The sequence below is a fragment of the Phocoena sinus genome, chromosome 8, assembly GCF_008692025.1.
Source record: "Phocoena sinus isolate mPhoSin1 chromosome 8, mPhoSin1.pri, whole genome shotgun sequence".
Classification (NCBI taxonomy): domain Eukaryota; kingdom Metazoa; phylum Chordata; class Mammalia; order Artiodactyla; family Phocoenidae; genus Phocoena; species Phocoena sinus.
Window position 1 is genome coordinate 103,461,796 of NC_045770.1, and position 237,410 is coordinate 103,699,205.

Here is a 237,410-nt window from a genome sequence, read left to right on the forward strand (position 1 = left end):
GAACCGATATCCCTGTGCCATGCAGCTGCTTCCCACTAGCTATCCACCTTACTAGCATAATCTATCTTAAGGTCAGGTGATTAGTAAGCTTAATTCCATCTACAACCTTAATTCCCCCTTTGTCAAGTAACATATTCACAGGTTTTGAGGATTAGGATATGGACATTTTTAGGGGGTCATTATTCTGCCTGCCACAACAGGCCAGAATCATGAACAGCTTCTTTTTTTAAGGCATTGTATTTACCAAACAAGCAAGCATAAAAACAAAACAAAAACCACAGAACAATTTTTTGAAATGTAATAGTAATGAAGGCAAAGTAACTTTTACCTTAAAGTTATTCTCATACAATTTTGCAGACTTTTAAATTTTTACTTTTTTTTTTTTTTGACCACATCACGCAGCTTGCAGGATCTTTAGTTCCTCAACCAAGGATTGAACCCCAGCCCACAGCAGTGAAAGCGCCAAGTCCTAACCACTGGACCACCAGGGAATTCCCTAAATGTTTCTTTAATTATCAATTTTTAGACTTAGATTTAATTCTAAAATTAAATTTGGGTAACTGCCACATAAGATCCACCATTGTTTAATAGCAGTTTTTCTGTTTTCATGACTAAATCTCCTAAAATAAGTAGAAAAAACACAACTGATCATTTTATCCTGTGGTAAGTCATCAAGAAACAAAGCATGGACCACTAGCAAGTGGCTTTCAGAATCTTGCAGTGAGTTGAACAAGAAATATTTTCCCCTGAAGTCTTTGGAGCCCTGATAGCTAAACTTAAAGTTTTTATTTTATTATAGGGAAATATACCTCAACTGGCAAAAGACAGGTGGAGGGGGGATTTTCCAAAGCATTCATACATGCATACATAATATGCACATTTATATTATATATATGTTTTTATAATGAAAAATATATAATTACACATATATAATGAAATTACACATATACATATGTATGTGTGTAAGTATATATATACATATATAGTTTCCTGTTTACAAAAGGAATTCACTTATTGTGAAAACTTCAAACATCACATCAAAGAAATAAATGTTATGTTGAACTGTATGAATTTACCAATATTTCGCTATTTTTGACATATAAAGACAGCAATTTCATACTGTTCAATCTAATAATACAGCAAGGAGAGCTCCCTGTAATCCCCATGTCCTGGAGGAAACCACTGCCGTTCGGTATGTATTCCTTCACGCTGGAGAGTGTGTCTGTGCATATTTATGGTTGGTGGAGTTATTACCACAATGACATAACATGGATAATTTTGCAATCGGCTTTCTAAGCACTTTGTAGAGCAAAGCAAATCCTAGCACTGGTTGTGCTGCTTCCCCTCTACGGAGCCTCAGTTTTCTCACCTGCAAAAGTGAAAGTAATGATTCTGTGCCAGTTATTAATTTATTGACTCTCAGCTCCAAATTCATCATGTTTGCCCGCTTTGTGAATATGAATCCGGGCCCTTTAAATAATTTTCCTTTGCCAGATGGCACAATGTTAAATTTTACCAGCAGAGGGCGCTAACAGACACTGCTTGATGAAGGTTTTACTTCCGGGTTTGAAGGCTTTCCTCTCGGCGGGCTTCTGCAGCGCGGCCAATTTCTCGACTCACCTCCCCAGGGCAGCTTTTCTAGCAACGGGTTCCTGTAGTGCAGGTGGCCAGCAGCCCTCAGCCCCAACCCTAGGAGAAGTGGACCGCTTCTAGTGAGTCACTTCCCCATGAACAGCTTTCCCCAGCACCCTAGAGGGTGGTTTTCCAGCAAGTTCCATGGGGTGTGCACAGCACTTGAGCAACTTCTCTACTATCCACTGAGCCCCAGCCATTCCCTCTCCAGCCAAATCTGGATCTCAGACTTGGGGCAGGAGGCGGGCTCTATCTCGGCCCTAGGGTTGGGGGCAGCTCCGTATACTTGTTATTCCTGTATTCTTTAGAGTTCTGTCTCTCCTCTCTCTCTCTCTTTTTTTTTTTATACATCTTTTTGTTTTCTTTAAAAATTTATTTATTTATTTATTTTTATACAACAGGTTCTTATTCGTTATCTATTTTATACATACTGGTGTATATATGTCAATCCCAATCTCCCAATCTTTTTCTTTTTCTTTTTTTTTGTTTTTTCTCTTTTGGCCTCGCCATGGGGCATGCGGGACCTTAGTTCCCTGACCAGGGTTGAAATGCGTGCCCCCTGCAATGGAAGTGCAGAGTCTTAACCACTGGACCACCAGGGAAGTCCCTAGAGTTCTCTGTACTTCTTACTAGCCAATTCCTTGTTATTCCAATCCTGTTACAGTTAATAATTCTTTACATTAGACTTTCCTTGTTCAAATCACTTTGTGGTTTCTCTCTGACTGGCGCAGAGCCCCCATATTGTTATGAAGATCAGACAAGATCCTGTAGGGAGAGCACCTAGCTCAGTGCCTGCCATGCAGGGGGCACTCAGAAAACAGCTGTAGTATCTCTACCATAATCATCATTTCTCCATGTCAGAACCTGTAGAGAATCCTCTTTCTTACCAACTGTTGTTGTGGTTCCATAGTATGGATGGAATGTTGAATCACTCCATTCCTGATGGACATTTGGATTTTTCTAGTTTTCCATGATTACGAACAGCCCTATGATCCACAGAAGAGATGTCATTTATGGAACACCTGCTTCATCCTATGCACTGAAGCAATTACATGTACTAACTCACGAATCCTCACGACATGCCTAGTGTATTAGCTCCTACGGCTGCTCTAACAAATTGCCACAAACTTTGTGGCTTAAAACAACACACATTCATTATCTTACAGTCTGGATGTCAGAAGTCTAAAATGAAGGTGACAGCAGGGCTGTGTCCTTCTGGAGGCTGTAGGGGAGAATCTGTTTCCTTGTCTTTTTCAGCTTCTAGAGGCCACCTGCATTCCTTGGCTCATGACCCCTTCCTCCCATCATTCCACCCTCTTGCTCCCATTGTCCACCTCCTACTACTCACTGTGATCTTTCTGCCTTCCTCTTACAAGGACCCTTGTAACTACATCAGGCCCATCCAGATAATCCAGGATAATCTCCCCATTTCAAGACCCTTAACTTAATCAAAACAGTAAAGACCCTTTTACTATGTAAGGTAACATATTCACAGGTTCCAGGGATTAGGATGTGGATATCTTTGAGCATACCACACCTATGAACTAGATACTATTATTCCACCCATTTTATAGGTAAGAAAACTGAGGCACAAAGAGAGTAAGTAACTTGCCCAAAGTCACACAGCTCATAAGCAGAGAGCTAGGATACAGGAGGTCTGGCTTGATAATCCAGGCTCTACCAATTACATTGCTTTGTATAAATCTTTGCATACCTGAATGAGGGTTTGTGTAGGATACATTTCTAGAAGTGGAATGACTGGGGGAAACTGCTTAACAGGTATTGCCAACTTGTCCTTCACTACAGCTGTGCCAATTAATTCCCAGCAGCAGTGCCTGAAATCCCAAATTCTTCCTCATCCCAACTCTTGATGCTCTGAGGGCAGAATGTTACGTGAATACAAAGGATTTGTATTCAGAACCAAAGGATTTTTACTGCTTATCAACGTAGGAACTGAAAAATGTTTCTCTTCATGAAATGAGAGGAACATTACTTACCTAATAATAAAAAATTACAGTTGTAATAAAGAGCCATCAGTTTCCTGGAGAAAATAAAATCATTTCATTACCTTAATGTATTGCAAGACTGAAAACACTGGCCTAGCACTGACCGTGATTCCAGCTTCCTTTCCTCACCGAGACTTGTTATCGGAGGCGACACTTCTGAGAGTTTTATTGATATTTTCCGCCTCCATGGGTTGTTTTCATCTCCCATGTCATCTCCTGAAGATCTCTGCTTAATAAATCACTTCCATCTTTAAACCTTTCCAATCACCCTCTCTTCATCTTGCATCCATGCCACAATTGTTGTTTACAGCTTCCTTTTCAAGGCTTTCCATTTCCCTTCCCAGTGTGCTATTTATATGGGGCCGAATACTTCTACTCACCACAGTGGCAAACACTTACATAGTTACTTTTATAATCTTCATTTTACACATGAGGAAAAGAAGTGAAGTGGCTGGCCCAAGATCTCACAGATATAGGATTCGAACTGAGGCATCTGCCTACAGGTTCTCCTGCTTGACATCCTACTGTATCTCCTCTGGAGCAACGGGCCTCCTGATGCACCCGTGAACCCCAGGCCTGCCTGCCCTGGGGCCTCCTAGGGTCATGGCAGGGCTGCAGGGCTGTGTGCGCTCATCCTGGCAGGTGAGGGAAGCAGCCAGCAGCACTCAGGCACTGCCACTTCCTACTGCGTAAGCCTTCAGAGCCTCAGTTTCCTCATCTGTAAGGTGGGAACAACATTGGTCCCCCACATAGGGCAGTGACGAGGAACTGGTATTATCCTCATTTTCTAGTTGATGAAATGGAGGGCTCACAATGTGAGGACAGGCTCAAAGTGAGAACTTGGGAAAGGGATGCTCTTCCTTCCTAGGCTGCTAGCCTCTCTGCGCCAAGCTTTGCTGGAGAAGCAGGGTTACTTAGAGAATCTGGGAGGCAAATCCGTTTCTGGCTCTTCATTTGTAACTATGCTTCCTGGTGTCCTCTGCCCAGTCTGTTTTACCTCCTCGCTGTTCTTCTGTGCACTGGGACTCCAAGATCTCCCCCCAGCCCAGTGGCCCTGCCCTTCCTGCACTGGTTTCCTCTCCATGAGGCGCCCTGCATGGCACAGGCCTAACATTTGGCAGGTGCATAGAGAATGTGCCACTAACTAAACACTACCACGTGAACCCTGTGTTCTTAAACCCTCCCCTCCAACCGTGATCTCTACCCCAAAGCATCACCCCGCCCCAGCCTGCCATGTTCCATCATTCCACACTCACAAACTCATAGCTCAGCCTTCGGTAGGGTAAAGTTCCAGACTCTGGGACTTCCCTGGCGGCCCGGTGGTTAAGACTCCACGCTTCCAGTACGGGGGGCACGGGTTCAATCCCTGGTCAGCGAACTAAGATCCCACAGGCTACACGGTGAGGCCAAAAAGTAAAAAAAAACAAAAAATCAAACAGTTTCAGACTCTGTATTCTGGCATTCAAGCCCTCTGCTTGCCCCCCTCCCATGACAAGATGATCCCCACGCTCCAACATTGCAAATTCCATATTCAAAGTGTTGTCAGCATCTTCCTAGCGAAGCCACAGAAGAATCTCTAGTTACTATTTCTATTCGGCCCCGAGCAGCCAACACTGTGTCTGATCCTCCCTCTGAGTGTCCTGCACAGGTACTTGGACAAGAAAAGGGAGACTAAGTCTCCACTGAGCAGCTGTTTTATGTTAGGTGAGGCACCCCAATTTATAGATGGAGGAACTGAGGCTCCCAGGTAAGGTGAGTTCTCACAGCTGGTGAGGGGGGCTGGGCTGGGATTCAAACCCAGCTCTACTGACTTTGGCATCCCTGCCCTTGAATCCACTCCCAAAGGCATCCCCACCAGACGTTTCATAATCAGTCCCAGAATCTATCCATGCTCCGTAGGGTGTGGTTGCGGGTCTGTCCCCAACCCTGGGTCCCCTGAGACCTTACCTGCAGAGGAGCCATTGCCAGCCCAGCCACTTCTGGACATTGGGCTCTGTCCAGCTAAGGGGCTGGGTCTCCATCAGTATGAATGGCATTTGAGCTTCTGACACCACTTTGCCACAGACAGCCCCTATCTGCACAGGCAACTGGGGGACCTGGAGGAGATTCTGGCCCTGAAGACCAGACAGCCAAGTCTGCTGGGCCCAGGAGAGCAGGGGCCCCTCCTGGCCCCCTGGCTTCTTCTAGACTTGCTGGGCTGTTCCTCCTCTATCCTTCTCGTTTCCTGGGGTCACTGCCTTTTCCCTCCCCCAGGTCCCCTCCCCCATCCCAGGGTTCCTAGACTTTCCCAGGGCCTTTGCTTCACTCTCTGCTCCCCAACCACGCTCATTTTCCGGGGCTCTGCTTCCTTGTGCCTCTCTCCCCTGGTCACTTCCTCATTCCACCAACACGATGCCTCATCGGATCCTGGAGGTGCCCACTGGCTGGTGGGACAGAGAGTCTGGCTTGGGTACAATCGCCCTCCCTAAGCCTTTTCCCTACTGAACACTGCACCCCCTTCATGTCTGTCTGTCGACTTCGTCTTCCAGCTGTCTCCCTATCTCTCAGCTTCCTTGCCTCGGTTTCCCTATCCTCGGCCCCTTCTCAAGCTCTAATCCTTATATAACGCTGGGAGGTGGACTCTATTACCACCCATATTTTAGATTTAAGGACACAGAGGCGCTGAGAGTTTGGGTGACCTGCCAGGGCGCCAAACCTGGTAACTGGCGGCTCCCAGCCAGCGCGCTCTATCCAGGCCCGGTGGCCAGCCGAGGGGTGGTCTCCCGGCTCCCCTCCGCCCCTGCTCCGCCCATAGGTTCCGCCCCCACAGACCGTAGCCCCGCCCCCGATCCGCCCCCCCCTCGCCCCGCCCCGCCCCGGCTCGGGCCGCCGGAGGACCAGGAGCTGAGGACCCCGCTCCCGCGGCGGCGGCGGGGACGATGTGGTTCTTTGCCCGGGACCCGGTCCGGGATTTCCCGTTTGAGCTCAGCCCGGAACTCCCCGAGGGCGGCCCTCCTGGGCCCTGGGTCCTGCACCGCGGCCGTAAGAAGGTGAGAGCGACCCCGCTCCACAGGCCGCAGCGGACCTCGGTCTCGCCTAGTCAGCGCCGCCGGCTCCGCCGCGTCGCGCCCGCCTGACGTGGCTGCGGAGCCTCTAGGGCTACGGGCCGGGGGAGGGGGACGGGCAGTGCCGACGTGGCGGGCGGAAGGACCGAGGGACCGACAGGCGGACCCAACCAGGGTTACGTGGGCCCGACTCAGTCCCCAAGGGTTGACTTGGGGAGAGACCAGGCCGGCGGCCCTTCCTTTCCGGCACTGAACCAGCTCCGGGGACCATCTCGGAGGTGGAGTGGTCTGCCCAGGACCCGGCCCACACACCTGAGGCCGCTCCGCCCTCCCACAGGCCACAGGCAGCCCGGTGTCCATCTTCGTGTATGACGTGAAGCCCGGCGTCGAAGAGCAGACCCAGGTGGCCAAAGCTGCCTTCAAGCGCCTCAAAACTCTCCGGCACCCCAACATCCTGGCCTACATCGATGGGCTGGAGGTACCTACCTGCTGCTCAGTCTGCCCTGTCTCTGCCCCTCACTTTTTCCCAGTCTCCCACTCCTGGCTTCTGCCTTCCTGCCAGTTTCCAGCCCTTCTGCCCCAGCGCCCCCCAGATTTGACTTCCTCTTCTCCACCCCTCTCCCCATCATGTCTCTCATCTCGCCCTCCTCTCGCCCCATCCCTCCCTGATCCCCTGTGTCCCCTTCAGACAGACAGATGCCTCCACATAGTGACAGAGGCTGTGACCCCGCTGGGAGCGTACCTCAAGGCGCGAGCGGAGGCTGGTGACCTGAGGGAACTGGAGCTCTCCTGGGGGCTACACCAGATTGTGGTGAGGTGGGGGGCAGTGGTGATGAGAGCAGGGATGGGGGCTGCAGCTACTGGGCTGTGATGGCTCCTTCTGTCCCCAGAAAGCCCTCAGCTTCCTGGTCAACGACTGCAGCCTCATCCACAACAATGTCTGCATGGCCGCTGTGTTCGTGGACCGCGCTGGCGAGTGGAAGCTTGGGGGCCTGGACTACATGTATTCCGCCCAGGGCAATGGCGGGGGGCCTCCCCGCAAGGGGATCCCCGAGCTTGAGCAGTACGATCCCCCGGAGTTGGCCGATGGCAGTGGCAGAGCGGTCAGAGAGAAGTGGTGGGTGACTGTGGGGGGGTGGTGGTGGTGGCATGCCCCACCCTGCCCTATTCTGGAAGCCCCTGCAGCCTCAGGACCCCTAGATTAGCTGGCACTCCCCTATCCCCTGCCACCTGACTGAGGAGGAAACTAGGGTCCTCAGGGTGGGGCCCACTCCTTGCTCCCAGGATCCTCAGGGAGGTAGGGCAGGATAAACACAGGCTTTGGGGTCAGGTGGTTCTGAATTTTAAAGTTGTGTGACCTGGGGTGGATGTCCTTGCTCTTCTGAGCCTCAGTTTCCTTATCTGTCAAATGGGGCTAATGAAATGTGCTTCTTGGGGCTGATGGGAGGATTAGCTGAGGGACACAGCCCAGGGTTTGCCATGCAGTGAGTGCCTAGTGCCCAGGGTAGATTGGAGGCCTATGCTGGCAGGTGGCAGGGCCTTGAGCAACTCTGGTCACTGCCTCAGGTCAGCTGACATGTGGCGCTTGGGCTGCCTCATCTGGGAAGTCTTCAATGGGCCCCTGCCTCGTGCAGCCGCCCTACGAAACCCTGGGAAGGTGAGTGTCTGACCCCACCCGGCCCTTCTCCACCAGCCAGCCAGCCCCTGCCCTGACCCTGACGCTTCTCCCACAGATCCCCAAGTCACTGGTGCCCCATTACTGTGAGCTGGTTGGAGCCAACCCCAAGGTACGTCCCAACCCAGCCCGCTTCCTGCAGAACTGCCGGGCACCTGGTGGCTTCATGAACAACCGCTTTGTGGAGACCAACCTCTTCCTGGAAGAGATTCAGGTGAGTCCCCTGCCCCCACCCTGGGCTCTGGCCCTACGTTCCGCACCCCTGTGTCCCGTCCCCACTTTATAGGCTCCCTGACCATTAGACCCCAGGAGACAAGCACAGACTGTGGAGCTAGGCTGTCTGGGTTCAAACCTTGGCTCCAACTGTCATTTATGTGTGACTTCTTTTGGCTGAAGTTCAGTCCTAATAACAGCACCTACTTCAAAGGAGCAGGGTGTAGTTTCTGTAGTTTGCATAGTGTAGTTTCTGGCACATAGTGGGTGCTTAGTGACTGCTCCTGGCACTCTGTTAACTGGCACTGGCCCTGAATGTTGGGCTGTGGTGTGGGTAGCAGGGTGAGGAGGGAGAGTCAGACCCAGATCCCTGCTCTCAGGGATCTAGTGGGGGGTAAATGGACCAGGCCCCCAGCCTTGGGGACTCTCACTGGGGGAAAGGGACAAAAAACCCATAAATGAGGAAAGCTGTGCTTCCTGGAATGTGGATAAGTGCCGGGAAGGAAAACAGTGAGGGTTGGGTGTTTAGGGAAGGGCTCTCTCAAGGGTGATGTTTGAGCTGTGACCTGAAGGGTGTGAAGGTGGGAGTCATGGGGATGGTAACTGGTAAAGAATGTTCCAGGCAGAAGGAACAGCAAATGGAAAGATGGTAAGGAGGGACCCCTCAGCTTAACCTCATTGAACCTCAGTTTCCATATCTGCCCAGTGAGAATAACTATAGTATCTGCTGACCCATAGCACTGTTGTAGGGAATGAAGGAGGGAGGCTCTGCCATGGACACCCATTCTGACCCGGCCTTGTGTGGGGCACACAGAAAGGTGACTGAGAATCCGGAATGGGGGAGGAGTGACAGACACTTCCACAGACCTCGATGGTCTGTGGAATCTTGACTCAGATAGGGGCTGGGAGGCCTTCCGAGGATGGGAACATGAGCTGAAGGAGAAGGTGCTGGAAACGCTGAGCCCTGTTGCCTCCTGGGCAGTGTAGGGACAGCAGAAGCTCTGTTACGTGGAGTTCTTCTTCTCACATGGCTGGCTCTGCCGGGCTGCCCTTCTCCGTAATATGTGCCCCACAGGAAATAGGCTGTTTCTGGCAGGTCCCGATGAGAGCGTGGGAGGGCAGTGCCCAGTGGCCCCTCTTCCCATCATTGAACGCAGCGGTGGAGAGATCCCGGCTGTGGCTCTCAGTGTGCGACCTTGGATGCGGTTTGGCCTCTCTCTGGGCCTTTGCTCCCCTGAACCCTGTCGTCAGAGCACCAAGCCTGCCTCCCACACTAGATTGAGCTGCTCAAGGGCCAACCAGGTCCTCCCCAACCCCAGTTAGAGATCACCTCTTCTGGCCCAGGCAGCAGCTCTGGCGGTGAGGGTACAGCAGAGAGCGCAGGGACTTTGGAAGCGTACAGGACAGGGTTATAATCCATGCCCTACCATTCCTGCCTGGTGACCTTGAGCCTCAGTCTCCTCCTTTGTAAATGGGGGAATGACAGCACTTCTTCACAGCCTGTAGCACAGCAGAGGTGCCACACCACCGGGTCATACCCTTCCTTGATGGCTTCTTAGCTGTGTAACTTTGGACAAGCTCCTTGCCCTCTCTGTGCCTCAGCTTCCTCATTGGATTATTTCATCTGTGTAAAGGTTTTAGCACGTAACCTGCCTGGCACGTAGTTTGTGCTCAGGAAGTGTGAGTTGTGGGTATTACAACCTCGGGGAGGTTAGGAGGACTGAAGGAGACCATCGAGCTGACAGCCTGGCCTGTTCGGGCCCAGTGGGAGGATGAGCTCTGGGGGTAAACTGCACCTCATCCCTGCATTTCCACAGCCTGCCACGACCTCCACCCACGGAGCTGCAGGTGTGCCCAACCCAGCCAGGCCCAGGGTGCCAGAGTGAGCCCCTTGGCCTCACTAAGCCTGTTTTCTCGTCTGTGCCGGGGGGTTAATGGCACTCACACCTTGTGTTGTCCTGAGGAGCAGAGGCAACGCTGGTAAAGGGCTTGATCCCCCTAGTGGCTGCTTTCACAGCAGCAGGCCAGGTGGCAGTGACAATAATGACGGTCACTGACTGAGCACCTCCAGTGTGCCAGGCAGCTTTCATGTGCGTTTTCTGGTTGAATCCTCGGCACAGTTCTGTGAGACAGTAGTTACTACCCCATTTTACAGGTGGGGGAACTCGCCTAAGGTCACACGGCTAATAAATGGGAGAGTTGGGATTTGAACCCAGCCCATCTGGCACCCCAAGCTTAAGTTTACCTTTGGGTTGGAGGTGACCCCCATCCTTGCCCGTGGCTGACAAGACCGTGACCAGGCTGATTTCCCGCTCCCTGCATCCTGTCCATGCTCCCCCAGATCAAAGAGCCAGCCGAGAAGCAAAAGTTCTTCCAAGAGCTGAGCAAGAGCCTAGACTCATTCCCTGAGGACTTCTGCCGCCACAAGGTGCTGCCCCAGCTGTTGACCGCCTTCGAGTTTGGCAGCGCAGGGGCTGTTGTCCTCACGCCGCTGTTCAAGGTCAGTGGGGCCTGGAGCCTCAGGAACTGTGGGCCCAGAGACTGGCTGAGTAGGTCTGAAGGGCAGAAGAGAGGCCAAGGGCGTGGCCAGCCTCGCTGGTGTCCTGGCAGGGGCAGCCTGGTCAGGGAGATCCAAGCCCACGTGACGGGGAGCTGTTTTTTAATATGTGTACTTTTTTTTTTTTAATTTTATTTATTTATTTATTTTGGCTGTGTTGGGTCTTTGCTGCTGTGCGCGGGCTTTCTCTAGTTGCGGCGAGCGGGGGCTACTCTTCGTTGCGGTGTGCGGGCTTCTCACTGTGGTGTCTTCTCTTGTTGCGGAGCACGGGCTCTAGGCACACAGGCTTCAGTGGTTGTGGCTCACGGGCTCTAGAGCGCAGGCTCAGTAGTTGTGGCGCACGGGCTTAGTTGCTCCGCGGTATGTGGGATCCTCCCGGACAGGGCTCGAACCCGTGTCCCCTGTACTGGCAGGCGGATTCTTAACTGCTTTCCACCAGGGAGGTCCAAGGAGGAGCTTTGACGTCCAGTGGTTCAGCAAGTCAGGGTCACCTGACCAGCTGTCAGGGAGGTGGTGGGGACTTCTTGTCCCTGGGGAAGGGACACCCTGTGCCTCCAAAATTCTTTTTCCAAACACTCCTTCCTTCAGAGCCTATAGCCCTTCCTCCATTTCCTCAAGACAGCCTCCCTGGTCTGACCTGGGCACTCTGGTTCCCAGGGCCCAGGGGATCACCTGCTCACCACCTCACTTTCCTTCCTCCTTCCTGACCACTCGGCGCTTAGCTCTCTTGCCTTCTAGGGGCTGGATCCTCTCCCCCTCCTCAGACCCCAGCCCACTGTTACCGGGGCACCTGCCATTTCCCGCTCGGTGGGAGAACCCTTTCCCCAAAGGAACTTGGCATGTGGGAAGCGGGGAAGACGGCAAGTAAATCTTGTGGAGCTGAGAACCCCCAGAAATTACAGGCAGAATTCTGTGTGCATGTGGTGTCTAGGTGCTTGATTGTAGGGAAGGGCACAGAGCTTTTGTGAGCCTCCTAAGAAAGGCCTTGACTCAGAAGGGTTAAGGGCAGCGCTGACTGAGACGAGTACGGGCAGAGGGGCTGCTGAGGATGTGCCTGCCCCACCCCCCCGCCCTCACCCCGTTCCCACCCTGGGAAATCAGCAGGGAGCCTGAGGGAGTGAAATGAGCCCAGTGAAGTCATCTCAGTCTTGTGGACGGAGCTGAGCCCCTCTTCCCGCGCCTTCTCTCAGGTGGGTAAGTTCCTCGGCGCTGTGGAGTATCAGCGGAAGATCATCCCTGTCGTGGTCAAGATGTTCTCATCGACTGACCGGGCCATGCGTATCCGCCTCCTGCAGCAGGTAGGGGCCACGGCACACCCTGCCTGCTTCCACCCCACCCGGACTCCACCCTGGCTGCACGGGAGGCCCCCTCCTCACCTCCAGCCCCAGGCAAGTAGCTCAAGCCCCTGCGCTGGCTACACAGGGACCCCAGAAACCCCTCCCTGAAACATACACACCGATGAGGAACCAGCGGGGCTGTGCTCTCAGGAAGTCAAGGTGATCACAGGGCTCATTGGCAGCTTTGGGAATGTCCCGCCTGCCTGGGCTGCAGGGCTGAAACGCCTCCCCCTGCGCCGCCCAATCTCCTGGCTCGGTCCCCTCTAGAGTGGGGATAATGTCTCTCTTGCCAAACCCAGGGCAGCTGGGAACATCATACAGGACTGATGGGATCGAGGGTGGGGGCCACCCGTGCTTCCAGGCAACATTCCCTCTCCGGTGCTCAACACACCAGCCTTCCTCACAGCGCTTCTCTGGGCGGGGGTTGCACTCCTTTTTATAGACAGGCGGTGGAGGCTTTAAGAGGGGGTGTGACCAGTTAGCCTGCTGAGCAGGACCAGAGGCCAGGCCCTCCACCTCCCATTCCCAGGCTCTTCTCAGCACCCTCCTTGCAGCCTCGCCAGTCCACGTGGGCCTGAGGCCAGATGTGAGGTGGGGGCCTCAGGAGACTCCCCTGGCCAGCCAGTGCCTGCCAGGTGGAGAAACCATGTTAAGGCTGGTCCCATGTCTCTGGTGAGGGGTAGAAGGGCTGACTGCCTTCTCATGCCCCAACCCGGACCACAGATGGAGCAGTTCATCCAGTACCTTGATGAGCCAACAGTCAACACCCAGATCTTTCCCCACGTCGTGCATGGCTTCCTGGACACCAACCCTGCCATCCGGGAGCAGACAGTCAAGGTGGGTGTAACCAGGCCCAGAGGGGCCACCCCTGGTTTTCTGAGGCTTAGAGGGGGCTCATCAGAGGACACACAGGCCTTGGTTTTGGCCTGTGGGTCGAGCAGGTTACGGGAGGGGCAAGCACTGTTCTGCATGTAGGTCCAGGCTGTGGGTACAGCTTGGCAGGTGGTGGGGGCAACAGGATGGGCATGACCAATAGTCCTCCGTTCAGCAGACACTCTTTGTGCCCGGCCCTGTGTCCCATGCTGGGATGCAGTATGCACAGGCAGACCAAGCTCCCTGCCTTCTTGGAGCTTCTTTTCGAGGAGAGGGGGAGGGGGCTTGGCAGACAATAAACAATTAGAAAAAAGTATATTATGTTAGAAAGCGATGGAGAATGTGAAGAGTTTGCAGTTCTAAAAACAGTGATCAGGGAAGACCTTGCAGAGGAGATGTTGTTTAAGGAAAAGAGGTGAAAAGGGGTGAAGGAGGAGATTTGGAGGAAATATGTTGCCTGCAGAAGGAACAACATGTGCAAAGGTCCTGAGGCTGGCGTGTACCTGGAGTGTAGGAGTAGCAGCAAGAGGTTCAGCATGGCTGAAGGGGCATGATTGTGGGCAGTGTAGTCTGAGAGGTCATGGTGGGGCCAGGGCCTCGTAGGGCATGGCAGGGACCTGATGCATTCATGGGAGTGAGACAGGAACCCTGCGGGATTGAGCAGAGCACTGACCTGATCTGACCTGTTGCAAAACACTGTGTTGCTGTGTGGAGAACTAACTGTCAGGGCAAGGGTGGAAGCTGGGACACTGTTAAGTGCTATTACAGTGGCCCAAATGAGAGATGACAGTAGCTCAGACCTGAGTGGTAGCAGCAGGTGGAGAGAAGGGGCAGCATTGTGAAGGTGGAGCTGACAGTATTTGGTGATGGGTAGATACGGAGTCAAGGATGGCTCCAAGGTTTCTGGCCTGAGCAACTGGAAGGTTCAGTTGCCATTTACTGAGAAGACTGGGAGGAACAGTTTTTTTGTTTTGTTTCGTTTTGTTTTCTAAAATACTTATTTTTTTGGCTGTGTCGGGTCTTAGTTGTAGCATGTGGGATCTTTCGTTGCGGCGCGTGGGCTTCTCTCTAGCTGTGGCGCGCCGGCTCCAGAGTTCACAGGCTCAGTAGTTGTGGCTTTCGGGCTTAGTTGCCCTGTGGCATGTGGGATCTTAGTTCTCTGACCAGTGATGGAACCTGCGTCCCCTGCATTGGAAGGCGGATTCTTAACCACTGGACCACCAGGGAAGTCCCTGGGAGGAACAGTTTTGCGGGAGGAGGTCAGGCCCAGTCTTGGCATGTCTGTTAGCCAGGTGGACATGCACTGGTTATGTGTGTGTGAGGTTTAGGGGAGAAGTCTGGACTGCAGGTGCGCATCTGGGCACGGTCAGCTAACAAGGGCATTCGAAGCCGTGAGATGGGTGAGCTCGCCTAGGCTGAGGTGTAAAAGATACGAGGCTTGAGGAGTAGCTCTGGGGTGTCTGAACAGTAAGATCTCAGCAAAAGGAGACTGAGAAGCAGCAGTAGGTGAGGTCAGAGAACCAGGAGAGGGCGGTGTCCTGGAAGAACAAGAGACCAAAGTTGCGAGGAGGAGGGAGAATTCGGGGCTGTCAAAGCTGCTGAGGGGTCAAGTTTGGTGAGGATGGAGAATTGGCCTTTGGATTTAGCAACATGGAGATCATTGGTGACCTCAACCCAAGCTAATTGGTAGAGAGTGTATGTGGAGGTGTTTTTGTGAAAGTCTGAACAGAGAGCTGATGGAGAGGGATGGGAGACAGGAGGGCAAAGCAGTGGGGTTCACCTTCCTCAGCATTCTGGGTAGGGGCCAGGACCAGGTTGGGGGTCGGTTGGGGAGGGCTTTGGCGGGCTTTGTCTCCTCAGTGCCCAGGGCCACTGGTGGCCTCCAGAGTATGCCCGCTCCAGCCCACACTTTCCGCCGTCTCCCGCCCTGCAGTCCATGCTGCTCCTGGCCCCGAAGCTGAATGAGACCAACCTCAACGTGGAGCTGATGAAGCACTTCGCGCGGCTGCAAGCTAAGGATGAGCAGGGCCCCATCCGCTGCAACACCACCGTCTGCCTGGGCAAAATTGGCTCCTACCTCAGTGCCGGCGTGAGTGCCCTGCACAAGTGCTGGGAGCTCTGTCACTGTCACGGGACCACAGCCAGGTCCCCCAGAGCCAGGTCTCCTTGTGTGGGGCCTGTCATCCTCCCAGAGACCTAGGCCCTGGGTGCTCCAGCCCAGTGTCTGAGGGTGGAGTGAGTTGAACCGGGTCACACCGCCAGTAGGTGGTGGGTCTGGGAACCAAACCCAGGCCTGCTTGCCTCCAAGGCCTTGCATACCCTCCCCTCAGCCAGGGCCTGTGAATGCAGACGCCTGCAGCTCCCAAGCCCTTAACAGGAATGAATGAGTCGGTCTGCAGTGCAGGTGGGGAGGGAGGCACTGGCCTCAGCCCTGAGGCAGCTGCTGCTCTGGCCCCTGTCACTCTGAGGCAGCGTGAGCCCAGTGATTTGGGAGGAGAAGCCAAGATCTAGAGTTTTAAGTAAATTCTCCCTATGTTAGTGATTAACTCACATTTCTTAGACTCTGGAGGCCCTGTGGATGGCATCTGCTCTGGGAAGTAAGGCCTGTCAGTTCTGGGCCCCGTACTGATCCTATACTCAGGAACCCTCTTCCCGCCCCACCCCAGACCAGACACAGGGTCCTCACCTCCGCCTTTAGCCGGGCCACTAAGGACCCATTTGCACCATCCCGGGTCGCGGGTGTTCTGGGCTTCGCCGCCACCCACAACCTCTACTCGATGAATGATTGCGCCCACAAGATCCTGCCTGTGCTCTGCAGCCTCACCGTGGATCCTGAGAGAGCCGTGCGGGACCAGGTAAGGCACAGCTGGGGCTGGGCCCTGGAGCTGGGGCTCTGGGGGATACCTGGGCCCTAGCTGGCCTGGCAGGCTCACGGGAACCTTGGAGGCCCCAGCTCTGCCCCTTGCTACCCCACAGGCCTTCAAGGCCATTCGAAGCTTCCTGTCCAAACTGGAGTCTGTGTCGGAGGACCCCACCCAGCTGGCCGAAGCGGGTGAGTGGCCCACACTCGTGTTCCCTGTGACTCTTGCCACATTCTTAACTGTCACCTGTCATGGCCCCCTTCTACCTCATTGGAGCATCGGAAAGCTGGAAGAACCCTAGAGGACAGACTGTACATCACTCCCCCACCCCCATCTCACAGTTGGGAGAACACAGTACCTGGAGAAGGGGGACGCCCACTGCAGGTTGCTCTGTTTCAGTTCTTGCCCTCCTACCACCCTCCCCATGGAAGCCTGAGGTGTCCATACCTGTCTCTCCTGTCACTGCCCAGAGAAGGACGTCCATGCAGCCTCCAGCCCTGGAATGGGAGGAGCCGCAGCCAGCTGGGCAGGCTGGGCCGTGACAGGGGTCTCCTCACTCACCTCTAAACTGATCCGTGCACACCCCACGGCTGCCCCAGCTGAGACCAACGTTCCCCAGAGACCCGTGCCTGAGGGTGAGTGTCCCAGATCGGCTGTACCGGTGACTGAGAGGGCTTGGGGTTGCTGGCACCCAGGACCTGTTACTGATCGACTTCCCCGCGGGATGGTGATGGGGACATAGGAGACGGTACGGTCTAGTCCCCTTGTGAGCTTCCACTCTACACACCCCCAGCAACCTCGGCCCTGCTCTGAGACCTTCCTGGGGCCCAGTGTGTGGCAACTCAGTGAGCCTCTGCTCCCCAGGACTTCCTGCCCCAGCCCCAACCCCTGTCCCTGCCACACCCACGACCTCAGGCCACTGGGAGACACAAGAGGAGAGCAAGGACGCAGAAGAGGACAGCACTGCTGCCGACAGATGGGATGATGAAGACTGGGGTAGCTTGGAGGTGAGTGGGGCTGAGGAGGCCTACCGGGGGACCCCAGCTTCAAGGTCACAGGCTCCCCTGCCATTCAAGGAACTCATGTGGGCTTGGCTGGAGTCAGACCTGTCCTCATCTGCACAGCATCCTGGGCAAGTAGGTGTCATGGAGCAGCCCTTGCGGGTTAGAGCTGACAGCTGAGCCCCCACTCAACTCCAGAGGCCAGGCTGCTGGTGGTTGGCTCAGCTCACTGACCCTCCTTCCTCTCCTCCACTCCCCGTCCCTCCTATACCTGTTCTAGGGCCCACCCCGCCCTGTGACCAGCAAGGAGAGGTCACTCCCAGGCCTGCAATCAACCAGTCCTCCCTGGGGCTGGGCTCAGCATGGGCTGAGGTTGGAGTGGGGCTGTTCTGAAAGGAATGGGGGCAGAGCTCTGGGTGAGACCCCTGAGGCCACAGGCAGGGGTGTGGAACTCTAGATCTCATTCCCCAGCTTCATGGAGGAGTGATGACAGGCCAGGTTCAGCGTGTCCACTTTACTGATGGGAGACAGGGCCTAAGGAGAAAACGAGAGGGAAGGCAAAAGAAGAAAGGGTGGAGCCCATGGCTGGGCAGGGGCTAGGGGGCTTCCTTGCCCTTTTGGGTGGAGTACAGGGGGCCCTATGGTCATGCTCTCCTCCCCACACTGCAGCAGGAGGCCGAATCTGTGTTGGCCCAGCAGGACAACTGGAGTACTGGGGGCCAAGCCAGCTGGGCTGGGCAGGTGAGCTGGGTGGGACGGGGTACGTGTATGTGGGGTGGAGGCCTGCCCCTCCCTCCCTTTCTCTGGCACTATCTCTTCCTTCTCTTTGCAGACCAGCAACCCTGGTCACAAATCCCAGGAGTCAGACTGGAGCAGCTGGGAAGCCGAGGATGCATGGGAGCAGGGCTGGCAGGAGCCAAGCCCCCCGGAGCCACCCCCTGAGGGCACACGGCTGGCCAGCGAGTATAACTGGGGTGGACCGGAGCCTAGTGACAAAGGCGACCCCTTTGCTGCCCTGTCAGTGTGTCGGGAGGCTGGTGCCCAGGTACTCGGCACCTGTCCAGTGGGAGGGTGCAGGCCTGGGGTGGACCTCAACTGAGAGTAGGCCTCCACTCCAGCCCACGCTTCCCTTTCCAGCCGAGGCGGGACTCGTGGGGTGATGACAACTGGGAGGGCCTGGAGGCCGAGAGCCGTAAGTGCTTCCCCTGGGCTGGCTGGCTGATGGGCTAGGGCTACCCTCCTCTGGGGCAGGCATGGATGGGCTGGGAAGCTGAGACTCAGGTTGTCCTGACGCCGTCAGCCCTCCTCCCCTTCTTGTTCCCAGGACAGGCCAAGGCGGAGCTAGCCCGGAAGAAGCGCGAGGAGCGTAAGCGGGAGATGGAGGCGAAACGCACTGAGAAAAAGACAGCCAAGGGCCCCATGAAGCTGGGAACCCGGAAGCTGGACTGAACCGCAGGTGTGGGCGCTTCCCAGCCTCGGAGAGCAGGCCCCGCAGATGTATTTATTGTACAAACCCTGGGAGCCCGGCCGGTCTGGCCAGGCACATTTCACATATACATAATCAGAGCCACAATAAATTCTATTTCGCACCCCCTGTGCTGGGCTCAGTCTAGCCCCTCCAAGGAGGCTGGGGTCTGGTGCTGCCCTTTGGAGACTGCGCCCACCACGGACATGGACATCAATTTACTTCGAAAACCCAGAGTAAAGAGGCACGATCTGATTTATCAGTTTCTGGGAAACGCCCTCTGGAAGGAAGGCTGGCAGTGCCAGAGAGACCCAACATCTGCCTATGAACCGGGTGGAGCTGGTATGGGCACCCTTGGAACATGGGGCTCGGGGAAGGGGTCTGCGGGCCCCGAAGGGTCCCTGGGTCCGAGCCCCGAGTCAGGGCACAAGCGAGAGGCGGAGCTCGCCTCAAGTGTCGGTCAGAAACTCCTCGGTGATTGCCGAGGACCAGACCGAGGGTGGTGTCAGCGGCGGCGCTGGGGCACGCAAGCTCCATGCGGGCGGCTGCGCGCGAAGCCAGCTTTGCAGACGCAGCGGAAGGAACCGCTCGTGTTCACGCAGCGCTCGCTCTTGCATAGTAGCCCGCGCTGGTTCAGCTCTCGGCACTCGTCGATGTCTGGGTGTGGGGGTTAACAGGTGCGGACTTCGCGACGGAGCCGGAGCCGCGTGGCGCGCTGGGCTTCCGGTCCAGGCGGGGTTCTGCAGGGCCCCGCCCCGCCCGCCTCTGGCCCCGCCCCTCCACTGCCCCGCCCCTCGGCCCTGCTCACCGACGCAGCGCGCGCGGGAGGCGTCTAGCTGGAAGCCACCAGGACACTCGCACACTGCGCCGCCCGGCCGAGGCACACAGCGGCCGCTCACGCAGCGGCACTCGTCTGAATCCTCCTCCGAGCTGTCTTCTTCTGCGCCGGGAGAATGCAGACGTCAACACCAATCCCAGCGATGGCCGCGGACCCCGCCACTGTCCCTCCCTTTACACTCACCTCGCGGGGGCTTTCCCAGCAGCAGGGGACTCGCGTCCCAGAAGGAATTGCTCTCACTCTGCGACATCGGGCAGTGGGACCCTGAGAGGGCAGGGGGTGGTCAGACGTCTGCGGCGTCGATTCACCCCGGCTCCCGCCCCAAACTCCCTACCGGGCAACCCCTCCCGGGCCGGCTCACCGGCGCCGCGCGGCGGGCACGGGCGGCACTGGGCTCCCCAACCTCGGCCCTGGCGACAGCAGCAGTCGTCGAAGGTGAGGGCGGGCCCGGCCAGGGGGCCCGCACACATGCCGTCCTCTCCGCGCTGGCTCCAGCACACGTCCCGCCGCTCCGGGGCACGCTCTGCGAAGGGGGACCCGGCGTCAGGGAGGAGCGCCCTCCCCCGCTCCAACCCACCCTCGGGGGAACCGCGGCCCCGGGTCTCCAGGCGGCGGACAGTGCTCTGGAGAGCCCAAGATGACCCTTGCCCTCACCGGCCGGGCTCTCGGGGAGCTGGCAGTCGCGGCCAGAGGGCCCGGGCACCCAGGGCGGGCGGCACTCGCAGCGGTAGGAGCCCGGCAGGTTGACGCAGCGGCCAGGGCGGCAGGCTGCGGGGTCCTGGCACTCGTCCACGTCTACGGGCAGCGAGGGGATGATGGGTGGGTAGGGGTGGAAGTCACGGCTCGGCTCGGCCAGCCTCCCTCCTGTTTCCCCAGCTGGCCGACCCGAGCCTCACCCATCTCCTCTGGGCTCAGACACTGGCGCTGCGCCGGGCTGTACTCGGCCGGGGGCGTGCAGGCGCAGCGGTAGCCACCGCGCGTGTTCTCACACACTCCATTCCGGCAGTTAGACTCGTCCAAGCACTCGTCCACGTCTGAGGAGAGGAAAAGCGCGAGTGGTAGGAACCGGCCCCGAGTCGGGTGATTGTGCGTGTCTCCCGGCTGCTTTCCCGTGGCCACGGGGGCCGGCTGCACTCACCCACGCATTCCAGCAGGTTCCCGTCGTAGTAGAAGCCTTGCTTGCAATAGCACTCGTAGCCGGGCTGCGTGTTCACGCACTTGCCCTCCTTGCAGATCTCCGCCCCAAACAATATGCATTCGTCGATGTCTGCGGGGTGACAGGCCGTGGGCGCCCTCGCCCTCTACCTGCGGGGCCACTTAAGCCCCGCAGCAGAGAACGTGTGGGTGCGGCTTACGGTGGAAGGGACGAAAACTCTGTACGAAGGGCTTTTCCGAACGCTGACGTAAGAGTGATGGGCGGGGCTTTGCGGAGGGGCGGGGCGGTCGGTGAGGGAGTGGGCGGGCCTCACCCCAGTACCCGCCACTGACAAGCACTGGCGGGATTGGGGCGGTCCAAACCTCGGCGGGCGGAGCAGGGCATGCCAGGTGGGCGGAGCCGTGTTGGGGCTTACCACGGTGGGTTGGGATGCCATAGTTGACAATGTTGTTGTCCTGGGTGTAGCCTTTCCCGTCCGGGCAAAGGCTGTGGAACTCAGCTACAGCGAGATAGTGGCCGTGGGGAAGGAAGGAGGCAGGATTGAGCGCGTGTGTGCTGGCTGTCGGGCACAGGTCGGAGCTCTCGCCTCATTTCCCACCTACCCAGGGAGGGCTCTCTCCCCCAGTCCGTTCCAAATGAAGAAACTGAGGCTCTGAAAAAGGAAAGGGCCTGCCCGGCTCCTGACCTGAGCTGTAGACTGGGCAGGGATAGATCTCGCAGTGGTCTCCCCAGCCAGCCCCCAGGGAGCAGCAGCACTCCTGCTGGGTGACATTGGTGGCCAGTACACTGTCGCAGAACACGGTGTCATCGAAGTTAAGGTAGCACTCCTTCTTGTGGTGGGGCTGCTCCACCTCTGAGGGGAGGGGAGAGCAGCTCAGGTTCCTGCAGAATGTCTTTGCCTGTCCACGCTGCCCACCAACCTCATCCCTCTATTCCCCCACATCCCCTGGCTCCCCTTAGCTGCACTGTGAAAGCCAAGCTCCATCCTCACTGTGGCATTCAGGGCCCTCCTGCGAGGTCTGGCCCCACCGGGCTCTCCCAGGCAAAAAGAGATTTCTTCCTGTTTGCCACATTCCAGAGGGTGGGACCAGGATACAACTCTGAGCCCCAGCTGCAGCTCAAGGGAGTTGTCTAGATTGAGGAGGAAGCCGAGAGGGCACTCACCCTCACAGCCGTGCTGGTCCTGGGTGGGCATGAAGCCTTCATCGCAGACGCAAACGTAGGAGCCCTGCAGGTTCTCACAGGCCCCATGGGGAAGGCACAGACCCGGGTCCTGGCTGCACTCATCTATGTCTTCAGGGAGTGAGGTGAGCAGAAAGAATCACTCAGAGGGAAATGAGCCCCTGTTTGCCCGGGAGTATGCCTCAAGGGCCTCACACAAGATCAGAACCTGAATTTCCACTGTGACTTCAAAGTACACACGACAGGAAATCCACTCGCGTCTGTCTGTGCATGTGGGTAGTTGTGTGCACACTCTGTATTATTCTTCATAAAACCTAACAGAAATGACGTCCTAACTCCCAGCTCAGCATTTGGGGACTTTCAGTTTGGTCTCCCAATATCTTTAAGTCTCATCACCCTTTACTCTAAACCACCAACACCCTCAGCTCTGTGTTTAGGGCATAGGTGTCCACTCTCCCTTAAAACACAACTAGTTTCTTCCGGATCTCTGTGCTTTGCAAATACTGTTCTTTGGGCCTGGAATACCATCCCATGCTTTTCTCTGCTTAGGGAATCTATTTATGCTTTAGGGAACCCTATTTATGCTTCAAGTTCCAATTCAACTGTCGGAATAAATCACTAGTCCAGACCTCTTTTGGCACCCAGCACCCTGAACTTAAGAATCAATTTATATGTCAGTCTCCCCCAGCTGGGAGCCCTGGGTCATTGCTCAATATCTAGTATATAGCACAGAACCTGGCAAATATTAGATGCTCAGTAAACTCTTGTTGGATGAATGCATATAGGGGTGATTTGGCACACAGTAATAAGCACCGTTAATTACTGTCATTATCACTGTTGTTATTTTCAGTGAAAGAGTAGAAGGATGAGTGAGTGGATGGATGGATGGAAAGACAGATCAATAGTGTGTCTAGGAGATTACTGCTGCCTGCCATTGCTCCTCGGGAGCTCTCAGCCAATCCCCCCATACCTTGGCACTTCCGGCCGCCTACCAGCCGATGCCCCTGGGGACAGAGACATCGATAGGAGCCATTGGTGTTGATGCAATCACCCCCAATGCAGGCTGCGGGAAAGTCACACTCATCAATGTCTATAGGGAATCAAAGAGGGGGAGAATCTCAGGGGCTAAGCCCAATCACACACAGCCTGAGGCTTCCAAGGCTTCCCAAAGAGCCCTGGGTAGGGCCCACACCCCAGGCCTCATCTTGCATCTGGATGGGGGCTGGCCATGGGAGTGCCTGGCTTGTTTACAGGTAGCCCCTGGGCTTGGGGCCTGGGCAGTGGAGGTCTTGGGGTAGGGAGGAACAGGTCAGCCCCCCAGCTCAAGGGCCCCCTCACCCTCACAGTGGCTCCGGTCCCTTGACAGATGGTAGCCAGAGAGGCACTGACACTGGAAGGAGCCTGGCGTGTTGGTGCAGATGCCGTTGTCACACACGTCCCCAGCCTCACACTCATCCACATCTATGGGGCACAGGGGCTGTCAGAGGGCCAGGATGGGACGGTCTTGGGCCTCTGCTACCCTTTTCCCACTCCTGCCCATGGCCTGGAGCACCAGAGCTGAGGTGAGTGGAGCTGGAGAAAAGCATGGGACCCTCACCCTGCTCCTGTGTGGCACACTATGCCCTAACGACCAGACCAGGTGCTGCCAGCAACCCTGGGCCACGTATGATTCCAAAGAACTCAGGCCTCCCCATCCTTCATCTGTTCTCACCAAACAATCCCATTCTTCCCTGGGCTTCCTTTTGCCCCAGCTGCTCTCATGGCTGCTCTTGCCCTTCCCCCACCTGCCGTGGCTGCCCTCCTTCCCATGTAAATAAGCTCCCCTATATCTTTGGTCTCACAGAATAAACTTGTTCTGCTTGTGCAGTGAAGGGACTTGGCTCTGCGAGCATGCTTCTCTGCAGTCCTTTCTGGTGGAAGCCGGTCGTTGCCCACACCCCAGACCCCTTTCAAACCACACTCTTCCTCTGAGGTGCACTTGGCCCCCACGCCAGCCTCTCTATTGCTGTCAGCAACCCCCTTCCTAGCCCCTCTCCCTCTCTCTTCCTCCCCATCCTAGGAGTTTTCAACGTCCATTTGGACAGCCAGGCCCAGCCTCTGACCTTACAGTCCTTCATCCCTCAGTTTCTGTGACCTTCACCTCAATGCCAGCCACTCACTCTCGGTACGAGGGGCTGGGATCTGCCCCCTCTTGGATATCTCAGATGCAGCTTCCTTCCCACTGCCTCCGCTGTTCTCAAGCCCCCAACTCTACCTCCTCTAGCAAGAGCCCATGAACACCTCTTCTTCCTCACTGGTCTGGCAAAGTCAGAGCCATAGCCTGCTTCTCAGGATCCTGGGTGCTGAGCGGGGCTGGAGCCAGCCACCAAGCTAAGCACCCTGGGCCACTCCACTCCCTCTGGCTTCCAGCCCAGCCAGATCCTCAGCATGGCTAGCGCTACCCTCTCCTCCTCCTCTCAAGCCTTGACACTCGAAAGCCCCTAGGTAGCCCCCGTGCTCTTGGGCAGTTCCAAACCTCTACTGTTCTCCTCAGCCTACAGCCTACACCCCACTCTGGTGATCCCAGGTCTCACTCCTCCTCACTTGCTGCCTGCATCTTCTGGCCTCCCGTCATGCCACGGAAGCTCCCCTGCCAAGGCCACCAAGGACCTTCTCGTCTCCCCAGCTAGTCCTTATTTTACAAGAAGCTCTCTGTTGCATTTACCTCATCCTCCTCTTCCCTGCATGCCTCCGCTCCCCAGCTTCCCAGCTAGTGCTCCCTGGGCCCTCCCACCACCTCTGCTCCGCCACCTCCTGCTCCGATTCCCCTGCCTTCTACCGACGTGGCAGTATCCACAAGGCTCTGCCAAGGCTCCCCTCACCGGACCCACCATCCTTGACTGCACCCCAAGGCTCCACATGCCCCCAGTTCACACCCCAAGGCTCCACAGCTCTCCCCAGTGCCTACCCCGAGGCTCCATACACCCCCAGTGACACCTCAAGTCTCCACAGCTCCTCCCAGGGCACACCCCCAAGGCTTCACACCCTCCCAGTGACACCCCAAGGATCCACACCCCCACAATACACAGTTCCAGTTGGGTGTGTCTGGCCCAAGGTTTCCAATCAGTATGGCCCACCCTCTGCTGGCATTGCCAGCTGAAAGGCCCACAGGGACCACCCGCTCAACTGTCCAACATGAAACTTAATGTCTTCCTTCTCAAACATGCCCCACCCCAGGGGACCCTATCCCGGTGAGCAGAACCCACTGACTCACCCAAACTGGAAACCTAAGGATCCCTTACTCCCCTCTCTCCTTCACCTTGACATCCAGTTAACAAGCAGCCCAGGTAACACGTTCTAATATTTCTCTAATATCACATAACCTCATGACCATCCTTAGGCCTCTATTCTCATCAGGTCCACCACTGTCTCTGTCCTGAGTCCCCACCAGACCTCCAGCCACTCTCCACAATGGGCATCAGGGAACTTTCTAAAACAAATGGCCGGTCTTGCCATTCTTCCCCTTAAAATGCTTCAGGTGCCTCTTAATAACCTCAGGGTGAAGCTCAACCTCCTGGGCAGGGCTTAGGTGGGCCCTTCAGGGCGTGGGGACCTGCCCCTCACCGGCCAGCCTCAGCCCCCATCCCCTGCTTACACCTTACATTCCCTGTACACTCCGTGCTGGTGTTTGCCTCTGACTTCGCTGGCGCTGCGCCTGGCATGCTCTTCCCTCTCACCTTTCTTCGCTTGTTAACTCCTGTTGACCCTTTAAGAGCACTCAGACCTCCCCTTCTCCCAGCCCCGCTGAGGTTTCCCAGGAACACCCAAACTCCATCCAGTCCTACAGCCCTGCGCTCTACAGTTGGTGTCTATTGTTCTCCAGTTTCTCTGAATCCCAGCCCTCAGCCTTCCTCCTGATACATAAGAAACATTAGTGTCGGGGGGACTACTAACATCCCCTTTCTTTTATATCTTTTTTCCCCCCTCAAATTTAAGTAACGTGCTTTGCAAACGCAGCTTCAAGCTTTGCCTCCTAAGATCCTTCCTACGTAGAAATTCTGGTCGCCCCCTCCTCCGCCAGGTCCGCTGACGAAAGTAGTGAGTGGATCAGTGAAGGGGCGGTGTCTGTGAATTAGCTACCTCCTGCCCACCCGTCCGACAGACGGGGTGACCCAGTCCCCAGCTTCGGCGCGTGAATGGGTGGCGGGTGGCAGGGCGGGGAGGGCTGGAGCTCACCCAGGCAACTGCGGCCGTCCGGCGCGGGCGCATAGCCCTGGGCGCACGTGCAGCGGAAGGAGCCCGGGAGGTTCTCGCACCAGCCGGGAGAGCAGGGGCTGCCCTCGGCGCACTCGTTCACGTCTGCAGCGGAGAAGGCTCGCCTCGGATTCCGCCCCACCGGATGATGCACTGTGAGGGGGTGGGAGCCCCCTCCGCCCGGGATGGGGGGGGGGGTCCTCTACTCCCGGGAAGGACGCCCAGTCTGGAGGTGACTTCCACCGCCGTTAGCCCCGCTCCATCACAGGGGCGACTCCCGAAGGGCCCCGCCCATTTGCTTTCGAGGCCCCGCCCCCTACCCTACCCCGAACCCACGGCTCGCCCTTACCGCGGCAGGCCCCGCCCCCCTGGCTGCGGTAGCCAGGCAGACAGGCAATGCACTTGAAGCTCCCAGGTTTGTTCTCGCATTTGCCATCTGGGCAGGAGCTAGGGTCTCGGCACTCGTCGATGTCTGCACAGTAGGGAGGAAGAGGACTCGTTTGGGAACAACGTGGCCGGCCAGGCGCTCAGCGTCCTCGGCAGGGCCTCCCTTCGTCACAAATCGACAAGGCGAAGCAGGCCCTCTGGGCTCCGGACCGAAACCTCTGAGAGGCCCAGAGCTGGGTTGAGACGGGGGTGAGGCCCTCCGCCCCCACCCCAGGCCGAGGGACCGCTGAGGACCCCCGGCGGTCTGGATGGGGTCTTCCCCACCTTCGCACACGGGCGGTCGAGAGGTTTTGAGCCGGTAACCGGAGTAGCAGTTGCACTTGTAGTGACCGGGAAAGTTGATGCAGAAGCCACCGTCGCCGCACAGGTGGGGCTTGGCACACTCGTTCAGGTCTGAGCGGGAGGAAGGGGGCGCGAGGGGAATGCAAGGCGGCGGAGGGGATTACATGCGGTCGGGAGAGGCCCCCGGGTCCACCTAGCCCCAGCGCCACCCCCGGCCCGGCCGTGCTCACCCACGCACGAGCGCCCCCCGGCGCCGACGTGCAGGCGGTAGCCGCGGTTGCAGTGGCAGTTGTAGGAGCCGCCGGTGTTCATGCAGATTCCCCTCCCGGCGCCGCACGGCTCCGCCTCGCACTCGTTCACGTCTGAGAAGGGCGCGCGGGCGGGGAGGCGTCAGAGGTCTGTCGGGAGCCAGGGCCGCCCCGGCGCTACCCACTCGCCACGCTCACCCACGCAGTAGCGGTGCTGCGGATGCGACCGGTAGCCCGGGTTACAATGGCAGGAATAGTCCGAGGGTCCAGGGACGCACTCCCCGTGGCCACAGATGTTCTGGTTCAGTCGGCACTCGTCCGTCTCTGCCGGGGTTGGGGGGTGGGGCGGTAGGTCAGGGGTCCAGGCAGGGAGCATTCACTTTCTGCCACGTCCCCAGGGAGGACCTGGATAGCCCATTACTAACGACCCGGATACCTGGGCCGGGTCGCACCCTAAGCTCGGGTGCTCCAATCCTAGGATTCCCTACACCTCCATCACAGATAACCCCAACATCACAACCTCCGGCAGCCCCAAACCATGACCCCAGGTCCCTGACATCCCTATCTCCTCAACTCCAGGAAACCTTGATACTTCTATCCCCACTTATGATACCCTGACCCCAGTAACCCCAATACCTCAAACCCTGCAGCCTCACCCACACAAACATCCTCTAGATCAGTGAACCAACACCCTTTGCCTTAGGGACCTGCCCCCCCCAATTCCAGAACAGTGGTTTTCCTCCCCCTCCCAAGGCAGACAGGAGCTGGTTTCCTGGGAATCCTGGCTCGCACATGGTTGTGCATAAGTGGTCAGATCCAGGAATCCTCCTCACCCTATTTCCTACGATTCCTAGTACTTCGTGCTTCCACCTCTCCCCGTTGTGGTCCCGCCCCTGAGCCCTGCCCCATGCAGCCCAGGCCTTGATGCTGAACTCTACCCTTTCCCAAACACACCTGGCCAGTGGGCTCTTGCAGGCTGTTCTCTTTGAGATGCCTCTCCCTAGGCATCCTTAACACCCCCTCCTCTGAGAAGCCTCAGCATGTGTCTCTTCCTCCACAGTCCCACAGCCCCCAGGCTGTCCCTGGGTGGTTCCTAGCCTGTGCAGACTTCCAGGGCAGTCACCTTCCACCAGGAGCTCATCTAACCTCCGGTTTTCAACCAGACTGGTGGCTTCCTTGTGGCTTTGGAGTCCACAGAGACATGGGCTTGAATCTGGCTCAGCTGTGTGACCTGGGACCAGTCCCTGAACCTCCCTTAGCCGCAATTTTCTCATCTGGAAAACAAGGCTAACAGTGCCCACTTCACAGAGTATGAGAAGGGTAAACGGTATTTAGTATGTAAAACTCTTCAGTCAGTGCCTGGCCCAGGGCAGCTGTTCAGCCATAGCTAGCAATTATTACGATGCCCAAAACCCTGCAGACACTTCCCACAGCCTTTGGGATCAAACCCAAGCCTCTTAACAAGGCTCCCTGAGCCGGTCCTCCCCTTGTTCAGAAACACTGATCTGTGTGTGTGGTTTCTCCCCGCTCCATGAAACCAGGGTTTCATGTTTCCATGCCTTTGCCCAAACTTCTGCCCAAACTGAAATGTCCTTTTTCCCAACCCGCCCATTTCTTTCCCACTTCTCATTGTTAATTTCTAACAATCTTTAAAGCCCTGCTCAGAAAGCCTTCTCTCATTGCCACCGTGCATATTATCACCCCCCACCTCCTCTGCCCAGACTTCCTTCCTTCTTCTCTATTTTTTTTTTCATAGCATTTATGAGACATACCAGATTTAGACTCATTGATCTGTTTGTTGTCTGTCTACTCCACAAGGATAGGGAACTTTTTTTTTTTTTTTTAGGATAGGGAACTTTTGTCTGTTTTGCTTATTACTGTATCCCCAGCACTTAAACAGTGCCTACACATAGTAGGTGCTCAATAAATAGTTGTAGAATATATGAATAAATGCCTTCGGCCTGGGCTGACCACCATAATACCCGGATCAGTTGAAGGCAGAGTGGGATCTCTGCTGCACACCGAGGCTTCCACAGCGCCCAGCCCAGGGCCTGGCACACAGTAAACCCTGGATGTTTTAGTGCTCGGGAATGATTGAAGGGGGTAAGGGAGGAGAAAAACTGTTAGGGGCGTGGCTTACCTCGGGCGTGGCCTAGGTGGGCGGGTCTTACCTGTGACCTGAGTAGGGGCGATCTCTACCGCACTTCGGGACGGGGGCAAGTCGGGCAGGAACCAGGGCGGTGAGGGCCGGGAGATCAGCTCTGCGGGCAGCAGGGCACGCTCGTCAGCTGGTAAGGAAGCTGGGAGCGCCGCCCCTCTCTCCGCAGGTCACCGGCTGGGAACTTCACACCCAGCTTCACCGCCCCCTGGTGCCTAGACTGTGAACTTCCCTGGCAGTGACAGCCCTTGAGGACTGGTTCCTATGGTGCCCAGCTCACCAGGGTAGGGCCGGGCAGGAGATGTGGTGACAGTCGGGTGGCTCTGCTGCGAGGACTGCTCTTCGATCACTGGCTGCGGGTGACAGCAACATGAGCCCTCTGTGTCTCCTTGGCCTCCCTGCCCCTCCCACCTGGGCTCTCATACTCACTGAGTCTGTGCTCACCCCTAGAAGGGAAGAAGATGGGGCCATTAAGTGTTGGGCTGGGAGAAGGGAGTCAAATCTGGGATTGGCACTCGGGTATTTGTGGTCAGGGTCCCTAAGAGTTCAACGATCATGTCTGGATCAAGCATCAGGGGTTAGATCCTGAGGTCAGGGAGTGTTTCCATCACAGGTCAGTGAAGCAATGGTTGGACAAGGTCCTTGGCTTGGGAGGTTATAGCCAGGGTCAAATCCCTGGGTCAGCGGTCAGAAGGTCAGATCTAGGGGCAGCATTTGAGCTGCATTAGTGCCCTGGTCTGGAAATCAAAGGGGTCCTGGAGTCAGAAGATTGAATCTGGAGGGCAATAAATGGTCAAATTCTGTTGATTAGGGTTAATTCTGGGGTTAGTTACAACATTGGTTAAGTGTCAGAGTATCAGCTCTGGGGGTCAGTGCTGGTCTGGGACTAGGAGTTAGAGGTTAGACTCAGGTCATATCCGTGGATCAAGGGTCAAGGTGTCAGACCTAGGGGTTCAGCAACTGTCAGGTAACAGGGGGGGCCAGGCCAGACCTCTCTCTTCCTCTGTGTCCTCAGGTGGTGGTGCCCGGCTGGGGCTCTCAGGGAGCTGCTGGGGCTTGGGTGGCCCATCAGGGTGCAGGAAAAGGGAGAAGTCACTTTCACCCTGAATGGTGAGCGTCTGGTGGGAGGTGAGGATGTGGTACCCCTTCCCAGCTGGACAGATCTCCTTGAAGGCAGCTGCGGCCAGAGCAAGGGGCAGAGAAGTGAGCATTTCCTGGATAGGCACACAGACAGCCCCCCAGCCACAAATGCCCCAGGCTCACCAGTGCCATCAGCTGGGCAGCGCTGGCACCTGGTGCCCCAGGCCTTGCCAACACTGCAGCAGCAGAGTTGGCGGGTGAGGCGCGTGGTCAGCGGGTGCTGGCACTGGTGCTCAGGGCTGACCAGGCGGAAACATAGGCTCTTCTCCTCTGGCTTGTCCGCTGCAGAGGCCAGTGGTGGGCATGGGCATCTGGGCCTGAACACTGCCCACATCCCCCTTCCCGTCTGCTCCAGACCTTGCCTCTCTGGCCCAGACAACGCTTAATCCTCATGTGGCCCCTGATCGCACGTGACCCTGAATTCATATGACCCCTGAAACCTGTGTTATTCTGACCTCATGTAACACCTGAAACTTCGGTGACCACTGACCCCATTGACCCCTGATTCTAGCTGCTCTAGACTTTATCCCTCCCACTCATCAAGCCCATGGTCTCATATGACCTTGACGCCATATAATCCCTGACCCCATGCGACCTCTAACACCAGATCTCATGCAACTCCTGAACCTACTGATCCCTGACCCTATCTGCTCTGGGCCTTGTTTCACCTGCAGTCAACCCTTGACCTCACTCTGACTTCTGTGACCTCTGATCCTTACTGTTTGGAGGCTTAACCTCCCACCCATGCTTTGTGACTTCCAAGGATCCCCCAGTCTCACCAATGCACTGTGTGCGGGAGGGGCCCAAGCTATGGCCAGGTGGGCAGACACAGCGATAGGAGCCAGGGTTGTTGAGGCAGTCACCATGGCGACACATGCCTGGCATCGCGCACTCATTGATGTCTGTGGTAAGTGAGAGTTTGGTCCCTCCAGTCTGGGGCCACAGGGTGACAGCAAGCTGCTCCAAGCACCTCAGGGTTCTGCCCCCGCCCCACCGCCCCCCTTGTCCACCGTAGGACCTCCCCCAGTGACAACGGGCCTACCCCTCCCGCCCACAGAATCTCCAGCTGGCTGTACCCTGGCAGTGTGTGCTGTTGAGCCTCTTGTAGCCCTGGGGGCAGTCAGTGCCCACCTCCCCACGTACAGGCCCTGGCTTCTGCACCCCTGTGTCTGCAGAGAGAGGAGAGCATGGCAGGAGAGGACCTTGGGGGGCCTGCAGAGAGGGAAGGGAGGGCACTGGAGACAGGCAGGGTGGGACGCTGAGGGGAATTGGGTGGGCAGTGAGAGGCTCAGGCTGCTTGGGCTGGAGTCTCCCACTGCAGGGCTGAGAGGGGTGTCGGCGGAACCACCCTGTGAGGAGTGGGAGGGAGGTCTCACTGAGCCGAGGCACTCACACTGCAGCTGGGGGCACTTGTGGCACTTGCTCTGGCCCCAGGCTGTGCCGATGCTTCCACAGCAGTCCTCCTGCTTGGTGAGGCCGGGGAGAGGATTGCTGCCACACTAGGGAGAGGAGTGTGGACATGGGTTACAGGGTGCCCAGCCCCCACCTGGCCTCCCTCCTGAGGCCCTTTTCCTCCTCCACTCAACCTGCAGGACACCCCCAGTTTTGAGCAATCCGGGTGGGTTGGAACAGGGCAGCCCTGAGAGACTGAAGGGCCGGTCCAGCGGCAACTGTGGATTCACTCACGGGTTGCTTGGGCAGCGTGTCCTGGAAGCAGCGGCCCAGGGGCTTCTGGGTGGGTGGCCGAGGATGCGGGTGCTTGGGGTGCGGCAGCAGGTGCTGGGAGGGGGCCGGGCCCTCGGCATTGGGCCCTTCGATGCGGTGCACCTGGACGGAGGCCTCGGGCGGGTGGTGGACACGCACGTTCACCACAGGGGGTGGGGCCTGCACTGGGGGGTGGGGCACAGCGGCTTCAGGGCTGCCCCACAGGGCAGGTTGGCAGTGTGGCGGTCCTCCAGGGCTGGCTTCCGCCCGGGACCTGCCACCCTACTGCCCGCCCGCCTCGGCCTACCGGGGTCTGCCCGTTGCCTGGTACCTTCCGCTGAGATCTGTCCTGGCCCGAGGGGCACCAGGAAGGCTGCATGCTGGGCAGGGGGCCCCTCCCCGGGCCCCGGCGGATCGGCGATCACCTGGACCGCGTAGATGGCGTGCTTGCTGGCCACAGACTCGCCTTCCGGAGCCAGGGGAGGCAGCGCGCCTGTGGACAGGGCCCCAGCGCGACCAAGCCCAGGGCCTGAGCCGCCAGTGCCCCCGCCGGTTCCTCCAGCAGGCACCTGGCAGAAGCGACCGGTGAAGTCCGGGGGACACAGGCACTGGTTTCGGGAGGAGCACTGGCCGCCGTTCATGCAGGGCAGAGGGCACACCACTGGGGAGGAAAGGTGGATCAGGGCCCAGGCAGACCCCTGTCCCAGCCCCCAGGCCCAGTCCCTCACCCACATCCTGTCTCTTCCCCTCCTCCCTGCTTCCTTGGGAAGTTCTGTCCTCCCTGGGAAGCTGGTTTTTGTAACACATCTCACACACACACACACACACACACACACACACACACTACCCTGTAAGTCCCCCAACATCCTTATACCCATGGGGCCACTGGAGTCTTAAGTCTTGGACTTAAATCCTAGCTAGGAGGCCATGTGCCAACTGTGTGGCCCTGAGCAACTTACTTCCCCTCTCTGTGCCTCAGTGTCCTCATCTGTAGGACTGGCCTGTCTATTAAATGGGGCAATGCCTGTACAAATGCCCAATACACAGTGGGTCCTTAATAAGTAGTAGCAAACGATGATGAGGAGGAGGACGGAATAGACTTTCCCTCCCTTAGGCCTTTCCTGGAAATCCAATCTCTCTCTGGTGCTTCCTCCTCCTCACCCCTAAATTCTTCCCCTGATTCAGCCCTCTCTGGGCTGTCCCTCCCTCTCTTTGTCTTGCCATCCCAGGGCCCACACCTCACCATTGCCAACTCGAACTATCCCTCTCCGGGACCGCTCTTAAGCACCTCCACCCGGGGGACCCTGTCAGAAATCAGCATCTTGCCTCCCCACCTCCACTTGGCCTTGACCCACCACTGGGAATCCCCACCTGCCCAGTCACTCATAACTGAGCCTTGATACTCCATCTCTCCTGCTCCCACTCGGGCCAGTTCTGGCCTCTGTAATATCTCATAATCCATCTTCCCTCCTCCCCATGCCCTCTGCCACTCCCCTGCCTGTCAACATCCCAAGTGCCCCCAGAGAAACTTGCTTCAGGCAAAGCTCTGGCACAGTCACACCCCTGCTCACAGCTTGCTTCCTTGCTCTCCGTGGCCCAGAAGGAACCTTCTTTCAGCCCATCCCCCCCTGCTCTTTTCACGTGCACCCTATGCTCCAGGACTCATCTCCCGTCCCCTACAAATGTACCACATCTTCTGCCTCCCTGACTTTAATCATGCCTTTCCTGCCCCCTCAGAGCCTTGTCCCCCATCTCTGCATATTCACATCTTATCCTTCCAGGCTCAGCTCCTCCCCCAGGAAGAGAGCCTTTCCTCAGATCCTACCCACCCTCTGCCTCAGCTCTGGGTGCCAGAGGAGGTGCTAGGGGAATGAAGGAGTGGCTCAGTGAGAGGATGGGATCTCTGTCTTTCTGTCACACACTCATATCTGAAATCCAGCCTTGGGGACCTGAGCTCACACACCAGGTCCAGCCCCTCTCCTGCCTGCCACATAGCTTGCCCTCACTTCCCAGGATGGGAAGGTGGGGCTGAGGCTCTCTGGACACCTGAAGGGCCTCAGAGGGATGGCCCACGTGCATGGCCATCGGGGCCTGGCTAAGAGCATCCCAGCCCAGCCCAGCCCATCCTGCCCGGCCTCTTGGGGCCAGTCTCTCAGGGCAGAAGGGGTGTGTCCTGGGCCGGGGGAGGCAGGATCCTCTCCTTCCTGCCTCCCAATGAGTCACCCATAGCAGTGAGGGTGACCTCCCTGTGACACCCGCCCACTGTGGCCTGGGCGCCGAGCCTGGGGGATGTGGGCAGCACGGATGGAGACAGCAGCCTGGGCAGGATGGCCAGGGGGCTTGGGAGGCCGGGCCCACGTATACTCACATGCACAGCCATCTCATCACACACACATGCAGATTCATTCTGACACCAACACAGGCTTACATAAACACTCCCATAGTGATTGCAGACATGCACCCAAGACAACACAAAGAAACAAGTACTTGATCCCAGTGTGCCACTCCAAAGCCGGGCATACCTCCGTGGGTGTGTCACGTGCAAGCACGCACGTGCACACTCGCACACAGACACACATGCACGTCTCATGAGAACCCCACATCTGTGGGGTTCCTCAGGTCTGAATGGGTACATGAGTATAGGAATGTGTAAGAGGGGCTGTTTTGCTGGTGCCATCCTGGGCCTGGCCTAATTACCCTGTCCAGGAGGGTAATTACTGCTGGGACACCTCCCCCAGGCTGGCCCACAGGACCCTGAGGGAGGAGAGCTGAGCCCAGGCCTGGTCCTCTGCAGAGAGATGTTGGGGAAGGGGTGGACTCCAGGTGGAACTGGGAAGTTATCATGGCTTGTTGGGGGGAGACTGAGGCAGAGCTGTTAAGATTTATGGGGGAAGCATAGATGGGGCATCAGGAAGAGGAGAGGCTGAGGACCCAAACCAGCCCCTACCTCCAGGCCTGCTCCCCACTTGTTAGGCCTCAACACCCCTCCCCTCTAAGACCTTGCCAGTAACTAATTCCCTCACTCCCAGCCCTGACCTCAGCTCCTCCTCCCAGAGAATGCAGGTGTCTACCACTGGCAGGCCCTACTTTAGACAGTTTTTAAAGACTTTTCCTGTTTCTTCCAGCAAGACTGTTTTTGGGGGAATACTTATCCCTCCTCTGAGACCTCCTGCCCCCGGCTCACATCCCTCAAAAGCCCCTGCTGCAGGCCCTGGCTCCCTCTCAGGACCCAGCACTTTCCTAGAGGCCTATGTCATCCAGGACCCCAGCATCACCCCACGCCTTAGGCCTCAACACCAACCCAAAGCTGTAAAGTCCAGGCTTCCATGCAGCCCTCCCAACTCTGGCCCCAGCACTCCAGCCTCCCAAGCCCCCTGAAGCCCCTGGGGCCCCAGGCCCTCAGGCTCTGCTCTCTCAACCCACGACCCCCAGGGCCACGTGGCCTACGTGGCTTACGCTGCCATGTACCCCGCATTTGTCCAGGTGCCTGCCTTCCCCGCTCCCCCTGCCCATGCCCCCGGCCCTCACCCACGCGGAAGCCGGAGCCCGTGAGCGTATCGGTGCTGTGGCCGTTCTCTCCGATGAGCGTCATGTTGGAGCCCTGCTGACAACTGTCCCGACACTGGCCCTTGAGACAGGTCCGCTTGCAGATCACCGGCGCAAAGACCACCTTGAAGCGCTCGCGGGCCAGCGCCCCGCCCCCGCCAGCGCCCCTCTCGCCCGCCGGCCCCCCCTCGGCCCCGCCGCCCGGGCCCAGCAGCAGTAGCAGCAGCAGCAGCAGCAGCAGCGCCAGCAGCCCCGCCGCCCCGGCCCCACGCATCTCAGGGGCCAGGCCGCCAGCAGCCCCACGGGGCCCGGGCATCCGGGGCCGCAGAACCCGGGGGGCGCGCCCGGGCAGGGGCGATGGTCCCGGCGCCCGAGGGGAACAGCAAGCCGGGAGCCCCGGGAGAGGAGTAGAGAGGGCAGCGAGGGAGAGGATGGGAGGAAGCGCGCGGGGAGGGGACAGCAGGCGCGGGCGCGGGCGCGGGCCCAGTGAGAGGCAAAGAGATGGAGGCTGGACTGCGGGGAGCCCAGAAACTTCCACCGCCCCGGGAAGGAGCCCAGCCACGAGCCGGGGCCGAGGGCCTGCGGAGGCCCCAACCTGAGGCCGGAGCGAGGAGGCCGGAGCAAGTTGAAGCGGAGAGGAGGAGCGAGGGGAGAGGAAGGCCGGGCGGCCGGCCCGCTCCGCGCCTCCCCCGGCCGGGCTGGGCTCCCGCGGCCGCCGGGAAGAAGGGAGCGCGCGGGGCGGACTCAGGGAGAAGTGAGCAGTTGTTTTCCCTGGCTGGAGCACGGCGCGGCGGCGGCGAGGGGGGCTGGGATGCTGGCCCCGAGCCAGGGAGACAGTTTTTTTCTGTTTAAAGCGTCGTCGCTGCCGCCTGGGGGAGCGAGGGTGTGCGGGCGGGTGGAGGCTGGGGGGCGGTCCCCGCCCCAGATGCCCGCCCCGCCGGAACCCGCCGCCGCCGCCGCGCTGGGCCCGCTCCAGAGAGCCCTCACCTGGGACCGCTGGCCGCCCCGCCGGATTCCTCCGGGCGGGGCTGGAAGGCCCGCGCCCACCTCCGCCCGGCAGCATCAAAGTGGGAAACCGAGGCTGGGGTAGGAAGACGGGCCTTGCCCCAGGATCGCGCGGATAGTGGGAGCAGGTGGGGCTAGAACCGACGCCCCTCAGCCCTGGCGCAGCCTCCCTTGCACATGTGGGGGTCTCACCACCCCGAAGTCACTTCTTATTAGTACTGGTCCACTCCCCCTGGAGGAGAGGACTCGAGGAGGGGGCACCCCTTAGCCAGGGCCCCAGCGGGGTCCCAGGAAGAAGCCCTTGGGGTCCAGAAAAGGAGCAGATGGAACAAAGCTTGAAATCCAGGTTCCCTGCCAACCCCCCTCTAAATGGCTTCCTGATGCCCACCCTGCCCCCGCCCCTTCGCCTTGTCTGGCCGGGCTGGTGGGGCTGGCTCTGGGCCTCAGACACTCTGGAATCGCCAAGGTCTGAGCTCAGGGCCTGGCCCCCTTCCCAGGCTAACAGCCGGGAGGAGGAGGGTGATGCTTGAGGGCCCCAGGGCTGGGGAGGGGCACAGCAGGGCCCCAGGGCAGGGGTTGGCAGGGGCTGGGGGGGGGGTGGGCCTTGAGTTTGGTCAGGGCTGGAGAGGAGCCAGGCCTGTCCGTCAGCTAGTCTGGAAGGGAGGCCCTTGAGGGCTGCAGTGCCCTGGGGCCCAGGCCATATCCCGGGCACCTAGCCAGGAGACCCCAGGATTCAGTCTCTGGCTCACAGAATTCAGCAGGGGGTAGGTGTGACCAGGGCGCATCCAGAGTGGGACACAGCCAAGTCAGGGTGACACTCTCTCTCCGAGGGGAACGGGGGCTGCAGGCTGACTGAGGGAAAGCAGGTTCAGGGACTTGCCTCCAGGCACACCATGCAAGGAACTCATGGTTTTCACTTTGAGGGTGGGCTCATTTGGGGGAACTGAGGGAGACTCTTTGGTGGACCCCTGCCCGAATTGCTCAGTGGGCTCAGACCCTGTTCACAGGTATTGCAGAGGTAGGATGGGGGCAATCCCATGTCCCCAGGGGGGCTGGGAGGGTGTGTAAGGGCTGCCTGCACACTCCCTCGGGGCTCTGGTCCCACACTGAGGCAGGGAGTAGTACTGAGTGCTCACCACTTGCCACGTGTAGGGCTGAGCATTTTCTAGTCATTTTTCCCCCATACTCATCTGAACCTGGCCCTTGGAACACAGCATAAACAGACCAGGGTTAGAGTCCTAATCTCTCTGAGTCTCAGTTTTCTCACCTGTAAAATGGGGATCTATTCACTCAACAGACTAGGAACCTCCCGCGTGCTCCTGCTAACAAGTGGAACGAATCTCTGCCCTGCCGGGGCTTCTGTACTAGAGGAGACAGACATCTGACAAATCAATTCATACGTGGCTGAGGCTGGGACAGAGGCCGGTGCTGGAACAGAGACGACGAAGGAGCTGGGAACAAGAGAGGTGGTGGGACCTGGAGGTCCAGGAAGCCCTTCTGACAAAGGGACTTTTTTTTTTTTTTTTTTTTTTTTTTTGCGGTACGCGGGCCTCTCACTGTTGTGGCCTCTCCTGTTGCGGAGCACAGGCTCCGGACGCGCAGGCTCAGAAGCCATGGCTCACGGGCCCAGCCGCTCCGCGGCATGTGGGATCCTCCCGGACCGTGGCACGAACCCGTGTCCCCTGCATCGGCAGGCGGACTCTCAACCACTGTGCCACCAGGGAAGCCCGAAGGGACTTTTGAGCCAGGAGCTGGAGAAGGAGCAGGAGTTAACAGCCAGGCGGTGGGGAGAGCCTGTAGGACGCCCGAGGAGTCGAGGGGCCTGTGTTAAGGAGACAATTTACACAGGGGCATGCGGGGTGAAGGGTAGGAAAGAGATTCATTTCTTCTAGGAGCTGAGAGAAGGCCAGCGGAGCAACGGGGTGGGGAGGTGGAGAGAGGGCATCCGGAGGCGGAGGCGGGAGGCCACGGTGAGGAATCTGAGTTTTATTTTCATTGCCATGGGGCTGTATCAGAGCAAGAGGGGGTGCTGATGCCATCGTCCCAGAAGAGAGGACTCGGCTTGGACGCAGTGGAGATGTGTTTGGGGAGTGGAATCTAGAGACTAGGTAAAGTGGAGGGTGCACAAGAGGCGGGTGGTGTGAATGGCTCCCAGGTGTTTGGCCTGAGCCCCTGGGTGGGTGAGGAAGGCGGCAGAAGAGAGGGAGACCTGGGGGAGAGTGTGGGGCTCTGTTTGCAACTTGCCAAGTTTGAGATGCTTGTGTCATCCACGTGGAGATGTCTCAATCCAGGGGTCTGGAGCTCAAACAGAATGTCTGCCCTGGAGACACAGACTTGGGGTCCTCCGCCTACAGGGGCATTTATGGCCATGGGAAAGGGTGGGCTCGCCTGGGGAGAGAAGAGGGCCCAAGGCGAACCAGGGAGGTCACGACTCCCAGATCAGAAAGAAGAGGCAGCGTCAAAAGTGACTTAGAAGGAGCAGCTGGAGGGAGCAGAGAGGAAAACCCAGAGTGTGATGCAGGAAGAGCCCAGAGGAGCGAGTGTTTTGGGAGGAGGGCACGGCCAAGGCTGTCTGATGCTGCTGAGAGTAGGATGGGGGGAAGGCAGCCCTTGTTGGGGGGCTGTTGAGGGGACTGAGCCACCGGGAGCCGTGAGGGCAAGCGGCACACAGTGAGTGCTCCATGAGTTTACCTGCTGTCGGTGCCAAACTCCTCAGCTCATCAGGAACCCAGCAGTGGGCACCCTCCCGCGGGTGACGAACATTAACCTAAGTCTGCAGCCACCGGAGCTGGAGCCGGAAGGGGGGCTGCCCTGGGGAGCGGCGGCCTTCAGCACAATCCGGTGGGACCTGTCCTCGTGCAGCCTGCGGGGAGGGAGCTGCGGAAATAAATATTACCCCCGGTCTCTTCCTGTCCAGCTGGGCCCCCCAGGGGCCGAACCCCAAAGGAAGCCTGCGGGCAGGGGGTGCTGGGGAGGGAACACAGCAGGCAAGGTGAGCCTCGAGGCATGAGGCAGGGCGGACAAGGATGCAGAGTGGATCTGCAGGGCTACTGCGACAGTCCAACGCAGGTAGTGTCCATGGCCTGTGCAACTTTTCTCTCCGCATCTCCTGTGTCACCACACCCAGCCACCCCATCTTCCTTGAATCGACTAGCATGCCTCCTAGATGTAAGTTCTCCTGCAAGTCCAAGGAGACCATGACCTCTGTGGTCAGTCCAGATCACTTCTGTTGCCTAACGGGTCTCCCCACTGCCATTTCTGCCTGGCCCTGTCCTTCCTCCACCTGGTGCCAGAGTCACCTCTTAAAACCTAATTCCAGGGCCTCCCTGGTGGCACAGGGGTTAAGAATCCACCTGCCAATGCAGGGGACACGGGTTTGAGCCCTGGTCCGGGAAGATCCCACATGCCGCGGAGCAACTAAGCCCGTGCGCCACAACTACTGAGCCTGCGCACCTAGAGCCCGTGCTCCGCAGCAAGAGAAGCCACTGCAATGAGAAACCCGCGCAGCACAACGAAGGGTAGACCCCGCTCGCTGCAACTAGAGAAGGCCTGCGTGCAGCAACAAAGACCCAATGCAGCCAAAAATAAAAACAAACAAACAAACAACCTCCCCTTAATTCCAGGGACTTCTCTGGTGGGGCAGTGGTTAAGACTCCGCACTCTCAATGCAGGGGGCCTGGGTTCGATCCCTGTTCAGGGAACTAGATTTCACATGCCACAACCAAGGAGCCCACCTGCTGCAACTACGAGCCAGCGCAACCAAATAAATAAATTAATTAATTTTTAAAAAACCAACAAAAACCTAATTCCAACCATGATCCTTCTTGGCTTAAAAAACCTCCAACAATTAATTTAAAAACAAAACAAAACAACAACAACAAAACCGTCCAGCAGCTTCTGTCTGCTCACCTGGGCCTGCAAGGTCCTCGGCGTGGCCTGATCCTTCATGTCTTGGGGTCCTGCCTCCAGAAGGCATTTCTCTAAAACAGCCGTCCCCGGCCCTTTGGGTCACATCCCCGCTTTGTCTCCTGCTGGTCTTCAGCACAGCCTGAAACATTCTTCTTTGTGGGCTTGGTTACTTACGGTGCGTCTCACCGCCCTCTCAGGGAGGTACAACCTTGCCTCCAGATCCTAGTACAGGGCCTGGCAGGCAGAGGGTGCTGAAGTTGGCTGATTGACTGAATGGACTGAGACCACGGAACTCTGAAAGACGGAACAATTAGACTTGCATCATCTGGTGAGTAAGATGTGGGGATTGAACTTAAGCCGGCCTGATCCAAAACCTACACAGTGCTCCTGGGAGGGAGGAATGAGCGGGGTCCCACAAATGTCCTAAAGATAGGAGGGCAATGAGGGGCTTTGCTAGAATGTGGCAAGGAAGAGCCCTGGGACCCCAGCCCTGGGGAATGATCAGACTGCTTAAATGTTAGGGAAGGGTTCCTTTGTGCAGAGGGGTTCTTGAGGCTCAGAGATGGCAAGGGACTTGGCCAAGGTTTCATGGCTGGTTAACGGCAGAGCCAGAACCCAAACCCAGGGTTCCCAATGCCCCCTTAGGGGAACTGGCTGGACGAGGCAGCAGCAGCCTGCGTGAGGGAAGTTTCATTTCAGGAGGCAGCATAACACGGTGGTGGTTTTCTGGCATTCGATCTTCCGCACCAGCTGTGTGCATCGGGGAAATTCTTCAGCTCCTCTAGGCCTCCTTTCCTCATTTTTAGACAATGAAGCAAAGGAGCTGACATTCATGAAGCCTTGTTGGATGCTGGGCACATGGTAAGTCCTCAGTATATGTTAGCTCTTTTCATCATTATCTGGGTCTGGGGTCCACAGTGGGCTGTGGGTGGGAGCTGGCTGCCTGGGGGGAGGGGGAGAATAACATTGAAAGAGGGCTGACCATGCGCCAGGCTCTGTGTCACCTCTCTGAGTTCTGAATGTCTTCGGGAAGCTTCTAGACTCTGAAGAAAGAAATGGCTCTAAGGGTTGTAGGTTCTAAAGATGACGGTTGGAAGTTTCAGAAGCCTGGAGGGGACCATTCTGCCCTGAAGCATGTCTCTCCAAAGACACTTTACGGAAACTGTCACTGAGCCCCTCTGTTGTGCCCCTGCTGTGATGAAGGGCACTGAGAGATGGGATTGGAAAACACAATGAACCAGTCTTCATGCTTGATCAGTCAGAGAGGATCTTCAGCCCTGCCCCTCGTCTCCACCTTCCGAACCCAGGAAAAGTCCACTGGTGAGAATCCAGCTCTGGACGTGCGCTGACCAGATGGGGTCACAGCCCTGCCACATCCCAGCAGGGTGACTGTGACTAAATCTCTTAATCTGTCCAGGCTTCAGCTTCTCCATCTGCACATTGAGAGACATAACTCGCAGACTTGTCCTGAGGATTAAAGGAGATAATTCAAGCTCTTAGTATAGTGCCCGGCCCCAAGAAAAAATACACCAAAAGTTGAGTATTATTATTTTTTTGTTGCTGTTTCTTTTTTTTTTTTTTTTTGCGGTACGCGGGCCTCTCACTGTTGTGGCCTCTCCCGTTGCGGAGCAACAGGCTCCGGACGCGCAGGCTCAGCGGCCATGGCTCACGGGCACAGCCGCTCCGCGGCATGTGGGATCTTCCCGGACCGGGGCACGAACCCGTGTCCCCTGCATCGGCAGGCGGACTCTCAACCACTGCGCCACCAGGGAAGCCCGAGTATTATTATTTTTGCTACTGTATCATCTAGTCCTTTCTTGTTTCCCAGAAACGTCAGGTCAATTCACATTGCAGTAAAAGACAAGAAGAAAAGTCGACCCCTTCCGGAGGCCTGTTGCCGTGATGATAAAATAATGCCAGTTACGATTTTCAGAGCCTCGGCTACACAGCATAGGCCACTCGTTGTCATGTGAACCTGACCCACCAGATGAGGCAGTCAAGTGGGACCTGTAACTGAGCTGTGTGTGAATATGCTGCCGTGGGGTGTGCTGTTACTCAGGGACAGGCCTAACTACTGACACATCCACTGTGCCACAGGTAGGGACAGATGTTGGGCTGGTTCACATGAGGGTAGGGAAGGGTCCCACACTTCCGAAACAGCTAGTCTACCCACCGTTACTGGTCTGAATGGGCTTTACCACCAGCACTTCTGAGACCTTCTATGTGCTTGCTCCCTTGTCAAGGACTATGATGGGTCTGAGGTTTTTTGTTTAATTTTTTATGTATTTATTTTATTTATTTGGTTGCGCCAGGTCTTAGTTGCAGCAGGCAGGCTCCTTAGTTGTGGCTTGTGGGCTCCTTAGTTGCAGCATGGGAACTCTTAGTTGCGACATGCATGTGGGATCTAGTTCCCCGACCAGCGATCGAACCCGGGCCCCCTGCATTAGGAGTGTGGAGTCTTTTTTTTTTTTTTAATTAATTAATTTTGGCTGCGTTGGATCTTCGTTGCTGTGCACGGGCTTTCTCAGTTGCAGCAAGCGGGGACTACTCTTCGTTGCGGTGCGCTGACTTCTCATTGCAGTGGCTTCTCTTTGTTGCGGAGCACAGGCTCTAGGCGCATAGGCTTCAGTAGTTGAGGCATACGGGCTCAGTAGTTGTGGCGCAGGGGCTTAGTTGCTCCGCGGCATGTGGGATCTTCCTGGACCAGGGCTCGAACCTGTATCCCCTGCATTGACAGGTGTATTCTTAACCACTGCGCCACCAGGGAAGTCCCGGGTCTGAGGTTTTACCTTACTTGCAAACACAAGTGAGCCTACCACAGGTTCGTGCATGCTGGCAGAAGACAGGAGATTCCTGGGTCAGAGACAAAGGACCATTATTCATGGCACAGTAAATAGCATGATCATCAGCATATTAACATCAGTCCTCTTGTCCCCAGGTCCCGTGGGGGTGGCACCAATGACCTAGATAGACTCCTGCACACAGTGGACTGTGGTATGGGAGAGGACGCTAAACTTAAGAACGCAAGTCTTTTCTAATGACTGCCCTTTGCACTGGAGGGAGATTCTGTCTCCATCTTCCATGGCTATTCACTGTACCAACATCCTTGAGAAGAGAGTCCAGGACAAAGGCAGTCACTTGCCTTGCTTGCAAAATGCGCAGAAACTCAAGAGATCCCTGGAGAATTGTCTTACAGTAATATCCACCCCTCATTTCTACACTGTCTTGGCTTTGGGCGAATTTTCCCATGAGTTCACCACTCTGTTGGCAAATCTGATCGACAGAGGCTAGGACCAAATCTGTTCAATTTGTGTCATACAGCATTTAATTAAAGCTACTACCAACAGAACTACAAGCAGCAGGATGAAGCCAACTTGCAGTACTGACCTCATCCATGCCTCCCAGATGAACAAATCCATAAAGCATCATATCTACCTTAGGAAGCCAGGTGGCTCGCTCCTTAGTTCTCTGCATCAACCTTTCCACCTTGGCCCAGAAGGCATTCAGGAGAGCCTCAGTTCACTGACCAAGGTTGCTATGGATGATGGATTTCTCCTGTACTTCTTCCTTGCAGACTAGAGTCTGTGCAATCAATATATCTGCTGTACCTGGATTAATGCTTCCAGCCATGAGTAAGAAGGTCCTTTTTCTCTGACCCAGGAGTCTCCTATCTTCTGCCAGCATGCATGAACCTGTGGCAGGCTCATGTGTTAGTTTGCAAGTAGGCTAAAGTCAAGGATAAATTTCAAGTCACTCTGTTTTCTGGAGAGAGACAAGTTAATGTGTGACTTCCACGTCAATCATGCAGTCTCAAGGGTACTAGTGGTGCTTCTGGGAAAAAACATGGCACCCCCAAGTGGGACTTACATCAGCTAGAGGGGGCCCAGGTTGACAGTGCCTCCCTTCAAGTCCATAGGCCTTAGGGCTTCCAGCCCAATCCAAATAATTAAGTCTAGTCCTTGTTTTTGGAGGGCTTGGCTAAGGGCAGTTAGTCCTGTTTGCCCATGCCACCAGCCAGATGCCATTCATCTACTCCATGGCATGATTGAGTGGTGATAGCTTCAGGATTGGGCCTGGGATCTGTATCTGGAGGTGATGTTGTGGACAGGTATTTTATGTAGGAGGTACAGGAGCTGAGGCTACCCGCTGCTGCTTCCAATCTCTTGGTAAGGTTAAGCAGAATGGCAATCAAATCCAGGTCAGAACTGTCTGTCTAGTGGAGCACGGCAGACTCAGCAGTCAGTTAAATTTAAGTCACTTGAAATAGTTTGGGCGAGTTGGACCAAGATGTTGTCCTCAGTGAAGAAGGCTCCAGGTGGTTTGGAAAGACAAAGACTGTAAGTGTCTTTCTTTCCCCCATTTCTCCCAGGGTCTGAGGTGTCCCCTCCCCAAGTGCCAAGGTTGTTATTCTCCCTCCAGTGTCACAAAATCGATGTGTTCTATTCTAGTAGTTAGAACTTCACCTTTTTTCCAATCACCTCCTACTTACACTTTTCATCTGGAAGGGTCAGGTGCAAGAAGGACAAGGACATTTTTATAAAACATACAGGAGCCCACTATGTCCCCCACTCTACATGTAGGCCACTGTTCGGGGACTCAGAGAGAGAGGTGTGCGTGCCAAGCACTCCAGGTGTTCTCATGATCTAGGACCGTGTCAGTCAAATAAGAGAATCCAGGTGGTTGAGAATCCCCTAGGCCCTTTCCGACTGGGCTATCTCCCGGAGTTGCACCAATCAGGCTGACCTGGGGTTGCTGTTAAGGGAAAGAGAGAAGCATTATGTCCAGGAATGGTGAACGTGGAACCCTAAATTTTCAAAACTGGTCTACATAAACCGCACCCCTCTCATCTCAATCATTATGAAGGACATGGCCTAGATGAGATGGTCCCATCCTGGGGACAGCCACATTCAGTTATTGAACTGCTGTACTAAGGTGTGTGGACCAGGAGGGAGAGCCAGAAATCTCTTTGAGCTAATTTTTGAGGAGCTATTTCAGTGCTCAACAGTACCACATGCTTGTGGATGACAGGGAGGATAGAAGGATCACCAAATACCTAGACTATCTACCCATTGTTGAGTGGCCTGAGATGAAAGGTGCACCATTGTTAGACTTCAATTGGTCCAGAAAGCCAAAAACAATTACACAGATTCATCTCAAGAACCACAATGGGGTGACCAAAGTTGGCTGATTGGCCTGAAACAGTACCACTGTAACCTGAAAAAGTGTGAGACACCATCCATAGCCCCAGGAAGGAGTCAAAGGTCCCATGCATTCAATCTCTCAGGAGTGGGCAGGGGCAATGCCACATACACTGTAGCCTCTTCACAGGACAAACAGATGAACTTTTGACCGGGATCACAAATCTGGCACGGAGTGGTGGCTTCTGCATGGGCAGCATAGAGTCCTTCACTTTGTGCCCACTCTGTGATGGTGGACATGTTGCCATATCTGGTATCGTGATGGGTCCAGGCAGAAATGGAGACAATCTGGGCAGTGCAGGCTCGAACAACAGCTTGATTCATGTCGGTCTCATCAGAGAATGGGCCTTTAGCATGGGCATCTGCATAAGTGATCTAGAGAGTCTGATCAGCCACGATTTGTTTCCACAGTTAGCTGAGAACATTGCCGTCCAAAGCCCTCTATTAGGCGGCAGGGTCCTGACATTATCTATCTCACATGTGGGGACTCCTTGACTCAGCAACCACAGCAACATTGCTTTCCAGCTGGAGCGGCAAGGTTCACACCCTTTGGCTGACCTGGGCTTGAGTTGGTCAGTCTTGCTAATGGTTTGGCAATTTTGTTGATCTTCTAAAGAACTGACTTGTAGGTGAGTTGATTTTCTCTAATCTATTCTAGTCTTCCTTCTGCTTGCTTTGGGTTTAGTTTGCTGTTTTTTCTAGTTTCTTAAGGTGGAAGATTAGGTTACTGAATCAAGACTTTTTTTTTCTTTTAAATATAAGAATATACAACTATAAATTGCCCTCTAAGCACTGCTTTGGCTGTATCTCACAAGTGTTGTTATGCTGTGTTTTCATTAATCTCCAAGCAGTTTCTAATTTCCCATGTGTTTTCTTCTATGACCCATTAGTTATTTAAGAGGGTGTTGTCTAATTTCCACATATTTGTGAATTTCCCAAATTTCCTTCTTTTACTGATTGCTAATTTCATTCCACTGTGATCTGAGAACATACTTTGTATTATTTCACCCCTTTTAAGTGTATTGAGACTTGCTTTATGGCCTAACATATGGTCTGTTCTGGAGCATGTATATTTGAGAAGAATATGACCTGCTGTTGTTGGGTGGAGCATTCTATAGATGTCTGTCAGGACTTGGGCTTGACTTGCACAGCCGTGACTTTTATTAAAAGGAGACTACCTTGATAGAGGGTATTTCTGTCCCCCTGTCATAATAATGTCTCATTTTTGCCTTGTTTTAACAGAAGGGCTAGGAGTGTTTTCTAGGGCAGTGGAGCTGATCACAAGAATTTATCTAGATTTCTTTGGGGCACCTGTAGCAGTACTGTAAGCCTAAAGTAAGACAATAGGAGCCCAAAGAGTAATAAATGCCTCATCTATGGTTTCCTATGGGAGTTTGTCTCAAGGAAATTTCCCGGAAGAGGGATAAAGCTCCCTTATAGCAGCCAAGACCCATTAGGGGGGAAAAGCTGAGACCTTTTACTGTCATCTCAGAATAGATATAAGATTCACATGATAGCCTGTAGAAAGGGCTGAGCTGTAAGATGACTCAGCTGTTGCCATTCTTCCTTACCAAGCATCCCATGCCCTGCCCCTCCTCTCCCAAGTGAGCCAGCAAAGTTCTAATGATTCATCTATTTTTTTGTCCATAGCAGTAATGAATTTCCCTCCATTCATGTTTAATATGTGTGTGCATCTCTGTAAATACTGCCTGAAAGGAGGTGGAAACTTCTGTACTCCCAGGATGAGTCTTTTTTTTTTTCTTTTTTTGGCTGCATTGGGTCTTTGTTGCTGCATGTCAGGATGAGTCATTGGTTGTTACAATGGGGCAGACCTGGACTGTGAGGCGCTACCTTTCCACTCCCAAACCCCACCCAGAAGAGAGTAGTTGTCATGAGGAATAAATGAAAGGGAGTAAATGGGAGGATGAGTGTAAGGATCTTAGTTGGTGTCAGACAGGGTAAGCTGCTGAGTGGATATGGGCCATTATGATGACACAGAAGGGTGCATCGAGGAATTCGGTGGGGGGTGGGGCGTGCTGGGAGCTGAAGATAGTAAGAACCCGAAGGGTCTGTGCATATAGGCTAGAGGCCAAGAGTGCCTAGTCATTTTGGCAGAACTGACCTGGTGTCAGGCCCTGAGTCAGGTACACTGCTGCCCAAGAGGCTGCTGGTAGATGGACAGAGTGACGTGGGGCACAGGGCTCTCCAAGGAAGCAGGAGGCAGGAAGAGTCAGAAAATGTAAGTTCCAGGGAGTCTATGTAGGAGGAAGATGGGGCAGAAGGAGGGTACTCTATCTTCAGGTAAAACTGAAAGCATGTGCTGCCAGTCAGAGAAGGAGATTGCCGATGAGATCACGGGAGTCTAAGTCCTAGCTCCTTCTCCACTGACCTGGTGTACTGCCTTGAGGCACTGCAGGCTGCACATCTGGGGACTGCTGCCTGCTCCACCTGGCTTCTTCAAACCTACAGAGAGGAGGTGTATGGAAAAAGAACAAAGAGGAAAAAAAAAAAACCCCACCAAGGCCAATGGTCAGGGAGCACTAGTAATTTTAACAGCAACGCACTCAATAAGAGCATAACGGTCACAGGCATGTGTAATAAACCCCTCATCCCCACCCTCCAGCATGTATCACTCAGTTGCGGCTGGAACCGAAACTGCGCATGCCCAGCACAGCGATTTCCAGCCCCCCACCCGCGGTCAGCTGCCTTTCGAGGGTTCAAACTTCAACAAAACAAAATGTCTTCTTAGGGGCTGACTTTGAATCAGTCCCAGGCGTTTGGGTGGGGAAGATAGCGGGTGGGCAGACTGTAACACCGAACGTGCAGAAGGGGAGGGGTCTTGAAATAAGCTGAAAGGCAGCGAGAACGATCGCCGCCTGGCCTGCCTTGCCAGTTGAAGTGAGAAGGGAAGGACTGAGGCCCGAGGAGGCTCCACGCACGCGTAAAGGGCCGTTTGTTATCAAGGGTGTTGTGATGTTGCCACTGCCCCGCCTGTCCCGGGTCCTGCCAGTGCGGAAAGGGAAACTCCAGGGGAGGCGGAGGCCAGCGGAGATTTCTCAAGCCAACCGGTCCCCTCCCTCCGCGGCGGGCAGGAAGAGCGACTCTGCGCAGCCACTTCCGGGCCCTGCGACTTTGGGCTGCATTATCACGGAGACGCCCCTCCTCAGGCCCGGCCAGTCGAAAGTTCTTGTCCACAGGCTCCCACCGAGGGGCACACCAATGGGACAGGGTCTAGTCTGCGGCAGACACGCCCCACTCTGGGCATCGCGACGTCGGAGCACACAGAGCGTCATTTCCGCCCTCATCCTCGGCCCCACACGGAGGGGGCGGAGCCAAGGGGAAGGCGCGCGGCTTGTGCGTCACTTCCGGTGAGTCTAGCGGCGACAACGGTAACATGGCCCTGAACGGCTCTGGTGAGGACTTGGGCTGCGGGGGTTTGTGGCTGCGGGTTGCGGGATGCAGCCTGCTTCGGCAAGACCCCCCGGCCCCTTGTGCCTCTCTTCCCCCAGAAGTCGACGACTTTTCCTGGGAGCCCCCGACCGAAGCGGAGACGAAGGTGCTGCAAGCGCGGCGGGAGCGGCAGGATCGCATCTCCCGGCTCATGGGCGACTACCTGCTGCGTGGTTACCGCATGCTGGGCGAGACGTGCGCGGACTGCGGGGTGAGGAGAGACTCGGGACGTGGGATCCAGGATGGGGCCGCGGACCAGGCCACACGGCGCTTGACCAGCGCTCCCCTCTGGACCCTATCGCCCGGCGTCTCACCCCTGCCCCGTGTGCTTTCTGGCCCCTAGACGATCCTCCTCCAAGACAAACAGCGGAAAATCTACTGCGTGGCTTGCCAGGAGCTCGACTCAGACGTGGACAAAGATAATCCGGGTGAGGTGTCGAGTGTGCTTGGTGAAGAAGTGTGGTGAGAGAGGCTCAGGAACAGTAGGTGGGAGGTGACAGTGGTATTTGTGGGTGAGGCGGGGGTGAGTTGCTTTTTCCTTTCAGCTCTGGAAAGGACCATTCATTCAGTAAGAGCACCAAGCACCTACCGTGTGCCAGAGATTATGGAAAGTCTGAGCTTATTAGGCATAGTTCTGATGAGAGAGATGAAGCAAGGGCATAAATAACTCTGATACAAAGAAGAAAATGGATAAATTGCCTTATACTGGGGCAGGGAAAACATCTCAACTAGAGAGAGAGCAGAACAGTAAAGAGTAGGGAAGTGGCTCAGGGCTGAGGTGAGCCAGGTATCCTGACCATTCCACTGGCTTTTTCCTCTTTTAGCTCTGAATGCCCAGGCTGCCCTCTCCCAAGCTCGGGAGCACCAGCTCGCCTCTGCTTCGGAGCCCCCCTTGGGCTCTCGGCCTGCCCCTCAGCCCCCAGTACCCCGTCCAGAGCACTGTGAGGGAGCTGCAGCAGGGCTCAAGGCAGTCCAGGGGCCGCCCCCTCCTGCTGTGCCTCCAAATGCAGATGTCGTGGTCTGCACACAAGAGGCTCTCCTGCAGAAACTGACCTGGGCCTCAGCTGAGCTGGGCTCTAGCACCTCCCTGGAGACTAGCATCCAGCTGTGTAGCCTTATCCGGGCTTGTGCTGAAGCTCTGCACAGCCTGCAGCAGCTGCGACACTAAAGAACCCCTCCTGAGAAAATCCCTGTAGAAAAACAGCTGTTCCTCTTGTGTGATTTTTTCTTTTCTTGGTTCTGAGTGTGCATGTAAGCCCCAGCTCTGCTCGTCTTTTTCCTACTTTTGGCCTCTCATGCTTTCACAGTCTGGTCTCCTTGATGCCCTGAGAGATGAGTTGGGCTTGTTTCTGCTCAGTTTCCCCACTCAAAGGATGAGGCGGGAGAGGACTATGTGATACTTTTGTTCTGATGAGGAGGCCACAGCCTCCTCAAAAGCAGAAACAGGCATCGATCTCTAAAGGAACCCTGCAACCTCCTCAGCCATCCAGTGCTCATTCCCCACCCTTGAGTGAGATTTGGGGTTCCAGTCCCCTTGGTAGCTTCCCCTCCTTCCCCCGAGCATCCCGACACCATCATCCTATCCCACCTCAGGCCCAGACCAGGTACTCAGATACTGACAGGGTGTCAGTCAATTAGGGATCAATTATGGACTTATCCTCAGTCTCCTGACCACCCCCCCCCCCACTTTTAAGATCCTTGAGAGTTATAATAAGGCAGAATAAATAATTAAAGTGTGTGTGGGGGTGGAGAACCGCGAAAGAACCGCACGCTCCGCTTTTGCCCTCTTCCCTCACCCCTTTTTCCTGCTCCCCTTCTATTGGTGGCCAATTGCCTGTTCTCTGCTCTCTGCGACCTGGGGCAACGTGGGCGCATCAGCCGTTGCCCTTTTAAGAGAGGCCCTGCCCACACGGAGGGGTGGGCAGGGGGCGGAGTCGGAGGAATCGGGTAGGAACAAAGCACTCCCTGCGGGCGGCGGCTGGGCTCGGCTGGCGGGGCCGCGGGGTGCGGGGCCTGCGGGCGGCGGCCCGGGCGGAGCGTTGGAGGGAAGGAGGCGGCATCCTTCTCTGCCGGTCCGGCCATGAATGGGCTGCCTTCGGCCGAGGCGCCAGGCGGCGCGGGCTGCGCCCTGACCGGTCTTCCGCCGTTACCGCGCGGCCTCAGCGGTCTTCTCAACGCGAGCGGGGGCTCGTGGAGGGAGCTGGAGCGCGTCTACAGCCAGCGCAGCCGCATCCACGATGAGCTGAGCCGGGCCGCCCGCGTACCGGACGGGCCCCGTAACGCCGCCGGCGCCGCCAACGCGGGAACTGCCGCGGGTCCCCCCGGCCCGCGTCGCCCTGTTAACCTCGACTCGGCGCTAGCGGCGCTGCGCAAGGAGATGGTGAGTAGCCCTGTCTCGGTCAGCTGGGCGTTGCGGGGTGATGGGGGCCGCCGCCGAGCTTGAGGGTCCTGGGGCGGGGCGGAGTACATAAGGCAGCGCGCTATCTGGGTCTAGAGGATTGGCAGAAGCCGGTTGGGTTAGAGGGGATATGGTAACAATAATTAGTTACCGTTTATGGTACAGTTACTATGTATTTTTAAATGCCTTACTAGTGTTATTTCATTCTATTCTGCTAGATAAATGTTGTCCCCATCTTGCAGATAAGGGTCAGTGGCTTGCCTAAAGATTCACAGCTTGTAGATGGCATCTGATGTCCACAAAAACCTGTGCTTGGGGGGTGGCTTCGACCCCAACCTCAGCCCACTCTCAGTCTTTTGCAGGTGGGCCTGCGGCAGCTGGACATGTCCCTGCTGTGCCAGCTGTGGGGCCTGTATGAGTCGATCCAGGACTATAAGCACCTGTGCCAAGACTTGAGCCTGTGCCAGGACCTGTCATCCTCCCTGCATTCAGACAGTTCCTACCCACCTGATGCTGGCCTCTCTGATGACGACGAGCCTCCTGATGCTAGCCTGCCCCCAGACCCGCCACCCCTCACTGTGCCCCAGACGCACAATGCCCGAGACCAGTGGCTGCAGGATGCCTTCCACATCAGCCTCTGAAGAGCTAGGGTGGGAGGGGGCATGTACCCGTGCAAAAGGCTCAGAAACTCACCCCTCAGCAAGTATTCAGACTATAGTGCCTGCTTTCCCCCATACCACCTCACCTCACAGGAGGAGGGCAAGGCCTGGGCCCCTTGGGAGCGAAACTGCCTACCTTCTCTCTCCTGTCTTGGGTTAGCTGGCACTGGGGCAGGTACCTGGGCTACAGCCTCTGCCCATGGCACTGGACCTTCACTTCTCCCACATGTGTGTACTCCAGCTTGGCCGACCTTCAGTCTGGCGGTGGGGTCCAAAGCATCTAGCACTCCCCTTGGCATCTCTGTGACTGAGATGAGTGCCTGGCTCCTATCTCTTCACCTTTTGCTGCTATTGGCAGCTGCTGGCTCAGGGGCATCCCACCTCTGGTCCCTGGGTTCCACGGCCCTAGACAAGGGCTCTCCAGGACCCATTCCTGCACCACCCACGGCCGGGAGGGCCAAGGCTCCGCGCTGGATATTTAAGTTTAGGGGCCAGCCTCCTGGGCGCATAGATAAATAAATAAATGTCTCAGCATTGTTGTGTTCTGACTGCCTGGCTCAGGGGCGGGAAGATAAGCGGTGATTCTATAAAGTGCTGCCCCGCGCTCCGCCAGCAGGTGGTGCCCGAGACCCCGAGTTGGAAGACGCTCGGCGGTGCCAGGGTGCGAACCCTCGCTCCCCGGGCAGAGTCGCCGATCTGCCGATCGTTCCAGGCTGCCCCAGCTTGGTCCCGTGGTTGGTTGTGTGAGTGTGGGCGAGTCACTTCCCCTCTCTGGCCGGAGGCCTGGAGCTCAACGCCCCTCCCCACTCGCTTTGGGCTTTCCTGGCCGGACGGGAAGGAAAGAGAAGGAGCCGCCCTTCTCGAGGAGAGAAACTTTCCACCCCGAGTGGGGGCGGGGTTGGGGCGGCACAGGAAATGGGTGGGCCTGGGCTGGCGGGCCGGGCCGAGGGGCCCTAGGCGAGAGAGGGGAGGGCGCCTCCTGGAAGGGCCTGGGACGAATGAGTGACCTATAGGCGGGAGAAAAGAGTTGCAGAGGCAGAAGGGGCGTGAAGTCGCAGTGCTCCAGGCCTCCCCAGAGGCCAGACAAGCCCCGGAGGGGAGATGGGGGCAAGCCTCTGGGCTTGGATGCATGAGACTCCCAGCGGCGTCAACACCCGCATTCTATGCCTGGCTTCACCTCAACAGCACCTGGGACCTTCAGGGTTGTATGTAAAAGGCTTTCTCTTACAGAGGAAACGGAGAACCGCGATGCTGGGTCTAGGAGCTAAACCCGGTGTCGGGTTCCCTTCCCTCCCCCAAAGAAGCCTGAACATTTGCGAATGGTGGGTGCTAAGGCTTCCACACACACGCGCAATACCCCACAGCTTCCTGAAACGAAGAGACGAGGAGAGGACCTCAAAGTTGCGCACTTAGGCTTACCGGCTGCTCATCCCCATGCCTCCTGGACACAACTCAACTGACACTCCTGGCAGATCAGACGTCCTGTTCAAACCGAGTATTTATCAAGGACCAGGCTTCTGTCCATTCGCAAACCTAGCAGAGCGTTCACACTGGCAGACGGAACAGGCTGATGTGCTGCTCTATGGCAGTTCTTGTAGCTCTGCGCCTGACACCTGCAGCGGCTTCTTACCAAGCAGGCAGCCGGGCGGGCTGGCGATAAGGGCTCTAATCTAGGTGTGAACAGAGCGGTTAACGCCCCGGGGCAGGCTTCCCAGGGGAGGGAGAGTAAACACACACACTCCCGTCCATGATAACGGATTTCATTTCATAAAACCGGCAAAATCAGCCAGGTTCTACACTAATGTTTTCCAAGGTTTCATTCTCAATGATGTTGTAAAAGATGGAACTATAATTATCCCTATTTCACTGAGGTGAAAACAGGCTCAGAGCGTTAGTACTTTGCCCAAGGTCACACGCTTGTTGGAAGTCATCTGCTTGTGGGATGTTGGGACCACCTTCCCACTTGACAGCTGGAGAGTCAGGTTCTGAAACTGGCAAGTGGGTGCTGCCCACAGGTAGGGCTACCCGGGTTGGCCGCTGACCCTGCTCCTTCCTGCTCTGGTTAATTCGTGGGTGGCAGCAGGAGTCTGCCTCTCCCCAGTGTTGAGGCCAGTTGGCTCTGGCTCAGCGCACTGTGATCCTTCACGTTTCTTCTCCTTTCTGGGTCTCTCTTTCCCCAGCCTGTGAAATGGGGCCACCAGTACGTACCTCCCAGGGCTGCGGTCAGGAAGGGAGACGGCCGGGGCAGCGCTCGCGAGGGCGGTGCCAATTGCTGGTGGCTCCCTGCCCCGGCCCGCGCGCCCCCCACCCGGCCCGCGCCTCCACACCGCCTCGGCGCGCAACAAGCGGGCGCTGCGGTCCAGGCGCCCCCCTCGCCCCTCGCTCTCCCTCCCGCAAGAGGCCCCGGAAGCCGGGCCGCCCCGCCCCCGCGCTCTCGCCCCGGCCCCCGCCCCCCGCCGGAGCCCCGCCCGCCTTCCGACGGGGGTGCAGCTCCAGGAAACGGCGCGCTCGCCGCTCAGCGCTCCAGCGACACGACGCGCCCCGGACGACCCCGCCGACGCAGTCAGACCACCCAGCGGGCCCCAGCGGCGGCGGCGGCAAGAGCGGCTCCGGGTCCCGCGCCTCGGACCCCTCTCCACGGACGGGGCGGGCGGTGCCGATAGGAGCCCGGAGGCCATGGGGACCTGGGCCAGGCCAGCGATCGCGGGCCAGCGGGAGCCCCGGGTCTGAGGAACGGGCGGCGGAGGCGGCAGGGCCATGACCTCGGTGTGGAAGCGCTTGCAGCGCGTGGGCAAGCGGGCCGCCAAGTTCCAGTTTGTGGCCTGTTACCACGAGCTGGTGGTGGAGTGCACCAAGAAATGGTGAGTGGGAGGGAGGCCTGGGGCACTCCCCAGACTGGCTGGGACCCCATCCGGCCTTGGGGGCCTGAGAATCCTGCCCCCAGTGCAGTGACCAAAGGCGCCGCCTACCCCAGCCTCGGCCCTGGTGACCCGGGCACAGAGAAGTGCCACTGCAGGTTGTGGTATCCCCGGAGCTGAGGGTGTGGGCAGCCTTTGGGGAGCGGAGGGCAGGACTTGCGACCTGAGAATCTGTCTGGGCCCACACTTGCCTCAACTGCACTCAGGGCTGGGGGAAGGGAGGCCTCCTGGTTTTGGCCAGAGGGATGGTTCAAGGTGGCATCAGAAAAGGGAGCAAGTTTTGCCGGTCTTTGGGTGGAGGGGCTGGGACGGCAAACACCATGGCCCTAGTCCAGCTCAGAACAAGGATGTTGCCCCTTCCTCCGCTGCCCATTTGTTGAACCAGAGGAACCACCCGCCCCTTCAGCCGGAGTGGGCGCTGGGAGGCTGGATCCGTCTCCACAATATCCTTAAAAGGGGAAACTGAGCGCTGGGAGGGATGAGGAGGGAGGCGGGGAGCAGCTTAAAAGGGCCTGAGGACTTAGGACGTTGTGGGTCGTGGAGGAGAGAGCCTGGGGAAGGCAAGGTGGTGGGGTGCAGGGAGATAGGTAAGGGAGTGCGGGACCCCCCAGCCCAGACTGCCAAAGGACCCGGGGCATCTCGTTCACATTCCCCCACCCGCAGCTGCCTGGGCCCCTGCGTCACACCCTAAATATACGTGCTTGCTAGTGTCAGCTTCCCCTGGCTGGATTAGGGCACAGCTGTGGGGGCCTCAGCCGCCAGGCGGGGCTAAATTTAGGCTCCCAAGTGAAAGCACAGGAAGGGACTAGGGGGTCCAAAGGGAGGGGAGTGAGCAGGAGGCCTGGGGTCCTTTGGGCAGCTGTCATATCCCTGATGTTGCCTGGGCCAGCCAGAGGGTGGTTCACACCACTCAGCAAGGCCCGGAAAGGACGGGCCGGCTGGGGTAACACAGCACAGGGCTGGAACTTGAACTCTGGCCTATGGCTTCTGCCTTCTGCCACAGCATCCTGGGTGAAGACGGGGACGCTGGGCACGGTCCGGAGAGCTGGCTGAGGGTGTGGGCACTGTCAACGTGTCTGAGTCACAGGCGGCGGGCAGGGCCTCCTGAGCTTTTTCGCCTGGAGCCCCGGCTAGGAAGCTGCCTCTGCCCAGGTCACGGCTCCCCAGGAGGGCGTGCCCAGCCTGAGTCAGGCTGCCTAGCCAGGCCCTGCCCTCCCTAGGCTCTCACTGTCTTCTTCCCCTTTCTGGGAAGTCCCCATGGCTGCCCTTAGCCATCGCCTGCAGTCTGGGGTCCAGGAGAGGCACTTGGCTCCAGGCTGGAGGGCTCTAGGCTCAGCTGTGTGCCCTTGCCTGGCCCCTAACCTCTCTGGGTCTCGGCATCCTCAGGGGCTGACAGGAGAGCCAGTTATCCTGGCTCGGCCTCCAGAGGGGCAGTGAGCTGGGTGAACCTGAGCGTCCTGGCAAGGGACAGGGTACAGGCAAGGAGGGCTCTTATGTTGCCATCTGCCTGATGATCCCCTAACCATCCCCACCCTCCTGGGCAGCAGTTGGCCCCTCCAACGCAAAGGGGCCCTCTCCCTTCCAGGCCCAGCCACGTGTCTGGGACTCGGCCCCGCGCAGCTGACACTCTCCTCTCGCTTTGTCTCTGCCTCTCCTCTGAGTCTGCCCTGGCATATGCTGTTTCGGCTTAGATGCCACCTTCTAGAAGTCTTCCCTGGTGCCCCTTGGGGGAATCGGGGGCCCTGCAAAGCAAAGGGCTGGGCATGGAAGGTCCTGGGAGGGTATCGAATGACAAGCTGACCCTATGCCTCTCTGCCTACTTCCCAACCTCTGCCCTCCCCTCCCGACCTTACACACACACCCCCATCCTGGGACCCTGGCACTTGCCATCCTCTCTGCCTGGAGCCTTCCTTCTCCAGACCCTCCTGACATGACCCATTCCCTGCCCCAGAAAGGTCTTGCCTCTCCTTTGCTTGGCTCTGCCCCCAAATTGGGCTGGGGTAATAGTATGCACTCTACAAGTATTTGTGAGTGAATGGGCTTCTTTTACTCTGAGGCTGGCTCTCTGTGTCTCTGAGTCTGTGTTTCTTGCAGGGTACTTGTGTTTCTGTCTGTCTCTGTGTGTGCCTGTCTCTCTGTATGACTTTCTTCATACTTCCTGCTGACCCACAGGCCTTTGCCCTCTGGCCCAGGCCTCACCCTGCCTCAGCAACCCCACCCTGCTCCCTGTGGCCCCAGATAAGGGGCTGTCTGGGCCCTGTCCTGGGGGAGGGGGATGTGGGCAGAAGGGAGACTGGAGGAGATAGAAAGGCCGGGTGGGCCTGACTGAGTAGCCCCCTCTCTCCGCTCCGCCTCCCAGGCAACCGGATAAGCTGGTAGTAGTGTGGACCCGGCGGAACCGACGCATCTGCTCCAAGGTGAGGGAGGATGTCAGCTGGGGGTCCAGGTTGGGGGTGGGGCCAATTGGGGGGGGTAAGTGGGTCAGGGCTGAGGGGTGAGTGGAGTCAGGTTCAGGTTCAGATCAGAATCCATAGAAGGGAGAGAAAGATGGGGTCAAGGTTGGAGATAAGGGCAAGGGGTGAGGGGGAGAGTTAGGATTGGGGGGAGGACTCAGACTGCTCATTGTAGGCCCACAGCTGGCAGCCGGGCATCCAGAACCCATACCGGGGCACCGTGTTGTGGATGGTACCTGAGAATGTGGACATCTCTGTGACCCTATACAGGGTAAGTCTCTAGCCCTCCTGCACAGATGGGAATGAGCCGGTGATTGCAACCCTGGGCAGCCACAGGAGGCCCCTGGTGCGTTATCCATCCAAGTAGAAAAGAACAGAGGGGTGAGACCAAGAATCATGGCAGGGGGCCTATTCAGTGTGAGTGGTCCAGGAGGTCTCCTTGGAGGAGGTAGCATTTAGCCACCACACGAAGAGAGCTGGGATCAGGAGAAGCCGGGGAGCGTACCTGCCAGGAGGGCTCAACATGTGTGAAGGCCCCACACCATCACCTCCTGAGCCAGCACAGGCTCTTCTCCCTGCCCTGTCCCCACCGCAGCAGCCTCTGTACTTACCGGTGCCCCCTTTTCCCAGGACCCACACGTGGACCAGTATGAGGCCAAAGAGTGGACGTTTGTTATTGAGAATGTGAGTGGCTGGGGCGGGCTGGAACCTGGGGTCTCGGGGACTCTGGGGCAGCACTGATGCTCCTTCTTCCTGCCCCCAGGAGTCCAAGGGGCAGCGGAAGGTGCTGGCCACAGCCGAGGTGGACCTGGCCCGCCATGCAGGGCCTGTGCCTGCCCAAGCCTCCCTGCGGCTGCGGCTGAAGCCCAAGTCGGTGAAGGTGGTGCAGGCCGAGCTGAGCCTCACTCTCTCTGGGGTGCTGCTGCGGGAGGGCCGCGCCACGTGAGTGTCCAGCTGCCCTCCTGGGCCCTAGTCTATAACCTCTGCCCGTAGCCCTCACCCCTGACCTCTGACCCCCAGGGATGATGACATGCAGAGTCTTGCGAGCCTCATGAGCATGAAGCCTAGTGACGTGGGCAACTTGGAAGACTTTGCCGAGAGTGATGAGGAGGACGCTAATGGTCCAGGGGGCCCGGAGGCGAGGGTTCGTGTCCTCCAGCCAGGTGGGCTCACAGCTGTGGACTGAGATCGCCAAGACCTAGGGAGGGTGGAGGATGACCCGGGCCCAAATCCACTTGCTCTTTCGGGGCAGGGCCAGCTTGTGCACGCCCAGTGGTCAGAGCGCACTATTGCCAGGTGGTCCCAACCTGCCCAGCAGCCCTGATTGTCCTGCAGAATGGGTTTCCAGTACCTCCCTGTGCCCCTGGCCCTCTCCTCACCCCCTGAGTACCTGCCTGCCCACGTACCTGCCCCGAGACAGCTGGGCCAAAAGCGCAGAGAGGGGCTGCAGTCCAGGCTTGCCACCCCTCACTACCCAATCTTGTCCCTCCCTTTTGCTTGTTAAGGCTTTTTTTTCCATTTGTCCTTGTTGGTCCTGTCTCTCTTTTCCTCTGCACCTGTGGGCCTGTCTCTTCTCGTAGGCCGTAGGCCGGGGCGGTTCCCTAAGGCTGGGGCGTTTCCCAGGTAGGCCCAGCATTCTAGTTGTGGGGAGGGGGTCAGACCTGCAGGGCCCTTCCCTGGGCTGACCTGCCCCCAATGCCCCACCCCCAGATACTTCTCGGGAGCTGAAGACACTCTGTGAGGAGGAGGAAGAGGGCCGATTTCGGCCCCGGCAGGCAGGTGAGGCCCAGGCTGGGGTTGGGACGGTGGAGACTGGACCTTCAGTCACAGGGCCCAGGCCTCAGCATCCCCCTTCCTTCCCCCCAGCTGCCAGCCCTTCTAGTGCTGAGGATACCAGCCCAGCCCCTGTGAGTGCCCCTGCGCCCCCAGCCAGGGCCTGCCGGGGCCAGGGGTCAGAACCAGCTCCTGTAGCAGGGGGCCAGGTGGGGCCCAAGGCCCCAAGGCCCCCCGGAACCCCACCAGAGACAAGGTGAGCTTTGGAGTCAGCCCCAGCCCCCCCTCCCCTGTCTACTCTTAAGAAGTTGCACACCCCTTGCCAACCTGCCTTTCCAGGGTCCCAGCAATCTGAGAGGTGGGGGGCGCTGAGAGCGGGGGGGCCAAACAAGCCCCTGCAATGCACCGTCCTGCTCTCTCCTCAGGTCCTCAAGACAGCCAGGCCAGGACGCGGCCCCCAGCCTGGCCCCTCGGCTCCGGAAAGGCTCTGATGCCCCCTGGACCCCAGTCCCCCAAGGGGGAGATGAGGCCCCCAACGCCTCAGGGGCTCCCCCAGCAGGCGTGAATTCTGCTGTGGAGACCCAGGCCTGGGCAAGCCCTCAGAAAGGGACAGAGGCCCAGGGAACCGGGCTGGGCCCAAGCATTGAGGACAGAGATTCCAGCAACTCTTTGGAAGGGCAGAAACCCAAGGTTGAGGAGGGGGGCATTGGGGACAGGCCAGAGGCTAGTGGGGTGGACATTGAGCATGGGTCAGGAGTCAGAGAGGTGAACAGTAAGAGGTCAGAGGTCAGAGCTGGGGAGGCTGAAGAGAGTTTAGAAGTTGGTCAGGTGGATGCTGAGCAGAGGTCAAAGCTGAGACATGTGGACACTAAGGGACCAGAGGCTACAGGGGTGACATCTGAGGCAAGATTCAAGGGAACTCCTGAGGCTCCTCCAAGGGGCTCTCAGGGGAGGACAGGGGTCAGGACCAGGGAAGAGGCTCCCACCATCCTGAGCCCACCCCCAGCAGAGCCGGCAGGGCAATCCAGGCATCTCAGTGACCTCAAGGGGGCCAGGGCTGCTGCAGGCCAGGAGAGAGAGGGTGCAGAGGTGAGGGGTGGAGCCCCTGGTGTTGTGGGGACAGGCCTGGAGCAGGGCCCCTCTGCTGGAGCAGCAAGCACCAGGCCCCAGGTGAGCCAGTACCAGGGGGCCCCACCAGCAGCTGACCAGGGGGTGATGTCCAGGGATATGAGGGTCTGGGAAGTAGAAACTGGGGATTTGAGGGATCTGGGAACAGAAACTGGTGTGACAGAATCAGAGTTATCGGGGACCCAGAGAACAGAAGTGGGTGGGTCAGGGTTCCCCGAGATAGAGACTGAGACAGCAGAAGTGGAGATATTGGGGACCCAGGAGACAGAGGCAGTGAGATCAGGGGTCCTGGAGTCAGAGGCTGCTGAGATGGCAGAGTCTGAGGAACTAGGGACCCAGAAAACAGAAGTCAGCGTTTTAGGGGTCCCGGGGGCAGAGGCCGGGATGGCAGAATGTGAGGTACTGGGGACCCAGGAAACAGAGGCTGTGGGTACAGGAGTTCTGGGGACGAAGACAAGGATATCAGAGATTGAGATACTAGGGATCCAGGAGATATCTGGGGGTTCACAGGTACTGAAGATAGAAGCTGATACAGCAGAATCTGAAATATTGGGGGCCCAGGAGACAGAGATGGGGTGTTCAGGGGTCTCAGAGATAAAATTTAAGATAACAGGGATGCAGGAGACAGAGTTACGGGGTTCTGAGGTCCCAGGGATCGAGACTGAGACGGCAGAAGCTGAGATACTGGAGACCCAGGAGATGGCAGCTGGGGGTTCACGGGTCCCAGGGATGGAGACTGAGACACTGGGGACCCAGGAGACAGAGGTTGGGGGTTCAGGGGCCCCAGGGACAGAGACTGAGACATTGGGGACCCAGGAGACAGAGGTGGAAGATTCACAGTTCTCAGGGCCAGAGGCTAGAATGGCAAAGGCTCAGGGTCTGGGGACTCAACAGACAGAAATTACAGTTTTAGAGGCTGAGAAGGCAAAGGCTCAGACTTCTGGGGCCCAGAGGGCAGAGACTGGACTCTGGGAGACCCTCAAATATGAGGCTTTAGGGGCCCCAGTCACAAAGCATGGAATTTTAGGGTCCCAGGGAGCAGAGGTAGAAACTACAGTTTTGAGGGGCCAGGAGGTGGAGGCTGGGACTTTGGGAGTTTCAGAAGCCATGTCTGGGGTTTGGGGGGCCGAGGAAGCAGAGACAGAGGTTTCAGGGGCTTCAGAGAACCAATCTGGTATTTTTGAGGCCCAGGAAGCAGAGGCTGGGGTCTCAGGAACCGAGAAGGGAAAAGAAGCTGAGGGAAACCTCCCAGAGGCCAGCCTGATGGAGGCGCAAGTGGCCAGTGGGGCAGGGGCTGGGGTGCCCAGGCCCTCGGGGGCCTCTTCCCCAGAGGAGCCTGAAGAGGACAGGAGGCTGCCGGGCAGCCAGGTAGGGATGGGGGCCGCCGAGGGCCCAGTCTGCTGCTTCCCACTAACCTGGGCTGAGCTAACGGCGGCTCTGCATGGACCCACCTGGCCGACTGGGGTGGGGTGGGACAGGAGCTCAGCTTCAAGGAGCCCCTCACCCCCTCCTCTCTGAGGGTGCCCTGGCTCCCCCGCCCTGTCTTCCCTGGGTTGCATGGAGCGGGATGCCCCAAAAGCTGATTTTCTGGGCTGACCTTGAGGTGTGGCTGCTGGGGGCCTCTGATATTGCCTGGGGGCCGCTGACCTTTTAGGTGACCTTGGTAGATAACACTGGAGCTGGAAACCCTTTTGCCTGACACTAAGGCCCTGGCCAGTGGTCCGTGGTGACTCCTGCAAACCCAGAGCTGGAGCTGTTTTGTGCCCAAGGGGCAGAGGGCACAAGTCCCACGTCCACATTCCCTAAGCCCATCCCTGTGTCCCCAGGCACCACCCACCCCAGTCAGCTTCAGTCAGTCCCTGCTGGAGTGGTGCCAAGAAGTCACCGCCGGCTACCGTGGCGTCCGCATAACCAACTTCACGACATCCTGGCGCAACGGCTTGGCCTTCTGTGCCATCCTGCACCGATTCTACCCGGACAAGATGTGAGCTGCCGGAGGGAGTGGAAATGAATGGGGGAGGCTGCCAGGAGGGAAGGGTGGTGTGAATCCAGCCTCTGATCAGCGCTCTCTCTGCAGCGACTTTGCCTCCCTGGACCCACTCAACATCAAACAGAACAACAAGCAGGTGAGACAGGGTGGGAGTGGTGCCTGGAGGGAAGGAGGATCCAGGCCTAAGCTAAGATTTAGGTTCCTTGTCCGTCTGTGTGTAGGAGAGGAATCTGTGGGCTTCATGGCCCCAGCTGTGGCTTTTGGAAGTTCTGCCACTTAGTTACCCTTTTGGTCTTTATATTTTTCGTTTTCCTGAGTTTAGCTTTGTTTTTTTTTAAGCATATTTCCACCAGATGGTTTTTCCCAAAAGCACCCCGTTTGGTGTGCAGTTGCTGGGTAACGCAGGGGCGGGCCATGTTGCTAGATTTTACCCAATAGGAAGGTGAAGGCGTTGTTGGCAAACCCAGGCGTGCCAGTCGCAGGGACCTCCTCGTCGTTCCGGGGCGGGGTGGCAGGGTCGCTGGCTGACCCACCGCCGATGACCCGAACGAACGCACCGTCCCTAGGCCTTTGATGGCTTCGCGGCCCTGGGCGTGTCGCGGCTTCTGGAGCCGGCGGACATGGTGCTGCTGTCGGTGCCCGACAAGCTCATCGTCATGACGTACCTGTGCCAGATCCGCGCCTTCTGCACGGGGCAGGAGCTGCAGCTGGTGCAGCTGGAGGGCGGCGGCGGCGCCGGCACGTACCGCGTGGCCAGCTCCCAGTCGAGCCCGCCCGACGAACTGGACACCGGCGGCCTGGCGCAGCGGCTGCGCGAGCACTGGGCCCAGGAGCCCCAGGAGCCCCAGGAGGCCGCGACCCGCGCGGACGGGACGGCCCCCGAGGCGGCCTCCAAGGACCGCGGGGCCGAGGCCGCCCAGGAGGCGCGCTCCGTGGAGGCCCCGGCAGACGGCCCTGGAGCCCAGGCATCCGTGCCCCCGACAGAGGGGCTGGTGAACGGGATGGAGGCGCCGGGCGCCGCGGGCGGCGTGAGGCTGCGGCGGCCGTCGGTCAACGCGGAGGCCGGGCCCGTGCCCCCGCCCCGCGCGCACGGCTCCTTCTCCCACGTGCGCGACGCTGACCTGCTGAAGAAGAGGCGCTCGCGGCTGCGGAACAGCAGCTCCTTCTCGGGGGACGACCCGGACTCGGGAGCCGCGGGAGCTGCCGGAGCGGCGGCGGTGAGTGCCCTCCAGCGGCGCGGGGGTCGGGGGAGCAGGGCAGAGCAGGGGCGGGTCTTGAGGGACCCCAAGGGCAGGGCTGGCGCGGGGCGGGGGGTGGTGGCTTCAGGGCGGCCGGCCTCTGCAAGATGCGGGGAGGCGTCTGATTTGAGGCACCGGTGCTGCGGAAGTCCCTGTCGAGGACGAGGTGGCTCCGCCAACTCCTCAGCGGGGGCGCCAGTGCCCAGGCCGGCGGCCCGGCGCCAATTTTTTTTTTTAATGAATTTATCTATTTATTTATTTTTGGTTGAGTTGGGTCTTTGTTGCTGCGCGTGGGAGCAGTGCGCGGGCTTCTCATTACGGTGGTTTCTCTTGCTGCGGAGCACGGGCTTCAGTAGTTGTGGCTCGCGCGCTCTAGAGCGCAGGCTCAGTAGTTGTGGCGCACGGGCTTAGTTGCTACGTGGCACGTGGGATCTTCCTGGACCTGGGCTCGAACCTGTGTGCCCTACCTTGGCAGGCGGATTCTTAACCACTGCGCCACCAGGGAAGTCCTGCCGCTGGCTTTTGCTGCCAGCCTTGGACAAGATGCAGGCTAGTGATTTTTAACGCTCGGCAACCAGTTAGTGGAATCAGGTTGTAGCAGGAAGTTCCCAGAAGGTTCCGTGTAGTCAGCGCTCTTCATGGACTGTTAAGTGGGTTGGGGCGTTTCTTTCCCTGCTGGTGGCGCGGGGTCTGCCGGCAGCCACCACTTTCCTGTAAGCTGGGAACAGGGTTTCTATACTCACGGGAGCTCTCCAGGGCCGTCCAACCCCAAGATACTCTGACTTGGATCCTTAACTCCAGACACTGGAAACCAGTTTCCTCTCTTCTCTGATAATGTAAAGTTGGAGATGGGAGACTCTGCTGGGTGCCCACGTTCCCCCATCCCTTGCAGGTCTCAGGTCAGCCTCCCAGGGTGTCTCATGGTCATAAAGAGGAGATGGTTCCAGAGAGGGCAGGGATTTGCTCAAGGACTCACAGCCACTGAAGTCCCGGCCATGGGCTTTCCAGCAGCACCGTCCTGGACAGCAGGGGCAGCTCTGTCAGGCTGCTTCAAGCCTTCAGCTGTCCAGGCATGACCCCTAAGTTCTAAGGAAAAGAGGGAATAAATTGGGAGAGGCTTTTTGGAAGAAGCAGCCACTTGAGCCAGGCTGATAAGACGGGCAGCTTTTCCCAGGTGAAGAATCGGAGGGCTGGTTCTCAAGAGGTGGGACCTCACAAGTAAAAATGTGGCAGCAGGAAAGCTCAGGTCTCATTTAGGGAACTGCCAGCCACCTCCCTTAAGGTCCGCAGGCGGTGATGAGGCTGGCCTGGAGAGCAGGACCCCTGAGTGCAGGGTCACAGGTGCAGCATTGAGCCTATGAATGAGAAACAGGAAGGGCATTAGAGGCACCCATAGGAACTGTGCTATCCTGGCCTGTGTTGGCCTCTGGCCAAAGCTGCCTTAATGTGTCTCAATGGCTCTTTATATCTTAAAACAGGAGGCTCCATCTTTCTGGGCCCAAGTCCCAGTGTCTGGTCCTTCCAAGCCAGGCCCCCCTCCAACCCTTGTCCCACAGGAGATATATGACCCATGGGGCTGGAGGGGATGCTTCCTCATTGGCCACTCCCATCCCCCATCCTCCATGCGTACAGGAGGAGGACGTAGGGCCTGCCCCTGGCCTGCGAGCTCCCAGAGACCTGGATAGGATGAAGTCAGTCGCCTTGAAGCTGGGGCAGGGCTGAAGCAATGCCATGAGGAGGGCAGGGTGCCTCTGCTGTGGCCCAGCAAGTCTTCCTGGAGGAGGGGCCACACATGAGGGTGTAGAAAGGGGAATTTGGGTCAGACATGAGGAAGCGTTGGAATTCCCATCAAGGCTGCCATGAGTAAGCTTAGTTGCTGCTGAGGTTGGGGCTTCTCCACTCCTGCATCTGCCTGCCCTATTGGTTGAGCACTTGCTTCATGCCTGGTCTGCCCCCTCAACCCCTCAGCAACTGCTCCTTCTAGGAAGGAACAGTTACCCCCTTTTGCAGGTGGGAATGTTGAGGCTCAGGGATATGAAAAGATAAAGGGAGTTGATACTGGTGTGAACCCCGGTTCTGACACTGAACTCTAAAATGGCGCCCTCTACTGGGCCCAGCACTATGAACTGGCTGTGTGACCTTGGACGAGCCACTTAATCTCTCTGTGCTCTTTTCCTGAGGATGAGAAGTAAAGACATGAAAGCTTTTTGCAAAGTGGCATTGAGGTACTCCTGCAGGGTGTTGTCAAAAGAGGGGAACTGTGAGGGACTTCCCTGGCAGTCCAGTGGTTAAGAATCCGCACTTCCACTGCAGGGGGCCCGGGTTCGATCCCTGATTGGTGAACTAAGATCCCACATGCCGCATGGTGCAGCCGAAACAAACAGACAAACAAACAAGCAAACAACAAAAAAGAGGGGTACCCCAACCTGAGTGTACTCTGTTAAAAAATTTTCTTTTAAAAAGGGGGGGGACTGTGTTTTTCCCCAGATATCTTTCTGGAGCCCTGCAACCCCCAGGGGCTTGTATGTCCTTTACATACAAGGACACAGGCCCAGTGGGTGTGACTGGGCCAGAGGCAAACAGCAAATTGGTGGCCAAGCTTGGGAACAAACTTTTGGATTAGACAGCCCTAGGCCTGGGCCGGCCCTGTTTGAGTGTCATTTCTGACCCTCTGTTTCCTCATCCATAAAGTGGGGATGGTGACCTTCCCCGCCTCACAGTGTTCTTGGGAAAACTAAATGAGTCGATGCACATACAGCACCCAACACACAAATAGATGCTTAATGCATATCAGCCATTACAGTTAACCGATGCGCCCTGAGTGCATTCTCTGGACCCCAACCTGTCTGCAGGGGCTGCTGCTGCTTAGGGAGACAGGCGTAACCAACAGCTGTGACGAGGGAGGCCCTGGGGGCTAGGATGGCAGTCGGGGAGGCTTCAGGAGGCCTGAAAGTTAGGGAGGGAGGAAGAAAGCCCTGTGAAGGGGCCCCTGGAGGAGGTGGGGCCAAGCTGGGTCAGGAAGGTCGAGTTGGCGTCCAGCTGCCCAAGACAGAGGCCGCTCCAGGCTGAGGAAACAATTTGGGGAAGCGAAAGTCCACCACTGGGGCCGGAGGGTGGCATCTGGGTGGGGCCCGGGGCAGTAGGAGTTGAGGCTGGATCTGCCACCAGGCCGTGGCAATGAGGCTGGGGGCTGAGAGGGGGTGTGAAGAGAGTGACACCATCGGGGGCGAAGGTTTAGGGAGACCCTTCAGTTGTGGCTTGAAGGTAAAGTCAGCAGCCAGGGCATGGGGGGAGGCTGGTGAAGAGGCTGCCACCTACCCAGGCCAGAGAGGAGGGCCCCTGAGTAGGGGACGTCCAGGGCTGCCTCTCAGAGTCGCAGGGTGGGGGTGGCTCAACACTTTCAGAGTCGCAGGGTGGGGGTGGCTCGACACTTTCTCCCCACCTCGTGACCTGGAAAGGTGGCCAGAGCAGGAGCCATCAAGGGGGCCTGGCTATTAGCTGAGCTGAAACTTGGGGGCCCCCAGGGCTGACAGTGCCAGCAAGTTGCCAGGGGAGGGGCACATGAGGGGCCAGCGCTGCCCTTCCCGGCTGAAATTGGTAGGTGCAGCTGCCTGTTCTGTTCCAAGTGTTATTCGGCGAGCACAGCGTTCTCTAGGTGTGGGGACTGAGAAGTGGGAAGGTGCCCCGTTTGGCCAGGAGACGGAGGTACTGGTTGCCACGTCAGCTCAGCTCAGTGTCACTGTGCAGGGCCCTGGCCATGATGGAGATGCTAGCACTAGGTGACAGAGTCTGAGGTGACCTGAGGGAGATTCATGGGGGAGGGGGCAGAAGGGGGAAGGAGAGGCCCCAGCTGGGCCCCTCACAGCCTTTCACCCCCGACTCACAAAAGCCCTGTGAGGCCCCAGGAACGAGGACTGCGAGGCTTGGCCAGTGGGAGGGGACTGGCCCAGGACCACAGGGCCGGAGGTGGTGAAGGCCTTTGCTCTAGGAGGTGCTTCCCCAGAAGGGATGGGGGTGGAGTTCTGTGCATGCAGGACCTCGAAGCTGCAGGGCCTGGAACTGAGGTCCCCCCCTCCCCTGTGTGAGTGGGGCTCCGGCTGGCCCCAGGGCGGGCTGTTGGGGAGCCCCTCCAAGCCCTTACTTGCCTCCTCCTCCACAGGAAGTCGTGAGCCCTGACCCCAGCCCTGCCCCACAGCAGGCCCCTGGTGAGTAGTTTTGAAGGAGTGGCGACTCACCCGAACTCAGGCTGCTCACAGAGCCTGAGCTGGGGACCTTCTGGGGGCAGATGTCAGTTGGGGGTGCCGTAGCCTGGTATCTGTCCACAGGTGGGAGTCCCCCATTGGAGGAGCTACCCCCAAGCCCAGCGGAGGAGGCTGGGCTGGTAAGGAGGGCTGAGGTGGGAGGAGTGATGGGTGGGCTTCCTAGGCAGGGCTTGGGCTCAGCCCACCCTGTCCCTTGCCCCTGCTTTCCACCCCAGCAACGGTTCCAGGACACAAGTCAGTATGTGTGCGCAGAGCTACAGGCCCTGGAGCAGGAACAGAGGCAGATAGATGGGCGGGCGGCTGAGGTGGAGACGCAGCTGAGGAGCCTCATGGAATCAGGTGGGGCGGGCATCTGGAGTCCACACCCCAGCACGTGCCACCACGGCTACCCCACCCTGCAGCTCTTTCTGACCCTGGGAGGAGTGGGAGGAGACAAGGCTGGGGTCATCTCCCCATTTACAGCCGGGCACCCTGAGGCCCCCCGGCCGGGAAGCAGCTTGCTGGAGGCACACAGCTCAGGTTTCTGAGATGCCACAAGGGAGCAGACACCATCCCCCCACCCCCAGCCTCCCTGCTGCTGACACAGGGGTCAGTGGCAGGCCTGGTGACTGCCCTGGACCGATTCAGGTGCCAACAGGCTGCAGGAGGAGGTACTGATCCAGGAGTGGTTCACGCTGGTCAACAAGAAGAATGCTCTCATCCGGAGGCAGGACCAGCTGCAGCTGCTGTGAGTCCTGTGCTTCCCTGTCCGGGCCCCACCTCTGCCCACCCAGGGCCGGCAGAGCGGATGGAACCTTAACGACTCTAATTAGAACTGTTCACTGCTCTCTTCTTTCTCTGAATTTTTTTTTTGAAGAAATTGCTCAACCATCTTAATTTTTCCCCTAATTTCCTGTATAAAGTGTATACTTCTTAAACTGGTACTATTTTTATGAATGAGAAAATCGAGGCCCAAAGAAAAATGTGGCAGGTCAGTGCTGAGTGCCCCAGTTGGACCCTGTTCCTTTACAGGAAGGAACACTGAGCCTGAGAGACAGCTGAGCTGCTTTCCTGAGTGGGCTCAGGAGCAATTCTGGGCTTCATGGCCTTTATAGCCCTGCATGGTGGAGGTGGTTTTGCCTCCCTTTTACATCCTGGGTCATTTTTCAGAATAATTTTAGTCCAGTACTTGCTGCTTATGAATAATATCCATCTGAATAATCCTTCTGGGTTGTTTCTTATTTGTTAAAAAGGGGGTGGGATGAGGGGAGGAGACGATATAAACCCCCAGCAGCTGGGGAACAGTTGAAACAAGAGGGACTTCCCTAGCGGTCCAGTGGTTAGGACTCCGTGCTTCCACTGCAGCGGGTCGGGCCGGGGTCTGATCCCGCATGCTGCCCCAAAACCAAAAACAGAAGAGATGATTCCAAGCTGGGACTAGGGTATAGCTCTGACCTCCATCCAGCCATCTATGGGAACTGGCGGTGAGGTGGGGGGCGGGGGTGCCAGGGAGCGGTCCGAACCCTGGGCGCTCCCTGCCATTCCTCTCTCCCTGACCTGGCACTCCCCCCCCCACCCCGCAGCATCGAAGAGCAGGACTTGGAGCGGAGGTTCGAGCTGCTGAGCCGGGAGCTACGGGCCATGTTGGCCATTGAAGGTGGGAGATGGGGCCCGGAGGCCGGGGACCAGGACCGGGCAGGGGCTGGCGCTTCCTGACCCTCAGCCTCCTCTGCCCTCAGACTGGTTGAAAACGGCCGCGCAGCAGCACCGAGAGCAGCTCCTGCTGGAGGAGCTGGTGTCGCTGGTGAACCAGCGCGACGAGCTGGTCCGGAACCTGGACCAGAAGGAGCGGACGTGAGTGGGGCCGGGATGTGCTGGGAGCTGGGAGGCCCCAGAGGGGCTCTCGGAGGCGTGCTCTGTCTGGACCCCGGGGGCGGCCTGCCTGTGGGGCCCGACGCTGGGGCTGACTTGAACCCGTCCCCTCCCAGCGCCCTGGAGGAGGACGAGCGCCTAGAGCGCGGCCTGGAGCAGCGGCGCCGCAAGCTGAGCCGGCAGCTGAGCCGGCGCGAACTCTGTGTGCTGAGCTGAGGCCGCGAGGGCCCGGACGTTTTCGCCCCTCCCGGTCCGTCCAGACCGCAGCTTTTCTCCCCGTCGCGCCCGGTCGCCGCTTCGGGCCTGCGCTCCGGAGGACCGGACCCTCCCCGATGCCGCGCGTGGCCGGTAGGGGCCGTCGTCACCCTTTACCAGGAGGGGACGCGCGGCCCTTCAGGCCCCGACGGACAGGGGCGGCTGGGCGGCCGTGCCGCCCGGGCGTATTTATTAGTCCGTGTGAGTGTGTGTGCGTGTGCTCGTGGTGGGCTGGGGGGTCCCAGGCACGCCCCCCAGAACCCCTCCCCGAGGGCAGGACCCGGCCGGCCAGCACCGAGGGAGAGGGACGGCTCTTGAACTGCCGCATCCCCGCCCTCCCCCTTCTTCCTGTTCCTCGCGAGCAATAAAGTTAGAAAAGGCCAAGCCAGTGCTCCGGGGCTTTCTCAGGACGACTGGGGCTTTCAATAGACGGAAGGGGGTGGGGTCTCGGCGGATAAGATTGTCTGCGATCCTTACTGGGGCTGTGTGGAGTTGAGGTTCTCAGATGCCGGCGGAGGCGAGACCAGAAGCTTGAACTCTGCTTTCGAAGGATGATGGGGTTTGGGTTGTTGATCGCTGTAGGGAAGTCCCATTTCGAAAGGAGACGAAAATAGTCGGCGGTGTTGCCCGTTTTATTTTTTATTAACACATTCCCTGAGGTCCTCACATCCATCCCTTCCCCTCCCACCCCCAGAGGCTTCCCCAGCCACTCCCGAGGGCTTCCCCTCAGGCTTCTCCACCTGAAAGGAGCTCAACTCCATCACTGACATCTGTCAGCAAGCTGGGGCCCGTTCTGGGGCTGCTGCTGAGGGTGGCAGGGTGCTCAGAGCCAGTTCATCCTGGCCTAGGATGCCACCTTCGTCCTCAGCGTTCAGAGGGCCCCCGGACCTGAAGAACTTCACCATGGCACGGACCTGGGGCAGCTCCAAGAACGTCTCCACGGTCAGCAGCATGGCCAGGAGCCCCAGGAGCAAGTACCCTGGGGAGGAGAGGTTACTAGGGCAGCGCTCAGGGTGCTGACGATGCTCCCCACTCCCTTCCCAGCAAGTGACCAGCCCTCACAATTCTCTTAGCACTTCGGACTAAACCTCCCACACCCTGCCCTGGGGCAGGGTCCTTCCAACCCGTGAGGCTCAGCCTCCCCAGTGGCTTATGGGAGTTGTAGTCCAGGCTCCTCTTCCCTCCTCTCCTCCCTGTCACGCTCCTTGGCAGCTGGACTCACCCAGAAGTGCGAACTGGCCAAGGTAGTAAAGCACTGGATGCAGGCCATGGTCATGGCCAGGCAGCAGGTCCCCCAGGCCGATGGTGCTGAGTGAACTGAAGCAGAAGTAGATGGCCTCCAGCAGGCTGCAGTCGCCCCGCAGACCCCACAGCACCAGTGCTGGCAGCAGCACGAAGATTCCAGCCACTAGCAGGCCCGATCCAGATGCCTGCAGTAGCGCAGCCGTGGCCGGCGTCAGCTGCCAATGGGTGGCTACCCAGGCACCCGGGTGGCTGAGCACAGGCAGCAGGCAGTGGCACAGTGCAGCCACAAGTGCTAAGGAGGCGGGCAGCCCCAGGGCCGTGTAGACCACACAGAAGGCCTTTCCACCGGCCGATAGTGGGGCCATGTGGCCGTAACCTGGAGAGGAGAGAGACATGGGTAATGAGGACCTGAGTGGGATGCCTGCCGGGTACCCACTTCCTCCAGCCTCCCTCCGGTAGAAGGCTGCCCTCTGGTGGCCGAGATTGCTGGAACTGTTCAGGCAGGGGCTCTGTCTGGCTCTGCTCTTCATTCACTTGGGGTCCTACTCAAGTCCCTTAACCTCACCGGGCCACTCTTATTTTCTGGAACAAGAAAGGATTAAAAGAGACAGTCCCCTCAGGCCTCTTGTAGCTGGGACAGTTCTGAGAGCTGCTGTCCTACCCCAAGGCAGCCTGGCTTCCTGAGAGATTGCTCAGCTCTGCCCTGGACTCCCACTTCCAAACCCACCAGGTGAAATGTTACCCCTTCTTTCATTCCCTAAAGGTATATCAAGTTATCCTGGGTGCCAGGCCTTGTGCTGGAATCAGAGTCTGCCCAGGCTCCAGTGGGGAAGGCAGGCAGGAAAAACAGTCAGGACACCTGACACGAAGGGCTGCAAAAGAGGCAGCGCACATGAGAGAAGGCATTCAAGGCTGGAAAAGTGTGTGCAAAGGCAGGGAGAGGTGAAAGAGCGGGGCATGCTGGGGGAACAGGGTCGGCTGGTCCAGGGCTGTAAACACAAATACCTAGAGGAGTCAGAAGTAAGACAAAAGGGAGTGGTGGGGACTGGGGTGGGCTGGAGAGCATGTGCTCTGTCCCCAGGGCAGGCCCTGTTCTACTCCACAAGGATTCTGGCTCAGTGCAAATAGTTTTCCCAATTTTTCCAAAAGAAGATAGAAAATGGGGCTTCCCTGGTGGCTCAATGGTTAAGAGTCCTCCTGCCAAGGCAGGGGACACAGGTTTGAGCCCTGGCCTGGGAAGATCCCACATGCTGCGGAGCAACTAAGCCCATGCACCACAACTACTGAGCCTGTGCTCTAGAGCCCGTGAGCCACAACTACTGAAGCCCACGTGCCACAACTACTGAAGCTCACACACCTAGAGCCCGTGCTCTGCAGCAAGAGAAGCCACCGCAATGAGAAGCCTGCGCACCACAACGAAGAGTAGCCCCCACTTGCTGCAATTAGAGAAAGCCTGCGCACGGCCAACGAAGATCCAACGCAGCCAAAAATAAATAATTTTTTAAAAAGATGGAAAATGGCCTTTAAAAAATATTCAGACACTTTGCAGGACAAATCCCCCCAGGGCTGTGGGTCCCATTGCTTTATTCCTCTGGGCCTTCACACATGCTGTTCCCTCTGCCAGGAATTCCTTCGTGTCTATCTCTGTGCCCTCTTGCCTTGGCTACCATCTCACGGGGACTTCCTCCCCTGGGAGCCTTCCCCCACACTCCTTCTGGGATGGTGGTCCTGTATTCCCTGGGTTCACTCCATTTCCCTCCATCCAAGAATCCATCCCATAATTCATGTTCCCAGTCTTGCCTCAGGCCCGCAGGGTCTGGGCACCTCTCCTGGGTCTCAAAGGGTGCCTGGGGGTGGGACTGAGGAGCCCACACCCCTCCTGGCAGTTGAAGTTGAGGCACTAGTTGGGGTGTGTTGGTGTGGGGAACCCCAGCTGTGATGACAGGCCTAATAAGGCCTGGGCTCTGTCTAGCACTTTGGGGCTGGGGGAAGGGCTGCACCCCCAGGGACCCCAGGTAGCAATGGCCTCAAGCGCCCCATCTTGCCCGGCCTCCTGGTGGCCTTACCTGTGGTGGTGAGGAGGCTGGCAGTGAAGAGTAGGGCTGAGGGCAGATCCCAGTTCCTGGCCTGGGAGCCATTGCCCAGGCTGGAAACCCCGTGGGCCTGGGCTGCCAGGGCGGTGCCCAGCAGTTCTTCCAGTGCCCTGGGTGGCAGGCAGGCCCTGTACTCGGCCTGGAAAGTGGCCAGCTCGGCCCTGAGGTTGGCCTGGAGATGGAGTGCTGGAGGCCCCTCCAGGGCCTGGAGCACTGCAGCCCCAAGCCCCAGGGCTAGCAGGTGGGCCACAACCAGTAGCCCATATCGGGCCCAGGGCCTCAGAGCCCCCATGGTGTGCCGCCCAGAGTCCATCAGAGGTGCCCTGGGAGCCGACTGCTCCACCACAGGCACCTGGGAGGGGCCGGGCAGGGTGGGGCTGGGAGGAGGTGCAGCGTGGGTGGCTGGCGAGGGAGGGAAGCCTGGGACAGCAGCTGGGGTGAGTGGGGCTGGGAGGGTGAGGCGAGGAGGTGAGCTGGATAACTCCTCCCCGTTTCTGGGGCAAGAAGTTTTTTGCCCAGTTCGCCAAAGCTGGGTGGTCGGGTGGTCGGTGGTCCGGGGCGGGATGGAGGAAGGCGAGACCCCGAGAGGTAACTTGACCGGCTCCCAGTCACACTGTGGTGGTTTATTCAGGGATGAGCTCACTCAGTCACAGACCCCATTCACCTGCTCAGGAGGTGCCCAGACCCAGAGGACGTTAGGGGAGAGGACAGACCAGGTCCCTGCCTCCTTGGTGTTCCCACAAGAAGCCTGTTAGCAAGGACGCAGGACAAGTTCACATCATCACAAGCTCCCTGAAGGAAACGCCCCGGGTGATGGGGGAGAGTTCCGGGGGACCATCACCCGGAAGGCTCCTCTGAGGAGCGGCATTTCAGCTGGGAAAGAGAAGAGGCCAGGCCAGGTGGGAAAGAGCTAGGGTGGTGAGAGAAACAGGGGCCTGCTGGGGTGGGGCGGAGTTGGGGGTCAGGACACAGGGCCTTGAGGACATATGGCTCAGGGGACCTATGGAGGGGGCTAGTGCAGGCATCCCGGATGGAAAGGTGGCGGCCTGGGCTGTGGAGTAGGAGAGGGCAGGTGGGGCAGGGTGGTGAGGCGAGGACAGGAGTGGAGGATGCCCGGAGCTCCCTGGACAGGTGATGCTCCCTCCACTCTCAGTGCTTCCTGAGAACCCTTCACGCCCAGCCCTCCTGAGTCCCCACCCTGGTGAACACTGGAGTCACAGTAGGTCTGGCTGCCATGGAGTGCGCAGGGGACGGGGAGAGGGAGCCTGGACCCTGCCTCCCATAAACCATGGAGGGGCTGAGCCCAGGGTCCCCTGCCCTACAGCGTGGTGTGGGAGGGGTAGTCCGCAGAACCCCATGGCATTAAGAGAAGCCTGAGTGGAGCCAGGTGTCAGGGTGGGGGCCCCCTCTTGTATCCAGACCACGGGATAGAAACAAACCCAGGGCAAACCACCAAGACGCCACCCAGTGGGCTGTGGGCTCCTGAGTTCAGCGAGCTGCCTGGGGTGGGAGCAGCACGGCTGGGAGGGCATCCCAGGGGAGGTGATGCTGTTGCTGGGCCTTAAGGATGAGCCGGGACCACCCAGCAACAGGAAGAATCAGAGCAAACACAGTTGCTTGAAATGGCGGGAAAGGCTTAGTGAGGGTGGGAGAAGATGGGTGAGGCCCGAGTGTGTGGGTGCCAGGGAGGCTGAGAAGAGCCTTGAATGCCTGGTGATGAAGCGGACTTGATCCCAGGAGAGGGATGTGGTGCAGAGCGTCCCAGCCTAGGCCCATGCTGAGGGCATGAGGTCCCCAGGGTCATGTGATGGTTTGGATCCCCTAGTTACCTCCAAGAAAGTGACAGGCTGTGCTTGGGGAGACAGCTTGGGGAGTTTATTTGGCTTCATTGGATCCCGAGGCCATGGCCCCAACCCTGGCCGGGGCAGCAGGAAGGCACCCAGAGAGCCCTGGCCCCAAATGACCCCCGGGGCAGGGGGGCCCAGGCACGAAGCCCTGGGGCAGGGGCCACAGTAGCAGGACTTGGTCAAAAGTGCTGGTGACAGCTAAGGCCGGCCCCTCTCCCCTGCACCTCCCCTCCTCCCTGCACCACCCCCGGGGGCAATTCCCTGAGTCAGGCTCTGGTCCTCCCAACCAGCTGGGCACAGTGCTGGGCCCCAGTGGGGCAGGTAAGTCGGGGGACCTGCGCGTTGCGGGTGTGGGGGGTGCAGGCCCCCCGTCCAGTGTGAAGGCTTCCTGTGCAGTGTAGTGTTCCTGACCACCAGAGGGGGCGGGGTCCCTGGGCGAGACCAAGGCAGCTACAGAGGCATGACCGGCTCCTATTCCAGTGTATGCTGAGGCTCCTGGAGGGTGGTGGGCACGTGGGGAGCAGCCCGGCCCACTCAGGGCCCTGCCTCTGGCGCCCACGGGGCCTGGGCACCCACGTCTTTGGTCTGTGCCCGGCAGTCCTGAGGGCCCCCTCGGAAGGGGTTGGCGGGTGGAGAGTCCCAGAAGGGGTCTGAGTCTGGGAACAAGGTCCAGGGTGCCCGGCGGGGTGCAGGCTGTGGCGAGGGCAGGGGTGAAGGCCGTGGCCCGGCTGACACAAAGCTCCACGGGTCGATGCGGCTGCGAAGGGGTGAGGGCCGAGGTCGACTGATGAGGCCCAGAGGCGGCGAGCGTGGGGTACCTGGGGTGCCAGGAGCGGAGCGTGATATCCCTGGTGGGGGCGAGACGGCGCTTCCTGTGAAGGGATGGGGAGAGGGCCGAGGTCAGGCAGTCACCAACTCCTGGGTTTCCCCAGGAGGCACTGCCCTGCTCCGGGCCTCAGTTTCCTGATCTGTACAGTGAGTTACGGGACTCATAGCTTCCATGGCCCTTCATGCTTGGTGGCGCATCTGTTTACTACGTAGCCTGGGCTTGGGTCCCAGCTCGGCCACTTACTAGTGGGAGCCTGGAGTCCCCTGATATTTCATCTGAAAAACAGGTATAACCAGAGTACCTGGTTCACAGCCTTGTTTCCATAACTGAATGAGGCAACCTCTGTAAAGCACTAGGAACAGTGCCCGGCACAAGTAAGCAACCTGTAGGAGTTCGCTAGCGTCATCATCTTCATTATTTCTATTATCTCACAACTGGCCTGGCCTGGCCCCTGCCCGCCCCCCCTCCCCCGCAATGGATGGCTGAACGGGGAACTCAGTTCCCTATGGTGCATCCTCATCGCCCTGAGGGGGCGGTCTGGAGTCCAGCAGACAGCTGTGGCCCCGGCTGTACTGCCCTGCACGTCCCCACCCGCCCCTCCTCCCCTCTGTCACCAGGCAGAGGCCACTCACCGCGCCTCTCCTCTTCGCGCCGGGGACTCTTGGCTGATGGCTGGCCGGCGGGGACACCCAGTTCCAGCAGCAGGGGCGCGGGGGAGGGCGAGCCGGGGGCGTCGGGGCTCAGCGGGGAGGCCTGGGCGTCCGTCATCTCGGGGGAGAAGCGGATGAGCGGGGAGGTGGGCGGCTCGGCGGAGGACGGCGTGGGCAGCGGGGCGCGGGGCGTTGGCGGGGGCTCCCCGCGCTCGCGGCCCGGTCCCCCCGGGGGCTGCAGGTCGCGGCCGAGGCCCAGCGAGGCGAGCAGGGCGGTGCCGCGCAGCAACGCGCGCTGGATCAGCTTGGGCGTCCCGGAGCCGCTGCCGCGCTCCGCCGGGCCCGGCCGCCGCGGCTCCTCGGGCTCCGGGCTCGGCCGCGGGGGGTTACCTGGTGACGGGTACACAGCTTAGGCCGACTTCGGGGGGACCCCTCGGCGGCCCTGGAGCAAGGACTGGCTTCTGCTCCCCTCTGACAGCCAGCCCAACTCCTCCCAGGCCGCCGCGCCTCCCCCAGCAGACACACTTTCTGGCCTTTCAGAAGGGGCGGGGCGGGGCGGGGCAGGGTGGGGTGGGCATCGCAGTCTGAGGAACCAGCAGGAGCAAAGCCTGGGAGGCAACCAGGTGCCCTGGAGCCCAGAGATGGAGGGTGGGCTGGAGGGCAGGCAGGGGATCCACCAGCAAGCAAGCTGAGGCCAGATCGGGGCCTCAGTGGCCTCAGTGGATATCCGGAGGGGTCCGGGGACAGGTCTGGGACCTGTGCTCTGCGCCCACCTCCTTCCTGGCTGGGCAGCCCTGGTCCTTCTGCTCGCCCACCCCCCTCCAGCGGTAGCACACAGGTCAATTCCAATGTACACAACAGCCCTGAGAGGCACACATCACTGTCCCTATTCCAGAAATGAGGAAGTTGAGGCTCAGAGAGATGAGCTGTTTGCGTCAGGCCTGAGCTGAATGATTTAGGGGCATTATGTTGTCTGATCCTCATGGCCCAGGCTTGGAGAGGTTAAGGACTCAGCTAAGCCTGAACTGCCCTGGATTTCAGGATATCTGTGTCCTAACCTGTGGGCCTAGGGTTGGCCCGACTCCACGGGTGGGTCTGGGGAACCTGTCATTGAGGACGTAGGGCAGTCTGTGATGGCCTCCCACAAACCCCAATTTTGTCAGGTCCTCCTTAGCTCTAGAACCTGCCATGGCTTTCCACTGCCACTAGAAGAAAGTCTAAGCTCCTTGTCTGGGTTTCAAAACCTTCTCTCTCTTCCTTGGGCCTGCCTGGAGTGGAGCGCTGGGCTGGGTGTCCAGAGGAAGAAATGCAAAGCTGGGAAAAGTGAGTTTCTGCTATGAACCAGGACTTTGCTTGGGGTCCCTGTCCTCAGCCACAACCCTTACCCCATCTTTCTCTTTTTTTTTGGCCACACCATGCAGTTTGCGGGATCTTAGTTCCCTAACCAGGGACTGAACCCGCGCCCTTGCCAGTGAGAGCAAAGGGTCCTAACCACTGGACCGCCAGGGAATTCCCCCCATCTCTCTGACTCTTATCCCCCCACCCCACCCCACCCCTGCAGTGACCACTGCCTTCTAAAATGCAAATCTGCTAAAGACACGTCTGCTTCAAAAGTCCCCCATCAATTTCCAGGCCCTTCCTGAACTGGCTCCTGCCTGCCTTTCCAGCTTCACTCATTCATTCAACAAACATCTGCTGGCCCATGTGCTGGGGCTGCACTGGGCTCCACGGACCGAGGGAATGCAGGCCTGGACCCCACTTGCTGCTTCAGGCCTGTGAGTCCCTGGCTCTGAACTCTCCCTCTGAGTTCCTAACCTCTTACTCAGGTGTGGTGGGCCCCACGGCTGTACACACACTATTCCCTCCGCTCAGCACACCTTCCCCACCTCGGCTCTCAGTGATCCCTTATTTACCACTCAAGACCCAGCTGAGATGTCACGTCCTCTGTGAAGCTGTGACATTCTGATTTATAAAAAAGTATATATTTTGTCTTCATCTCATACCTGGTACAGAACTCCCCAAACCCTTGGAATTTCCTAAGTGTTAGAATGATAAAGGTGAAAGGAGGGCCTTTTGTTATTCATAAGGAGCTCTTTTAACCACATCTGAGTTCATATTGATGCAGTCATTTTTGGAAAGCTGCTAAGGATGGGGTCTGGTTGCCAAGGGAACGAACTATATGATTAGAAGGTTGGAACTTTCAGCCTCCACCTGCACTGGGGAGGGGAGGAGCTAGAGATTGAATCCCATCACCAATGGCCAAGAATTTAAGCAATCAATCATGTCCATGTAATGAAGCCTCCATAAAAACCCAGCCAAAGGGTTCCAAGAACTTCTGGGTTGGTGAACCAGTGGAGGTGCTGGGAAAGTAGCGTGCCTGGAGAGGGCGTGGAAACTCTGTGTCCTCCCACATACTCTGCCCTACACATCTCTTTCATCTGGTTGTTCTTGACCTGTAACCTTTTTAATAAACTGGTAATCTAGTAAGTAAATGGCTTTCCTGAGCTTTGTGAGCTGTTCTAGCAAATTATCAGATCTGAGGAGGGGGTCGTGGGGATCTCTGATTTATAGCTGGTTGGTGGGGAGCACAGGTGACAACCCGAACTTACAACTGGTGTCTGAAGTGGGGAGGAGCAGTCCTGTGGGCCTGAACCCTTAACCTGTGGGGTCTGACACAAACTAACTCCAGGTAGGCAGTGTTAGAATTGGATTGGATTGTAGGACCCCCAGCTGGTGTCCCAGAACTGGTTGGTGTGGGGAAAACCCCCAGGCATCTGGTGTCAGAAGTGAAGTGAGTAGAATGGAGAGGAAAACAAGGTTTTTCCTCGTTTAGAAGCTTTGCCAGAATCCCCTGTAACCTGTGCGGTTCTTACTCACGTTATGCCTTGTACAGCCCTCGCCCCACCACGTACTACTCCCTACTGTCCTTGTTTACTTCTGAGTCTGCTTTTCCACCAGACTAGGCCCTCCCCAAGGTCAGGGCAGTGTTGATCTCTAGCACACTGATGCCTGGCTCATAATATATGTCAATACATGTTTGATGGAAGAGTCCATTCTTACAATCCTTGTGACAACCATGTAAGGTGACTGCTGTTACGCTACTTTACAGGTGAGGAAACTGATCATTTACAGTGAGTTTAAACAGAACAGGGGAAAAACATGTTTAAAACAGGCAAGAAAAATGGAACAAAGTGAAGTGAAGCTGGAGGTCAGCACACAAACTAAGAATGGAAAGAAGTTCCTGAGGCCGATATTCTGAAAAACCGAGGTTCCCAAAAGTAAGCGACTTGCCCCAGGTAACTCGGCAAGGATTTTAATTTGCCTCTAAGCTCCCTGGCAGTAAGAGTTGGCAACCCTGTCGTTAAGGAGAAAGACAAAAAACATGCTTGACCCCGAGATGAAGGTGAATCGCTTTTGAGGGGCCTCACAGAGAGGACACGGCCACGTGGTAGTTAGCGGCTCCAGGGCAACAAGCTTCACGCGGCAGTTGCTGTCAGTGCAGGCTGACAGCGCCCACCAATCTGCCCCTCATTGCAACCAGTTCCCCAGGGGCCAGAACACCCAGGTGCGGACAAGGGGTGGGAGCTGGGGCTCCCCGGTGGTGTGGCTAATGCCTGGGACAATCTCACAGGGTCTTTGATTCTTAGCCAGGTTTTTCACTCTGTGGGTGGTTGGGAGGTCAAGGTCACGCACTCGTGGGTGGGCCCAAGATGGCTGGAGGGTGGGCTTGCACGAGGGGAACCAAGTGCTCAGCCAGCAGCTGGGCTGGGACAGGTGATATCCTTTTAGGTAAGAGGGTAAGCCAGAGAAAGATGGGGTCCAGGCCATTGTGTCCCTGCTCCTGGGAGCTCAGGGAGAGTAAGGCCAAATGGATCTGCAGAATATGGTCAGGGGCTCCTTCAGACTACACACCCAGGTTGACAGGACCTCAAGTTCTCCACTGACCCTTCTGGCCTGGGGCGTTCTAGAGCAGGTGGCTACGAGCAGCCCCCTTGGCCTTCCAATTCCCAGTTCAGTGCCTGTAGCACAGCTAGCTTGGGGCAATGCAACTGCTGGAGCAGAAAATGGTGTGGCAGACGGGGCTCCAGGGCCCTGCCTCCGGAGTCAGACCTGGGCTCAAATCCCTGTTCTGCTGTATGCCCTATTTCAAACCACTTAACCTCTCTGTGCCTCAGTTTCCTCCTCTATAAAATGGCACATAGGAAGGACCCAATAAACGTTTGCTGGGTGAAATGTAGCTCAGGTAATGGTGGAGGTGACACGCTGGGTGGGGTGAGAGGAGTGAGTCTAACTTGTTTGCTGAATAGGACCCTGGTCTGATAACAGTTAAGCCAGGTCCTATATTCTGGCTGCGAGAAGCAGGTACAGCTGGGGGCTCTAAAGGGACCCACGGGCAAGGGAGGCTGCAACTTTCTAGTCCCTGCCAATGCTGGGCAGTGCTGAGCTGAGCCCTTGTCCCTCTGACACAGGAGTCCCAGTTTCTGCTAACCTCCTAGCTTCCCAAGTAGTTTGTATGTGAGAAACCCTTTCTTCAAGTGAAAGTTTCTGGGAAAGCTCACTACGAGCATGAGAGTCAAAGTCTCCCTGGGTTCAAATCCTTAGCTGGGGGATTTAGGCAGATTACTTTACCTCGCAGAGCCTCTGTTTTCTCATCTCTCAAATGGGTATAATAATCCCTCATGAGATTGTTGCTTGGATGGAATGCCTGACACACAGTAAGTGCTATTGCCATTATGGAAAACAGAAAAGTCCAGAACTGCCCCAGATGCAGTGAGTCGGCCCTAGATCCCCACCCGTTCAGATTTCTTATCCTCTTCTCCACCTACAGGCTCCCCAGAAGGGGCTCTGAGAAGCACAGTGTGGCAGCCACTTTTCTAGCTCCACCCCACATGCACAGTTTCCTTCTCTTCTCTCGGCCCAGCTTCCCCTGGGTCCCAAATGCAGGGCACCGTTCCTGGTTTTCCTGTCTTCCCTAGAGCTTGCTGAGGACACAGCAGCTGCCACAGGGCCAGAGGAGAGCCCTCTTGCAGGCCAGCCCTGAATAGGGTCCCTGAGGCCTAGGCTGGATCCAGCTCAGTTGTGGGCTGATGGGTCAGACCTGGGTTCTAGGAATGGCCTGCCTTGCAGGCTGGCTTCTTGTAGCCTGCCCACAGGACCCAGAGGAGTGCAGCAACAGTCTGCTGGGGGGAGACAAGGCCACTCACCATTGAGCATGGGGGGTGTGGAAGGAGATCCTAAGGGGGATGAGTCATCTGAATCCAGGTACCACGTGGCTTCGTCCATGCGGGACCTTCTCCTGGTGAGGGGACGAGAGGGGAGTTGTGCTTCGTGAATCTCAGGACTGTTGGGAGGTAGAAGACACTCGGTGGGTGGCACTCAGGCACTCACCTCCCGTTCTGGGCTTCTCCGGGCTTGGGGGAACTGGGCCCCCAGGCCCAGCATGCTCGCCGCTCTCCATTGCTTGAATCCTCTAGACGTCTTGGGGACTGTCGGCCCCACGCCTGGCCTGGTTCTGCAGGCTCCACTGTGGCGGGCGGGGGGGGGGGGAATGGAAGGAGTCTGAACTGAGGTCAAGAACGCTGATCCTTGTCCTCCCATCATGAGAATCAAGCTCCAGGGGCAACTTATTGGAGGATTGGGGTGGGGTGTGGGTCAGGCTGGGCCCCATCCCATTCCCAGGGTGAGCTTTGGGCCACAGAGAATCTGAACAGAACTGGGGTAGGTGGGTGTGGGGTCCTGGGACTGGCAGTGAGGCATCTCATCTAGTCTTTCTTCACCCGGCATTTGCTGCCTAGTAGTTAGTAGAGCCACTACAGCAAACTGCGTGGGTTTGAATTCTGACTCTGCCACTTGCTAGCTGTGCAACGTTAGGCAGTTACTTTTCTCACTTTTCTCATCAGTAAAACTTATATAATAACAAGGACATCTACCTCACAGGGTCTTCGTGAGGAATTAATATTAGCAAAGTGTTTAGGAAAATGAATGGGACATAGTGTCATACAATTGCTAGACTGAAAAAAGTTGTAAAATGCATGCTGCTTGGGGAACTTAGAGGTACCAGTTTAGACAGGGGAGGGCGCCTGGGAGCAGGGGGGAAGAGGAGGAGACAGTGTGTGGGATCTACTTGCAAGGATAAGGTTTGACTGACAAAAGGATAAGGTCTGGGGGTAAGGGCATGGGCAAGGGGAGGCGAAGTTTCTTACACTGGATGGCCCGGAACCGGGGGAAGGTGGGCGAGTCCCCAGCCCCGACCTCGAAGACGTTTCTCCTCCTGTCCAGGCCGGGAGAGGCCTGCACGGTGATGCGGTGTTTGAAGTCTGGGGTTGGGGGGGAAGCAGGGCGCAGGTTTGTGGTGAAGGAGAGACTGGATCCTAACCCGCAGGGCCCCTCGGCAGTTCCCAGGCCACGCAGGCAGTGCTGGAACAGGGCCTGGCACAGTGGCTGGGTGACTGGGGTCGGCCTCACTGCCTTCCTGGGCCCCAGGCTCTCCGTAAGGAAAGCAGACCTCTTACGCGGAGAAGCGCAGCGGAGTCGGAGATTCCCAGGAGGCGGCCCACCCCACTCCCTCGGCTTTCTCAGAACTTTCATGAGCCCCGCCCCTTCCCGGCCGTAGCCACTCCCAGGCCGACATGCAAATATTCCCGCCAAAACCCGCCCACAAACGAAAACACACTCCTGGCCCCTCCCCTTCCAGCCTCGTCTTACAGGCCCACCCACCAACGCCCTAGACCAATCCCGGTGTGGCCAGCGCACCCGCCTGACCGCACCCCTCCGCCCACGAAGCCAATGGCGGGCGCCGTGCTGGGGCCCGCCCCTTACCGAGCGGCATGCTGATGCGCTCGCCGCCGTCGCGCGCTCGGAGTTTGCTGCGCTTGAAGGTTCCGCGGCGGCGGCGAACGTGTGGCCGTTCGCGATCAACTTGCTGCAATAGAAGTGTCAACTCGCGCTCGAACACCTCCAGCTCCCACTGGGCCAGCAGGTGCTCGCGACGCCGCAGCTGCTCTGCCTGTGACCGCTGCTCACGCGCCGCGCGGGTCAGCTCCTCCTCGCGGCTCAGTAGTTCCTGTGCCCGGGACAATGGAGGCGGTGGAGTCAGTCGGGTACGGTCTCAGACGCTCACCCCGACCTTCTGCCCCATGGAAACCGGGGAGACATTCCTTCCCGGCGTCCCCTTCCAACCCTGGGACCCCGACTCCTCCCACCTTTTCTTTGGCCCGCAGCTCGTCAAAGAGGCCTTGGATCTCGCGCTTCCAGCCTTCCTGCATGGAATGGAAGGAGTCCCGAGGCATTTCCCGCAGGACCTGCGCCTCTAGTGCCTCCAACTGCTGAAGGATGGAGGCGAAGTCGGGCCTGCGGTGGGGATCCTGCGCCCAGCAATCTGGGGAAACGGAGTGGAGGGGGGACAGGATAAGAAGGGGTCTGTGAGTGGATATGTCCTGGGCCAAGGAGCTCTGCCCCTCACCCTCCTGCCCCATCCCCTTACCGGCCATGAGCTGTGCGAAGGGCTCGGGGCAGGTGGATGGGATGGGCAGTGTGAGCTTGTTAACGGCCACTCCATAGGCTACAGCAAGGCAGTCGATGCCACGGTAGGGCACCTCCCCAGTCAGCAGTTCCCACAGGAGCACCCCAAAACTGTGGGTGAGACAAAGGGTCTATGTCCCCTCCTCTACTTATTCGTTGCCATTTCATCCTAAGGCAACCAAGAGCTCAGTGGTCTGTGTCCCTCCCTCTGGGCTCTGCTTGTCTGCCCAGCCCTGGATTTTGGCAGCCACCTCTGCCCTCTGCAGCCCCATATCTGTCCAGCCTCCACCCAGCCGCACCTCCAGACATCGCTGCCCTTAGAGAAGGTGGAGGCCTTGATAACCTCAGGAGCCATCCAGGCGTAGGTGCCTGCAGCACTCATTTGTGTGGTTTTGTGCCACTCGCGGGCCAGGCCGAAGTCAGTGATCTTCAGGGTCTTGTGCTCCATGTCGTCACCTTCAATGGGCTGCAGCAGCAGAACTGGGGAAGAGAGGAAGGGCTGTGGTGCTCCAGGCTCAGGTGGTGGGGACAAGGGAGGAGCTGGGAGCAAACTGTCATCTGACAGACATCCAGGCTGGGTACTGGGGGCACCGAGGTGAACTGGTCTCAATCTTGCCCTGGAGAGCTCATAGCTGGGGTTGGGGTAGAATCAGACAATAAGCACAAGGCTGGGAAACATTTACCAAGGGGTTACCAGAGGCCAGGCATTTTACACGCAGCATTAGCACTCACAAAAAAAAAAGTCTATGAGGTAGACATCATTATCCCCATTTTGCAGAAAAGGAAACTGAGCAATAATTTGATTTAACCTAGGGCATACGCAAATAAAGCAGATGCCACGACCTGGTCTGTGTGCTTCCAAAGCCAGTGCTCTAACTTTCTCCTAACACTGCACGGAATAGAAATGGGCAATATGGGGACCTTCCTGGTGGTCCAGTGGTTAAGACTCCACGCTTCCACTGCAGAAGGCATGGTTCAATCCCTGGTTGGGGAACTAATATCCCGCATGCCACGGTGTGGCCAAAAAAAAAAAAGAAAGAAAGAAGTGGGCAATATGGCAGCCTCTCAGCATTTGTAACTTTGATTTCAAGAGAAACCTGTGTCTTGTCATTTTGCTGAGGCAGGAGTGTGAATCAGAACCTGCCTCGGGGTGGGGAGCAGGAGGGAACCCCCTTGTGAGAAAGGAAGCCCAGCAGGCACTACAGACCCCTGGTGTCCATGTCCCATTATGGCTAGCGCAGCCGCTCCCAGGGGAAAGATTCCAAAAGATATCCACTGATGCAGCTGGATGTGAAGAGAGAGAAAGGGGTCTAAGAAAGTGGTGGTTCTTGGCTAGAAAGGAGTTTGGGACAAATGTAGTAGTGGATAGACGTGGCAAGGGCTGATGGCTTTGTCCCAAATGGGGCCACCATACTCTGTACAGAGAGGAGAAGCAGCAGCTTGCAAATCTCTCACCAGGAAAAGCATGGCTCAAAGGAGAGAAGTTTTAGAGGAATCAAAAGAGGACAAAATTATAGAATTTTCAAGGTTCTGAAGAGGCCTCTCTACTTTTCTGGTTATAGCCAACTGCATTGTAGAGAAGTGACATCCAAGCCAATGACATTTCTGAACACACATCCTTTCAGGGCACACCTCTCAGCAATCCTGCCCAGAGTGACAGCACCATAGTGGGGGCAGAGGACACAGGCACCTAATACAGCCCGGCGAGTCAGGGAAGACTTCTCAGAGGAGGTGACAGAAGCAGGGTATTTGCTTTTCTAGGTCTAAAGCCACAACCCCTGATCCTGCTGCTGGCCGAGCTCTCTGGGCCTCCTGGGGGCATCTGGCACTGCTGCTCAACCCCTCCCTGCTGTCCTTGGCTCCCAGGACCTCTGGCTGCTTTGGCTGTTTCCTTCAGGGCCTCCCCACCCTTAGCCTTTTCAATGCTGGCGTTCCTCAGAGCCTGGCTTCCCCTTGACCTTGGCCCACTGCCCCCAGGCTGTCCTGGACTCTCCCAGGTGCCAGCTGCCCGCTCCTCACTGGCATCTCCCACATTGGGAACTCCAGTTCAGAAGTCGATCCAGCTGCCTATCAGCTGCCCTACCTGATGTCTTTATACCCTCAACAACCATCTTCATCCTTCCACCGTGCCTGGCAAATCTTCCCACAATTTCTCAAAATTCAGAGAATGATCCTGCAATCTACCTTCTCCTCTTAGCCAAACTGGGGCTGAGTACTGAACAGTTAAAGCTAGGCATGACGACAAAACCCACCTCAGAGGGTCATCATGAGTATTAAACAAGATCACCTTTTTTTTTTTTTGGCGGCACCAAGCGGCATGTGGGAACCTAGTTCCCCAGCCAGGGATGGAACCCGTGCCACCTGTAGAGAGGAAGCGCAGAGTCTTAACCACTGAGCCGCCAGGCAAGTCCAGCGAGATCACGCTTCTTAAAGCTTTAGCGCAGGATCTGACAGTTGTCCTAAAGATTCTGCTGCTAATCTCTCTCAGATTGACTTTCTCCTCCAACCTCTAACATCTTACTCCCAGCTTCACAACAGCCTCCGGCCCGGCTGCTGAAGACTCAGAACTGGACCATTCAGTAAGCTCTGCGAAAGTTCATTCCAGAGAAGAGCCGCAGCAGGCTGGGGCAGGCAGCTGGAGAGGGACCAGGCAAAGGGATCCATGTACTGGGGCTGGGGGGAGGGACTCCTGCCTCCTCTGGTGCCAGGACCCACCCATCCTCTTGACGGCTGCTTCTCAGTCGGGTCTCTAGCCACTTGTGGTACCTCACAGACCGATGAACCACCTTCTGCGCCAGTATCTCAAGCTGGGAGGCCAGCCTCCCTTTTTTGGTCAGGTAATCTGAAGTCCAGAGAGGGGCAGCAACTCACTCAAAGTCTCAGGACTTCTTTCTACTGGTGGCCTTTCTGCCGCCTCCTACCCCCCAGCTTGACCTGACACCTGTGAAGCCTTATCCTCACCTCCGTGTCCCCTGCTTTTCTCCAAGTGCCTTGAATTTGTTACAACCCAAGTTGCTCTTCTGGTGTCTGATGTAGACCTTGGGGATGGGGCGGTCAGGGGTCACTCAGAGGAGAAGGGGCTAGAGATCCCCCTCCCAGCATCCCCTTAGGGCTCCCTGGCCTCTGAAAGGGACCTGGCCCCCAGCCCCCTTCCTGGGCTGCCTCTGTGAAGCTTGGGAGTGGCCTAGGCAGCTTACGCCTCTTCCGCTTCCCTCCCATGGTCCCTACTTCTCCTTTCTGGGAGGCCTGGCTCAGGTCTCCAATGGGGGCGGGGGTCCTTTGGTGGAGAATTGGGAGAGGTCAGGCCCAGGCTGGGCTGGCTGGTCAGTCCTGTGACTCGTGGGCCTAGAGAATTCCCCCTCCTCTCCCTGCCAGGCTTCCTCACAAGGCCCCCATTGTCCAGGAAAATCACGCCATTGTTTCCTGCCTGCACCCCCCCCATCCCAGGGACTCCCCCCGCCAATGCCGCAGACAGCAGCCTGGGCCTAGAACTGGGGTCTGCGAGGTGGGAGGCCAGGCTCAGCAAGGCTAAGGGTACCCTGCCTGCCTTTCACCACCACCCAGACTCTGGGAGGGAACTGGGGGGGAGTAGGGGCGCAATCCCTGGCTCCTTCCTCTCCCACAAACCCCCTACCCCCAGCTCTTTCCTCCCCTGCAGGCAGCTGGGCTGGGGAGAGAGCAGAGGCTGGAGCAGGGGCAGGAAGCCGGCCCAGGGGCAGCAGGAAACGCAGGAAGCGGTGGGGAGGGTGGGGAGCAGGAGCCTGGGCTATTGTTCCATTTTTTCTGGAAAGAAAACTGGAGGAAAAACAGAAGACGGGAGTCCCCTCCCCCCAGGCCTTCGGGGAATCCCCCTCAGGCTGGGGCAGGGAGTGGGGGTCCCTAGATGGCTAGGGCCCAGGAGGGAGGCTGAGAGGTGGGATCTGCCCCCTACTGTGGACGAGAGGAGTGGGTGGGGTCGCTGGCAGGCCTCCCCAGGCCCCTCTGGCCCTGGCAAGGACTTGGATATCACTGGGCCCTGGTGTTCTGCTCCCCACAAGCCGCTTATCCATGCTCAGCCCAGGCCAGGGGCCTCAAAATATCCATGCTCACCCCTCCAAGAGCCACCCGTGCCTCTGCAGTGACCTCACCGGCCCTTCCTTTTGCTCTACAGCTGCACCTCAGCCCCCAGCAGGCTCAGCCCAGGTACCCACTACAGTGCTGCGGCCTGCCTCCTTGCCTTTGCTCTTGTCAGGCCCTGCATCCAACTGGGTACCTTTCTGAACACTCCCTGCTTTGGGCTTGGTGTGAAGCTCGTCTGCTTCAGAAAGCCCTCCAAACCTGCCACTTGCTTGTCTTGGGCCCAGGCTGGGCAGTGTGTAGGACCTGAAATGGCTGGAGATGGAGTGCCTTACCGCTTGAGTCTTTCTTAGCCCCGCCACGCCCACTCCCAAGTGCTGATTCCAGGCAAAGCCCTCTTGGTGATCCAGCTGAGGACCCCGTGGCTGAGGACCCACTGTGTGCCGGGCATCGGATGCCCAGCCTGTTAAGCCGTTTCACCCTCCCGATCACTCCCTTTTTACAGAATCTGAAATCGAGGTTCTGAGTTGAAATAACCAGCTAGAGATCATGCAGCCAGGGGGGAAGGGGTGGGGCCAGAATTCCATCCCTGGCCCCAGCTTTGACCACCACGGGGCAGGGGAAGAGGGTGGTTTTTCCCCCTTTGAGATTTCTGTTCTGGAGGAGCTGCCCACCACAAGTGGAGGGGGGAGGAGGCACCAACAGGACAACGGTGAACTTCAGGGGAGTTCCCTGAAGATGAGGGGGTGCCAGCATCCAGCACTCCTCCTTCCTTGAGGTAGTGGCCACGGTTAGGCAAGCTGCTTATGGTCCATGTGAGAGGTTCCAATTTTTTTAACTTGGCAGCTGTGAGCTGGGATCAAGGACTCTTTTTGGGGATGGGGCATGAAGGACTCTGTTGGGTGCCTGGAACTCCTGCTTTGGGGCTAGTGTGAGCCCACGGGCACCCCTGGTCAACTGAGATTCCCCTAGGGGAGCAACTCCTGCCTCCAGTAGATCCCCAGGTAGGCTCAGCTAAGCGTTGTTAGTACGTGTGTACTTGGGCCATGCCAACCTCCACCCATGCTCCCCAAAACTCACTGTTGTTGGACTTGAGGTCTCGGTGGATGACAGGCACCAGGGCCTCGCAGTGCAGGTAGTGCATCCCACGAGCAATTTGCACGGCCCAGTTGACGAGCACATGGGGGGGCACACGCCGCCCAGCCAGGGCACGGCTGAGGGGCCCGCCGGCAGCATACTCCATCACCAGGCACAGGTTGGGCTCCTCCAGGCACACGGCCTTGAGGGCAATGATGTTGGGGTGTGCCAGCATGGCGAAAAGCCGGGCCTCCTGTCGCACGCTCTCAGCTGTCACGCTGATGTCTTCATCGGGGTCCTGGCGAGCTGCCTTCACAGCCACCAGCTCGCCGCGCCAGCTGCCGCGATAGACCTTTCCGAAGCCACCGATGCCGATCACCTCCTCCAGCCGCAGCTCCTGGAAGCTGGCCATCTCGCAGGGGGGCGGACCGCCGCCCCGAGACACATAGTTGGACGGAAAGATGCCCACCTGGCCTCCCACCTGGCCCGCCCACCAGCCCTCATCGCCTGAGATAGCTGCATCCCGGGACAGCACCTCCACACGGTCGCCCTTCCGCAGGGCCAGCTCGTCCTGCCCATTGGGCTCGTAGTCAAACAGGGCTGTCCACACAGGGTTGGCATAAGCTGCCGCCTTCGGGGATCCCTCTGGCCAACCTCCGCCGCCGCCCCCACTGCCCCCACTGCCACCGCTGTTCCATGACCCCAGCGGGCTCTTGAGGAAGAGGTTCTTCAAGGGCTCCATGGCTGGGAGCTGGCGTTGGTGGGTGTGGGGGACCTTCCCTGGATGCCCCTGGTCCCCACCCTTGCTGACTGCCGAGGCCCTAGTCCCGGAACCTGGGCATCCGGGCCCTGGCCCTCAGCCCCAGACCCACGCCTCTCTGGGGAGCCAGGAGTGTCGCCTCCCGGCCCCCCGCATCTCGGGCTTCCGGGGGAAGGCGACCTAGGGCAGTGTGGTCAGGCTCGGGGGGTGGGCCCCCGGGGCCTCCGGCGTCTCACCATGGCTGGCACAGAGGGGCCCGGGCGTCCCTCAGTCTGGAGCAGTCCTGGGAGTCTGGCTCCGGCACACGCCAAGTGTAAGGTGGGGCCAGCAAGGGGCAGCGCCTGGACTCCGGCTGGGTCTCTTTGCGCAGGGGGTGGCTGGAGTGTTTCTAGCTGGGCCAAGCTGCCTCTTCCCGGCTGGGCTCTCTCAACCCGATGGCTCCAACCCCGTTCCCTTCTTCCTCCTCCCTTTGTACTTTGGCCCCGGGGGCGGGAGGCAGAGGTGGAGGGTGGAGTTTCACTTTTTTCCGCTGTTCTCCCTCCTGCAGGAAACAGCATCAGATGACGCGGGCGGGTAGCACCGCTCCCCTCCCAGAGGCTGCGGGGCGACTGGGCCTGGGAGTTCCCGGGTAGGCGGGCAATGAGAGGCAGAAGGTGGGGAAGGGTAGCCCCGATCCCCCATGACAGCAGGTTTAGGGTCCAAGTTGGTTTCCACTAAGGACGGGCCATCCCCACTCTCTACATCCGCATCAGCAAAATTGGGGCAAAGAACCGGGCTTGGGAGAGGGGCAAACCCGAGTTTGGTCTTGGCTCCGAAGTTGCAGGGCTGTGTGACCCATCCTCTCTGCGCCTCATTCTCTTCGTATGTGAAACTGGGGCCTGAAGCTCAGCTTTGCAGAGCTAGTGGGATGGGGGTGCGTAAGACAAGGAGGACGGAACTGGCTGCACCTCGAGCTCTTGGAACGAGTTGTCTAAGGCTCTCCTCTTTCCCTCACCTGGGAAACAATCCACTTATTCATGCCTCTTCCCCATGAAGGGGCGGAAACCTGCAACTGCGGTCAAGAAATTTGCTCAGTGATTGGAATCAGAATAGCTAAACCGCCCTCGTAACTGCTGGATTGACCCCAATTGCCTTGAGCCTGTCACTTTAAGAAAAACGACGCTATCCTACTTCGACTATTCCTGCCTGTTCTTGGAGGATCGCTCTCTACAATCTTAAGTCTGAGCTCTGACCTGGAAGTAGGGGTAGCACGTGAGGTTTCAGGTCCATCGCTAAAAAGGGCGGATCTAGAGGGGCGTGCTCCCGTAGCGAACTGTCGCTTAAGCCAAGGGAGATCCGCGCCTCCATCCTTTTCCCCGCCTCTTGTAACTCACTGGGAGAATTTTGCGCCAGTTAACTCCGCCGTTACTCGATGGCCCCTCAACTATCCCTTGGGTTCCGCCCAGTGGTCTCCGCTAGATCGGCAACGTTTAGGTGTGCGCATGCGCCCAAGCGCTTCTGCCTTTCGGATCGTCCCTTCCCTTAGACCTGAACTTTGCGCACGCCCAAAGGACTCTCCCGCTTCTTAGCGCTCCACCATTTCCCTGCGCTTGCGCATTCAAGCCACCAGGTTTTCCTTTTCCGGGTCCCAACTGGGCTCGTTGGGCGCATGCGCCACTGCAGGTTGGCGGCTCGCGGCTCCTTTTTCCGGCCTCCCCCTTGGGCCGGCTCCCGCAGAAGCGGGGCGAGCGCGGAGCCCAAAACGAGTGACCTGTGACCCCGGAAGTGGACCTCAGGGTACCAGGGCTTTCCCCGGGCCGGAACCGAGGGAGCCGTCGCCTGCACCCCCAGAGCATCCACCCCACGCCCAACTCTGGATGCCGCCGACGGGTGCCCGGCCCGTGCCCTGCGCCTGCCTGCCGGCCCGGCCCTTGGGAGCAGATCTGGGCCGGGGGTGGGGGCCCGGACCCCGCCTCTGATGCGTCTCCACCCCCGCGCCTGGGTCTCGCACCGCTGACTGCCCGGGCCGGCCCCGCCCCCTGCTCGCACCCTAGCCCCACCGACCTCTCTCCTCCGCTGGGGGAGGCCATGGCGTGAGCGCGAGGCCGGGCCCCGGGGCCCTCGGGCGCCACGCGGGGCATGGGCCGGGGGCCGCCCCCATGAGGGTCCCGGGAGGAGGGCGCGCGCAGCAGCGGCGGGGCCATGGGGTCGCAGGTATTGCAGATCCTGCGCCAGGGGGTGTGGGCTTCGCTCACCGGCGGTTGGTTCTTCGACCCGCACCAGAGCACCTTCTCCAACTGCTTCCACCTCTATGTCTGGATATTCCTGCTCACGTTTCCTTTCTTGCTGTACATGGTGAGACGCTGCCGCCACCTGTAACTCCCGCCGGGGAAAGGGAGGGCAGATGTCACGGAGGGGTGCAACCTGGCAGGGATTCTGGGCTGTGGCTTGGGCACTAGGATGTAGGAAGAGGACTCAGTGCGGAGTTTGGAGTGTGTGGAGGAGAGGCCAAAATTTTCTGGCCTGGGTGACCTTGAGACCCTCACTTCGTTTCTCTCCAGTTAGAAAGAAAACAGGGCCCTCCGCCAGGGCCTTCTTACTAGTTGTATGCAGGGGCGATGAAGTCCTGTTGTGAATTTGTGAATCCTAGCTTTGACTGTGGCGTTAGGTCCACCCCACGGGGGCAGGGCTGTGTGAAGAGGGACCTGACTTGCTGCCACCTCCAGGTCCTGCCCCCCAGCTTGATGGTGGCTGGTGTGTACTGCCTTGTGGTGGCTGTCATCTTCGCTGCCATCAAGACTGTGAACTATCGGCTGCATGCTATGTTCGACCAGGGCGAGATTGTGGAGAAGCGCAGCTCTACCATGGGGGAGCCAGAGGAAGAGCCTGCCCAGGGGGACGGCAGTCTGCCCAGGTGGGGCGAGGCAGGGCCTGTGTTGGAAATGGAGGGTCCTTGGTGCCTGGGCCTGAGCGCTGGAGGATGGAGAAGGGGCTTAGGGAACATTGGGTCCAAGAACGGTTGAATGTTCTATGGTTGGCCCTGGATTTATCAGGGGGATCTGTGCGGAGAGTAGAGTGATGGGGATGTTGGGAGAAGTACTATATGAAGAGGGAGGGTTAGCTGAAAGCTACTCTTCTTTTCCACTGCTAGGGATCCTGGAGTGGAGATGACAGTATTTCGAAAAGTGAGTTCCACACCCCCCGTACGCTGTAGTTCTCAGCATTCCGTGTTTGGCTTCAACCAGGTCTCGGTGAGTGGTCCTGGCCCTCTCTCTTCCCCACTCCTCTCCTGAGAGCCTGTCCCCAACATGGGTATGTCCTGAACCTACTTTTTGCCCTGTTTGCTCCTTCGTACTTTTTTTTTATTGCGCAGGAGTTGCTGCCCCGGATGGAGGACTCTGGGCCCCTCAGAGGTAGGTGGCTGCTGTTCAGAGCTGAAGGTGGTGGTGTGGAGTAGGGGATGGCGCGTGGAGGCCTTGAGGTCCTGCTGACGCCTCTGGGGCTGTGGTTGCAGACATCAAGGAGCTGGTGCGGGAGCAGGGCAGCAACAACGTGATCATGACCTCTGCCGATCGAGAGATGCTGAAGCTAAGCTCACAGGAGAAGCTGAGTGAGTGGGCATGTTGGCAAGAGCCTGGGGAGAAGACTAGCTGTCTTGTCTTTGAGTCACCCCAACTTTTACTTCCCTGGGCTCTCTGTGTTCTCTCAGATTGGACCTCCTCTGTGTCCTGCCCCACCGGGTTCTCAGAAAGTGGGGCCATAGGACCCCCTCAGCCACCAGTCTCTTTTGTAGAATGCCATTCTGTCGTCTTCTGTCTTCTTGTGTTCTGATAGTTGGAGACCTCCCCCAGACGCCTCCAGGGGCTGCCCCAGACCCATCTCTCCCCAGCACGGACTCCTCAGAACGTTCTCCCCTGGCTGGAGATGGCGCCCCCTGGAGTGGGAGCAGCGTGGCTGACACTCCCATGAGCCCCCTGCTGAAGGGGAGCCTCAGCCAGGAGCTGAGCAAGAGCTTCCTGACACTGACCCGGCCCGACCGGGCCCTGGTGAGGACCAGCAGTCGACGGGAACACCGCCGCGGAGCGAGCGGCTACCAGCCCCTGGACCGGCGGGGCTCGGGTGAGCCCACACCCCAGAAAGCCGGCTCCTCAGATTCCTGCTTCAGTGGCACTGACAGGGAAACGTTGAGCAGCTTCAAGAGCGAGAAGACCAACTCGACCCACCTGGACAGCCCCCCCGGTGGGCAAGCCCCCGAGGGCAGCGACACAGACCCACCCTCGGAGGCAGAGCTGCCCGCTTCACCAGATGCTGGGGTCCCGTCAGATGACACACTGCGTTCCTTTGACACAGTCGTAGGAGCAGGGACGCCTCCGGGCCCGGCTGAGCCGCTCCTGGTTGTACGGCCCAAGGACTTGGCCCTGCTGCGGCCTAGCAAACGGCGGCCACCTGTGAGAAGACACTCCCCCTCTGGCCGTGCCCCTCGGCGGCCACTGCTGGAAGGCGGGGGCTTCTTCGAGGACGATGACACCAGCGAGGGCAGTGAACTGAGCCCGGCCTCCAGCCTCCGGTCCCAGCGCCGCTACAGCACCGACAGCTCCTCGTCCACTTCCTGCTATTCCCCTGAGAGTTCTCAGGGTGCGGCAGGGGGGCCCCGGAAACGACGGGCCCCGCATGGGGCTGAGGAGGGGACGGCTGTGCCTCCCAAGCGGCCCTATGGGACCCAGCGGACGCCTAGTACCGCCAGCGCCAAAACGCACGCCCGCGTGCTGAGCATGGACGGGGCAGGGGGTGATTGCCTGAGGGGCCCCCTGGCTGGCTCCAAGGCTGAGCTGGAGGTCCAGGCGGGGGTGGAGCTGGCAGCCGGTGAGCCCGCTGTGCTGCCCGCCGAGGCCCGCCGGGGACCTGCGGCCAACCAGCCTGGCTGGCGGGGGGAGCTGCAGGAGGATGATGCTGTGGGGGGAGGTGAGTGCCGGCTCCCGAGCTGGGGGGAGGCGAGCTCGGTAGGGACGTGGGTTTGGGCCAGGGGCAGCTGGAGTGGACCTGGTCAGCCTCTGTCTCAGGCAGCAGATGGACAAGGACGCAGCGACCTAGTGACGTTGGCTGCCAGGCGTCTCAGATGAGCAAGGCTGGAGTGGTGAGGAGACCGAGGCAGAGACCTCAGGCACCTGGCTCCAGGTCCTGCAGGTAGCACCTGGGCCTCTGCTCTTTGAGGACTCTGAGTAGCCACGCTCATCCTCCTGGGTCACCAGTGGGGCAGAGCAGATCACGTCCTTGTTTCCACATGTGGAAACTGAGGCCCGCTTGGTTAGGTGACCTGGCTGGGCCACAGAGGCGGGATACGGTTGGACTAGGCCTGACCTTTAGCTCCATCCATGCAGGGGCATCTGTCTCCCCCCTTCCCCCAACCCTCCCTCAGGCTCTGTCCAAGCCTCTGTCACTTAAGCTCGGGGGGCCTCTCTCTCTGGTCAGCTGCCGAGGAGACTGGCAAGCGGGACCGCTCAAGCAGCGTGAGGCGGGCACAGGCCATCCGGAGGCGTCACAATGCCGGCAGCAACCCTACCCCCCCCGCCTCGCTCATGGGCTCGCCGCCCAGGTGAGCACCTGCCGGCTGCTTGGACGGGAGTGGGGGCCGGCTGGCTCTAAGGGGTGCTGACCATGAGCCGACCCCTCCCCAGCAGCCTGCAGGAAGCTCAGCGGGGCCGGGCTGCCTCCCATTCCCGGGCACTGACGCTGCCCTCTGCCCTGCACTTCGCCTCCTCGCTGCTGCTCACTCGGGCCGGCGCCAACGTGCACGAGGCCTGCACCTTTGACGACACTTCTGAGGGTGCTGTGCACTACTTCTATGACGAGAGCGGTGAGCCCCTCCCCCGGTCCGTGGCCAAGCCTCTTTCTCTCCCGCTGAGGGTCGTGGTCCCAGCAGCTGTGCTCTTGGTGCCCAAGGGCTGGGCTGCCATCCAGGGGAACCCAGCAGAGGGTTTTCCTCACTTGATGGCCCTGGTGCCCACGTGGGTTGGGCCTCGGTGCTCCTGTCCCTGACAGGCTGCCTTGTGTCCCACGCTTGTGCCCCAGGCGTGCGGCGTTCCTACACCTTTGGCCTGGCTGGAGGCGGCTACGAGAACCCTGTAGGGCAGCAGGGCGAGCAGGCAGCCAATGGTGCCTGGTGAGTCTCCAAGCTTGGGCTCTCCCGACCCAGCAGCCAATGGGCTGCCATTTCTGGGGAATTTTCTGTCTTTCTTCTTTGGGCTGGGCAGGGGCAGCTCAGACCTCTAGGAGGAGAGGAGGGTGGGCGGCGGTGAAGGGTGGACCTGCAGGGATCCCTTAGGTCTCTGGTTCCGCGGCACTTCCAAGCAGGAGACTTCCAGGGTCTTCCAGGAGGCCCAGGACCTGGGAGGGAGGCACTTCTGCCACCTGACTCCTCTGGACACCCCTGTGCTCCTGGGTATTGGAGCAGCTCCCTTGGGCCCCCAGTCATGGCCTGGCCTTGGCCTCGACCCCATTCCTTTCCCAGCCTCACCCACAGCCCCGACCCTCACGGCTGCTGTTCCCACAGGGACCGCCACTCGCATTCCTCCAGCTTCCACTCGGCTGATGTCCCAGAGGCGACAGGTGGCTTGAACCTGCTACAGCCGCGGCCCGTGGTCCTGCAGGGCATGCAGGTGCGCCGAGTGCCCCTGGAGATCCCAGAGGTGAGGAGCCAGCATCGGGGAAGGAGCTGCAGGGGGCGGGGTGCAGACCACCAAGCATCCACCCAGGCACCAGGAGGGACAGGTCACCCTGAGTGAGGGCTCCAGGGGCCTTGAGATAGCTGTCTTGACCTTTGATGGCAGGGTGCACAGGTCCTGGACCTGAATGGCTCAAGGAGTCGCTTATTTATTTACTCGTTCAACGAACATGTCTGGAATAGTTTTGTTTGCCCTGGAGGGGCCACAGTTAGTGGGGACGGTGGGTGTTAGCAGTGGCACTTGGAGAAGGGGCAGTTGAGCTCGCCTGGCAGTGGCAGTGCTGCCTCCTGTGCTGGGCGCCTGACGTGGGGTGTCTTGAGGCATGCTGTTCGAGCTTGTCCGTCTCAGCAGAGCTAGCAAGAGCGCCACCTTTCGTTCCTGAAAGCGTCCTGACGTAGGCAATAACTGATGTGGTTGGCCAGGGAATAACAGAAGTACTAGGGACGTATGAGACACAGACTCAGAGTTAAACGACAGTCGTGAAAGTAGCACCCACACACCCAGGGCCACAGAGAGTCCACGGGCAGCGCCCAGAAGCCCCACGTGCCCCTTCCTGACGCGATTATTCTCTTGACGGTCACATGGGATAGCAGTGTTATCCTTCCACAGCCGAGGGTCTCCACCAGAGGCAGGGGCTGTGCTGCGGGGCTCTCCAGAGCCCAGCACAGGGACAGGCTCGTAGTTGTATCCCGTAAACACTTGTTGAATTAAAGACACGAGAAGCCCAAAGAGATTAAATAGTTGGTCCAGGGCCTCGCAGTGCTGGCACCGGCACCGAGGCCCGTCCTCAGGGCTGGCGCTCCGTGTGCTCCAGGGTAGGGGGGTCTGAGTGACCCTGAGGGCTCTGTCTGGGAGGAGGGTAGTGTTTGTGCTGGCTCCTGAAGGATAAGGTGGATTTCTCTGAGCCCAGGAAGAGACGGGAGATGCTGCCTGAGTGGGGAAGACAGACGCAGGAGCTAGTAATCCTGGCGTCCAGCAGTCCTGGAAGCCCCCACGGCCACTGAGCCCCGTCCTGGGAAGCTGGAGGAAGGAGTAGGCCCTTGGATGAAGGGTCAGGGCAGGCCGCGGGGCTGCTACATGGTGGGGACTTTCTGTGTTGACCAGCCAGTGTGTGCTGGGGGGTGGCAGTGGACCACGGGGGCGGGGGGTGCGGGGCTGATGGCCGCGGCCATGGGGACCGCAGTTTGACCTGCTGGACCAGGACTCCCTGCACGAATCCCAGGAGCAGACACTGATGGAGGAAGCGCCGCCCCGGGCCCAGCACAGCTACAAGTACTGGCTTCTTCCCGGCCGCTGGACCTCTGTGCGCTACGAGCGGCTCGCCCTGCTGGCCCTGCTGGACCGGTGAGCACCCACCCCCTCATCCCCCAGTCCTTGATCGTCCCTGGCCCCTGGCCTTCCAGACTCTGAACATGTGGAGGCTGTCATGGCAACAGAGAACCTACCTGCTGGAGTCGCTGAGGGTGCGTGGAGAGCTGGAGTCTGCAGTGGGGTTTCTTCAGGTGCTTCTGGGTGCAGAGGGGCGGCCGAGGGGGTGGTGCTCTGGTCACTCCTCTCCCAGAGCTTTGCTGGAGACGTTGTTCCTGTTCAGTGTGTTGTTTTTTATTTGCTTCTGGGTGAGTGTCAAGTAAATTGAATCCTGTACCCTGAAAAAGCTAACGAATCATCTGTCTTAGCTTTCCGTGTTTTCGGGAGGAAACTGAGGCCCAGAAAGTGAGAGAGATCAGATGACGTTTGTTGTCGGGGTGAATGATTTGGGCCTGGAACCTGTGTCCTGGCTTCCTGTGTTCTGGATTTCTCCCGGCGCTGTGACCGGTGTTTTGGGGGCATTGTCTGTGTGCGTAGCATAGCGAGTGGGAGCCGGAGATGGGCAGATGCCAGAGTGGTGGCACCTGAGGCCTCAGGGTCTAGAGGGGGCAAAGACTGGGATCGGGATGCAGGGTAGCAGTGGAGTGGCTTCCTGGAGCGGGTGCCACCTGGCCCTGGCCCTGAGAGGGCATAGCTTCACATACTCAGGATGACGGCTGGCGTGGACACCGGCCTGGACATGGGCCTTTGTGGCTGGCTCCTGTTTCCCCCAACCCCTAACCCCTTGCCCGACTAGCAGGTGAGGAGGTGGGTGTGCTCTGACCCTGCTCTCTCTCCAGGACACGGGGGCTGGTGGAGAACATTCTCGGTGTCGGCCTGAGCAGCCTCGTCGCCTTCCTGGGCTACTTGCTTTTGCTCAAGGGCTTCTTCACCGACATCTGGGTCTTCCAGTTCTGCCTGGTCATCGCCTCCTGCCAGTATTCCCTGCTGAAGGTCAGGCCTGGCTTCCTGGGTCTCTTCCCTCCCATCTCTTCCCAGATGCACCCCCCTTCCCAGGATCCCTCTTGAGCGGGTTGAGCTCGAAACCCGCTCGAAAGCAGTTAAGATGCTTCAGATCCCCTGTAGCCACCCCCCATCCTACAAATGAGAGAACTGAAGCTCAGGACAGTTCAGGGGCCTGCCCTGGTCATTCATAAGGGCCCAGAAGTGGAATCAAACAGATCCTGGGGCCTCTGACCCTCCCGTGGGCGCTGGCTCTCATCACCAGTGTAGCTCTTGTCTCTTCCAGAGTGTCCAGCCTGATGCAGCATCCCCCATGCACGTGAGTACCAGCAGAGCAGCACCTTTCCCCACGAGGCTCAGGCCTGGGTCCTGGGCGGGACTGAGACCAGGTGGGGAAGGGGTCGGGTGGGGGAGAGGCAGGGCTCCCTCAACCACCCCCATCACCCCTAGCTCCTTGGTCCTTCTGCCCCCAGCATGCCAAGCTTTCTATCTTGGACCCAGGGCCAGGCACGGGACATGTGAGCGTGTGCGTGTGCACGTACAAGTAGGGTGTTCAGTAGGGGAGGCCTGGCTCCTCACAGGCCCCCCCTCCCCAGGGCCACAACTGGGTGATCGCATACAGCCGGCCTGTCTACTTCTGTATCTGCTGTCTGCTCATCTGGCTGCTGGACGCCCTGGGCTCAGCTCAGCCTTTCCCGCCCGTCTCCCTCTATGGCCTCACGCTCTTCTCCGCCTCCTTCTTCTTTTGCGCCCGTGATGTAGCCACTGGTAAGGCCGGGCAGGGTTGAGGTTGCCCAGGGAGCGAGGCCCCAAGGGTGGGCCGAGGGGCAGCCTGCAGGCTGACCGGGCCTCCGCTTCCCCTCCCCGCCAGTGTTCACCTTGTGCTTCCCGTTCGTATTCCTCCTGGGCCTCCTGCCCCAGGTGAACACCTGTCTCATGTACCTGCTGGAGCAGATAGATATGCACGGCTTTGGGGGCACAGGTATGGGGCCCACGGGTGGCTCGGGGGTGTGGGGGCCGTGCGGGGCCCAGGAGGGGCTGTGGATTAGGGCTGCGGCTCTGGCTGCTCACTGAGCCTTCTCCCGCGGCGACATGGTGGATTCTGAGAGCCCATCTCTTCCCCTCCCCTCCCTTCCCCTCCTGTCTCCTCCGCAGGCAAGTGGTTTAAACCCAAGAATGCCAGGGGTTCCGAAGGCCTCTCCGGGCTGGGGGGAGCCGAGAACAGTGGGCTGGGGATGGGGTCTGGGGGAGTTGAGGGGCAGCGGGGGGTGGTGGGGTGGGCGGCCGCCAGGCGGGAGCTGGGCTTTACTAAAGGCTGTCGCTCACCTCGCAGCCGCCACCAGCCCACTCACTGCGGTCTTCAGCCTCTCGCGCAGCTTGCTGGCTGCTGCCCTGCTCTACGGCTTCTGCCTCGGAGCCATCAAGGTAGGGATGACCTGTCGGTGGCGGGCATACTGAAGCCCAGGGGGTTGTTGGGACAGGGCTGTGAATTGGGCTCAGCAGTGGCTTCTCCCACGGTTGGGGGACCGCCCCCCGCCGCCATGCTTATCCTTATCCCCTCTGACCAGCATGGGTTCTCTCCCCAGACTCCTTGGCCAGAACAGCACGTCCCCGTCCTTTTCTCTGTCTTCTGTGGCCTCCTGGTGGCGCTGTCCTACCACCTAAGCCGGCAGAGCAGTGACCCCACCGTGCTCTGGTGGGTGCCCGCATGTACCTGTCCGTGTGCGCACGTGTACACGTGTTTGCGTGTCTGTCACCACCTGACATGGCAGGGGTTGGGGGGTGTCTGTGGGAGGAGGGCAGCCTCCCCAGACCCAGGCCCTGACTCTTCTCACGCCCCCCAGGTCCCTGATCCGGAGCAAGCTCTTCCCCGAGCTGGAGGAGCGGAGCTTGGAGACGGCCCGCGCCGAGCCCCCAGACCCCCTGCCAGACAAGATGCGTCAGTCAGTGGTGAGGACCGGCAGTGTCAGGGTCTAGTCTTGGGGTGCGGGGGTGTGGTCAGCCACTGGGTGGCGGGGACACCCAAGCTGGTGTTTCCTGACCCTGCAGCGCGAGGTCCTGCACTCTGACCTGGTGATGTGTGTGGTGATTGCTGTGCTCACCTTTGCCATCAGTGCCAGCACCGTCTTCATTGCCCTGAAGGTTCGTGTGGCGCAGGCCACCCCTCCCCCTCCCCCCACCTCAGTTTCCGCCGGAGCCCGATTGCCCTGAGGGCCTGGGCAGCCATGGCCTCACGTCCTTCTCTGCCCCTGGCTGACCTGTACCAGGTGGCTCCATGGCCCTGTGGCCTGTGTCCCTTGGTTGAGCCTCCCGCCTCTCCCTCTTGCAGTCCGTGCTGGGTTTTGTGTTGTATGCGCTGGCTGGGGCCGTGGGCTTCTTCACCCATTACCTGCTGCCGCAACTCCGCAAACAGCTGCCCTGGTTCTGCCTGTCACAGCCCGTGCTGAAGCCGCTGGAGTACAGCCAGTATGAAGTGCGCGGTGAGTGCCCCCCGCCCCAGGCTGGGACCCCTCCACGCCTCCTGCCCTGATTTCCAAGTGGACCTGCAGCCTGATGGGAGCACAGGCCTCGCAGCTCAGAGTGCCAGCAGGGGGCAGCCTCTGCCCACACCTCCACGTCCGCTCTGGCACTGGCCCTGCGGCCCCTTCACTGCCCTCTGTACCCGCTCCTGCGCCCGCTTCAGCCCATGCCTCACTTTCACCCTGCCTGCTTTGCCCTTTTCCTACCTGCCTCACAGTCTCTGAGGAGATGGGAGAAGTAGAACTCCAGGACCTTAAAGGGACACGTTGTCGAGAATTACAAGTTGGCTACCAACAAACTACATCAGCCTGGCATGCGTTTTTACTTGGATTCTGCAACACAAACACCCCTGAGCCTATATTTAAACACCTGGATTTGTTTACTCTTTTCTTTTTTTCTTTAATATTTATTTGTTTATTATTTTGGCTGCTCTGGGTCTTAGTTGTGGCGCACGGGATCACCATTGCAGTTTGTGGGATCTTTAGTTGCAGCATGCAGACTCTTAGTTGCGGCATGCATGTGGGATCTAGTTACCTGACCAGGGATCAAACCTGGGCCCCCTGCATTGGGAGCGCAGAATCTTACCCACTGGACCGACAGGGAAGGCCATAAACATTTGGATTTGTTATGCAAAGGTCCACATGCCTTTGTTTTCATAGACAATGAAGGATTTTGCCCACTGGGCCAGCATCTCCATGTGGCTGAAGTCAGCTGGAGCCAAGTGGCAGGGGCCCCTTCAGAAGGGCCGTGAGGCTGAGGATCACTGTGTACTTGGGCCTCACCCTGCCCGCCCTGGCTCCGGTGGGCACCGGGGATGTTGTCATCAGCCTTTATTTCACAGACAGCCGACTGGGCAGAGCACCTGCCCTAATCCCCCAACACACCCGACCTGGGCCTCATCGGCCTCATTGCCCTCATCTGGGCTGCCAGAGATCAACCACCTGCCCCGCAACCGCTCAGAGTCTCTAGGGACCCAGAATGCCACATCCCCACGTCCTGGGGTTTGCCGTCTGTCCAGGTTCCTTTGGAGAGCACACCTATCCTGCCCCGTGGTTGGAGGGGAATGCGGAGGACCCGGTGCTAGACAGCAGTCCCACCTTTCCACCTTTCGTTGCAGGTGCTGCCCAGGTGATGTGGTTTGAGAAGCTGTACGCCGGCCTGCAGTGTGTGGAGAAGTACCTCATCTACCCTGCTGTGGTGCTCAACGCCCTCACAGTGGACGCCCACACGGTCGTCAGCCACCCGGATAAGTTCTGTCTCTAGTGAGGACCGCCAGCCCCCTGCCATCCCACCGTCTACATCTCCGTGTGACACGGGGGGAAACTGAGGCCGAGAGGGAAGGACACCTGCCTCAGTTGCCCAGCAAGCTTAAGTAGGCCCCTAGCTCCTGACACCCTTTCTGGTGCCGCAGCTGCCTCTTCAAGAGCAGATGTGTCTCTCCAGTGTGCCTGAAGGGGGTGACCTCTTTAGAGAGCAGAGACGAAGAGGCACCGGGCCAGAAGAGCAGGGGCCTGCCCAGCAGAGCCCAGGCCAGGGCCAGAAAGGGATGGGCACCCACACCCACTGTGCTGAGTCTCCGCCCAGTGCCTAACGCCCACCCCTCGCCCACAGCTGCCGGGCGCTGCTGATGACCGTGGCTGGGCTGAAGCTGCTACGCTCGGCTTTCTGCTGCCCCCCCCAGCAGTACCTGACCCTGGCCTTCACCGTCCTGCTGTTCCACTTCGACTACCCGCGCCTCTCCCAGGGCTTTCTGCTCGACTACTTCCTCATGTCCCTGCTCTGCAGCAAGGTGAGACTGTGCAGCAAGGCTCCAGGCTGTGCAGCGGGAGCAGGCCTCTCATGCCTTGGTGTGGGAGACCTTCCCCAGTCCACGTTAGCCACACTGGGGGCCTTCGCAGCGGCTCCTGGCGGGGCAGCGAGCATGCTGCGGTTTAAAGTGGGTAAGTGATTTGCCTCAGGTCTCCTGGAGCATTGGTGATCAGCTGGGACTTGAAAAGGACCGTTCCCCGGCTCTGTGCTGGAGTCTGCAGTGGTGCCTGCAGGGCGACCCCAGTGCAGGCCTGAGCTTTCAGCTCACTCACGTGGGCATTCTAGTCTGGTTTCTGGCCTGGCCCAGGATGATGGCGATCCAGACTGTGTCCCCCCTGAGGGCAGGGCCTGTGACTGTCTCTTAACTCTTGGTAGCACAGTTGAGGCCCAGCCTCATCTCTGAGAGTGGCATGGCCTGAGCAAGTCTGCTCTACCTTCTCGAACCTCAGTTTTCCCATCTGAGAAATGGGACAGCAGTAGGAGGCTCCCGGAGTGGTTCTACGAATTAAATGGCTAACGCCCCCTTGGTTGCTTTGTCTGGAGCTGCTGATGGTATCGGGGGCTTCGAGGCAGGTCCAGAGTGTAAGAGCTGGGAGTGATCTTGAGCTTGACTCCCATGTAGGCAGCAAGTGGCGTAGCCCCAAGGCTCTGAGTGGGTACTTGGTGGACCCCCCCTCTCTGTGAGTGATCTGCGTATCTTTTACCTTCCCCCCTTCCAACCCTGCAGCTGTGGGACCTGCTGTACAAGCTGCGTTTTGTGCTGACCTACATCGCGCCCTGGCAGATCACGTGGGGCTCGGCTTTCCACGCTTTTGCCCAGCCATTCGCCGTGCCACGTACCCAGCCTGCCGCCTGCTGCCTGGGCGCGGGTGTGCAGGGAGGACCGTGGCCTGGATGGGGCTGGGGGCCGCCAGGCGGGCTGGCACGGGGTGGGGGGCTAGTGAGGGAGGCCGGGGAGGGTCCTGCGTGCCTGCCACCTCCTTGACTCGTGCCCAGACTCGGCCATGCTGTTCGTTCAGGCCCTGCTCTCCGCGCTCTTCTCCACGCCGCTCAACCCCCTGCTGGGTAGCGCCGTCTTCATCATGTCCTACGCGCGGCCCCTCAAGTTCTGGGAGCGCGACTACAAGTGAGTCTCGTGGGACACAGAAGCAAGTTCCGGGGGCGTCCCTGAGAGAGACTTGGCAGAGGAGCGGGATGGCTGCACCAGGGGGCAGGTTGCGGGGAGACGGGAAGGAGTTTGGAGCCCAGGCTGGGTGGGGCGCTGTGGGCTTTGGTGAGGTGGCTGACCCAAACGAGGCAAAACTCGAGCCAGGCCGAGGCCTTGGGCTCACACCCTGGGCTTCCTGGCTGTGTGGTCCCGGGTGAGTCCCCTCATGTCTCTGAGCCTCAGCCTCCCCCTCTGTCACGGGGCTGTCGTGACGTCTGCCTCAGAGTGCAGGGGTGCGGGTTCGGAGGGGAGGTGCTTGGGGCTGGTGGGAGCAGTCGTTAAGCCCTGGGCAGCGTTGCCCTCTCGGCCACCTGTGTTGTCGCTCTCTCTCTGAACAGCACTAAACGTGTGGATCATTCCAACACCCGCCTGGTCACACAGCTGGACCGGAACCCTGGTGTGTACCCGGCCATCGGGGGCTTTCGGGTGGGGCCTTTCTGGAGGGAGCCTTGCTCACGTGTCACGTTGTCCATCTGTCCGTCCATCCTGGGTTCCAGGAGCTGATGACAACAACCTCAACTCGATCTTCTACGAGCACTTGACTCGCTCGCTGCAGCACACGCTGTGTGGGGACCTGGTGCTGGGCCGCTGGGGCAACTACGGCCCCGGAGACTGCTTTGTTCTGGCCTCCGACTACCTCAACGCCCTGGTGCACCTCATCGAGGTCGGCAATGGCCTCGTCACCTTCCAGCTGCGTGGCCTCGAGTTCCGGGGTGAGTCGCGGGGCTGAGTTTGACGGTGTGTCGGGGCTGGACTCTAGCCCTGCTCTGCTCCGGTTTGCTGGGGCCCTTGAGCAAGGGGCTCTGTCCGCCGGGCCTGGGTTTCCTAGTCCGAGCAGTGAGGCGGCAGGCTCTCTCCGGCCCAGCCCCGTCCCTGCCCTGACTGTGGCAGGTCTGTAGCGACCAGGCTGCTCTGATGAAAGCTCGGACCTGGAGCTTCCGCTGGCCTGCTCTGCGGTCTCAGGCCAGGACCAGGTGGGGGGCCACACATGAGCCCTGGTGAGTGAGCCGGCTCCTTGCCCTCAGGAAGCTGTGCCTGGAAGATGCCAGCTTCAGAGGGGCTCACAGATGCACAGGGGCTCTAGGCACAGCTCGGGAGCAACACGAGCCTGAGCTTCAGTCTTTGCGTCTATAGATGAGGGACCAGACCCTGTCCCCTCCCCGCAACCCTCAACGACCCAGTTCCACCCATCACGGCCACTGGGAGTCAGGAGAAAGGGGCTTGTTTGTTAATCGGTTCACTTAATAATGGTTACTTGCATTGCATCTCGGGGAGGTGCCTGGGCACTGTCTGGGGAGGAGGTAGGCTGGGGTGTCCCTGTGGCCCCCTGACTGGAGTGCCCCCTTCCCCTCAGGTACGTACTGCCAGCAGCGTGAGGTGGAGGCCATCACAGAGGGTGTGGAGGAGGATGAGGGCTGCTGCTGCTGCGAGCCTGGCCACCTGCCGAGGGTCCTGTCCTTCAATGCCGCCTTCGGGCAGCGCTGGCTGGCCTGGGAAGTGACAGCCAGCAAGTACGTGCTGGAGGGCTACAGCATCAGTGACAACAACGCTGCCTCCATGCTGCAGGTCTTCGACCTCCGCAAGATCCTCATCACCTACTACGTCAGGGTATGAGGGGCAGGTGGCTGGGGGCAGGGGTCCCCGCCGGTGACTGCTCACTGGCCAGGAGCATCCCGAAGGCCATCCTCTGGATCCTTGGGGGCCTGTTTTGCCCAAGGGAAGCAGAGGCCTCAGAGAGTTTAATCAGCCTCCAAAGTGTCAGTGTTGGACAGCGGGCCTCAGAGGCCCATGTGACTCTCTGACGGTGGGGAGCCCGGGGCGGCGGGCTCCCTGTCACCCTCCTCCAGGAGGCTCACATGGGGTGGTGAGTCCTGGGGGCCGGTGGGCAGCACGTGCACAGATCCGCTCTCTGGGAGGGGCATTGCTGATGCCAGCCTTCTAGAGCACCAGCCCCGCCCCACACCGCCCCCCAGTACAGAGTGACGGTAATAGAACAGTGGTGGCAGGAACGACAGTCTTAGGAGCAGCTGCCAAGCAGCGGTGCTCACTGAGGGCTGGGCTCTGCCAGGCACCTCTCCTGAGCTGGGTGAAGCCCTCCACACCCTCCAGGAGAGGTCCCGCTGCCTCAGATGCGGGCAGTGACTTGCCCGAGGCCCTAGAGTCAGGAGAAGTGCCAGAGCTAGGCTTAGCCCAGGCCTGGTCCTCGCTGTCTCAGCCTGGGCACGCCAAGCCGGGCCTGAGGGTCTCGAGGCCTGTGGTGACATGGCAGGGTGTTGGTGAGGCACGGTGTGGGGTCCGAAGGGAGCTGTGGATTGGGTTCTGGGAAGCTTGAGGTATCGCCTTCTTTGCTGTGCCTGTCAACCCCCTTGAGAAGTGGGGATTCTTGCAGTTCTGTAAGGTGGCAGGGATGATGAGGGCATACAGGAGCGGGGTGAGTAGGGGCTCACAGGTCCCCTCACGCTCTCTTAGCATCTTCCCTGGGGCTTGTCGTGGGCCCAGAAGGGGTGGCCTGTTGGAGTCCAGGTGAGCCTGCTCACCTGAGGTTCTCTCTAGGGCAGTCCTGTGCATTCCCTAGCTGTGCTTCACTGCCAGTGGGCACCCCATCTGTGTCGCTTGTCAGAGAAACTGCACTTTCTCTGCTGTGGATGTTTCCACCCGTCCACTCCTAGGGAAGGGCTTGTGAGCCTGCCCCATACTTATCGTCACCAAGAAAGAGGCTGTGGTCCAGAAAAAGGCACTCCCAGCTGCAGGTCACCCAGGGGTTACGGTCCTGTCCACCTTCCTCTCCCCGTCTCCTGAGAGGTGCTCCTGCCCAGGTCTCCCCACTTCCTCCCTCTCGGCCAGTGTAGGCTTCTCGTGGCGGTGTAGCAGACCCCAGCCAGGCCCCCGGCTAGCAGGCTGAGATGAGCGCCGCCCCGTCCAGCTTCTTGAGGGGAAGCTGACTTGCCGCAGCTGCCTCAAAGGCTGGGCAGAATCACGGCCGTGTGGAGGCGCCTGGAGGACCCAGGGAAGGCTCTGCCCAGGATGGAGCGTGGGCTGAAGTTTGGAAGGATGAATGGGGGCTGCTGAGGCGGGGCCTGGGGGGAGGCAGGTGTGCAGGGCAGCCCCACAGGCCTGGGGCAGTTCAGGGATGTGTCCCATCCAGCCCTGGGCTTGGCAGACCAGGCGGAGCCTTCCTGTGCAGATTTAGCCCCCCTTGGCGCCTCCTACCCCTTGTCCTTCGTGGAAGTCACTGAGTGCAGTTGCGTGAGAGATTCAGTGCAACTCTCGTGGCCACGGAGACACTGGCCCTCACATCCACCTGCAGCCAAGCCTTGGGGTGCTCTCAGCATTTCCAAGCCCAGGCACATTCATTCTGCTGTTGGATTCTTTTTTTTTTTTTTTTTTGCGGTACGCGGGCCTCTCACTGTCGTGGCCTCTCCCGTTGCGGAGCACAGGCTCCGGACGCGCAGGCTTAGCGACCATGGCTCACGGGTCCAGCCGCTCCGCGGCACGTGGGATCTTCCCGGACCGGGGCACGAACCTGTGTCCCCTGCATCGGCAGGCGGACTCCCAACCACTGCGCCACCAGGGAAGCCCCTGTTTGATTCTTTTAGTAACTCTTGGAAGAGGCAAGGTCAGTGTAATAGGCCCCTTTCACAGTTGAGAAAACTGAGGCTCACGGACCCATCCTTGCAGTTAGGTGGGATGAAGGCAGAAAAGGTGCCACAGTCGTGATGCTTATGAGGATTCAGTGAGCTGCCCCGCGTGAAACACGGAGCAGAGCCACTGAGCTGCCAGCAAATGCTTGCAGGCGGGCGCTGTTACCCTGAGAACCACTCTCAGGGCTGGGCCCCAGGATTGCTGGTTCCGTAGAACCGCATGCTTGTGCAGGTTAATGGAGCACTTCTGTGTGCCAGGCCAGCTCCTCCCCCAGTCCCCAAAGGTTTTTTTTCTGGTTCTTCTTGGGGGCTGCGGAGATGCCCTCTGAGCAAGAAGGTCAGTCTGGAGCCAGTCTGCCTGGAGCCCAAGCTGCCCCACAGCCCTCCTGCCCCCATTCACCCCATTAGGCTCCTGGTGCCCCTTCCTCTTGGTAAGGGGGCCACCCAGCCTTCCCCAGACTGCCCACTCACCTGCCACAGCCGAGGCAATGCTGGGGCCAGGCTCCCAGCTACCAGGCAAGCTGCTGTATGCCGGAAACCGAACTGACGAGGCTCCACCATGGCCTCCAGGCGTCCCCACCATCACCACCCAGGGAGCTAGCTGAGGCCCTTGGCTCTTCCTGGCTTGTACTGTGGCCATTTTGCCCAGGCTCTTAGCCTTTCCATGTCCTACCAGAGACAGCCTGCTGGACTCCCCTACTGCCTAGGTGCCCTCTGTTCATGGCCAGCTGCGCCAGCCTCCCCAGCTCTGGACTTCCCACCCTTTCCCCAGGCAGAAGCCCATCCCGTTGGCTCCATCCCAGGGAAGCACACAGAATCCCAGTAACCTCACTGGCTGCCAGCTGCCGGCCTCACACTGCCCATCCATGCTGGCTGTGTCAGCTGCCTACTTCCAAGAGCTCCTCTGCATTTGCCCAAAGCCCTGCTTAGAAGCCAGCAGAATCTCTTAAAGGGTCCAGGAGCCCCGGACTTTGGGCACAGATGCCGTGCCTCTGGCTTTTTTCTGAGGGGAAGCCCTGTGGCTGTCACACTTCAGCTGCCTCAAGGGGCCCAAGACCTAGGGGCACTTAGGCCCCACTGGCCTGCAGGCAGCCCCACGACCTTAGTCTGACCTTCTGGGGCCTCTGAGGTCTGGATGCCACAGCATCGTGGTATTGTGGTGCTGGCCAGCTCACCCTGCCCTGCTGTGTAATTGCGGGCAAGTCTGTCGTCTGTCTGGGCCTCAGTTCCCCTTACAAACAGGGCAGGAGGGAAGGGCAAGCGTCCGAGCACTTGCCACAGTGCACCACCCTCCAGGGGATGCTCCGTGAGGAGGACTGCTTCCTGTCAGCTTTCCCCTTCCCCCTCCCTGGCCGAGAGCAGGGCAGCAGACTTGCCTGTGGGTCTTCAGGGAGCTGAGATGGGACACAGGATGGGCGTCCCGGGAAGCTGACTTCAGCTCAGTCTGAGGGAGAAACCTCTTTTTTTTTTTTTGGCCACTCCGCATGCCTTCTGGGGTCCTGATTCCCTGACCCGAGATCGAACCCCTGGCTTTGGCAGCGAAAGCATGGAGCCCTAATCACTGGACCGCCAGGGAATTCCCACGGAGAAGCCTCTTCACCCTGACACTGTCTCCTTCAGTGGCCAGGGCAAGGGCGCTCCCCCAGTCACTGACCCCAGCCCTCTACTCCCAGAGCATCATCTACTATGTGAGCCGCTCTCCAAAGCTGGAGGCCTGGCTGAGCCACGAGGGCATCGCGACAGCCCTGCGTCCTGTGCGGGCACCTGGCTATGCTGACTCAGACCCCACCTTCTCACTGAGTGTGGATGAGGACTACGACCTTCGCCTCTCTGGCCTCTCGCTGCCCTCCTTCTGCGCCGTGCACCTGGAGTGGATCCAGTACTGCGCTTCCCGGCGCGGCCAGGTCCGGCCACCGCTACCCTGGGGCTGCCTTCCCCCTCGGCCTACCCCCTCCCCGTGCAGGTTCTTCTCACCCTCAGCCTCCCTTGGCCTGGGCCCCAGCCCCCACCCCAAGTTCCCTGTCCCAGGTCTGAGCTGGGCTCTGGGGACGGGGGTCCTTGTGCCGCAGCCTGTGGACCAGGATTGGAACTCGCCGCTGGTCACGCTGTGTTTTGGCCTGTGTGTGCTGGGCCGCCGGGCCCTGGGGACAGCTTCGCACAGCATGTCGGCCAGGTGAGTGCCCGCAAGTCCAGCCGGGCCTGTCACTCTCCCCTCCTCTACCTCCATGAAGAGCTCTGGGCCTCTGGCCTCAGCCCCCAGGGGCCGCGTCAGTCCTTCCTTCAGTGGCTCTTTTACCCATGGTGACTTCGCCTGCTCCTCACCGCCCTGTGAGGGACATGGGCAGAGGTTGACCTCGTCAAGATGGCAAAACCAAGGCCCAGCATAAAGAGCCGTCTCCGCTCTGACCACTGCACATAGAGGCAGAGCTCAGGAAGCCAGGAGCCCCCTGTGCATTCACCTCCCCGCTCCTCTTCCCCAGCCTGGAGCCCTTCCTCTACGGCCTGCACGCCCTGTTTAAGGGGGACTTCCGTATCACCTCCCCGCGCGACGAGTGGGTCTTTGCCGACATGGACCTGCTTCACCGCGTGGTGGCACCCGGGGTTCGCATGGCCCTCAAGCTTCACCAGGTAGGGAGAGGTGTGCCCAGGCAGGGTGGGGCGAGGTCTCTGCCCAGGCCAGGGGCCGCCGGCCTCAGCCCTCCGTCCTTCCCGCAGGACCACTTCACGTCCCCAGATGAGTATGAGGAGCCGGCCGCTCTGTATGACGCCATCGCCGCCAACGAGGAGCGGCTGGTCATCTCGCACGAAGGCGACCCGGCCTGGCGCAGCGCCATCCTCAGCAACACGCCCTCGCTCTTGGCGCTGCGGCATGTCTTGGACGACGCCTCCGACGAGTACAAGATCATCATGCTCAACCGGCGCCACCTCAGCTTCCGTGTCATCAAGGTGGGGACGGCCGCTCGCCCGACCCGGCCCCCCTCCGGGCGCGGCCTCCTGACCCCCGCGTGTGGCCTCCGCAGGTGAACCGCGAGTGCGTGCGCGGCCTGTGGGCTGGGCAGCAGCAGGAGCTGGTGTTCCTGCGCAACCGCAACCCCGAGCGCGGCAGCATCCAGAACGCCAAGCAGGCGCTGCGCAACATGATCAACTCCTCCTGTGACCAGCCGCTGGGCTACCCCATCTACGTGTCGCCCCTCACCACCTCGCTGGCCGGCAGCCACCCCCAGCTGCGGGCACTGTGGGGCGGCCCCGTCAGCCTGGGCGCCATCGCCCGCTGGCTTTTGCGCAGCTGGGAGAGGTGAGCTCCGCGCCCCCCCCCCCCCCCCCCCCCCCCCCCCCCCCCCCCCCCGCCTCTAGCCCGCGAGGCCGGGGTCACGGGGCAGGAAGCCGGGGCTCGGAGAGAGGAAGCGGCTCTCTCCGGGGTCTGACTGAGGAAGTGCTGGAGCCAGGATTGAGCCCCGGGAGCCGACCCCTTCCCGAGCTGACCCCTTCCCCGAGCTGACCCAACCGCACACCCCGCCCCCTCAGCCAGAGCTGAATGTGGCCTTTAGCCTGAAGCACCGTTGATGACGCTTCCCTTTTTTTTTTTCTTAAGGTTTATTTATTATTTATTTTATTTGTCTTTGGCTGTGTCGGGTCTTAGTTGTGGCACGTGCGATCTTTGTTGAGGAATGCGGGATCTTTTGTTGCAGCGTGTGGGCTTCTCTCTAGTTGTGACGAGCGGGTTTTTCTTCTCTAGTTACGGCGCGCAGGCTCCGGGGCCCATGGGCTCTGTAGTTTGCGGCACTCGGGCTCTAGTTGAGGCGCGCGAGCTCAGTAGTTGTGGCATATGGGCTTAGTCGCCCTGCGGCATGTGGGATCTTAGTTCCCTGACCAGGGATCGAACCCGTGTCCCCTGCGTTGTAAGGTGGAATCTTTACTACTGGACCACCAGGGGAGTCCCTGATAAGCCCTCTCTTAAAAGCCCTGTAGGGACTTCCCTGGTGGTTCGGTGGTTAAGACTCTGTGCTTCCGCTGCAGGCGGTGCGGGTTCGATCCCTGGTCAGGGAATTAAGATCCCACATGCCACGCAGTACGGCCTTAAGGGGAAAAAAAAAAAAGCCCTGTAAAGTAGATGGCAAAAACCTTTTAGAAATGGGACTCTGGGTTCTGATATGGTAGGTGACCTGTCTTGGGTTGGGGACTTGTGCTTGTGAGGTCTTTGTATCTCCCACTCCCTACCAACCTCTTGTCCACCTCCCATCCCCCAGGCTTCATAAGGGCTGTGGTGCCGGCTGCAACAGCGGCGGGAACGTGGATGACTCGGACTGTGGTGGAGGCGGAGGCTTGACCTCCCTCAGCAATAACCCCCCCTTGGCACAACCCACACCTGAGAACACAGCAGGTGAGCAGGCAGGGCCGTGCTGAACCGCTGAGTGGAGAGGCAGCCTAGCCGACTGAAGTCTCTGCCCTCTTATCTGTCTCCCACAGGTGGTGGTGACCAGCCCCTCCCACCAGGCCCTGCCTGGGGCCCGAGGCCCTCCCTGAGTGGCTCTGGTGATGGGCGCCCCCCTCCTCTGCTGCAGTGGCCACCCCCTCGGCTCCCTGGACCATCCCCCGCTTCTCCTGCCCCCACTGAGGGTCCCAGGCCCTCAAGGCCCCCTGGCCCTGGCCTCCTTAGTTCTGAGGGTCCCAGTGGGAAGTGGAGCCTGGGGGGTCGGAAGGGGCTAGGGGGATCCGAGGGGGAGCCAGCCTCAGGGAGCCCTAAAGGAAGCACCCCCAAATCTCAGGTAAGGTTCTTATGGGAAGGTCGGGTCCTGGGCAGCTCAGGTCTGCTCTCCTACCAACCTGTCTCCCCTCCCTCAGGTGCCCCTAGACCTCAGCCTCAGCCCGGACATCAGCACCGATGCCTCGCCCCCCAGAGCAGTGCAGGATATTCCGTGCTTGGACAGCAGTGCTCCTGAGAGTGGCACGCCCACTGGGGCCCTGGGCGACTGGCCTGCCCCCGCTGAAGAGCGTGAGAGCCCAGCTGCCCAGCCCCTGCTGGAGCATCAGTACTGAGTGGCCTGGTGCCCTCTGGGTCCCAGCCCAGGATTCAGAAACTCGGACCCCCAGCCTTTGGCCCTTTCTGCTGGACCACAGAACTGAGTGGCTTTGGCTCCCACATGTGAACCCTGACCTCTGGCTGCCTTAGCCAGAGCACCAGAACTGAGTATCCCAGACCTCTGACCTTGGCCCCTGATCTCTCATCCTAATTCAGGGCCTGGGCTCCCCAAACTGAGGCAGGCAGCCTCCCAGCTGGGCCCTAAGAGCCAAACCCGTGGGCTGGTCCTGCTTCAAGCCCATGGCCAGAACTGACTTGGCCCCTCGGCCTGCACTGCCTGCTGGGGTAGCCCCTTGGCCTTGGACTTGGGGCTGAAATGTGGGGAGGGGGGTTTCTTTTTCTTTTTTTTCTTTTTTTTTTTTTTTTTTTTCGTGCTTCGGAGACACCAGAATTAATAACACTATTTTTGATTTTGGTTGGTAGTTTCTTCTTCCATCTGGGGGTGTTTGGGTGGAGGATAGATGAACACAGAGAGGGGAATGGGCTATGATGAAGATCAAGGTTAGACCAGGGTGGGGTTCAAGTAGGACTGGATCCTCTTCCTCACAAGCCTGTTACCTTTTCTAGCCTTGATCTGAGGTTTGCAGTTCCGTTTCTCACACCCAAGTGTTCAAAGACTAGCTCCAGTGGCAGGTTCCTACAATTGTTAGCCTTGACCTTGGCCAAAGCCTTTCTCTGAACCTCAGTTTCTCCAGTTATAAGTAAGAGATGATACCTGTCTAAGGTGTTTTAAGAATACACGAGAGCGTGTGTAGGGCAGGGCCCAGTGCTTACGAGCAGAGTGCTTGTAAATAGCGGCACTTCCTGAGCACTTGCTCTGTTCCGGGATGGAGCTGAACACTAGTTGTCCCGGTCTAGCCCTCCCAGTTGGTTTGGAAGGCAGGTACATTTGTTCCTGTTTCTCAGCCAAGGACTGGAGGCCCGACAGTTTACTGGCCTGGGCCGGGCCTGTCGTGGGGCAGCCGTTCAGACTGCCCGCCGCCAGGCTTCCAGTCCCCGCCCGCTGCGCTTCCCGCCGACGGAGACTCCCGGGCCGGCCCCGCCCCCCCCGCTGCAGTTCCGCCCCCGGCATGGCCCCGCCCCCAGGCGGAGCCGGCGCCCGGAGCTGTAGCGGGAGAGCAGGCAGCTGGACCCCATCGCGGGAGGAGGCGGCAGAGGTACCGGCGGGAGAGGGGGGAGCGGAGGCACCGCGGTCGGGCGGAACAGGGAAGAAAGTGGCCTGGCCTGGGCCCGGGTGGTGTGTGGGTGGGAGGGGTCCTCGCCGCGTTAGCCGTCTGCTCGCTCCCAACCTCCCGTTGGGCTTCAATCTCAAGTCAGCACGTCCAGTCCCCTGCCTCTGGCCGGTGCTGCCCCCTACCTCCTTTGCGGGACGGCCTGGCCCGCCCGGTGTGCGGGTGAGCGGATGCGGTGCCTCCCGACTCCTCTCAGCGGCACTGGCGACTGCCCTTCTGCCTGTCGGCTGTGTGCTCCCCTTATTCTGGGTCTCCCCTTCTCCCTGGGCGGCCTCCAACCCAGCCTTTGCACACCGCCCCCTGGTCCCGGGCCTGGCCTGGGAGGAAACATCTGTCGCGCCCCCTGGCAGCAGAAACGGGGTCATGACCTCCAGATGTGCTGGGAAGCGTCCAGCGCCTCCTCCTGGGGCAGCCAGGCCTTCCGGATCTGTGGGAGCGGGCCGGCCCCCTCCTCCCCAGTGACACAGGCCGTGAGGAATGTCCCGGCCTCAATGGACCCTGTGTGAAGCTGCTGGGTGGGGGGCAGAGCCCAAGAACATCCCCCAAGGCAGGCCAGAGCCCGGCACTGGGCCAGAGCAAGAGGCAGCCCATGGGCTGTGCACGCACAGATACACAGAGCTCAACCCACACGGAGCAGGGGTCTGCGCAGACCCCTCCCCTCATGTCCCCTGTCACCCCCATCACACACACTTCACACACACCACAGCCGAGGCCCTGGAGCTTGGCACATGGAGCCAGGGCCTGCCTCTGACACCACACACTTAACACAAGGCCAGCTTCGCTGGCTTCACCTTCCTTTTGGTCTTCCAGCAGTGTTGGGAGGGGACAGGGATGGTTAACCCCATTTTAGAGGTGAGAGAACAGAGACTCAGGGTCAGTGTCACGAACTTGTCCTAGGAGAAACCAAGGGAGGAGGCACTCTGAGCCTTACTTGGTCCTGGAGCTTTAGCTGAGGGGTGCAGAGCCTCTGCCTCCATCCCCTCCTAGCCCAGCCCTACACAGTGTCACTGGATGATGCACAAAGACTCACCAGCAGGTGCCTGCACCCCTAGTGGGTCACCCACATCCCTGTCCCAGCCACCCACTCCATCCTGGGTTCACCTGAGGGTGACTCCCCCTCACGTTCTCATACCACCCTTTGCTTGTATTCTTTGTAATTTTGAGTCTTTGGGCCCAGCCCCTCATACCACCCTTTGCACCTTCCCCTGGTCTCGACACATTTTTCTCACTTAAGCAGGTCCCTGGGGCCTTGGGTGTCTCACTCTTACATCCTGTGAGACCTCGAGCCTTAGCCCAACCCCCCACCTGCCCCACACCTACGCACACAGTGTTAGGAGTGGGGGGGTACAGCACTGTTTAGGCCCTGGAGATTGGCAGGCCCAGGTTCAAATCCTAGCTGATATGGAATTGCTTCAGTCAAGAGCATCCCCTTATCTGGACCTCAGTTTGTTTGTCATATGGGGTTCAGATTCTCCTCTCAGCATCAGTGAGGCCAGGTAGGCAGAAGTCCCCATGGGTCCCAGTTCCAGCAAAGGGGCCTGGTCAGCATGACTCCCTCCCGTACCCGCCCCAGGTATGGCTACAGAGGCCTGCAAGAGGGTGAGCCCAGGCCTGTCCTTCAGGTTAGGTTGACTTAGGTCCCATGACTGAGCTAATGTGATCCCAGCACCTTCCTCAGGATGTGGGGCCGGGCAGGGGGCTGGGCCCAGAGTTGGGGCCACTTCCCGTGCTGAAGGACGTGCTCTTGCTGTTCCTGCTGCCCCGCCAGTGCCCCCTGGGAACCCCTGTGTCCTTGAGGTACTGAGGCCATGAGGGCCAGGGCATTGAGATCCAGCCTCTGGGTGCTCAGCTCCTCTGGGATCCTGGAGGAAGTGGGAGGAGCAGGGAGGAAGGTCTCTGGGGACAGGACGTCCTCCCTTTGTCAAGTGGACAGGACCCAGACACCAGTAGCCCCATGGGTTTTCCGTCGGAGCGGAGACAAATCATCTGTCCGGTTGGGCCAGGTCTTGGTGGGGACTCTCACTCTGGGCCCAGACCAAAGCCAAAGTGTGTGAGTGGGGACTGGGGAGCCCTGGCAGTCCCAGGGCCGCCCAGGCTCCAAGACCCTCAGGGCCAAGGCCCCGACAGCCCTGCCCAGCACTAAGCTGGAGGAGGGGGCTGGAAACTTCAGCCCCAGGCAGACGAGGAAGTGGCCAGGAAAGCGGAAGCGGCTTTGATGGTCGTGGAGGGGGCCGGAAGTCAACCCGCATGGTGGACCAGGCTGGGGGCCCGGGTTCCTGTTTTCTCCCCAGGCTCCTCTAAGCAGACCCCTCCTCCCTCAGGGCAGGAACCGGCCTGCCGGCTGGGCACCAGCCACCCGTGCCTGCCAATGCGGCCCGGCACCCGGAGAGCCAAGTCCCCAGGTCCGAGGCACGCCCATGTGGGCCGGCGGCGTGGGGAGTCCTCGGCGGGGCCCAGCCCCTGAGCCCACCGATGACCTCTTCGCCCGCAAGCTGCGCCAGCCGGCGCGGCCCCCGCTGACGCCACATACCTTCGAGCCCAGGCCAGCCCGCGGCCCGCTCCTGCGCAGCGGCAGCGATGCGGGCGAGGCCCGGCCCCCGACACCGGCCAGCCCTCGCGCCCGCGCCCACAGCCACGAGGAGACCGGCCGCCCTGCCGCGCCCCCCGCCCGCTTCTTCTCCGACCCGCTGGCGCTGCTGGGGCTGCCGGTAGAGGAGCCGGAGCCCGAGTTCCCGCCCGTGCCCGAGCCCCGCTGGTTCGCCCACTATGACGTGCAGAGCCTGCTCTTTGACTGGGCTCCGAGGCCCCGGGGGACGGGGGGCCACGCAGAGGCGGGCTCTGGGACCCCCGCCTCGTCTCAGGACCAGACTGCCCGCTCCGACCTGCTGCTTGAGGCGCCTGGCTTCGTGAGTGAGCTCGGGGGTGAGGGCGAGCTGGGACTGGGTGGACTGGTGTCTCCATCTGTGCCCCCCTCACTGCCCAACGCGGCCGTGTCCGTCCTGGAGGAGCCACAGAACCGAACCTCGGCCTACAACCTGGAGCATGCAGACCTGGGCGCTGGCTACTACCGCAAGTACTTCTACGGCAAAGGTGAGGGGAGGGCCGCTGGGGAGGGGCCAAGGTCCCTGTCACCTGTGGTGAGCTGTCCTTTCCCTGTCAAGTCCCTGGCCACATGAAGGGTCAGGCTCTGTCTCTGGGCCGAGGCTGCCCAGCTTTAACCACCTCCCTAAGACCAAGCCCAGCCTCCACCCAGCCAGGCATGCTCCACTGCCCCCATCTGGTTCATCCTTCTGCTCCTCCCGGCTGGGGAGAGATTTCCTATGGGCATTTCTGTGAGGTGAAAACTGAACCCCTGCACCCGGGAACCTTGTTCTCATCAGTGCCCACAAGGGAGGGCCCCAGACACCCTGGGGAAGAATATGGGCATGGTGGGCGAGGCCATGCAGGATCTAGGTTTTGGAGCAGGCAGGCATGGCCCCCCTGGGTCTGGGGCAAGATATATCATCGGTGAGGCTGCAGAAGGGGTGAGGCCTAGGGCCAAGTGTATAGGTGCCGACAGGAGTCAGGATCTGGGTTGGTAGAACGTGGGCAGGGCTGACGAGGGGACTGGACTTAATCTAGGATCTGAACTAGTGTTGTGGTGGGACCTGGAGCGGGGACTTTGGTGGACGTGGTCGAGCGAGGGTGGGACTGCTCAGGGGGCGGATCTGGTCATCCACCGCCTGCTTCCCCCAGAACACCAGAACTTCTTCGGACTGGACGAGGTGCTGGGCCCGGTGGCAGTGAGCCTGCGGCGGGAGGAGAAGGAGAGCAGCGGAGGGGGCACTCTGCACAGCTACCGCATCATCGTGCGGACCACGCAGGTAGGCCGAGGTCATGGGAATTAGACCGTAGATTGCCTTCTGAACGGCCTGCACGTATCCTGAGCGCCCCTATATCGCCTCCTTAGCTCCGGACCCTCCGCGGCACCATCTCGGAGGACGCGCTGCCGCCAGGGCCCCCGAGAGGCCTGTCCCCAAGGAAGCTTCTAGAGCACGTGGCATCGCGGCTGAGCCCGACCTGCCTGCGCCTGGGCTCAGCTTCACCGAAGGTGCCCCGCACGCTGCTTACGCTGGACGAGCAAGTGGTAAGTGGGTGGGACAGCCCTGCCCTACAGCTAGACCTGGCCTGAACCCAGCCTGCCCAGCTCCTAGCCACCTAGCCTTGACCCTGATCCTGGGCTGGACGGGGACCCCAGGAGAGCTGCCTTTTCAAAAGGAGGGCATCAGAGGTCATCTGGAGCCTTGCCTCTCAAAGTAAGGTCTGTAGACCAGCAACGTCAGTATCATCTGGGAGCTTGTTAGAAATGCAGATTCTCGGGCTCCACCCCAGACCTACTGAATCTCAGAGCCCACACTTTAAGAAGATCCCAAGGTAATTCCTATGTGCATTTCAGCTGAGGAGCGCTGATCTGACTGCCACGCCCTCTTCCTGCAAGTCCCTCTCCTTCCCTGTCAGTTTTCCCTGCAACGCCCTGCTTGGTCTCCTGCCAGTCTGGGGTGCTCACTCCTTCCTGGGGCTGCCCATTCCACTGTGGGACCACTCAAGCCCGCTGAAGGTCCTTCCCTACCCTGTGCTGAAAGCTGCCTATTGGCCCCGATTCTCCTCCTCTGTCATTCAGTCTGTTAGTCATTCAACAAACATTTCCTCATACCTCGGTACCAGGCCCCAGACTGGATGCTGGAGACCTGTCTAGACCAGATGCTGTCCTTGAGTAGCTCACAGACAGGTGTGGGAGAGAGACTGCAGAGAATCATGGATAATGATGGAGCAGGATAACAGGGACAGGGCAATGTTGAGAGCTCTATGGGGCACCAAGGTAGGGCTGACAGCCCTTCCTTGGTTCAGCATCACGGAGGAAATGCAAGAGCCCAAACCAGGAAGAGCAGGCATTTTCTGGACAGAAGGAACAACTTGGGTGAAGCTTAGAGACTAAAAACTGTCACGTCGGGGTCCTGTGGGCAGTTCAGCATGACTGGAGTAGGACTTGGGGGGAAGGGGTGGGAAAGGCTGGCCTTTGGTCCTCAGGGCACTGTGGAGCTGTGGAAGATCTGAGAGGTTGAGCAGCCCTCTGGCTGCAGTGTGGGGGCTAGACTGGAGGCCAGGCTGAAGTCTGTCGCAGTGATCCCAGCCAGACGATGGCAGAGGTGAAGAGGAGGTGACAGTCCAGGGACAGAGTGGATAGCCTTCGTGGCCGACTGGAACGGTGGGGGTGTTGTGAGATTGCCCTGCTTCTCGGCCGCTGGGAGCAGTAGTTTATGGAGGCAGGGACCCTGGAGGACGATTGGTGTGGGGGGGGAGTCATAGTGAGGAGGTGAGGTGCCAGGGGCTGGAAGGACATCTGGGCAGCTGGAGCTCGGGAGAGGGGTCTGGGCTGGAGGCAGAGTTGGGGGTATCATTCCATGGAGATGGCTGCTGTGGCCACTGAAGGTGAAGAGCGTGGGTGGGGAAGAGGCCCAGACATGAGAGGGTGAGGTCCCTGGGGTCTCAGGCAGAGTGAAGTTCCAGTTGTCCCAAGTGCCAACTAAGGTGAGAGGGTGCCAGGATGAGGCCGTGCCCGTGGCCGTAAGAGGGGCTTGGGGTTTAGGAGCTGGGGTGGAAGTGGGGCTGTAGTGTGAGGAGGGACGAAATGAAAGTGGGGACTCTGGGTGTAGACGCGCTTAGCAGGAAGACGGGAGGCCAGAGCTGGAGGGGCCCTGGGCTTGTCTGCGTGGTGGCAGAGCGCCCTGAGCTGTGCACAGTTAACCCCAGATGCAAAGGAGCCACAGGAGCCGGGGGCAGAGAGTAAGCAGAGGTGGTGCAGGGCTCCAGGCCTCCAGAGGCTGGGCTCAGGGTGCCTGGCATTTGAGGGAGGGGAGGACAGGCTGGCCTTGAGATAAGGAGGATGACAATGTGGCCATTAGTTGGGATCCAGCGCACTCTGTGCAGGGTCCTTTCCGTGAATCACGTCTTCTATGGTCATATGACAACCAGCCCCCTCCCGGTTCCTTCTCACCTTGATCTCCTCTGCCCTCCTGAGCGCTGGGAGCAGGAGAGACAGAACCCGCTTGATAAGCGAGGACACAGAAGTGGCTTAGCGAGGGCAGGGCTCAGGCCACACACGGAGGCAGTTCTGCCCCCAGGCCAGTGTCCCGGTCCATTCCCCAAGGCCCAGGGGTGCTGCTGGGCGACTGAGGCCTGTGCCTTCTGCCTGTGCCCTCCCCCGCAGCTGAGCTTCCAGCGCAAGGTGGGCATCCTGTACTGCCGGGCGGGCCAGGGCTCGGAGGAGGAGATGTACAACAACCAGGACGCGGGACCCTCCTTCATGCAATTCCTCACCCTGCTGGGCGACGTGGTGCGGCTCAAAGGCTTTGAGAGCTACAGGGCCCAGCTGGACACCAAAAGTGAGGCCCAGGGGGCCCGGGGTGGGGGCAGACCCATGCTGAGGGGCAGGCTGCCTTGGTGAAAACCAGCTGCCTGCTCACTTTCTGTCCCATCTTGTCCTGGGTCTGGGGCCGGGGGTGGAGAGTTCTTTGGGTAGGCTGAGGACGGGGGTCTGGGGCTGCAAAGGCCAAGCCATGGCTGGGAGGAGGGGCTGGGACTATCCCCCAAGGCCCCGGTGCCCTACTGCCTGAGCTGGGTCAAGGGGGTTTGTAGGCACCACCCTCGCCATCAAACACACATATTCCACCAGCCCAGACCCTGCCTCCCTGGTTGGAAAGGTCCCAGGGTCCCTGGAAGGTGTTTTTATCCAGCACCTCCTGCCTGCCTTCCACTCTCTCAGCTGCTCCACACATGCTGGTGCCTGGGCCAACATCTGTCTTCTCCTGGGACATCCGCCCCCGACTCCCTGTTAGCAGGCCATTTCTCATTTCTGTCTTCATTCTATCTCAGCATCCCCCCATCCCAATCCCAGGCTGGAGGCTGGATTCTGTGGGGGGAGGGGAAGGGGAGCAGCCAAGGCTGAGGCCCTTGGAGCTCATGGCCTGGACCTTGGCTGGTGGCGGAAAGGGGTTGTCCACCTGCTGGCTGGGGGTACAGAGGCTCCAGACTGCAAGCAGGATGGCAGGTTCAAGCCGTCCAGATTTCCCTTGCTCTCCCTCGGTGTCCCCAATTAACTGGCCACAGCGGATTCCACGGGCACGCACTCCCTCTACACCACGTACCAGGACCATGAGATCATGTTCCACGTGTCCACGATGCTGCCTTACACCCCCAATAACCAGCAGCAGGTGTGAGGGGGCCCTGGGGATGGGGGCTGGCTATGGGCTTCTGGGGACCATGGAGGGGTGCTTTGTGGGTGGCAGTGTTTGAACCTTGGTCTGAACTCTGCTGACCCCTAACTACTCTCCAGGCTAGTGTCCCTCCCCAAAGACAAACACCCCAGGCCTTCACCAGGGGCAGGTGGGGGGGGCCACTGGTGCCCAGGCTCTTAGGTCTCACTCACATCCCCCACCTTCTAACCCCCAGCTCCTGCGGAAGCGCCACATTGGCAACAACATTGTGACCATCGTGTTCCAGGAACCCGGCAGCAAGCCCTTCTGCCCCACCACCATACGCTCGCACTTCCAGCACGTATTCCTAGTCGTGCGGGCCCACGCGCCCTGCACTCCGCACACCTCCTACAGGTGGGCGCCCGGACTTCCAGTTCTGCCAAGGGTAGGTCTTCCTGGGCCCTCCCTTTGCCCCTGACTACCGCCTCCTTCCCCACAGGGTGGCTGTGAGCCGCACCCAGGACACCCCGGCCTTTGGGCCAGCTCTGCCCCCTGGCGGAGGTCCCTTTGCGGCCAACGCCGACTTCCGGGCCCTCCTGTTGGCCAAGGCGCTCAATGGCGAGCAGGCGGCGGGCCACGCTCGCCAGTTCCACGCCATGGCCACGCGTACGCGCCAGCAGTATCTGCAGGACCTGGCCACCAACGAGGTGACCACCACGTCGCTGGACTCGGCTTCCCGTTTCGGCCTGCCTTCCCTGGGCGGGAGGCGGCGGGCGTCCCCCCGGGGCCCGGGCGCTGAGCTGCAGGCGGCAGGGGCGCTGGTGTGGGGCGTACGCGCGGCGCCCGGGGCGCGGGGCGCGACCGGAGCCGAGGAGGGCGGCCCTGACGGCGCAGAGGTGCCATGCCTGCTGGGCATCTCGGCCGAGGCGCTGGTGCTGGTGGCGCCGCGCGACGGCCGTGTAGTCTTCAACTGCGCCTGTCGCGACGTGCTGGCCTGGACCTTCTCCGAGCAGCAGCTCGACCTGTACCACGGCCGCGGGGAGGCGATCATGCTGCGGTTCGACGGGCCCCCCGGCCAAGCCGTTGGCGAGGTCGTGACGCGCCTGCAGGTGAGGCGCGGGAGTAAGGTTGGGTTGCAAGGTCCTTGCGCGCGCGCGCAGCGGGGAAGGAGCCTGCTTTGGAACCCCTCGTTCCCGCCGCCTCTCCTGCGAAAGGGGAAGTCGGGGTGGTGGGGCACACCGGGAGCCTCGCAGGGATGGAACTGGGGGTCCCCAGGCCCTCTTTTGCGGGGTGGGTGGCTAATACCCTCCTTGGGCGTGTGGAAGGGCCCATGTGACCTGGGACGGTCCCCGGGTCAGGCGCTGGGGCGGCCCCTCCTCCATTAGCCCCCCGCTCACTCCCCGCCCCGCCCCGCTCCGCCCCAGCTGGTGAGCCGCGGCTGCGAGACCCGCGAGCTGGCGCTGCCCCGCGACGGCCAAGGCCGCCTGGGCTTCGAGGTGGACGCCGAGGGCTTCGTCACGCACGTGGAGCGCTTCACGTTCGCGGAGACGACGGGGCTGCGGCCCGGGGCGCGCCTGCTGCGCGTGTGCGGCCAGACGCTGCCCAGTCTCGGCCCCGAGGCCGCTGCCCAGCTGCTGCGCTCGGCGCCCAAGGTCTGCGTCACCGTCCTGACCCCCGACGAGAGCGGCCGGCCCCGCAGGTCAGGACGTTGGGACGCAGGGAGGTGGGAGGACCGGGCAGCTGGCCACCGCCTAGCCCGTGCCTCCCGTGTGGCCATTCGCGACAGGAACCTCGCGGGGAGGCCTTTCCTTCTTGAGAGAATCCCGCGTCTCTTAATCTCTCTGAACTGCACTATCCTTATGGGTAGAATGAAGACTATTAAGCTCGCGTCTTCACCGCCCAAAAGATCCAAGAGCAGCCCCTGTTGTATTTCTCACAGACACCCAATACACACTATTGGTTACTTACTGCATTAAACCAGGGATATGCGGACTTTTTATGTAAAGAGCCAGAGAGTAAATATTTCAGGTTTTCTGGGCTATCTGGTCTCTGATGCAGCCACTCGGCTCCGTCACGGTAGCACAAGAGCATCCAGAGGTGACATTTAAATGATGAGTATGGCCTCGTGCATGAAAACTAGTTATGGACCCTGCAACGTGAATTTTATGTGACTTTCACATGTCATAAAATATTCTTTTTATTTCTTTCAACTGTTTAAGACTGTAAAAGCCAACCTTAGCTTTCAGTAGTACAAAAACAGGCACATCTGCTAAAAAAGAAAAGACAAAGGCAGAGGCCGGATTTGCCCCCAGGCAGTACTTTTTGGATCTCTACGCTAAGTGGTTTTCCCACGTTATTGAAATCCTCACAGCAAACCAGGAGATCAGTACTATTATCCCCATTTCACAGATGGAGAAACTGACATTCAGCGTGATTTGCTTAGGATTCACAAGGGCAGCACTGCGATTTGAACTGAGGTCTGGACAAATGGCCAGTAGCCAGGCAAATATTTTTCAGTGTTGTCAGAGAGTTTGGAGAGCTCTCCTCCTCCTGGAAGTGAGCCTCGGGCACAGCTGGGAGTGGGGCTGGTGATGCTGGTGTTCCTGCCTGACCTACTCCTTCCTCCCCCCAGGAGCTTTTCGGAGCTGTACGTGCTGTCTCTGCAGGAGCCCAGCCGGCGGGGGGCTCCCGGGCCAGTGCCGGATGAGGCCCCAGCAGTGGCCCTACTGGCCACCACGAAGCAGCTGCTGCAAGTGTGCCTGAACGATGGCAGCGGTCCTCCAGGGCCCGGGGACCTGGCCGAGGAGAGAACCGAGTTCCTGCACAGCCAGAACCCTCCATCGCCCTGCAGGTGCGCCCTCTCGGCCTGCCCTCTCCTCTGGCCCACGAGGCTGGACGGGAAGGCCTCTGCAAGCAGGGTCCACGGGTGGGGGCAGCTTGCAGTGCTGAGCCGTCCCTGCTCTCCCCAGCTCCCTGTCCGACGAGGCCCCCGTCCTGCCCGACACCACCCCGGACCTCCTCCTTGCCACCACAGCCAAGCCGGCAGCACCCGGTGCTGGCAGGGAGACACCCCCCACCCAGGTGAGCAGAAGCAACGCTCTGGAGCCCGACGAGCAGGGGTGGGCACCGTGGTGATGGTGGGCATCACTGCATCTATACCCACTTCTGCCCCCCAGGACGGGCCAGGCAGCCCCAGTGGCTGTGAGGACAGGGGTGACCCAGCCCCGGAACTGAGGGCCTCCTTCTTGCCACGAACCTTGTCTCTGAGGAACTCCATCAGCAAAAGTGAGTCTGGAGCAAGGTGGGGGTCTAGGAGCGGGGCAGGAGGAGGCCTGGCCTGTGCTTCCCTAGCTGAGCCTAGCTCCGGTGCCCACAGTCATGTCAGAGGCGGGCAGCGAGACCCTGGAAGATGAGTGGCAGTCCATCTCAGAGATCGCCTCCACCTGCAACACCATCCTGGAGTCGCTCTCCCGGGAGGGTGAGGCCACCAGGGCGCTGCGGGCGGAGCCAGGGTGGGGCTTTCTCCCTTTACCTCCCTGCCCAGACGGTCCCTCTGTCCCCACAGGGCCACCCATCCCAGAGAGCAGAGATGCCAAGGGAACTCCAAAATCTGACGCTGAGTAAGCCTCACATCCGATCTACCCCTTTACCCCATGCCCAGTGTTCGTGCCCACCCATTGGAGTGAAGCTCTGTCCCAGGGCTCTGCTGTGATGTACACCCAAGTCAGAAGACAGGGGTTGGGCCCCTCTCAGGCGGGTGGGTCTGGGAACCAGCCCATGGTGCCGCCCCCTGCCCTGGTCTCACTGAGTTCTGAATCCCATGTTCTCAGGCCAGAACCCGGGAGCCTGTCTGAGAAGGTCTCTCACCTGGAGTCCATGCTCAGGAAGCTGCAGGATGACCTGCAGAAGGTGACACGGTGGCTGCGGGTCATGGGGAGTCACACAGGGCTGCCCCAGGAGAGGGGCCAGGGGCTGGCCACGCTGACTCCCGCCTCGCTCCACCTCCCCCCAGGAGAAGGCAGACAGGGCGGCCCTGGAGGAGGAGGTGCGGAGCCTGCGACACAACAACCGGCGGCTGCAGGCCGAGTCCGAGAGCGCGGCCACCCGCCTGCTCCTGGCCTCCAAGCAGCTGGGCTCCCCCACCAGCGACCTGGCCTGAAGCTGTCGGGTCCAGCCTCAGCCTGGCTGCGGACCTGCTGAAACTGCCCGGTTGCTCGCTCGGGGCACCTGGGCCATACCAGGCCCTGGGCCCTCCTCAGGGACTATCCCTGCGCGAGGCGCATCTTAGCACTGCCCCCGCTCCCCGGCCCATTATTTGGTGGCATTTTGGTGGCGAAGTTGCCCCTCTACCCCATCCCCGTTTGTAAATATTCTGTGGAGAAAAGGGGACTTCAGGGAATAAAGAAGCCACCGTTATTTGTGTCCACACAGGTGTTCATGATGTGATGGGGGAAGGGGCTTTGCCCCCTCAGGCCCCGGCCAAGCTCCCGGGACAGTGGCTCAGGGTTGGGCTGGCACAAACTGAGGGGTTCTCTGAGGCTAGGCCACCCTTGGCTTCTGTCCCACAAACATTGGTTTGGTCTGTTGGGAAGCAGGTGGCCACACCCTGTACCTATTCTGCTTAATCGTTGGAGCCAGGCCCCTGCCCTAGAACCAGACCTGCGGGGCTGAGATCAGAGGCAGAGCCCCTCTGGGCAGGAGAGGAAAGGCGCTTAGGGGCCAAGGGGCACCTGCCCATGCCCTCTTTAAAGGCCCTGTCCCTAGTACAGGCCCTGCTGTCCTCTCTGTAGACACTGAGCCCCCAAGTCTGGCACTCCCTCAGTCACCTGGCCAGATCTGGCAGGCCCCAATTCCAGAGGTAGTAGCTTCTCTGCCTTAGTTGCCTGAGAGATGTTTCCATGTCCCAGAGGAAATCAGCCCTTGACCCACTTCTCTCCTCACCAGCCCATGACCCCTTGTTCCTCAGCAGGCTGGGCCCTTTCCTGTGAGTGGCATCAGCAGGTCCAAACTTGAATCGTGTCTAAACTGTTTTCTGGATCTGAGGCCCAGACAGGGCACTGACTTGCCCAGCATCACATGCCTAGTTCAGCCCTGCTGAGACTCAGGCCCTGGGGTCCATAAACTCAGGCTTTGGCAGGATGAGCTTGGCTCTGAGAAATAGAGCTTCAGGGGCTCAAGCTTCATGGAGGAGGTAATGTGAGGGCTGAGGGTTCTTTTGTTTTTTATTTATTTGTCTGCCCTGGGTCTTAGTTGAGGCACGCGGGATCTTCATTGTGGTGTGTGGGATCTTTAGTTGTGACATGCAGGATCTCGTTCCCTGACCAGGGATCGAACCCGGGCCCCCTGCATTGGGAACATGGAGTTTGAAACCACTGGACCACCAGTGAAGTCCTGGGGCTGAGTTTTAAAGGTTCAATGTGGGGACATTCGATCCCTGGTCAGGGAACTAAGATCCCATGTGCCACAAGGTGTGGCCAAAATGTAAAAATAAAATCAAGGCTCAGTGTCCTGTTCACCAGGTAGAGAAGGCAAAGGGATCCTGGGTAGAACCAGTCTGGGGGGCCTGTTGGACTGGAGTCAGCCTACGTAGGGACCCAGGGTCAAGGAGGCTGGAGCTGAATCAGAAAGGGCTGTGAATGGGTGCACTAGAGCTCCTGGACTAGCAGTTCCCAGCACTGTGTCCCAGCTTTCACCTGGTGGACTGTAGTGAGGAGCCCTCACAGTGCAGGATGGAAGGCTCTGGTGTGATAGATGTTCAAAGGGAGGGTGATGTGATTTGGGTGTCAGAGCCCTTCGGCTACAGGGAAGGCAAGGCCAGGGAGGAGGCTGTAGTAGCAGCCCCAGTGGAAGAGGTGGTGGTTGAAACTACGTGACAGCAGTGGAGATGGGGAGAACTGGGCACATTTGCCAGGACCCAGTGAGGAGGTGGACTCGAGTTGCTAGGGGAGAAGATGCAGAATCCACGGTGGTGACCAGGTTTCTGGCTGGAGCCCCTGAAGGATGGTAAGGCCATGGCTGAGATGGGGAGGGGGAAGGGCAGCCTGGGGCTGGCTGGGGTTCTTTGGAACACGGAGAGTTTGAGAGGCCTGAGGGATGTCAGTGTGAGATGTCCAGTGTGCTGGCGCACTGGAGAGAGAAGTCTGGGCTGGAGACAAGGATTTGGGACTGGTGAGCCATGAGCATGATGAGGTCACCCAGGGAGTGTGGGAAGGACCGTGAGAGGGCTTCTGGGGGTCACGGGTTGTCACTTCAGGACACTGGGAAAGCCAAGAGCGAGGCACAGCCTGGGCTGGAGGACCTGGGCTCGCTCATTCCCCTCTGGGTCTCAGGTTGGCCACACTGCGGGCAGCTCTGCCATCAGTTTCCTCTGGTTAGCCTTCTCACCCTGCCAGGTCCCTCCTGGCGCTCGCCCTCGCCCCATTTACAGCGCCGTTGCTCCATCAAGCCCCACCTCCCCAAGCACCGCCCACCCCCCCACCCCCCCTCCCCCGGCAGGTTCGCCGGGGTCCTGACCTGGCCACCATGCTCGGGTTCCGCCCCTCGCGCGTAAGTACAGCTTGGCCTGGTCCCAGAGTGGTCCACCTGCTTCAGACCCTGCCCCCCGACCAAGAGCCTGGAGCGAAGCACGATTCGCTCGATGCTTTCCGGTTCGCCAACATTCCGCCGCCAGCTGGCATCTTTCCTCGTAGACACCGTCCATCGGAGTCTGCACCCTGGGCCTACTGTGTTCCCAGGGGACTCGGTAGATTTGCAGCATGTCCCACTGAAACCCGGTTGCTCCTGCCTTCACCCTCCCGCAAAACCCTGCGACGCCACCGGCCTCAGGATGGGTTTTCCTGAAGCGCATTAGCCGGCGTCCCTATTGGAGACTGCTATCCTTGCGCATGCGCACTGGCGACGGCGGGCCCTAGCGGGCCACGGCCTCTGGCGACCCTGCTTTACTGCGCGTGCGTCGGGCCAAGCCGGAAGTACGTCCAGTTCTAGTCCCTCTGGAAGTCGATTTGTTTTTGTTGAGGACTCCTGGGCGCGCGCCGTGATGGAACGGCGGCTTCGGATTTAAGATTTCCTCGGTGCTCCCAGGGCAGGGTGTCAAAGCACAGACCTTTACCTGGCACCTCCCCTTCCCCAACACATGTAAACACTCCCTCATCCATTTAAGGGGTGAAATCCAAACCTCTTAGCCCCGCGTTCTTGATCTTTCACCGACTGACCCCATCGAAACTTTCAACGTCGTCTCTCTTACCCCGCTCACCTACAAACGCTGGCTAGTCCCTCTGCGAGATCCACCCTCCTCTGTTGATGTAAGACCTGAAGCTAGCGTGGCCTCTGTGAAACCCTTCCTGAAAATGCTCCATCCCCACAGCTGCTGGGCCCTACCGGGCTCTCACTAGGCTGGGACCTCCACCCACTTCCACCCACTCCCACCCCCTGGCTGACTGCTCTCATCCACCGGCTGGTATCCAGGGGTTTCCACAGGCATCCTCGGACTGCAGGCTCCCGGATGGCAACGTATTCATCCAACTCTGTATCACCAACGTCCAGCCTGAAATGACCAGCAAAGAGTGTGCTGTTTGCTGAAAGAAGGCAGATCTCTGGCCAGCTTGGCAATGAATTTATTAGTTCAGAGTAGAAAAAGCAATAGTCTATAAACGCTCTGATTCTTCACTAAAAACTGAGCCTTTTGACTGGAGAGCAGTCAGCCTGCTCTCCCTCTGACCCTCCAAACAACTCGCCCTACTACTAAGGCACTTGAGAAAAGGGGGAACAGAGCAGTCTGAGAGAGAACCTCCCTGGATCCTGGAGAAGGCCAGTGCTATCCCACCAGTTCCCTTCAACCACAGCCCAGCAAGGAAAGAGCTGGCAGAGCCCTCTGCAGGGTAGGAAGGCCAGCCTCTCAAATGCTGGTGGTTAGGCACAAAGAACGCCAGCACCACCCAGGGGCTGGTAACAGGGGCATTATTTTGGCTCAAGGTGTAAGTGAACCCACGATTTGAGGCAGACACTTGGTAATAAGGCTTTGTGGCCTCAAAGGCCATAGCTCCAGCCTGTCCCTCTCTCTAGGAGAGTACTAGAAGCTGGAGGGTGGGGTTGAGGGACCCCAGAATTCCCTATAGAGACTGGAGCTGAATATCAGGATAAGGGAAGGAAGAGTTTGAGTTTTCCCAGCTCTCCCCTTTCCAGAGAAGTTAATGCTTCTGCTTAAGCACCTCCAAAAAGAGAGAGATAGCTACTGCCAATAGAAGAATAAAATGCACCCCCCTCCCCAGAAAGACATCACCCAAAGAAGTAGGGGGCAGCTGGAGAACACCCCCCCCCCCCCCAGAATCCGTAAGTGCTTGCTTTGGGAGGGCTTGCAACCCAGTGCTCTGGGCAGGGCAGGGCAGGTCCCTGCCCTTTAGGAGCTGATCTGACTCAGAAGGGCTGAGAAGTCCATGTCTGCAATGGAGGAGAAGTCTTCATCCCCTGAGAGGAGGCCGTTGGTGAGGCCAGAGGCTCCCAGGGGAGTGGGAGCTGGGTCAGGGGGCCTCTGGGACCCTGTCACCAGACGAGTTATAGCCTCGGGGTACTCCATCAGCATGGGCTCAGCTGTATGGGGGGCCATGGGTACACCCTGGTTCAGCAGCTGCTGAAACTCAGAGTTGTCGACGGATGCCAGGTCTGTGAACACGGCTGGATCTGTGCTATTGCCGAGCAGGGCCCCCAGGTCTTCATCAGCATCAAACTGCAGCTGCAGCAGAGCCTCTGTCAGTGTCCCTTCCCCAGCCGGGTTAGTCTTGGGGGCAGGTGGGGTCACAGCCTGAGCAAGGCCTGGGGCTAGGACTGGGCCAGGGGCTGGGGCCTGGGCCAGGGCTGATGCCATGGCTGGCGCAGGGGCTGGGGCCTGGGCCAGGACTAGGGCAGGGGCCGGTGCCAAGGCCGAGGTCTGGCTTGGGATCTGCCCAGAAGGAAAGACCATGGGGGAGAACTCCTCAAAGTTGATGGTGCTGAGAGATGGTGTAAAGGGATAGGGCTGGGGAGCTGGAAAGAGAAACAGAGAGGCAGGGGTCACAGAAAGCCTCAGAGGCCCACCCCAGCCTCTGGACCCCAGCTGCTGTCAAGACTGCTTAGGATCAGTCCTTCTCTGTGCGGTCACGGCCAGCTCCCTAGCACCCTCCTCTTAATCGAATCTGACCTCGCCTGTAAGGTCCAGTTCTAGCCTCCACTCCTTGGAGCGTTCCCTGTCTACCCTAGCCCACAAAACTCTCACAGCCTTTCAGAGGAAGGGATGCTTTCAGAGCTGGCGAAGCCTCATCATACAGCTGAAAGACCAAGCACTGAGTGGGCCTGGACCCAAGCAACACCCAGTAAGCAGGGGGCCGTCATTCTTCTTTGAGCCACGTTTTGCTACTTTAGAGGTGATTTTTTTTGTTGCCCCACTTCAATGGAGAGCTGAGGGCAGAGACTGTGCATTTTTGAAACTTCTGTATCTCAAGGTCTCCAACGTGGGGTTTAACTGGCATAGGGGTTCTCATCCCCAAGAGGTTGCTGGTTCCTGGGCCACACCTCCAGAGCCTCTGATTCCACAGGTCTATTAGGGGCCCAGGAATCTGCATCTTCACTGCTTCCCTGATGGCTGTGACACAGGCAACTAGGCCTCAGGCCCTGAGAAACAGGAGCCCAACAGAGAGCAGCCTTCAGATGTCTGCTGCTGAGACTGACTGCTCATCTCCCTCCCAGAATGGGTCTAAACCACGCACTGAACAGATTTGAGCCTATAGTTCTGGTGGGGCAACCTTAAGGAAATCCTTACGTGGCTTGGGGACGGAAGTTGAGCTGCGGGAAGGCACAGCGATGCGCCGGGTCGGAGGCCGGTGGTCGGTGGGTCCTGTGAGGCGAAGCCTGGGTCAGTTCATGGCGCCCAAGGTCCTCCTTCCCCCGCCTTCTCTCTAATTCTCCCACTGCCCTTCTTACCATTGAAAGGGCTCTTTTTCATGATGCTTTTAAAGGTCTCATACGTCCTTTTGCGTTTCTCCTCAATCCGGTGACGATCATCTGGGAAAGTAATGGAGAAAAGCGGGTCTTACTCTCCCCAGCTGGACCCCCAAAGCTCTCAAAGGACCCTTGGGAGGTAGGTGATGGGACAAACTTCCCGAAGACCCTTTCTCCAAACCTTCTCAGCCAATGAGAAGAGCTGTGTGACTCTGTGACACTCAACAATTATAAGAACGGGGACTTCCCTGGTGGCGCAGTGGTTAAGAACCCGCCTGCCAATGCAGGGGACACGGGTTTGATCCCAGGTCCGGGAAGATCCCACGTGCTGCGGAGCAACTAAGTGCGTGCCCCACAACTACTGAGCCTGCACTCTAGAGCCCGTAAGCCACAACTACTGAACCCATGTGCCAGAACTACTGAAGCCAGCGTGCTGCCTAGAGCCTGTGCTCCGCAACAAGAGAAGCCACCACAGTGAGAAGCCCGCGCACCGCAATGAAGAGCAGCCCCGGGCTTCCCTGGTGGCGCAGTGGTTGAGTCCGCCTGCTGAGGCAGGGGACGCGGGTTCGTGCCCTGGTCCGGGAAGATCCCACACGGGAAGATCCCACGTGCCGTGGAGCGGCTGGGCCCATGAGCCATGGCCACTGAGGCTGCGCGTCTGGAGCCTGTGCTCCGCAACGGGAGAGACCACAACAGTGAGAGGCCTGCGTACCACAAAAAAAAAAGCAAAAAAAAAGAGTAGCCCCTGCTCGCTGCAACTAGAGAAAGCCCGCACGCAGCAACGAAGACCCAACGCCGCCAAAACAAAACAAAACAATTTTAAGAATGCCATGGCTTTGTGAGAAGACCTCTGTTAGCTCAATCTGCCCTCTGAAGGCCACACAGGTACTCCCAAGTCAGGGGCACAGCTGACATCCCTGTTCCCCTCCAGCCTTGATCAGGCCTGGCACTGTGCCCTCTGCTCTCTGGGGCAGCCCAGGCATGACAGACCAGCTTAAGACTTCAACAGACTCTTAATCTTCTCTCTGATAGTTTCAGAGTTCAGTCTGGAGCTTTCAGAACTTTCTAACTACTGCTGCACTTGGATAACCCCAAAGGACTCGACGCCAACAGTCCAAAGCCAACCTCATCATCTCACCTCAAACACCTGGTTCTGGTTCTTTCCCCTTCTGTGTTCCCTCCCTACCTCTCTGCCCTGTCCCCAAACCTTGGACACATCCTCAGCATCTTCCTCTTTCTCATTCCCTACCATTCAGCCCCTAGACACATATTTACCAAGCACCTACTGCGTGCCAGCCTCCGTTTGAGCCACTGGGATATGGCCCTGAGTAAGCAGACAAGGTTCCTGCTCCCAAAGTTGACATCCTGATGACAGGGGCGAAGACACAACCACATACAAGTGATAGCAGCTCTGAGGGAGAGGCACAGGGTGATGTAACACCACCAGAAGATCAAGGAATCTAGTTTAAAGGTGTCCAGGGAAGCACTGGTGTGAGCCCATCGCGTGAAGATCTGGGCGCCGAGCATTCCAAGCAGAGGCAACAGCTAGAACACTGGTCCTGAGGGGGACTGGGCTTGCTGTGTGTTGTACGCAAAGGGCCCGTGGGGCTGAGAGTCTCCGAGGAGGCCAGCAGTAGGTGAGATCATCTCGCTTTGCACTCCCTCTGCAAGGTTCATATGGCACCTCCTCTCCCAGGATGACCAAAACATCTTCCAAAATGGCCTCCCCACCCCGAGTCTCCCCATCTCAGATCCTCTGCACGCTGCTGCCAAAGCGAGCTTCCAGATCTGCTCATGTCACTTCTCTGCTCAGAAACCTTTGGTGGCTCCCCACTGCCTTAGGATGCAACCGTGGATGAATGCCTAGAGTCTAACCTTCAAGGCCCTTCTGGGGCTTCCCTGGCAATCCAGTGGTTAAGACTCTGCACCTCCACTGCAGGGGGCGAGGGTTTGATCCCTGGTTGGGAACTAAGATCCCACATGCCATGTGGCACAGCCAAAAACAAAACAAAACAAACAAAGAAAATCAGCCCTCCTGCCGGGGCCTGCTCACCGCCCACATCAGCTCCCACCTCGAAGCTGTCCCCAGACGTGCTGTGCCGGGCACCCTCCAACACCCGTGCCCTTCCAGATGCTGCGCCACCTGCCTAGAAAATGCACTTCTGGGTCTTTCTCCAACTCAAATGGCAACTCCTCCACGCAGCCGGCTCCAGCTCCCACGGTATTTTGCACACACCTCCATTTCGCACGTTACTCTGTAACTTAAGGCTCTGTTTTGCATGTGTGTCCTCCTCATGTGCCTGAGCTTCCAAAGAGCAGGGCACATATCTTATTCATTTTTGTATTCAGATTACCTGCCCTGGCACCAAGTGGACACTCAGTGATTATGTGTGGAATGAACTGATGGCCGTTTTGGGGGTTGTTTTCTAGACTCTATTAGACAGTTCCCAGGGCAGGAAACACTCTCAGGCTGGATGACGGACTTTGAATAAAGGATCACTCCGGCTATTCCTATTTGATCAGATACCCGAAAGCCTTGACCAAACCATGGCTGTGTGGTAGTGATAAGAGAGATCCGGTGTGGCAACAGGACCCTGGAGCCAGATGGCTTGGGTTCAAATGAGGTCTGGGTCTGCCGACTCACTGAGTATGTGACCTCAGGCAGGTTAGATGCTTACTCCCACCTCAAAAGGTTCATTAGAGAATAAAATCAGGTAATTCGCTGATATGCCTGGAATAGGGCCATGCCTGTAATAAGAGCTCAGTAAGTCTTGGGTATCGTTACTATTAAATGAGGCAAGAAAGATAATCTGATTACTCTGTAAATCCCCGCCCGACTCCAGCTTCTGACCCTCACCTACAGCTGCCACATCCAGGCCTGGCCTCACTCCCATTGGCTGGAGCCCAACAGCCCTGCTGCTACCCTCCCCAGCTGGGTACCTGTGTCTGGCAAGTACTGGAATTCCATGGGTTCGCTGAGCTCCCGATCGGAAGGCCGCCGCAGCTGCATGGAGACGCGCACGGGGGCCTGCAGGCTGGGGTCCGCGTAGGGGGGCGTCCGGAACACAATGGCCACTTGCCGGTGCACATCAGCTTGTGAAAAGGAGCCTCGGGCCTCCCAGCCTGGTCCCGTGAAATACACCTCGATATCCTCTGCCAGAGATGGGGTGGCTTCATGGGTCACCGTGCTCAGCTCACCCAGCCCGCCACCCCCTACAACTGCTGCTACTTATCTCTGGACATACATCGCCCTACTGTCCCCAAGGTGTTGGGGGAGTGTCTACACCAGTTCCCTGACACTCACCCCATGTCTGCTCAGCCCTGCCCTTCACCTGCTGATCCAAAGAGCACAGCCCTCCTCCCAGGTATGTACCTTTCTGCACCTTGTCACACAGCAGGAAGATCTCATCCCCCCCAAGGCAGCTCCCAGAGTTCCGATTCACTCGGCAGATCTTGAGCTCGGCAGTGTTGGGGGCGCCTGAGGGTGTGGGAATAAGGAAGGAAGCCCTGAACCACCGGAGGTCTCCTGGGCTGACCTGCAGGAAATGCAAGGCTCCTGCCCAGCCCAGAGCCAAGGCTGTCCAGAGCTTGCTGACTGTACCTCTGCAGCCAAGGTCCGACCATTCCCACTGGCTCCTCACCTCAACCAATTTAGCAACTGTTTACCTACTAGCACCTACTCTGTCCCCAGCTCTGTTCTAGGCCTGAAGCATATAACCACGCACAAAACCTAAACGTCTCTGCCCTCACGGAGCTCACAGTCCAATGTGAACCAAGGGGATCACAACTCCTCTTTCTCCACCTGACCCAAGTAATCTTCAAGGCCCATTCATACCCACCCTGGCAATGAACCCTTCCCTCCTGACCCCCCGGTTCATCCTGGTTTCCGGGCCTCGGGGCTCCAAAGGCCTTTTATTTTCACTCATCCTGCTGGCTACTTAATTAAAGACTGCAGTTGATCTACGTCGGCCCAATTCATCTGTGAACTTCCTGTGAGCTTTCATCATTGAATTATTACTCTCTAACATTATCTCATTTCTGGGAGTTCATTTCCTGGAGTCATCAGTACAGTTCTGGGCATACCACCCTCTCATCACGTATTGGAAATGCCCGTCTCCCATCTGACTCCCTGCCAGCCTGGAAGCTGCACCTCGAGGGCAGCTCTGGGTCTTCTTTGCCTCATCTCTCCAGCCAGCACAGTTCTGGGCACAGAGGAGATGACGAATCTGCTGGATGACCGGATGAAGCCAGAGCAACTTTTGCAGGCCCCCGTGCCCGCCCCCACTTCCTCCTCACAGGTCCACCCCTCCTCCCTGCCTGCAGCTCCCTGGCCACTCACGGTTGTCAAAGATGGGATGAGAGAGGGCAGGCGACAGGCGTAGGGGCCTGCCTGCCGGGTCCCGCACTGTCACCTGGAAGCAGAGCCGGACAGCATTCAGGTCGTAGTCCCCACGCTGCTCTTCTACAGGAACTGCCAGAAAAAGAGATGGTCAGGTGAGCCTGGGCAGGGGATGGAGCGGGACGTGTGTGTGTGCAGGGGTGAGCTCTGGGTTGGGAGGGCTGTTTGAGGGCATGTGAAACGGTAGGAGCCCTAGAAGAGGAGGAAGAGAAGGTTCTAGACCCATCACTGACTCCACTTGTGACCCTGGATGCCACGTTCCCTATGTCCCCTCTCCGGGTCTCTTTCCCCAGTGGTAAACAGCAAGATTCCATCTGTACTGTGGGTCTTGGCCAGCGAGGGACAGATGAGGGGAAGGTGGCCTCAGCGGGCGACAGAGGCTGGAGGTGCTCCAGGCAGGCCCAGGCCTTTGCCGCCGCCGCCCTCACCTTGGAAGGGGTTGTTGTTGGTCTGGATGCGCTGACTGATGGCCTGCTCCAGGTCCCGCTTCTTTACACACTGGATCCCCAGGTTCTGGAAGCTGAGGCCCCCCCGGGCATCAGTCCCACTGTCTCCAGAAGAGCATGGGCCCTCCTGCCTTGCCCACTCTGCCCGTTCTCCCCCACCCACTCGCCAGGTGAGCACTTCGTGCTTAAGCCCCTTGAATGGTCCCCAACCATATGCCACCATGAAAGCCACTCCCTACTCTGGCTGACAAGGCCCTGTGCCCTGGCACCTGGCCCCAGCTGCAGTCCCTGCCGGCTCCCTACCCTCTGCCACAGGGGCTTCTTTCCCTTCTCCAAACACATGAAACTCATTCCCACTTCAAAGGCTTTTGCACCCGTTCATTCTGCTGGGCGTGTTCCTTCGGTGCTTCTCTGCTTTCCCACATTTAGGTCTTACCTGCGAGAGGCCCTTCTGACCTCCCAATCCAAAGGAATGAGACCGGCTCCTTCGCCTCCCCCACCTCGGGCTCTTCTTCCAAACTATTACTGCTTTATTTTCATCAATGAAATGCTGACTCCCTAACAGTATCTTGTTTAGTTATTTGTATATTTATTTATGGCCTGCCTCTGTCAACTAGTATGTAAGCTTCAGGGGAGACTGGTGGTTCAGTGGTTTTCTTTCTCGCTATGAGAGATGTGACACTGAGTGACTCGCCTTTCCAGCCACAGGGGTTAGGGGTTCAGAGGTGAGCAGGGACCCATTCCTTTTCCATGGAGCTCACAAGGAGCTCCTCTCCGCACGAGAGGAGACACAGACAATTTCAAGACAAAGGAATCTGCTTGCAGAGCTGGGGACAGAGCAAGGAGTGAGGAATTCTGCCCTCCCTCCAGAAAGGAGTAACACTGTAACAGCTACACAACTGCCCCGCCTCTCCGCCTTCCATCTCACCACCACCCCTGCCACCCATGACAAGCTCACCTGTGGATGCAGCGGTCCGGGCAGAGCTCAGCCTCATAGAAGCCATCCCGGCAGTCTTTCCCCACAAGCTCATGGGGGTGAGGCCGGTGAGGGGGGTCCTTGGTCACCAGGGAAATGCGGACTGTCCCTGGCCCCGTGTAACCATTGATCTGTCCAAAGTACAGAGAGAACCCTAGAGGCTCAGAAATTCCAGACTCACCTCCCAGACACAGACTGTGTGGGCCTGAACGCAAGTCCCTCCCATACTGACTCTATGTCCCCCACCCGGGCGCTGTGCTGACCTTGATGGTAGGGTGGGTCTTGGTGGTATCTGTGCTCCTCTCGCCTGGGATACTGCCTGCTGAGCGGCCCTCACACTTGTAGCGAAAGCGCATGCCCCGCTGCTTGGGCTGCTCGATGATCTCCACGTAGGGACCGGAGGCCTGGGCCGGCTCTGTGGGGGACACGCGGGCCAACCCCCATCAGATGGCTGACCCCATTGCCCCTGGCCCTGGGGAGCTCGTCCCAACCCACTGAGAAAGGATGGCCCACTTACCCGCGGGGAAGATGAGGGGGAAGAGGTCTGAAATGAGAAGGAGACAAGGGTCAGCACAAGCCCACATCCTGTCCTCACCAGGGAAGGTCTGCTTCCCCACAGCGAGGAGATGGAGCCAGGCCCCTTCCCAGGGACACGGAGTCGGGGCCTGACACCTGGAGCCTGCAGGGAAACTAAGGGGCAGGAGTAAAGGAGCCAGAAGCACCTGTTTCCTGAGGGAAGCCGGGTATGGGGGCCTCCCTCCACCAGGGGAAACTGAGTCAGGGTCTTTTCTATTTTCATAAGTTAAACCAAGGGAGGGCACCCTCACCCCCCATCCCGAGAGGAAACAGTCAGATACATTCCCCCCTAACGAGGAAACTAAGTCGGAACTGCCCCCCCGGACCCCGGGGGGAAACCGAGTCAACGCTCCCCCCACACCCCACACCCAGAGGGGAAACTGAGTCAGACCCCCGAACGCCCAACCCCGCCCCGCGCCACCATCCGGCCGGCCGCTCCCTGCGCAGCGCCCATCGGCGCAGGAAGGGTCGGAAGGCGACGCAGGGGCTCCCGCCGCGGTCCCGGCGGCCCCAGCGCCGCCATCCCGCGGGGTCAGAGGTCGCCCTCACCGTCCATGGCCGGGGTCCCGGGGGCGGGGCCGGGGTCGCAGCTGGGCCCGCGGCGCGCTCTACAGCAGAGCCATTCGCCAGAGGCGGAAATGCGCTGCGCGTGCCCGCCCGCCGCGTCACTGCCGGGAATCCGACCGCGCTTGCGCGCTGGGTCGCCGCCGCCGCCGCCGCCGCCGCCCCCGCCGCCCCTGGCGAGGGTAAGGGGCGAGTGAGCGCCACGCGGAGGCCCGGAAGGCCGTGCGTGCCGGCGCTGTTGTGGACCGGGAGCCAGTGCGCGCTGCGCGGGGCACCGAGAGGCTGCTTGCTTGGGGGCCGCTCCCGGGGCTGGCGGGGCGGCTCGGCTCGTCCCCGAGTTCGGGCCCCGCCTGGAGGGCGGGGCCGGCGATTACTCACAATGTTTTTAGGGGATTTCGGGGCCCCCTTCCTCCGATCCGAGGAGTTTGGTGATGTCACCCCGAGCCGGGTCTGGAGCAAAGCCAGGGCTGCCGGGCTTCGACCGCCCGCCTTGCGCAGGGAAGGTCTCGGGCCTGCTTTGCCCTCAAAGGCCAGGTGGCTGAACTCCTCACGGTTTCCTAGTCGATAAAAGTGCTGCTCGGTGCTTCTCGGTGGTTGTTGCCGCAGAAGCACTTTTTAATTTCCCGTCCTCCCCAATCTGGCTGCAAGGAGGGGAAAGGGAAATGCCCGGACCTCTCCACCTGGCAGTGCTTGGATCGTGGGCTTCGCGGAGCCTGCTGCACGCTAGGGTGGCCCGAGGCTCCGCGCCGCGTCCGCTCCCACAGGCAAGCCGGGCACAGGCTCATCTGTTTAAGATCATCCACACTGCCGGCCCTCGGGGGCAATGGGAGGGCAGGGGGCACCCAGAGGTAAATCTCTGGAGCCTCGTCTCTGCAACCTGCCGCCTCTGTTTTAGAAGGTCCGGGACCCCCAGGGGCCGCTTGAACCCGCAGTGTCACACCACCCCCCCCCCCGCCCCCCGTCTCCCCAGGGCTTCCGCCTGGGGTCCAGCCGTCTCCCAAAGCATTCCCACTAATTAAACGTCCTGTAACTCCTCGCCAGGGGTGCAGCGGTCCGGGCAGAGCTCAGCCTCCCCCAAGGCCAAGCCCAAGGCACGTTCGAGCGGGGTGAGGGTGGGCCTGGAACACCGCGCCCCCCCACCCCCCAAGGCGGCTTCCTCATCCCAGAATGAGGATGCTCCATGGCAGGCGGCAGAGTCTTCCCCAGATGGAGGAAGCCTTTTTATTTTCTCTAAGTTCGTTCTAAATTAGGGAATCATGTGGGAATTGGAAAAGATTGGAAATTCTGACTTTCTTTCCCAGGCTCTAAAAAAACAGGAAGAGAAAAGTGAAAACAGTTACCACCCCTCCCACTCATTTCAGTTTCTCATGTGGCTGCCCGGATTAGAAAAGTCACCTTACTTTTTATGAGGAGGCAGACGTCAGGACGACAGAATGGATTAATTATAATCCTTTTTAAATTATTTATTTATTTATTTATTTTTGGCTGCGCTGGGTCTTCCGTTGCTGCGCGGGCTTTCTCTAGTTGCGGCTAGCAGGGGCTACTCTTTGTTGCGGTGCTCAGGCTTCTCATTGCAGTGGCTTCTCTTGTTGCAGAGCACAGGCTCTAGGTGCGAGGCTTCAGTAGTTGCAGCACTTGGGCTCAGTAGTTGTGGCTCTTGGGCTCTAGAGCGCAGGCTCAGTAGTTGTGGCACACGGGCTTAGTTGCTCCAGGGCATGTGGGATCTTCCCAGACGAGGGTTCGAACCCTTGTCACCTGCATTAGCAGGTGGATTCTTAACCACTGTGCCACCAGGGAAACCTATAACCTCTCATTAATGATCATTGATCATTGATCAATGATCATTGATCCTGGCATGATCCTCTTTTAAAAATTTATACATGTATAACTTTTCACTTTTAAATTAATATGTTGAATTCCAGTGTACCCACTGCAAAACTCAAGAGGCTGGATAGAGCACCAACAGGACTTAACATCTACCCACGTGCTCCTCACCTGTTCATCCCCTCCTTATCCCTGTGTCTAGCGTGCCATCATCCAGAATTCTGTATTTGTTATTCCTTTGATTTTTCTAAAGAAAAAAAAAATTTAAGAAAAACATTGTACTCACGTATACGTGCCTACACAATGTCATGTTTGGTTTTGCTTAGTTTTGAACTTCCATGAAGAGAGTATCATGTTATTTGTTGTCCTTTGTTATTTGCATATTTCACTCAACACCTTACTAATATTTGTCTGTTTCATAGTTTATTCGGTTTTTTACTGCTGTATACTATTCTGTAAATGTACCACAGTTTTTTATTTATTCATTCTGACGATGGTCATTTGGGTTTCCAGTTTGTTGCTATTATAAACAGTGTTGTTAAGAACATTCCTGTGAATGGCTCCTGTTACACATGTATCCAGAATTTTCTTGGATTTATACCTAAAAATGATTTTTTTAGAGCATAGAATTTCTCTTTATCAGTTTTCAGAATAATGCCTTGGTTCTTTAGCATCCTCTAAAATTGATTAGTAAGCATTTAAAAAATATCTTAATGAATGCATGGATTTAAGCATATTTGATGTGCTTTAACCTATTACAATTTTTATTGAACTTCAGATTGTTCCATCTTTGGCCAGAATACATAAATAATTCCTAAAATTCAACAATCAGAAAAACCAAACAACCCAATTTAAAAAATGAGCAATGGGACTTCCCTGGTGACGCAGTGGTTAAGAATCCGCCTTTCAATGCAGGGGACACAGGCTTGAGCCCTGGTCCGGGAAGATCCCACATGCCGAGGAGCAACTAAGCCTGTGCGTTACTGAGTCTGTCTGCACTCTAGAGCCAGCGAGCCACAACTACTGAAGCCTGCACGCCTAGAGCCCCTGGTCCGCAACAGGAAAAGCCACTGCAATGAGAAGCCCGCCCACCACAACGAAGAGTAGCCCCTGCCCGCCGCAACTAGAGAAAGCCCCAGTGCAGCAACAAACACCCAATGCAGCCAAAATAAATAAATTTATAAAAAATAAAAAATGAACAATGGACTTGAATGGACATTTCTTCAAAGAAGATGTAAAATGGTGAATAAGCACATGAAAAGATGCTCAACATAATAGCTATCAGGGAAATGCAAAGAAAAGTCACACTGAAATCCTGCTTCATACTCATTAGGATGGCTATTATCAGAAAAACAAAACAACAAGTGTTGGCGACGATGTGGAGAAAGTGGTTTCTTTGTACATCACTGATGGGAATGAAAAATGGTGCAGCTGCTGTGGAAAAGAGTAATCCTCAAGAAATTAAACAGAATTACCATATGATCCAGCAATTCCACTTCTGGGTATATATACAAAGCAATTGAAAAGAGGAACTCAATGTTCATAGCAGCATTATTCACAAATAAGGTAGAAGCAAACCCAGATGTCCTTGGACAGATGAACAGAGAAACAAAATGTGGTATATACGTACAGTGGCATATCACTCAGCCTTAAAAAAGAATGAACAGCAGAAACTAACACAACATTGTTAGTGAATATACTTAGTGCCACTGAACTGTACACTTAATCATGGTTAAAATGGTAAATTTTATATTACGTATATTTTACTACAATAAAAACAAATCTCTCAGTGATACCAGACAATTACTCATTTGGTCTGTCTCATACTATACACAAAACACTCAGAATAATGATACCAACTCTACCACCACTAATGTGATTAAATACAGAGTATATTTTTACAGTTCTTGTCCTTAGGTTACATTCAGTTTTGTTTTTGTTTTGTTTGTTGTTTGTTTTGGTACATATCTATTACCAAGTTAAGGATGCTCCTTTCTAGCTCTAGTTTACTGCATTTATGATAAATGGGTGTTAATTTTTTTTTTTTTGGCTGCACCGTGAGGCTTGCGAGATCTTATTTCCACTACCAGGGATTGAAACTGGCCCCAGCAGTGAAAGAGCTGAGTCCCAACCACTGGCCTTCCAGGGAATTCCCTGGGTGTTGATTTTTTATCAAATGCTTTTCCTGTATTTATGGAGAAGATTCTTCTTTATCTGTTAATGCCGAGTATGACATAGATTTCCTAATAGTAAACCATCCTGTATTCTTGGGATAAACCTAACTTGGTCACAGTGTGTTACATTGTAGAATTTGATTCACTGATATTTTAGGAGGAAATTTTACAACTGTATTTGTAAATAAAATGGCTGTAGTTTTCCTTTTCTTTCCCGTACCCCTGGCCTTGCCTAATTTTGGTATGAAAGTTGTACCAGCCTCATATAATGACTTGAGGAAAAATCCCCCCTTTTCTATTCCCCAGAAGAGTCTATGTAAATTTGGAATGATATATTACTTGCAAGATTGGTAAAACTCACCAGTAAAATTGACTGTGGCTGTTGTTTTCTCTGCAAAAGATTTTATTTTAACCTTTCATTATGAACATTTTCAGACACACTCAATATTAGAGAGAATGGTGTAATTAACCCTCATATAGCCATCCTTCAGCCATTTTTTGGGGGGTGGGAGAGTATTTTAAAACAATCATTATATTGACTCATAAGTACAGAATTACATATACCTCCATATAAGGATTTCTTTAAAAAATAACTTCTTTGTGGGAAAATTTTAAACTACTATTTCAGTTTCTTTAATATATTGGAATATTTCGTATTTATAGGACTATTCCATTTTTCCAGAGTTAATTTTGAAAAGTTGTGTTTTTCTTGGCATTTATTTTACCTAAGTTTTCAAACCTATTGGCATGAAGTTGATGACAGTTTTCTTATCTTTTTCATTTGTTCTGTAACTATAGTTATGTGTCCCTTTTCATTCATTATGCTATTTATTTGTACTTTCTATTTCTCTGTAGAAGTCTTACCAGAGGTTTTTCGAGAATCTTTTCATACGCTTATTTGCTATCCATATATCTTATCTAGTGAAGCATTATTCAGATGTTTGCCTTTTTTTAAAAATTGGGTTATACGTGGTTTTCTATAGTCTAAATACAAGTCCTTTGTTGAGTGTACGCTTTGCAAATATTTTCTCCCAGTCTGTGTCTTGCCTTTTCATTTTCAAAATAGTATTAGTTGCAGAATAAAACATTTTCATTTTGCTGAAGTCCATTTTTTTTCTTTTGTACTTCTTACCTTTTGTGTCATGTTTAAGAAATCTGAGCCCATCTAGAGATGAATGGATAAAGATGTGACATATAATGGAATATGACTCAGCCATAAAAAGGAATGAAATCTTACTATTTGCAACAACACTGATGGACCTGGAGGGTATTATGCTTAGCGAAATAGGTCAGACAAAGACAAATACTGTATGTTTTCACTTATATGTAGAATCTAAAAAATAGAACAAATGAATAAATATGACAAAACAGAAACAGATTTACAGATACAGAGAACAAACTCTGTGGCTACTAGAGGGGAGAGTGGTGGGAAGAGGGTCAAAATAGGTGAAGGGGATTAAGAAGTACAAACTGGCAGTTATAAAATAAATAAGACACAAGGCTGTAATGTACAGCGCAGAAAATAGTCAACATTTTATAATAACTTTGTATAATGTGTATTCTATAAAAATATCAAATCACTATGTTGTACACCTGAAACTAATATAATATTGTATGCAAATACACTTCAATAAATTTTTTTTAAAAAGAAAGAAATCTTTGTCAAACCCAAGGCCACTGTAATTTTCTCCAATTTTTTTTTCTAGAAGCTTTACAGTTTTAGCTCTTACCTTTAGGTCTATCCATTTCTTTTTATTTTTTGGCTGCCCTGCGCAGCATGTGGCATCTTAGTTCCACGAACAGGGATGGAAGCTATGCCCCCTGTTTTGGAAGTGCAGAGTCTTAACCAATGGACTGCCAGGAAAGTCCCATTTTTTTTTTTTTTTATAATCCATTTCGAGTTAACTTTTGTAGATAGTATGAAGTATGGGAATGCTTCTTTCTTTTTCTTTTTTCCCTGTTTTTCATACAGTTATTGAATTGTTTCAACACCACTTGTTGAAAAAATTATCCTTTCTCCATTGAATTACTTTGACAGCTTGGTTGAAAACCAACTGACCACATATACATGGGTATACTTCTGGACTCTTTATTCTGTTGCATGTATCTATATGTTTATCTTTACGCCAATACCACAAAGTCTCAATTACTGTAGCATTAAAATATATCTTGAAATCAGGTACTGTAATCCTTCAACTTTCCTCTTCTTTTTTTTTTTTCAATCCTTTCCATTCTCTTATAAATGTTAAGATACAGCTTGTTAGTTTCTACAATTGGGGGAGCATTGACATCTTAATATCAAGTCTCTCCGTCCATGATCTCAGGTATATCTCTACCCTTATTTAGGTTTTCTTTAATTTCTTTATGCATTTTGTTTTGTAGTTTTCAGTGTATAGGCCTTGCACATCTTTTGTCAAATTTATCCCTAAGTATTCAATATGTTATGGTATTTTAAATGTTTTTAAATTTATGATTGTTGCCAGTATATAGAAATATAATTTATTGTTGAATATTGCATCCTGCAACCTTGCCAAACTCCCATTTTAGTTCTTGTAGCTTTTTTTTTTTTTTGAGTGGAGGGTAAATTTCTTAGGATTTTCTACGTAGATGATCATGTTGTTTATAATAAAGGCAGCTTTGCTTTTTGCTTTCCAATTCAGACAGCTGGATATGTTTTAATTTCTTTTCTTTTTTCTTTTTTTTTTTACTTTATTGCACTGGCTGGAACTTCCATTACGAGTTTGATTTAAAGTGGTAGCAATGGACACCCTCGTCTTTTTTCCAAATCTTGGGAGGAAAGCATTCTCTTTCACTATTAGTATCATGTTTGCTGCAGGTTTTTCCTCTAGATGCCTTTAATCAGGTTGAAGAAGTTCCTTTCTATTCCTATTTTTCTGAGAGTTTTTATCACGCTGATCAAATTTTTTTAAATTTATTTTATTTATTTTTGGCTGCGTTGGGTCTTCGTTGCTGCGCACAGGCTTTCTCTAGTTGCGGCAAGCGGGGGCTACTCCGTTGTGGTGCATGGGCTTCACATTGTGGTGGCTTCTCTTGTTGCAGAGCACAGACTCTAGGTGCACCGGCTTCAGTAGTTGCGGCACGTGGGCTCAGTAGTTGTGGCACACGGGCTTAGTTGCTCCATGGCATGTGGGATCTTCCCGCACCAGGGCTCAAAACCCGTGTCCCCTGCATTGGCAGGCAGATTCTTAACCACTGTGCCACCAGGGAAGCCCAGGGGTTCTTTATATATTCTGGATATAAGTAGTTTTTCAGGTATTTGTCTTGCAAGTATTTTTCCTTGTGGTTTATCTAATCATTTTATTAATAAGTCACAGAAAGAACATATGGAAAGCATGGAGGAGAGGTAATATATTAAGAGATAATGGGGGCTTCCCTGGTGACGGAAGTAACAAAATCCACACTGGCAGAAGTAACAAAGTCTGATTATAATGAGGAGGTAGGATTCTGTTTCACAAGGAGGACAGCGGAAATATATCTGGAAATCAAGCGATTCACTGACAATGCCTATTGATAAGTATGTATGGGCAATTGCAGTAGCCACAGGATGACAAGGCTGAGGACTGGGTTAACCCACTGCGCTAACAACCAGGTTCATGGATTGGATGATTCAATATTGTTAAGACATCAGTTCTCCCCAAATTTCTCTACAGATTCAGTGCATTCTCAATTAAAATACTGGCAGAAGCTACAAAAGATTCTACAAGTTGATTCTATAATGTATATGGAAATGCAAAGGACCTATAATAGAAAAAACATCTTTGAAAAAGAACAAAGTTGGAGGAATTACATTACTTGATTTCAAATTTTATTTTAAAGCTAAATATTGGAATTTGATTAAAGAAGGTTTTTTGTTTTTTTGTTTTTTGGACTTCCCTGGTGGCGCAGAGGTTAAGAATCTGCCTGCCAAGGCAGGGGACACGGGTTCAGTCCCTGGTCCGGGAAGATCCTACATGCCGCAGAGCAACTAAGCCCGTGCATCACAACTACTGAGCCTGCACTCTAGAACCTGCGTGTCACAACTACTGAGCCCGCATGCCACAACTAGTGAAGCTCACGGACCTAGAGCCTGCATTCCGCAACAAGAGAAGCCACCGCCATAAGAAGCCCACGCACTGGAATGAAGAGTAGCCCCCGCTCACAGCAACTAGAGAAAGCCTGGGTGCAAAAATGAAGACCCAACGCAGCCAAAAATAAAATAAATAAGTAAATAAATTTTTTTTAAAATGGGAGGGTTTTTTGGAAGGACTTCCTTGATGGTCCAGTGGTTGAGAGTCTGAGCTTCCACTGCAGGGGGCGTGGGTTTGATCCCTGGTAGGTGAACTAAGATCCTGCAGGCTGCGTGGTTCAGCCAAAAAAAAAAAAAAAAAAAAGAAAAAGAAGGGTTTTTTTGAAGTAAAAAAAAAAAAATGCTGCAGTAACCAAGAAAGTGGGATATTAGTATAAAAATATAGATAATGATATAAAGATATAGGTAAATGAAGCTAATTAGAGAGAACAGAAAGGGACCTACATATACATGGTCAATTGATTTTTGATAAGGGTACCAAGAAAATTCAATGTGGAAAGGTGAATCTTTTCAAAAAATGGTGCTGGAACAATAGGGAGGGAGAAACAAAACTGAATCCTTACCTCACACCATATACCATAAGTGGTTTCTTGTTTCTGCTGAGATTCACTCACAGTAGTTTACTTTCATGTGTTTGGTGGTGGTTGTGAGATCAAACAATCCTGTAGGCTTACTTGGAAAAGCTTCCCTCCATGGAGGGTTTGTTTCTGCTTCTGCTGTTAGTTCAGTGGGGGCGGGAGCCATAGGAGCATTAAGTTCGTTTTAGGACTAATTCAGCCTCTCTTGTGGGTTTAGCTCCAAGTGGGAGTCTCCAAATCAGTGTTTTAACCTTGTTCCTGTTCTGAGAATTTTTAAATGTTGGTCTAATGTTAATTATGTTTGCTAAATATTTTAAAACTACAACTTTATTGTCATTGTTGATAAAATTTCTGTTTCTACAGATGATTCCCTTTGTATTAACATAGATTTTAAGAAAAACCATTTAAATATTGTGTACAAAACAATCTAAATATTTCTTTTGTTGGATCTGGTTGTTCTAACAGAGGATAAAACTAGTGCCTGAAACTCCCTGCTTAGGTAAAGCACTTAGAACCAAGTTATCTGTCAGTTCTCTGACATGTATGAGAAATCTCTGCACGAGTTATGGACTTAGTATCTGTTTCTATAACTCTTCTAAAATGACACCTTCCTTACCTCTGAATATTGTCCTTCCAGTGATAACTTTAGTGTATGAATCAAAATTCTATCAAACTAGAAAAGTGCACTCAGATATTTAATGAAGACACCGTCAGACACTTTTCTGGCCACCCACCAGTTGATTTACTTTACTTGTGTTCTGTCCTAGTTCACTGGGCCCTGGGCACCAGCTCCCCCTCACCCCACCCCCCCATCTCCAGCACAGTAACAATAGCTAATGTTTGCTGAGCATTGGCTGTGTGCCAGATGTTGAGCTACATGCTGTATATGGCTGATCCTTTGAATCTAATGCTTATAGCCAGCCTTTGAGGTGAGTGTTTTATCACTAGGATCTCCATATTACAGATTTGGTAATAGGTTCAGAGACATTGGGTAACCTGCCCAAGGTCACACAGCTTAATGGAGGGGCCAGGATTTAAATCCAATTCTGTCTGACTCAAGAGCTGACATCTTGTTGCAGGAACCTACCGCAACGTGACTCGGGAGCCAAGTCCTAGATGCAGTGGCTGGAAAGACCCATAGGGGCCCTTCAGTTCTGCCTTGAAGCAAGTCATCTTCCCTTCAGACCCACCTCTGGCTTCAACGTGGTCACTTCAGGCAACGGTATGCTCACAGCAGCTCTGTTTTTTCAAGGTCCTTTGTGATGTAGGGTCAAAATCTGTCTCCCTTTGGTTTCCATGAGATGGTCAGCCATCTGCCCATGGAGCCATACAGAAGACACTAGCCTGCTCCCCACCCTAGGAAATCCCCTCAGACCCAATCCCCTTGACTCAAGCAAGGTATTTACTGTGGACCCACAATGTGCCTGGGACAGAGCAGTGAGAAAGACAAAGTTCTAGCCCTGGTGGAATTGACATTTTAAAGGGAGAAATAAAAAGTTCCATTTTGACAGTGACACACTCACCCACCCACCCCTTCTAGCCTTTCTGGATCATTGCAGATTTCCAGATTCGAGACCCTTTGGAAATGTGGTCCTTGGTGAGGTAGCCACACAAGGGACAGGACCATGGGGCTGGCTGTGCTGATCTGGCATGAGATGCCCTGACTTGGGGCTTGGAGTGGCCATAGGTCCAGGGCAATCCCAGAGCTTCACTCTGTGCAAATCTTGGCAAAGGAGGAAAGAAAATCCTGCTGCTTCACTGCCATCCACCAAACAAGCAGGCAGCAAGACGGGCTCGATCCACTGCCCTCCCTACCCGCCCCACCCCTGCCAATGTCTCCTGCACCTGCCCCACCTTCCCTAGCTAGAGCCCACAGGCACTTGTGACTAAACTCATGTTCTGCCCTTCTCCAGCCCAAAGTGTTCTTGCCTATTCTCACTGCTCCGGCTCCCCCCGTCCCCACCCCCGACTTCTCAGTTCCTCCCCCACATTCTGGTCTCTTCTACTTCCAAAATCTCTCTCCAGTCCAGCCATGACCCAAAACCAAGTGTTAGTGCCATTCCCTCGGACTGCACCCTTCCTCCTCATAGCTATTTGGAATAGGTGAGCACTTAAGAGAGCATCACAGGTCAAACACACACACACACACACACACACACACACACACACACACTTCCTTCTATCCGGTGACCCTCCCTTTCTAGTCACAGACTCAGGACACAGTGGAACAGAACTGCTGGTGCTGGTTTCCGGGTCATAAACAATAGAGGTGGAAGAACGAATGCTCAGCTATTGAGCCCATCAACATACCACCCTCCCCAAGGGAGATAATGAAAGGAGAGGAGGAGAGAGGAATAGCAGAGGCTTCAGAAAGGAGCGGAAAAGTTGGGGTGTCCCCAGGAAAAGCCTGTGTCCCAGTCCCCACTGGCCTGCACCCTGGCTGAGGTGTAGAAACAAAAAGATAACCCTGAGAGATTGGGTTGCTCACAGGCCTGACGCCTGTGCTGTGCTTCTGGGATGGAACCAGGGTCAAGGGCATTCTCAAGGCTGATGGCCAATGGGAGGCCAAGAGTCAGTCTGAGGGGCTTCAAAGAGTCCCTCAGCATCAGCAGGGATTGGGACACGAGAGATGGGTTCCCCTGGCCACCAAGAGTTGTGTGATCTTGGCATCAAGAGCTGGTCCTACTGGACCAGCTGGAGTGGTCCTGCTCTCAGGGTAGCGGAGGCCAAGATGCAATTGAAGGGAACAACTGGGGTTTCCATAGGTGCCAGCAGGGACTGGATGGCTCTCCCTCAGTAATATTATCTCGCCTTTGTGGAGTGCTCACAACATGGCCCTTCATGTGAATGAGTCTCATTTGAATCTCTCAAAACAACCCCGTGAGATACTATGATTCCCATTTTACAGATGAGTGAATTGAGGTACAGAGAAGGGAAGATACCCATTCGAAGACACAGTACAGAAGTGGCAGGGCAGGTATTTTCAGTTTTTTTTTTAAAGTCAATTTTATTAAGATATATTTGCCTACAATAAATGCATATGTTTTGAGTGTACAGTTCAATGAGTTTTGTTTTTTGGGTTTTTTTTTTTTTTTTTGGCTGTGCTGCAAGGCTTGAGAGATCTTAGTTCCCTGACCAGGGATCGAACCCAGGCCCTGAGCAGTGAAAGCACTGAGTCCTACTTTAGATGAATGTAGGCTGGTTCTTCAAATGTGTGGTACGGTGGAGGGCATCCATTTAGTCACTCTAGATTTGTGGTAGTAAGGTCTACTGATAATACTTCTCATTTGGACGTGAATGCTTCTCAGATAATGAAGATTATCAATATGACTGCTGTTAATGAGATGAATGAACCTGTTGATGAAACAGTATTTCGTGTTGTGTAGGCGTCTGGATAGTCGGAGTACCGTCGAGGCATGCCGGATAAGCCTAGGAAATGTTGTGGGAAGAAGGTTAGGTTGACACCCACGAATATAATCACAGTGAATCTTTGCTCATGTTGAGTGTATATCCTGAGAATAGTGGAAATCAGTGTACAAATCCCCCTATAATAGCGAAAACAGCTCCCATTGAGAGCACGTAGTGAAAGTGTACGACTACATAGTAGGTAACATGAAGGACAATGTCTAATGACAAATTGGCTAGGACAATACCTGTCAGTCCACCGACTGTGAAAAGGAAGATGAAACCTAAGGCTCACATCAGGGCTGGTGATCATTTAATATTGCCTCCGTGAAGTGTTGTCAGTCAGCTAAATACTTTTACTCCTGTAGGGATAGCAATAATTATAGTGGCTGATGTAAAGTATGCTCGCGGGTCAACGTCCATACCTACTGTGAATATATGGTGAGCTCATACGATAAAACCTAAGAACCCGATTGATACCATAGCTCATACCATACCGATATATCCGAAAGGTTCTTTTTTTCCTGAGTAGTAAGTTACAATGTGTGAAATTATCCCAAACCCAGGTAGGATTCAAACGTATACTTTGGGATGTCCAAAGAATCAAAATAAGGGTTGATATAGGACTGGGTCTCCTCCTCCTGCCAGATCAAAGAAAGTTGTATTCAAGTTTCGGTCGGTTAACAGTATGGTAACCCTGGATGCTAGGACAGGTAAGGACGATAGAAGTAATAGTGCTGTGACCAGGACTGATCATGCGAAGAGGGGTGTTTGGTATTGGGTTATGGCGAGTGGTTTTATGTTGATAATAGTAGTAATAAAATTAATGGCCTGGGCTTCTCTGGTGGCGCAAGTGGTTGAGAGTCCGCCCGCCTGCCGATGCAGGGGACGCGGGTTCGTGCCCCGGTCTGGGAAGGTCCCACATGCCGCGGAGCGGCTGGGCCCGTGAGCCATGGTTGCTGAGCCTGCGCGTCCGGGAGAGGCTCCGCAACGGGAGAGGCCACAGCAGTGAGAGGCCCGCGTACCGCAAAAAAATAAAAAAATAAAAATTAAATTAAATGAAATTAATGGCCCCGAGAATTGAGGATACACCAGCTAGGTGCAGAGAGAAGATGGTGAGGTCAACTGAAGCTCCTGCATGTGCTAGGTTTCCGGCTAAGGGAGGGTACACAGTTCAGCCTGTGCCTGCGCCGGCTTCAACTATTGACGATGCTAGTAGTAATAGGAACGAAGGAGGGAGCAATCAGAAACTTATGTTGTTTATACGGGGGAAAGCTATACCGGGTGCCCCAATTATTAAGGGCACTAGTCAGTTTCCAAATCCGCCAATTATAATGGGTATGACTATAAAGGAAATTATTACAAACGCGTGGGCTGTTATTAGTACGTTGTAGATTTGGTCGTCTCCGAGCAGTGTGCCGGGTTGGCCCAGTTCAGCGCGAATTAATAAGCTTAGGTCAGTGCCCACTATTCCTGCTCAGGTACCAAATAGTAGGTATAAGATGCCAATGTCTTTTTGGTTGGTTGAAAATAATCAGCGATTTATGAACGTAGGTAAAATGACCGAGCAGGCATTAGACTGTAAATCTAAAGACAGAGGTTGAACCCTCTTTTTGCCAAGTCCCCTGGTGAATGATCATTTTGAATTGCAAATTCAGGGAAGCAGCTTCAACCCTGCCAGGACTTCTCCCGCCTTTTTTTTTTTTTTTAAAGGTAATCAAAATTTTTATTGATTAACTTTTCTTCTTACCTGAAAGATTAACACATGCATGTGATGAAAAATTTAAGTAGTACCAGAAGAGTCACAGTGAAAAGAAATCTTCTTCCCACGTATGATCCCCAGGGTGCTAGCTTATCTCCCCAAAGGTAACTGTGCCATATTCTAGAGTATTATCCTCAAATTAATCTATAGATACACACATATATGTATCTTCTATATTGCATATCTTTTACACAAATAGATACCTGCTATACATGCTGTAGTGCATTTTGCTTAAAATGTGATTTTTTTTAAAACATCTTTATTGGGGTATAATTGCTTTACAATGGTGTGTTAGTTTCTGCTTTATAACAAAGTGAATCAGTTATACATATACATATGTTCCCATATCTTTTCCCTCTTGCGTCTCCCTCCCTCCCACCCTCCCTATCCCACCCCTCCAGGCGGTCACAAAGCACTGAGCTGATCTCCCTGTGCCATGCAGCTGCTTCCCACTAGCTATCTACCTTACGTTTGTTAGTGTACATATGTCCATGCCTCTCTCTCGCCCTGTCACAGCTCACCCTTCCCCCTCCCCATATCCTCAAGTCCGTTCTCCAGTAGGTCTGTGTCTTTACTCCTGTCTTACCCCTAGGTTCTTCATGACATTTTTTTTTTCTTAAATTCCATATATATGTGTTAGCATACGGTATTTGTCTTTTTCTCCCTCCTTTTTTTTCTCGTGGCGGGAGAAGTACATTGAAGCCAGTTGATTAGGGTATTTAGCTGTTAACTAAAAATTCGTGGGAAATGTATCCCTCCAATCTAGTGAGGATTTAGCTTAATTAAAGTGTTTGATTTGCATTCAATTGATGTAAGATATAGTCTTGCAGTCCTTATTGGGCAGGAATTAAGTAAATTGTACTTGCTTAGGGCTTTGAAGGTCCTTGATGTGGTCTAACCTAAATTCCTATTCTAGGATTGACAGTATTGCTGTGAGAGGTAGAAGTATTGTGGATATTACGACTATAGTTGGTAGAAGGGTTATTTGTTTCGTGGAGTCAAGTTGTCATTTTATTTTCATGTTGTTTGTAGAGGGGAATAAAGTTAGTGCTGTGGAGTAAGTGAGCCGTATGTAGAAATACATGTTGAGTAGTGCTGTGATGGCCATGAGTGTGGGTAGAATAATGGTATTATTTTTTGTTATTTCTTGAATAATCATTCAAGCATGAATCCTGATAGCGGTGGGAGCCCTCCTACTGAGAGTAGAGTGAGTATGGCGAGGGTTGTGGTAACAGGTGTTTTGTTTTAGAATGGTTATGGTTGGGTTATACAGTAAGATGGCTGTTATTCGCCCCATGTGCGCGATTGACGAGTAGGCCATGATTTTTCAGAGTTGTGTTTGGTTTAATCCACCTCAACCTCCGACTAGGATAGAGAGTATGGATATGGTTAATATTAGGTATAGATTAACTGATGGGGAGATTTGATAAAGGATTGACAGGGGTGCAAGTTTTTGTCATGATAGTAGGATTAGACCTGCGGTTAAGGGGATGCCTTGTGTTACTTTGGACACTCAAAAGTGGAAGGGGGATAGTCCTAGTTTAATAGCTAGTGCTATTGTTATTGTTATGGATGCTGTTGGGTTGAATCGCTTTGTGATGGCTCCTTGGCCAGAGTGCAGTAGATTAATGATGACTGCTATTATAAGTAATACGGATGCGGTGGCCTGTGTTAGAAACTATTTAGTGGAGGCTTCTATAGCTCGCGGGCTAAAGTTTTTTATTATGATGGGGATGATAGCTATTATGTTTATTTCGAACCCAATTCAGGCTAGAAATTAGTGAGAGCTAGTAATTACGATTGTAGTCCCTAAAATGATGGTTGTTAAGATAATAATAAAGATAATGGGGTTTATTAGTACGGGAAGGATATAAACCAACATTTTCGGGGTATGGGCCCCATAGGTTGTTTAGCTGAACTCACTGTAGATTGTAGTGTAATGTGGTAGCACGAAGAACTTTGAATTCTTAAGAGTAGGTTCAATTCCTATGATTCTAGAAATAAGAGGGCTTAAATCTCTATTATTTACTCTATCAAAGTAACTCTTTTATCAGACATATTTCTTATGTTTGTGGAGGGATACTTGCTGTTATGATGGGTAGTGAGACATGTCATATACACAAGGCTAGTGTCAGAGGTAGGAAGTATTTTCAGAGTAAGTGTATTAGTTGATCGTATCGGAATCGAGGGTAGGATGCTCGAATCCATAGGAAAGATGTTGTTAGTAATAGTGTCTTAACAATGACATTTGCTGCATAGAGTTCTGGTGTGTGGGGGTTGTGGAATGCTCCCAGGAATAGAATAGTTGTGAATATATTTATTATAACGATGTTGGCGTATTCCGCTAAGAAGAATACGGCGAAAGGGTCTGCTGAGTGTTCTACATTGAAGCTGGATACGAGTTCTGATCTGATCCTCCTTCTGTTAAATCAGATGGGGCTCGGTTGGTTTCTGCTAGGGTAGAGATGAATCATATCGTAGCTAACGGTCGTGATGGGCAGAATAGCCATCGTTGTTCTTGTGCTGTAGTTAGTGTTGATCGGGTAAAGGATCCGTTTATTAAGAGTGCTCCCAGGAGGAGGATCGCTAGTGTCACCTCATGTGAAATTGTTTGTGCTACTGCTCATGGAGCTCCAATTAATGCGTATTTTGAGTTGGAGGCCCAGCTGGATCATAGAATGGAATACACGGCTAGGCTTCATATTGCTCGTATGAATAACACTCCTACATTTATGTTGATGAGGGGTATGGTACGGGCAGAGAGATTCACACTGTGAGGGCCAGGGTCAGGGCTAGAATAGGTGCAACGATGAATATAGTGGTGGAGGACGTGGCTGGTCGCAGGGGTTCCTTAGTGAACAGCTTGATTGCGTCGGCAAAGGGTTGGAGCAGGCCACGAGGGCCTACAATGTTTGGTCCTTTTCGGAGTTGCAAGTAGCCTAGGATCTTACGTTCTACTAGTGTCAGGAATGCTACGGCTACGAGGAGAGGGATGGTGGGCATTAAAATGTTAATAATAAACGTTTTGTTGGGGAGAGGGTTTGCACCTCTGAGTATAAAGGTTTAAGTTTTACACAATTGCCGGCCTCTGCCACCCTAACAAAAACCTGGTCTCGGGTAAATTAGTTTGTGCTTGCTTGTTAAGTTGAGATTAGAATCATTAATTGCTTTGAAGGCACTTATTTAAAGTGGGCCTTATTTCTCTTGTCCTTTCGTACTGGGAGAAATGCATGATAGATAGAAACCGACCTGGATTGCTCCGGTCTGAACTCAGATCAGGTAGGACTTTAATCGTTGAACAAACGAACCCTTAATAGCGGTTACACCATTAGGATGTCCTGATCCAACATCAAGGTCGTAAACCCTATTGTCCATATGGACTCTAGAATAGGATTGTGCTGTTATCCCTAGGGTAACTTGTTCCGTTGATCAATTTTTTTTTTTTCGGTACGCGGGCCTGTCACTGCTGTGGCCTCTCCCGTTGTGGAGCACAGGCTCCGGACGCACAGGCTTAGCGGCCATGGCTCACGGGCCCAGCCGCTCCGCGGCATGTGGGATCTTCCCGGACCGGGGCACGAACCCGTGTCCCCTGCATCGGCAGGCGGACTCTCAACCACTGCGCCACCAGGGAAGCCCCCGTTGATCAATTTTTTTGATCAATAAGTGATACTATGCTTTGGCTAGTAGGTCTAGGCATTAATCATTCCCACCAGGGAATTCCCTACTCAATGAGTTTTGACGAACATATACAAACAGCCATGTATACATCCCCACAATCAAGATAAAGAACATTTCCACCACCCCAAAATGCTCCGTTGTGCCTTTTCCCAGTCAATCCCACACCCACCCCATGCCCCAGGCAATCAGTGGTCTGCTTTCTGACACTATATTCCTTATTATTATTTATTTATTTATTTATTTTTTGGCTGCGTGGGGTCTTAGTTGCGGCACACGGGATCTTCGTTGAGGTATGCGGGATCTTTCGTTACAGCATGCCGTCTCTTCATTGCAGCGCTCGGGCTTCTCTCTTGTTGTGCGTGGGCTCCAGGGTGCATGGGCTCTGTAGTTTGCGGCATGCGGGTTCTCCAGTTGAGGTCCTCAGTAGCTGTGGCACGCGGGCTTTGTTGCCCCGCAGCATGTGGGATCTTAGTTCCTCGACCAAGGATGGAACCCGCATCCCATGCATTGGAAGGTGGATTCTTTACCACTGGACCACCAGGGAAGTCCCCTCTGACACTGAGTATAATTGCTTTACAATGGTGTGTTAGTTTCTGCTTTATAGCATAGAGAATCAGCTATACATATACATATATCCCCATATCGCCTCCCTCTTGCGCCCTCTGACACTATTAATTACATTCTTCTTTCCTAGAATTTCATAAAAATGGAATCATACAATATGTACTCTTTTGTGTCTGGCTTCATATGTCATCTATTGTGAAGTTTCCATTCAAATGTTTTGCTCTTCTTTTTTGTCTTGTTATTGAGTTTTTAGAGTTCTTTATACATCTGGATACCAGTCTTTGACTTTGCAATATGTGTATTGCAAACATTTTTTCTCAGTTTGTGGCTTGCCTTTTCATTTTGCTAATGATGTCTAAGAGTAGATTTTAATTTATTTCATCACTTTTTTCTTTTATGTTTCATGCTCCTTCTGTCCTATTAAAGAGATCTCTGCTCATCCTAAAGACACAAAAATTTTCTCCTGCGTTTTCATCTAGAGAACTTTATAGTTATAGTTTAATAGTTTTGGTTCTACATTTAGGTCTATGATCTATTTTTTAAATTAATTAATTAATTAATTTTTGTCTGTGTTGGGTCTGTGTTGCGGTGCACAGGCTTCTCACTGCCGTGGCTTCTCTGGTTGTGGAGCACGGGCTCTATGTGCGAGGGCTTCAGTAGTTGTGGCACACGGGCTTAGTCGCTCCGAGGCATGTGGGATCTTCCCGGATCAGGGCTCGAGCCCGTGTTCCCTGCACTGGCAGGCGGATTCATAACCACTGCACCACCAGGGAAGTCCCTATGATCTATTTTGAATTAGTTTTTGTGTGGGGTATGAAGTAAGGATCAAAACCCATTTTTTTCCCAAATGGATGTCCAGCTGTCCCAGCTCATTTGCCTAAAAGGCTATCCTTTTCTCATTGAATTCTCTTGACCCCTTTGTCACAAGTCAATTGACTATATATATATGCGGATCTATTTCTGGGCCCTATTCTGTTCCATAGATCTATGTTTTGACATATGTTTCTATTCTTTTTTTTTTTTTTTTCTGCGGTACGCGGGTCTCTCACTGTTGTGGCCTCTCCCGCTGCGAAGCACAGGCTCCGGACGCACAGGCTTAGCGGCCATGGCTCACGGGCCCAGCCGCTCCGCGGCATGTGGGATCTTCCCGGACCAGGGCACGAACCCGTGTCCCCTGCATCGGCAGGCGGACTCTCAACCACTGCGCCACCGGGGAAGCCCCTATGTTTCTATTCTAATGCTAATATGATCCTGTCTTGTAAGTCCTCTGATCTCATTCTTCTTTTTCAAAATTGTATTGGCTATTCCAGGTTGTGCTGGTGAGGATATGGAGAAATTGGAACACTTGTGCACTGTTGATGATACCAGGATAACACCAATCACTTTACAAAGTGAGTTGGGAAGTGTCCCCTCTTCTGTTTTCTCTCACCACATTAAAGATGTTGCTTCATGTCTTCTTGCTTGCATTGTTACCAACAAGAAATCTGTTGTCATCCTTATCTTTATTTCTCTGTATGTAACATATCTACTTTTTTTTTCCTGACTGCTTCTAAACTTTTCTTTTTACCACTGGTTTTGAACAATATGATAATGATGGGCTTTGATTTTTTTTCATATTTTTTGTGCTTGAGGTAGGTTGAACTTCTTAGATCTGAGGGTTTATAGTTTTCATCAAATTTAGAAAAGTTTTTTGTTGGTGGTGGTGATAGTGGTGGGTATTTTTTTAAATAAATTTATTTATTTTATTTATTTATTTTTGGCTGCATTGGGTCTTCGTTGCTGCGCGTGGGCTTCCTCTAGTTGCTGCGAGCAGGGGCTACTCTCGTTGCGGTGCACGGGCTTCTCATCGTGGTGGCTTCTCTTGTTGCGGAGCATGGGCTCTAGGGCACGCGGGCTTCAGTAGTTGTGGCACTCAGGCTCAGCAGTTGTGACACACAGGCTCTAGAGCCCAGGGTCAGTAGTTGTGGCTCACGGGCTTAGTTGCTCCGAGGCATGTAGGATCTTCCCAGACCAGGCCTCGAACCCGTGTCCCCTGCATTGGCAGGCAGATTCTTAACCACTGAGCCACCAGGGAAGACCCCTCCTTTTTTTATGGCCTCATTGTGCGGCTTGCGGGATCCCCGACAAGGGATCCAACCTATGGCCCCTGCAGTGGAAGCTCGGAGTCCTAACCACTGGACCACCAGGGAATTCCCAGCATCTTTTTTTTTTTTTTTTTTTTGCTGTACGTGGGCCTCTCACTGTTGTGGCCTCTCCCGGTGCGGAGCACAGGCTCCGGACGTGCAGGCTCAGCGACCATGGCTCACGGGCCCAGCCGCTCCGCGGCACGCGGGATCTTCCCGGACCGGGGCACGAACCTGCGTCCCCTGCGTCGGCAGGCGGACTCCCAACCACTGCGCCACCAGGGAAGCCCAAACTCTCACATTTATGGTTAACGGATTTTAGACAGGAGTGCCAAGACCATTCGATGGGGAAAGGACAGTCTTTCAACAAATGGTACTGGGAAAACTGGATATTCACATGCAAAAGAATGAAGCTGGACCTTTACCTTACACCAGACACAAAAATTAACTCAAAATGATCAAAGATAAATCTAAATTTATCAAGAAAAGCACAGATCAATATGAACAATCATATTCTCAACATCATATTGAAAGATATTTAAAAAAACGGAACAAATAGAAAGCTAGCCCAGGTTTTGGATGGTTACACATGATAGCATAAAATGGTCCCTTGTCCCAAAATTAGTATGTACATTTAATGCAATTTGAAGTAGCATTCTAATAAGTTTTCTCTTTTAATTTGTTTAAATGATCGTAATGCCTATCTCAAGTAATACAAGTCTAGGAATAGTCAAAATATATGAAACAGAATAATGAGGGGGGCCTCGCCTTCCAAGAAAGGAACCATTATAAGCACACTGTAATCAAATCAACATGGTATTGGCAAAGAATTAGTTAAACAGATTCATGAAGCCAAATTAAGAATATAAAGCTGGGTCCCAGTCCATTTTAGGATTTCATATATAACACATGTGGAATGTTGATATAGCAGAAAAGGAGGGCCTTATTACCTAATGAGAGGTGTCAGCACATGGCTCACTACCCATCCAAAAGAAAATACAGTTGGGCCTGTTTCTTACATCAGTCTCCAGAATAAATTCCAGAAGGATCAAATTCTTAAATGTAACGAATAACATAATAACAATCTTGCAAGAAAATTTAAAAGATGAGAAGAGGCCCGTGAGCCATGGCCGCTGAGCCTGCGCGTCCGGAGCCTGTGCTCTGCACCGGGAGAGGACACAACAGTGAGAGGCCCACGTATCGCAAAAAAAAAAAAAAAAATGAGAAGACCCTCTTAACCAAGACTGGAAACCCAGAAGTCATGACAGGAAGGATAGGCATATTTGACTAAATAAAAAACTTAAATGTATGTATGCCAAAAGATGCTAGAGAATAGATTTAGGAAAAAATATTTACAAAGCAGAAGACAATAACAGGTTAATATTGCTCTACAAATCAAGGTGGAACAAAGAACACAACAGAAAAATGAACTAAGCATATAAAGAGGCAGTTCACAGAAGGAAAATTCCAAATGGCAAACAAAGGAAAACATGCTTAAACTGACTGAAAGGTTGGGAAAGGCACATTAAAATTGTAATGCTATGCCACTTTACTCACTGGTCTGGCAAAAATTTTAAAAGACTTTAGCATCTGTTGGCTGGAGAAGATACAGGGAAACAGGAATTTCCATGCATTTTTTGTGGAAATGAGATATGTTACTTAAAAAAAAACAACACTCAACGGATATTCAGCAAAATAGAAAATTCTTGTATCTTTCAACACAGCAATCCCACTCATAGGACTCCAACCCTTAGATCCTATAAGAGACTTACTGTAGCAATATTCATGTTGGCATACAACTGAGACCAAAGCAAAGACCCACAGGTAGCTGAATTCCACTTGTAGAATATTATAGCCATTAAAAAAGAGTGAATTAAAGCTGTAACAGTTGACTTGATAAGAGTCCCACAAGGTATTGCTGAGAGAGAAAAGAAAAGTGCATCTGGTACAGCACTTCTAGTAACTAGAAAACCAAACAAAACCCACATCCTGTGTATGTACATTTGCACATATTTACAATTATTTGTAGGTTTATTCTTGATTATAAGAGTATTGGTAAAATATGGGAGATTACATAGCAGGGTGTTAATCTGCGTTATGGGGGGTATTGGTGGTAAACATGGGTGAAGGGAGGGAGAGGTCAAGCAAAAAGGACAAAGGAAAATTAGACTGCATAAAAAACATGTATTATGACCATGTATTCATCAGGTTCTCCAGAACCAATAGGGGATATAGATGTATATTTACATATATTTTATTATATGTATGTCTCTTCCTCCCTTTCTCTCTCTCTATTATAAGAAATTGGCTCACATGATTAGGGTGGCTGGGATGTCCCATCATCTGCCATCTGCAAGCTGGAGACCCAGGAAAGCTGGTGGTATAGTTCCAGTCCAAATATGAAGGTCTGAGAACCAGAAGAGCGAATGGTGAAAGTTCCAGTCTGAGGCCAAAGACTGATGTTCCAGCTCACACAGTCAGTCAGAGAGCAAATTCTCCTCCTCTGCCTTTTTGTTCTATGCTGGCCCAACAGATTGAATGATGCCCACCCACAGTGGGGAGAGCCAACTTCTTTACTAGGTCTATTGATTCAAATGCTAATCTCATCCAAAAACACCTTCACAGACACACCCAGAAATAATGTTTCATCAAATATCTAGGTGCCCTGGGACTTCCCTGGTGGTGCAGTGGTTAAGAATCTGCCTGCCAATGCAGGGGACACGGGTTCGAGCCCTGGTCTGGGAAGATCCCACATGCCGCGTAGCAACTAAGCCCATGAACCACAAATACTGAGCCTGTGCTCTAGAGCTCGTGAGCCACAACTACTGAAGCCCGCAGGCCTAGAGCCCGTGCTCCGCAACAAGAGAAGCCCCGGCAATGAGAAGCTTACGCACCACAACGAAGAGTAGCCCCCGCTTGCCGCAACTAGAGAAAGCCTTCACGCAGCAACAAAGACCCAAGACAGCCAAAAATAAATAAATAAAAATTAAAAAAAAAAAGACTAGTAAGTATCTGAAAAAGAATTTATTGCTGGCTCTCTGTAAGTGAATCAAGTGGATGTACAGCAGCAAGGAACACAGCATTGAAAATCAGCTACACACCATTATAAAAATAAATTACAACAACAACAAAAAGACAGTGAGAGAGAGAGAAATTCTTACAGAATTCCTTCAGAGGCTGTGATGCAACCTGGACTGACCACATCTAGACCCACAGCTGGATGGGGCCTAAGGCTGGACACTCGTGGGGCTGAGAGGCTTGGTGAGGATGGGCCAGCAAATGCAGCCCCTTTAGAGTAATACTGCCTGGTCCCCATTCCATGGGTCCCAAATCTCCAGGTGCAAGGGACCCTTCCTAGAGCTAAAACATACATGGGACACCCAGAGGATGGTACACCGTCTGATCGGGAAGAGTTTGGAAAAGGCACCTCATCTCCTGGCCATTGGGTTCCCCCCTCCAGCCTCTTTCCTAACAATCTCCCCACTTGGGGAAGTCAGCACCTTCAGCATCCCGTTTCACACAGTTTGGAATTTGTCCGGATGATGAAGCGGAAGTGGGGGAACCAATGAGAGACTAGCCCTAGGTATTTGGACAGGCACATGCCACTCTAATTTCCAATCAGGAAGAGGAATTGACCAAAGGCTCAGCTTGCCCCGAAACCAGAATAGGGCTTGAAGCAATCCTGCTGTTTTGTGGCCAGTTCCCAAAAAAGCAAGTTGAAAAATGTAGCTCGGGGGCACTGCAATTCACAAACCTGCAGGGTTGTAAATGATACCTATCCTCGAAAAATGTCTTGAGGTAAGTCATCGAAAAGGACTTGTAAGCAAGGCAGAATTGCAGGAAAGGGATTTCAAGAGGTAGATTGGACTCGCCCTTAAAGTACATGATAAGCGGGTGAGCTTCCCCAAGGATGCAGTTGGCCAAAAAGGGCGTATGCGTTTTTCCTGAATATATTCAGGAAAATATATTTGGCCAACCAAACAGGCGAACAATGCAAATCAACACTACAAAGAGGTGTCACTTCACATCAAAAAAGTGAAGAAAAAGAAAGAAAAAAAAGAAACAAAACAAAAGAACAAAAAAAAAAAAAGAAACCGCCAGCCAATGCAGGGGACGTAGGTTTGAGCCCTGGTCCAGGAAGATCCCACATGCTGCAGAGCAACTAAGCCTGTGCACCACAACTACTGAGCCTGTGCTCTAAAGCTCATGAGCCACAACTACTGAGCCCCTGTGCTACAACTACTGAAGCCCACGTGCCTAGAGCCTGTGCTCTGCAACATGAAAAGCCACCGCAATGAGAAGCCTGCACACCGCAACAAAGAGTAGCCCCCGCTCGCCGCAGCTAGAGAAAGCCTGCACGCAGCAACGAAAACCCAAAGCAGTCAAAAACAAATAAATAAAAAAAAAAAAAAAAAAAAAAAACAAATAAATTAATTTTTTTTTTTTTTTTTTGCGGTATGCAGGCCTGTCACTGCTGTGACCTCTCCCGTTGCGGAGCACAGGCTCCAGACGCGCAGGCTCAGCGACCATGGCCCATGGGCCCAGCTGCTCCGCGGCATGTGGGATCTTCCCGAACCGGGGCACGAGCCCGTGTCCCCTGCATCGGCAGGTGGACTCTCAACCACTGCACCCCCAGGGAAGCCCAAATAAATTAATTTTTTAAAAAGTCTAGATGCCCTGTGATCCAGTCAAGTTGACACATAAAACTAACCATCACAGACCATATATGTATTTATATAAAATTATGTATAAGGGATACATCTAAGAAACATTTCAAATTAAAAAATCTGCCCTCAATTGGAGCCGTCTCACCCCAGGGGCAAAGAGCTGGGTGTTTATCTTCCCACTCCCATCAGGCATCGGTTGAGAGGAGCTTCTGAAGGTGTTCGTTTCCCCAACTTCCGGCCTTCCCTGTGCATGGGCTGGTTACGTCCCTGTGGTCTTTGGAAGCCTCTATCAGAGCTGCAGGTATATGCAATGAGAGACCTTCCCCGTGTACAGAAGAACGTGGAGGGGAGAGGGGAGGGTCACGGTAGCATCTGCTCCAGATATGTTGTGTTTTTGCAAGAGCAGGCATAAGTGGGGTATTGAAAACACTTAACCATGCTATTTGTGGTTAAGGCCTATTGATTTTTGGATGCTCACCATGTACTGAATATGGTACCTGACCTGCACATACATCATCTGTAGGTGTAACCATGACCGTCCCTGTGATACAGCAACCAGTATCTCTCCACTGCTTCAGCACAGAAGCTCTTCTAAAGAGATGGAATGGAGATGGGGTCCTCTGTGCTGGTGACATGCAGAATCGAAGGCAGGTGCCACCATGAAGGAGATTGCTCAGCCTGACCAGAGACCCATTTCCCCTAGCAAACACTTTATTAACACCTTTCGAGCCCAAATCCTTGAAGCTGATGTTGAAGGGCGGACAATGGCTTTTTTCTCTGCTAGCTACTTTGTATGTGGCCCATACGGATGGTGACACTGCAGGAGATAGGGCTTTATAATGGTTGTGTCTAATCTGAGAATAGAAATATTTTTAAGCTATATATATATATATATATATATATATATATATATATATATATATATATATATATTTGGGGTGAAATAAAAATTCTGAAAAGCCTTCACGAGTCCTCCATCTTCAGGATGGTTCTAGGTAGAGCTCAAGTTAACCCTACAGCTCACAAGACCACCTGACCTGCAAAGTGTGTTTATTAGGACAAATGGAGCAAACACCAATTAATGCTACCTGATAACAACAATGCAGGTCCACTATGGTGAAGTAGAATAAGAAAATGTCACATAACCTTTAAGGTGGCACACAGTTCTTATAGGATCACCTGCTCGGCAGCACTGCTGTAGCCACGCAGACGACGGCCCCAGTCTCTCTGCTGAGGTGCAGTCTGTGCTCCTAGGGTCCCTGCCCCACTGGCTCTGGGTTTCCAGGAGCAGGGCTGGCAGGGGTTTGGATAGTGGATTGGAAGGAAGGGTCTGTGTTTGAATGGTGTCTCTGCTAATGCTTGGCTCCGAGGCTTGGTTAAGTCCTCAGATTTCTGAGCTTTCGTGGTTCACCTGTCAAATGGGTACAGCACCTAACCCATTCACAGGGTGACTGTGGGGTCAGATTCATTCCTCCAGCAAATGTTCACTGAGAGCCTCTTTTGTGCAGGCACCTTTTTGGGCACTGGAGAAATTGGGGGCTTCCCTGGTGGCGCAGTGGTTGAGAGTCCACCTGCCGATGCAGGCGACACGGGTTCGTGCCCCGGTCTGGGAAGATCCCACATGCCGCAGAGCGGCGGGGCCCGTGAGCCATGGTCGCTGCGGCTGCGCGTCCGGAGCCTGTGCTCCGCAACGGGAGAGACCACAACAGTGAGAGGCCCGCGTACCGCAAAAAAAAAAAAAAAAAAAAAAAGAAATATTTAATATAGAAGTTATCATTCTTAAAATGACAATGTAAAACATACAAAGCTTTCATTGCCCTGATACTCTTGATAACTGTTTCATAACTAGACCAGATGTAAAAACCTTCGTTTCAGTTTGCATTTACCTTGGTCAAAATGGTGTCCACAAACATCTTCAACAATTTGGGTGTATATGTTCCTTTGTAAAAGCTCATCTCCTCATCTTCTTTTTTTTTTGGCCATGCAGTTTGTGGGATCTTAGTTCCCCGACAACCAGGGATTGAACCCCTGCTCCCTGCAGTGGAAGCTCGGAGCCCTAACCACTGGACCGCCGGGGAAGTCCCTCATCTGCTTTCTTAATGAGGAAAATATTTTATCTGCTAGTCCTGATTTTGGCCTTGCTGTTGAAATCAATACTGTTAATTCAGATTTCAGATCAGTTTCTGGTTTCCTGTTGGAGTATTACATAACTTTCACAACTTTTTTTTTTCTCCTCTTAAAGCAGGGGTCCCCAACCTTTTTGGCACCAGGGACCGGTTTCGTGGAAGACAGTTTTTCCACAGATGCGGGGGGAGGGTGGTTTCAGGAAGATTTAAGCACATTACAACTATTGTGCATTTTATTTCTATTATTATTACGTTGTAATGTATAATGAAATAATTATACGACTCACCATAATGCAGAATCATTATGGGAGCCCATAAGTAGAGCCCAATCACTGGGAGCCCTGAGCTTGTTTTCCTGCAACTAGATGGTTCCATCTGAGGGTGATGGGAGACAGTGACACCCGAAGTGCATTGCTTATGTCCAATCTACTCTGTAAGATGCAGCTTGTCACTTGCCACTCACTGATAGGCTTTTGATATGAGTCGGCAAGCAATTGATTTATTATGGTCTCTGTGCAGTCAAACCTCTCTGCTAATGATAATCTGTATTTGCAGCCGCTCCCCAGTGCTAGCATCACTGCCTCAGCTCCACTTCAGATCACCAGGCATTAGATTCTCATAAGGAGCGCACAACCTAGATCCCTCGCATGCGCAGTTCACCGTAGGGTTCGCGCTCCTGTGAGAATCTAATGCCGCAGCTGATCTGACAGGAGGCGGAACTCAGGCGGTAATGCCAGTGATGGGGAGCTGCTGTAAATACAATGAAGCTTTGTTGACTTGCCCGCCACTCATCTCCTGCTGTGTGGCCTGTTTCCTAGCAGACCACGGACTGGTACTGGTCCATGGCCCAGGGGTTGAGGACCCCTGTCTTAAAGTATTCACAAAGAACTGTAGCCTATAGTGAATATTTAAAATACTGGAATACTCCTGTGAACATTATTGGGTCGTATTTGAATAAAGTAACATTTGAATCTTCCAGCAAGATTAGCAGTACTACACAGAATCCCTTGGTGAAATGACCAATTTAAGAACTTATTTTACTTCCAAAAGGCATTATTTCTTGAACACCATTCACAAACTTTGTATAAAGAATACTTGTATATAAATTTATTAATTTATATTTTAGTTGCCAGAATGACTCATTGATGTGGTATATCCATGCAACGGAATCTTATTCAACCTTAAAAGGGAATGAAATTCTGATACATTCTACAACATGGACAAATCTTAAAAACATTATTCTAAGTGAAATAAGCCATATGCAAAAAGACAGATTTGTATGATCCTATTTGTACCTAAAGCAGTGAAATTCTTAGAGAAAGTGGAATAGTGGCTCCCATGGTCTGGGAGGGCGGGGTGGGGAGTTAGTGTTTTAACAGGTACAGAGTTTATGTTGGGGATGGTGAAAAGATTTGGAGATGGATAGTGGAGATGATTGTACAACACAGTGAACGTACTTACTGCCACTAAACTGTACACTCAAAAATGGTTAAAATGGTAAATTTTATGTTATGTATATTTTACCATAACTTAAAAAAAAAAAAGACTGACTCACTGTTATCAGGGCCACAAACCTACACTTACAAAATGGTAACAGCTGCAAGAAGCAAGACTAATTTCATCACGATGACTTCTGGCTTTCACAGTCCTATTTCTGCTTTTGCTTTTAACCTGACATCAGTGAGTTCTTTTGAAGCAGTAACGTCTCCACGTGGATTGCTAAGCTTTAACTGTTGAGGGAGAATTATAATCCTTTTTTTTCTTGATTTTTTTCAGGATCAGGTCCAGCCATGAAACTTGTGGGGCCTGGTGCAAAATGCATATGTGGGGCCCCGTGTTCAAAAATTAAGAATTTTTATGATGTCAACAATGGAGCATTAAACTAAGTGCAGGATCCTTCTAAGCTCTGGGCCCTGTGCAACTGCACTGGTCTTACACCCATGAAATCAGCCCTGCTCAGGATTCAGCAAAACACAAATTTCCTGAGAAATGCCAAGAAGGCGTTTATGCCTGGAAACAGGAGGTGTGAAAGCAGAAGCGTGTGGCCCAGCGGCTGCAGCGGGCACTGGGCCACCCTAAGGGGAATCCCCTTGAAAACAAAGTCAACGGACTGAGCTGGTGGATAAAGGTGCCATCTTTGAGCCACAGAGTTGACCAGCTTTGGAGCTGCTCCAGCTCCAGGGAGGTAAGAACTCCAGTTTATTCGGAGTTTATTCTTTGTTTTCTGTTATTTACAACCAAGAATGTCCAACTGATGCACGTCTTATAGAAACGTCCTTCCTCATCCTTGCAGCCCCCTCTGGTTCCCCTCCAATCACTCTTCTTAAAAAAAAAAAAAAAAGCTTCCCTGGTGGCGCAGTGGTTGAGAGTCTGCCTGCCGATGCAGGGGACACAGGTTTGTGCCCCGGTCTGGGAAGATCCCACATGCCGAGGAGCGGCTGGGCCCATGAGCCATGGCCACTGAGCCTGCATGTCCGGAGCCTCTGCTCCACAACGGGAGAGGCCACAACAGTGAGAGGCCCGCGTACCGCAAAAAAAAAAAAAAAAAAAAAAGGTGGAATTCCCTGGCGGTCTAGTGGTTAGGACATGGCGCTTCCACTGCCTCGGTCTGAGTTCAATCCCTCATCTGAGAACTAGGATTCCAGAAGCTGCGAGGTGTGGCCCCCCAAAAAAAAGCTAAAAAATTTTTTTGTTTTCATTTTAACTTTTTTTTCTTTTTTTAACATCTTTATTGGAGTATAACTGCTTTACAGTGGTGTGTTAGTTTCTACTTTATAACAAAGTGAATCAGTTATACATATACATATATCCCCATATCTCCTCCCTCTTGCGTCTCCCTCCCACCCTCCCTATCCCACCCCTCTAGGTGGTCACAAAGCACCGAGCTGATCTCCCTGTGCTATGTGGCTGCTTCCCACTAGCTATCTATTTTACGTTTGGTAGTGTATATATGTCCATGCCACTCTCTCACTTTGTCCCAGCTTACCCCTCCCCCTCCCCATGTCCTCAAGTCCATTCTCTAGTAGGTCTGCATCTTTATTCCCGCCTTGCCCCTAGGTTCTTCATGACCATTTTTTTGTTTTGTTTTTTAGATTCCATATGTATGTGTTAGGATACAGTATTTGTTTTTCTCTTCCTAACTTACTTCACTCTGCATGACAGACTCTAGGTCCATCCACCTCACTACAAATAATTCAGTTTCGTTCCTTTTTATGGCTGAGTAATATTCCATTGTATATATGTGCCACATCTTCTTTATCCATTCATCTGTCGATGGACACTTAGGTTGCTTCCATGTCCTGGCTATTGTAAATAGAGCTGCAATGAACATTATGGTTTTCTCAGGGTATATGCCCAGTAGTGGGATTGCTGGGTCGTATGGTAGTTCTAATTTTAGTTTTTTAAGGAACCTCCATATTGTTCTCCATAGTGGCTGTATCAATTTACATTCCCACCAACAGTGCAAGAGGGTTCCCTTTTCTCCACACCCTCTCCAGCATTTATTGTTTGTAGATTTTTTGATGATGGCCATTCTGACCGGTGTGAGATGATATCTCATTGTAGTTTCGATTTGCATCTCTCTAATGATTAATGATGTTGAGCATTCTTTCATGTGTTTGTTGGCAATCTGTATCTCTTCTTTGGAGAAATGTCTATTTAGGTCTTCTGCCCATTTTTGGATTGGGCTGTTTGTTTTTTGATATTGAGCTGCATGAGCTGCTTGTAAATTTTGGAGATTAATCCTTTGTCAGTTGCTTCATTTGCAAATATTTTCTCCCACTCTGAGGGTTGTCTTTTCATCTTGTTTATGGTTTCCTTTGCTGTGCAAAAGCTTTTAAGTTTCATTAGATCCCATTTGTTTATTTTTGTTTTTATTTCCATTTCTCTAGGAGATGGGTCAAAAAGGATTTTGCTGTGATTTATGTCATAGACTGTTCTGCCTATGTTTTCCTCTAAGAGTCATTTTAACTTTTCATGCAAACTCAAACTACCCTAAAGAATTGTGTATTTGTGCTGCTTCCAGTCCCTCGAGCCCTACAGAGTCTGGCTTTCTCTCACCCCCACCTCTGTGAAAGTGCCCCCTGAAGTCTGGGAGGGCCAGCCAAGTACCTAGACCAGCGGGCATTTTCTTGCCCTTGCTGCCATCCATGCTGAGGATTCCCAGACCTGGGCCTGCAGCCTTGGACTCTCTGCCAAGCAGTCCTTACCCCCACTTTGATTTTTTGGTTTTTTTAAAAAAATTAATTCATTTATTTATTTTTGGCTGTGTTGGGTCTTCGTTTCTGTGCGAGGGCTTTCTCTAGTTGTGGCGAGCGGGGGCCACTCTTCATCGTGGTACATGGGACTCTCACTGTCGTGGCCTCTCTTGTTGCAGAGCACAGGCTCCAGATGCACAGGCTCAGTAGTTGTGGCTCACGGGCCTAGTTGCTCCGTGGCATGTGGGATCCTCCCAGACCAGGGCTCGAACCCATGTCCCCTGCATTGGCAGAAGACTCTCAACCACTGCGCCACCAGGGAAGCCCTTGGGTTTTTTTTTTAACACAAATAATTTTTTTATTTTTAAAGTTACAACCTACCGAGAAATTAACACCTTGTCAATCCAGAACAACACCGGCAACCATTCCTCATGCACTTCTCTTAGAATAAAATTCCCCTCGGCTGGTAGGATGAGGCTTACGCTATGGAACCTTCTCTCCCACAGCCAAGACCCCCTTCTATGACAGGCCCCTGCTACCCTTGTTCCCCCCACATCCCCACAACAGCATTCACCTGTCCCACCCCAGAAAGTGCCGCTCATGGTAACCGTTTGTAGAAAATGATTTTAATGGGTACAGCAAATACACTTTTTAAAAAGCCCTCTCTGAAAACCAGAGATGATGAAAATGAATTGTGTTCTTGAATTGTTTTTTTTTTAAGCCTTCACTGGGCCGAAAAGGTGTCATTCTGAATATTTGACTTTTGTCTTGGGTACTTGTTTTCCTTTAGATCCCCTGAGATATAAAGGAGAGCACAAGTCCGTTTTCCCAAATGAGTGAGCTGTTGAGCCCAGTGGGGCTCAGCTTCCGGCCCCTTTCCTGGCTCGGGGTCTTTCCTGGGAACCAGTTATTGCTTCCACGACCCTGTGACAGGGAATGTTCCACAAAGGTCATGGGCCTGGTCACAGCCCACCTGCAACGACAACCCTCCGCTGAAAAACACACCAGCCCGAGAGCTCTTACCCAGAAGAAACATCTTCAGCCCTCAAGGTCACGGACACATCATTAGTGCACTTTAGAGGAAATGCTTGTTTACCCCCACCTTGAATTCAGCCAGCATTTTGATGGATCTGGATCTTTTAAGCACAAACATAGCACATACATTTGTAAAACAGAAGTCCATGTTCCTTCCTTCTTCTTTTTAAAAAATATTTATTTATTTGGCCGCATTGCGGCATGCGGGATCTTTCCTTGCAGTGCACAGGCTTCTCTCTAGTTGTGGCATGCAGGTTTTTTTTCTCTTCTCTAGTTGTCGTGCGCAGGTTCCAGAGCACATGGACTCTGTTGTTTGCTGCTCGCAGGCTCTAGTTGAGGCATGCAAACTCAGTAGTTGTGGCATGAGGGCTTAGTTTCCCCACAGCACGTGGGATCTTTGTTCCCTGACCAGGGATCGAACCCGCATCCCCTGCATTGTGAGGCAGATTCTTTACCACTGGACCACCAGGGGAGTCCCAGTTATCCATTTTATTTGTTTGTTTTTTTATGGTTCCATATGGTTATTATGGACCATATGGTTATTTATGGTCTTCGTTGCTGCACGCAGGCTTTCTCTAGTTGCGGCAAGTGGGGGCTACGCGCATTCTTCTCATTGCGGTGGCTTCTCTTGTTGCAGATCACGGGCTCTAGGTGCGTGGGCTCTAGAGTGCAGGCTCAGTAGTTGTGGCGCACGGGCTTAGTTGTTCCGAGGCACGTGGGACCCTCCCGGACCAGGGTTGGAACCCATGTCCCCTGCGTTGACAGGCGGCTTCTTAACCACTGCGCCACCAGGGAAGTTCCAATTATTCAGTTTTAATGTGGATGGAGTCATAGACAAAACGTCAATGAATGAGTGTGGCTATGCTCCAACAAAACATTGCTTACAGACCCTGAAATTTGAATTTCATAATTTTCATGTGTTATGAAATATTCTTTTGATATTTCCCCAAGCTTTAAAAAATATAAAAAACCATTCTTAGCCCACTGGCTGTAGGAAAACTAGCAGAGGGTTGGATTTGGCCTGCACGCCACAGTTTGCCTACCTGCCCATTTCCTTCACCTTGCAGGGTTTTTTATTTTTTTTGGTTTCCCAAAACACTTATCACTCTTTTTTTTTTTTTTTTTTGGTGGTACGCGGGCCTCTCACTGCGGCCCCTCCCGCTGCGGAGCACAGGCTCCGACGCGCAGGCCCAGCGGCCATGGCTCACAGGCCCAGCCGCTCCGCGGCATGTGGGATCCTCCCGGACCGGGGCACGAACCCGCGTCCCCTGCATCGGCAGGCGGACTCCCAACCACTGCGCCATCAGGGAAGCCCATCACTCTTTAATAGACTAGATAATTTATTTTTAAAATATATTTACTGTTTGTTATCTATACCCCTCTTTTTTTCTTCCCAACCTCCAAGAATGCAAGCTCCAGGAGGAGGAGATTATTTTATTCACTGATGTATTCCAGGCTCCTAGAATAGGGCCTGGCACATGGTAGGCGCTAACTAAGCACTTGTTGAATGTATAAATGAAAAATGTTGTAATTACTCTTATAATTAGCAACCTATTATACAAAACAACAAACCCATAAATCTTCCGTGACTCCCAGCCCTAAGGAATGAAGTCCACAACTTAGCGACGCGTTGACTCTTTCAAGTCCCGGCCACTTCTCCAGACCCGCCCCCCAACTCCCGGCCGAGCACGCGCAGTTCACTCCCCGCGACGCATCGTTACGCCAGTAGGAGACGCCCCAGCCCGGCCTCCCTCAAAGCACTAACACCAGTCCCACGTGACCGGCGTCGCACCCAGTGAGCGTCACGTGACGGACTCAGTTTTCCTCCAATCGTTGTGCACGTTGTGGGGATTCCACCCAGGACCTGGCCTGAGACTTAAAACACATCATTCCCCCAGCAGCCAAACGGGCCGGCTCCGTCAGCAAGCTGGGCGGCGATGTCTCGCAAGTGTCCTCTCGTAAAGCCGCTTCGGGGAGGCCCGGGCCTACAACGTGTTCAGTCCCGGAAGTGACGTCTCCCAGAGGGGCCGGAAGTGGCAGTGGAGGGAGGGAAGATGGCGGAGGTGGTGAGTCCGGTGCCCGGGGCGGGGCGGAGGGAGCCAGGGGAGGTGGGTAGAGCCCGAGGCCCCCCAGTAGCCGACCCTGGCGCCGCGCTGTCTCCCCAGGGGGAGATAATCGAGGGCTGCCGCCTGCCCGTGCTGCGGCGGAACCAAGACAACGAAGATGAGTGGCGTGAGTGACGTCGGGGGGCGGGGCTAAGGAACCTGAGGGCGAGGGGCGGGGGAGAGTCAACCGAACCCAGGGGAGGGGGTGGGGCCTCTAGAATCCTGGAGCGGGCGGGGCGCAGATACTCAGGAGGGGCGTGGCTTTTAGCCGTTTGTGAGGGACCGGGCAGGGCTTGGAGAGGGGATGGCACTTGGTGACTAACGGGGGCTTGAGCGAGCAGTTCCAAGTGCTGGGGCTTAGGAATCGGGCCTCGTGGTGGAGTTCAGGTCGTAGGAGGGTGGAGCCTCATGGCCTGGTCTGTCTAAGGCCCTTGCCTCTGCTGTTCCCACAGCCCTGGCTGAGATACTGAGCGTGAAGGACATCAGTGGCCGGAAGCTTTTCTACGTCCATTACATTGACTGTGAGTTCTGGGCCGGGATGAGGTGGGGCCGCAGGGTTGCGGGGCAGCCTCTGGCACTCCTTCCTGAGCCATTCCCACTGCTGCAGTCAACAAACGCCTGGATGAATGGGTGACCCACGAGCGGCTGGACCTAAAGAAGATCCAGTTCCCCAAGAAAGAGGCCAAGACCCCCACCAAGAACGGACTTCCTGGGTCCCGCCCCGGCTCTCCAGAGAGAGAGGTGGTGAGTAGGTCCCCTACTTCACCTCCTCTCTCCTGCCTCCTACTTTTCAAATCTCTTGGCCTCAGTGGCTCCTGGATGGGCTGGAGGCTGTGCCCTCCCACCCTGGCTTCAGCTTGTGAAGGATGGGGGCCAAATTGCAGATGTAGTTTCCAGAGTCCAGTGGCTGTTCCTGTGTCCTTGAAAGGGCAGAGGGTGGGGTTTGATCACTCCATGCTGAGGGGGCCCTACTCCCCTTCCTGATCCCACCACCAACCCCGCCCCAGAGGAAGACCCTGGACCTATCTCTACAGCCGGCCTCCGCCCAGGCCAGCGGGAAGACCTTGCCAATCCCGGTCCAGATCACACTCCGCTTCAACCTGCCCAAGGAGCGGGAGGCCATTCCCGGCGGCGAGCCCGACCAGCCGCTCTCCTCCAGCTCCTGCCTGCAGCCCAACCACCGCTCAACGGTACCCTCAGCAATTCCAGGGACCTTGCTTTCCTCTCAGGTCCCACCTTCTCTACCTTCTGACCCACCTGTCCTGGTTTCTTTCTGCAGAAACGGAAGGTGGAGGTGGTTTCACCAGCGACCCCAGTGCCCAGCGAGACAGCCCCAGCCTCGGTTTTTCCCCAGGTGAGTCCCCCAAACCATCTCTTCTTCCCTCCCCTTCTTCTAACCTCTGGTAGTCCCTTTTGGGCTCATTTCACAGCTATGTTTTCTATTCCTACTTTCTCACCTGCAGAATGGATCAGCCCGTAGGGCAGTGGCAGCTCAGCCAGGGCGGAAGCGAAAATCGAATTGCTTGGGCACTGATGAGGTAGGTCTGAAGAAGAGGGAAGCTGGGTGAAAAGGAGGGGAGGGACATAGGCAGGGCGGAGACTTTAGTGACTAGTTTAAAAATGAAAAAGGGGTGCTGAGCAGAGATGGCGTTGGTGGGACTGGGAGTGAGGCGGAGCTGGTTCAGATCAGGCATTGGGTGATTTTTTCTACATTCCAAATGAAAACTTTCCAAGTCTTGGTTTCTTTAACTGGAAAGTACGGATTTTAGTACCTCCCCCAATAGGTTTGCTGTTAGGTTAGAACAAGGAAACCTGTGGAAAGGCTGTGAGCTGTAAAGTACCCAGCTTGAATTGTCTCCTGTAACCTGGTGTCTTCCACCGGCCTTGGGCAGGACTCGCAGGACAGCTCAGATGGAATACCGTCAGCTCCTCGCATGACTGGGAGCCTGGTGTCTGACCGGAGCCACGACGACATTGTCACCCGGATGAAGAACATCGAGTGCATCGAGCTGGGCCGGCACCGCCTCAAGCCCTGGTACTTCTCTCCATACCCACAGGAGCTCACCACGCTGCCCGTCCTCTACCTCTGCGAGTTCTGCCTCAAGTACGGCCGAAGCCTCAAGTGTCTGCAGCGTCACTTGGTATGAGGGGTCCCAGGAGGCCATCCTCCTAGCAACCCCCCACCCCTGCCCCTAATTCTCCTCTCTTCCTCAGACCAAGTGTGACCTGCGACATCCTCCAGGCAACGAGATTTACCGAAAGGGCACCATCTCCTTCTTTGAGATCGATGGACGTAAGAACAAGGTCAGTGGCTGAGGGGCAGCGGGGAGTCCTTGTCGCCGGGAGTCTGAGGGAGTCGAGTGAGTAGCTTCTTTCAGCTCAGGAAAACACTGACCATTGTGGCTAACAGATCCATTCACCCCATTTACTGCATTCCTGCTGTAGGGCAGGTGGTGGGAGATATTGTACAAGGTGAATTGGACAAAATCTCTGTTGAGAGCTCACAGGGGAAAACAGACATGCTAATGGCTGCATAGATCCCAGTGTGATATGTGTCATGAAACACAAAGGGTGGGTTATCAGGATCCAGAAGAGGTGGACAGCAAAGCTTCACAGAGGAGGTAACCTTTGAGCCGTGACACAGGCAGTGGGTTCTGAAGGGCAGGAATGGATGCTGACTCCAGAGATACTGCGGGTTCAGTTTCAGACCACCACAATCAGGTGAACATCGAAATAAAGTGGTCACACAATATTTTTGGCTTCCCTGAGCATATCAAAGGTACATGTACGCTGTGCCATAGTCCGTTAAGCGTGCAGTAGCATTGTGTCTAAAAAAACAATTGCAGTGGTAACATTGAGAATCATGGGTCACCATAACAAATATAATAAGGAAAAAGTTTGTAATATTATTGCAAGAATTATAAAAATGTGACACAGACATGAAGTGAGCACATGCTTTTGGAAAAATGGCAGTGATAGACTCAATGCAGGCTTGCCACAAACCTTCAATTCGTAAAAAAAATGCGTTATCTGTGAAATGCAAAAAAATGTGCAGAGACGGTGTAAAAGGCGAAGATCCTTTCTTCTGGCTGGAAGGCAGACAGGATGAGGCAAGGCTCATGGGACAGAGCTCAGGTGGTGGGATTGAGGTCAGCTGGGAAGTGGGGACACTACAGGTTTGGGGCTTCAAACCTGCCTTAGTCTGGCTGTGGGGAGGAAGAAGGGCATAACCTGGAGGGACTTTAAAAGTGAAATGCCTCCATTCTTGGGGCTTGGAGGGCGGGGAGGGAGAGGCAGTCACCTAGACTGCCAGGGGACAGCTCTTGCTTGGGTGCTGGGGGGACTTGAGAGGAAGGTGCTGCTTTAACCACTGTTAACTGTATTAAGTGTGTGGGCTTGGGTATCCAAATGGCCGTGTCCAGCAGGTGCTTAAAAAGCCAAATCTGAAATGCCGGAAAGTTGTGAGAATAGAAGTAAAGTAGCAAGATTAATAATTTTGCTGGGGCAGCCCTTGAGGCAGTTATTTTGTCAAATTCCAGAATTCTTTACCACTGTTGTAGAAGAGCAGATCAGTTCTCAAGAGACGTGACTGGGGGTTGCAGAGTGTTGTTTTTTTGACAACCAGTTTCCTAAGACTGTCACACAGGCAGAGCTTTTCTCATAATCCTTGGTCAGTCTTTCTTAGCGGGGACACATCAGATTGTTGACTGGTAACTGTGGCAGAGGGCAGTGGAGGCTTCCAGGCCAGAGTTAGATGGGGTATGGAGAGCACGAGTAGACCTGCCCAGCTCACCGGGGGGCGGGTGCTTGAACACCATCACACAGCTGAAACGTGGGCTCCTGGACACTAAGAAGGGCCCGTGCGCCGGACACACTGACCAATGGACTGGGTCAGGCCCCAGGGAGGAAGGCTCCTCACCTATCAGCCTGGGGGACAAAGAAGCTTCAGGCTGACCCTGGCCCAACGGCCATGCTCAAGGCTGGGTACCCAGGGTGGTGACAGACCTTTTCGTTTGCAGAGTTATTCCCAGAACCTGTGTCTTCTGGCTAAGTGTTTCCTCGACCACAAGACGCTGTACTATGACACAGACCCTTTCCTCTTCTACGTCATGACGGAGTATGACTGCAAGGGCTTCCACATCGTGGGCTACTTCTCCAAGGTGAGTGTTCTTCCAGGCTGTCCTCAGTCCTGCCCTGAGCTAGGTCCCTTCCCTCACACTCACCTGCCCCTCTTTTCCAGGAAAAGGAATCCACAGAAGACTACAACGTGGCCTGCATCCTGACCCTGCCTCCCTACCAGCGCCGGGGCTACGGCAAGCTGTTGATCGAGTTCAGTGAGTACCTGTGCTGCTGGCTGGGGGCTGGGGGCAGGTCCTGGGAGGCCCAGGCCCCATCGCTGTCTCACGCACAGATGCTGCACACAGACATGTCGGGTTGCTGTGTTCTCAGCCCTGGCTGTGCAGTCCAGTCACCAGGGGAACTGGCTAGAAATAAAGATGAGACTCTCCCAAGGTTCTCTCCATACTGGGGTGACTGCCCTGTTCGTCTGGACTAGGTTTTCAGCCCCTCATAGTTCCTCGGCCAAGGTTCTAAGTACCACTCAACTTTTCCCAAATCTGACTTGTCTGCTCCTGCCCAGGGCACGGGCAGAAGCCGAGTGAGCCACTCCTGCTCAGCTGTCTGGTCCTGTGCGGTTATACACGTTCCTGGGCAAGGACCTGTGGTTTATTTCCCTACTTGTTCTCTGAGCCTTGGGGACAGCAGATGTCACGTCAAACGTGACTCACAGGGATCTGGCCTCTGCCCCTCATCAGACATGAACTCTTCATCAGCCCCCAAGGCCCCCCTCTTGCTTCCCAGCCTCTTACCGTCATTCCATTCAACTCACCACTCACTGCACCCTTGGGATAACCAAGCTCTGACCCGGGAGATGAGGGAGGCTTAGCTGTCTGGTGAAGACTTGGAGGCTTGACTTGATCACTGACATGTTCTGAGAAATTTTATTGGTATAGAAAGATGCCAAGATGTGGTCACATCCTCAGGAAACCTGCCTGAAGAGCAGAAGGTTGCTGAAAGTCAGTCTAGCTGGAGCTCAGCCCTCAGTGGAGATGGGTTGTGTGCGGGGCCACCCGGGAAATGTGCTCAGCCCCCAGTGGAGATGGGATGTGTGCGGGGCCACCCGGGAAATGTGCTCAGCCCTCAGTGGAGATGGGATGTGTGCGGGGCCACCAGGGAAATGTGCTCAGTTGTGCCCGGCAGGAGCAGACGGCACTAGAAGCACCATTCCAGGCAGCTCCAGAGGATGGGCCGGTTGTTGACTGGGAGGGGCTGGGAGCTCCTGCAGCTGAGGAGGCAAGTGTGGCCTGCAGTTGATCTGTCAGGACTCTGCATGCACTCCCCGCAAAGTTGAGTAAGAACTCAAGTGTGCCCCTTCCCTCTTCCATGCTTCCTTTCTCCAAAGCACAAGCCTCTCTGTCCTCCCCACCGGGCTGCTTGGTGAAAGTCACAGGAAGTTGGGCAAGAGGGTCAGACTGGCTGATAAAGATGAATGAAGGGAGAAAGGAGAAAGGGCTACGATCCAACACAAGGCTCGTTGTGACTGAGGATAAAGAAGGGCTTCTAGAAGTAGTGGAGACATCTCAGGGCCCTGATGGGGAAATGAATACTGTCCAAGAGATGTGAAACTGCTCAGGGTTTTGTATGGCCTGAGGGTTTCACCAGGAACTGCCTGCCAGTGCCCAGTGGTCAGCAGGGTAGAGGAGGGCACAGCAGTCAGAATGGGAGGGAGAGAGCCAATGGAGAGGTAGCTACTGCTGAGGAATGGCCTCCCTCTGACTTGGGAAGTGCTTTGGCGCCCTTCTTGCTTCCTCCCAGCCATCCAGTCAGGCCAGCCTGGTCTTAGAGCAGCTGATGCTTCTCAGGTCACAGCCGAGGAACTGATTTGACTGAGAATGCAAGCACCCTCAGGCCTGGACCAGAGGTGGGGTCTCCCCCTCTTCTCTCCTCACATATCCAGGCGCAGAGAGTCTGGTATGACTGAGGCAAGTTGGAGGCACTTACTTTCCACAAACCATTTTCTCTGCACTCCCCGCATCCCACCTGTAAGCCCTCACTGGCTTCTAGTTGATTGTAGCTACTTCTCTCAGTGCCCTCAGCACACAGGTGAACAGTACGCTCACTAGTCCTTTACAAGGAAACTGAGGCACAGAACTACCACATGGCAGGCCCAGGATGGAAGCCATGCAGTCTACCTCTGCAACCTGCATTCCTAAACGATGGTCGCATAACGCTGTGATTGCTTACCCACCCCCTCCTGCTCCATTGCTTTAGGCTATGAACTCTCCAAAGTGGAAGGGAAAACAGGGACCCCCGAGAAGCCCCTCTCGGATCTTGGCCTCCTATCCTACCGAAGCTACTGGTCCCAGACCATTCTGGAGATCTTGATGGGGCTGAAGTCAGAGAGCGGGGAGAGGCCGCAGATCACCATCAAGTGAGCCTGGCCCTGCCTGCCCGGGGGTGCATGGCATGACCTGTCTGTTCCCGGGCTTTCTCACTCTTCGGGCTACTGGGGGCCTGGGGTGGAGATGTAGGCCCCCAGGGGACCTGATCTTTGCCCTCCCACAGTGAGATCAGTGAAATTACCAGCATCAAGAAGGAGGATGTCATCTCCACTCTACAGTACCTCAACCTCATCAACTACTACAAGGTAGGGAGGCAGGCAGGGGGAGACAGGTGTGTGTAGGGGTGCAGAGAGCAGGCCCCACGTGGGCTGACCTGCCTGGCCCCGTCTCCTGTCCAGGGCCAGTATATCCTCACACTGTCGGAGGACATCGTGGATGGGCACGAACGGGCTATGCTCAAGCGGCTTCTTCGGATCGACTCCAAGTGTCTGCACTTCACTCCCAAGGACTGGAGCAAGAGGGGAAAATGGTGACCAGGCACTGCCCGTGGCAGTGCCAGCAAAGCCAGCAGAACTGGGGCTGACGGCCCATCCCTCCCCCACTGGGGTCTCCAAGAGGCACGCCAAGGGAGAGAGGGCAGAGGACAACTCCACAAGGAGAGGACAGGCCTGGTAAAGGCCTGCTGGCGCCTAGCACCAGGGCGAGCTCAGGGCTCAGGTCAACTCCGAGGTCGGCTGGCCGCAGGCCCAGGCCTGCTGTGAACCAGGGACCAGAGGGAGCCAGGCAGCTGTGTACAGTGAGATGGGGGGTGCGGGTGGCTTGTATAGAGGACTGGTGGCTGTACAAATTTCTTTTGTAAAGTAGGAGCTGGGGGTGGGGTGGGGTGGGGTGGGAACTGGCTGCAGAATTCTGGCCTCTCTTGCCCCACTGCCCCCGGCAATAAATTGTTTCTATAGGTCAGAGCTGTGAAAGGTCCTTGTGGGAAAATGGGCAGTGCTGGATCCAAGGTGCTGGCGAACTTACAGGTGTTCTGTGAAGAGCTCCTTTATTGGGGTGATGGAATCAGGCTCCAAAGTGAAGAAGGGTTTACTGGGGTGAAGGGATCGGTGGCTTTCAGTTTCAAGCTCTGGTTCTCAGTCCTCGGGTACCTGTGCGTGAATCTGCAACAGAAATCACCTCTACTATTGGATTTCTGCAGTATGGGGACTGGGTGGCCCAGATCCTCAGGGGAGAGACCCAGCTGCTCAAAATCATAGCCCTTCTAGAAGGCCAGAGAAGAGTGGTGGGTAAGCCATGCTGCCCCTACCCAGTCTAATCCTCCAGTCAGACCCAGGTTCCATCTGCCCCATTGTTCTCCCCAGCCCCGAAGCCCCCAGATTCACTCAGGGACAAGATTCTGGAAAACTTAGGAAACCACCTTGAAGGGGTGCGGGGGGTGGGGTCTGGGAGGGAGGGGGCCCATCCATGTACTCACCGCGGCAGCGAGGCTGGGCCAGGTCAGGGCCCCACGCACTTTGGCATCGGGACCGGGGATAGTCTCCAGGCCCCACAGGGTGAAGCTGCTGAAACTGGCTGTGGCTCCAATAAAGCGGTCCTGGGGAAGGGGCCTCGGCTCAGCATCGAGGCCGCCGCTCCCACCCGCGCTCCCACCCGCGCTCCCTTGCAACCCTATACCCCCGTGCTCACGAAGTCGCGCTCCAGCGCCTCCGGGGGCTCCACCAGTTCCCGCTCCTCTTGCTCGTCATCCTCCAAACCCTCCGAGAAGTCCTGCTTCCCCAGCAACACCTCTCCCTTCTCTTCTGTCATCACATATCCCACGAGGCCGGGCGGCACCACCACCTCCTCGCCGCGTAGACTGCGGCCCCGGAACGACACTTCCAGTCCTGGAGGAGGCAGGCGAAGGACCCCAGTGAGGGTCTGATCCAGGCCTACCGGAGCAAGCCCGGTAGCCGCCCTCCCGCCACCTTCGGTGGACCACGATCCCCAGGAGCCCTCGCGCCGCTCCTCGCGGAGGAGAGCGCGGCGCCGGCGCGGGGGCTGCCGGGAGCCGTAGTCCAGCCGAGAGCGCTCACCGTCGGGACCCTGGCGGATGGCCGGGGTGAAGAAGAGCCCCACGGGGGCGGGCCGGTTAACCAGAACCTCGCAGGGCAGAAGGTGCAGCAAGATGGGGGCGGGATCGCGCAGCGTAACAGGGCGCAGGTGGACGCGGCGCTTGTCGACGGCTTCCCCGTCGCTGCTTTCCATTGTCCGTCGCGACCCCGTTGCTCGCAGGCTAAGGCCAAAGCTGGCGCGTAAAGCGCGCGGAGCCTGTCGGGAGGCCTGGGGCAGTCAGCGCAGAGCCTCCTGGGAAGCGTAGGCTTCTCTGACGCTCCTCTGCAATACCGCCTGTGTTCGAGCCCCAGATTTTTTCTTGAAAAATTTTTTCCAATAGTATATTTTTATTGTAAAACAACACGATCCCTAAGAGTTCACTTTTTATATATTGACTGGTAGAGAGTGTTTTGTCTTGTTTGTGTGTGTGTTTAACTAGGGATATCAACCGTTCCTCAAATGTGTTGAAGATACTTTACCCGAGTTTGTCTTACAAACTTCTGTATTGGTCATTTTTATTACAGAGAAGACTTTTGTTTTTTGTAGTTAAATATATAAGCCTTTTCGTTTCATGTCTAGCTTTCGCAGTACTCTTTCCCTTTTGATTTCTTAACTCTTCTTTAATGTTTATTTGTCCTGATACCCAACTTAAATAGATTCTGGCAAGTACTCTCTTACATAACTGGTAATTAACATTAAAATTGCATTTAATTTATAGATTTGAGAAAGAGAAAAGCATCCTCGGACTTCCAGGAGCTGGCCTTGGTGTTCTGTTGAACATGAACAATTTCACAGAACATAGACATCAGACAAGGTCACTCTGTGATGTGAAGGATCAAAACAAAAACAAGATCATTCTGTAATCATGTGAACACTGACAAAGACACAAATATTGTCCAACACACAAAAATAATGAAAATCCCTCTACCTTGGATAATATGTTTCTGTTGCTACTTTACCAATTGCAGCTTTAGCCTCCTTATAGTTAAGATCTGTTAACATATCCCATCATAGAAATACTCCCACTTGCTGACAGCATCCAATCCAGAGAAAAGTCCTACTTCTTTAAACCCTCCCTCATATCCCCAACACAAGCCCAAATCCAAGAAATCCTTCCTAATCCCTTCTTACTGAGATACCCCACACTGCAAAACTAATAACTACAGATGTGTGCCTGGTGGTCTTTGGCTGGAGGGTATTGACAGATTGAATAGAATTTTGCTTTCATTTTCTACCAAGCATAAGATACATAATACCATTTATTTATGTCTCCTTTTATCTTATCCGTACGGTTGTGAGGTTTTCTTCTTTTATACATATTTTAAAGTTTATTCCTAGATAGCTTATATTGTTTCTATTACAAACAAGATCCTTTTTTTCTGTTTTTCCTTTTACATTCTGATTATTATTTATCTATAGCAGAGGTTGGTGAACCTCACATTTGTTCTCTGACACAAGTACTCAGCTTTGGCATTGTAGCCATAGAGGGCTTCCCTGGTGGCACAGTGGTTTAGAGTCTGCCTGCCGTTGCCAGGGGACACGGGTTCGTGCCCCGGTCCGGGAAGATCCCACATGCCGCGGAGTGGCTGGGCCCGTGAGCCATGGCCGCCGAGCCTGTGTGTCCGGAGCCTGTGCTCCGCAGCGGGAGAGGCCACAACAGTGAGAAGCCCGCATACTGCAAAAAAAAAAAAAACAAACGAACAAAAAAAAAACCATAGACAATATGTAAATAAATAAGCATGGCTGTGTTCCAATATAACTTTATTTGCAAAAACACAGTGGGCTGAAAAAAAAAAAAAGTGGACTGGATTTGGCCTGTAGGCCATAGTTTTCAGGAAAGCTATTGATTCTTATTTATGGCTGTACTGGGTCTTCGTTTCTGTGCGAGGGCTTTCTATAGTTGCGATGAGCGGGGGCCACTCTTCATCGCGGTGCGCGTGCCTCTCACTATCGCGGCCTCTCTTGTTGCGGAGCACAGGCTCCAGACGCGCAGGCTCAGTAATTGTGGCTCACGGGCCCAGTTGCTCCGCGGCATGTGGGATCCTCCCAGACCAGGGCTTGAACCCGTGTCCCCTGAACTGGCAGGCAGACTCTCAACCACTGCGCCATCAGGGAAGCCCTAAAAGATTTACTTTTAATGTGATTATTTACATTTCCAAAATCAAACTACAAAGTAAGATCTATTTAGAGAAACCTAGTGTCTATTCCTGTTCCTTGCAAACAGTTCTCTCCTGCCCTATGTGATCTTTTAAATATTTTAGTTCATCTTTCCATTGTTGACTCTTTTAAAGTGTTAGCATACATTTATGTATATTGAATTCAATTTCCTAATATATTTTTGTGGAGGATTTTTGCACCTATGTTCATGAGTGATATTGATCTGTAGTTTCCTTTCTCGTGATGTCTTTATCTGGTGGTGTTGGTATTAGGATAATGCTGGTCTCATAGAATGAATAAGGAAGTGTTCCCTCTGCTTCTATTTTCTGGAAGAGATTGTAAGGAATTGTTATTCTTTCTGAAATGTTTTTTCACAAGAAGAATTCACCAGGGAACCATCTCGGCCTGTTGCTTTTTTTTTTTTTTTTTAGGAGATTTTCACTAATTTTTGTTGTTCATTTTAAGAATTTTTTTTTCAGCTTTACTGAGGTATAACTGACAAATAAAATTGTTAAGATATTTAAAGTGTACATCATGATGATTTGATATATGTGTCACCTCACATACCTATTATTATGTTAACAATATACAGTATTAACCATTATAACTATTAATTATTGATTCACTTTCTCGAGATATAGCTCTATTCAGATTATCTATTTTCCTTTGTGTAAGTTTTGTTACTTTGTGTCGTTCAGGGAATTGGTCCATTTCATTTATCAGATTGTGGGCATAGAATTGTTCATAATACTTATTATCCCTTTAATGTCCATGGGCTCAGTAGTGATGACCCCTCTTTTATTTCTGGTATTAATAATTTGTGCTCTCTCTTTTTTTCTTAGTTAGCCTAGCTAGAGGCTTATCAATTTTACTGATATTTTCATAGAACCAGCTTTTGGTTTCGTCGCATTTTCTCTGAATTCCTCCTTTCGATTTCACTGATTTCTGCTTTAATTTTTATTTATCTTCCTCTACTTGCTGTAGGCTCATATTTTCTCTTCTTTCTCTAGTAACCTAAAGTAAAAGGTTAGATTATTGATTTTTATATCTTTCTTCTTTTCTAATATATTCATTTAATGCCACAAACCTCACTCCAAGTATTGCTTTCACTGAATCACACAGATTTTGACAAGTTGTATTTTCATTTGCATTTAGTTCAGGATATTTTAAAATTTCTCATGGGGCTTCTTTGACCTGTGTGTTATACAGAAGTATGTTGCTTAATCTCCAAATATTTGGGAATTTTCCAGCTGTCATTCTGTCATGATTTCTACTTTAATTCCATTGTGGTCCAAAAGCAGATTCCTGTTCTTTTAAATTTGTTAAGGTGTGTTTTATGGCCCAAAATGTGGTCTGTCGCAGTGGATGTTCCATGTGCACTTGAGAACATGTATTCTTCTCTTATTGGATACAATATTCTATAATCTTTCTTTTTTTTAATGAGTAATGTTGTTCTTTATTTATTTATTGGCTGCGTTGGGTCTTTGTTGCTGCGCGGGCTTTCTCTAGTTGCGATGAGCGGGGGCTACTCTTCATTGTGGTGTGTGGGTTTCTCATCGCGGTGGCTTCTCTTGTTGCAGAACGCGGGCTTCAGCAGTTGTGGCACGTGGGCTCGGTAGTTGTGGCTCATGGGCTCTAGAGGAAGGGGCCACCAGGCCACTGCAGCTTCCTCTGTTTCTGCCCATTGGTCCCTCGTCCTATCTAGCCTGAGCTCCCTGTGCAGAGACCCTGCAAACCTCTGGAGTTGAAAAGCACTGGCTCACAGGTCAGGAGGCCCAAGTCCAGCTTCACTCTCATTCCTAAATTGCTGGGTGGCTTTGAGCAAGGCTTTTCCCTCTCTGGGAAGCAAAGATGTGGCTATTTTTTCTCCTGCCTCTTGGGCAGGGATTCTAGAGAATCCTAGTATATCCGGGCAGGAAGGAACTTTTATGCCCTGCAGTCTGCGGGTTCCTAGCTTGGAAGCTTTCCTGGAGCCTCTGACCCCCACCCCACTGTGCCTTCCCCCAACCAGGGCCCAAAAGAAAACAAACCAGTGAGGATTGTTAGCAAATACAGGGGGCTTTGTTTTGTTTTGTTTTTACAGAAAGGAGCTACGGGGCTGTATCCTGGCTCTCAGCAGCCCTTCTTGGGCAAGAGCCTGCAAAGGCCGCAGTCCTGCTCCTACCTGTGCCAGCCCTGGGGCTCAGCCAGCCGCTGACAGCCCCCGGAGGTAGTCCCCCACCAGAGGCAGCACGGCCCAGTCATCAGTCCGCAGGGCCACAGGCACTCCGTCTGCCTGGGCTGCTTCCAGCCGCAGCAGCAACCGCGAGTCTGGGGGCAGACGGATGGCTATAAGGTAGCTGGTCGGGGGTTGGGCCACCACCACAAAGGGCTCCAGGTGGCGGGACACCAAGGCCTCCAGCCCATGTGGCCCTAGAGGGCACCACAAGCGACTCTCGGTGCCCTTTGGCAGGCAGGAGTCCCAGAGCTCCTCGAAGAAGCCCAGCTTGGCCCCCTCGGGGGGCTGGGGGAAAGGCAGAAAGAGGTCAGCGAAGTTCACAAGCAGGGGTGGCAGGTGAGCATGGCAGGTGAGGCCGCTGGGTGTGGTGTACAGGGCGCGCACAGCCAGCCTCGCGGGAGCCGGGCGTCGGGGCTGCAGAGGCAGCAGCAGAGGGCGGGTGGGGCGGCCAGGGCACAGGCACGGCACGTGCACAGCCCCCAAGGGTGCATAGAGCTGTCTTTCCACACGGAAGCGCAGTTCCAGAGAATACACCTGCTCCAGCACCTCCACCTGGAGCTGCAGCACTGGGACCGGGCCCTTGGCTCTGTGGGGACCCATGCTTAGCCGAATCGGGGCCGGGGCCTCCTGCACCAGCAGCGCTGCAGCAAAGCCCTGGTTCTCGGCCACCAGCGAAGAGGCCAGTGCAGGTGCGGCAAGGGAGGGGCCCAAGGCCACCCCCAGCTTGGGCTCTTCCAGGTGGGCCAGGAGGATGTAGTAGAGGCGCGCGTGGTCCCGCCCATCAGGGTCCTCCAGCTGCCTGGCCAGGGCCTGCAGCAAGTCCGCCAGGCCTCCTCCAACGCCTGCCCGCAGCAGGGCCCGGCAGACCTGCAGGAGGGCCTGCTGGAGACCCCAGTCCGTGCAGCGAGCAGCTGCAGCCTGCAGGAAGCCAAGGGTGGCACTCTGGGCATCCCCATCTGCCACCCTTGCCAGCATCTGCAGGTGCCAACGAAGGGCCTCATCCCTGCCTGGCCTGGACACCACCTCCTGCCGCAAGACCACCTTTAAGGGTTCCCCCAGCTCAGGGCCCACCCGATCCAAGAGATCCACGAAATGGGGAGCCAGTGCAGGCCGGGCTCGGTACAGCTGGGCCAGTCCGTGGGTCAAGGGTGTCAGCACCACAGGTTGCCCGGCCAGGCAGCGAGCAACAAGGTAGGAGGCCTGGAAGCAGAGAGTGGCTAAGGCCCGGGGGCCACCATCCAGGGCTGCCCTCTGCCGCAGGCCAGCCAGTAGCTCCTCCAGGTACTGCCGGGGGCTCTGATCCTGGCCCTTTTCCTCCTTTTCTTCGTCTTCCACACAGAGGAGGCACAGCAGATGCAGGCGGGCCAGCAGGGCCATCGGGTCATGCAGGAGACTGGGCAGGAGGCCACGGCATAGCTGGGACCCCAGCAATAGCGGGGCAGCCTCCTCGCCTGCGGGGCCCAGTGGCCAGTTCTCAGGGAAGTTCAAGAGGCAGTGCAGGTAGAAGAGATGGGCAGGCAGGGGCAGGGCCGGGTGCTGGGCAGCCAAGGTGAGCCGGCGAAGCAGCAAGGCCTCATCCTGGGCTGTAAACAGTGCCTCACCAAAGGCCGCCTTCAGAGCCAGAATGGCGTGCAGCAGCGTCAGCTGTGCTGTGCCCAGCAGCCGTACCAGCTGTGGCTTGAAGAGCACTGGTGGCTGTCCCCGAAGACCCCGCAGGGCCCAGCCCAGCAGCCACAGAAGCTGGGCCTGGGCCACAGGAGTGAGCAGGTAGGAGATGTCCAGAAGCTGGGCCACGGCAGCCCGCAGCTCCCGGGCCTCCTCAGGACTGAGCTCCAGCGTGGCAAGGCAACACTCCCCCTCCTCAGCTGGTGGCCAACTGGGTGCCTGGGGCTGAAGGTGGGCATCACCCTCCTCAGCTAGCATCCAGTTCCAGGGACCACCCTCGGTGGGACAGTCCCCAGCCACAAGCAGGCCCTGCAGGCCAGCCCTGGCCCTGGCCTGTATCACCAAGGCGTTTCGCAGGGCAAGTGCCAGCAGCAGGCTGAGTGGCTGTACAGCGGCCTCCTGCCCCAGCAGGCCCCGAAGTAGCCCCAGACAGCCCCCCAGCAGCCCAGGCTTGCAGCTCTCCAGCTCCCGCAGGCACTCCCACGCTGTGGCCTGCAGGGGGCGCTGTTCCGAGGCAGGGCCGAAGCTTCTCCCCAAATCGCGGCCCGAGGCCAAGCCCAGCAGCAGGGGCAAGAGCCGGCGGGAGGCTCTCGAGGTGGGGCCCAACGCACCTCCTGCCGCCAAGGCTGTGGTGGCCGCCAGCAGAAGGGGCCGCCGCAGAGCCGAGGGCCGCGGGGGTAGAAGGACCAGGGTATCCAACAAGGAGGTGGCGGCTACTTCGGCCGCAGGAGCGTCCGGCCACAGCTGCGCTGGGTACTCCAAGCTCAGAGCCAGCAAGGAAACCTGGGGATAGGGGATTCTGGGTGGGAATCACGAAGCTGAGGTTCACGGCACGGCCGGCTGAAGGGACCACGTGGGCCAGGACACAAGTCACGCGCAGGGCCTACCTTAGTTGGCTCGCTCAGCTTCTCACTCCTCAGGTCGCTCAGCAGGTGACGACCCAGATCCTCACCCTCAGGACCTGCCATGAAGGTGGACGGGCTGGCCCGGAAGGTGCCCAGGCGCTGGGCCCAGGCTTCCCGGCTCGTGGGCCCCATGGTCAGGCACGCAAGTCCCTGCAGAAGAGCGAGGGAGGATCAGACGTGCGGCCTGGAGACGCGCGGGGCCCCAGAGCCGCCAGAGGGCGCGCGAGCCCCTGCGCCAACCCCGAAGGGGCCACTGTCACCCCAGGGCCGCCTAGCAGATCCCAACCGCCCTCGGCCACGCGCAGAGGCCAGCGGGGACCCCGCACCCGGGTCCCGAGATGAAACCCAGAGGTTTCGGGGGTGACGCTAGGGCGGGCCGCCAGGGTCCCCGGGGTGAGGAGGGCTGGCGAGCAGGGGCGGGGGTGCCGGGCAGGCAGCTAGCGCAGGGGTGCGTGCCGAGAGCTCATTAGGCCGCCTGCCTGCAGCCGGTACCGAAGCCACAGCACCGCCCCGGCGCCCGCGGTAACGGGTTGACCGCTCTCACCCTGCCTGACCCAGCGGCCGCTGGCGACCTGGCCGGCCGGCTACTTCCGGGCTGGCGGCGCTGGGCGGGGTGGGGCGGGGCGCGCGGCGCGCGGCGCGTGGGCGGTCGAACTGAGGCGGGTCCCTCTCGGGGGCGGGGCCGTAACGGGGCCACCGCCTCCCCCGCCCTCCCGGCCGCCGCCCCCCGCGCCCTCCCTGATGGCAGGTGAAGACCTGTTGGTTTCGCTGGGGCTAACTGTCCCGCTGTGCGCAGGCCCCCCTTCCCCGGAACCGCCGCAGGCCCAGGCGGAGGCGGTGGAGTTGGGTGGGCCTGGGCTCCCGGATGCCAGGGTCCCCACAGCGTGCGGACTGCAATCTCAGGGCGCTCCGGCGGACAGCGGCCCGGGCCCCGCCCGCGCCTGCCAGACTGCTGAGGATGGCAACCAGCGCGCCCCGCGCCGGCGCCCGGGCGCGGCGCAAGCCGCCCGCGGCCCCTGGGGGTGACGCGGATTGGAGTCCTTGGGGCTCCCCTTGTGGCCGCTGGGGGGTGTACAAGGTGCGGTCCTCGGGCGCCCGCAGGAACTGCGCGCCGTGGGCCCGGCTAAACCGGCCGGGCGGGCGCCGCAGGGCTTGGCTTCGCTTCCCCGACGCCGGCCCCGGTTCCCCACCCGTTCGGCTTGGGGGCGCTGAGCCGGCGCCGGGGTCGGGGCAGGCGGAAGCTGCTGACCTTTGGCGGAGGCCGCGCCGACGGTCGGCTAGGGTCGCGGCAGCCAGACCAGGGTAAAGCTGGCGGGGCCAAGTCCCAAGCTGCGATGAAGGCGGAAAACAACGGGATGCAGACGTGAGGACTCGCAGGGTCTGTCCGGTCACGGGGCTCACAGTACGCTTAGCACGGACCGGGAAACTGAGGCCTTGCCGCCGCAGGAGATCTGGGGTCTGCAGTGCCCGAGCCCAGCACACTTGACTTCCAGAGGGATGGAGCAGGGCTGTTTGGGGACACTCAGAGGGCTGGGCCTGGGGCTCAGCTAGCAGCCCCTCCTGGGTCTAGGGTCCAGGCTGCAGACGCCCCACTGATCGCAGATTTCCAGGGCACAGAACCGCGGGCGTCCAGACCCCACACCCACAGCCCGCCGATCTGAGTAACGCCTCTGGCTCTCATTAGCCCGCTCTGAAGATGAAACAGGCCTGAGCCCCCATGCCAGCGCTGCCAACTAGTTTCTCATCTTTCCCCGGGCTTGGCAGGCCCCTCCCCACCCCCTCCTGCTGCCCTCCAAATGGGAGGTGGTAGGGAGTGGTGAGGTAGAGAGAGCTGGAAAAGAGGCTCTCTGGGTGCCCAGGGTGCCAAGGGGATGGAGACAGGGATCCACCCCAAGGGACAAGTCCAGCTGGAAAACCCAGTCCCAGCTCCTCTGGGCCCTGGCTCAACAGTTGACTCACAGGTGGCAATCCCAAACTACTTCCCTCTAGGTGCCTCAGTTTCCCCACCTATAAAATGGGAGTGATGACTTCGGCCGGAAAGGCTGTGGAGTGGGGCTGCCTGGCTAATTAAATCTAGGATGAAAGAGGCCAGGATGACAGCAGCCCTGGGAGGGAAGGCAGCTTGGAGGTAACAGGAGCCTGTCTGGTTTCCCTGTCTGAGGCCCAGAGGGTGCTGATAACTGCACATCCCCAGCCCTTATCACTTACAGGGAGGGAGGAATGATTATTAAACCCCTTTTACAGTTGAGGAGACAGGCTTCAGAGGGTCAGAAACTACAATGCTGGCTCCGGCCCCTGTTCAGCCTCTGACAGCCGCCAGCCTTTCTGAGCCTTTGCTCCTTGGGGCCCAGGGTCTGGAGGGAGGGAACCCACGTGTAGTTCTCGATGCTGTGGTGGGAGCATCCACATGGATTCACTGAGGCTTACAGCACCCTGAGGTACCTGAGGATGGGTACCATTCACAGAGAAGGAAAGGGAGGCCCAGCGGGGTGCAGTCACTTGCTCACAGTCACAGAGCTCCTAAAAGGTGGAGCCTGGGCTTCAGGCCACAACCCGTTGCTATCCCTGACTTGGCCCTCCACTCACACAGCTACCCTCAGCCTTCACCTGCCTGCCCAGATGTCTGCTCCCCTGTGGGAGGGTGGTGCTGGTACTGTCCCTGGCACAGGCCAGGCATAACATTGAACTCAGACCACCAGCACTGAATCTGCAGTCAGCAAGCCCGCCCGCAAGAGTGACCTCCCAGCCGAGAGGGCCCAGGTGTGGGCTGCAGCAGGTGGCTGAGCAGGGAACTCCCCACTCAATGCCCACAACTCATTTCTTCTCTTTCTGCTGAGTTTCCATCCTCCCCAGGGCATCCCAGTTCTGTGGAGACACTAGGCACACTGAAAAAAGGGAAAGTCAGTTTCCTGAGGAGTCCTGAGTCTCAGTTATCTCATCTGTAAAATGGGAGATACCCATCCTCACAGCACTAGGCACTGGGGATACAGAGATGCTTTAAAAAGAACACATCATTATGCAAATCCACAGAGAGCAGAATAGTGGGTTCCAGGAACCGGGGGTTGGGAGGAATGGAGAGTGACTGCTAACGGGTACGGTCTTTCTTTTGGGGTGATGAAATGTTATGGAAGACAGTGGTGGTGGTTGCACAGCTCTGTGAAGATACTAAAAACCACTGAATTGGGAATTCCCTGGCAGTCCAGTGGTTAGGTCTCCATGTTTTCACTGCTGAGGGCGCAGGTTCAATCCCTGGTCAAGGAACTAAGGCCCCACAAGCTGCACAGCACAGCCCCAAACAGAAAAACCAGAACAAAACAGAACACTGAACTGTACACTTTAAAAGGGTGAGTTTTATGGTATGTGAACTATATCTAAATAAAGCTACTAAAAATGATGTTAAAAGAGGTCCCTTACGTACAGAACTTACACTGGGGGAGAAAGGAACAAACAAGACAAATCAAAATTTCATGGAATAAGAGATTCTGCAGGGACTTCTGCGTTCCCAATGCAAGGGGTCCGGGTTCGATCCCTGGTTGGGGAACTAGATCCCACATGCATGCCACAACGAAGAGTTTGCATGCCACAACTAAGGAGCCCGTGTGCCACAACTAAGGAGCAGACGAGCCACAACTAAGGAGCCCTGGAGCAGCAACTCAGGAGCCTGCTGCAACTAAGACCCAGTGCAACCAAATAAATAATAAATAAATAAATTTTTTTTTAATAGAGAGATGCTGCAAAAAAGAATAAGAAAATAGGGTCATGGGACAGAAGTGACTGGGGGGACAACGATTTAGCTAGGGCAGTCAGAGAGGACTCTTGGAAGAGGGCACATCTGGCTGAAACCTGAGTAACGAGAGAGCCAGTCATCAAGTGGGGAAAAGCCTTCCGGGCAGAGGGAGCAGCAGAGGAGAGGCGTGAGCTGGGAACAGGATTTGGCCAGTTCAGTGGACAGAGGGCCAGCAGTGTGGCGGGCACACACATAATCAGTGAGAAGGAAGAAGCACGGGGTCAGGCCAGCTGGGGCCAGAGCACGCTGGGCCCCAAGGACTTTATTCAGTTGTGAAGGATCAGGGTGGTAAACGTGGAGACGGAGGTGTGGGAAGATTCCAGATGCTTTGGGAGCTGACAGGACAGAACTCAGCAAGAGATGGAGGTGTCAGTGTCACCCACAGCACGTCACAGTTTGTCAGGGGCTTTGCAGCCTCCACGGGGCTACTGTCAAACAGAGCTGGAAAGGCCACTACTTGAGCCAAGCAGAGGCCTCGGTGGCCAGGGGCACTGTCGGCCTGCTATAAGGCTGAGTCCATTTTCAAGGGCTGCTAGGCTTCTGGGCAAAAGTGAATCAACAGCATCTCCTGACAGCTCTGAGGAGCAGAGCTGGAACTCAGAGCCCCCCGTACAGACGGGGCTTAGCCCAAGTCCCTGGAGACTAAGAGTCTGGGGCAGCCTGACTCTAGGTCCAGTGCTCTGTTCTGCTTGTCCTCTCAGCACAGCTCCCAAAAGCCTTTCTGCCCCGAGCCGCCATGCTTCTAAGCCCCTGCCCCACCCAACCTCATCCCGGCTCTCCCCAGAAGCCTTCTCTGAGAACAGGAAGGGGTTGTTCTAAAACCTCTCCATCCGACTCCTGCCCTAGCTCTCCCTGGGCTACTTGGGATGGGAGCCGAGCTCTAAAGGCGGCTGCCAGCCACCAGCCTTCAGGGGACATGGGCCTTGCTTGCCTGCTAGGTTTCTGCTTCCTTCATACCCCTGTCCACTGTACCAGCAGCATGGCTACTATGTCACCTGGAATTACCACTCATGGCTCTGCCTGCAGCTGGCCCAGGCCACCATCCCCTCCTTCTTGGACTATGATGGTAGCCTCCTCACTGGTCTCCCTACTGCCACCCTCAGCACCCCTCCCCTGGTGACACACTCCTCTCCCCATAGCAGATCCAAGGCTTCCCACCACACTGAGCCTCACATGACACGACCGACCTGCCTCTCTAGGGTCAGTTCCTACACTTTCCCATCCCCTCATGATCCAGCCCCCTCGCCTTTCGGTTCATCACAAACACACACACACACACACACACACAGGCGCTGCTCACTCCTGCTCTGGGGCCTTGGGGCCACCTGATCCATTTACGGATCAGCCTCTTCCCTGCCCTGCGCAGCTGGCTCCTACCTCTCATTCAGATCTCAGCGCCCCTCTCACCATCCCATCACTAGTTAAATGTCCTGCAACACACCAGTCATTTCCTTATTCTTCGTTTGCCTTGCGTCACAGGATACCCAGTGCTAGCATACAGTAGGTGTTCAATGAATATTTGTTGACTGCATTAAGGAAGGAGAGAACGATATCGAACTGGCACTGCGTGAACAGGGCAGAAGGTGCCTGCCCTTATGGAGCTCACAGTTCAGCTCAGTGTTTACCCGAGTTCACACACATTGTCTGGTTCCTGAACCACAGGCCACACACTGGCAGCCCACGGGTCAAATCTGTCACACGACTGTATTTTATTTGACTCATTCCACGTTTTAAAAAAAGCTAAGTCAACATTTAAAAACTGGTAGATTTCGGAGAATTCCCTGGTGGTCCAGTGGTTAGGACTCTGCGCTTTCACTGCTGAGGGCCCGGGTTTGATGCCTGGTCAGGGAACTAAGATCCTGCAAGCTGTGCAGTGTGGCCAATAAATAAATAAATTAATTAATTAAAAATTGGTAGATTTCACACATAAATCTGGATTTCTGGTTTCCAAACGGACAAAAGTGGCAACGTTGGGTTTCTGTGCTTGGATGACATGCTTGTCACTGGTCCTTTAGATGGTCACATTCTCCATGCCCCAGCCCCCATCCCTGAGAGTTGCCCTTTATCACACTGAACTTGCAGTATAGCTTTCCTCATAAGAAAGAAATTTGCTTTGTATTTATGCCTCTAGCAAATTTGGAGCATAAAAGGCTGAATGGGTCACATGAGTCAAGAAACATAGGATATTCATTCATTCAACAAATATTTATTGACAATCCACTATGTGCCAGGCACAGCTGAGATGCTGGAGATACAGCAGTGGGCAGCATGGACGAATATCCCTCCCTCCTGGGGCCTTGATCTGTACACTGTGTAACTTTCTTTCCACAAGTGGAGACATTTGAGTTGTTCCCCCGATGAGAAAGACTGCCTGTGTCCAGCATCATCTACGAAACTTCATCAGAGTTTCCACGAAGCCCCTACTGTGTCCCAGCCCCTGTCAGGGTCTGGTACAACCAAAGTGCTCAATAAATATTTGTTGGGTGAATGAAATAAATTCACCTCTCTCCCAGGCAGTGTTAGTCAAACTTATTTGCCCAGGATATATTCAAAAGACAAGCAAGGGGCTTCGCTGGTGGCGCAGTGGTTGAGAGTCCGCCTGCCGATGCAGGGGACACGGGTTTGTGCCCCGGTCCGGGAGGATCCCACATGCCGCGGAGCGGCTGGTCCCGTGAGCCATGGCTGCTGAGCCTGCGTGTCCGGAGCCTGTGCTCCGCAATGGGAGAGGCCACAACAGTGAGAGGCCCGCGTACCGCAAAAAAAAAAAAGACAAGCAAGTAGCAGGTGCTCGCTTAATGTCAATTGAACAGAAGGGTCCAGGGTAAGAGTGGAGGGTTGACAAGGGAAGCAGAGCCTGGGAAAGGAAGGGGAAGGGGGCAAACATTAGTGCCCCTGCCAGAGCTCACACCATCCTCACTGTGGACCCAAGAGGTAGATGATGGGATTCTCAGGTGACAGACGAGGATACAGCCTGGAAAGGAAAGCCCCTTGGCCAGACTCACAGGTTCCAGGAAGGAGCAGAGAAGGAGGCCCATCTGCCCCCAAAGTCCACACCTTCCCCACCCACCCAGGGAGTGCTCTACAGAAGTCCAGTGGGGGCATGTAAAGGGCCTCTGGAAGCCTCCCCCTTGAAAAACTACTTTCTTCCACTAGACGCCTGAAAGTCCACCATAAGCAGGCTGCTCCCTTCTGACTCCTGACTTTTGAACTGTGTGAATTCACTTATCAGATTAATTTCCTCCTAATCTGTTCCAGCAAACATTTAATATGTGAGAAAGGTGTATGTGTGGTAGGGACTCTGAAATATTATTTTGTTTTACACGGGGGAAGGGGGAGAGCTAAAAAGAGGAAGGGGTCCCATGCCTGCCCTTACTAGCTCAGCTGGTAAGAGAAGCCCAGTGGCCGAAGTGGCACAGTTACTGTGCCTCATGGAGGCCACCAAGTGCTCCTCAGCTTCTGAGGAGGATGGGGCCTCCCTCCAGGAGGCGGGTCCTGGGACTGGGCAGAGCGTGATGAATGGCTGGAGTGAGGGGTCCCGGGCTGCGCCTCAGCCAGGGCTGGGCTCTGAGGCCAAGACATGAGCTCCCTGACTGCCGTGGCTGCGGCCAGGCAAAGTAAGTTGGTCCTCTGCCCTCGGCTCACCTCCAGTCTTGCTGCACCTGAACTCCGGCCATTTGGAACAAAGATGAGGGAGGGCTCGCGGGGGGCGCGGGGGGCGGCGGTGTAAGCCCCAGTGACTAGGCGCTGAGGTCTTTCGGGGTCACGGTGGACTCGGAACGGTTTAAACGCCCCTTCCTCTACGAAACCTTCCACACTTGCCCGGCCAGAAAGCGGGCTCTCCGCTTTGTATTACGGCCCGGCCCGGAGAGGCCCGGCCTGCCCGCCCACCGGCCTGCGCGTTCCTGCGGCCCCGCGTGCCTTTCCGAACGGTGCCGGCGACCAGCAAATACCTCCCTCTGGGCTGAACCACGAATTGCTCAGCCAGGCGTTTGGGACCCGGGGCCGCCTGGGCCCGGGCCCGGGCCCGGTTCAACAAGTGTGGGCCGGGCCGCCCAGTCCCGCCCGACGGCTTCACGCCTCCCCAGGCGCCCGGGGCGCGCCGGGCCGGGCCCAGTCGGGCGAGTTTCACTTCATCGCCCTTAGAGCGTGCGAGCGCCGAATAACATTGCCCCTTCCCCTCCCTCCCCTCCTCTGCTCCCTTCGAAACTCCGAAACTCCGGTTGGCGAACGCTAGCACTCCAGCTGGGAGGTCCCCGGCGGGCAGCGGCTGGGCCGGCTGGGCAGCCGTGTGCCGGGGGCCCTGCGCCCGCCCGCTCCCGGCCACCCCGCCCAGCCCGCGAGGCCACCTCACCGGCAGCGGAATAGAAACCGGTTCGACAGGTAACAAATAGGTGGGTTGTCACCGTTATTTCCCAACGCATGCGCCGTCGCTCCCCGGGCCACTCCAAGCTAATTAGCTCAGATCAGCTCCCCCCCCTCCCCGCCCCAGCCACCAACACACGCCGCTGCGAGCCAATAAAGCGTGAACCCGTCCGTCCTGCTCGCACTTTAAGACTTCCCGGGCGGACGCGAGGGACGCCAGTCGCGCCGGGAGGAGCATACCTGCCGCTTCCCCCGCCGCCCGGTGCATCTGGCTGAAGGGGACCTCGTTCAGACGGAGGACGGCGACAGCTCCGCGGAGTTGAAACGGGCGCGCGCCGTCCCGGGCACGGCCTCCCGGCGCAACGCGGGACGCTTTGGCGACTTCTTCTCCGACCTGCTCCCCCACCCCCACCCCCGCCCGCCCCCAGCCCGGCCAGGGAAAGGTGGGACGGCTCCGGCTCTAGTTACGGAAGCGGCCGGTACCCGGCGAGGAGGGTTCGAAAATGCCTCGTGCGTTTCTAGTGAAGAAGACGTGCGTCTCCACGTGCAGGAGGAACTGGAGCGAGCTCCCCGACGAGGAGCGCGGAGAGATCTATGTGCCAGGTGAGGCGCCCAGTCCGCGCGCCCCGAACCCCACGCTGCCGAGAGGGCGGTGGGGCCCCGTCGAGCGGCCAGCGTGCGGGGCGCAGTGGCGCGGAGCCCGGCGGCCGGCGCAGCTGGGGCGCCCGATTTAATGTTTAAGCGGCCGCTGCCCCGTTAGCCCGCGGCGCGGCCGACCCCGGGCGCGGGGGGAGGGGTGGGGCAGGGCCGGCGGAAGGAGCGGCCAGGCGGGGGCGGGGGTGGGCGCGGGGGCTGCCAGGTGGGGGCGACAGCCGTTCCCAGGACCCCGGCAGGGCGGGGGGCAGGCCTGTCCGAGGCGCGCGGGCCCGCGCGGTGCCGCTCTCCCTTCCACTGGTCCGAGCCGCGGCGCAGGGGAAGCAACGGGGTGTGTCACCGCTCAGATAACCCTCCACTCTCGTGCAGTAAATCCCGAAAGCCGGGACTTTTATGAGGCGGGAGAAGGGCACTGGAGCGGTGCCACTTAGGGGGGCAGGGAGCGAGCTGGAGTTTCTGCTGAGATTTGTGTAAATGTAAGAGAAGACCCAGAGTTGAAGCCACCTTCATTGATCTCTCCCTCTCACCCACAACACTGGCTGCCAGAAGGTCCCCGTGAGGGTCGGGCAGGCAGGAACTCCGAGCCGTGGGGAGCGCGAGACTGTGGGGAAGGCGCCGAGCTGCACCCCACTAGCCCTAAAGACAAAGGTGGGATCAGCTCTCACCTCTGTTAGAAACGCGCCTCCTTCGACCTTGCAGAGGACACCACTGAGCTGAGAGGGGTTTTAAGGAGCCCACCCCACAGCCAGGGAGCAGCCCCGGGGGAAGCTGGGGCACCCAGTTTATTTTCGGAAGACGCCTTGACAGCGTGGGAGTCAACTTTGGATGAGTAACCCCAGTTGTTTCTTCCTCCAGGGGCATCTTCCACGTTAGCCCCGAGACCTCTTCTGCGCCTTCGGTCCTCCCCCACCCCTAACAGAATCTTTGGTCGGGAGCCAGTTTCCTTCGGAACTCCCCTTCCCCAAGCCTTGGGGGTGGGGCGCGGGATGCGCTGAACACCCTGCCCAGCGCCTCCAACGGGGGAGAGGTTGTAATTAACCAACCGACTTTGACCTTTGATCTGCAGGTTCCCCTGCATCGCCCCGGGCCCTGTAGGAGAGTGGTGAAATAAGGGCGGTGAGGGGCCCTGTGAGGGCTCTTGCCTCGGTTTCTGTCCTGAATAAATTGTTGGAGACTGTGGGTGTAGTGGTGGCCTGACGACCGTCAGGATCCTATGGCCTACAGGGCTGGTGGGGTGTTTCACAGCTTAGCCTTATCTCAAGTGCCTAGGCCCCTATCTACAGCCTCCTTAAAAGGTCGGGATGCGCCAGTAGTCCTGATGACCCCAATGGGGAAACTGAGACAGAAAGGGAAGTGCGCTGCCTCCACACCCGGAGGCGGATCAGGGTGTGGGCCCAGGATTCTGTGTATAGTTTCTTGCTTCTCCAAGTTCCCTGGGGAGTTGATCGGTGTTCCACCTCCAGAAGGGCCATGTGAGGGGGTGAGGGACGCGAGCCCCCTTCCTTGCTCCTGCCTCCTCCCTCACCTGTCTGACTTGCTGCCTAGCTGCTCCTTGGGATCTGATAAACCGAACTTGGACTGTGTTAAAGGTGAGCAGAGCCTTGCTCGAGACTAGTGTGCTGTTATTTTTAGTTTTATTTCCCATCCCAATCAGTAACAGATCATGTGTTGACTTTTACAAAGGACAAAGGAATTCCGTTTGTTCAAATCATTGACTTCCTTGCATCCTAGTGATTTTCCCCAGCACAGTTCTGGTGGCCATAGTGGGAGTGGCGGGGGAGACCTGCACCCAGGGGCTGTCCCATCAGGTGCACAGGATGGTCTGGGCCACCTGCCGCTGCTGTCCAGGTGAGGGGAGCCGCTCACTCTGCAGGATCATCCCGGATGTAGGGTGGGGTCTAACCTGGAGGTGCAGGTGACAGTTTGCCAGGGAGAGTCCTGTGGGCTCAAGCAAACAGAAGTCAGAGAGCTTACTTTTGCCTCTCAAAGCCATGTGGCCCACTAGAGAGTTTTCCCACAGTTTTTGGAAACGAGAAAGGGAATGTTCTCGGGCCACGCTCGGGTGCCTCAGATGGCTAGAGGGTGGGGAGTGTGTTTTGTGGTGGCCTGTCCCCTGACTGGGCCATTCCATCACCAGCCGACCGTGACCCTAAGAGCCGGCTGGGCACGTTTCCTTCACCCCACCTCACAGACTCAGCACGTTGTGACCAAGTAAGCATTGACCCCATCCGGTCCCACTGGGAGAGGCACCGGGAGGGCTGGGGAATGAAGCGTTTGAGGTCTGACCTTCCCGCCAGGGCCCTCTGAGACCCTTAGAGCAGCAAAGAATGCCTGGAAAGAAAGTGTTTACTGACTGAAGACCCTGGGCCCCAGCCTGGCAGCTCTGACTCCAGGGCCCCAGTCTGACCAGCACTCCAGCCTCTTCTCTGAGGCACGGTTCTAGAGGTTTCCCACCCTCAGTCCCCTGGGCCTCACTCTCCTCCCAAAGCTGAGGGAAAAGCCCAGAAGTGGGTACAGGGCCTGGAAGGCTGCAGGGGTGGGCAACGGCACCACTCACGCCGGGAGCACTGAAAGGGTTCATGGTTAAGTTGCCACCTGTTTGGCCCTCGAGCCCCTGCCCTCCATCTCCCCTGGCATTTCTCCTTCGTTGTGTCATTATTGACTGTGGAGTGCAGGGACTGATGCTGGTTTCTTGACGATGAACCCAGGCCCCTGTACCCAGGGGCTAAATTCCATCTCCTGGACCTAAGGGGAAGCTCCAGGAACGGGGAGGAACGGGGATGAAGTGGGGTTCTCCAGGCCCCTGCTGAGAGGAATCTCAAAAGGCCAGGAAGGCACTGGAGGGCAGAAGCTGAATGACATGCTCCAGCCATGAGCATCCTGGGGCCTCTTCCCTACCCACCGCCCCCCCACCTCCCCACTTCAGACGGAGCGTCTGCAGTCCGTTCTGCCAGTTCAGCAGCGCATGCCTACCCCAGGGGGGCAGCCAGGCTGAGGTGCGTGGGACTGGAGCGTCCTCAGCCTGGCTCTGACTAGGCAGTGTGGGCACCTGGGCAGCTCTCTCTGGGCCGAGTTAGAAAGGCTGAGAAAGTCAGCTTTGGGCCCCAGAGTACACACGTAGGGGCGCGAGGGAGTGGAGTTGGGGAGAGATTATGCCTCTGACGGTGATCATTCTGATTCCTGGGAAGTGCTGGCAGTGAGGGACGCGTCTGCCGAGCTCTCCGGGGCAGCAAGGCTGGGAGGGTAGACAGCCAGCCCACGGATGGGTACGGTGGGCTAGATGGGACTCCTAGCTGTCCCACAGGGTGCCGTCACCCAAGCTGCCAGGCTGTTTGTCCCTAGCTTGGGTGACCTGAGGCAGAATCCTGCCAGACTGTTTGTCCCAGAAAGAGAGCAGGTGAGGCCGAGTCCTCTGGGCACAGGGAGGACGGGAGCAAAGCACGGCCATTGTTGATGTCAGGCTTCTTCTTTAACTCTCTTCATGCTCAGCAAGTATCGTGTGGTGTGCCACAGGGGTGCCAGCCCCGTGCTGCACGGGAGGGAGGGAAGGAAGGGCGCAAACACAGTACGGTCCCACCGCTTGCAGCGTCCACCCTGGTGTGAGGCTGAGGTGCACGGGGTTGGTTAACTTCACTGTGGACGCGGTATGAGGAACGGTTGGGAAAGGGGGGAAAGATCCTGCCTGAGAGAAAAACTTGGCGTTCACAGAATGGAAACGACAGGCTGAGAGATGGGCCCGTTGTGTTTCCAGGGCTGCCCAGCTCTGCCAGTTGGCTGGCACTGGCTCCCTTTCAGGCCCCTGCTAGCTGACCTGGGGGCCGGAGGAGACGGGCACAGGGGACCCTGCCCTTCCCGATAAGGGTGCAAGACCGCCTAACGCCAGCCTGGGCTGTGCTGACACACTGGGCTCCCCCCCCGCCTCCCTGCCGCTTCCAGGTCAGCAGCAGCCCCAGCCCGTGGCTAGGTGTCCTCACGTCTGCTTCACCTGCTCTCCCCAGAGAGCCTAGGGCCAGGCCTCGTGCCCAGCCCTGGCCTGAGGCCTTGGATAGGGTAGGACCTGGCACCCTGTCTGGTATTTGGGCCAGGAGCTTTCAATGCAAGAGAGAGGGGACTTGCTGAAGGCCTCGGGTGGGAAGCTGCTCTGGGCCCAATGCCCACAATGTCATCCAGGTGGAGGCATGTTGGGCCGACAGAAAGGGAACCCGTGCAGCCCCTGAGGGGTAGGGAGAGGGCCTTGCCACACTCCTCAGCTGCGGGCGGGCGATGAGCAGCCACAGCGGCCGCCACCTTGCCGGAAACATCTAATTAGGGGACAGAGAGTAGCACAAGCAGGGCCCAGCCGGTTCTGCTCGCTGCCGCTCGGTGCCACCCAGTGATAGGCGCGGCGGCAGGGCCACGCTCCGGGGGTGGCAGGAAGACAGGTTTGGCGGGGCTGGTGGGACGAGGCAACCGTCCCCACCCTGACGGCCTCACCTGCCCCTCGCTCGGGAAAAGCGGCACAGGGGCAGGGCAGGCAGGCCCGCTCCCTGTCCCCGGTTCCCCAGCACTGTCATCTCAGGGCTTCTGCGGAACGGGAGAGGCGGGCCTGCAAAACAGTTCTCCCCCTAAACCTGCTTAGATCCTCAGAACCCTCACCATGGACCCCACTCTCGTGGAGGCAGGGAGCCAAGGGTGACAACTCGTTTGAGCGCAAACCGGTTAACCCTCACCTGTTGTCACTCCTCCCTCTGCTGCTCCGTGTGCAGGCTCTGAGGCCCGGCTCCAGCTTTTGGGAGCCTTGATCTCGCTCTCTGATACTGAAAGACAGAAGAGGGTAGAGGTTCCTGTTTGTCTCTACCTGGATTGAGGAATGGAAATTGTCGTCCAGTTTTGAATTCTCAGCCAAGATCTCCAATAGCTGGTAATCTGGCATAAATTGAAGCTGCCAACACTCTGACACGCCCACCCTCTGGCAGCCCCCATCCCTGTACACAGACGGCTGTCACTGTGGGAGGATGGGGGGCGGGGGGGGCCTCCGAGAGCTCCGGCCTGACGTCCAGCCGTCCAGGGCTTGGAGAGAGGCCAGGCCAGGGCCAGGTGCTGGTGAATCAACTCCCGGAATGAGGTGGCACATTAGAGTCCCCGGACGGACAGACAGACGGCGCCAGTGCCAGCAGAACGGGTTTGGGTGGCGGGCAGGCGCATTCTTCCCGTCAGAACTTTGTTGTGTTTGAAGGGGGCGAGAGCGGGGGCCTCTCCCGAAACTTGGGTGCCTTCATATTCGCCCCTCCTCCATTGGTGTGTCCTCTGCTTCCAGCCTTGCCCGCTGCATCCTGCTGGGGGCCGCCCCTCCCTGGGACCCCGTCCACTGTCTCACCGGCCGGGGGCTGCAGGCGCAGGGGGCCGCCTTCATGGTTCTGAGACCCTTAGTCAACCTGCTAAGTCCCTCTCCCTGAAGCCCACTCATCCTTTCCTTCCTGTGCCCCTCTTGATTTTTCCTTCTGAGGCTTGGAAAATGTTCCTAGCTTAGCCTCTTCGGGAGAAAAATACTGACCAAACTGTAACGTTAGATTGTTTGCCTCAGCTCTGGGGGTTTGAGACTTGTCTCCTCTGTGTCACTCGGGAGAGCTCCCCTCCTGTCTAGTCAGGATGAGGGCCAAGCCTCTCCGGCCCTGTTTAGCGTGAGGTGTCTGCCGTGGGGAGCAGCGTGTCAGAGGGCTGCCGGTATTGCTGGTATCGCTGCAGCTGCCGTGCGAAGGGCGGGAGCCCAGCCCTCAAAGCGCCACAGCGACCAAGCAAGTGAGCGGTCCCTGCTCTGGGGGAGGCTTGCGTAACAGCCGGGCAGGCTGCCCAGGAGACTGTTAGGCTGCATCCACCTGCTGCTCCGGGACCTCCTCCCTGCCCTGCCCCACCCGGCCTGCTCACCTGCTAAGCTGGGCCAGCGGGAGTGGGGAGCCTGGAGCCCCAGTGAGCTGCAACGTCAGGGACAGACCACCCGGAAGGAGAGAGGGGTTAGGACCACCCGTTCCCCACGGCCAGCAGCTAAATCTGCCTGGAAGAGAGGCTCGGAGTGGCGCAGACCACCGGGACCCTTCTGGGGCAGGGATGAGTCCCTGGGTCCAGGGCCTCCAGTGGTGCCCTTTGTCCCTGCAGGAGCGTGGATGAGGCCTGGAATCCAGAGGGACTGGCCCAGGTGGGGCAGGCAGACAGCTTGGGAAGAATAATTGGCAGGGCAGCTTTGGTCCTCCCAGTTCCACTAAGACACAAATTACTCAGCGGGCAGGCCTGTGGGCCGTGGAGCTTGGCTGGCGTCACCTGTAATTACCTTAATTGGGTGGGGGGAGGGAGGTGCGGCATGCAGTGGGCTGGGGGCAGCCCTGCTCTGCCACATGCCTGCAAGGGGTGGGGCAGCGGCTCCACGGTCCAGCCAGCTAACTGCCAGGGAACCTTCCGGAAATCCCACGCAATCCCCTTTTCTCCACCAAGCCCCTCACTTGGCTGTTCTTCTCTTCCCAGTCAGCCTAGGCTTCTGCCCACCACAGCCCTACAGGGAGCCAGAGCCATCAGTGGCCGAACCCCCTTCTTGCCCCCTGGCTTTGGACATGAGCCTTCGGGACTCCAGCTATAGTGTGACCCCAGGACCCTGCGTGGTGGCCCAGCTGCCCTCCGAAGACACGAGCCGCCTGGCAGACCCACAGAGCAGGGACCATGGCTTCCTGCGCACCAAGATGAAGGTACTGACCCTCATGCTGTCTCCAATGACCAGGGGCACGTGTATCCTCCTGGGTCCAGCCCACGAGACGTGGCACAAATGAGACTTAAGCAGAGATTGGCCTTGGATCTGGGTCTAGGTTTCTGCAGAGAAGTGCACCTCACTGGAGCACGGACGGGGGTGGGAAAGAAGAGAAGTGGGTCGGAAGTGAGAATGCCCATGCGCTGGGAAGAAGCAGTGAGGTTCCAAAGACGCTTAACCCTTTGGAGTCCTCTCTGGGGGTTGTTTAGCTTCATTTCTGGTCTTGAGGGGAGGCACCTCTTTACACAGAAGTTCTAGGAGAAGTGGGGAAGCATGAGCCTGGCTCTGCAAGCTGGCCTGGGCCTGCGTCTCCGCCGCCTGAGAGTGAGGTCTGGAGTCTGCTCGGTGGTCGACTCCCTGCGCAGGTGCCCGGCGGCAGTCTCCGCCTTGCCCAAGCGTGTGCTTCCATCCCGGAGCCTTGCGTCTGGGGCGGGGCCTGGTGAGCGCCCCCTGCTCAGCAGCAGAGGCAGGAAGGAGCTCACAGGAATGCCCCTGCTTTCCAGCGTGCAGCGTCCAGGCTGTCTCTGGCTGGGCCTGCATTCCTGAAAGCTCTGGGATCTGGAAGCAGTCATCTAGAGGAAGGGCTCCCGTGGAGCTTTTCTGTGAGCCAAAAGACTGGAGACAACTGGCCGTGCAATGCTGTTCCCGCCTCTCTTAACTGCGGTGGCCACATGTTGTAACCAGAGGGGAATCGCCAAGACATGTGCTGGGCGGTTGGCCGGGGAGCTGACACAGTGCCCCTGATCCCCGAGGGCCCTTCCTCCCACCCCTTAATCCCAGTGGCTAGGGAGCGTGTGGAGAGAGAGAGCAGGGGGCACAGGACAGCAGATGTGCCAGAGGAGCGAGTCCTGACCCCAAAGGGCTTGCTTAGCTAGCAGCAAGGCATTTACCCGGTGCCCGAAGGCATGGGGTGATGGGGTGCGCCTGGTGCCCAGGGAGCTCGGGAGGAGTGGCCAGCGACAAGGCCACCACAAAGCACAAGTAACCTCTGAACATTCACAGAGGTAGGGCGTTGAGGCCACGTCTCCACTTCTGAACAGCTGTTCCATAATTACAAAGAAAATGAAAAAAGTTTATAAGCAAGAGAGTCATCAGGGTGGCAAAGGGACTCAGACCAGACCACGTCAGGCTCGAGGAAGGCCAGGGGCGGGGCTGGCCTGCGAGGGGACTCCAGGCTCCTAGCGGTGGCCTCAGCCTGGGAAGGCTGCACGGAGACCACGTCGTGGGCACTCTTCCCTGTCCTAAGGCTTAGAATGGGAACAGAGGGCAGAAACTACAGAGAAAGATTTGGGCTCAGTGAAGGGAGGACTTTCTAACGGGTAGAGTTACTGAATCGGGCTGTTTCTGTGGGGAGATGGCCACAGATGGTAAGGAAGGGGCTGGGTGGCGGCCCTGCACAGAGACTCAGGAGCCCAACAGGAGGCGGACCTTCCTTCCAGCTCCACCACCAGACCTCCGGGAGCCAGCGGCACAGAGGTGTGGCCCCTGGGGTGGGCACCGCCCTCCTCACGTGGCTGGGGGCTGGTGTGTGTGTCCTCGCAGTCTGCCACCTGCAGCCCCACCTCCTGGGTGTCCGTCACAAACCCCGTCCTCGCCCACAGGTGACGCTGGGGGACACTCCCGGTGGAGGCCTCTTCCCCTGCCACATCTGCCGGAAGGCCTTCGCCTACCAGCGCATGCTGAATCGCCACATGAAGTGTCACAACGACGTCAAGAGGCACCTCTGCACCTACTGCGGGAAGGGCTTCAACGACACCTTTGACCTGAAGAGGCACGTGCGCACCCACACTGGTAAGAGGAGCCCGCCCGGCGGAGGCCACGGCCGCGGCCGCCGTGCTGATGTCCTGGGCCCCGGGGGGCCTGGGAGCTCTGGGCAGATGTCCTCCGCGGTTCGCTGGGGAGCTGGAGTCGGGCAGGCCGCCGGGCGCTCCTCTGCCGCGGAGTCGGGTCCCTGACGCCGGCACTGCCCTCCCCGCAGGTGTGCGGCCCTACAAATGCAGCCTGTGTGACAAGGCCTTCACGCAGCGCTGCTCTCTGGAGTCTCATCTCAAGAAGATCCACGGCGTGCAGCAGAAGTACGCATACAAGGAGCGGCGGGCCAAGCTGTACGTGTGCGAGGAGTGCGGCTGCACGTCTGAGAGCCAGGAGGGCCACGTCCTGCACCTGAAGGAGCGCCACCCTGACAGCCCGCTGCTGCGCAAGACCTCCAAGAAGGTGGCCGTGGCCTTGCAGGACACCGTCACCTCCCTGCTGCAGGGCACTCACCACCTCTGAGCAGTGGTGCCCTGGCTTGGGCAGCCCCGAGAAGGCGAGGGCCGCCTCCCTGCTGCCCGGCCCGCCCGCCCGCCCTCTGCGGCCTCCTGCCGGAGCGCCAATGACCTGGCGTGGAGCCCGTGGGCACGTGTGCTCGCTCGGGCCGGTGCTGACCTCTGCTCGCATTTGCGTCGGTGTTTGGGGGGCAGAGGCCACTCTGAGCCCGGGCAGACGTGTGTAACTGTGGGGCGGGCGGGGCGGGCCAGGGCTGCCTTCGATTTGAAGCAGCTCGGGTCCAGAGACAGGACTTCCTTCCCAGAGGAGGTACGTGAGGGCGATCCTGTTGTCCTCTGCTTCTGGAGCAGCGGGGGGATGGGGGGCTGCTGGTCCCCCCTGGACGGCAAAGTCAGGCGCTCCGGCAGAGGGCACCCCTGCAAACAACAGCCGTGCAGGAGCTGGCGGCGGGCCGCCGGGCCATGTTCCTCGCGCTCAGGGCTGCAGGGGCGCTGCGGGGCGCTGCTCTTCGACAGGGAGATGCACGCGTGTGCACAGCCGTGGACGTGCGCGCACGCGGAAGGCCTTGCCATATATCACCTCATTTTTAAGAAATCAACTACAAGGTGCCAAGGAGGTTTTATTTCCTTTTTTAAAAGAAGACATATGTACAGATAGTAATATATTTTTGGTGCCGATGGCGACTGTTTTAAGAGAGGGTGGAGCTGGCTTTTCTCCTCCCCACGCAGTTCTATTTATCCTGTACGTTTCACGCCTCCTCTGCGCCTTGGCTCTGGGGTGGCTGCCCTGACCCACCCCTCATACCTCCTGAGATATTTAACCTAAGACTTTCCTCCAGCCCTGCCTGGAGGAGGCGGTACTGCTCTCTGTTCTCCCTCTTCTGCCGGGACAGCCGTCACATCTTCTGCTCTTCCCTCCCCGTGTCTCTGCCTCCCTCCCACATCCTTTCAAGGCAAGTCTCAGGGTGACCGAGAGCCTCCTGATAACAGACCTTTTGCGGAACAACTCACCATTCCGGAGATCCGGGGTGGGGGGTGTCCAGCTGCGGCCGCAGGGGTAAGCCGGTTGGGGTGATGAGTCTATGATGCGCCCAGAGTCCACTGCCTGAAGTAACAGCAAGAGTGCGGGGCCAGGCTGCGAGGCCTGCTCTCTTCCTGGGAGAGTCAAAAACCCTAGGACGGGAACAAAAAAATTGGGACAGAATAATAACCAGTCATATCAGAAACTTCTACAGGGAGGACAGTATTAGATGGTTAACAAGTTACATTTGTAGCCTTTTTTCTGAATGTTTGGCAAATGGCGAGGCTGGGTCTTGCGCACCTAAGGAGGGAGCCACCCCTGGGCTGGTTGGCTCCACCTGAGGGACTCTGCCAGGCTCCCTTGGCTTTGCTGGGCTTCCTGCTAAGAACACGAAAGGGGTGTGGGTCAAAAGGGAAAGACGGGCAGGGGCTGGAACCAGCCTGCCGAAGAGCGAGAAGGCAAACTCGAAAGAGAACACAGAACAGAGCAGGTGAAGCCGCCCCGTGAAGCCAAAGCCCAGGTGGAACCAGCCTTGGCCTCTCCTGCCCGGAAAGAGCAGCAACCGCATAGTCCCCGGATGCAGGGAAGGAGCCTTCTCTGACCTCTCTCAGAATGTGTATGGATTGTTCTGGAAGGCTCTCGTTTTAGTTTACTTTAGAGTCTGTGGGAGCTGCTGTATTCTGGAAGGTGTATAGCATAAACTAACATTCTCTGGAAGCCTTGTCTTGTTTACATTTCTGTATCCCTGTGTTCATTGCTTGTTCATTGTTCATCGCCTATCTGAGGCAGTCACAAAGCTCTGTGCTGTCTGTTTTATAACTTTCCCCTCAACTATCAAAATAAAGAACTATCATTTTCTGTGTTTCTGCTTTTTTGTTTAATAGACCTCGTTTTTCCACCTGCAGGGAAATTAATCAAAACAATTGATGCATTCTAGTCAAAGCTTTACCCTTTTACAAGTAGCAATGGCCCTGGTCAAGACAAGAGCCTGCTAGATCAAGTGGCCTGCCCATAGTCTGGGCGGTCAGTGCCTGCTGACCCCAAGGCCGCGTGTTCTGCTCTTCACGGTGGCATCAGGCCCTCCCCTGGCTCCTGCAGCCTGACTGACTCGTGGCTCTCCTCCAGCGGGTGCAGTTACTTGGGGTCCAGTCTCTTCCCCACACCCTGCCAGGACCACAGGAGGAAGAGCCACATTCCTAAATAGTAGGGCGCAAAATTCCCGTCACTTCTGGGTCAGACACCTAGCTGTAGGGATGGTCACACCTGCACAGCACTTGTTCTGGGCCAGGCACACTCGTGTTTCATGCATATTAGCTCCCTTGACCTTCCAGCCACCCTACGAGATGGGGGCTGCTCCCCACACCCGGCAGAGAGGTTAGGCAGCTGGCCCCAAGTCTCATGACTAACTAGTAGTGGAGCTGGGCTAGAAACCAGACAGCCTGGCTCAGGGTCTGTGCTCAGAAGCACGCACACGCTGCCGATGGGGAGGCCGGCAGATGGCCTCGCACCTCTAGGCAACTCAAAGTAGAGGGAAACGTAAGAGATTACCTGGCCGTGCCCATCACCTACCCAGGATCGCTTGGGGAGACCTGATTACTCTGGGGACCCTGGTCCCCAAGTCCCAGTTCAGTGTTTTTCCATCACGCCCCCGCCAGGGATGGAGGAGGGGGCTGCCAGGCCCCGGCCCTTGGCAGATGTCCTGGGAGGCGTGAGAAGAGTTGGTAGTCCTGTTGCTGTGAGGAGAAAGGAAAACATTGATCTGACCTCTAAGGCTCCCTGTGTGAAGCCCAGAGGACTGGAAAGGGCCCCTACCCCTCCCTATGTCTCTTTAAATAGCCAGGCACAGAGGATTTCTCTTTATCTCTAGAAGCCTCCCAATGTGAAAGGCAAACCAAATCCTATTTTTACATGTCCCAAGATGGGCAGAGCCCATTGTTGGGAACCCAGATGATTAACTGCTATGCAAACTTTAGGGGGAGCAAGCTTTCCAGGAAGCCAGGGATGGGGGTGGGGAGACCCGGGGGCTCCCTCTAAGCCACTCAGAAGGGCTCAAGGACGGGACACCACTCAGACAGGGTCAGGCCAGCAGTCACATTCTGAGGGCCCATAATGATCTCAGGACTCTGCAGGATGGGTGCCGTGAGGGAAACGAGAACGGCGTGGGTGCCCTCCGCTGCCTGGGAAATAGGCGGCAGCCCCGCAGAAGGAAGAGATTAGCGCAAGTCAGTGGATAACTAAGGGTAAGTGGTGTGGCCAGACTACGAAGGCTGTGGAACCCAAAAAGGAGGCTTCTGCATTTGAAAGAACAAAGACTTCTTGGAAGAGGTGGGGTTCAGCTGGGCTGGAAAAATGGGAGAGTCTGAATAGAACAAAAGAGGAGGGGAGGGCTTCCCTGGTGGCGCAGTGGTTGAGAGTCCGCCTGCCGATGCAGGGGACACAGGTTCGTGCCCCGGTCCGGGAGGATCCTGCATGCTGTGGAGCGGCTGTGCCCGTGGGCCATGGCCGCGGAGGCTGCGCGTCGGGAGCCTGTGCTCTGCAACGGGAGAGACCACAACAGTGAGAGGCCCACGTACCGCAAAAAAAAAAAAAAAAAAAAGGAGGGGAGGTGTTTCAGGGAGGGAAAGAGGAGGATCCGACCCAGAAGAGAGGAGGTGTGGGCTCTGGGGCCGCAGGGGGCCTCACCCGTCGCACCAACAATCCGACAATCGGGATGCTGTCATTCGTTCAGCCACACCACTGTGTCTTTTTGAGCCCTGCCCAGGTGCCAACAAGAACTGGTAACAAAACAAAATTCTGAGAGACAGGAGAGCTGGCTGGGACCTAGCAAGACGTCCGGCCTAATGGAGGATGGAAGGAGAGTCCTATTTATACAGCTAAAGGCAAAGCAACCAAGTGCACGGTGGGGGGAACTTTACAGCATCAGGAAGTGCTGTGAAGGTTTATACTTTATATTTTTATGTATTTTCTAATGTTTCTACATTGAGCATATATAATTTTTACAATCAGAAGAAAATCGAGTTATAAAACAATTCAGGGCTTTTAGTCAACTTGAAGTTCAACACGTCACTGGGGATGGGGCGGCCCAAAGAAGCACTAGTGTGACCCCGGATGACACCAGAAGCGTGGCGTCAACAGCTGAGACTGCCCTCTGCCTGCCTGGGCCCATCACCAGTCGGTGGGTGGCAGGAAAAGAGCAGTGACGGGGCTTGAGGCACTGCCCTGTCTGGGGCCATCTGTGTGGCCTTGGGCAAGTGACCTAACTCCTCAGTTTCCTCGTGTATAAAATGAGGTGGGTTCCCAAGTTCAAAGGCCCTTTCTGTTCTAAAGGCTTCATGTCTCTACGCCCCCATCTCAATAACACCCTTGAAGAAACTCACTGACAAACTGCAGCGGAGATGAGGAAATGTAGAAGGCTAAGAAGGCGGCTGAGTGAGTGGGGAGCACCAACCACACGGCTGCTGGCTTGAAGCAGGGAGAGAGGCTCATCCCGGTGGACCCAGCGGGCAGAACCTGGGCGGAGAGGTGAGCATCAGAGGGGCACAGCCTCCACTGCAGGGATCCCTGGCACAGCTTAACGTGGGGCAGTGGCTTGGGAGGGAGGCGCCCCGGGCATTGTCACTGGGGGCTGCTGGCTGGGGCTGGGAAGCCATTCGTTAGGAATTTCTACAGGGACTCAGTAGGGGGGCTGAAGGCTGGACAAAATACAAGACTTTCCAGCCATGAAATTCTAAGGGGTCAGGCAGTGGCCGTGACTTCCAGGCCTAATCCCCATTCCCAAGAAGGCAGAGCCTGGGTGAAGATGCTAGTGAAGAGAATGGAATGGAAAAGAAAACCCTGGAAGGGGTGGACCAGTTGGGAGGCTGGGCTTGGGTGGTGAAGACCTGGTCTTGGAAGGGCTCCCCTGGCCCATCCTCTGGGGCCACCCAGGACGAGCCCACTCCCTCAGGCGGTGGTGGTCTCGCCTCACCCAGGATGTTCCGCCCTCTTCATGTCCAAGACCAATCTGCCCTCCGCTCCTCATGCCAGCCCCCTTCCCCAGTTTCTAGAGTCTGTTTTGATCTTCCAACCCTCACCCCGCAGGCTAACAGCTCCCAGCTTTCTGGTTCCTGTAACCCATCAGTCAGGCCCTCTCAGTCCTCCTCTGGGATGGCCCTCCTTGCCTGGCAGCCCCACCCCCTGGGCGGCAGGCTCGCTGACACGTGGGGACTCAGGTCCGACACCAGCAGGTGTGGAGATTCTGGTCCTGGGTAAGGGTGGTACATTGAGAATTATAATGTGTCTTCCAGGTTCTGTTTCCTGAACGTAAGAGCTCCGTAACAAGGGACCAATTTCCTTTGTTCCTCACTTGTTCTCTCTACATAAAATGAGAATACTTCTACCCTATCAAGCTTTCAAAGTAGAACACAAAGCAGGCGTCTAAAAATGTGTTCAGAGATGTGAGGGGTAGGGAGCCAGCTGCACTGTGTAACCGGCCTAAATCTCAAGCAGGAGTACCCGCCTGTCCTCAGAATTCGCCTGTGACTTAACGCTTGAGGGCGGCTGGCACGCCCCCTTCTCCCACCCCCTCCCACCGCCGCGGAGAGGAAGCTGGGGCAGGGCTGCTCAGGGCAGAGAGCAAGTGAGCTCTGCGTCCAGGCTGCGGGGCCACACGGCCTGTTAGGTGACAGCAGCACGGGCTCGTTCCACAGAGTAAAGGGACCACGGCATTCAGGGTGGGAGACCAAACCGAGAGAGGCTCAGGGCAGTGAGAGATGCCAGGGTCATTTACTGCTAAGCCCCGTGCTCCTGGAGTCGCGTCGCTGGCCCTTTATATTATTTATTTATTTTTTAACGTCTTTATTGGAGTATAATTGCTTTACAATGGTGTGTTAGTTTCTGCTGTATAACAAAGTGAATCAGCTATACATACACATATATCCCCATATCTCCTCCCTCTTGCATCTCCCTCCCTCCCACCCTCCCTAGCCCACCCCTCTAGATGGTCACAAAGCACCGAGCTGATCTCCCTGTGCTATGTGGCTGCTTCCCACTAGCTATCTATTTTACGTTTGATAGTGTATATATGTCCATGCCACTCTCTCACTTCCTCACAGCTTACCCTTCCCCCTCCCCGTGTCCTCAAGTCCATTCTCTACGTCTGTGTCTTTATTCCTGTCCTGCCCCTAGACACCGGCCCTTTAATAGCAGCTAATCACCACTTGCATTTATTGAGCTTCTACTACTTGTGGTGGGCAGGCACCAAGCTGCGCTTCCCTCTGACATCACTAATCCCCACAACCACCCTGGGAAGTAGCTATTATCGTTCTTGTTTTTAGACAAAGAAATTGAGGCTCAGGGAGATTAAATGTCTTGCTCTAGGTCACACAGGCTCCAGTCTGAGGACTCTCAACTCTCATGAGATGGGAGAGCCTTTCCCTTCACGAGCACCTACTCTGTGCCAAGCCCCGTGCTGAGGCGTTGGGGATGCAGAGACGAATGAGGTCCCTGCACTCCGGGGTTTACCTTGCGGTGGGGGAACTGCACTAGTGGGTGAGAGCCGAGGAAGCAGGAAGGGGCCCAGGCTGCCCTGAGCTCTGCCCTTGAGCAGAGATCTCTGAAGCTCCCAAACGACCGACCCCACGTCCGCAGAGTTGAGGAAAGAGAAAGGAGGGAGAAACCCTGACACGGATGAGCCCCCACTACCGTCTGTCTGGTGATTTGTGCACTAGCCCCGAGGTCTAGACTCTCCAGATGAGGAAGCGAAGCCTAGACAGGTTAACAAGAGGCCAAGGCCATCGCGGCCACCTGGCAGAGCAACCGCTGCGCAGGCACCCGACTGGAGCTCCCCAGGCTCTCACTGACGGGCATCACATGGTCTTCGTGGGAAATGTGTGAAAATACAAGAAAAGAGGGTTCTGGAAACTCCAAAACTCCTCCGCGAGAGACCAAGGGGGCCAAAGGTGTTGGGGTCTAGCTCCTGCCACTGAAATGTTTGTGCCTGTTACTGTCCCAGCCACAGCCAGCTTCCAAACATTCCAAACCTGGAGAAAGGGCGGGAGGGGAGATGCATGGGGCATGGAGGGTGGACCAGGACGTTCCAAACCCACAGGAACTCGGAAGTGAATTCCCAGCGTCCGCCCCGTGCCCCCCGCCCTTCTCCCTGCAGTCCCAGCTTTCCCAGGAAGTGATCTTGCCGCTAAGAAACTCATCCTGTCCTCACCACCTCGGCCTGTCCAGTCCAGCCGGCTCCTGCCTGGCCCCTCCGGGCCTCTATCGCCTCTGGGGGGACTCCAGGTAACAGGCCCAGGGAACCTCCCCCTCCCCACGCACAGCGGTTAGTTGGTAAAGGAGGCCAGGGGAACTGGTGGGACTGGCGACCCTTCTGCCAGCGGTAACAACAGGGCAACTGAGACTCGGGAAGAGGAGGGAAGGCTGGCGGCAGACAGCCCTGCATTAGGGGCTTGCTCAGAAGCAAGAGGGGCCCTTGGAGAGTGGGGTTCTCTGTTCCTGCTGTGACAGACCCAACCAGTACTTCCTGCCCTACCTGACAAGACAGTCTCCGCTGATGCTAAGACCCCTACATGGTCTCCTCCCCCATCCTCCCAGGGGTTCTTTCTTTTGTTTGTTTTAATTACTTAATTTTTTTTTGGCTGCGTTGGGTCTTCATTGCTGTGTGCGGTTTTTCTCTAGCTGCAGCGAGCGGGGCTACTCTTCGTTGCGGTGCGCGGGCTTCTCATTGCCGTTGCTTCTCTTGTTGCGGAGCACGGGCTCTAGGTGCGCGGGCTCAGTAGTCGTGGCTCGTGGGCTCTAGAGCACAGGATCAGTAGTTGGGGAGCACGGGTTTAGTTGCTCCACGGCATGTGGGACCTTCCCAGACCAGGGCTCGAACCCGTGTCCCCTGAATTGGCAGGCAGATTCTTAACCACTGTGCCACCAGGGAAGTCCCTCCCAAGGCTTCTGAGAAGTTCACATTAGGGTTTTCTGATGGAACCTCTGGGAGGCCCACCATCACTCCCAGGGCAGTGGCCTGTGTAAGGGGAGCGGGTGATGAGGTCCTGGAAGTTGGGGTGGAGGGATGGGGGGCTTGGTGCCCAGGGGGAGAGGAATGACATTGCCTAAGGAGGCCAGGGTGCTTCTAGGGGTGAGCATTGGAGGAGGAACCTTCTACAGAGTTTGCTGTGTTTGTGGGGAATTTGTTAAAGAAAAAGTAGAGGAAAAAGAGCAAAGCATCCACGGCCTGGTTGGGGGAATTGGAGGAAAGCAGAGTGCACCCGCATTCAAGATGGTGCACTAACAGGTAGTATCAGGGACTTCCCTGGTGATCCAGGGTTTAAGGATCGGTCTCGCAATGCAGCAGACACCGGTTCGATCCCTGGTCGGGGAACTAACATCCCACATGCCGGGGGGCAACTAAGCCTATGCGCCATAACCAGAGAGAAGCTCACAACTAGAGAGAAGCCTGTGCGCTGCAAAGAAAAGATCCCTTGTGCTGCAACTAAGAGCTGACGCAGCCAATAAATACATAAATAAATATTAAAAAAAGAGATGTGGTGTCAAAATTAGATTTTGGCAGATAAAATTTTAGCCTTAATATAAAGAGTTCTTACATATCAGTAAGGAAAAGAAAACGCGGACCACTGAAAACTGGCAAATAGTATGAATGAGCTATTCACGAAAGAGCTTCAAATGATAAAAATCATATAAAAATAAACTTCAGGGCTTCCCTGGTGGCGCAGTGGTTGAGAGTCCGCCTGCCGATGCAGGGGACACGGGTTCGTGCCCCAGTCCGGGAGGATCCCACATGCCGCGGAGCGGCTGGGCCCGTGAGCCGTGGCCGCTGAGCCTGCGCGTCCAGAGCCTGTGCTCCACAACGGGAGAGGCCACAACAGTGAGAGACCCGCGTACCGCAAAATAAAATAATAAAATAAAATTTAATAAATAAAAAAAATAAACTTCACTCATAATCAAATAAATAAAAATTAAAATCAGATATAGAAGTCTATCATAAAACTGGTTACAACAGTGAAAAAGTAGGAACAATCCAAATCTGTACCTCTAGTGTACCATCCAAAATTATAATGAAATATTGTGTATCCATTAAATATGATTTTATGAAAGTATTTACTAACAGGAAAATGGTTACAATATATTAAGTTTAAAAAGCAGATTCTAAAGCAGTGTTATGGATAGGCACATTTTCCATTTCTGTAAACACAAGTAGGTCGACATGTACAACATAAACGTTGTGGAAGACCAGACACCGCGACATGCACAACACGTGGTGGAATCATGACTCTTATTTTCCTCTGTTTTGTTTGTCTATATTTTGTGCTTTTCTACAATGATCCCATATTGCTTTCGTTATGAGAAGAAATCTTCTTGGAGACTTTGAAAGAGTTCTTGGCAGAGGGAATGTAAAAATCGTTGCTTTCTGTATACACTTTTCACCAAGAAACGGAGAGTCTTCTCCCATTTGGTGATCACAGAGTGGGGGTGGGATGAGAATGGGTGGGAGGAAGGCTGAGGTCCAAGGTCAGCTGGGGCTGAGGAAAGGGATCCAGGAATCCCAACTCTGATGTTGCTCTGAAGCCCCCAGGGGCCCACGACCTTGTATAGAAGGCACAGAGGATTTGAAGTCAGAGAATGTGAGCGGATCCCGGGTCCACCAGTTGACACAAAGGAAGCCACTTTATCTTTCTGAAACTCATTGTCTAGAAAGTGGAAGTAACAGTAATGCAGGATTATTATGAGGATCATATAAGACAATTATTTTCTTTGCAAGGTATAAAGCCCTAATCGGGGACTTCCCTGGTGGTCCAGTGGTTAAGACTCCACACTCCCACTGCAGGGGGCATGGGTTCGATCCCTAGTCCAGGGAATTAAGATCCTGCATGCTGTGCAGTGCGGCTGAAAAAAAGAAAAGCCCTAAACAAATGTTAGATGTTGTCGTTAATAACACTGATCAGCCTGAGCAAGAAAGCTGGCCATCTGCTGTCGTCAGGGCTGTGCTGGACATGCGGGAGTTGAGTGGTAAGTTCCCATGTGGTTCAGGAAAACTTGGATTTCCCAGTCCATAGTCATAGCATATAAAAATAAAATAAAACTAAAACGAGCTCGGAGGAAAGTGTTCGGGGACCCACTGTCTGCTCTTTGAGCAAAGAAAATGTAGCCAGTGATAAGAGCTCCCTGGTAGTCCTGTGCTGGGCAGTGGAAAGGAGGAGAAAACAGCCCAAAATGCAGAGGTCTCTGACCCCCTTCACCCAGAGTTGTTTACCGATGTTCTGGCAAAATGCTTGGGGGCTAAGGTGGGTGGACCAAGGATGCCACAGTTTGTCATCTAAGGAGACTGGGAGAGGCTGGGTGGCAGTTCCGGTTAGATGGGTCCCCACCCTGCACGAGATGGGGGAAGCCATGGCTTCTGGGTGGAGGTGGCAGGCACACCCATGAATCACAAGCCCCTCTTGTTCAGAACCCGTGAGCTGGTTCTTACAGTGCCGCTCACGGCTTTCACGAGGGATGGGCCCAAAGGTTTCCAAAGAGTACCACTTTCTTCATCCCACTAGATGAACGGCATTTACTGATCAGATGACAAGCTTTCTAATACTGACCACATTCGAAGACTTATTCTTGACCGCCCCTCCCCAGCTCCTCCAAATGAGATGCTTCATCTTCACTCTTCTTCTCTTACGTTTTTGCTCCTTCTACAATGCCTTTCCTTCTGTTTACCCCCCTTTTCTGCTTCGGGGTCATTTTTTAATTTTATTATTTATTTATTTATTTTTGGCTGTGTTGGGTCTTCGTTGCTGCACGCAGGCTTTCTCTAGGTGCGGCGAGCGGGGGCTACTCTTGGTTGCAGTGTGCAGGCTTCTCATTGCGGTGGCTTCTCTTGTTGCAGAGCACAGGCTCTAGGCGCTCGGGCTTCAGTAGTTGTGGCACGTGGACTCTAGAGTGAAGGCTCAGTAGTTGTGGTGCACGGGCTTATTTGCTCTGCGGCATGTGGGATCTTCCTGGACTAGGGCTTGAACCCTCGTCCCCTGCACCGGCAAGCGGATTCTTAACCACTGCGCCGCCAGAGGAGCCCCTCGGGCTCATTTTATTGCGTCTCCTCTCCTCGCTCCTCCGCTTCCTGCTCCTTCTCCCCGTGTCCATGTCTCTTTGGTTCTGGGTGCAGCCAACATCTTCATGTGTGATCTTGATGCCACAGACACCCACCACTCGGAGCCACCCGACGCCAGGGTGTCCTGAGCTACAGCGCAGAGGACAACTGTGGGATGAGGCCACGCAGACGGCCGTTGGTAGTAGCCGGTGGTGGGGGGCTGCCCCTTCCCGCAGGAGCCACCAAGCTGGCAGGTTCATGAGCTTCGCTCCTCTCCTCCTCGCTAGTCCCCTCCTCAATTATCCACCAAGCCTTTTAAAATCTTTCTGTAGCTGAGTTTTTCTCGTGATACTCCTGCCAACCCTACTTCCTGGCCCCCAGGCCCCTCCGCCTTCGGCGGGAGCCTCTGATGTACCCAAGCCTTGCTGGTGCCGACATGCCCTAGACTGAAAGCGCCGCTCGGCTGTGGTTTCGCCTGGTGAAGAGTCACAGCCTCCTGCCTCCCCCGGGGCAGCGGGGAGCGGCCAGCAAGGACAGCCCTGTGCTCCCGCTCAGCTTGGCTGCCTCAGCTGCCTCCCTCCCATTCTAGGCTCTTCTAGGCTTTCTTGTTTATCCCCGCTATCCAGCCAAGTGCCAGGATGGGAGTTTTTCCTGTCTCCTTCATCCCTTGGAAACTCACGCCACTATATTTTTTCTAATCTGAATCTCTTTTTGAAATCTCCTGCCCAAGGGGTTTCCCAGAGCCTCCCAGTTTGGAATCTGCCTGATGTTTACAGCACACCCAGATCAGGAATAGAGACGTCAGGGGGCGACCGGATCTGACACTATGCCCTGAAGACACTCCTGTACCCGCGACAGCCACTGGACTAGTGGCACCTGGACAAACAACTCTATTCCCTCCTTATCTCCCATGAAAAAAGAAACCAAGTAGGCTCCAAGCTGAGAACAAGGACTGGCTGGAAGGCTGATGCCAACTCGGCCATGTTCCTCCCCTGGGGAGACGTGGGGGACTAACCACAGGTCTGGCCTGCACGCAGGGCGATGCTCTGCAAGCAGCCCCATGGAATTCTCTGCCCCCAAAGTGTCCAGTCCCTCTCAGGGGGCCATTCCTCAGGAATATGCATCTTAGCTCCCCATCCGTGACTGAATGGGGTGGATTTCTGGCCACAGGGATCCTAAGCCACGAGCAGCCTCAAGAACAAACACAGAGAAGTGGGTCAGTGTTTTCTTGAACAAGTGAAAACAGGTTGTTCTCTGCATACAAAGGTGACCCACCACCTGCCCGGTAACCTGAGAGCTCTCTGTCACCAGCAAAGAGGGTCAGCCTGTGGTCCCAGCCACGGGCTATGCTTATTCTCCAGAGGAAGCTGAAGGAAGAGTTCGGGGCTAAATTGGCAACCTGGGTCTCCGCATCATGTTCTAGCCAATTTTATTTTCAAAATCTATTCAAAGCCCCAGTTCTGCCTCTAATTCCCAGAGAGCCAATCCTTTTGTCCAAGTGAGCAGAGTGAGATCCAGACATCAAGCCAGCTTCCAGAGGCTCTCGTCACCCTCTCATTGAAGCAAATGCTGCCAACCGGAACTAAGCCTCTCTCTCTGCTCCTATAATTTGAGACGAGAAAACATTGATGCCACAGCAAGTTCCTGCTCTTAGCACCTGGTGTCCCTGTTGCTTCACCTTGGTTCAGTGCAAAGCATTCAATGACTGGTGGCAGTCACACCACAAAGGAGAGAACTCTCTCCTTCCCTCCTGCACCCCCCCACCCCACCCAACCCTCACGGGCCAGGGCAGGAGCCAGCTCTCCTGGAGGAAGGGTAAGTGTCGGGTAAAGGTAAGGCAGAAGGATGATGGGAGTGCCCCCTGGTGAGGGGCAGGGAGGAGGGGCCTCCTTTCCCAGAGCACGGCCTGGGCGGAACATCAGATCCCCAAACTGTGGGTTGTTGACCTCGCCAACATTTTCTTAAAGCTCAGAACTGCTCAGAAAATGATCACACACGTGCACACAAAAACACTAAGGGTCGCTTGACATCAAATTGGCACAGTGGCAGAAACACAGGAGCCAGCCACTCACGGCTGTGAGGCTTGCCATCTCCCTTCTTTTTTTTTTTTTTTCTTGCGGCATCTTAATTCCCTGACCAGGAACTGAACCCAGGCCACTGCAGTGAAAGCACTGAGTCCTAACCACTTGGCGGGAACTCCTCGTCTCCCTCCTTTTTAACACGTTGGCCATCACGCCTTTGTCAATTCCCAGTGCAGGACTTTGCAAATTTTGTCTGCTAAGAACACTTTTTGGCAACCCAATGAATATTCTATTCCCTTTTAGTGAGTCTAATTAATTAGCATCATTAAACTTCTCCTGTCGTGCTCCATCGCCGCGATCTCTCAGCCTCTGCTCTGTCTCTCGTCAAGCAGCTGCCAGGCTCCTCTCAGCAAGGATTTAATGAGCTCCCACTGGACTCTGGGCTTACTTCTGCAACCACCCCCCCTTTTTGTCTCTAGAAGATTCCTTTGTCCTTGAGGTTCTCCTGCGGGTGAATAACCCTCATGGGCTCAGTGATTCCTCCTCTGGGGACACAGATCTAATATTCTTCTCATAAGACACGCAACTCCTTCACCACCCACGAGGGAAGGTGGTTCAGGAGAAGCCTGACAGTGACAGACCGCACAGGCTTAGTGGAGACGTGACCCAGGGAGCGCTGGCATGGGGAGGGCCACCTGCCCAGCACAGCTGCCCTTCAGCTGCCCTTCAGCCACTCTCCTGCTGCAGCAGGTCACAGTGTCACCAGCCTGGAAGGGACAACAGTATCTCGCTTACAAAGGTCTGTGGTTACCTTGATGTTGCCCGGTCCCTGGCTGTCTGACTGGCTGTGCTGAGTGAGAGCCCCCAGGAAGGTGGGGCATCCCTGTGACCTCCTGCCAGAATTGTGACACCTCCACGCACAAGGGAGCGGGGCTCACCATTTCTCTGCCACCCCCTCTTTGGAAACATCTTGTAAAAGTGCATCCGAGGAAACAATCTTTTCACTCTACCTCTTATTAGTTCCTGGAACAGGGAACTGTGCAGCCTGGCAAGTCACGCCAGAGATGGCGGAGGGCTCGCATGATGAGGGGACACAAGGGGCCAAACTACCATTTATCCCACTTCCAGGGATGAGACTGTCGATGCCGAGGTCAGGAATGAGCAACACTGACCCACAGTACCATGGGGTGCTATGTCCACAGCATGTCCTCCTTGCTCTCAGGCACCACCTCTGGGGCTGCTGATGGAAGCCCTAGACTGGAGATTGGTGAACTGACCCAAGTGTAACAGAGAGTCAGGTCATGCCCTTCTTGAAATACTTCCAAGTACTTTATGACAACGGTCTCATTGATCTGACCAACATCCAAGAAAGGAAAGAAAGAAGGGAAAGGGAAATGGAAGAATAAGCCTTCTCATTTCATCGAAACAAAAGTGAATCGTTGGGGGGACTTCCCTGGTGGTGCAGTGGCTAAGGCTCCACACTCCGAATGCAGGGGGCCCGGGTTTGATCCCTGGTCAGGGAACTAAGATCCCGCGTGCATGCCGCAACTAATAGTCTGCATGTCGCGGCTTCCCTCGTAGTGCAGTGGTTAAGAATCCACCTGCCCATGCATGGGACGTGGGTTCGAGCCCTGGTCCGGGAAGATATCACATGCCACAGAGCAGCTAAGCCTATGCGCCACAACTACTGAGCCTGCGCTCTAGAGCCAGTGAGCCACAACTACTGAGCCCGCGAGCCACAACTACTGAAGCCCGCATGCCTAGAGCCCGTGCTGTGCAACAAGAGAAGCCACCGCAATGAGAAGCCCATGCACTGCAACGAAGAGTAGCCCCCGCTCGCCGCAACTAGAGAAAGCCCGCGTGCAGCAACAAAGACCAAACGCAACCAAAAAAAAACCAAAAAGAGTCTGCATGCCACAACTAAGACCTGGCACAGCCAAAATAAATAAATATATATATTTTTAAAAGTGAATGGGGAGGGGGAGCTTTGGGGTGAACCAGCCACTAGTCACCTGGGAACTCAGTGAAGACGTACAAATGAATTAAAAAACCCTGACCCCAGCCCCATGTTTCCAGCAAATCAGACAGATAGCTGATGACATGCATGGATGTGTGTGTGTGTGTGTGTGTGTGTGTGTGTGTGTGTGTTTGTGAGAGAGAGAAAGGGAGGGAGGCAGGGGTCCTCTCTGGTAATCTGCCAGTTCAGACTGACTTTAAAAGATGGGCTGGGGCTTCCCGGGTGGCGCAGTGGTTGAGAGTCCGCCTGCCGATGCAGGAGACACGGGTTCGTGCCCCGGTCCGGGAAGATCCCACATGCTGCGGAGCGGCTGGGCCTGTGAGCCATGGCCGCTGAGCCTGTGCGTCCAGAGCCTGTGCTCCGCACCGGGAGAGGCCACAACAGTGAGAAGCCCGCGTACCACAAAACAAAACAAAAACAAAAACAAACAAAAAGATGGGCTGACTTTGACCCCTCTGTGCTGGAAACAGTACCAAAGCACAAATCCCCACCCCCCCCAACCCCCCTTCCCCAAACTTTATAAATAACAGGGACGCTCACTAGAGTAATTAGAAGAAAGAACTGTCAGCCAAGTGGTTAAGAAGGTGTGGCTGGAAGCATTCTGTGTGTTTTCTCTAAAGCAGGACGTGTAGACAGTCAAACACACGAGTTTAATGAGCTTATGAATTTGGAGTGACTCTTCACATCTTACAGTGAGGTCTGGGGTTCAGCTATTTCACCTCTGAAATCAAAGAGGCTGCTCTGGGGTTCTCATCCCTGAACAATGCCTCCAGAGTCTGTGCCGAGGATTTCTTCCTCAGTTTATCTTCTTTTCCAGGGTAACTGACACAAACAATTCAGCCCCCAGTGTTTTTGCAGAGGGAGGTAATAATTCTTGGTATTCAGAGATGTTTTCTGATGTTTTATCTCTTTCCTTCCCTCCTTAGTCTGCCCCGAGCTACCTAAAATACTTCAATCAGCACCGATATCCTTTAGGAACTTACATGCTTCTTATAAGAGACAGGTACTCATCCTGGGTAACTCCTACAAATCCGCAAGGTTCTCTAATGCTCAAGTTCCAAGCACTCTAATCTCAGTAATCATTGTTTACTACAGTGCTTTTCTAGCCTTTTCTATCTACAGTATTGCTAAACGTTAATTTAATTGAACTTAAAAGACATTGTACATAGTGTGCTACAATTTGGCAAACAAATAATGTCAATGGTGTCCTGCTGACAGGGTGAGTCTAAGGCAGGAAACAATGCTGTCAGCAGTATTGTCTCACATATGACTCCAAGCCCAAAACAGCCACAGGGCTCCCTGTGAGGGAGGCACACGTGCGTGATGTCATTCATCTGGGGCCTCGCTGCCCTGGCTGGATCTAAAGGTGCTCTCCCGCTCCAGGTGGTTTGTTCTGCAGAATTAACACTTGGGGTGCCACTTCAATATTTTATTCTCTGTCTGGTGCATGCCGGCCTGGACACGAAGACAGAGCAAGCCTGTAGCTGAATACTTTGTCACTTCTTTTTTCAGAGCCCCAGGACAGCATTGCTAATATTCAGGGCTACACATGACCTTGCTGCCCTCACCATGGAATAATCTGTTAACTAAACAGATAGACAGACAGACAATCTCATAACCAGGGCCACTACATATACTCCGACTTACGCCCTTGGTTCCATTCCTTTCTTTTTATATATTTATTTATTTATTTATTGGCTGCATTGTGTCTTAGTTGTGGCACGCGGGATCTTTCACTGCGGCCCACGGGCTTCTCTCTAGTTGTGTCGTGCAGGCTCCAGAGTGCGCAGGCTCAGTAGTTGCAGCGCGCGGGCTTAGTTGTCCTGTGGCATGTGGGATCTTAGTTCCCCAACCAGGGATTGAACCCACGTCCCCTGCATTGGAAGGTGGATTCTTAACCACTGGACCACCAGGGAAGTCCCTCTATTCTTTCCTAAGATTATTTACAGGGAATTGCTCACTGGCCAATAATGCAGAATTGTTCTCCTTACACCCCAAGGTGGACTTTTTGTCCACAGCCACCCTCAAGTATCCCAGAGCTTCTGGCATCTGCCCCAATAGCCTGAGCCTCCTCTGTGCACTTTTGTTTTCCAGACTCTGTCATTCTCATGAGTTTTCCTGTGCTTCTGAGGATATAACCAAGACAAAAGAGATGCTGCAATCCTGTGCACACTGGATGAATGGGTAAAAACTTTAAGATAAGGGAACTGTGGAGAAACCTCGTAACGTCCTAAGGATTCTTGGTGCAAAAGTTCCTGATGCCACTCTCCCACTACCAAACCAGCTGGAGACACAGACCTGCCCTTCCCCAGGCTGATTTAGCTCGAACAGAGAGCAATCTAAAAGCTGTGCTATCTCCCTCCCAACTGAATCAGTGCACAACCGGTTACCTCCCTGGACTCCTCGGAGACATCACCAAGCAGAAATCCTTTCTAGGGGTGACAGCAACCTTTGGGAAGCCTAGCATCACCCGAGAGTGCTGCCCCAATCTCTCTGCCTTTGGCAGGTTCGTAGGTGGACTCAGGAAGGGTCCTGAGGGGTGTCCTGGGAGGTAGCAGCCCAGGTGCGAGTGAGGAACTGTGCCCAGGGGGCAAGGAGAAGGCCTGAGAATGAAGGAGCTTCCAGAGACGCTGCTGCACAGGTCTGAGCTGGAAGGTTGAGCTAGAAACTGAATGATGAAACAGAAACGCATTCTTAGTGACCATCAAACTCCCAGATTAACTCAGCTTGCTTGCTTTCTTTTTAAATTCATCTCTGTAGCATCTGTTTCCCTCCAGGCACGTGAAACTTTTGCTTTCTCTCTTCTTGTTCAGTCCACTTTCGGAGGCAAGAGGAGTGAGAAGCACTGGTTTCTGATTCTGTGCCAGATTAGGTCACGAGTGGATGTACTGTTCTCCTTACACGCATCAAATCTAACCAAAAAACACGTTGATCTGACAGTCACTGAGTGCTCTGAATGAGGAACCACAGCGGCGAGGAGCTGTGAAAGGCACAGTCCCTGCTTTGAGGAGCTCCTATGGGACCGATCAGGCCAGCATGGCCATACCTGGCTTTAGGCACCTGCCCTGAAGTCTGCACAGGTCAGATTTTTCTAAATGGAGGTCTCAGCCCTTACTGCCTCACTGGGTAATCAGACCCTTTGTTTTCATATAAGACTCACCTTCCACTGATAACAACTTTTGATAGTTAGCCTCTGGTTTTTCTGTTCTCCCTCCTACTTACATGCTCCAGAAAAGTTTCATATTTAAATAAGTCTAAGCATGAATCTCTGGTAAAGTGAAGACTGTTTCTGCAAAAAGGGTAAGTCTTTCCAGATTTGTGTGCCACAGCTGGGACTGGCACAAATCTTTTTTTTTCTAGAATTGGTCTCCATCGCATGTTCCATTTTCTTTTCATCTTTGATTTTTCTTTTTTTAATCAAGAAAGAAGAAGTTGGCCACCTAAACTGAAAAAAAGGTAGATAACCAATTTCTGTCTTGCTGTATCAGAAATTCTTTCAGGTCCTACAAATGCAGGTAAGTATTACCAAAAGACTTGCAGTTTTAGGGAAGAGGAGGAATTCAGCATACCCCGACGAGTGCAGGGACTCGGGGCTTCACAGCCTGGGTAAGGTCATTCCTGAGGAGATAACATCTGTCACACTGCTAACAGGCCTCTCCAATGACCACATTTTCAGAACTGAGAACTGGCGGCAGTCTGACGCATGGCCTGGCAAAAGGCCAGTGTCTTCTGTCTCAGAAGCTGAGATTGCCCCAGAAAGCTGGTGCCACATGGCTGCCCACAGCACAGTGCGAAGAAACCTCTCACTGCTGCACTCAGCTTTGTAGGTGGACCCAGGGATCTCTCAATCGTTTCGCCCCTCAGTTCTCTCCGGCTGCCCACTCTCTTGGAGTACGTTCAAACAGTACTCCAAACTGACCTATCCACAATTTTCATTTTTATTTTTTCCCATCAAATCAGCGCCTGTCCCCCCCCCCCACCACCCCTTTAAAAAGAGATATGTCAGCAGTACATGAACATAACTTTGCCTACTGATTCCCAGCAGGAGGTGTTTCTACTCTCTATCGGACTGGCTCTTTCCAGATTAAAAAGTAATTCTTCCAAAAGAAGGTTTTATGGTTAAAATTAAACCACAGTCCAAAAGCTATTAGAACCTGGACTTCGGACAAATGCCAAAGACGACAGTCCTGGCCATCTTCCAGACAGAAGAGAAAAGAGACCCACTAGAAGGAAGAAATCTTCAATGATCACATAAAAAGGCTAGGTAAAATGTTGGAACTTGTTCAACCACCTTACTTCAGTTAGAAGGTACTTTTTAACAACATTAGGAAAGCGAAACTAGCTGTGGGTGGGGTGGAAATGCTGCCAGGTCATCCCGCCTAAAGAAACCCCAAGATTGTGCCTACATGATGGACGTGCTGCAGTGGCACCACGGTGGCATCGCTGCACCACGTGGCCATGAGGATCACACTAGCATTTCCTGGACTCCTGCCCGGGGGGCTCTACCAATGTTTCGGTGATCACTAGCTCATCACTTGAGGTCACTTGGGTTACTAGCCCTGATTTGTTATTCCACAGCATGATTAAGAAACAATCATCTAGGAAAACACAGATGCACACATCAGTGTGCATTAAAAGGCCCGAGGGTGCTGAGAGCTTGCTGGGTCAGGCGTCTCGGTGGGAGGGTGGGAGGGGAGTGGGCAGGAGGGCAGGACCCGGGGAGGTCTGGCGAAATGACTCCGAGGCCAGCCTAGCAGCACCTCCCCTGGAAGGCTGGGAGCACGCCATCTGGGCTGGGTGGATGCCGACCAACCCGGCGCGTGCCTCCACGTCTTCTTCCAACCAGGTGTGCGACTGCCCTCTATTGGACAAAATGCTTTTCCATTTTGCCGGACAGATGGCTGAAGGGAAACGTTGGCTATAAGGGCCGCCTGTTGGCGTTAGGCAAGGCAGGACCTTCTAAGTCTCAGTTTCCACATCTATAAAATGGGAGTCATGGTAACAGTATCTGTCCTTGAAAGGGTTGTTATCAGGAGGAAATGAATGAAGTACCACTGTTTTCTACCTTTGCCTGCCTGCTCACTCTCTGCCCTGACATCATCCAGGTCCCTTTCCTGAGGTGATCTTTCACTCCAGTGTCTCTGAACCAGAGGCACGATGATAAAAACAATATAGTCATGTTATTCTAAGCTCTAATAGCTAGTGGCATCTCACTTCTGGTAGCTTTAATAACTTCACAAATGTTTTAAACATAATTTTCAAAGCATTTTTTCTGATAAGCATTTATATCATAATTTAAATCAATTTTCTGATAACTTATGTTCATTGTCTAAATCCCCCAGCGGATTATGAGTCCTCTAAATGCAGGGACCTGTGTGTCCTCTGTAACCCCAGGACCTACCTACCTACTGCACAGCAGATGCCTGATATACAATCTGCTGAATAAACACATAGATGAATCATAAGAGTTGGTGAAGGCCACCAGGAAGGGCAGTCAGATATGGGGAAAAAAGTCCTTTTTCAAGAGTGGTAACATAAACTAATATTAAAAATGAAAAGGCAGGGTGATGACAAAATTTTGGAACTGAAGAGAGGTAGTCGTTGCACCAGTGTGGAGGCACCAAATGTCACTGGATCGTACACTTTAAAATGGTTAAGTATACGTTATATGAATTTCACCTCAATAAAGAAAATGATAGGGCAGAATCGTAATATAATAATTACGATCCATGATGATTTAGACATTCTACAAATACTTGATAAGTCAATATAAAGAGAATAACTTTGATACAATGCCTGATGGTTTACGTAAATGTTTCCACATAAGTGATTTCATCTGTTCCTCACGACAAGCCCATGGACTTGCAGAGGAGGAAACCGAGTAAGTGCAGAGGTCCCGGCAGTGACTTCTGTTCCTCTGACGGGCCAGACGCACTCGCCACTGGGAGGCGCTGTCCGCGAGTCCTCCTGCCTGAAAAGGACTTCCTCCAAAAAGGACTTCCTCCAAAACAGACTTCCTACTTCTCTCTCACCTCCATCTGGCCCCACTTGGAGAGTCACCCCATCAGAAAGGCCTTCCCCAACCACCTTATCTAAAAGAGCAGCCCAAACACCCCACTCTTGTCATTCCCTCTCCCTTACTCTGCTTGGCTTTTCTTCAAAATTCTTAGCTCATGTTACATATTGACACGATTTTTCTGTCTCCTGCTTACAGTAGTGTAAGCAACAGAACAGGGACATCTGTCCGTTTTGTTCTCTGTTACGATCGTGACTTCTGGAATAGTGCCTGGCAAATAATAGGTGCTTGATAAATATTTGTTAAAGAATGAATAAGGAGTAGAATTTTACCATGAACCTGGCTGGCTCTTTTGGGGAGCCTAGGCTTTTTAAGCCACACCACAAAAATGAAACTGTAATGTGACTGAGATACAATACCAGTGGCTATAGTGGGAAGCAGCTGCCTTGCATGGGGGGATCATCTCGGTGCTTTGTGACCAGCTAGAGGGGTGGGATAGGGAGGGTGGGAGGGAGACACAAGAGGGAGGGGATATGGGGATATAAGTATACATATAGCTGATTCACTTTGTTATACAGCAGAAACCAACACAACATTGTAACACAATTATACTCCAATAAAGATGTTAAAAATAAATAAATAAATAGAGAAAGGTTAAAAAAAAAACAGTTGTTAGAGCACTATGACAAAGTGCTACGTTGTTCAGGAATGAGCCCTTCGTGCTCCTCTTGTCTCCAAGGGTAGGGCCCCTGTCTGTTGTATCTCTGGCTCAGCACAGCGCCAACCACCTAGTATGGGCACTTGTCTATACGATATCAATAAAACATGGTGGATTCTGGGCAATACAGCCGAGAATGGAAGAACTGACCACAACACGGGTCCGGGACCCACCCTGGGAGTGTACACCGGGGAGTCTCTGAGGAAGAGAGGAAGGAGGAAGGAAAACGTGCTAGGCAGGGGTCAGAGTCCAAGGAGCACCAGGGTACGGCCTCGCAAGCCTTGAGTAATCAGGGTAGAAATGGCTCCTGAGACCAAATTGATCTGCAATGCCAACCTTGTACAATTAATTCAGGCTCTCAGGGAAAGCTTGCAGGGCTGGCCTCTTGACAGTTGAGTCAGGGTGGTCTGACAGGATGGGTGACCCTTGTGAGATGGACAATGAACCTCTGAGACCCAGTGGCCATCCCAGAAGGGTACCCAGTGGCCTCTGAGAGATTCGTGCCCAGCAGCAGCAGCTGCCTTTCTTCAGCCTCTGAATCAGGCAGCCAGGCATGGTGGAAAACTGTCTGGGCTCACACCGATTAGGGGCCAAACCCCTGAAGCTCTGGTGTCAGCTCTGTTCCTTGCACCTGTTTGAACCTGTGTCTCTAAGTGCAGTTTTCAAATTGCGAACAAACTCACACAAGCATAAAAATCTATCATTTGTCCAAACTGACTGCTGCCATGGGCCTTGTTGCATCTTAAATGGAACAAAACATTTAACATGGACAGATACCTGTTTGCCAATTCTAACTTAATGGTATGGAAACATGTTTTCAACTTTTAGTAAAGTCGTAAAACCTTTTTTTTTTATTTTTTTTTTTCGTAAAACCTTTTAAAAATGTTCTGAAATTGAATTTCTGCAGAGAATTCCAAGCTATGTAAGCTACGATACACACACACACACACAGACACACACACACACACGCATTTTCTCTAGAAGCTTCCTTATAATACGTCCAAAGTACACAGCTCAAAATTCAAGCAAATTATTAATTACAAAACAAATTAAACAAAATAATCACAGCATGATTTGTATAGCTGCCACTACTTTGGCCATTTTCCATGGGATGATTGTATTTCATTTTAATGGGTGCTGGTTTCAGGAACCATGACCATTCACCTTTAGCCTACACTGCCTGTATGTAACCCTCCTCCCTGTGGGCACACAAGCATGGGTGGGTATTTAGTTTTTCTCAATTCCCACAGCATGAAAGACAAAACAAACAAAGCAAAACACGTTACTGTTTTTATATTATATTCCCTAACATTCAAAAAGAGTATTTGGTCATCAATGGAGGCCTCAGCTTGACACGAGATCAAATGCACAAGCACAGCTTGGCATCCAACTGGACCAGCAAACTCGGGCACCTGCAAAGGTGGGCAGGGACCCCAGGCAGGCAGACAGGCTCTGGCCAACTGCAGAGCACAGGAATGCAGACAGGCAGTAAGGGTTGCTGTATGGGCCCAGGGTGGCCAGATCTTCTTACTTTTCAAGAAAAACCAGAAACCCAGGTTTTAATATGAACTCTAGGGTTTTAAACATTAGCAGTTTGTTCTAAAAACCGCTGTAAGAATATTCTATGCAAACACGTCTGTGGCTTGATATGGTGCTTGGGCAGCCTGTTCCTGAATCTGGGGAGTGGTAGGTGGTCCCAGTGGGTTCCAGCCCGAATCTGCCACTCATTAACTGCTCCCTGGTTGGTTGCTTCACGTTCCTCCCTTGGGTTCAAATCCTTAGGTTCAAAGTGACGTACCTGCCTAGTCACTTTGATTGACCAGTCCAGGCTCCAACTTCCTCATGTATAAAATGCAGATAATAACACAACCCCGCTCACATGGCGATTATGGGAGTAAAGGAGATCCTGCAGGCAAAGCACCTAACTGCAAAGTAAGCATTTGGTAATAGATATCAGCCACGATTAGCTGTAAGCTTGGTGCCTCCCTCCTCACTGTCATTCACAAGTAATCAGCAAATCCTGTTAAATATGTCTCCTAAAATCCTCTCCAGTCTATCCTCTTGTTTTCATCCCTACTTTCTGTGCCGTAGTTCATAGCCTCGTTCCCTCAACCCTGAACTGTTCCTTACATCGATCTAATGAACATACCTCCTGCTTTACTGAGCAGGGGACTCTGTGCCGGGGAGCTACTTAGTGTCCCACTTTGACCCACCCTCATATTGCGCCCAGCTGATTCGATCTCTTGCCTCAGCAAATTACTTAAAGCAAAGATCTGCTGGCGTCATTCTGCCTGTCACCTGCAGAACAAAGGCCAACTTCCTTAGTCCTGCATTCAAGGTTGTCCCCAGGCTCTCCCCCAGCTCACATCCTACCAGTCTCTATAATCCTCTCTCTGCTCCGGCCACACCAAACTACTTTTCTCGTCTTTTCCAGAATGAGCCACACGGCTCCTAGTCATCATACATCAGCAACACTATTCTTTCTGCTTAGAATGTTTGTTTCTCTTCTTCTCACCCAACGTCAACCCCTTCTCACCCTTTGAAGTCCAGCCTTAAATGGTCATCTCCACCATGAAGCCTTCTTTGATCAGCCCCCTAACCAGCCCCCAGAGTCAGGCCCTCCCTCCTCTGCGTTTCCCACCACACTTAGTACCTATGTCCCTTCAAGCCCATCACACAATGTGTGGTAACTGGCTTACTGAGACATCTGTCTCAACGTGAGATAGACAGGAGGCCAAGGGCAAGAACCCGGTCCCTTATATTTGCTGCACTCCCTACTAGCACATGGTGAGTTTTCAGTGCTGGCTGAATGAATTAATGGGACCAAGAGGGCATTTGAACAAAAGCCAAACAATGATGTCACTTTTAATACAACCTGTTGTTAGAGACAGGGATCTTTGGGAATATGCAAAGAAACAATAATAAAAATACATAAACTCACTCAGGAGCTCTCAATTGCCTGTGATGTGTGCATTTTGGTTAAGCTTAGTAAAAAAGGATATTTTATGTATATATATATATATATATATATATATATATATATATATATGTAAAGTTGTAACTACCCAGATGATTGAAAATATCTGCACTTACAAAGCGGTGGCACAGTTTCTTGGTCTTCACTTTTTCTTTCTGTGGTCTTGGTGGAATGCATCTGATATTCCAGGAGAAAATGTAATCCAGCCAAAGAACAAGTCTGATTATTTGGCTCACAATTTATATACAGCGAGGCGCAATGTGAGAGACAGACCCACACAACCGAAAACTGCTCGTCTTGACCTGGTGCCTGTGCAGGCTTCTTATAAGAAAGGCAACAATTTCTCGGTACTCAGATAATCACCAGAGGAGGCCAGCAGTGGATGGTCTTGGGAAGGCAGAGATCTGGGAAAGAAAATAAACATCGTTTTTTTGGGCATTTATGTTCGTAAAAACTTGTCTCTGAAGCGCTCATTCAACAAGCATTCACTGGGACTTCCCTGCTGGTCCAGTGGTTAAGACTCCGCACTTCCACTGCAGGGAGCGAGGGTTCCATCCCTAGTCTGGGAACTAAGATCCTGCACGCCTTGCGGGCAGCCAAAAACAAAATTTAAAAAACAAAACAAAGCAAAAAACAAAACAAAACAAAAACAACAAACATTCACTCAAGGAATGGAAGGGTGGCTCCACGGCCTCACTCCCCGCCCCCCAAGCAGGATGGCAGACCTCGCTTTGGCAGTCTAGGAGAACAGGTTGTGGGGTTTGGCTAGTAAGAACAGAGGCAGTTCAGCAGAGTGGTTTCCCATGCGGGTCTGGGGTCAGGCTGCCTAGGCTCAGGGCCTGGCCCGGGGAAGCTTCTAGTTGGTAGAGCTGACAGAGTGATAGTTTTATCTCAAGAGAGCTGTTGGAAGGAATAGACAATAGAGAACATGTAAAGTGCTCAGCACGGTGCCTATGAGATGATTCTGATTATTATGAGAAGTCAGTAAATGTTAGCAAGCCTCATTTGTTAAAAAGATCCTACTAATAGGCTTGAGCCTCTGCAGCTTATCTTTGCAACTCTGCCCACACCCAATATCTCTACTTTATTGTCTTAACTATGAGATCAGAGCTCCTAGAGAATGGAAGAAAGAGCAAGCTATAAACTTCTGAGCGATAAATAAGCAGAAGTAATGGAGCCAAGGAGAAGAAAACAGCCCACGTACACTGAACACCTGGTTGTGTACAGTGGCTCAAGCATAAAATAGATCTGGATGCTTGATGGCCATACTTGAAGGGAGATAACGAAGGGGCATGCCTTCGAACTGCTGAAGGAAATCCTTTACCTAGACGAGCCTAGGCAAGTGTGGAATAAGACATTTTCAGGCATTTGAGCCTTCAAAAAGTCTGAGATAGTCTAAGGAACAGCATAAATTATTACAGTAACTTCTCAATAGATGTTAAATAGTATTGAGACAGGTAAAGTCACTGAATGTGAAGGACTGATTCATACCACAAATACATGCTGAGTGCCTGTGATGTGTTGGTTACACAGTGGACTAGAACAAGTAACCCAACAGACATACGTCATTCCTTCATGGAGCTTACATTCTAGTGGGGAGAGATAGATAGTAAACAACCACAGAAGCGAAACTCCGATTCAGATGAATGCTCCAGAGAAAGAAACTGGGCCAAAAGCCCCAATTTTGGGGTATACAAGAACTATAGCAGATAGAACATCCAGCTAAATGACATCGTCTAGACGCAATCAGATAAATCCAGAATGTTGGCCATCTATAAGAATACAGGTCAGAATTCGTTAAAAAGTCAAAGTTGTTAAAAACAAGTGGGAGATTAATGTAGATTAAAGAGTTAACAATCACATTCAACATGTGAGCCTTGATTGGATCCTGGACCACAGGAAAAATTTTATAAAACATATTTTGGGGACAAGGAAGGACATTTGAATATAGATTGAATATTAGATGATATTAGGGAATTATTCTTAATTTTTTTTTTTTTTTTTTTTTTTTTTGTGGTACACCCGCCTCTCACTGTTGTGGCCTCTCCCATTGCGGAGCACAGGCTCCGGATGCGCAGGCTCAGCGGCCATGGCTCACGGGCCTAGCCGCTCCGCAGCATGTGGGATCCTCCCGGACCGGGGCACGAACCCGTGTCCCCTGCATCGGCAGGCGGATTCTCAACCACTGCGCCACCAGGAGAGCCCTATTTTTAATTTTTTTTTTTTTGCGGTACGCAGGCCTCTCACTGTTGTGGCCTCTCCCGGTGCGGAGCACAGGCTCCGGACGCGCAGGCTCAGCGGCCATGGCTCACGGGCCCAGCCGCTCCATGGCATGTGGGATCTTCCCGGACCGGGGCACGAACCCGTGTCCCCTGCATCGGCAGGCGGATTCTCAACCACTGCGCCACCAGGAGAGCCCTATTTTTAATTTTTTTTTTTTTTGCGGTACGCAGGCCTCTCACTGTTGTGGCCTCTCCCGGTGCGGAGCACAGGCTCCGGACGCGCAGGCTCAGCGGCCATGGCTCACGGGCCCAGCCGCTCCATGGCATGTGGGATCTTCCCGGACCGGGGCACGAACCCGTGTCCCCTGCATCGGCAGGCGGACTCCCAACCACTGCGCCACCAAGGAAGCCTCCTATTTTTAATTTATTAAATTAAAAAAATTTTTAATTTGCTTAGGTATTACGGGTATGTAGGAGAATGTCTCTGTTCTTAGGAGATATATGCTGAAATATATAGAGATAAAGCAAATAGGGCAAACTGTTACCAACTGCTGAATCTAGAAGAGAATATTTAATTGTCTATTGCTCGAATCTTTCAACGTTTCTGTATATATTAAAATGTCCAATATAAAAAATTGGATAGGTCTTCCCTGGTGGCGCAGTGGTTAAGAATCCGCCTGCCGATGCAGGGGACACGGGTTCAAGCCCTGGTCCGGGAAGATCCCACATTCCACGAAGCAACTAAGCCCATGCACCACAACTACTGAGCCTGTGTTCTAGAGCCCGCGAGCCACAACTACTGAGCCCACATGCCACAACAACTGAAGCCCACACGCCTAGAGCCCGTGCTCCGAAACAAGAGAAGCCACCACAGTGTTAAGCCCATGCACTGCAACGAAGGGTTGCCCCGGCTCGCCACAACTGGAGAAAAGCCCGTGAGCATCGACAAAGACCCAACGCAGCCAAAAAAATATATATGTATATATACATATAGATATATGTAAAACTGGATAAAAAGGAATGGAGGAGAAGTAAGCATAGATAACTTTTTGGAGGAATTTAGCTGTGAAGGGAGTGTATTAATTTCCTAGAGCTGCTGTAACAGATTACCACAAACTCGGTGGCTTAAAAGGACAGAAATTTATTCTCTCACAGTTCTAGAGGCCCAAATCAAGGTATTGGGAGAGGCCACACTCCCTGCAGAGGCTCTAGGGAAGAACCTATTGTGTGCTTTCCAACCTCTCGTGGCTATTAACATTTCTTGACTTGTGGCTGCATCACTCCGGTCTCTGCCTCTGGGGTCACACTGCCTCCTCCTCTTCTATGTGTGTCTGATCTCCTTCTGTCCCACTCCTTATAAGGACACCTGTGCTGGCATATTGGGCTCACCCAGATTATCCAGAATAAGCTCCTTCTCTCAAGGTCTTTAACTTAATCACATCTTTTACCATATAAAGTAACATTCACTCTTCTGCCACAGGGGTAATATTCACAGGTTCCTGGGATTAGGAAAGGAATATATCTTTTGGGGTCACTTCTGTGCCTAGCACAGGGAGGAAGAAAAATGGGACAGTAACTAGAGGGGAACATGCGGCCAGAAAAGGTTTTGTTTTGTTTTAAGATATGAGAAATTATAGCATGTTTACAATAACTGATATGGAACAGTTTGTTGTACTCTGCAGTAGCAGTACAACAATACAATTTATTTGTTCATCGTGTTGGCCACTTGCACATGGGAAAATGCATAAAGAAAATAGCAAGGCCATCATCAAAAAGCCTACAAATAATAAATGCTGGAGAGGACATGGAGAAAAAGGAACCCTCATACATTGCTGGTGGGAATGCAAATTGGTACAACCACTATAGAGAACAGTATGGAGGTTTCTTAAAAAACTGAAAATAGAGTTACCATATGATTCTGCAATCCCACTCCTGGGCATATATCTGAAGAAAACTATAATTCAAAAACATACATGCACCCCAATGTTCATTGCAACACTATTTACAATAGCCAAGACATGGAACCTAAATGTCCAGACAAATAAATGGATAAAGAAGATGTGGTATGTGTGTGTATGTATGTGTATATATGTGTGTGTGTGTGTGTGTGTGTGTAATGGAATATTACTCAGCCATAAAAAAGAATGAAATAATGCCATTTACAGCAACATGGATGGACCTAGAGATTATCATACTAAGTGAAGTAAGCCAGACAGAGAAAGACAAATTTCATATGATAATGCTTATATGTGGAGTCTTAAGAAAAAGAAGAAGAGGGCTTCCCTGGTGGCACAGTGGTTGAGAGTCCGCCTGCCGATGCAGGGGACACGGGTTTGTGCCCTGGTCCGGGAAGATCCCACATGCCGTGGAGTGGCTGGGCCCGTGAGCCACGGCCGCTGAGCCTGCACGTCCGGAGCCTGTACTCCACAACAGGAGAGGCCACAAGAGTGAGAGGCCCACGTACCGCAAGATGAAAATAACAGTTACTCTTTGAGAATTTGATTAAGAACAATGAAAAGGTAATGGAGGAGGACTTTTGTCAAACATGGCAGATTGAACAAATATATATGTTTATCTCCAAACCCCACCAAGATGAAAATAAAGGAATAGATATGGTATAAAACCACAAAGACAAAAGGAGCAGGAGAGCAGACAACAGTGGATCAGAGAGGTCAACAAAATTTTGGAGATGGAGGGGGAACTAACTTAGCAGAGCGCGGGAAGCTGGGACTTCAGCTTCAGAGGAGAATACAAACCAAAAGAGTAACAGTTCACTCTACTTGTCCCCCCAAAAGTTCAGGACCTGAAGGGACCAGACACTTCAGGTGGAAGGAGAAAGTCATGGAGCTGAAAACAGGGAAATTGATTAGAAGTTTGTATATAAATCAGTTAAACTCACAAATCCCCTCTCCAGGCCTTTTTAGCCTGGCAATGACCCCTTGCGGGGTATCAGAGGGTTTATTCTTTGGAGAAATTGAGTCTTCAAAACATTGACTCAGGGCCACCAGGCACAGCTGAAGGTAATGGTGAGCACTGAGCTGAAAACAAAAGGACTGGGTGAGAATAGGCACGCTGAATGTTGGATCCAAAACCCTATCCCCCTTGCCCTGCTGCCAGAACCTCAGCAGTGGTGGCCATGCAAATAATCCCCAGACAGGAGACTGGAGAACCTTCTCTGGAGAAACTGAAGAGTTCCTGCAATGTGATCTACAGATTCTGACATTTGAGGGTACCCACTAAAAAACCCACTTCTCCAGTCACCTTAGAATGAAGCGCATCAATTAACAAGCCCCATCTGTGCACCTAGAGTTTCCAATTAGCTCTGCTCAGCGTCCTGTTCTTAAATATTAATAGACAAATATCAAACATTTGAGGAAAACCTCCAACAACACACACACACACACACACACACACACACACACACACACTCACACACCAGAAAGGGTCGAAGGGAATTCAGAGCAAACAATGTGAAAACCAGAAGAAAACTTAAAACCAGGAAAATTCCTCAGAGAGCTAAGAGCACATGACATGAAACAAAAACAGAAATGCTATATGTAAAATCAGACGCAATCAGTGAACAAGAGAGTTAAAATTAAAAATCCAATAGAAAGGATAAGACAAAGTTAATAATATTTTCTATCCAGAGAGTAGAAGAAAAAGAGGGTGACATAAGTAGGAAAAAAATGAGTATAATGCAGGCTCCCACACCCTGAAAATCACAGAACATGGGGTGAGAGTGCAGGTTGGGCCGTGGCGTGGTAGAAAACAGGTAATTTACATATGAAAGGAAAACAGATCACATCCATAGAGTTTAAAAAAGAAGAAGAACAAAACTGTACTTTTAAACAGCAGCACTTGGAAGTTAGAAGAGCGTGCCTGTGAAATTCTAAGGGAAAAACATTGCCAACCTAG

General features: G+C 55.4%; 14 protein-coding genes and 2 long non-coding RNA genes across 55 annotated transcripts; 9 read left to right on the plus strand and 7 right to left on the minus strand.

The window, feature by feature from the left end:
* Nucleotides 1-6,486: 6,486 nt before the first annotated feature.
* On the plus strand, nt 6,487-18,788 carry SCYL1 (SCY1 like pseudokinase 1). Of its 7 annotated transcripts, none has more exons than XM_032639966.1 (18): nt 6,487-6,667; nt 7,020-7,160; nt 7,371-7,493; nt 7,573-7,799; nt 8,249-8,339; nt 8,416-8,571; nt 10,912-11,070; nt 12,318-12,425; nt 13,188-13,301; nt 15,271-15,426; nt 16,004-16,192; nt 16,314-16,389; nt 16,669-16,833; nt 17,114-17,205; nt 17,869-17,940; nt 18,032-18,244; nt 18,337-18,391; nt 18,524-18,788. In XM_032639966.1, exons 1-18 carry the CDS (start codon nt 6,557-6,559, stop codon nt 18,646-18,648), a joined length of 2,373 nt encoding a protein of 790 aa, XP_032495857.1. In that variant the 5' UTR covers nt 6,487-6,556; the 3' UTR covers nt 18,649-18,788. The 7 variants fall into 7 exon arrangements, with proteins under 7 accessions (XP_032495857.1, XP_032495855.1, XP_032495856.1 ...); XM_032639964.1 differs by having other exon boundaries at nt 6,492-6,667; nt 17,063-17,205; XM_032639965.1 differs by having other exon boundaries at nt 6,493-6,667; nt 17,063-17,205; nt 17,872-17,940.
* On the minus strand, nt 17,699-36,473 carry LTBP3 (latent transforming growth factor beta binding protein 3). 7 transcript variants are annotated; one of them, XM_032639958.1, is made up of 28 exons: nt 35,581-36,467; nt 32,384-32,713; nt 32,035-32,237; nt 31,742-31,847; nt 31,425-31,517; nt 31,128-31,250; nt 30,472-30,630; nt 30,200-30,385; nt 29,638-29,654; nt 29,489-29,561; nt 29,222-29,311; nt 27,249-27,374; nt 27,033-27,164; nt 26,785-26,913; nt 26,423-26,545; nt 26,056-26,178; nt 23,179-23,301; nt 22,811-22,930; nt 21,823-21,951; nt 21,344-21,511; nt 21,074-21,157; nt 20,641-20,769; nt 20,399-20,536; nt 20,157-20,297; nt 19,864-20,025; nt 19,686-19,766; nt 19,473-19,604; nt 18,641-19,321 (listed from the first exon to the last, which is right to left on the minus strand). In XM_032639958.1, the coding sequence occupies exons 1-28, from the start codon at nt 35,912-35,914 to the stop codon at nt 19,170-19,172; spliced, it is 3,906 nt and encodes a 1,301-aa protein (XP_032495849.1). In that variant the 5' UTR covers nt 35,915-36,467; the 3' UTR covers nt 18,641-19,169. The 7 variants fall into 7 exon arrangements, with proteins under 7 accessions (XP_032495853.1, XP_032495849.1, XP_032495847.1 ...); XM_032639956.1 differs by having other exon boundaries at nt 18,661-19,321; nt 32,360-32,713; nt 35,581-36,468; XM_032639962.1 differs by lacking the exon at nt 20,157-20,297 and having other exon boundaries at nt 17,699-19,321; nt 35,581-36,472.
* A 3,855-nt stretch (nt 36,474-40,328) lies between these two features.
* Nucleotides 40,329-42,042, plus strand: LOC116758145. Its single transcript, XR_004351149.1, has 3 exons — nt 40,329-40,840; nt 41,212-41,373; nt 41,546-42,042. It is a non-coding gene; the product is annotated as an uncharacterized LOC116758145 (long non-coding RNA).
* Nucleotides 42,043-43,178: 1,136 nt separating this feature from the next.
* On the minus strand, nt 43,179-53,822 carry LOC116758146. The gene is made up of 3 exons (XR_004351150.1): nt 53,637-53,822; nt 48,100-48,173; nt 43,179-43,237 (listed from the first exon to the last, which is right to left on the minus strand). It is a non-coding gene; the product is annotated as an uncharacterized LOC116758146 (long non-coding RNA).
* Nucleotides 49,075-50,363, plus strand: ZNRD2 (zinc ribbon domain containing 2). Its single transcript, XM_032640864.1, has 4 exons — nt 49,075-49,123; nt 49,220-49,371; nt 49,504-49,588; nt 49,985-50,363. Exons 1-4 carry the CDS (start codon nt 49,105-49,107, stop codon nt 50,326-50,328), a joined length of 600 nt encoding a protein of 199 aa, XP_032496755.1. The 5' UTR covers nt 49,075-49,104; the 3' UTR covers nt 50,329-50,363.
* FAM89B (family with sequence similarity 89 member B) lies at nt 51,105-52,751 on the plus strand. Its single transcript, XM_032640865.1, has 2 exons — nt 51,105-51,540; nt 51,921-52,751. The coding sequence occupies exons 1-2, from the start codon at nt 51,241-51,243 to the stop codon at nt 52,197-52,199; spliced, it is 579 nt and encodes a 192-aa protein (XP_032496756.1). The 5' UTR covers nt 51,105-51,240; the 3' UTR covers nt 52,200-52,751.
* An 857-nt stretch (nt 53,823-54,679) lies between the features above and the next one.
* Nucleotides 54,680-70,469, plus strand: EHBP1L1 (EH domain binding protein 1 like 1). Of its 10 annotated transcripts, none has more exons than XM_032640012.1 (20): nt 54,680-55,078; nt 57,495-57,552; nt 57,764-57,859; nt 58,219-58,272; nt 58,352-58,530; nt 58,609-58,751; nt 59,299-59,367; nt 59,455-59,617; nt 59,787-60,531; nt 61,675-61,857; nt 62,316-62,473; nt 62,567-62,615; nt 63,046-63,696; nt 67,877-67,922; nt 68,043-68,098; nt 68,195-68,318; nt 68,607-68,706; nt 69,542-69,615; nt 69,698-69,812; nt 69,947-70,469. In XM_032640012.1, exons 1-20 carry the CDS (start codon nt 54,975-54,977, stop codon nt 70,044-70,046), a joined length of 3,267 nt encoding a protein of 1,088 aa, XP_032495903.1. In that variant the 5' UTR covers nt 54,680-54,974; the 3' UTR covers nt 70,047-70,469. The 10 variants fall into 10 exon arrangements, with proteins under 10 accessions (XP_032495903.1, XP_032495904.1, XP_032495902.1 ...); XM_032640013.1 differs by having other exon boundaries at nt 61,681-61,857; XM_032640015.1 differs by having other exon boundaries at nt 54,681-55,078; nt 59,787-60,051.
* Nucleotides 70,470-70,612: 143 nt separating this feature from the next.
* On the minus strand, nt 70,613-73,717 carry KCNK7 (potassium two pore domain channel subfamily K member 7). The gene is made up of 3 exons (XM_032640021.1): nt 73,397-73,717; nt 71,308-71,706; nt 70,613-71,064 (listed from the first exon to the last, which is right to left on the minus strand). The coding sequence occupies exons 1-3, from the start codon at nt 73,713-73,715 to the stop codon at nt 70,859-70,861; spliced, it is 924 nt and encodes a 307-aa protein (XP_032495912.1). The 5' UTR covers nt 73,716-73,717; the 3' UTR covers nt 70,613-70,858.
* Nucleotides 73,718-75,276: 1,559 nt separating this feature from the next.
* On the minus strand, nt 75,277-91,036 carry MAP3K11 (mitogen-activated protein kinase kinase kinase 11). Its single transcript, XM_032639168.1, has 11 exons — nt 90,957-91,036; nt 89,407-90,704; nt 84,570-84,750; nt 84,233-84,381; nt 83,952-84,127; nt 83,569-83,812; nt 82,953-83,066; nt 82,138-82,273; nt 81,954-82,045; nt 76,732-77,139; nt 75,277-76,142 (listed from the first exon to the last, which is right to left on the minus strand). The coding sequence occupies exons 2-11, from the start codon at nt 90,143-90,145 to the stop codon at nt 75,805-75,807; spliced, it is 2,577 nt and encodes an 858-aa protein (XP_032495059.1). The 5' UTR covers nt 90,146-90,704; nt 90,957-91,036; the 3' UTR covers nt 75,277-75,804.
* Nucleotides 91,037-91,857: 821 nt separating this feature from the next.
* Nucleotides 91,858-113,846, plus strand: PCNX3 (pecanex 3). 9 transcript variants are annotated; one of them, XM_032639159.1, is made up of 35 exons: nt 91,858-92,497; nt 92,869-93,056; nt 93,294-93,393; nt 93,516-93,555; nt 93,657-93,752; nt 93,977-95,104; nt 95,612-95,735; nt 95,821-95,996; nt 96,212-96,302; nt 96,693-96,828; nt 98,048-98,208; nt 99,012-99,165; nt 99,461-99,493; nt 99,771-99,942; nt 100,046-100,156; nt 100,508-100,599; nt 100,761-100,870; nt 101,019-101,124; nt 101,224-101,316; nt 101,504-101,654; nt 102,812-102,956; nt 103,306-103,483; nt 104,231-104,339; nt 104,500-104,629; nt 105,049-105,107; nt 105,208-105,423; nt 106,065-106,318; nt 110,025-110,255; nt 110,421-110,524; nt 110,832-110,979; nt 111,067-111,297; nt 111,372-111,646; nt 112,599-112,732; nt 112,819-113,117; nt 113,194-113,846. In XM_032639159.1, exons 1-35 carry the CDS (start codon nt 92,345-92,347, stop codon nt 113,386-113,388), a joined length of 6,123 nt encoding a protein of 2,040 aa, XP_032495050.1. In that variant the 5' UTR covers nt 91,858-92,344; the 3' UTR covers nt 113,389-113,846. The 9 variants fall into 9 exon arrangements, with proteins under 9 accessions (XP_032495050.1, XP_032495054.1, XP_032495058.1 ...); XM_032639163.1 differs by having other exon boundaries at nt 93,294-93,327; nt 95,818-95,996; XM_032639158.1 differs by having other exon boundaries at nt 91,859-92,497; nt 95,818-95,996.
* A 652-nt stretch (nt 113,847-114,498) lies between these two features.
* On the plus strand, nt 114,499-126,321 carry SIPA1 (signal-induced proliferation-associated 1). Of its 2 annotated transcripts, none has more exons than XM_032640445.1 (16): nt 114,499-114,588; nt 116,985-117,753; nt 118,399-118,526; nt 118,613-118,789; nt 120,911-121,085; nt 121,810-121,913; nt 122,152-122,309; nt 122,395-123,004; nt 123,320-123,594; nt 124,528-124,746; nt 124,865-124,976; nt 125,072-125,180; nt 125,272-125,373; nt 125,440-125,515; nt 125,726-125,804; nt 125,908-126,321. In XM_032640445.1, the coding sequence occupies exons 1-16, from the start codon at nt 114,502-114,504 to the stop codon at nt 126,052-126,054; spliced, it is 3,327 nt and encodes a 1,108-aa protein (XP_032496336.1). In that variant the 5' UTR covers nt 114,499-114,501; the 3' UTR covers nt 126,055-126,321. The 2 variants fall into 2 exon arrangements, with proteins under 2 accessions (XP_032496336.1, XP_032496337.1); XM_032640446.1 differs by having other exon boundaries at nt 125,461-125,515.
* Nucleotides 126,322-128,437: 2,116 nt separating this feature from the next.
* Nucleotides 128,438-139,133, minus strand: RELA (RELA proto-oncogene, NF-kB subunit). Of its 2 annotated transcripts, none has more exons than XM_032640870.1 (11): nt 138,811-139,133; nt 138,203-138,229; nt 137,949-138,100; nt 137,668-137,816; nt 136,692-136,783; nt 136,204-136,335; nt 135,238-135,342; nt 134,805-135,017; nt 131,847-131,927; nt 131,686-131,760; nt 128,438-129,438 (listed from the first exon to the last, which is right to left on the minus strand). In XM_032640870.1, exons 1-11 carry the CDS (start codon nt 138,815-138,817, stop codon nt 129,338-129,340), a joined length of 1,134 nt encoding a protein of 377 aa, XP_032496761.1. In that variant the 5' UTR covers nt 138,818-139,133; the 3' UTR covers nt 128,438-129,337. The 2 variants fall into 2 exon arrangements, with proteins under 2 accessions (XP_032496761.1, XP_032496760.1); XM_032640869.1 differs by lacking the exon at nt 128,438-129,438 and adding an exon at nt 129,487-130,913 and having other exon boundaries at nt 138,811-139,128.
* Nucleotides 139,134-172,748: 33,615 nt separating this feature from the next.
* Nucleotides 172,749-180,120, plus strand: KAT5 (lysine acetyltransferase 5). Of its 5 annotated transcripts, none has more exons than XM_032641117.1 (14): nt 172,749-173,110; nt 173,210-173,276; nt 173,602-173,670; nt 173,757-173,893; nt 174,157-174,339; nt 174,429-174,503; nt 174,613-174,687; nt 175,042-175,290; nt 175,364-175,453; nt 177,169-177,309; nt 177,390-177,483; nt 179,480-179,639; nt 179,774-179,855; nt 179,949-180,120. In XM_032641117.1, exons 1-14 carry the CDS (start codon nt 173,099-173,101, stop codon nt 180,081-180,083), a joined length of 1,569 nt encoding a protein of 522 aa, XP_032497008.1. In that variant the 5' UTR covers nt 172,749-173,098; the 3' UTR covers nt 180,084-180,120. The 5 variants fall into 5 exon arrangements, with proteins under 5 accessions (XP_032497008.1, XP_032497007.1, XP_032497010.1 ...); XM_032641118.1 differs by having other exon boundaries at nt 172,752-173,110; nt 174,184-174,339; XM_032641116.1 differs by having other exon boundaries at nt 172,750-173,276; nt 174,184-174,339.
* A 449-nt stretch (nt 180,121-180,569) lies between these two features.
* Nucleotides 180,570-182,255, minus strand: RNASEH2C (ribonuclease H2 subunit C). The gene is made up of 4 exons (XM_032641121.1): nt 181,623-182,255; nt 181,237-181,433; nt 181,025-181,144; nt 180,570-180,710 (listed from the first exon to the last, which is right to left on the minus strand). The coding sequence occupies exons 1-4, from the start codon at nt 181,792-181,794 to the stop codon at nt 180,684-180,686; spliced, it is 516 nt and encodes a 171-aa protein (XP_032497012.1). The 5' UTR covers nt 181,795-182,255; the 3' UTR covers nt 180,570-180,683.
* A 3,580-nt stretch (nt 182,256-185,835) lies between these two features.
* AP5B1 (adaptor related protein complex 5 subunit beta 1) lies at nt 185,836-197,130 on the minus strand. Of its 4 annotated transcripts, none has more exons than XM_032641403.1 (3): nt 196,976-197,130; nt 188,569-188,736; nt 185,836-188,464 (listed from the first exon to the last, which is right to left on the minus strand). In XM_032641403.1, the coding sequence occupies exons 2-3, from the start codon at nt 188,716-188,718 to the stop codon at nt 185,981-185,983; spliced, it is 2,634 nt and encodes an 877-aa protein (XP_032497294.1). In that variant the 5' UTR covers nt 188,719-188,736; nt 196,976-197,130; the 3' UTR covers nt 185,836-185,980. The 4 variants fall into 4 exon arrangements, with proteins under 4 accessions (XP_032497294.1, XP_032497295.1, XP_032497293.1 ...); XM_032641404.1 differs by lacking the exon at nt 196,976-197,130 and adding an exon at nt 189,343-189,421; XM_032641402.1 differs by lacking the exon at nt 196,976-197,130 and adding an exon at nt 189,131-189,185.
* Nucleotides 197,131-197,167: 37 nt separating this feature from the next.
* On the plus strand, nt 197,168-208,311 carry OVOL1 (ovo like transcriptional repressor 1). 2 transcript variants are annotated; one of them, XM_032641406.1, is made up of 4 exons: nt 197,168-197,338; nt 203,885-204,102; nt 205,763-205,952; nt 206,140-208,311. In XM_032641406.1, the coding sequence occupies exons 1-4, from the start codon at nt 197,239-197,241 to the stop codon at nt 206,433-206,435; spliced, it is 804 nt and encodes a 267-aa protein (XP_032497297.1). In that variant the 5' UTR covers nt 197,168-197,238; the 3' UTR covers nt 206,436-208,311. The 2 variants fall into 2 exon arrangements, with proteins under 2 accessions (XP_032497297.1, XP_032497298.1); XM_032641407.1 differs by lacking the exon at nt 203,885-204,102 and having other exon boundaries at nt 197,250-197,338.
* The last annotated feature ends 29,099 nt before the right edge of the window (nt 208,312-237,410 follow it).

What these genes read in the sequence shown, in the direction of transcription:
- SCYL1 (XM_032639964.1), top strand. Translation starts at nt 6,557, where the DNA reads ATGTGGTTCTTTGCCCGGGACCCGGTCCGGGATTTCCCGTTTGAGCTC. An exon ending in CCTACATCGATGGGCTGGAG is followed by an intron (nt 7,161 to 7,370) that starts GTACCTACCTGC and finishes TGTCCCCTTCAG; the next exon opens with ACAGACAGATGCCTCCACAT. An exon ending in GCTCCTACCTCAGTGCCGGC is followed by an intron (nt 15,427 to 16,003) that starts GTGAGTGCCCTG and finishes GCCCCACCCCAG; the next exon opens with ACCAGACACAGGGTCCTCAC.
- LTBP3 (XM_032639956.1), bottom strand. Translation starts at nt 35,914, where the DNA reads ATGCCCGGGCCCCGTGGGGCTGCTGGCGGCCTGGCCCCTGAGATGCGT. An exon ending in CTCCCGCACACAGTGCATTG is followed by an intron (nt 30,631 to 31,127) that starts GTGAGACTGGGG and finishes TGGCCTCTGCAG; the next exon opens with CGGACAAGCCAGAGGAGAAG. An exon ending in GGACCGGAGCCACTGTGAGG is followed by an intron (nt 22,931 to 23,178) that starts GTGAGGGGGCCC and finishes GATTCCCTATAG; the next exon opens with ACATTGATGAGTGTGACTTT.
- ZNRD2 (XM_032640864.1), top strand. An exon ending in AGACGTGCGCGGACTGCGGG is followed by an intron (nt 49,372 to 49,503) that starts GTGAGGAGAGAC and finishes TCTGGCCCCTAG; the next exon opens with ACGATCCTCCTCCAAGACAA. An exon ending in CGTGGACAAAGATAATCCGG is followed by an intron (nt 49,589 to 49,984) that starts GTGAGGTGTCGA and finishes TTCCTCTTTTAG; the next exon opens with CTCTGAATGCCCAGGCTGCC.
- FAM89B (XM_032640865.1), top strand. Translation starts at nt 51,241, where the DNA reads ATGAATGGGCTGCCTTCGGCCGAGGCGCCAGGCGGCGCGGGCTGCGCC. An exon ending in CGGCGCTGCGCAAGGAGATG is followed by an intron (nt 51,541 to 51,920) that starts GTGAGTAGCCCT and finishes AGTCTTTTGCAG; the next exon opens with GTGGGCCTGCGGCAGCTGGA.
- EHBP1L1 (XM_032640011.1), top strand. Translation starts at nt 54,975, where the DNA reads ATGACCTCGGTGTGGAAGCGCTTGCAGCGCGTGGGCAAGCGGGCCGCC. An exon ending in GGTTCGTGTCCTCCAGCCAG is followed by an intron (nt 58,752 to 59,298) that starts GTGGGCTCACAG and finishes CCCCACCCCCAG; the next exon opens with ATACTTCTCGGGAGCTGAAG. An exon ending in GGAGGCTGCCGGGCAGCCAG is followed by an intron (nt 61,858 to 62,315) that starts GTAGGGATGGGG and finishes CTGTGTCCCCAG; the next exon opens with GCACCACCCACCCCAGTCAG.
- KCNK7 (XM_032640021.1), bottom strand. Translation starts at nt 73,715, where the DNA reads ATGGGGGCTCTGAGGCCCTGGGCCCGATATGGGCTACTGGTTGTGGCC. An exon ending in CAGCCTCCTCACCACCACAG is followed by an intron (nt 71,707 to 73,396) that starts GTAAGGCCACCA and finishes TCTCCTCTCCAG; the next exon opens with GTTACGGCCACATGGCCCCA. An exon ending in TGGCCAGTTCGCACTTCTGG is followed by an intron (nt 71,065 to 71,307) that starts GTGAGTCCAGCT and finishes TCTCCTCCCCAG; the next exon opens with GGTACTTGCTCCTGGGGCTC.
- MAP3K11 (XM_032639168.1), bottom strand. Translation starts at nt 90,145, where the DNA reads ATGGAGCCCTTGAAGAACCTCTTCCTCAAGAGCCCGCTGGGGTCATGG. An exon ending in AAGGGCAGCGATGTCTGGAG is followed by an intron (nt 84,382 to 84,569) that starts GTGCGGCTGGGT and finishes TCTCACCCACAG; the next exon opens with TTTTGGGGTGCTCCTGTGGG. An exon ending in CTTCGCACAGCTCATGGCCG is followed by an intron (nt 84,128 to 84,232) that starts GTAAGGGGATGG and finishes CCGTTTCCCCAG; the next exon opens with ATTGCTGGGCGCAGGATCCC.
- PCNX3 (XM_032639158.1), top strand. Translation starts at nt 92,345, where the DNA reads ATGGGGTCGCAGGTATTGCAGATCCTGCGCCAGGGGGTGTGGGCTTCG. An exon ending in GGACTCTGGGCCCCTCAGAG is followed by an intron (nt 93,556 to 93,656) that starts GTAGGTGGCTGC and finishes CTGTGGTTGCAG; the next exon opens with ACATCAAGGAGCTGGTGCGG. An exon ending in CAGCCAGTATGAAGTGCGCG is followed by an intron (nt 101,655 to 102,811) that starts GTGAGTGCCCCC and finishes CTTTCGTTGCAG; the next exon opens with GTGCTGCCCAGGTGATGTGG.
- SIPA1 (XM_032640445.1), top strand. Translation starts at nt 114,502, where the DNA reads ATGGCCCCGCCCCCAGGCGGAGCCGGCGCCCGGAGCTGTAGCGGGAGA. An exon ending in GAGAGCGGCCGGCCCCGCAG is followed by an intron (nt 123,595 to 124,527) that starts GTCAGGACGTTG and finishes TCCTCCCCCCAG; the next exon opens with GAGCTTTTCGGAGCTGTACG. An exon ending in TGCAGGATGACCTGCAGAAG is followed by an intron (nt 125,805 to 125,907) that starts GTGACACGGTGG and finishes ACCTCCCCCCAG; the next exon opens with GAGAAGGCAGACAGGGCGGC.
- RELA (XM_032640869.1), bottom strand. An exon ending in TCATCCCATCTTTGACAACC is followed by an intron (nt 135,343 to 136,203) that starts GTGAGTGGCCAG and finishes CCACACCCTCAG; the next exon opens with GCGCCCCCAACACTGCCGAG. An exon ending in GAAAAAGAGCCCTTTCAATG is followed by an intron (nt 131,761 to 131,846) that starts GTAAGAAGGGCA and finishes TTCGCCTCACAG; the next exon opens with GACCCACCGACCACCGGCCT.
- KAT5 (XM_032641116.1), top strand. Translation starts at nt 173,099, where the DNA reads ATGGCGGAGGTGGTGAGTCCGGTGCCCGGGGCGGGGCGGAGGGAGCCA. An exon ending in CTACGTCCATTACATTGACT is followed by an intron (nt 173,671 to 173,756) that starts GTGAGTTCTGGG and finishes CCACTGCTGCAG; the next exon opens with TCAACAAACGCCTGGATGAA. An exon ending in CAAGCTGTTGATCGAGTTCA is followed by an intron (nt 177,484 to 179,479) that starts GTGAGTACCTGT and finishes CCATTGCTTTAG; the next exon opens with GCTATGAACTCTCCAAAGTG.
- RNASEH2C (XM_032641121.1), bottom strand. Translation starts at nt 181,794, where the DNA reads ATGGAAAGCAGCGACGGGGAAGCCGTCGACAAGCGCCGCGTCCACCTG. An exon ending in CATCCGCCAGGGTCCCGACG is followed by an intron (nt 181,434 to 181,622) that starts GTGAGCGCTCTC and finishes TGCCTCCTCCAG; the next exon opens with GACTGGAAGTGTCGTTCCGG. An exon ending in AGGCGCTGGAGCGCGACTTC is followed by an intron (nt 181,145 to 181,236) that starts GTGAGCACGGGG and finishes CCCCTTCCCCAG; the next exon opens with GACCGCTTTATTGGAGCCAC.
- AP5B1 (XM_032641403.1), bottom strand. Translation starts at nt 188,718, where the DNA reads ATGGGGCCCACGAGCCGGGAAGCCTGGGCCCAGCGCCTGGGCACCTTC. An exon ending in AGCTGAGCGAGCCAACTAAG is followed by an intron (nt 188,465 to 188,568) that starts GTAGGCCCTGCG and finishes CCCTATCCCCAG; the next exon opens with GTTTCCTTGCTGGCTCTGAG.
- OVOL1 (XM_032641406.1), top strand. Translation starts at nt 197,239, where the DNA reads ATGCCTCGTGCGTTTCTAGTGAAGAAGACGTGCGTCTCCACGTGCAGG. An exon ending in TCCTGCGCACCAAGATGAAG is followed by an intron (nt 204,103 to 205,762) that starts GTACTGACCCTC and finishes CCTCGCCCACAG; the next exon opens with GTGACGCTGGGGGACACTCC. An exon ending in GCACGTGCGCACCCACACTG is followed by an intron (nt 205,953 to 206,139) that starts GTAAGAGGAGCC and finishes CCCTCCCCGCAG; the next exon opens with GTGTGCGGCCCTACAAATGC.